Source organism: Delphinus delphis, chromosome 1 (assembly GCF_949987515.2).
Source record: "Delphinus delphis chromosome 1, mDelDel1.2, whole genome shotgun sequence".
NCBI classification, from domain to species: domain Eukaryota; kingdom Metazoa; phylum Chordata; class Mammalia; order Artiodactyla; family Delphinidae; genus Delphinus; species Delphinus delphis.
Genome location: NC_082683.1, coordinates 142547290 through 142835647, shown reverse-complemented (window position 1 = coordinate 142835647; position 288358 = coordinate 142547290). Strand labels below are relative to the sequence as shown.

General features: G+C 42.7%; 2 protein-coding genes and 1 long non-coding RNA gene across 4 annotated transcripts; 2 read left to right on the top strand and 1 right to left on the bottom strand.

Moving 5' to 3' along the window:
* The first annotated feature begins 39897 nt into the window (after nt 1–39897).
* On the top strand, nt 39898–90423 carry SMYD2 (SET and MYND domain containing 2). 2 transcript variants are annotated; one of them, XM_059994854.1, is made up of 12 exons: nt 39898–40373; nt 60922–60985; nt 70218–70328; nt 72706–72766; nt 73506–73630; nt 78662–78729; nt 81315–81417; nt 83682–83792; nt 84463–84583; nt 85736–85910; nt 87898–88006; nt 90001–90423. In XM_059994854.1, exons 1-12 carry the CDS (start codon nt 40201–40203, stop codon nt 90079–90081), a joined length of 1302 nt encoding a protein of 433 aa, XP_059850837.1. In that variant the 5' UTR covers nt 39898–40200; the 3' UTR covers nt 90082–90423. The 2 variants fall into 2 exon arrangements, with proteins under 2 accessions (XP_059850837.1, XP_059850840.1); XM_059994857.1 differs by lacking the exons at nt 72706–72766; nt 73506–73630.
* A 15864-nt stretch (nt 90424–106287) lies between these two features.
* PTPN14 (protein tyrosine phosphatase non-receptor type 14) lies at nt 106288–273772 on the bottom strand. Its single transcript, XM_059994843.1, has 19 exons — nt 273660–273772; nt 208681–209008; nt 194786–194955; nt 157170–157267; nt 154564–154631; nt 147623–147693; nt 146554–146641; nt 142584–142672; nt 139527–139614; nt 138601–138683; nt 136293–136350; nt 132907–132985; nt 129242–130719; nt 124825–124968; nt 123458–123676; nt 120154–120282; nt 117498–117732; nt 113658–113821; nt 106288–108984 (listed from the first exon to the last, which is right to left on the bottom strand). Exons 2-19 carry the CDS (start codon nt 208852–208854, stop codon nt 108856–108858), a joined length of 3564 nt encoding a protein of 1187 aa, XP_059850826.1. The 5' UTR covers nt 208855–209008; nt 273660–273772; the 3' UTR covers nt 106288–108855.
* A 611-nt stretch (nt 273773–274383) lies between these two features.
* LOC132424115 (uncharacterized) lies at nt 274384–275142 on the top strand. Its single transcript, XR_009519167.1, has 2 exons — nt 274384–274474; nt 274937–275142. It is a non-coding gene; the product is annotated as an uncharacterized lncRNA (long non-coding RNA).
* Nucleotides 275143–288358: the final 13216 nt, after the last annotated feature.

Here is a 288358-nt window from a genome sequence, read left to right as displayed (position 1 = left end):
ACTGTATGATCTCACATATATGTGGAATCAAAAAAAAAAAAAAGGCTTATAGATTCAGAGAACACATTGGTGGTTACCAGAGGCCCGGGGAGGGGGGGGCAGGTAGGTGAAATGGGTGCAGGGAGTTAAAAGGTACAAATTTCCAGTTATAAAGTAAATAAGTCATGGGTAATACTGTATCGTATATTTGAAAGTTGCTAAGAGAGTAGATCTTAAATGTTTTATCAAATCATTACAATGTATACCTTAAACTTGTGCAATATTAAATGTCAATTACATCTCAATAAAACTGGAAAGGGAAAAAAATCCTTATTATGGACTAAATTGTGTTTCCCCTCTCCACCTGCCCAGTTCATACGTTGAATCCCTAACCCACAACGTGACTTTATTTGGAGGTAGTTCCTTTAATGAAGTAACTAAGGTTAAATGAGGTCCTAAGTGTGGAGCCCTAATCCAATAGGACTTTTGTGCTTATAAGAAGAGGAGGAGACACCAGGAGCACATGCAAAGGCCCTGAGGACACAGCAAGAAGGTGGCCATCTGCAAGGAGAGAGGCCTCAGGAGAGACTAAGCCAGCAACACTTTGATCTTGGACTCCCTGCCTCCAGAACTGTGAGGAAAGAAATTTCCATTGCTGTAGTCCCCCATCTACAGTACTTTGTTATTAGCTGACTACTACTAATCCCACCTGTGCCCTGAACTCTTTCTCTTCCCTGATCTTGAGAGTAGAAACACTAACATACATACATGTATCACGGAGCGGGAACCATGAAAATAGTCGCTATTTCCAGCAACAGAGAGTGTTTAAAATCATTTACATTAGCAAAAAGGAAAAAAAGAAGTTCTGCAAGGTCTTGCAAGTTTTGTGTAAAGAAGGAGGAAGTATAACTGAGGTATCTATCACCTACTTTTTTTTTTTTTTTTTTTTTGCGGTACGCGGGCCTCTCACTGTTGTGGCCTCTCCCGTTGCGGAGCACAGGCTCCGGATGCGCAGGCTCAGCGGCCATGGCTCACGGGCCCAGCCGCTCCGCGGCATGTGGGATCTTCCCAGACCGGGGCACGAACCCGTGTCCCCTGCATCGGCAGGCAGACTCTCAACCACTGCGCCACTAGGGAAGCCCTATCACCTTCTTTTTAAATTCATTTGGGTAACAAATGAAAAAGTCCATTTTGATGTTCAGAGGTGAAAAATAAATTGTTGTTTTGCACTATGTTTCCTGTTATATTTCCAGTTAGGATGTAAAATCTTGGGAATAAAGTGTTGGTTTTCCCAAGTGTTCATTTCATTCAAAGCAAATTAGTCAAAGAATCACAACCTGTATAAATCCATCATCATCAGGGCCCTTGATCTCAGAACACTACTGTGCTGAATCCTGAGATAAATCTTCATGCCAGAAATCCTATTATTTAGAAGTACAACAAAAATAACAATCGGAGATGACATCAGGACGGTGAGAACATTACACTCTTCTTTGCGTATCAGAAGAAGCTAACATCCGCTCATCACTGGCTGAAGCAACAGTACAGGAGCCTGAGAAATATCTGGTTGGCTCCAACATAAATAATCTTCCGTCCTCTGGGAAAAAAATCTTTTTTTCACTCCATGGCTTTAGAAAGACCATTGACATGGGCACACAAACATCTTCTGGAGATGGCATGGAAATATCATTCAGTGAGTTGAGGACAGATAAGGATGTGTGTTTACACTTGTGAAGTAGATCCTGCTTGGAGGATACCCAACACTTTTGTCAACACGTCCCTTCTCAATCCTTGGCCTCTGGCTTATTTAAAGGCTTTAGAGAGAGTATTGGTTGAGGGTGAGGGAAGTGAGCAGTTAGGTAGAAGAAATTGGCAAGAGTTCAATACAGATAAAACTGAAGAGATGAGGCAAGGCGAGAGGAAACATCTGGAGCACCTGGCAGGGGTCGTTTCAGGCTCCTCGCCTGAAGTAACTCATTACTGACTCTTCTTCATTGTTGGCTTGTAATCTGGTCTTTCCTGCTATTGCAGATTTGTCTAAAAACAATAGGAAAAGAGCAAATATTGCCCTTTGTTTTTAAGATTCACAAGATATCCTCTCATATCTCACGTGGAGATCCTACTTCAGTCATTCACAGCTAGTTGGGGTTTCTACTTAAACTGCCTCTCAAAATAGCACTTAACTTGGAGAACATGGAACAGGGAAACTACTCAGGGTCTCTCTGGGTCACTCATACCTGATCCCAAATCTATGAGCAATCCCTGCAACTGTGTTCCTTGGGCCTGAGTAGGCTGAGTCAAGAGACAGTACATTTACCTGGAATGTTCAGAGAAAGGAGTTGTTTAAAAATATATATATATATATTTTTTTTTATTGTGGTAAGAACACTTTAGCCTCTTAAATTTTAAGTATACGATACAGTTTTGTTAACTGTAGATACAACGTTGTACAGTAGATCTCTAGAACTTAATCATCTTGCTTAACTTAAATTTTATGCCCATGAATTAGCAACTCTCCAATTCCCCCCTCAATCCAGCCCCTGGAAACCACCTTTTCTCTCTTTGATTCTATGAATTTGACTATGTTAGATACCTCATATAAGTGGAATCATGTAGTAGTTATCCGACTGGCTTATTTCACTTAGCATAATGTCCTCTAGGTTCATCCATGTGACTTGGAATATGGATGTGTCAATCGGTAGAATCAAGATCCATTGGATACTGAAGCCCTGTGAACACAGGTAGACCTCTCCAGGCTCATCTAGCAGATGTTTTTAAGTCTCAGAGAAAGTCAGGCTCTATGCTGACCCTCAGTTAACCATGGAGCAATTACATAGAAGTAAGTTTGGTTGACTCATCATAGACATTGCTTTAGAGAACAAGTTTCAGATGTTTTTTTGTCATCCTGTCATTTTTATTTACTTTCTAAAAAATGAAAAATTTAGATACTTTTGTGACCCTTATCCCTTCCCTCCTATTCAGTTACCAATTTCTGTGGACATTTCAAGCCCAATATGTCAACCCTAACATATATATATATAAATATAGCTCTCTGGTGACTAAATTAATTAAGTGGACACTTTATTAATAACAAGAATAAGAAAAAGGAGTTCATGGGGATTTCAGTTTCAACCAATATCACATTACACTTAATTACACATAGAGCCAAGATGAAATTTATACCTATACATCTTTTACCATATGTTTTCAAGGCATTTCTTACAAAATATTCTCTATACCACAAACAATTGCTATTTATAAATTACTGAGTCAAAACAGGTCTCAGCAAATTCCCAACTCTCTATTTCATTGGAATGTTAGTATACAAAAGAGGTCCTAAAGTAAGTGGGCAATTAGCTTACACTTGAAGATCCATTTTGGAGATCAGAGATGCTAACCTTAGTCTTATTTGTTGTAATAGCTCCAGTTGAATTTTTCTTTTGTACAGATACCATTTTTATGGAATAAGTCATTCTGTAAAAATAGACTTTATTTTTTAATGAAAATTAAATGGTAATAAAATACATCAATGTTCCTCTTTAATCTGCTCATAAACTATAAAAGTATTAAATAACTGTTATGTTACCTTCTTTCTCTGTCAGTCTCATTTATTTTAGAAGACTGGCTTTTTTATTAAAACAATATATTTTACTTGGAAATGAGTGGTAATTGTGGGGATAGAACAGGCTGGATAGGGGATAGGACCCCATTAGGACTGATTATACAACACTGTCTGGGTACAAATAATCCCTCCTCTGCTACATAATGATGCTGGTGGGCTACGACTTCTCAGTCAAGGACACAACCCATATTAATAACAGCTATCCACGTTGAGTGCTCACCTGGAGCCATGCAGTGGTATTAATGTTAACTATTCATTGAATATTAACACCAAGCCTACAAGAAGACACTATTATACATACTTTAAGATGAGGAAACTGAATCCTAGTGAGATTAAGCAACTTGGCCAGTTAGTAAGCGACAGAGCCAGAATTTGAATCATAATAACAGGGGTTCTCATTATAGAAATGAGCATCTCTGTGACCAAAAACTATTTTCATAATAGTAATACTAATACTTTTTTTTACTTTCTTTCATGAATATCCAGGCAAGTTTTTCAGAAGCTATGTATGCACTGACAGCAGTACCCTGACAGCTAATAGAATATGGACTTGTGTATTCTTGTATGTAAAAATTATCAGTTTTAATTTCCAATATCCATTCATAGAAATAACCCAAAAAACAAAAGCTCTTTGGAGACCTAAATAATTTTTAAGAGTGTGTAAAGCAGTTCTGAGACCAGAGAGCTTGAGAAACAAAGAATTATATTGGACCACCTTCCACAGATCAAAGATACTCCAACTTCAGATTTCAAGTAGCCTAGTAAAAAACAGTGATCAAACTAAGGAAACCTAGTCAATAAGGTATTACCAAAATTAGCAAACAAACAAAAACACAAGGGTTTGTGTTACATTTTATGTGGTGAGAATTTTTCATTTCAAGGTTGAAGAGAACTGGTGGGTTGCTTCCCATAGTTTCATGGCAGATTTTCATCCAATCATTGATTCTCATTGAGATACCAAATGAGCTATCCTTGTGAGCCTCCACCTTGATGTCTAACAGAGCATTCCCTCCTCCTTGGGACACAAGTATAAAGCTTAACTGCCAAGGGGGAGGGTGGGGAGGGATAAACCAGGAGTTTGGGATTAACAGATACACACTAATATATATAAAATAGAAAAACAACAAGGACCTACTGGATAGCACAGGGAACTATATTCAATATCTTGTAATAACCTATAATGGAAAACAATCTGAAAAAGAATATATGTGTATATAAGACTGAATCACTTGGCTGTACACCTGAAACTAACACAGCATTGTAAATCAACTATACTTCAATATGAAAAAAGTATGCAAGGGGAAAAAAATTTTTTTAAAAAAGCCTGGTTAAGGATCCAGACTTAGACTGCCTGGTTTCAAATTCTGGCCTATCAGCTATGAAAGCAGAGGCAAGTTATACTTACCCTGTCTGAACCCATCTACTCATCTACAGTGTATAATAACACATATTGTTACAACTATAATAATATGTTATGAGGTTATTGGGAGGTTTAAATGAGATAATGCTTCTCAAAAGTGAATGAAATAGGGCTTCTCTGGTGGCTCAGTGGTTAAGAAACTGCCTGCCAATGCAGGGGACACAGGTTCAAGCCCTGGTCCAGGAAGATCCCACATACCGTGGAGCACCTAAGCCCATGCACCACAGCTATAGAGCCTGTGCTCTAGAGCCCACGAGCCACAACTACTGAGCCCACGTGTCAGAACTACCGAAGCCCATGTGCCTAGAGCCCGTGCTCCGCAACAAGAGAAGCCGTCGCAATGAGAAGCCTGCGCACCACAATGAAGAGTAGCCCCTGCTCCCCACAACTAGAGAAAGCCCACACACAGCAACAAAGACCCAACACAGCCCAAAATAAATAAATTTAGTTTTTCAAAAAGTGAATGAAATAAAAATCATTTAAAATGTTTAGCATGTAGTAAACAATCAATGCATTTCAGTTATCATTACTGTTATTTTTGAGTCAGTTGGTAGCTACAATGTGGTCTTATTTTTTTTCTTAAACTCCATGCGGGCTTCAGTGAACAGTTGGTTCTTTCTACAGCAAGGAATTAATTCTTCCTCTTCTATCACATTTTTAGCAATAAAGTGACAAAATAATCAGAAAAAGTTTCAAGAGGCAGCTTAGCTGGTTGCTTCTCCCTTTTGAAGAGCCATCTGTCAAAGATGGTGATTGTGGAGAAGATATAAATTATGGGCCTCACACTAAGACCGTTTGCTGAGAACTATGGGTATGATGTACAGTAGATCTCATCCTCCTCTGAGCCTCATTTTCCCTTATGAAAAGGAAGGGTTTTTTGTACAAAGTTTATAAAGATCTTTGCCACTGCGTCCTCCCATGATTATATACTTTCAGAGGTAAGCATTATTTCCCCCCTTAAAAATCAACAGACTATCCAATGTGTTCATGGAATTATTCTATGATATTATATTTAAATAAAATTGAGTAAAATTTGCAAACAAGAATTACAAGTATTACAAAATATCAACATAAATGTATTGTTCCCCACATTTTCCAGATAATACACAGATTTTAATATGTGCATGGTGTTTTATCCATTTTCTTGAGAATTTCTGATTTATCGTAGGAGCATAATCTAATCCTAGACATTTCCCTAAGGGATTAGTCAACATTTATTTTAATGCCTTTTAAATCTTTAGGTTCATAAAATCTTACATCTCTCAGTTTGAATCCAGTCTTGATTTCCTAGAAATCCTGGTTAATGTCAACAATCCCTTGAGTCCTTAAAGAGTAGCTGATAACTTGTGGAAATATTGGAAACAGATTAATTCTTAGTGATCACAGCTTTCCCACATGGAGAGCAGTATGTATATATTTTTTTAATATTGATTTTTTTTTTATTTGGTTGCACCAGGTCTTAGTTGGGGCTCCCTGGCTCCTTAGTTGTGGCATGCATGTGGGATCTAGTTCCGTGACCAGGGATCGAATCCAGGCTCCCGGCATTGTGAGTGCAGAGTCTTATCCACTGCACCACCAGGGAAACCCCCGAGAGCAACGTATTTTTAGCTTTGTTTATTCACACATTTTAATGAGGAAAACAAAAACAAACTTTTCAGTAAGTTAGTCATCAAATATTCATTGAGCACTTTCTGTTTTATGATGTTACAATATTAATAGGCTAATTTATTCAATTCCTAATCCCGTAAATCTAAATGGTGTAAATCTTTCCTTTGTTTTTTTCCTCCAGACCATTGTTATTTATGGAGATTGCATTTAGACTCATTCATTCATAAATGTTCTTTGGAGCATTTCTATTCCAGCTTTCTATCAAGCTGTCTTATATTTATTGTACTACTTCCTCCCTCCCATCTCTCATGGGATAATAATGTTGTGCACATTGGGAAATGAATAACCATCACTGACTTATTGCTGCCATTTTGGATACCAGAGCACCATTGCTAAAGAACTGAACCCAAAATCTATGACATTTAGCGGGAGGCTCTGGTGGCATTAGGTAGACGTGATGGGGTAATAACCATTTACCATCATCACCATTACCATCATCGAAATTATCATCAATCAATTGTAGTGATCTAGGAACTCCCTGGGTGGATTATCCTGGGATGACATTTGGGTCTGATTCATTCATTTGTGTTCCTCTATTCAGGGAGGCTATAGGGGCAGAAGATCATGGAAAAGAAGACAACCCTATAGTCAGGCCTCTTCTCCATGGTTTTTAGAAATATCCCCAGAAGCTCCTTTTTTGAGAACTGGTAAAAGCCTGGAAGAGGGGAAAGTGAGAAAACACATAAAGATGTAAAAAAGAATTTGCAAATCAGAATGGCGATCATTTGAACAAGAGAAAAGGAAAAACAGTGAGAAAAGGAAAAGTATGCAAGGAAACCTGGGAAGGAAGTGGACAGATGGAAGCCAAAGGTAAGCTTGCAGGCCTTCTTCCAGTGTCTCAACGCCAGTGTGGATTGGTTTATGCAAAATGAGAATTCTGTGGAGTAATTATAACACCATACCTTCAGAAATCTTAGTTTAGACCTCTAACACTCTCTTCTATAGACTTTTAAATAATTTTAAATAGAAACTGGGTCTAAAATTGTACAAGAAAATGTTTGGAGATTTTGACTTGCTGCCTATAAATAAGAAAAGCCCCTGTTTAATTAGGAATTGTCTACATGGCCAACAGGGCCAATCAGATCAGAACAGAAAAACCACCAATGCAGAATTTCCCCAAGGTAACATGGGTCTAAGTTCTTAGTCACCCCACAAATGTCTATGGCCTCTTTGACCTTTAGAAAATGCTAGGCCTCCCCTCACCGCCAACGTACAAACCAAGCAAACTATGGCTCTCCAATGAACAGCAGCTTCAATGTCAAGGACCAGCCTTAAAGGCGGCATCAAAAGATGCAGTAGTTCTTGGCTGCTGACAAACTATGCCTGGAAATAGGTATCAGAGCATTCTTGTTTCATGCCCTAAAGTACTATGTAGATGATAAAATAGAGGGTGCACCAGAATTTCCCAGGTTGCTTATTGAAGCTGAAGATTGCTTAGAACTCCCTGCCCACTCGCCAACCCGTCCCCGAGCTACTGATTCCTCAGGTCTGGAGTGTGTCTAAGAATCTGCACTTTAATCAACCTGTCCAGGTGATTTTGATGCAGATGATCTAGACACTTGAAGAAATATTGCAGGCATAGCCCCAGCATCTTTTTTTAATGTCTTGCTGTCTTAATGTTTGCCACATTTTAGGTTTTTCAAATCTATAAAGCTTAACCCTAGGAAATCAAAATCTTTACCATAGACACTAAACCCTTATGTCAACTTCAAGGAAAATGTGTGTAAGTGTAAGTGTGTGTGTGTGCGTGCGCGCGTGCGCGCGCGCGCGCACACGCGTAGAGAGAGAGAGAGATTAGTGCAGAAGATAAACCATTCAGAGTCCCTTCAATTGGGTTCCTTGTGACTTCACATTTGGACTGTTCTCTAGCTGCCCCTGGTGTTATGGGAGGAGAAATACACTTCCCAAAGTGATAGCCCTGCATGAGGGAAATTAAAGCATTATTGCCCGGGCATGGAACCACATTAGTAATTCAAAGTGATGTCAAAGGGGAAGGATTATGACTATTTCTATTTCCTGAAGGTAAACAAGCTAATTTACATTAGAAAAGAGGACTTTTCCCAAGGACAGCCTGAAAAAATATATATCTATAAAAACAACGTGTTGGCTTCCCTTCATTCATTCACACTGCACTCAGAGGAAGAGTGCAGGAAGTCGGCTGCGGACATGTCTGTGGGCCTCAGCTCTGTGGCAACAGCGTGTGTCTCCAGGCTTTCTGTGGTCAGGGCTGAGGACCCACCTGGGAGAAGCTGGTGTGTCTGCCTAGATGAGACAGAACAGGGAGCTTGGGCACTGCTGCCTGCCCAAAACCTGGGAAAGTGCCCGGCACATAATAGGTTCTCAATCAATATTTGCTGAATGAATGAATGAACTCTCTGATTCTTTGGTTGTTTATGTTCTTTTTAAAAAGAACTTAAAATTTTAAGATCTTTGTACATGTACACATATACACACACACACACACACACACACAAGAAATTTGAAATTTTTTATACCATTCTAAAGTTCCACCACTGTGTTAGTGTAGACATAGATATTTTCATATGGTTGTAATTGAGTGTGTGCTATTTACAATTCAAAGGTTATTTCATGAATCTGGGTTTCTTCTCCAAGAATGTTCTCCATGGGCTCCAGGAGGCCTTTTGCTTCTCTCATCCATCCATGACATCCTCTTCCACCTCCAGGACGATGCTGCTCTCCTCCAGACCTCCAAGAGGCTCATGTCCACCTGCCCACAGCCTGTGGCTTTCAGAACACTTCTCCATAAAACCGTATCTACAGAGAATAAAGGGGAAAGAGCTTACTTCAGTTGCCTTAGGGCTGCCTGGGAATTTTCCTTCGGTACATCTAGCCAAAGTGATTATGTAACCCTTTCCTCCTCCTGTGCAGCTATGTGAGTTTTAAGAAAGACTGATCACCCTCTCTCCTCAGCTCAGCTGCTGTCCCCCAAACATACGCATGCACACACACACACACACACACCCCATAACTGTCCAAGACAAGGTCTAATTAATTGCCTCTGGGAATATCCCCCCAAACCTTCATCTTTCCTTCAGAAATATTCTCACCTGATCTTGCCATCAGTGACAAAAACTGTTGCCCCAATTTAAAACAAAAACAAAAAACCCTTCTGTTTCCTGTTTTCTTGGCTGTAGCTCCTTGCTAGTTTTTATTTTTTATTTAATGTGGTTTTAAATCCACAGTGGTCCACACTATATTCATTTAAAAAGAAAGGAAAGTGACTTCCCTGGTGACTCAGCGGTTAAGAATCCGCCTGCCAATGCAGAGAACACAGGTTCGAGCCCTGGTCCAGGAAGATCCCACATGCTGCAGAGCCAACTGAGCCTGTGCACCACAACTACTGAGTCTGTACTCTAGAGTCCATGTGCCACAATTACTGAAGCCCGGGCGCCTGGAGCCCGTGCTCCGCAACAAGAGAAGCCACCGCAATGAGAAACCCACGCACCACAAATGAAGAGTAGCCCCCGCTCACCTCAGCTAGAGAAAGCCTGCGTGCAGCAACGAAGACCCAATGCAGCCAAAAATAAATAAATTAATTAATTAATTAATTTATATATATAAAGAAAGGAAAAACTGGCATTTTCATCTTAGATTGTATATTTTAAAAAATCTTCATTAATAGTAATTTCCATCCCATGTGACTTTATCAGGTGCTGTCTGCAATCTTGCCCTCTACCTGTCACAACTGCCCAGAAGGCCCAGCAGTGTCCCTGTGGTGAAAACAATCTAGTGTGACTCCAAATTTTCCTATTTAAGAAGGACAGAAGTCACCATCTAATTATCAATGATGGCAAGAAAGCAGCTGGGTAAACGTGGCTCATTCAGGTAAGATGAACAACTACAAATTTCCACATTACAATTAGCTAGAAGACTAACAATATGAGAATCCCATAATGACCAGAAGGATCATATATGCTACCTCTTACAGTTTTTTGCTCTGTGTTTTTATTTTCTATTTTTTTGCGGTACGCGGGCCTCTCACTGTTGTGGCCTCTCCTGTTGCGGAACACAGGCTCCAGACGCACAGGCTCAGCGGCCATGGCTCACGGGCCCAGCCGCTCCGCGGCATGTGGGATCTTCCCGGACCGGGGCACGAACCCGTGTCCCCTGCATTGGCAGGCGGACCTCTCAACCACTGCGCCACCAGGGAAGCCCTGCTCTGTGTTTTTACTCCTTTGCTTCTCTCCTCTCTGACCTGTCAGTGTGAGTCTCAGAAGACAAACATAATGCGGATGGGGAGAATTATTGTGAAAAACCACACAAGATAATGAGGCAAAGCCACACAGTACACAAATGCAAGCGATTACAACAACAGTCACTGCTTCCTCTGAAAAGTGTATGAAACAGTATTGTAAACCAAGCATGATTTTTTTTGCCTTACATGATCATTTCAAAGATGCATTCTCTGTACTTCTAACAGGTAAAGTCTTGAAAACTCCCACGTCCTTACTTAGCTATCAGAGAGTTAATGCTAAGTAAACACTTAAAAGTATTAAAGGAGCTTTTTACCTTAAAGATTCTTGAAGACGGAAGGGTCTTCAGAGCTCATCTAGTCCACTGGTTCTCAAACCTGCTTTTGCTGGACCCACAACTAGAGATCTGATTATGTGTACGGGGCAGCAGCCTGGGAGTGAATTCATTTGAAAAGTCCAGAGTTGATCTGATATCCAGCCAAGGTGGACAAATTGAGTCCAAACATCTTATTTTTTTATATGAGAAACAGAGAAACTAAATGAATTGCTAATGAGACATTTGAATCTCTCCTGAAATAAAATAAAGAGTTTTCATTATTCAACAAACATTTATCACATTCCCACCATGTTCTCTGCTCTATATTAGGCAATGATAGGATGAAGACAAACAAGATGTGAACTTTGCTCTCAATCATCTTACCTTGTCAAAGCAAATAATCACCCTCTAGTTATTAAATGAGTTAACACATTTTAAAAGCATTTGCACACAGTGAATGTTAGGGAGATATAATGTGTAATTATGGCTTCTCTGCATTTGGACCCTGGAATTCTATGTAAAGCAAATAGCTCTGCACTGCTTTTTCTTTGCAGGAAATTGTGGTAACCGTTTTAACATGTAACCGAACACCTAAGGCATCCATATCGTCAATTTCAGAAGATTGATAAATGACTTCTGTATAGCCACTGAACTAACCAGCCAGAAACCACCGTGGTCTTGCCCCAGTTCACCTTTGTAAATAGACTTGCTCATCAACGCAGAGAAGGGCAAATGAAGAGATTGTAGGCTTCAACCTCTCCAGAACTGTTCTGCTGCCTCTGCCTGCTGTCCTCTGCAGAGGACATACGGGAACAACCATCTCGGTACGTGTTGAGATTCTGAACATGGATGTCTTTCCAACAACAAATCAATGCTTCTGCTCAGTACTGTCATCTCAACTGCCCCATTTCTACTAACAGGCTCCACTGTGGAAACTATGCTGCTTTGGGTATTGAGCTGGCCAGCCCTTGAGTCACCTTTCCATTCCCGTGGCTAGTGCGGATGCATTTACTCCCTAAGAGAGTGCTCTGGAAGATTAGGAAGGCCGTTCATTTTCCGCTAACCACACAGAAACACTGCTGAGCCGGCTCGGGCTCACCGATGCCTCAGACAGTTCTGTCACCCAAGTTTGCTTCTCACTCTTCTACGTCTTTTCTTGTGCCATTTGGCACAGTGTCTCAACTCCATAGGATTGAGAGCCAACTAACTTTTGGATTTTTTTCATTTATCTTTAGATGCTCTTGTTTTCCATTTGGGGCAGAATTTTCCTAATAAATGCTTAAACAGCAACTCCAGAATTTCAAGTGACTTTTCTATGCCGGAATAAACTCTGACCAAGTAGTTATATGAGTAGGTCCTTGACTGGCTTAGGAAAAATCCATTTTATTGTTAAGAACAAATGATAGAAGGGAAATTGCATGTTGACAGAACCATAATGCTCAGTAAGGGAGCATTAGGGATATTATATTTTGGGGTACAATGCTAACATTTTGAGAACAGCATCCCAAAAGACAATGATCACCCTCTTCTACAAATTATCCTTGTGTTCCATTTTCTACGAAAAATCTTGAGAGGGATGGACCGTAAGCCTCACTTAAAATTGCCCAATGTGCTTGTTTTTATGAAGGAATATAGATACAAATATGGACTTCAGGCTCCCCAGAGGTGAATGACTTATAGGTTTAAGAGGTTCAGTTACCCTACAGTTGACTTTGCTCACTTCTTTATTCTTGTCTGTATTCAAGATGAATTAAACATAAATGAAATTACCCCAGACTAGGATGTGGTGGAAAGTTTAGCCTCATGACAAGGAATCCTTTTCATAGCAGTTTTTGTTTTTGTTTTTGTTTTTGTTTTTGTTTTGCGATACGTGGGCCTCTCACTGTTGTGGCCTCTCCCGTTGCGGAGCACAGGTTCCGCACCCGCAGGCTCAGCGGCCATGGCTCACGGGCCCAGCCGCTCCGCGGCATGTGGGATCTTCCCGGACCGGGGCACGAACCCGTGTCCCCTGGATCGGCAGGCGGACTCTCAACCACTGCGCCACCAGGGAAGCCCCTTTTCATAGCAGTTTAATCATGTGTTCCCCCCTAGAGGCAGAGTGTGGGGATGGAGGAGCTTCCTCAGTGACGATTCCTCCATCGGTCACTCTGTCTCAGAGCCAAGGTCTTATCTCAACTTCGCTCTCCAACACGACGTACCAAGCATCCGTGGCCATCTTTCAAGCTCTTTTCCTGTTTATTGCCTTAAAACTGGGAAATGACTCGCCGAACAAAGGCAGTTCCCCAAGGCCAAGCAGTAATAAATATTCAAGCCAATGTCTTTCAAATGCTATTGTGAATCATCTTTCCCTCCTTCCTTCCCATGGTTCAGTCATCTTGCTGGCTCCAAATGTTCACCTTTTGTGTCAGGCCTCAGCTGCCTTCAGTTTACTGCCTAGGACTGCAATTGTCTTTGTCTCCTTTATCCGCTTCACTGTGTCTTGTTTTCCTAAAGTATCTGGCACCCACTTTTCCACAACATTGTTCCTTTGTTCCAGGAAAAAAAAAAAACAATTTGGGGAGGCAGCAGAAATACAGTTCCAAAGGCCACAGGGTGACATCCTCTCTCACCTGATCTTTATTCATATCTGGGTTTTAATTGCATTTTTTTTCCATTTCTCAAGCACCAGACACCTCCCTTCCTCCCTGACAGGAAGGAGCATTTTATTTCTCATTCAAAATGCTTTCCTACTGATCCCTATTCTTCAGAAGCTCCAGAGGCCCCTTGTTACCTGTTGGTTTTTCTCATATTGGTTGATCTGTTGGCCTTGCTGTAGTTTATTACCTTTTCAACCTTTTTTTGCCTCTTTCCGAACTTAGGCCAGAACTTACAACCTGCTGTCTTTTCTCATCTTCACTATCATTATCCCCAGACCGAGTCTTCCCAAAACGGATTTTTTTTTTTTTTAACCAACCCCGTGCTCTTTAAAGAAACAAAGAGGAGAATTATGCGATGGTTTCCACCGTCCGAGTGTCTGTGGCTTTGTTTGAGCGACAGCTTCAAATCCAAAGTTAAACCTTGACTTAACACACAAACCCAATTGAGGAGAGGAGTACCCGTGTTGAAGCCCACCCATTGGCCGAGGACACAATCAGAGGGTTATTGGCAGGTATCTTCTTATCTCCCTGGTGCACTGAAAAAACTCAATTCATTAAAATAATAAAAAAAGATCTTGGTCCCTCATGTGAGCGGCATGTGATTTTTCCATGAACGTTCGGCTCAGAAGGCATCGTGCCTATTATACATTCCATTTATAAATCAAACGCCCCTCGCCCAGCGGCTGCACGCTGACATGTCAGCGAGGTTTGGGTCAGCCGCATACACTTCCACGTGCACAGTAGATTAAGGCAAAGAGACAGGGAAGCGGCTCTTTTTTGCCCCCCTTTTCCACCAGTAATAGGCAGCTTGAACGTTAAAATTGGGCTGAGACTCCAAAACCAAAGTCCCATGAACCATAGAAGCAAAGCGACTTGAGATAAAAGAATCTGTCTGTTCTCTGGGATCCATCACCTTCCTTTCTCTCGCCTTCATCATGTTCACTGGAAAGGAAAGGATACGCATGTGTGTGAATTAAAGAATATATCTAGGAAAAGATGGGATCAAACCCAGCCCAAGAAAGACTTTGGTTTCTAAAGCTTGGGAAAGTGGTTTGGAGCCTGGAGTCTAGGTCTCTGTCCAGGCCCGGCAATGAAAACAGAAAGAAGACTCGCAGGTGGCCCATCGGAAGGCCGCGAGGGCCCCGCTGAGTAGCTCCACCATGAAGGCAGCACCTTCCAAGTCAGCCCTGCCAGCTTGTGAGTCACTCAGCTGTTCCTCACTTCACGTGGAACCAGTTTCATCTCGTAGCCTCCCAACCATGTCAAAGGCAGGCGATTCACCAAGACCTGCTGGGGAGATTCTGTTAAAAAATTTCCTACCCAACAAAGTCCATCAAAACTTTCCAGGGTTTGCTCCCTTGCCTTCATTCCCATCACCCATTTCCCTATTACCTTTCGTCATGAATAATAGAAAACAAAATGAGAGGCGAGCAAAGGAGAAGAAATCTACCTGTAATCTATATTTCCTTTGGACTTTTTTACCCACTGTACTCTGAATGAACAGGGAAGAAATGAGTTCAGGGGATTTAAAAATCTACAAAAAAAAATGAGATTCTGAAATTGTACAGTATCTTTGGAAAATGACTACATATGGTGGGCATTGATCCTACCTATAAATGAGGGAAAGCCAAAGGGGAAAATGAGATATTGAAAAGTGGTGGTAAGATAATTTATTACCTATGTTTTTCATATGTCATGTCCTAAGACATGGATCTCCCTGTTCCCCATGCTTTGAGGGATATAGAATAAATAATTCAGTAAAACCTCTTAAAAAGGGAAAACAATGAAGATGATTAAAATAGACTATAACAAGTTATTTTCCTTAAAACAATGAAATACTGTCAAAACAAGTAGCCCATGGCTTGGTAAGCTAACAGGGTATATCTCTGACATTTCCCTCCCAAAGACCCTAGAGTAGTGGTCTAGAATTCAGATAGATTTTAAGGTAAATTGGTCATGTCAGAAATGTTTCATTGAAGAGTTTAATTATCATATAAACCAGTCTTTTTCATCTTTGGTTGACAGTGGAACCTGCATTTAATGTAGTTTTCAAAAAATATAGATTGTAGACAGGTTGAGCAAAACATCAAGGGATAGGGTGTGGGAAACATGAATTTGATAATAAAAAACCTCAGACTGTTGCAGTGTATATCAAAAGGTGAAAACCACTGAGGTAATGACTTGGCCTGTGTACAATTTAAGGGCTTTAAATAATAAATCATGTGTGATTACCTGAACATGTGGTTGACATTTCAGGTTACTTTTCCTAGTAACAGGAATGGATCAGTGTTTTCACCTGGTTCCCTTTTATGGCATGACATTTGCTAAAAGTGGTAGAACTGAGGAAGGAAAAGCTGGTTGTCCTCTAACTGTAGGTCAACTCCCCGCCAGCAGAGAGAGATTATACAGCCTGGACTCACCAAACAAAGCAAGCACAGTATGGCCTGCCTCATCCTTTAAGGCCTTTTAGAGCCGGCATAACTCTTAGTATTAGAGGCAATGTTTATTACTGTTTTCATTAAATACAGTAACTGAAATGAGCATATTTTTCTTAGATGGTACATTATGTATATCCACCGAGCATTTTTATGTTATGATCTGACATCATTTTCAGGATAGTTTCTAATTCTTTAGTTAACTGAGTATAGATGATTTATGTTTTCAAGGCAGGTATTCATCCAGTTTTGCAAAATCAGCTTCTGACTTGGCCTACAGTGTACAGTGTGTTACATCTGGTGTATTATGTCTGCCACTAGAAAATTATTCTTGAGATTTTTTAAATGTCCAATAAGACTTGTAAACTTCAAAATAGTTTACTAAGAATGGAAAATTATGTTAGCAATCCTTGTGTTGCCACTGATTTATTTCAAATTTAAATTTTATATTTATCAAAGTTATATATACATATTCTAATATTTCAAATTCATAGTTCAAAGCCTTACTATTTTTAAAAAAAGAGTCCTCTGACCCCAGGACTGCTATCCAGAGGCAACTTCTCTCAAATCTTTGAGCTAATATACGTTAATATCATCTTTCAATAACGTTTACTTGTATGTCATGAATTTTCAAGATTAGGCGTAAACAATTGCCTTCTCACCATAAAACTTCAGGATTTAGCTTTTTACCAACAATGATGCACCCATCACCATCATATATATCATCATATGTATATACTTTCCCTTCCCCATTCCTCCAATATAGTTACATCTTAACTTTTGATTAGTTTATATTCAGTGTTTATAGTATTATTACTATGTTTATCCTAATCACAGCTGAACTACTTTATTAAATAATTTTTTCTCACATTTTAACATCTCTGAAATCTGGATGTGTCTTTCATTTATGGTTAGCCAGACAGCTATTGTAATAATTGTCACTGTATATACACAAGTCTGGTCAAAGCTGTTGATAATGTCATCACTTCAGTTGAGATTGTACATGAGAGGAACTACACATGCTGAGTTTAACTGCCACACAAAATATCTTCAAACTATTACAGTATGAATTGACATTAAAACAAAAAGTTATTGTGTACCTAAAAAGGCAAAAAAAAAAAAAAAAACCCAGAGTAGTGGAGCATAAATTTATTATTAGTGAAGCAAATATCTGTCATTGGAAGAATGACAGCAATTCAATATTTTCTTGCAAAGCATAACCTAGTGCTTTGTGTAGATCTAAGAAAAAAGATGCCTACAGGTAGATAAACCATGTTATGTTGATTAATAAGAATATGGGAAGGTATCTTATCACAGTAATGCAAATGAAGACAGGAAAATATACCAAATCCCTCCATACAGAAGGAAGAAATTTCAAAGCAACAAGAGACTAATGTCATTGATTCATACCTCACACAGGACTAACACTAAGTAATTATGTCATCATTTGATTGCAGAGATTTTTCTTTCTTAGTAGTCTAAAATGTTGGTGGATTTTATAATTTATAGCCTCTTAGAGTCAACAAAATATGGAATGTAATAAATTATGATGATATTTATTTTTTTGAACATTTTGTTTTCCTTAGAGTTATTATTTCATTGTTTTCATTTGTATTGTTTTCTAAATGCTTATCACAAATTCATCCACAAATTGTTCTCTAAAAGTATAAATCTCTGAAAGAAATCAAGATCAGAAATACTCCCAGTTTCATCGGATTAGCTGCAGTCTGAACTGGGTGTTCTGATGTCTATTGCACAGCTGATGTCCTATGATCCTACATCACTAACCTCCTAGGAAACTTCTTTCTCCTTGAGTATGTGTCCTAGATAACATATCGTTCCCTTTGACTTATTTCCTTATTTTGGTATACCACATCCCCTAGTTAGTTCTGGGCAAAGGATTTATAGACTTCATATTTTTTGAGAACTTCTATGTCAGAAAATATCTTTACTCTGAATGATAGTATGGCAGGATATAAAATTCCAGGTTGGAAATCATTTGCCCTCACACTTTTTACATTATTCCATTCTCTTCTAACTTCCGGTTTATTATTAACTCAAATGCTATTCTGACCTTCTTTGTATGTGACTTGGTCCCCACCTTCCACTCCCTCTGGAAGCTTTATGGTTTTCTCTTTGTCTCCAGTGTACTAAAACTTTAGGGTGATCTCTCATAATGTAGATAAATCTATTTTCATCCATTATGCGAGGCTCTTGGTGGGTTCATTCAGTTAATAATAGAAAATTTCATGTTTCTCTGCTGATTTCTATTTCTTATGTTTGTTCATTTTCTCTTTCTGGAACCCCTATTATTTAAACATGGGAATTCCTAGACGGATATTCTAAATTTAAAAAAAATTTCTATGTCTTGTCTTTGTCAAATTGTTCTACTTTATTAGAAATTTCCACTATTTCATCTTTCCCCTTTATTTTTTTATTTCTGCAATCATATTTTTAATTTCAAGGATTCTTTTATAGTTTCTGAATTTTTTTATAGCATCATGTTCTTATTTCATAGGTATAATAACTTCTCATATTTCTGAGACTAATTTTTCTCCTCACAGCTTTCTTCTCTACACATGGTCTCTATTTCCTCCACATTTCTTTTTCAGTTATTTGGTCTGTCTTTCCTGTTAGAAGTTTTCCTCAAATGTATCTGTTCATACCTTATGATGGAGAACGAAAAAAAAAAACAAATTGGAAGTTGTAAGAGAGCGAGGCTTCATGAATGATGGACTTCAATCTAAGATAATTTTCTTGGTCTTTTCATTACTGGATGCTATAAATACTTTTGAGTCTGTGCTCTTGGGCTAGTCAAATTCCTCAGAGAAAGGACTTCCAATTTCCTGCCTGGCTCCTGGCATTTATCCCCTGTAGAGGGGATAAAGTTGAGATTCTCTCCTTTTTTATGATCATTCTAATCATCTGATTTTAGAGGTTACCCCTCCCCTCAGCTGTGCTGGTGTCCTCCAGTCCAGAGCTCCTTGGGTTCACCTTTTCGGAAAATAAAACTCTTCCCTTCATATTTTGGTGTGGAGGAATGGAGAAGGGGAGCAATTGCCAGTATGAGAATACTGATCTGGGGCTTAACTGATTCTTTAACAGCCTTGCAAACAATTCCGTTCTCAGCCCCATCTATACCTGAACTTTCAAAGACACCTTGTACTGCCAGCTCCTGCACCTTTTGTGGTTTGGAAGTTCAAATCCAGTTGCTTCTGTGCTTTTTTCCACCGCAAGCTTTCAGTTTTCATGGTCTAATACCTGTGTGTTGCCTTTCTAACTTCCAACATTGCGTCATTGTTGTTATCTGCTCTCATGTTCTCTTTGTCCTTGATGATCTATGCCTTTAAAAACACCTTTATTTTCATTTTAGTATCATTTTTGGAGGAAGCTGTGGTAATCACATATGTTCAATTCATCAACTAGTTGAAGTCTCCTCTCTCCCATTAAACTGTGACATAAATATGATGTCTTTCTCCGAATCACCCATATAATGAAACTTGAAGGTGTTAGAAATAAGCTTCTCTTATAAAAATTTGTTAAAAAACATCAGTGACAGAGAAATGTTCATATAAAAAGGATTTTATGTATCTGTTGCTCTGGTAACAGAAAAAACAAGGACATTATACATGCAACAAAGACATTCTCTAGAGATGCAGCAAGACATTGACTGTTTATATTGACTAGCAGATGAGGAAAAGGAAAAGTTTTTCCTCTTGTCTATGTCTCCTGAGTTTTAGTTAATTTTTTTTCATAACTAGATATAGTCGGTTTTCTGTCACTACCAAGTGGAAAAAGGCCCTGAGCGAGAGCAATATAGTCAAGGTTAGGAAGCCGAGTCTCAACGATAAATCAAAGTGGAACATCGGTCGAGTTTGGATCTCTGCATGATTCAGGCCCGTAGATCTTCTGTGATGGCTGTCTCCCCAACAACGTGCCACTCCACCCCTGCTGTGTAGCAGCCCACGTGCTTCAAAGGGCATTGACCCTTTGACATCTCCAAATATGTAAGCGAGTCAAAGGAATCCGATCCCTGGGTCATGGAGTGACCTGGGCCTTAACACCATCCTCACATGGCATTCTGCTGGTCACAAGGATTGACACTAAGCTCAGATGACTTGCCTACTAACCGAAGAAGGCATTCCTTCTCCTGAGGCATTTTCAAGAAAGCAAATAGCCGAGCTATCATGGCAGCCTCTCTAAGCCTGTCAAAGCCAGCTTTGGGTTGAAGACAATATATTAGATGGCAGAGCAGAGAGGCAAGAAAAACCCCAATATCAGAGTTTTGATAAACAAACCCAGAAGCCTGACTACCTCCATATTTTCTATTATATACGAGTCAGTAAACTCCCTTATTTTTAAAGTTGGTTGAGTTTGGGTTTTTCTTTATCTTATCACATGCCTATATTTTCTAGATTGCCTAACCACTATTATACAGTTCACTATGAAAAAAAAAAAATGCTCCTGAGCTTGCCCACATTTACCCAATTAACTATAAAAGAGTATAAAAATAGTTCTGACATTAAAATTCAGATCTTGACAGAATGCATTTATGCCATGGGCTTATTTGCAGTTGAGTGAACTCTTCATCTTCATGAATTGTCTTTATTAGATAAAACAACAAATATGTTTACATATTTTTATCTTTGCCTGGAGACAGCATTTCCTTCTCTCTCTCTCTCTCTCTCTCTCTCTCTCTCTCTCTCTCTCTCTCTCTCTCTCCTTGATTAGTAGTAGCTCCGCTCAGGCAAAACTTTTAGAAGACATTTACTATATCATCAAAATGAGAACTGTCAAGTCATAAGCATTAGAAAGTGAGGAAACGATAATCATATTCCAACAAAACATTTTATTTAAATTCAGAAAATAAATAAGATGAGGATTACTCCACCTCAAGGTTTACTTGAAAGCATTTTTGAACTTTACTGCCCTAAAGATGAATACATTATTGATTAAATAACACTAGTCTAAAGCAGCTCAAATTGTAGCTGTCCTAGTATCTGAATAATGCAGACATTTATAGAAAATCAAACAAGATAATTGATGAAAATTAATATACTTTGCAAATGTGATTATTTGATGGACTGCCTTCAGTAATTTAGGTAACTGTCAATTTTCCCTTTTATTTTGGGCAGTGTAATATTTTTCTAAACAAAATGAGAAACAAAACAAGTATAAACACATAAAACAGAATAATTCCAAGGCACAGTCCGTAATATTCTTCTCTTCTCTATTCACACTCACTGTCTTGGTGATCATACCCAGGCTCATGGCTTTAAATAACATTTGTACACCAATTATGAGCAGTTTTAAATCCCCACCCCCGACCTCTCTCCAATCTCACAACTTCTATCTCCAAATACTTTTTTGGCATCTCCATCTGGATGTCTAATCATTTAAACTCAGCATGACCCAAACTCAACTCTTGCTCTTCCCCTCAAAATCTGTCTGACTTTCGTCTTTAACCTGACTTTCGTCTTTAACCTGCAAGGCAACTTCATTTTTCCAGTTACTCAGGACAGAACACTGAGTCACCCTTGACTCATCTCTTTCTCCCAAACACAACATCTAATTTATCAGTAAATCTCTCCTGTTGGCTCTACCATCAAAACATACCCAGAATTGGATCACATCTCTCCACCACCAATTCCATTTGCCTATGTGGAGTCACTGTCACTTCTTGCTTGGATCATTGCAATAGCCTCCTAATTGGGGACCCTCTCCCACCTTTGTCTCATAACTTACAAGACAGATCCTTTTCAATGTTAAGTCACGTCATGTCAATTCTCAGCTCAAAATCATCCATGGCTTCCTATTTTTACTCAGCATGAAAACCAGCACCTTCATAATGACCACTATGAATAGCCCTCTACTCCCTCTCTGACTTCATATCCTTCTATGAATTCCCCCTTGATCACTCAGCTCCAGCAACACCAGGCACACCCTCACCTTTGATGGTCTTTCTTCCTTTTCTTCCACTTTCCTTCCAGCTCAGTGTGAGGTCATATTTGAATGAAACCCACCCTGGGGAGCCTCTTCAAAATTGCAACCCTCTTCTCTGCAACCACCTGTTCCAATTTCCTGCCACACTGTTCTATTTTTCTACTTTTCCTTGGCACTATCACTGTCTAACATTCTCTGCACTTTACTTAGTTATCATGCTTATTGTTTCTCTCTCCTGTCAGAAGATACGCGCCATGCATTTAGGGATCTTGGTTTGTCCACTTGTGTATCTCAAACACCTTGATCAGTGCCTGGAAGATCGTGAACATGCAATACATATTTCCTGAACAAATAAATAGGAAACATAGACTACTATACATGCCTTACTTGTTGGAGACAAAAATGGAACAATCCTAAGACTGAAATTAGACCTTTTTTAGTTTTATAAAGGACTTTACAATTCACTTTATCTATTTTCCATTGCATGGAAACATGAATTTTTTTGAAAATACATACTGATGCATGTAATACTAGTACTAATAGAAACTCATTAATAAATAAGCTTTCACACCTCATACACCCACACATAACACATGTCTACAGATTTCAAAGCTTGCCTATGGGTTCCAACCCCAGCACACTTCTCTTATTTGTCCTAACTCAGTCCAGGCAGATATATTGGCTATATCCTTGGCTGGCTTTTACCTTGAGATGAAGTTTATTTCTCCTCTAATTTTTACTCCCCCAATTCTAAACCTACAAAAAAGTTTTAAAAATAGTATATACCCCTTTATTGTTGTCAATTTTTAATATTTTGCCACATTTGCTTTCTTTCTTTCTCATACATATTTTAATTTTTTTCCTGAAACTTTTGATAGCAATTTGCTGATATGATGATATTTCACCCTAAATACTTCATTGAGCATCACTTAAGAACAAGAACATATCCTATATCACCACAATAAATGAATCATACTCAAGGAATTTAACATTAATATAATATTTTTACCCAATATAGTCCATATCGAAATTTCCTCAATTTCCCAGTAATGTTGTTTGTAGTCTTGTTTTTTACATTTAGGATATAACCATAGACTCTGCATTATATTTAGATGCCATATCTTTAAAATAATTCCTCCTCCCTCTCGCCTTCTCCCTCCTCCTCTGCCTCTCCTCCTTCTTTTTCTGTCTGTGATGTCATTGACATTTCAAAAGTGTCCAAGCCAGTCACTTCCTCATTACTAGATTCAGGTTAAAGATTTTCAGCAAAACCTCTCCCTTAAAATTAGGCTCTTGATGGATACTTTAATAGCTATAAAAGTGGCAGTTCAATGAAGTGGTTACAAGCCTAGCCCATGCAGCCAGACCCACCTGGATTTAAATCCAGCTATACCACTCATGTACTGTGACAAATATTTAGTAGTTTTTTGCTTCAGCTCCCCTATTAGATGGAGATGATCATATTACTCATAGCGTTATGTAGATTAAATAGGTTAGTGTATGGGAAGCACTTAAATAGTACCTGGCATTTGGCAAATGTTCTGGGTTAGCTCTGCTTAGTTTTCAAAAAATCTGGACTGATTTCTATTTAGTTGCTGAGAGGGGGACACAGGAAAACTATGAAAGGCCTAGCTTAGAATTTAATTGTCCCATTATTGTTTCTGGAAGTTCAGAGTCTTTTTTACCTCATCCCCTCTTGACAAACGGCATTGGTTGGAGATTCAGAAAGGAGAGTAAGGGTGGCCTCTGTGTGCAACCCAGGGGAAAGGTTCAGAGATGAGCTGTCATCATCTGACACGCCTCTAGAGGGCAGCAGAGGCACTAGCGGCTCTCGGCTCGTTGCAAGTGAACCCCACGTGAGTCACTCCATAACCGGGGTAGGAGGTTGGCTGTACTTAAGAGAATAAAGAGGTGTGCGATTCTTTACTTGGGAGATGGAGCAAATAACCACAAGTAACACCGACGTACATTATCATTTTGGTAAGAAAGCTAAACTTAGATTTAACTGTTTCTGAAGACTAAATATATCACACTAGTGTGCCTGCCTCATCCAAACCATGGTAACATGAAACTCACTAGGTCTGGTTCCAGCAATTTAATTCTTAGCAAGCAGCTGAGTGTTGAGAGTGACTCTGATATAATTGCTGCCGGTGCCAGCTCCCCAGGGGCAGGGAATACCATCCTCTCCCAGCAGAACAGAGAGCTCATCGGCACGACTGCCACCTCTTCTTCTTCAGTTTCCAAACACGTACAGGGGTTTTCTACTTCATATCAACTTTGACCTTACGGTTAATGTTTCTAACTATCAGAATTCAAGTGTTCTCCTATAGCTTAGCTATTTCCAAGTGTTGAAATGGAGGTCTCCTAAAAATCTTTCAGAGCATTCAAAAATTGATTAAACTACAAATAATTAATTATCAGCAACATTGTTAGCACATCCTCAACACTTCAGATGGACAGTACAGGGTCATGGGTAAGGTCATGGACTCTGAAAGCAGATAACCTGGGTGTGAATCCCAGCTCCACAACTAACTAGCTGTGTGGTCTTGAACAAGTTAATCTCTCTGTACCTCAGTTTCCTCTTCTGTAAAATGGGGATATTGATAGTACCTACCTCATAGTGTTGTTAGGAATATTTAAGGAGTTAATATATGTAAAACTCTTCGAACAGTCCCTTGTACTTAATAAGCACCCATGGAAGTGTTAACATTTATTAGCTAGGGTCTCAGGATCTTTGCCAAGCATTCAGGCCTTTCCCTGCCCCCTTCTCCCCTTCTCAACAACCATGGTGGCAGAGCAGCAACTAGGATTCAACGCACCCACAGAGCATTACTCTGCACAGGTATCAGCAAAAAAGGAGCATTTCTCCTTTCACCCAAAACACACGGGAAGAAACTGTACAACTTCAGCATCTCCTAAGCCTCCTCCTTTAAGTGCCCTTGATCCATCTAGTCCCTTTCTATAGGCTCTGCATCATCTTCTCTGGACCAGCAAGGTTCTGGCTGATTTTCTTGATGGAGGTTTGGTTATCACTTATTTCTCTCTTGATCACCTGCTCGAGCACAGCCATTCTAACCTCTTGAAGGAATACTTAATTGGTCACCCACCACTATGCACTAGCTTTTCCCCTCTTTTAACCAAGCAGAAAGAGATAGACAAGAATTATACATATTCCCCATGTGAAAACAGAAAAATAGAGTTCCTTTTGTAAAAATAAAGTGAACTCCTTTAAAATTTTAAAAAAAGAATTTAAAAATGTTTTGGAAAACAGATATGGTTACACCAAAACCAAAAAAAAAATCACTTTAGTGATTTAGAGAGGAAAATAAACTTTGTTTAAAAAATGGGAGATTAAGAGGATGATGAATATATAGAAAATCAGATCAGTATTTTGAACTGACATTATCTTATGTAAAAACAGGATCTGTGTGAGTACATCTCGTTAAGAAAGACTTGTGGAATCACTTTTTACATAATTTTCTGAGAACCAGGCAGGTTCCATTGGTTAGAGTGGTTTGGGAGCAGTACAAATACACCAATTATCTAGGGTTTTGTTTTTCGTTTTTTGTTTTTTGCGGTACGCGGGCCTCTCACTGTTGTGGCCTCTTCTGTTGCGGAGCACAGGCTCCGGACGCGCAGGCTCAGCGGCCATGGCTCACGGGCCCAGCCGCTCCGCGGCATGTGGGGTCTTCCCCGACCGGGGCACGAACCCGTAGTCCCCTGCATCAGCAGGCAGGCTCTCAACCACTGCGCCACCAGGGAAGCCCCCAATTGTCTAGTTTTTTAGCTTGTCCTCTGAGCTTACCTTAGGCTTGGGGGCTTGGGTATCTGAAGCTTAGCTCAACAAATTATTGATTGCTCCTCAGATATACTTTCAGCACTTCTAGAAACCCAACAAAATCAAAATAGTTTATGCTATATAGTCCATTGTGAAAATTGTAATAATACCATAGCACACTGTAAAGGTATGATCTTTCCATTGCAACATAGTGGTTTAAGCACGCGGCATTTGGAATCGAACTGCAGCGTTTCAAATCCCAGCTGTTCCACTTAGAAGCTTTGAGATCTTGGGCAAGACGCAGTGGCCTCAACTGTCCCATGGAGATAATAGTACAGACATACCTCGTTTTATTGTCCTTTGTTTTGTCGTGCTTTGCAGATACTGTGTTTTTTACAAACTGAAGGTTTGTGGCAACCCTTCGTTGAGCAAGTCTATTGGCACCATTTTCCAACAGCATTATTACTATTTTTTTTTTTTTTTTTTTGCGGTACGTGGGCCTCTCACTGTTGTGGCCTCTCCCGTTGCGGAGCACAGGCTCTGGACGGGCAGGCTCAGCGCGGCTCACGGGCCCAGCCGCTCCGCGGCATCCTCCCGGGCCGGGGCACGAACCCTCATCCCCTGCATCGGCAGGCAGACTGTCAACCACGGCGCCACCAGGGAAGCCCTACAGCATTATTTTTAAATTAAGGTATGTATTATACGTTGTCTTTTTAGATATAATGCTACTGCACACATAAAAGACTCCAGTAGAGTGTAAGCATCACTTTTATATGCACTGGGAAGCCAAACAATTTGTGTGCCTCACACTGTTGCTATATTTGCTTTATTGCAGTGGTCTGGAGCTGAACCCACAACATCTCCGAAGTATGCCTGTACCTACCTGTAGCAGACAATGTAGACATTTCCGACCCATCACCTTTGGTAAGCAGCTGATGCCCTTCCTTCATGGATTCTCCCTCCACCACACATTCCCTGCCACTCCTGTTGGTTGTTAACCAATAACTCTGGGGGAGGGTGGAAGCCAAGCTCCCTTTCCTAGCAGTTACCCCAGAGTTGCCCCCGAAAGACTTTGGCCTGGGCTTCCCTGGTGGCGCAGTGGTTGAGGGTACGCCTGCTGATGCAGGGGACAGGGTTCGTGCCCCGGTCCGGGAAGATCCCACATGCCGCGGAGCGGCTGGGCCCGTGAGTCATGGCCGCTGAGCTTGCACGTCCAGAGCCTGTGCTCCGCAGCGGGAGAGGCCACAACAGTGAGAGGCCCGCGTACCGCAAAAAAAAAAAAAAAAAAGACTTTGGCCTGATATTCATCCTTACTTGGCTCAACTCCATTTCCTGTCCTGCTTCCCCCATTCCATACTGGTCTCTTCTGGGGCAACCTCAGGGATAAATCCCTTCCATTTGAACCTCATCTCAGTATCTGCTTCTGGGGACCTAGGACTTCACATTTAACACTCGTAGAGTTTAGAAAGGTTAGAGGGGGATAATACACCCAAAGCACCTAAAACAGCATCTGGCATATGGTGAGTGCTGTATAAGTGTTAGCTATTGTTCTTATCTGAGGTTGGACCTCTAGTACCAAGAAGAGCCGAGGGAGCCATACAAGGACTTCAAACTAGCATAAGGCCACAAACATACAACCTCTTGAGAATTGTTGAGGGAACTGAATAATCCACATAACTGCTTTCATTTGCATCACTGGTTGCACCCGTGGCCTTAATTACAAGGGAATAAGTGCTTCTGGCTGAGTTGTAATATAAAGAGGCTGCCACTGTGTGCTCCCATGAGACCCACCACAGGCATTCAATTTAGTTAATAAGTATGGGTACTGAAGACTTGAACGTTCTCACTCCCATGTGCTACTTTTTTTTTCTTTGTAAGTGAAAAGTCTTTGGTTCCTCCTTTAACTGGGTTTCATGGAGTAGTTTCAAGGTTGCTTGTCTGAAAGTAAACAGCAGGAGTCTTAAGAACTTAATTTTAAGAAATTCAAAGAGCAAAGGATGCACTTTGTTCTTCGAGTTTCTTAAACCTATATTTCATATCCTTTCATAATAATTTGTCTTTTATGGATAAAATATACACAAATCACTTAGAAAAAAAGACATCTAAAATGACCTTGGGAGACCAAATTCTGTTTTTAAATGGCAGGCACAGGGTATATTATTAAGATTTCTAAATGGTAACATTTCTAGCACAGCTCAGAAAGAGCATTTACCATTTCTTTATTATTCAGTTCAAATATAAGGGCAAAGAAAGTTACTCATAGGATTTCTTTTTTTATGGTTTTCATTTATCAGCTCCTGGAAAAAAAAAAAAAACTGATATAGGCAAAAATCCCAACATGATAAAACCAGAACTAAAGTAATAGTGGTTGGGGGGAACCTCTAAGTGAATTATTATGATCCTAGGTCCTAAAAAAAATTATTCTTCTCTGGTTCTCTCATCTGACCCCACTACAGACTGGCTTTTGTCCACTTCACAGCACTTGAGCCATTAATGATCTCTTCCAGGACAAATGGAATGTTCTCTCTTCTACCCTTATTCACTTTAATCTATCTGTCGCCTTTGTTCGACTCAACCACTATCTTCCTCCTCCTCCATAAGCCTCTCCTAATTTTGTCTGATCCTTTAGTATTTCCTTTCTTTTCAATTTTATTATATATTTTAAAAATAAAAATGAAAATGACAATAAGAGGTGAGGGGGAAAAAAGCACCACCTCCCCGAAGCCAAACACTGTTATTTCATTGGATTCCTCAGGTTTTTTTCTTATTGGTTTTCACATACTATGTATAGGATTTTGTAATCTTTTTCTACCAAATTTTTATTTTAATTATTTCACATATTGCCATATAATCTCCATAACCTCCATCCTTAATTGCTTTGAATAATTCCATCTCTTTCTTTGACTCGCTCCTCTCCCCAACAAATCTGCTGACGAGCCCAAGACTACTTTATATCCCACATTCTCCTTTTACATTCAACTGGCTCTTTTGTTCTAATGAGATGAATACTATTAAGGAAACAAAACTCCAGGGTCCCACCAAAATACTTGTACCAAAATACTACTTATTCTGAAACTTAATCGGGCAATTCAGATCAAAGATGTAATCTTCTGAAACACCTAAAACATAGGCATTTCTTTAAAAAAAAAAAAATCCCAAGATTTTTTCAGAGTTCCTAGAAAAATGACAGGTAGGTACAGACACTTAATTAGCAGTTTTTAACCAGATACTAGATTAGCATTTTCCAAATTCTGCTCCAGATAAAATCAGTGAAATACTAGTAGATGTTCTATTTTACAAAGGGGAAGGGAGTGAGAGACATTTCCATTATTAAAAAAAAGTTGGAAAATCTTAAATTAAAAAAAAATTTAGAGGGTTTCCTTACTGAGAGAATTTTCAGAGCCTTTAATATATTAATCCCAGCACCTAGCACAGTTGGTAGGTGGCCAATAAGTATTTGCTTAATACATGAATGTGCACTGTGAATCTCCAAGAAATAATACTACATGTGACATGTAAATTGCTAAAGAAAAGCAATTTATTTGAGATATTTAAACAACAATTTAAAAGATTGTTTATTGCGGCATTGTTTAGACTAATTAAAAACTCCAAACAACCCTAACGTCCATCAACTTAGAGGTTGGTTGAATGAATTATGGTGCAATAGAAGGCCATGTAGCCATGACAAATTATAATATAGGTTAATATTTATTGACACTAAAAGATGTCAACGACATATGAGAAAAAGTAGATTCTAGAACACTGAAATTTTGTATGCTATCTGTCTAAATAGACAGATATATCATATATACATATTTTATATATATATATATATATATGATGACAAGGATATATACCAAAAAGCTTATAGTAATTATTTTTGGTTGGTGCAATGATTTTCACTTTGTATTTTATATCTTTATTATTGTGTATGATGCTTTGTGCAATGAACATGTCTTATTTAGTCAGAAAAAGCAATAAAGCTATTTCAATATTTAAACAATAAATAAATATAAGCAGCATCGATTGAAATTACACAGCACTTGGTGGCCATCAGTATAAAACTGCAGATAATAAACCAACCTTTTAGAAAGCTCTTCCAAGCTGAAAAGTTTCATCACAAAATTATTTTTAAATACTCTATCTTGCTAATAGCAGCAATAACAAAATTGGTGAAACTTATACTTAGAATCTATTTACTTCCTCACATCCCAATTCTCAGTGTTACTTGAATATCTAAAGAACAATTTGAACTTCATGAGCACCTTGGGAGCAGAAGACAGCACCTGGGGCCAGGATTGGATTGGCTCTCTCCTTGTTAACTATTACTGTGAAGAGGATCTGTAACAATTTTAGCTTCAATTTCCTGAACTCTAGAATAAAGCTTAGGGACTAGATGATATGTAGGATTCCTTTAGCCAAAGTTGTATGATTTTATCTAAGATGTCTCATCTTAACTGTAATGAAATGCAGGGAATGCTATACAATGATTTAAATTATTTTTCTATCCCCTTCACCGATGGTAAACATTACAATAAATCATCAAATAAATATATACACATATTTTTACATCAGTTTCACACAATGTATCAAAAGTTTTATAAATTTGTATGTGCTTTACCCAGCAATTCCACTTTTAGGATTTATCTTAATGAATTGTTCAAGAATGTATATAAAGATTTAATTTGACAAAGATGTTCATTTCAAGATTACAATAGAAAAAAAAAAAAACAACGGACATCGACAGTATCCAACAGGAACTAGTTAAATAGATTACTGTACATTATAGAATACCACAATAGTCATTAAAATGATGTAGAAAAATATTTGTCATAGAAAGAGATTTACAACACGTTTTTAATTTGAAAAAGCAGGTTATAAAACAGCATTTACAATATAATCTGTATTTGTTGTAAAATATTTATATGTTCATAAATAAAGGTATGGAAGGATCTACAACAAAATTTTACCTGGCAATCACTGGGTTTATATGGGTTTTATAAACTATATAAAGTTAATATACATTGCTTATGGAGCAATAAAATCAGTGGACTTATGAATTTTTTCCATAGTTTGTTTCCCTTAGCACTCCAGATAACATAAATAAATCACTTATTGTCAAAAAAAAATATGACTCAATAAAACTATATCAGTAAATTCTTGCTTAAAATGGTAATGTTAATAACACCATCATCAAAATGCCTAATCACTTTTCTAAAAATAATAAAATTGTGATAAGCACAGAAATGAATTTTTAAAATGCCTTTGAAGAAATGATAGTTTCAACTGAATGTGGCCTTACATTTCTTGATCCACAGTAGTCTGTACATTAGATGGTACAGACAAGCCCCAGGGTTCATGACCAAGAGGAAAATAAAGAAAATCAAGGTGCCGTAATTCTGAATACTTAGCATTGGGTTATTTGAAGACTCACCATTCTGCACTAAGGAATAATTCCAAGTAGTCTCTGAAATGACACTGTAAAGCCCTTCTTAACATTCACACCTCTAAATTTCACAAAATAGTATAATTTATTAAAAAGCTGATGGGATCCCGAGAAGACTGACAATTTTTATTTTGCCTAGAATATTCTAAAGAATATCACTTACAAATATTTGCAAATGAAGCAACTGACAAAGGATTAATCCCCCAAATTTACAAGCAGCTCATGCAGCTCAATATCAAAAAACAAACAACCCAATCCAAAAATGGGCAGAAGACTTAAATAGACATTTCTCCAAAGAAGATATACAGAGTGCCAACAAACACAGGAAAGAATGCTCAACATCATTAATCATTAGAGAAATGCAAATCAAAACTACAATGAGATATCATCTCACACTGGTCAGAATGCCCATCATCAAAAAATCTACAAACAATAAATGCTGGAGAGGGTGTGGAGAAAAGGGAACCCTCTTGCACTGCTGGTGGGAATGTAAATTGATACAGCGACTATGGAGAACAGTATGGAGGTTCCTTAAAAAACTAAAAATAGAACTACCATACGACCCAGCAATCCCACTACTGGGCATATACCCAGAGAAAACCATAATTCAAAACGAGTCATGTACCAAAATGTTCATTGCAGCTCTATTTACAATAGCCAGGACATGGAAGCAACCTAAGTGTCCATCAACAGATGAATGGATAAAGAAGATGTGGCACATATATACAATGGAATATTACTCGGCCATAAAGAGGAACAAAACTGAGTTATTTGTAGTGAGGTGGATGGACTTAGAGACTGTCATACAGAGTGAAGTAAGTCAGAAAGAGGAAAACAAATACCGCATGCTAACACATATATATGGAATCTAAAAAAAAAAAAAAAATGGTCATGAAGAACCTAGGGGCAAGATGGGAATAAAGATGCAGACCTCGGGCTTCCCTAGTGGCGCAGTGGTTGAGAGTCCGCCTGCCGATGCAGAGGACACGGGTTCGTGCCCTGGTCCGGGAAGATCCCACATGCCGCGGAGTGGCTGGGCCCGTGAGCCATGGCCGCTGAGCCTGCGCGTCCGGAGCCTGTGCTCCGCAACGGGAGAGGCCACAGCAGTGAGAGGCCCGCGTACCGCAAAAAAAAAAAAAAAAAAAAAAAAAAAGATGCAGACCTACTAGAAAATGGACTTGAGGATGTGGGGAGGGGGAAGGGTAAGCTGGGACAAAGTGAGAGAGTGGCATGGACATATATACACTACCAAAAGTAAAATAGATAGCTAGTGGGAAGCAGCCGCATAGCACAGGGAGATCAGCCAGGTGCTTTTTGACCACCTAGAGGGGTGGGATAGGGAGGGTGGGAGGGAGACGCAAGAGGGAGGAGATATGGGGACATATGTATATGTATAACTTATTCACTTTGTTATAAAGCAGAAACTAACACACCATTGTAAAGCAATTATACCCCAATAAAGATGTTAAAATATATATATATATCACTTACAGCCTCCATCATTTAAAAAGAAAAGATATTCTAAACTTAAAAAGATCCTAATCTCAGATTTTTTTTTAAGTCCTTTAGGAAAAGTCACTTTAGCTTTATAAATATAAGCAGTACATTGTTCGTGTTTGTCTCATTTTACTGTAGACTGGTGAAGGTTGAGCAGGCACTACCACTGCTTTCTGAGTCAGTTATCGAGTAAAGAGGTTCCTGTTTAAAGAAAACAAAAAAACAAAACCCAGGACAAACACTATGTGTATTTAGTCAACTATTCAGAAAGTTGTTGAGAAACGATTCAGAGGATTTAAGAAAGTGAACTAAGTTTAATATTATTTAGGTTAGGTAAGGACAATTTTTTTTCCACTTGAAGTTCATTTAAATAACAACACAGTAAAACTAAAATGAACTTAATCATCTTTCTTCCCATTTCCCAAACATGTCATTTATGTGTTGTATTTACAAGGTTTGTCATATTTGCATAACACCTCTACTATTATTTATTAAATATTTTTCCTTTCAGCCTCTCTCCTAGGCAATAATACCTATGAAACCAGAGATCTGATGGGCAAGTGTACACATTTAACCATTCTGCCATCTAAAGGATCTTGCATATTTGTCTCCACAAACACTCACCGAGTCTAACTTCCTCATTTCACTGAGGAGCAGCATGTTAAATAGTGTGCTTTTTACTTATGTGTTCATGATCTTACTTGAAGAGCGTGGCAGAGCAGTTGATGGACTTGAAAAACAATAGCAACGCACAGAATCTCTTCATGGCCGGTCAGCTTAATTGTCTGTAAGATACATGTATAATTTTAAAGATACTGCAAGTTGACCTAACTCTCCTATTACCAATTTCAATTTTTTTTTATGGTTCTTAAATGGCTCAACACTCTCTACCTGGTATTATCCATTCATCCAACAAATATTTCTTGGGTGCCCAACTTGTATCTGGCACTGCCTGGGTAAAGCAGTGGGTAGAACAGACAACATTCCTTGCCCTCATGAGGCTTACACTCTAGTAGATTTTTGTTGCTTTCTAAGTGTATGTCATGTTTCCTCTTCTAGATTCTAAGTCCCTAGAGAACAAGACCTGGGTCTAATTTAACTTTGACTTCTCCATAGCACCCAAGGGAGCGCTTTGCACTGTTATATCAGTAAATAATTGACTAGGGAAAGGATGCATAGCTCTTTGGTTTGTTTGACACTTTGACCCTGAGAACCACACTTATTAATCATTTTCCCTTTTTCACACATCTTTTTTCAGTTTTCAATTTTTCTGATTTCAATTTACAAAATCCTGAAGATGAGAAAAAACAGAGAGAAGGCTTGTGGTGGAGGAAAACTAGCAAATGATGGAGCAAAAATGCACATTTCATCTGTTGCATTCAAAGTGCTATAACTCAGAAATGTGTCAGTGAAATAAATGCCTGAATGTTTAAATTTGCATAAAAAGTAGCCTTTAAAATATATTCAGATAAGACAATGTTTTGACCTGTGTATACTTTCCAAAATCATTCAAAAAATTATTGGGGTCTTAAATTTGCTGTATTTTAAAAACACTGTTGCATACATTCATTTTGTATCCAGTAAAGTCACAAATCTTGTTTTTCCAGCTTAAGAAAATATATTGTATTTAACTTAAATTTTCATGATTTAATAAACATTTAATCTTACTAATTTTTAATGCTTAATAGGAAAGAAAACTAAACCAAAGTTTTTTTTCAAAGTGTTGCGATAGCTCGCAGTTGAGATGATGACAGTCATTTTTGCACGGATTCTTCTTCAACAATTCAATTCACAGCTATCGACTTTTTTCCTCCTGTATTTTTCTTCCCTCTTATAAAAGAAATAAACTATACTGATATATTCAAATTCTGTGTAAAGATTAGACCTATAAGAGGGGTAGACTCAGGCTTTAAGGCTTTAAATATCATCTTTTTTTGGTGGAACTCTTCTGCCCTCACATAAATCGGTGGGGATTTTACACGTAGCACAAAACCCTGAAAATCTGGCTCCAGGGGAGTTGCTCAAGGTCATGGGCCTTTGGTAACAAGTCAAATTCTGTACCCAGCGCCCCTCCTCCAGCCACTTAGAGACACTGCTTCCCCCAAAATAAGAAAGTTGTTAACAGTTCTCAGTAAGACGGAAGTATGCAAAACCTCTAAACTTTGTTACAGTCGGTACTTTTTTTAAATGGGGAAAAAAAGGTAGCAAGAGATAAAGGAAAGAGTTTACAAGTCTAGATCAGGACCAACTATGTCAGTAATGGGCCTTTTCTTGGGTCTTTGCTGCCTTTTTAAAAAATTATTAATTTTTTTATTTTATTGAAGTATACTTGATTCTTAACCACTGCGCCACCAGGGAAGTCCCTTGTGAAGACTCTTGTGATTGCATTGAGGGCCCACCTGGATAATCCAAGATAATCACGCCACTCAAGACCCTCAATTTAACACAACTGCAAGACCCTATTAAACCATAGAAGGTAACATTTACAGGTTCCAGGGATTTGGGCCTAATATCTTTGGATGCCATTATTCAGCTACTACAGAACTGCTTGCATGTGTGTTGGTCTTTTCACCTTTGTATAATAAGGGTCTCTCACAGTGTAAGCACATCATGTGTCCTCAATAAATGAAATACACGCAGAGGTATAGTGGTATAGGCTAGGGGTCCACTATCAGTGGTCATTGGTATTCCTGCTTTGCTAAGGCTTTATTTCCCCAGGCCAGAGTTATTTCTTTTATATGCTAATCTGTGGTTGGAAGGATATTTTACTCATGAATCAGATCAACTTATAGGTTAGAGAAATTAAGTGAAAGGGGCCTTCATACTCTCATCGCTTCTTCTGAGCTATGGTGAGGCAAAGTAACCAAAAAACTCCATTCAAACTCCATTCCTTTCAAGCCGTGGGGTGAGAGGTAGTGGAAAAGGTGGAGGGGCCCTGGCAGCTGAATGGCGACTTTCCCAGAATGTGAGAATGCGGCGTAGCTGGCTGACAAGCATGAGCTGCATTAAGAGTTGTCATCGATCTACAGGGCTGGTGAGTTGCCATTCCTTGGCCGTTTATTTTAAACACAGTATTCTTCATAAGGTAAGCTCCTAAATTCATGGCTATTACTTAACTGACCATTTCTCCAACTCGAGTCATTTGAGTTCAGTACAGGCATTTTTCTGAAATGAGGCTGTTTCTTTTTCAGTGTTCTTAAAATCATAGCCACCTTCACCATAAGAAGAAGTCTGTTCCAGCCACGACTCAGTTGGAAAGACAACTCAGCCGTTACACGATTGTTTTGCTCAGCTGTTGGAAATCTTTTTCAGTGAAAGAGGAAAAAATGACTGCAATAAAGTGAACAAGCAGATTACTGTGCACAAGTAATCCTTGAAACAGTCAATTGTTTACTGCATTATAATTGTTTGTTTACTTCTATGTTGGTTTTTCATCTTTGTGCTGGTTAGAGCCGCCAGGAATCAGAAAGTTAAAAAAACTATAGAGTCCCCAAATATATCCAAGATTTGCCCAGGGTGGTGTGTATTTGGAAACTTCTGAGGCTTGAGAAAATTCTTTCATTAACATACAACATCCATCTGTAATAAAACACAATTGTCAAAATCGATTTAGGTGATGGCGACTGGCATAAAGCTCATCTAACGTAGTCTGGCACCTGCCAGAGGTTTCTTTGATCAGAGAGGATTCCTTGTAGGTTGTCCAACAGGACCTACTTACCTCCTAAAATCATCTAGAACAACACTCTCCCTCTAGCCCTGCTCTAGTCACCCTTTCATGGCGGTCATATTTCTTACAGTCAATGAAACTTCGGACATGTGTTACTAAACCAAACTTGGATCTGCTTGCCCATGCACCGTAAAGCCAATCTGCTGACACTGGGTTGTGGTGAAGGAAAGTGCAGCATTTATTGCAGGGTGCCAAGCAAGGAGTCTGGGTAGCTAGTGCTCAAAAGGCCTGAACTCCTCAGTGACTTTCAGGGAAAGGTTTTTAAAGACGGGGGCATTGGGGTTGTGGGGATGCATGCTAGTGGACATTCTTCTGATTGGTTGGTGGTGAGGTAATCGGGAGTCAACATCATCAACTTCCTGGTTCCAACCAGTCTGGAGTCCATGTGCTTGTGGTGAGCATGAAGTTAATTAACTTCTCCCTGGTGGGGATTTCTGTATCTGCAAAGCAGCCCAGAGGATATGGCTCAGAATATTATCTATGTTCCTCGAGAAAGAACTAAAGATCCTTGACTTTGTTTAATGGCTAAACTATTATTATTTTGTCTTGCTTGACCGTTTTCCTTTCTTTCTGCATTTTCTCACTTCTCTGATTAAATTTACCGGGGGAAGGCCTAGAAGGCTAAAGTTTTTCTACAGACAAGAGGCAGGCGGGGGGCCCTGTGGGGGTGGGGTCTGTTCTGAGAAGGCGCCATAGGGTCCTGCTCGATTACACACGCTGCTCCCTCTGCTTAGAATGCTTGTCTCTCCTCCTCTTCTCTCAAGTTCTATTCATCTTTCAGATCTTAGTTCAGTCATGACTCTCTGAAAAGCATTCCTAGATTAGGTCATATCCTCTAAGCACTGCCCTAGCACTTGAGACTGTGGACAGTTTGTATTTGTTTATATGATTGTCTGATTAATGTCTGCTTCCTTTGCCAGACTGTACAAAGCTCTGTGAGGACAGGGAATAAGTCAGGTTTTTGTTGTTGTTACCGTTATATCGCCAGCCTTTATCACTGTTGCTGGAACACAGTGAGCATATCATAAATATTTAAATGTTGAACGAATATGTCATGGAATCTCACACTAGCTCTGCCACTGGGTTATTAGGCAAGTTATTTAACTTCACAGGGCCTCACTTTCCTCATTAGTAAGAAAAAGCCTCTTACATTCCCCAAACTCTAGGATATTTATGGTTCCTGTTTTGAGCCTCCAAGATTTACTAGGCTAGAAAGCCAGCACTGTTAATTGCCTGCCGTGGAGAAGCCATATGCCAAGCTAGAAATTAGAATTAGCCTCGACACCTTTGCCTTTTTCCCTAATGCCACCGCCTTGATTTCAGCTTTCCTCCACTCTCATTTAAAATACTGCAACTGCTCTCTTTACTGGTGGTCCTGTGTTTGGTCCTCTCCTCTTCCAGTCTATGCAAAGCTGCCAGCAGAACTGTCTGTAACACTGAACTGATCGTGGCACCCCTCTGCTTAAACACTTTCAGTGACTTCCACACCCCCTGGGACAAAACTCACCTCTTGAGGAGATGCCCTTCCACCGCTCCTGCTTCACCTCCTGCCCTCTCCTTGAGAACTCATGCTCCACGCAGAACTCCTCAGGGGGCTGCAACTAGACACCTGTTTCCCACGCAATTCTCTCAGCCCAGAAAACTCTCCTCCTCTCCTGCACTTACAAAGTCCCATCTACCTTTTAGACTCAGCTCAAACGTTACTGGAATGTGGCCCCCGCCTTGACCAAACCCTCATTCTCCAGGCAGAGTTTGTCACTCCCTGCCTGTATTCCCACAGAACACTTTGTACAATCCACCATAATAACACTTAGAGAGCTGTCTTTGTTTGCAGAGGGACATTTGGGTTAAGTGCATGGGCCTCAAATTCAGACTGACTGGAGGTTGAAACCAAATTGTGCAACCTAGTTGTGTGGCCTTGGAAATTATTCTGAGTTTTAGTGTCCTAGTTTTGGAAATGGGAGATATGTAACACCTAACTCACTGGGCAGTTGGAATTACAGATTAAATGGGATAATGTGTTTAAGGCACTTAGCACAATGCCTGGCCCGTAATGTTCAATAACTAAGGGTAATTGTTGTTGGACTGTAAACATGTCAAATGCAAAGAACCAGGCCTACATTTTGCCCATCTTTGTATCCCAGTGACTGGCCATAGTGGATGCTCAGTGAATGCTTCTTGAAGTGCCTAAATGGGAAAGTATCCATTATTATTTTTTTTTCAGGTAGGCCAGAGGCTTATTCATTTTAGGAATTTTACTGACGTTGTCAAAAATTCTCCTAACCTTATGACATACTCCAAATCACATTTATCTTTCCCTTTGCTAAACCAGTCCTTAACTTACACATGCAACATAATGAGATCAAACTTGAGTTTTAAGTATTAGTGTTTTTTGCTAAATTCTCTCTTCATACATTGAGTCCTTACTGCACGCATATCAATTTCAGCCTTTACACATTCCTCGGTGAAACAGATTATATCCTTCTTTCTCATATCGCATGCAAGTGTATAGGACTTACGTGCTCAGCCCTGTTCTATGAGCTTTGCGTGTCTTAAATCCTCTATGAGACTTATAACCGAATTGACTTTTCTAAGACGACAGTGCGTGGTCAAACCGATTAGAACCACCGCAAATTCTAGCCGTGTGTTCTGGCCACAGCATGGCATCGCCCCCAAGAACTCTAAGTCCCTTGACTGCAAGGTTATATCCTTCCTTCTCCGCATCGCTGCCTGTATGCAGAGACTGAGTGAGCAAGCCTGACCAGTGCATTTCCTTTTCCGTCTACGTAAGTAACTTCCACCAGAGGGGCAGAGGCAGAGTAGGTTCACAATGAATACTTGAGAGACTCTCTGGGAGGTTTGAAGTGTCACAGGGTTTAAACACCTTTAACCTTGGGGAAGCACCCTTTAACCCTCAGCACGTCAAACTTTGCTATTGTGGTTTCTCTTCGGTGTCCCCTGAGGACTCCTTCTAGGGTCCTTGACAAGGACAGAGGAACTGAACTTAAGGTTGAGAAGCATCTTGGGCCCCCCCCCCCCGCCCCGCTTTCAATTAACCAAGCGCGGGTCACGCCACGGGGTTCTCCGGGAGGCGTTGTATACCTGACCCCCGGGCGACCCCTTCCCGCCCACCGGAAAGCCGGCAGCGTCCAGCGCTCTCCGTGGAGACGCCGCGGAGGCGCAGACGCCTCCCGCCCTCCTTCCAGGAGCCGCCTGGGATGCAGATCCTGGCAGCTGCCACACCGGAAGCGGCCCCGGGCGCGTGCGGGGCGTTAGCTGAGGGTCCCGCACGCGGGGCGGGGCCGCCGGGCAGGTCCCCCGCCTCCCGGGGGCGCGCGAGGGCCGGGCGGGGCCGCCGTCCCTTCCGGGTAGCGGTGGCTGCCGCCGCGTCCGCCGGGCAGCTTCCCACCCCGCCCCCCCACGGCTCTAGGTGACGCTTCTCCAATAACAGCTCGCGGGGAGCCGTAGCTGGGGGCTCCGCCGGCGCCGGGGACCCTCCGCGCCAGCCCGGCCGCCGACATGAGGGCCGAGGGCGACGGCGGTCTGGAGCGCTTCTGCAGCCCCGGCAAGGGCCGGGGGCTGCGGGCCCTGCAGCCCTTCCAGGTGGGGGACTTGCTCTTCTCCTGCCCGGCCTACGCCTACGTGCTCACGATCAACGAACGGGGCAACCACTGCGAGTTTTGCTTCGCCAGGTAGGGCGGTGCGGGCCGGCGGCGGCGGCGGGCGGGAGCCTGGGGCGCCGCACGGACGGGCTGGCGGACCGCGGCGGGAGGAAGTGCGTGCGGCCCGCGGGGTCCTAGCGCCGGCGGCTCGCGGGGGAGGGGGCGGGCTGCGCCCTTGAACCCCGGACCGGCTGTGCCACGTGCGTTAGGAAAGACCAGCCAAGTTCTCGCCGCACGTCCTGCACGGCATGTTTTCCGAGTCGCTCCCGCGGGATGTGCAAACTGGCGAGGTGCAGGGTCCTGCCCTCACACGTGGGCTTGGAGCCAGGCTTCCTCCCAGCGCTGGCACGCACTGCCCACTCGGTGCGTTGCCAGCGGAGCCCCAGGTTCGCGCGGCCACAGCCTGTCACCTTTAACTTGTGCTTCCTGCGATGTGTTCTGTGGCCCACAGTCTTTTCTGCCGCAGATTTGCCGTGTTTCCTCCAAGGAACTTAATGACACAATATTTCATGTAAAGTACATGGCCCCTCTTCTTTCTTGTCACCCTCTGCACTTGGTATTCGGAGAGAAGCCAGAGGAGTACTGACCACACACCCGTGGTTCAGAGGGGCTGCACTGGTGGGACGTATCTAGCCCTGGTTTGGGACTGGGAAAACATGGCTGCTGGGGGGATGAGGCAGAACGTATGGCTGGAATTGGTATTTAATTGTAGCATGTCATGTATGTGTGTATATGTGTGTATCTTCACATACACTAACACATAATTATATCTTCAAGCCTTATGATAGTTCCAGACCTGAAAGTCGTGTTAGAAGTCATGAATGCAACACTCTTTCCATTTTACAGGGGAGAAAACTAATGCCCAGAGAGGAAGTGTCACTGTGTATGTCTAGTCACACCCATAGTTAAGAAAATGAAGTCTGGTGTCTTCAGTTCTGCCCATTTCCTACCTAGTTAAGTGCTCAATAAAATTGCTGAGGCAGGAAGCATGGCATTGGAGTTAAATTCGTACAGGGCCTTCCAGGACCCTGCTTTACTTTCTTTGAACCTCAGTTTCTTCATCTTTGAAGTGGAGATTCCTGGGCTAGATTAAGCCCACCTGAGGTCCTGCGGGTACCTTTGGAATACAGGTCTCAAGTCCAACACACGCTGAAGTACTCAATCTCCGAGACGTGTTCCTCTCATTCCACGGTAAGACAGAGCAAAAGAAGGGACAAAAGCTAAATACTATAGTAGTCTTGTCCAGACTCCCTGCCAGAGCTGTCTTCCGCTTGGGGGGACCTGGAAAGGAACTAGACACAGAATCATGCCGTGGGCAGCTTAAGGGCTGTATGTGATGTGGCTCTTTGAATTGGTGAGCCAGGAGCTGAAGGGTCATGGCACCACTTTGCGACGTTTGAGTGAAGTGAGCATTGGGTTTTCCCAAAGTTAAAAAGGCTGCTGTGTCTGGTCCCTTGATCTTCTGAGCCTTGCTGTGGCTCAGAGTCTGAAGCAGTGTGGGTGTCTGGAGTGGCAGGAGCAAAGCAAGGTCACCCAGCACAGAAGGGGCCTGCCTCCATCAGGGATCCTGGTGATTCCTGGGGTCCAGCGTGGGAGAGAAGACTGCGGTACCACGCACATAGTAGGTGCTCAGATGGTAGTTGCCTGACCACTCCTCCAGTGAATGAAAGATCAAATCCAGCTGGGTTCTCAGTGGAGAAGCAGAGCTGAGAGATTCTTCTCTTTTGCTGTGAGCCTCCACACTCTATGTACTACACACACCCCCGACCTTAGAACAGGAAGGTACAGTCAAGGTGCAACTTGGCAAATCACCCTGCCATATGGGACAGTGTTTGCCTTTGTTTTCCCTTTTTCTGAATGACATTCATCAGTGTCACTGTTGCCTTAGATCCCTCACCAGGGTTACCCCCTCCCTGCATTGGGGTGGAACTGCTGCACCTCCCCCCCGCTTTTCTCTGGCTTAGGTGAACTTCTGTCAACATCCACAGCTCCTTTCCTCTTTCCCCAAGGACTCATTTGAAATCAACTAAAATAACACACAAGAAATGATGACATCATGATACCTGTGAAATTAGAGATATATTTGTACTCCACTCTGGTTTCCATTAAATGCGATTAGTTTGGAATTAGTGGCTAGATCATTCTCATAGATTTAGCACCGTTTCCTCTGTCAACTGTCTGTACAGACCGAGGACAAATTATTCTGTCCAGCTGTACTAGAGGAAGGCATATATGTCCCCACGATTCCCCCAGGGGGTAGGAGCAGAATTCTCAAATACTGAAGCATACAGAGCAAAATCCACGACTTCCCCTCCCCTCCCATAAAAAGAAAACTACACCTTATCTTTTCTTGTACCAGAAGTTGAAGGTAAATAACGTTGCTTAAGACAAATGAGCCACTACAGATCTTCCCTATCATATTAATTGTATCAGGGTTTGACTTATTTTGAAGGAAAATACGTGATTTTTTTCGGGAATAACTGTGTTCTATAAGTTGAAAAATAATGGGAATTCTCTTAAGTCACAGTGGAGTGGGATTCTTACTGTCAGGGCAGTGCAGACAGGAGTTTGTATTTGTGTCACATTTACTCAGGGTGACACTTGGGAAGATGTGTATCTTGCCTCAGCTGCTAGAAGGCAGCCCCTAAAAATATACATGTCTTCCAGTTGGGAGCTGTCCTCATCAGACCTCTCAGATGCGTTTTATGTACACACACACACACACACACACACACACACACGCGCGCGCGTACGTTGGCCTGGCCAGCATTTTGTGGCACAGTTTTTACATTATATTTCACTTGGTATTTGACATCTCTTAACAGTTGCTAGTGTTTGTCTCAGAAAGGAAAAAATCTGTAACCCTGGGTGCCATGAATATTCATTGTGTGTGCAGTTCCTCAGGAGGGCGGATGTACCCCTCTTGATCTTTCATTCTCTTGACTCATGGGTCATTTAAAGGCAGGAATATTGTCTTTTGTGTCTGTTTGTTCAGCGTATCGGGGCAAAGTAGGAAGGCCCATGGAACCTGGTTTCAGGAAATTTACATTCTGTCTGGCTCAGTCAGAGTGGTTGACGTAAATATTAAAATGTTTGCACGATCAAAATCCTGTGATTGAGATGGCCTGTTTCGGCAGTTATACAGGTGTAATGTCCCCCCGATTTTTTTTCTGTAGCAGCATTCATCTCTTCCCCACTGTTTTACCAAACTGAAGTCATCTTTCGTTGATCTTAATCAGTATTAAGAGATGTGAACCCTTGATCCTGTTCTTAAGGTTCTCTGAAAGAGCCCTGGGCCTGAAGCTGTTCTCAGAAGGGGGTGTCATCCCCAGGGCTGCTGTGATTCTGCTTATTCCGAGAACATTCTCTGAGACTTGGACAGTCTCTGACGAGAGAAATGGCTTCCGATTGTTCTCAAATTATCTTGTTCTCTGAATGAAAAATTGGACACACATGCTCCAATAAAGGATTCCCTCCATCTTTTTACATGTATTTTTAAGAAATGGGTAGGAAGATTAAAATACACAGACAACAGATTTCCTCTAAAAAAGTTACATGAGAGAGTATAAAGTTAAACCATCTGTATAGTAGATAATGAGGTATTGGGTTGCCATTTTCAACATTTCAGTATTTCAAGTTTTTCGTTTATTTAGAGACTACAAAGGAGGGACTTCGTGGCCAGATTGACTGGGTTTGAATTCTGGCTTCATCCCTTCCCGATGGTTTGTCTTGAGGCAAATTATTTAACCTGTCTGAACTCCCGGCTTCCTGTATCTGTAAACTGTGCACATTAACACCCACCTACTGGGCTGGCCCTGAGACAGTGAAGTCAAGTGCCTAGCACGGCCCGGACACTTCGGGAGCTGTCAGAACTGGCCCCGTGTCTCGCTTGTAGGGACGTGTTTGATAAGCTCTCTTGGCTAAATGTTAAATAGTGTGATAACATAGTCTCACTTCAGGGACATTTTTTTATGGTGGTGGCATTGGGGTGGGGAAAATGGGGAAGGACATACTGTATCTTGTTGACCAATGGAGTCATCATTCAGATGGCATGTTGACCCAGAGTTAAAAGTGGCAGTTCTCAACCTCGGGTCCCCCAGCATAATAATGGGCGTCTGGAATCAATTTTCAGTGTTTTTCGAAACCTGACAGCACTGACATGATTAGCCTACACAGATAAAGCTTTTTGAAACAAATGAGGCTCGTGTATCTCCAAAGTGCGTAGATACTTTAATACTCTTTTACCGTGGGATTAAACAAATGTTTGAAAAGAGAAATGGAGGAAAGCAGAATTTTCCACCTAGCAAGGATACCGTGGCTCCTCTCTGCTCTTTGCTTCCAGCATGATTCTTTCAGCTGTGGCAAGGAGCCGTCCTGCAGGACTTCAGATGTGCCGAGTGCCAGCACACGCACATTTTTCATACGCGGGAGCAGAGTTTCTGTTATAGCTTATCAGGGCTCAGTGACCAAGCTGCACATTTGGAAGCGATTTGAGATGAAAGAGACAGAACGGCAGCAGGATATCCTGAAGTGAAATTCAAACCCTGGTGAGTTAAAACCACCATCTAACACCTTTCCCTCCCAAAAGCAATTGCACAAAATCCTCTCACAAAAATGTGAAGATCCCACATAAAATGACGTTCCTTTAAATCGTGTTGCTCTTTGCAGCTCACAGAGCATTCCAGATACATTCTTATTTTGATCCTCCCAAGGATGGCCTGTGTAGAGAAGACCTTATCCCATTTTATGTAGGAAGTAACTGAGGGCTGGAAAGCTTGTTTCCTTGAATTTCACATTTTTGGGGTCAGATATTGATTGAGCGCGTCCTAGGGCCAGCCTCTGTGTCCTTCGTGGAGGGAACCATGTCTTCCTATTCTGAGTGTTGTTTTCCTTCCCTGCCCCTTTTGACCTGAATCTACCGTGTGGTTCACACCTGGACACCAGGACTTAATTCACTTCTGATTTCTCAAGTGAATGCAATTTTTATCACCTCTCTTCTTTTGCTTCCCCTTCCCCCAAGAGATAATTCAACAGATTAACGCATTGTTTCTAAAAGTTCAACAAATAAATTGATTCAGCTGTCTTGTATCTTGTGCTGCTTTGGGTCCAGAGGTTTTTTATTCCAATGCTTTGGAATTTGCATAAGAGCTACATATATTCTTCTGTATTATCCACTATTACCTGATAAAATGTAAAAAGAAATACAAGGCTTTGGTCCTTTTGTGGGTTTGGGACATTTTTCAGTATGCTCGAGTTATTTAAGACGAGTTTACCATCTTAGTGTTTATAGCTACATGTAAAGAGTTTGTTTCTGTGCCCTCTGGTAGGGCAGCATGAGAGTATAAACCCCCTGTCCTTTTTTTTTTCCTTAAACATACCCAGTCTTCAGAACTCTACTCTGTGCAAGGTTAAATGGGCATGGTTTGGAAACAGAATTCATGGTGCAGCTGTGCTAAGAGGCCCCAGGATGGTATTCCTGTAGGACAAGCATATGGCGCACTATCTGTCAGAAGATTCTTTTAAAGATCCTCAGAAATGTCTTAAATTTCTTTGGGAAGATCCAGGGCTCAGGGCTGTAGCTTGGCAGCAACTGGTCTTCAGGAGGACGCAGAACGGGTGAGAACCTGGGACAGTGACGTTGTCTGTTATAGAATTTGAAATAGCAGCAAAATGCAAAGTTTCTACTTGATTTTGGTGTTTGAGACATACCTCTTTTGCCTGAGGTTCATTATCCCCTTTCTTTTTCTTGTCAATATAAAGAAAATATGAAATAATTACAATTTTAAGCCACTTTATTTCTGCTTCCCAAGGAGGCAATCAATATTACAAATATCCCTTATGTAATTGGAGTCATCAGTAGTAACTGAGGTCACTCCCACCCATACACACACCTTGTTTTCTGAGTTCAAGGCGTGCTTTCATCTGATCTGCGTAAGGACAGTTTGACTGAAATGAATTTCTCTGTTATTGATTCTGCATTCCCATTTCCTGTTCTCTCACAGCCAGCCCCTCTCTGGGTTTGCCTGTTTGTCTTTGCACCTGTGAGTATATATGCCCTGATCACCTCCAGGGAACTAGACAGACATGGAACAGGCCACCCTGATTGTACTTGACCAGATGCAGACTTTGCACCGTCCTTTGGTCAGCCTGGCGGCTAGGTGGTTTCTGGAGCAGTCCTCTTGCCCTGGAGAGGGGCCAGCTCTGGCACTAGAGGTCTCTCAGTCCCCTCTCAAGGGATTCGCAATATCAGCCTCTGTACACCACCATCACTCTCCCACTCACATCCCCAACCCTTGCATCTCTGGATTTCTAGCAAATCTGTGGTAGTTTAGGGGTGCAGCCCTCCAGCGGGGAATTGACTGAAGTAACTGCCTTTTCAGGGGCTGAACCCATGACCTTGGCCTCATTAGCACAGGCGCTCTAACCAGCCACAAAGCCACACACCTCACTTTGTGTAACTTCTGCTGACTCTGTTCCTACCACCCTCGGAGGCCTCCTTTTCAATTGCAAAGGCGTTCACACCAACACAATAGAACAGAAGGAAACCAGATCTCTTCTAGACTTCTCTGAAGGCCAGAAATATGCAATTTAGCAGGAAAATAATACCAAAACGTCTTGAGGGTTCAGGAAACAACTTATCTTTCTAGTCCATGCACTTGCTGAGAATCCAGCTGCGTGTCTCAGATTTTTCTTCAATCAAAAATTTAAAAATACTACGGAATTTATTAACATAAAATCCGGGGACAAAGTGGAAGGTTTCAGATGACTGAGTGGAAATATGGCATGTACGTTATTAACACGGATTGGGTTTGCTTTTTAAAGAAGGAGAATCCATAAGTGCTTATCTTTGGCAAGTTTATAGTCCCTAGAAACCAAAATAAACGCTCGCCTGTGATAGCTGAGCCACCGGCGTGTATCCGCAAGTGCACTATGACGAACAAGGCGTCTCAGAGCCCCGGGAATCTGCAGTCACTGTGGGGGAGAGGAAAACTAAGGGCGACGCGCTTACCAAGAAGCGAATTTCACACCGAGGCCTGAAGACATAGGCGTATCCTGGGGGGAGGGGTGGAAAGAAACCGGCTGACCAGCAAGATGCAGTTTTTCATCTGAGTCAAGTAAAATCTCAAGGATTTTATATCCAGGCACTTGCAAGGAGTTATGTTGCCATCTGTGGCAAAATGAAAAGATCTTGGACGGGAGGAGCTTTTTCTCCTCAGTCTGTGAGGACCAGGAAAGGCTCTTCAAGGGATATGGGCCCTGGGCTCACATCTTGTTGATTTTCCTCACCACAGCAGTGTTTGTACAGGAAACACCCTGGTGCAATCGGAGAAATCTCTTATCTGTCAGTTGCACAAATCTGTCGCAGAGTGATGATTGCTGTTCACGGTGATAGCTTCACATGTTCTTAAAACCTCAACAGTAAGAGACATTTAATTATGAGCAGATGGTAAACTCCCTGAGAGCAGGGATTCTCTTTTTAATGTATTCAGCAAATATTTATATTTATGGAGCCCTCGCTGAGTTCTGAATCCCTAGGAAACAACTGTGCAGAAAAGGGACACCCTCCCTCCACAGAGCTTATATTCCAGGAGGTTTTATTCATCTTTATAAACCCGGTGTCGACTGAAGAAAAGCACAACATGAGAGTTGTGAGTTAAGTTTTATTTGGGGCAAAATGAGGACTGTAGCCCGGGACACAGCCTCTCAGAGAGCTCTGAGGGACTGCTCTTAGCAGGTGGGGTGTGACGAGGTCAGTGTATATGCGATTTTGGTGAAGGGGTGTACATGCAGTCAAACACACATTTTGGCAGAAGGTTCCTGCCAGTCTCAGGAAGGTTGCTGCTAGTCACGACGAGCAGATGTCTCTGTTAATCATTTCAGTGCTTTTCTGGATATGAGAAGGTGTCAGAAATTGGGCTCATAAAATCTTCTGAAAATTTCTAACTATCTGAAGGCCTGTTCTGCCAGTTCTTTCCAGAGCACAGAGCGCCTCGTTCCTGATCTCCACCCTGAACTCCTTTCAGGGGTGTCGAAGGTCACCGACCGCGGTGGCTAGTGACCTCATCCTTGTAGAGGCAGATGGCAAGTGACAGATTTTAGTTGACACTGTAGTGCATTGAACTTTGTCATTTTAGCAGATTTTTTTGTTAAAGGCATAAGGTTTTGGGTTGAGTGTTTTCCTTTTATGGAACACTGATAAAGTATGTCATAAAGCTCTTAACAAAGAAGTTTAATCACACACGCTGGTTCATGACTTATGCAAACTAAGGGAGGGCTTTGATCAGATAATAGTTTGGTCTAATAAAATTGTGGCATCCCTGCATTGGGTTAAAACAGCAGCACTTTGGGTAGACATTTTTTAGAAGTTGATGAAATTTAGTCTACTCATACACCTGAATAAATATTTCTAAATACTACTTAAAAAAAAAAACCTTTAGGGTTTTTTCACCTTAAAAACTTTCAGGCTCCCCAAGTAGTAGAGATTTAGAAACAGTCTACTTATTTCACTCAATATTTAATTGATTTCGGCACATGTTCAGGCCTTTCAAGGCACCTAGCTGCTAAATATTTTCTAGGCACAGAGGGGGAAGCAGCCCACTGCCACCTTCTCTTTCTGCACATCTTCAGAGAGTGGCCCTGGTAGGACTCCACCGGAGGGTCAGTGCTGCCTGCTGGCACGCTCCGAGGGCTGGGCATCTGGGGTGATGTTTGGGTCCACCTTGCTCTGCAGTGTTAGTTTCATTTCAGCAGCCCCAAACTGCTTATAGTGGTACACACACACACACACACACACACACACACACACTCGCGTGTCCTTGCACCCATAGCACCTTGTGCATACTTCCTTCATACACTCGCTCCTTGACTCAGGAACCAGGTCTTACTCAACTTTGTAGCCTAGCACTTAGCCTGAGGCCTTGCACCCCGTAACCTCAGTAAATATTTATTAAATGAATAGTCTCATTTCTGCAACTTATTTTACTAGCGGTTCTTTGGACAGGCCTCATCACCTATCTATATATGTACATCACGTACCAATATATATACAACTCTGCTTGTTCTTAGAAATGAATCCTTATAAATAACCAGAGAACCCTTCATTGATCCCTGTTTTCTTCAGGACAAAATCTTGACTGCTCAAGTCCTCCGTATTCAGTGCTCTTTCCACCCTGTCTAGTGTTATCCCTCGCTCCTTCTTCATTTAAACCCTAAACAAAATCTAAGTGGTCTTTCCAGTACCCCACAAAAGTGCTGTGTCATTCCTCATTCTTCCCAATGTCCACTTGAACCAGGAATGCTCCTCTGTGCATTATTCCCCTACTTAACCCTCTAACTTCTTCCCTGGTAGGGCCTTCTACTCTAAGTCTGTTCATCCTGAACAGAGACCCAGCTCGAATTGCATCTCTTTTTTTTCTTTTTCTGGCCGCACCATGAGGCTTGCGGGATCTTAGTTCCCTGACCAGGGATTGAACCTGGGCCACAGCAGTGAAAACGCCAAGTCGTAACCACTGGACCGCAGGGAACTCCCCACATTGCATCTCTTTTTATGAAGCTTCCTCTTCAGTACTTCAGCCCACAATCTCTTCATTTTATTTAGTTAGTACTTTATGTTTATTTGACAGGAGTTTACTATTTACTCTTTATTTGTATCTGTTCAAACGATATATAAGTTGGAGTTATCAAGGTCTAGTCCAAAATCGGGGTAATTCACCTAAGTAAATTGACAATTCGATTTTTTATTGTTTGACTGTAGGAAAATGAAATGAAGAGGATGAGAGTGTCACCTCTTAAAATTCTTCTGTAACCAATTAAGGTGCACTTTCTTGCACGATTTAGAGCAGGTCACATGTTTCTGGGGCCAGGAGTTAATACTCAACGTTTGGCGGCAGAGGGCCTGACCATATTCTGGAACTCAGGCTTATCGTTAGGTTATAAAGGTATTTTTACATGGTCTCTGTGGCCAGAATGTTGAAGTGAGGGGTGTTGTTAGGAACATTTTAAGCTTTTAAATAGTTACATTTGTATGACTTTGTCGTTTTCCTTGATATTTAATCACCTAGGTGTTGTAGAACTTAGGGCAACGGCAGTCGTAGGAGGATCTAGTATTGTGCTCGTTACAAAGTACTGTTGATGGCATCTGTCATTTATTGTCCCATTGGAAGAAATGGTGGCTGTTGCTTATTGGCAGTTCCTAGATGAGAGAACTCGTTGGTTGTTTCTTTCCTTTTTTTTTTCTTCTTTAAATTGCATATTTCTTTTTTCAGCTTTAAAAAAACTGTGGTAAAATATACATAAAACTTAAGCGTTTTTAATGCTTTACAATCAGTGGTATTAAGTAAATTTGTGTAACCATCACCACTCTCCATGTCCAGAATATTTTCATCACCCCAGACAGAAATTTTCTATCCTTTAAACATAACTTCCCATCACCCCAGCCCAAGGGGCCCTCTGAGAAGGGTCGCTCTGGAGCGAAGCCCCTCCTCAGGGCCCTGCCTTTCCCCAGGACCCGGTGCCCCACTCGGCTGGCACCTGCCAGACACAACACCAAAACGCAGCCCCCAGCGGCAGCCTCCTCCCTAGCATTTTCTCAGACTTAAAGCCGAGAACAAGTTAAGCGATTATGTGCTTCTTTAACCTCCTCTCCCAGTACTGCACCTTGAGAATGAAAAAGTGAGGTGGACAGTTACATGGGATGTAGCATCCTTGATGGGATCCTGACACAGAAGAAACACATGGGGAAAAACTAAGAAACTCTGAACAAACTATGTACTCTAGTTAATAATGTATCAATATCACTTCATCAATTGTAGCAAATGTACAACTAATGTAAGATGTTAACAATAAAGGAAATTGTGTGTGTGCCTGGGTGTGTGTGAATGTGGGGGGCTGTAATGAGGGCATTCTGTACTCTTAACTTTTCAGTAAATCTAAAACTGATCGATTGCTTGCCACGTTGCAGGGCGTGCGGGATCTTCGTTCCCGACCAGGGATCAAACCCATGCCCCCTGCAGTGGAAGCTCAGAGTCTTAATCACTGGACTGCCGGGGAAGTCCCTAAAACTGTGTTTTTGTTTTTTTTCTTAATATAGTTATTACCAAAGAAAGTGAGGCGGGTCTGTCGTGATGATCTCGTGTGTCAGAGAGCCCCTCCTTTTGAGGGCCAGACATCCTAATGGGCGGTGGGTGCCTTAGGTTCTGGGGAAAAGGATCCCAATGTGGCTATGCCTAGACTGCCCAGGGGCAGGCCCCGCCCTGTATGGTGAAACTCACAGCTCTGGGCCCGTGGTTCCAGCATCCTAATTATGCTCCCAGAACACCACGGCCCTGTTAAGGTTTTCCAGACACTGGGGCTGATGATGGAAACAGGGGACGCGAGTGATGGGTGGGTCTCATGGACGAGGGCCGAGTCCCTTCTGGAGGCGCGGCACAGGCCCCCTTGGGGTACAGGAGCCACCTGCTGGAAGGCCTGCGGGTTGAGCAGGTTGATACCTGGGTCCAACCCTGGCTCCTTCACTCCAGGCTGTGCGGCCTCAGCAAAGTCTCCCTGTCTACGACACTGACCCCACACGGCTGCTGGAAAGATCTAGGAAGACAGCAAAAGTCAAGTGGTTCGCACCCAGAGGGTGCAGGCCCACCGCGCACCCACTCTCTACGGCTGGTGCCTGAAGTCAGCCGAGGAGAGGGGCGCTGCCCTGCTCTGCTCGGCACGTGATCCATGGCCAGCTTTCTGGGCAGATGAATGGGGTGCCCGCTTCCCCGGGCCGCTGCGTCCCGCCAGGCCTTCGCCCCGCTTCTAACTTGGCAGGGTATTCCATGCACCCTGCTTCACCTAGGCCCGAGGCAACCCTGTTCCCCTGGCAACACTGTACCCACGTCACAGGCGAGGAAACTGAGGGCCAGATCACGTTTTAGGCGGGCTCTTAATTCAGCAAGTGTTCGAACTCGACTTGCCCACGGCCGTGTGCGGAGGCCGAGACGGGCCGGCAGCCCGCAAGCTTCTGAGTTTAGGTCTCTCCGGCCCTTCGCAGCTGTTCAAAGATGCCACCGTCACCTCGGCCGAGTGCCCGGGAGTTGGCTCGGTCACGTGCCCTATGGCCCCTGTTTCTTTCCTTTTGACTTCTCAATCGGTAGGCATCAGGGAAGTCAAAGGCAAATTGCAAGGAAGTGTCATTCTCATCTCCCACAAAATTTGATACAGAGTTTCAGAGGAGAAAGTTAAATTTAAAAGCGCATACATCTCTTCTTCTGGCAGGATTCAACTGTTAGGGATTTTACAGGGCCTGCACGATGAGGCTTGGTTGTAGGTGTTGTCCAGTGGCTGAAAAGAGTAATATAATGTTCACTGTTTAGTAGGGTCAGTAGTTCTCTGCTCTATCCATAAGCCTCATGAATTTTTTTCTTTCTAAGGCAAAGGTAAATTTCATCTCAACTAGAGCCTGCATTAAAACAAATCCTAAATTAGCATCCTCACCGTTTTTTCATTGCTGAGCCTGACTTCATGAATCAGTGATGTGGAGAGTCATGTCTACAGTATTTCTTTAGCTTTACTGAGGAATAATTGACAGATATGATTGTCTGTATTTAAAGTGTACAATGTGATGATCTGATATACATAGAGGTTGTAGAGTGATTACTAAGGTCAAGATAATCAACACATCCATCACCTCACCTAGGTAACTTCCTTTTGTGTGGCAAGAATGCTTAAGCTCAACTCTTAGCAACTTTCAAGCATACAATACTGTCTTATTAACTGTAGTGACTGAGCCGTACAGTAGATCCTTATTCTTCCTACAACCGAAACTATACCCTTTGACCTGCGTCACCCCATTTCCCCCAGGGTCATCGTTTTATAACAAGGTCAACCACTCAGTGCTGACCACCAAGCCCAGCTTTATCCTTGTAAATCACAGCTCCTATTCCAATATTGGGGAAAACCTATTAGTTGCTGCCTTACTGCCCTAAATATTTCCCGCCTCCCCGGAGGCCCTGGGCTCTAACTTTTAACAAGCCTCAGAACAAAGCCTGATGCCCAGGGGAAGGTTCAGCCCTGCTCTGGGAAGACGTTCCCACAGCAAGTGGTCCCATTTTCACTGTTACATTGTGGATTAAAGTGCTATGTGGAGCATCTTTCACTGTTACACAAAAACCAGTACCCTGAATATTATCCTTGTCCCCTGACCAGGGTTATAATAGGGTTCTGCCACAATTTCTCCAATTTTTATTTCTCTCAAATAGAAATTTGCTAGTGTAACCACCCTCTCTGGGTGGGAGGCTAACTTTGTTTCTGATTGTCTTATTTCAACCCGTGGAGAAGTTACATTGCGCCACCGGGGCTTTTTTCCTTTTCTCTTTTTCATTTGGCCGGGACTGCCTCTGTTCCACAGAGCCTACTTGTCATTTCTTCTGTCACCGTTAGTTAAAAGTAATTGTTATTGCAAACCCACTCCATGCCAGTATCATTCTCTTTCATGGGGAAAACCCACGAAGCATTCATTTCAGTAGCAGAAAGGAGGGAGCTTGCAGGATCAAATCCTTTTGATCTCCACCAACAGCGCCTGTGGCAACGCATTTAACTAGCAGGAGTTGTTAATTACAACCCTAACTTGTTGATCTTCGTGGCTTCCGAATTTTAAAAGCAAGAAAATTAAACACGGCGTGTTTCTCCTCCAGTAGAAAATGACAGGAGCGTGTCTTCTAAGTTCTGTCCCAGTCGCTAATAATCAGATACTTGCATTTTCCTGTAACATTTCTTTCCTCCCTTTGTGGATAGAACCATTTCTTAAGTTCAAAGAGCCCTTCCATTCACAGCAGGGTAGATGTTTGCCTGTAAAACAAAGGCTTTAGAAGCATAAATCCTCTAACTATGAGTCTGAGTGACATTGTACTGAAGATATTTCAGGAGTTGACATCACTTAAAAAACACACACACACAAAAGAATGAAGGCTAATTAAAAGTCTAGTAGTCCTAGGCTTCACGGGTTATTTTCTCATTTAATTTGCATAACAAACCTATGAGGTAGAAACTGTATCTTTACAGTGGAGGAAACAGGTTCAGAAAGGATTACTAATTTGCCCAAGATCGCACAGCACCTCCGGCACCAGAAAGAAGAAAGGACTTGAGATGGGGAAGTAGGAAAAGTAACTCATCGTTTTCATCCTACATTGTGAAGCGGGAATCAGGAGGAGGCGGAAAGAAAGCTGAGCCTTCCTTTTTTAAAATTTGCACCTGGCTTCTAGAATATTTTCTTGTCATAGTTCAAAAATACGGCATCTGCCACTTCATTCTGACCATCATCAAGGTAGCTAAACAACCTAATACATCCTGTGTGTGCCAGTCATTCTTTAAGAAGAGTTACATTGTAAAGTCTGCATTGCAGAGAAGAATGCTTCAGCGCTCTTCTTCGGCAAATTTAGCACTCAGAAACACTCAACCCAAATGGATGACCATAGGCCTAGGCCAGTGGTTCTGCATTCTGGAAGCACGTTGGATCCGGGTAGTTCTCTAAAACTCCCAACACAAATCAATCTGATGAGAACTGCTAGACCCAACCCCACCCCCAGACGGGCCCATGCAGCCGAGGTTGAGAGCCACTCCGAGAGGTTATGAGTGTGATTTCACCAGTAACTTTCCTTTAGTTCCCTTCCTTTTCAGTTATTTCACTTCATTCCTCCAAATGACCTTTATTAATCATTTCTTTGAGGGCAGCTTTCTTTTCTTGGTTTTTACAGTCTTTCCCCAAACCTCCTGGCCAATTCAGATCAGGTTACATTGCAAATGAAAGATTTACAGCTGTGTCTTCTGCAAGACCAGAGTTTATTCTAAAAGCCTGTATATTGCTACAGTGAAAATGGATCTCCCATATGAAGTTTCTCTCTGGCTAAACTTTGCAGTCAGCAATAGTCAAACTCTCACAGGAGCTCTCTCTTTCTCTCTCAAACACATACACAGTGCACGTTCCAGCTCAGCAAATTTTAGTTTGGGTTTCAACCATTAGACTTATGAAACGTGTACATCTCTCCCTATGAAAAGCTATGGGAAAAACTGAAGCACGTATCAGGATAATTTAAACAGAGCTCCCATCCCTACCCCACTTCATCGAGAACTGCTATTACCAAATAGATCAAAGTAGATTCTTATGCTATTCACTCTCCGCAATTGGCTTAGCTTCTCTCCTTTTCTACTGTGAAGGCCGTTTGGCCCAGGAGAATCTTTGCTAAGAAAATTCCCATGTAGCCAGGCAGATGACTCCATAAGCATATATACAGTAAAATCTGCCTGTGAGCCAGGCAGGGCTTTTCTGTTGTTTGTGAGAGCTGCAGTGTTCTATCACCCAGTTCCCAGAGGACACAGTCCTGCTTGGACTGGCCCAGTGTCTGAGAAACACCTGGATTTAGCACACTGAATGAGACAGAGGGACCTTCTTTGCACAGACTGAATACAAAAGTAATCCTTATTTTATTCCAGTCTGCTTCAGGTGATATTGATTCCTCTGGAACAGTTGATTGAGAGACCCTCTGTGGGGATGCTCCCTCCCCAGATCTCATTTTCAGAAATGATCCTGGATTCTCCCCATTGCATCTTTGAAGCCAAGTAGCATTAATGGGATACCACTGGAGCTGGGACATTATGCAGACCAGAGTAAAGAATGCCTCTATTTATACTTTGTTATTACTGTTATCCAGACACATAGATTATTTTTGTTTCATGTCACAGTACTCAAGGAAGGATATTTTTGCACGATGGAGACATAGTATGTACCTTGATGTGTGAATTCTGATTCTGCTACCCACCTTCTGAATGACCGTGTTGGGTTAGATATTTCACCTCTAGGATCCTCAATATCTTCATTTGAAAAGCGGGAATAATAACTTCTTCACAGCTGATGGAATTATTGCAAGAGATCAGTTTTCAAACTTTTTGGTCTTTTTTTTATTGGAGTATAGTTGCTTCACAACATTCTGTTAGTTTATACTGTACAGCAAAGTGAATCAGCTATACGTATACATATATCCCCTCTTTTTTGGATTTCCTTCTCATTTAGGTCACCACAGAGCACTGAGTAGAGATTCCTGTGCTATACAGTAGGTTCTCATTAGTTATCTATTTTATACATAGTCTCAATAGTATATGTATGTCAATCCCTATCTCCCAATTCATCCCACCCCCCTTCCCCCTTGGTATCCATATCTTTGTTCTCTAAGTCTGTGTCTGTATTTCTGCTTTGTAAATAAGATCGTCTGTACCAATTTCAGATTCCACATATATGCATTAATATACGATATTTGTTTTTCTCTTTCTGACTTACCTCACTCTGTATGATAGTCTCTATGTCCATCCATGTCTCTACAAATGACCCAATTTCGTTCCTCTTTATGGCTGAGTAATAGTCCATTGTATATATGTATAACGGAGGTCTTAAGAGCCCTCACTACCCTTAGAAATTGAGAACTCCAAAGGGCTTTTTTTATTTACCTTGGTATTTATCAATACCGTATTTGTATTAATAATTAAAAATAAAATAAAGTGTTTTATTTTATTTTATTTTATTTTATTTTAAAATGACAGCAACCGTTACTGTTAATGTAACATTTTTTTTTTTATGAGGACTGTTTTCCAAAACAAAAGAATTAATGAGAATAGTGGTGGTTTACAGTTTTGCAAATCTCTTTAATGTCTGGATTTCCAGAAAACAAGTGGATTCTCAGATATGCTTCTGAATTCAGTCTGGAGAATTATGTACTTTTGGTTGAAGTGTGCGAAGGAAATCTGGCCTCAAATAAATATGTAATTGGAAGGGAAGGAGTATTTTAATAACCTTTTCAGTTAATTGCAGATATTCTTTGATTCAACACTAGAACTTAGTAAGTGATTTTGTCTTAAAGACTAGTTGTAATGTGCAGCCTGAAGCCATCTGTGAATTTTATGTACTCTGATACGTAAAATCCCTTAGTCTGTCTTGTAGTTTGAATGCCTCTTTTACCCATGCGTAATTTTTAAAACATCATACACTGGTCATTTGGAAAACATTGGTTCACTAAATTATGCAGACCTTCTAAAACTTTATTTCATCAAACCATATCAAAAAATCATAATTATGAAAACCACCACCAGTCTCATCAGACGAGAGACTGTCAAGCCTAGGGCGACAGACGTATGTTCTGAAATTTTGACTTTTGCTCAAAAGCCCAAATTTTATCATTGGCAACAAATATTGCTAGTTGTTTTCCTTGATGTGATGGGCTCACTTCATTCATTTCCATAATATAGCTGCCAGATACACAAGTCTGAATAATCAGTTTGTCTAAAGTTGTTCTTTCAGGTAAAAGTGGTATTTCAAGAAAACAGTGGCTAGTTCAGTTTATGGCTCCGGGGATGGCCAAGAGCTCTTCCTTGAGACACAGCCCTCATCCTTCAGTAGGAGCAGAAATGCTTCCCGCCTTCTTCCCATTTCATCTCAGGATGTCAAAAAAAAACACATACCAAAGAGTTGAGGTTTAGTGATGTTAATATTTGTTACTGCTTCATTAGGGACATTCTTTTTTAAAAAATTTATTCAAGTATAGTTGATTTACAGTGTTGTGTTAATTTCTGCTGTATAACAGTAATTCCGATACATACACATATATATATATATGTATATACACATTCTTTTTTTTTTTTTTTTTTTTTTTTTTTGCGGTACGCGGGCCTCTCACTGTTGTGGCCTCTCCCGTTGCGGAGCACAGGCTCCGGACGCGCAGGCTCAGTGGCCATGGCTCACGGACCCAGCCGCTCCGCGGCATGTGGGATCTTCCCGGACCGGGGCACGAACCCGTGTCCCCTGCATCGGCAGGGGGACTCTCAACCACTGCACCACCAGGGAAGCCCTATATACATTCTTTTTCATATTCTTTTCCGTTATGGTTTATCACAGGATATTGAATATAGTTCTCTGTGCTATACAGTAGGACCTTGTTGTTTATCCATTTCTATATATAATAATTTGCATCTGCTCATCCCAAACTCCCAATCCATTTCTCTCCCACCCCTCTGCCCCTGTTGGCAACCACAAGTCTGTTTTCTATGTCTGTGAGTCTGTTTCGTAAGTAAGTTCATTTGTGTCATATTTTAGATTTCATTAGGGACATTCTTAAGTGATACTGGCTTTCCCCCCTTGCTGTAGCGTGTGGAAGTGAGGAATACAGTGACCACTCGGCTAGTTTGGCGCCGCTGCTTTGATTTGTACTAAAGCATCGCAGGTTTTACCCTCCAGGCACCTTACACCTTCTAGAGCGCAGATGTCAAGACAGAAAAGGCAGTAGTAGTATTCTGGAAATAGTTTTCACCTCACGGACTCCCTGAAAGGGTCTCTGGGCCCCCAGTAGTCTACAGACCACATCTTGGGAACCACTGGGGTGGACAGTAGGAATTGTGTAACCTCTCGCCAATCCTGACAAGTTAGCTCTTTCTGCCTGATCTTCATGGTTTGTGGCCGTGGACTTGGTGACTGGCTGGGCTGAATGAAACCCGGCCTTTGGGAGATTTATCATGTCGATGAAATCCCACTGGAGTTCTTCCCGAGCTCACCAGAGCCCAAGTGCTGTTTCTCTCTCTGGGATGTTACCTTGAAACTGAAAACAAACCTTGGTTTTTCCTATTAGCTTTACTGCTGGCATCTGTGCAGGAAGATCTCTGTATCCTTGTTTTTTTGTATGGTGTAGAGCTAATAAAGACATTATAATTTCCTAGTCTTTTATATCAAGGGGTCTTAACTCTAGTTTCAGAGCTAGTCCATGTATAGACTTTAGGTGACTCGTGAGCCTTTGAAATTTCACAAAATTTGCTGTTGTTTTTCGGGGGTTGGGGAGAAGGTGGGTTGTTGGGGAGAGTTAATAGCTTCAGATTCTCAGAGAGGTTTTGTGACCTCCCCCCTGCAAAACCAAACCTTAACTCATGGTTATTTCAGATGGACATTGTTATGGGTAGCACCTACCCATCCATTGTCCATTTCCAAACGCACTTCTTTTTGGAAAGAATTTTCAAAGTTCCCTCCTTGGCTTTGCCATTACTTTGGCATTCCTTCACGGTTCATGTCACTTAGCACTTGCTCGCAACTCACTTCACGGCTGTCTTCACGCACATCTGTCCTTTTCCTCTTGGCATAAAATGCAGGAGAGCAGGGACCGTGCATCTCGTCCAGGTGTATCTCCTCGGAGGGTATTTCAGGCCGGAGAATATGCTCAACCAAATCAGTGGGTTCCTTTTTGAACCACTGAGATGTGCAAACTTGGAACATTTATTTATACCTCAACCACAAGATGCATTTTTCCCCCACACATTCTTCAGTCTGCTTCTTGGAACCCAAGCGCTGTCATGAAAACTGCAAGGCAGTCTGTTTCGTTCCAACAGTAGCATTTTTGGAACAGTTTCCCGATTCCGTGGGAGTAGTGTGGTGACTACCACTTGCTGATGAGACGCAGAGGAGGACTCTGCAGCGTGATTATATGTATATCATGAACTATCAGCTCTCCGGGGAAGCTGCAGAAGGAATGGGTGTGAGGGGGCTCCGCTGCAGGGCAGGGGGCACCCCTGACAGTAGCAAGAGTGCTCTTCACGGTGTCAGCATTTCTGTAAGTCAGAAAGCTGGCTTCAGTGTGGTGGGTGAGAATCAGACAGTGGGCTTTACAGATAGTGCTCTGATTTAACCACGTGGTGGTTCCCCGCCTCAAAAAAATTTTTAAGAGTTCTATCGTATGTGGTTTAACTTAGAGGCTTCACAGTTTTTGAAAAAACTGTGGCTTGTCTAACGCAGCAAACATACCAGCACCTAACAGTTGGGAAACAGCAATCCCTGTCCTCTGTGGGAAGCAGGAAGATAAATAATACGGCAGTGAACAGGGAGGACTGACCTAATTATGACGAGGCAGAAGAATCGCTCAGTAGGTTACCGACAAGGTGGATGTGTATACCAATCAGATCTGGGAATATTTTATTCAGGAATATGTTCCCACTTGCTGGGTTGCATTGTTTTTAAACTTAGCTTCCCAGACAACATTTGAGCTCCTGACACCCTCCATCCTATCTTCTGCATCACTTGTGTCTCTAAATACTAAAAGTTGCCACTCCCGGTGCATTTTCACCAGTGTGGGTGGACCCAATCCTCCATCTGTACAGACGCAAACTTCCAAGATGGCTTTGTTTATTTCTGTCCCTGTCTAGCAGGTGAGAAAATCAGGACATAAGAGCCTTTGACTTGCCCCAAACTATTGAATGATAGTGCGGGTGATGTTAACAGCTGTGGTGTCCCAGGCCAGGCTCATGAGTCAGAGTGTGTCATTCGTCTCTTTGGAAAGTGCCTTTCATGCCGTGGGGGTCGGTAAATGTCGGTGCGTGTCCTCTTTGACTAACTCACTCCTACTCAAGGGCTGAATCTGGTCAAACTCTCCTTTGGGAGAATGCCACCTATCAGTGGGAGAGCAAGGTAAGGTGACTCTTGGCTGTGCTTTCGGACCAGATGGCTGTTGCTACTGCATGATGAAATGTGCAACTTCACGTTTCCCTGCCTCTCGACACTACAGTGCCCTTTCTGTTTTTTAAGGAAAGAAGGATTGTCCAAATGTGGAAGATGCAAGCAGGCATTTTACTGCAATGTGGAGTGTCAGGTAGGTGTTGGGCCAGCTGGCAGGGAGGGCCTTGTTTCCTCGGAAGATCGGGACCCAACATCCTTCTCGTCCTTGTCACGGCATCCCAGAGCCCTCCTGCAGCCAGAGCTACAAAGCCTCCTTGTGGCATAGGAAGTGGCTGGGTCCCCCTGTGTGCTGCCGGTGATGACGGGCAGCCAGCAGTAGCGTTTTGGGGCCACACAGAAGATCAGAAATAGGGGAGCCATGTTGGATACAGGCATGTGTATCACTGAGGTTGACAGCCTGCCCCCCAAGACTACCAGCAACAGACGGAACATGCAAAGATGACCAGTGAAAAATGTTAAAACGCTATCTTTAAAATTGTTTAGTCTTTACTATCACAGGTCTGTATTTGTATATGTCCCTCTAGCAGGCCACACGCTGCACTTGGGCTGGTCTAACCCAGCCTGATTCCAGCTAGACTTAGGTGAGCCCCTGGCACAGCCTTTGTACAGCCAGAGGCGAGCTGCTCTGAACTTGGACCTGGAGACCTGGGGACGGTGCCTCGGCAGCAGTCGGTGCTGAGTGGGTTCAGGAGGCAGGTTGCATGTAGACCATGGGCCATCTGGCTTGATGGATACGTCTCAAGGGAGTCTCGGAACACGGGACTGGGAAGCTCAAGGGGGAGTTTGGAGGAGCTCCTGGTAGATTCTTTGAGGGACGAGGAGTGGTGTCTTCCAAACTTTTCTACTTGATATACTATATAGTTATACAAAATGTTCATAGATATTTTACAGAAAAAGTGTTCCATGTTCCAGCAATTTGAATTTGGGGAGAATATGATCTTTGACTTCAGTATACCCTCCCCAAACTATTTTTTTAATGGAAACCTGCTGATACTCCTTGGGAAATGTCAATGCCATTAAACAATGGCTCTATATGACAGGGAGGATTTTCAACATATCTGTACCTCTTTTTGTTGTTGTTCTTCCCATACTTGGTGTCATTCCCATCTGTCCCCTCCCCCTCCCTGGTCTGCCTCATTACCCACGATTTCATTTTTTTTTCTCTCTCTTCTCCCTGTGCAGCTGGTCTCTGAAAGTCTCCAAAGAGTGTTATTTGGCAGTGGGAGAGGTTGCTAAGCTCCGATGTCTAGCATGTCAGTGTCATCTAACCGTAGAGCTCCTGTCACAGGGGCCCTGGCGGGAATGAAACACAGGCTGAGTCACTGGCTTGGGAAGGTCAGCCTTGGTTCTGAAGGCCACGTACACGGTCCCTCTCCCTGTGGACTTCCAGAGGCTGTCAGCCTGTGGAGCAGTGAGAATATAGATGGGTTTGTCGTTGAGTTTTTAGGGAGTGTGGCTTCTTTTGAAGAGGAGAGATCATACTTGGCCCCTACTGATCGTACACAGAGAATTCTGTGGTTAGATTGCTGCAACATTGGAGAGATCAGTGAGCCCTGGAATGACATGATTTGGTTCCAGGCCTGATAAGTTAGCTGTTTCTATATTTAAGTTAAACACTTCTAGAAGAAATAACTCATGACGTTCTGGTTCTTTAAAGAAGCAAGCTAGTAACTCACAGACAGTTCAGACTATTGAAACACAGAAGACTAGGAGGACATGGTCCCAGCTCTGCAAATGACTAGCTCTAGGAACTTCATAGGACACAGGACAAAGGACATCTCAGAGTCTCTGTTTCTTTAAATGTAAATGAGGACAGTGGCCCCTATCTTGATAAATTGTAAGGACCAAATGATTTGACAGATATGAAAGTTCTATGTAAACTGTAATGCTGTGTGCAGGCGTGAGGGCTTATAAGTAATAATATTACAGTAACTCAGGCTGGACTGAAGCTTAGCTGTATGCAGAGAATAACGTATACAGCACATGTTAGATTTAAGGGACTTTTTTTTTTCTTTTTTAACTTTTTATTTTATCTTGGAGTATAGCTGATTTACCATGTTGTGATAGTTTCAGGTGCACAGCAAAGCGACTCAGCCACACATACACATGTATCCAATCTTCCCCAAACTCTCCTCCCATCCAGGCTGCCGCATAACATTGAGCAGAGTTCTCCGTGCTATACAGCAGGTCCTTGTTGGTTATCCATCTTAAATATAGCAGTGTGCACATGTCGATCCCAAACTCCCTGACTGTCTCTTCCCCCAACCCGAGGGGCTTGTTTTTTTCACCTAAGAGAATGGATGGTTTCTAAGAACTTGAGATCCCTAATGGTGTACATTGTATGAGTAATGCTTGTTACAAAATGCTTGTTAACTTCTCTGATGAACTGTAAACTCTGCATTAATATAAAATATGAGAATCTGTGAGATGCTGAGCTACCTCGGGGTCTCCTGAGCGGGCCGCTGAGCTGTCTTCCATTAGGCCTCACCAGGTGGCATTATTTTGACGAATCATCGTGGTCCGGGTTGGGGTCTTGAGGTGGCCATTGTGGTCCCCCTGCCTTTAGGACCTAGTCTCCCAGATTTGCACACTCACAGTAATAGGTGCCCTGCTTGGAAGGTTCACAGTGATCGAGTTCATCAACCCATTTTAACCAGAATGCCTCTTTTTTCTTTTCTTCTTTTTTTTTTTTTAAAGAAGGTTTTCTTCTCTTCTTTTAATTTTTTGGCCGTGCAGCGTGGCATGCGGGATCTTGGTTCCCACAGCAGGGATCGAACCCGTGACCCCTGCAGTGGAAGCGAGGAGTCTTAACCACTGGACCACCAGGGAAGCCCCCCAGAATGCCTCTTTATTACTTTACAGCAAGCAGCTTGAAGTCTGTACATTCTCCTCCTATAGACAGATTGTACAGGTTAAAGCATAATGCGATTGCTTGTAGCAAGGAATCCCAGGATGTGGGGGGATACAGTGCTGTGACTGTAAGTCACATTGAAGGTCTGGGCCAAGACAGCTTGCTGTGTCCAGCATCGTGATGTGCAGTCTTCCCTGTGTGTCGCCCAGGTTCAGGGCTAGGACATCATGAGTCCTGGAGAGCACTTCTGCAATTCAGTTTTCCTGTGCTCTGTGAAGTATCTCTCGTGACAGAAGTAGCCTCCTAGAGGACAAGTGATAACACAGCTCCCAGAGCCACTCGTTTTCTAGAGGTGAGGCTGGATTTGACCTGTAAGTTTCGTTTTTGTTTCATCTGTCTCCTGATGTGGAAGGAAAAGGCTAATAGTCATTAAGGTGTTCTATCCTACGGTACTGAAGAACTGAGTAAGTGCAGGACACTGTATTACAATGAGATAGAATGGTCATAAAGGTTTAATCAAAGTAAGCACCTAGAAATAAATGGCTGTATAAGGGCTTCATCCATAAAATCATTAGGGAGGAATCTGGGGCATTTGCTCCAGATAAAAATGTATTCAGGGTTCTGTCCAAGGGACTGCTTGGATAGGATCAAAGTGGGGACTCTGCTACAAGTGGTACAGAACAAGAGCAGCAATGAAGAAGGTAAATGAGTGATTCTCCGCCTAAGAAAGCATGGCCCTCAGCTGCTGGTCATTCACTGGGCGTTCTTCAAAGGCAGACCCCACCCACCTGGAGTCACCAGGGGGTCGGTACCACACATCAGATGATGGGGTTGGAAAGGAGGTTATCAGTAGATAAGAAAACTATGTCCACACTGGTTGGGTGACCCACCCAAGGGGACGCAGCAGCAGAACCGAGACCAGACTGTGCAGGCTGCCTGGGGAGGGCTTTTCACTGCTTTCCAACACTGTGCTTGGAGGTTCTGAGGACCCTCCAGGAGAAGAGGCATTGTGGGAATGTGTCAAAGACTGAGAAGTGGCCTTTCATTGAGGTGAAAGGGAAGACCCCTTCCAGTAGTGTTGTCTTTCCAGAAACCTCTCCAACAGTGTAAGGCACACATCCTTCCACAAACGCAGCATCTTAGGAGACCCTCAGCACTGTGTTTGCTCTCCCCGGGCCCTCCTCTCTAATTGCAGGGCTTTAGGATCCTGCTTTGTTGTATGCAGTTTGGCCCTGTCTTGCCCCATTTCCTTTCCTCTTCATTCACTTGCCTCAGTGGGATCCTGCCAGAGGAAAGATTTTAATTGACGATGCATGAAAGGGTAATGGGAGGAAATACAAAAGAAACAGGAATTTCTTTTTAGTTAGGCTTGGTTTGTAACCTGTGTGTTTTAATGAACTATATTTATTTTTATAAATATGCCTGGAAAGCTAAGTGTGTTATTCACTCACTTAAGACTTTTTCATTAAGTCGTACTCTGACACGTTGAAGAGAATAGTTTTAGAAAGTTATTACATAGAGGAGTTGTGGAGTAGAACTTTCTAGGGTATTATTTCTTAACTTTGACAAATAGAAGAAAACGATTTGTGTTTTGTAAATAGAGGTGATAGGATTATGAGTGTGCTTTTGAAAGTAGGAAGGGGCATATCCCAATGGAGATTTTAAAAAGCACGTGTGAGGAGCTTGTGATCAAAGATTCGTGAACATTCTTGACTTTTATCATCGATTAGAAAGTAACTGAAGTGTAGAAAGTGTCCAAGAAGTGCTCCCATGACCCTGTCGTTGTTTGGGTGATGAGTGAGTGGGGCCAGAGTCATAGGTTTAGTCCTGGTTAAATTCGCTTTGTCCTCTTAACCCAGACACAGGAACCATCTTCAACAGAGCCACTCTTTTTTCTAAATGGTTAATATCACCAGTAGGAAAAAGCGTGTAGGAATGAATGAGTGCATCCCAATCACTCTTTTATGGGAAGAGAAAACAAAGCAGATGTCCTTGTGATGGGGGCTCAGCAGTGTCTGTCGTCTTGGTGTGAGATGGTCACTAAGCCCCTGATTCCCTCTTCATTCTTCCTCTCGCAGAGAATGGTAGTAGAGAGCAGCAAGCCTGACATTTTCTTACTATTCCACATTTTAAGAAATCACCTACGCGTGCTGCTCCACATTTCAGGAAACCACGTATGCGTGTGTACAAGTAGACATGGTGTAGATTGAAAGCCCCATTAGAACGAGAGAAACACCAAATACGAGAGTTAGAAAAGGGGACGTCACAATAAGAATCCGGTCTTCTTACGCAGGGAAGCAATATATCGCTTGCTCAGCAGAAAACTGGATGACATAACAAGCACTGTTTTCTTCCAGTGTTGGAAGTGCCGGTGTACCATGAAACAATTTTGCAACGCTCTTTACGCATCTTTAAGCATTTTTGTCCATGCGCAAAAAGGAAAGTCATGCAGAGCTGTTACTGCATTGGCTGAAAATGAACTAGAAGTTTAAAAAGTGTACCAAAATATTCCCTATCTTACTTTTATTTTTATTTTTTTTTTATTTTTTTTTTTTATTTTTTTTGCGGTACGCGGGCCTCTCACTGTCGTGGCCTCTCCCGCTGCGGAGCACAGGCTCCGGACGCGCAGGCTCAGCGGCCATGGCTCACGGGCCCAGCCGCTCCACGGCATGTGGGATCTTCCTGGACTGGGGCACGAACCCGTGTCCCCTGCATCGGCAGGCGGACTCCCAACCACTGCACCACCAGGGAAGCCCCCTATCTTACTTTTATGATAGTGAATTGTTCAGATTTATTGCACGAATAATCTGTGCTCAATATAGAAAAATCAGAAAGTAAAGACTGAAAGAAGAACAGAAAGAGTAGCCATACTTCATAATTTTATCCTTCCAGAGAAAATCACTAGTAACACTTTGGCATGTGTCTTTCTGAATCCTTCCTGTGCATTTATTTGTATATTACTTTCCTGGGAAATGGGATCCATTTGAGTTTGCATAAAATTTTATAAAGATTGCAATCAGGCAAGGAGGAAGAGCTTGAATTTTGAAGAAAACTAGTAGAGAAAGTTTTGGAAAAACGGGCAAAAATGTCTTTTTAAAAGCATAAAGGGTTGCAAAATCATTCTGTGTACAGTGAAACTGCCAGTACTAAAAAACAAAACAAAACACAAATAAAGCACTGTTAATTGATAAGACTTATTCCTATCCATCAGCTTAGCTTAATTTTTTGTTTCAATTTTGTCCAATCTGATTGTTTATAATTTCTTATGGGCAAAATTGGGGCAGATTATATCAGGATATGCTCAGAACCTAGGGGCAGATTATATCAGGATATGCTCAGAACCTATCTGACATTTCTACCAGATGTTCTTCTCCCCCCCACAGCTTTTTTTTCTTTAAGAATTAAAACCGAAAAAAAAAAAAAAATTAAAACCGAGTAGTGACATTGTGGCACATCTCTGTCATTTCCACCTTCTGACAGAAAGTGAAAACTTCTTATTACCTAGTAAATTTCCCTTGATGAAACTTACATGATTCTGCGCATCCTTGGATTTACCCAGCTCTCTGATTTAACTGCTCTGTGTGGGGCTGTATCACATTCGAGGTGCTCTTACTTTTACCTTGTGTTCGGATATAGTCGTAAACTACCTGAAGTCAAAGACTCCATCTCCCACCTCTGCCTCTACGGCCAGTCGAGGGCTTATTGGATGAATGAAAGAACCAGTAAATGAACAATTACCAGCGTTTGTTGAGAGCGCAGTGTGTGCCAGGCGCTGGTCTGAATGCTTCTTGTGGGTTAGCTTATTTGCTGGATCCCCACAATGACCCTTTGTGGTGGGTTGCATGAATGCCTAATTATCCCATTTGAAGGTCCTATATTTGTTGGTAGTCTTCAAGCTTTTGTGTCTGATTATCACTGTTGGAAAGCATAAAATCATAGACTCAGAATTCTGGACCTGCTAAATAACTTAGGGATCATGTTATTTACAGCCAAGGGTATGGATGCAGAGGGATTAAGAGGCTTGCCTGGTGTCACATAGCTGCTTCGCTGAAGAGCGGGGGGTGAGAATGCAGGTCTCCCCGAGCCCCAAACCAGTGTCCTCTTACTTCACAGCACTCTGCTCGCCTCCAGACCATGCCCTGTAGTTAGGTTCCCTTCCCTTTGAAGACATTAACATCAATACGTGTCTACATTGTATGTTACTTTTTATTCACATTAATTTGACATTAATTCTATTAATAATATGTAAGTCATATTAAGAAATGTTAGTATTAAACTTATTTCTCCCAGGAGCTCATTGTTAAACACCGAAAGACACCACCTACAGTTCAGAAAACTAACATCTTCAAGGCCCTGCGGAGACCTTGTATTAGCGTTCCTGGGGTCATAGTGGACACGTGTGTGTTCCTAGTTGCCAGTTATCCATCTGCCCCAGCTGGTGGTGCTCATGCCCCTTGGATATCCCAAGGCCAGGTTTGAAGCCCTCTTTGAGTTTCCCTTTTTGCCTTGCATTTGGGGAGGGAGCTGTTTTGTCGGCTGGGAGCTAGACCCACCTGTTCCTACCACATTGCCTCATCACCGTGCTCTCATTTTAGGCTTTGGCTAAAAACAGATCCTCTTCTCCCTTGTGCATATCTTGTCATTTCTTTCTCCCCCTGTTCTTAGTTATATTTGGCATGGTGTTATTTAACTCTGCAGAACATCTTGGCACAGAACTTGAGCCAAGGGTCTGTGCCACGGGCTGCCTTAAATCATTGTGACATCGTGTCTTTCCTGTATTTGGCATGGGGGAGGGGAGGGAGACATCTTCATTCATTCAGCAACTTTATTGAGCGCCTAGTAAACACCAGGCACTGTTCTAGGTTCTGGGGTAACAGGCGTACACAAAACAGACTAATAAGGTCCTTTATTTTAGTGGGAGCGGGAGGGAGACATAGTAAACCAAACAACTAATCAGTGTGTAATATGTCAGGTGGTGAGAGGTACTAAGAAGAAACATAAAAGCAAGGAAAGGGAGAGTGTTGGGGAGAGTGCTGGTCTGTTCAAGGAGCAGCAAGGAGACGTGGTGGCCAGCATGGAGTGAGGTGAGGGAGCATGGTGGTGGTGATGAGCTCAGAGTAATGGAAGCGGGGGAGGGGGGGCTCCTACCACGTGTAGCCTCACGGGTCATCTTTAAGTCTTGGCCTTTCGCTCTGAGGTGAGAAGTCATTAGAAGGTGCTAAGCTGAGAAAAGGCAGGATCTGAGTTGTGCTTTGCAGAATCAATTACTCTGGCTGCTCTCTGGAGGCAGAAGCAGGTGTCCAGGTAGCCACGGGGCGAGGTGTCGGGTCTGCACACCCAGTAGAAAGGTGGGGGTGGGGGTGAGGCAAGAAGTAATCAAAGGCTAGCTGTATTCTGCAGGCAGACAGGATGGATTTGCCAGGGAGATGAATGTGGAGTGGGAGGGAGAGAAGAGAGGCAGCCAGGAGGACTCCAGGGTTCTGGCCTGAGCACCTGAACCATCAGACTTGCCATTTTCTGAGGCAGGAAAGGCGGAGGGGAGAACACGACAATACCCAGTTCCGTTGCGACAAAGAGTGTCTGCAGACTCCCACTGAGTCCTCTCCCACAGCCTCTCAGCCCCATCACGCCACCGCGGTGGGCTTTTATTGGAGCTCGTGTGGTCCAGGCAGTTCCCAGTCACCCCACAGTAACCCTGTCACTGACGCCGGCATCATTCTTTATGCCCAGTGCTCAGAGCCTTCCTCCACGGCACCCATGTCCTCCTACTTCCTCAGCCTTCCCCTCTCGAAGGGGGCATCTCCACCCTTCCAGGAGTGAGCACACGCCCTTTACCCCCCAACCTGGGGCAGAAAGCTTCAAGACAAGTGATAGAAAGGAGTACAGTTTTCCTCTTTTATCAAATGACTCTACAGGAAGTCTGTGTTCCTAAATATTCCCAAGAGTTGCCCTGGCCAGACTCTTAGAGGGCCCTTGACAAAGCCCTCATTTGTGTTTTGTTTTTATCACCTGTAAAAGGGTGCTGTGCTGTGTCTGTGTAGACACACACAGACTAGGTGCTGTGTGTGTCACTTCTTGGTTATTTGCTCTGAAGTGAGAACAGAGCCAGAACAGAACCGTAGGTAGCAGAGCCAAACCAATGGCTAATGCCAAAGTCACTCGCCCCTGTGACTTGACAGCGACCACAGATAATGGAAAGGTGTGTGTGTTGTTTGGAATGATGAGGGGCACCAGATGCTTGAGGGAACAACACAAAGCAGATTTTCTCTTGCCAACAACCTTGGCCAGGCCTGAGTCAAGGTTATATAGCCACAACTATCTTAAAGGATGTTTTCATCTCTAGCTTTTGTGAGCATCATCGTGTTTTCCAAAAGGAAACATATTTCACTTGACCTTAGTAGGACTTATTGCATCCTCTCTTCTCGAACTTTATTGCAGTACGTGTGTGTATGTGTGTGTGTGTGTGTGTGTGTGTGTGTGTGTGTGTGTAATAATTGTTTTTTCACTTTCCCAGAGAGAAGATTGGCCCATGCACAAGCTGGAATGTTCTCCCATGGTTGTTTTGGGGGAAAACTGGAATCCCTCAGAGACTGTAAGGCTAACTGCACGGATTCTGGCCAAACAGGTGAGGAATTGGGATCATGTTCAAGTGTGTTTTATTTTTATTTTTCTTAAAGGTCAGAAAGATGAGTGAGTGACCCATGGTGATCATCTCTCGTTAAGTGTCCTGGGACCCCATTTCCAGTCACATCCATATGGATGGGGTTGGGAACAATGCTGCACGTGTGAGCTGGTTTGTTTGACCTGTGCAGCTAGGATGTCACTTACCCCAGGCCAGGAACGTAGCCACAGTTACTAAATTCTGAGCTTTTTATGAGACAGGTTTACATAGAAAAATACGGCCTTTCAGGGCGTGAAAACCTGACTGACAATAATCAGAGCGTCCTAGGGAAGCAGACCGGCCTTCGAAGCTTTGCACTATTCCCGTCTTTCCCCAGACACAGAGTGCACTCTGCTCCCCCCGCCCTCCGCCCCTGTCCTGTGCTGGGTCCTGCTCCTCTCCTTCTCGTTATTCGCCCTGCCTTGGGGTAGAACAGCCAGCATGGCATGTGCAAGGAGAGGAGAAAGAAAAGGAGCGGAAACGTAGACATCGAGGCAAGGGGAGAGGGGAGGAGGGTGGGGATGAAGACAGCCATCAACGGTTTCCTCCAAAGATGAAGCCGGGGCTGGTGGTCCTGACCCCCAGTTTGCTCAGGCCTTATTGATTGCATGTAAATAAGACGCCCGATCTTGACAGGAGGGGCGGGAAATGCCGTAGGACTTGTCCTTGTGACACGATGAAATGGGCCGCACGGAGCTTAGAAGGTGTATGTCCACGGAGCTAGTGACAAGCTGGGGGCAGGGCCTCTGTACTGTAACTCTTTTAAGCTGAAATTTCATCTGCCTCTTCTTTCTGTCTTCCCCCACCCCACCTCCCTCCATTTAAAACTTCGGTTTTTCCTTCATCGAAACCAAATGTGATCCTCACCAGCTCATATCTGTCCCCAGACCAAGTCAGGCTCCTCGGCATCGTAGACAGGAGGACATTTCTGACCTCTGAAGTCACGCTTCTGTTATGTTCAGCCTGGGTCAGGTGCTTGCAGACATGCGCCTTCGCTGGCTCAGGGTAACCACAGGCATCAAGGCTGGCCTGTCGAGTGAGACCGAAAAATCAGAATGCTTTTTTGCTGGAGGAGGTTAACTTTTGGGTCCTTACTAAGTGTCCTCTTTAAATATATGCCAAGTACTTGGTCGAAAGGAAAGGGTAGGAGAAAGAAAACGGTGTGACTGGGTGAGGTGTCAGGGTAAGGAAGCCATCCGATTTGATCTGTAAGCATCTTGGGAGGATTGGGTGACCAGTCTGCTGGTTCCCCCCCAGCCCCACCGCCTGACGTTACTGAAAGTGTGGTGGTTAAGAATTCAGAAGGAGCCGGTGCCCTTTCTGAATGAAGTTTTCCCAGGCAAAATGACTTACTAATCTTATAGAAATGGATCCTGTGAATGGGAAGATTTCCACTCTAAAAAAGAACTATTGAAATGTTTTGGCACCAGGAGGGTAGTCTGAAAGCTATGATGAGTTTATACCAGTTTCATTCAACTTTTATTATAATTACTACTATGACTAATAGTCTATTAAATGAAAAGTTACCTGGCCATCTTTTCATCCCTATAGGACTTGATGATTAAAAAACCAGACCATTTGTATTCTAGTCACTTGCAAAGGATTCGGGGAGACAGGCTACCCAACTACCAAGGGGAAGCGTAGCATGCTAACTAGGGAGGTGAGAGCGCCCGGCTGGACCACCTGTATACCCAAGTTGAATAGCCTGATTACAAAGACACGGCCTTGGGCCAGCTCTTGAGCTCTGCGTTTGAACTCTTGTCAACACCAGGTTTATTCATGTTCTCAAAGCCTGGCGGGTTTACTATTGTCAGCTCCTCTTGGGGTGTCTAGAACAAAGCCGGCAACACGTTTCAAGTGAATCTGGGCTCTCGGATACAACCGAAAGTGTTCTTTTTAAAACCTGGAATTTGAGATCATTTTAGCTTATGCTTAAAGAAAGTGTAAAATGGATGGGGGTTTGATTTTGTTCCTTTTTAGAAGGAGAAATAATAAATGGGATGGTTCATCTGTAGACTCGGTCCTTTTAAGTCAGGGACCTAAAAAGTTGTTTTCTAGCCACCGTTCTTTCCCATAACAAGCATTTTTGAGCCTACTGTGTGCATAGCATTATCAGGGTGTTAGGAACGTGGCAGGTGCTTTTAAAAGCTTTTCAAAAGAGTCCTTTGGATTTGGATGTTAGGCAAAAGCTCTCAGAGCCCAAATGGCAGACTCCTTGGCTGGCGCTCTTTACTTCGTTCAGAACTATTGCCTTTTTCTTCATGTTGATGTACAAGTGAAAGCACTGTTTTTTGCACTAGGTGTTGAAATCTGTCTGTGTGATTTCTTCCCCAATTACTAGAAAATCCACCCAGAGAGAACACCTTCAGAGAAATTGTTAGCCGTGAAGGAGTTTGAATCACGTAAGTCTCCCTGTGACTGGCTGAGGAGTTATCTTACCCACACATTATCTGTGAATTAGACGGGATTGAGGAAAGGAAGAGATAGCCGGATTCTTAGTGGTGGTGGGGATTTCACAATTACCAGTTTTTATTTTGACTTGTGTGCTGTTTTGAAAAATGAATATAACTTTTTTTTTTTTCTGAGTTGCCAGGACCTGCTAGGAAATAATTAAGGGGAAGCAGGAACTTACAGGATGAATTGTTACATTACTCTATCTCCTGCTGGCTCTCCTGGCATGCTGAGTATTTTTTGGATCTTTGCTGAATTGCAGTCCTGTAAACAGCTGATGTCCTTACGGAAAGGCATTAAATCAGGGGCTGTCCACTTTCTCGATCATGACATAGACTCCAGGGCCAATCGGGGGGCCCTTGACTTGGCCAAGCTAGTTATCGGTCATCGCCACTCATTCCTGACCTTGTTGCTAATGGTCAGTTGAAATTCCCTGTCCTGAGTGACTTCCAGTTGTCAGAGGAAGAGAAGAAAGAAATGGCACGCTTTTCTTGCCCTAGGGTTTATCCGTTAGACCAAATGAGGAGGAGGTATATTTCCTGGGGCTCCACGTAGTTTTTTCTTCCACTTCATGCCATTTACAGGATATAGCTAGACTCCAGAGTTTAACACACTTGAACATGATCCCAATAAAAGGATATAGCTAGAAATCCAGAGTTTTCTACCAGCTGAATGATGGTTTATCCACAGATCTGGATAAATTAGACAATGAGAAGAAAGGTTTGATTCAGAGTGACATTGCTGCTCTCCATCACTTTTACTCCAAGCACCTTGAGTTCCCTGACAACCATAGCCTGGTAGTTCTCTTCGCACAGGTAAGAATGCGAGCATCAAGTGACACTTAGTCTAACCTTTCCCTGCCTGAGTCCCTCTCCCCAGCACGTGGTCGGTGAAGATGAACGAAAGTAGAATGATGGCATCTACTTGGCAACGTGGTGCTTGACCTGTTGGGCCCTGTTTTGCATCGCCTGGCTGGGTGTCCTTGAGCAGATCAGCGTCCTGTCTGTGCTGGCCCTCACTGATGGTGGCACATAGGAAACTCACCCTAACCTCTGCCTCTTGCTGCAGGAAGGGTTTATGAAAACAGGGGAGTTGCCAGTGCCCCAGTACCATGGAAGCTCTTGGAATAGAAAAGACCATTTGAGGTTCCAACATGAAATTTTACTCTTCTCTTAAACCTTCCCTTCTGACAGTAGTGGGCTTCTTTTGGTTGGTTGTTTTTGTTTTGTTTTGTTTTTGTACTCCTACCAACACTGTATGGATAAATTGAGGCAAATACAGACGGCCCCAGGAAGGACAGTCACCACAGAGAGGAGCCCAAGTGGGTCTACGTACAGGAAGCCTTTCCTGATGGTTGCTAAGAAGTCCTATTTAGGGGAGCCTAGGTTTACCAAAATCAGATATGATAAAAAAAAAAAAAAATTAAAGAGGCTTCTAGACAAGAGCAACTTAAAGGCGCTGAGGCTGGTTGCCAAACCAGCCATTTGGAAAGGCCGAGGCTCCGTTGGGCATGGCTAGGACACAAAAGACAGTGCAGCCGGCACCCTTTGGCCGAACACAGTCTGGCTGCATCAGTCTTCTGTTACTGTGAGGGTGGCTCTTCCTGGCATGACTTACCAGATCGGATTTCTCTCCCTAACATACCCTTGCGTTTTCCCCTCCAAGCTGAACGTGTAGCTGAAGGTGACCTTCCCAGAAAGAGAGGTACTAGAATACTGCTCTGTGGGCACAAGTAGTTACATTTCCCTGCCAGAGCCTTCAGTGCCTAGATGGATAAAAGAGCTTGGTAGATACTTACACATTTTCATCTTAGGACAGAGTAAGCATCGCCGATATACCCCTTGACCCACTAATTGCATTTTTAGGGATCTAGCCTAAGGAAGTAGTCAGAGATTATGGACAGAAATTGACATGCAAATTGTTGATTGCGTGGTTCTTTTTAAAACCAAAAAAAAAAAAAAAAAAAAGAAAAGTGAAAAAAAGAGAAAAAAGGAAGTACATATTATAAATGGTCAGCAGTAGGAGTTTGGTAAATAAATTTTGGCCTAGCCTTACAATGGAAGGTTATGTAGCCTTTATAAATTACATTTCAAAGAATATCTGAAGATGTGAAAAACGCTGATGATAAAAACATTAAGTGTAAGAGCAGGGGAATGTGTAATATGAAAATTTACTTATGTAAAAAAAAAAGTTGAAATGGAAGTTCACTGTTGGTTATCTCCTGAGTTGTGGAAAATTTTTGCTTTTTTGTTGGATGATTTTTCTGGATTTTCTACAATGAGCATGGATACCTTAAGAAAATACTAAAAAGAAGAAAAGATGAAAAGCACCTAGTTCTCCCACTTTAAAAACTGCACATATCAAGAAAGAAGTGAGTCATCACCACTTCATTCACCTCCTTCAACCCCTCTGTGAGAAACACTGTGAACAGTTGGATGAGTTCCTTGATAGACTTTATGTTTATGTGGATGTATTTCTATTGTGTGACTGTCACAATCAGAAAAAAATGCTGTTCTCGGTAAAAGAAAAAATGGGCTCAAGTTATGAGTGTTAATAGGCATGATGAAAAACCTTCCTGATTTCATTATATGATCCTGGGATTATTACAGCGTATTTCCCTAAGCATCCTAAGACAGTGGATTTGGGTGACAGTACAAAGTTGAGGAATTGACTTCTCTTACATTTTTTAAAAAGCTAGATACATGACTTCTTTTCTGGATTAGATGAGGCATGGTTCCGTGAGAAAGCGAGAGAGATGAAATAAATATAGGTATCTTTTCACTTCAAGCTGTGGAAAAAACAACTTTTTTTCCAACACATTAATGCATGCTGATGGGACTTCTCAGTGTTGACATAGTAGATACGGGACCATAGTTACCAAAAATCAAGGCACTTGGTGTCACAAGCAGAAATATATTTGTGCTGAAAATGACTCAGAGTCCTTGAAATTTGGACTGACTCAGAAAATCCAGGAGATAGATACAGATATATATATATACACACATGCACACACACACATATATAACTGTAGGTAATTAATTCCTTGAAAGACTTTATACATATCAGATCATAATATCCACTCTGAGATCGTGCGTGTACACATGGGTGCACATACACGCACACATACATATCTTTTCTCCATATATAAATGGGAAAAGGGACATTCAGTACCCTCAAAGGCAACCTTAAAGCAAAACTGGAAAGTGCTGTCCCAGCCCCATGCCGCCTTCTGGTCCTGCCTTTCAGCCCTCAGCTGCGTGTCTGCTCTTCCAGCCTCTGAGCCCTTTCCTCTCTCTGGTTCATGGGAGGGTGTTGTGGGTTAACTCGTGGCCCAGCAGCAGCTGGCAGCAGAAGGTGACTGCACTCCTTCGGCAGCGCTGAGGTGCATTTTAATCACCGGGAACATATGCATGGTTGGGAAATGTATTTTTGGTGTGCAGCCTACATCTAGTCTAAATGCTGATTATGAGAATAGCTTCAGTAAGGCACTTAACGCCTGACTTGACTTGGAAAAAAAAAGGACGATGGCCCATGCATCTTTCTTAACAGGCAAATTCAGTTTTCTTCCCTAGGGATATTTCAGAAGGGAGGGAAAGCTAGCAGGCAAATTGCTATGCAAGTTGGCTTAAACACCAGTACCACCTCCCAGAAAGGAACAGTGATGACACTTGTGCTCACAGGAGCCGTCCTTTGCAATGAAGAAACACACTGTCTCCTCCACAGTGAGAGGAGGGCGGCAGAGGGAATAAAGCCGACCAGTGGTCGTGCAACGTTGAAGCCTGAAAGCATTTGGAGTCATAGACAGTCCAGCTGAGAACCTCGAAGAGGAAGAGATTACGAAGCAAAGGGGCAAGTCTCCTTCCCCGACCTCCCAAAGCTAGTCAAGAGCTGTCGGTCCTTAGATCAGTTGTCAAATTGCTAAATTCTCTCATTCATTCTTCCACTTCGCAGACGTTTGTTGTCATCCTGTGGGTACCGGCCACTGCTGAGGCATGTTAGTTTCCAGTCTGAGACTGGGTATAGATCATTCAGTTCCTAGTATGGTGCAGGACGCATAGTTCATGCTCCAGTAAATTTTGTTGAATGAATGAAGGTGCTGATTTCCTCTTAACATAATGTTGGTTGATGGTCACTGATTAATGATAGTTGGTTAATGTCCTGATGACAGAATCGGTTAGAGTACCTGAAGCTGGCACAAAAAATAGTATGCTAAGTCTTCTACATAAAAATGCCCAACACCTCAGGATTTCAAAAACTGTATATTGTTCTACTATTGTTTTCAACAATTGTTGAAAATTGTAAATACTGATCATAAATGTGTTGAATTGTAAAAACTGCAAGTCAGACTCATCAGAGCCTTTACTTCTCTATGTACCAAGATTTCTAAGCCTTTGACACTGGCCCTTCAATTTTAAGTAAAATTGCAACATTAAGAATTAGAGATCAGAACAGTTTTAGGAGAAGCATGGTACAGTGAAAAGAAATACTTGTGTTTCTGATGGCTTTGCCATCAGAATGTCTAGTTTGAATCTTGACTCCTGTTCTGCCACTTGCTACTTATATGGCCTTGAACAAGGCACTTAATCATTGACTTCCCTGAACCTCAGTTTTCCCATCTGTAAAATGGGTTATGCCAGAGTAGTATTATGGATTTATGAGAGGGTAAATATGCAGCGCCCAGCCCAGTGCCTAGCCCAGAGTGAGTGCTTGGTGGGTGCTAGTTTTAAAAAGCCCATCCATTGTCCTGAAAGGCGCCAATGTGGTGTGTCTGGTAGGAAGGAGCCTGGCTGCAGCTCACGGGGTGAAATCATTCAGCATGCAGGCTTCACAGACAGCCTCATAGCTGTGAGGGAGAGCAGGGCTCCCAGCCTTTGCCACTGGCTTTGGGTGAGTCACTGCCCCTCTCTGACCTTATTTTCATCATCTGAAAAGTAAAGCGACCGAGTCCCCTTCCAGTTGTGAAGTTTTAGATCCAAATGAAAAATACCCACCGAATTAACCGTCTCCCAGGAGCCTGGGTGTTCCTGGAGAGCACAGATTTGGGCCCGTTCTCCCTTCTCTGCACAGTGCCCAACATATAAGGGTTCCTCGGTGGATGTCTGTGGAAAGAGTGAGTTTGTGAAACAGCCTGAACTGGGGAAGTATAGTCCTTATTTTCAGCTATGAGCTCTAAATTAGACTTCCAGGATGTTGAGAGCTGCCCTTGGTGATTTTCAGTGTAATATTTCTTCTCAAAGATGAACAAGTGGCCAGTAGTTGATGTGGCTGAGGCATGAAGGAACATTCTCAGTCCCAAGTAGCTTCAGGGCCTTGGTCCCCCTGCCTCTCAAGGGGATGGACAGCAGTTAGATTAGCTATGTAAAGGCTATTTGCCGCCTCACCTAATGAGCTAGGTACCAGGTTAAGTGACTCCTTTTTTTAATGGAGGAAAACCGAGGGCAGAGGAACACGGTGATGGGCTTAAGATCCCACTCCGGGTCTGTGGCATAATTAGGATCAGAGTGCAGATGTCCTGACTCCCATGCAGATCTGCAGACTTCAGTCCTTAGAGCCTTAGTGGTTCGTTGTGCTCTTGGGCTACCGTGGGCAGGTGGGCAGGTGGGCTAGACCAAGGGCGCATCAGCCCTGACAGTTCTGCTTCTGTTTGTTCACACATGAGCCTGATCTGTAAGCTGTGTCTGAACATAAGATATCTTGGCCAAAAGAAAGGTTTTCAGATCACTAAACCAAACATCTTCCTAGTTAATTTGTTAAAGGTCAAAATTAAAGAAATGATTTCTATCCAGAGAGAAGCTTTAGCTCATTTTTTTTTTTTCTTTCTTTCTCCCCCTCCTTTCTCACTACAGGTTAACTGTAATGGCTTCACAATTGAAGATGAAGAACTTTCTCATTTGGGATCAGCAGTATTTCCTGAGTAGGCTGAGTGTGACTTCATTGTTTTTCTTTTTACCTATTTATCACTAATTTGAATTTGTTTTTGATTTTTAAATAACCTCCCTAACTGCATGTGGCACACATGAAACTCCAAGTGAATTAAGTTCCCTTTTTAATTATGCCAGATTTCAAAATATTTCCCCTGCATTTAAGGATCTGAAGGTAGTAGTTAAGACAACAGTTGCTTGGTAAGTCCTGCTAGGTAGAGAGTTGTTATTCAAGAACGTTTTAGAGTGTGCATAGAAGGAACAGCCCAGGCCCCGCTGAGAAATTTGCTTTTTGCATATCTGTGGTTCTGGGCATCTTTGGGTTTCTTCCACTCAAAGGAAAACATTAATTGCCAAGAATTGGCTGTAGACTTACGTAGAGACTGTGTAAGCTTCTTGTTCATCTGTCCTTTTTGAAAAATACCAGTATAGAAACAGCACATCTTGGAGGGAGAATATGCTAAAGTGGTGAACTAGGGAAAAATTTCAAAGAACGATAGGATTTTTCTTTATGTTAGGAATACTCAGGTAATTCAAGAAAGGCCAGCCAGTTGAGCAGCGGAGATCATTATAGCTCTGATTGTAATGGACTGCCAAGCATGGCTTTGCCGTTATCTATTTGATGGACAGGATGGTCTCCAAATGCGTCAGTCCCCTGACATCAAGCCCTGGCTTCACAGATGGAGCAAAGGAGCCCTTCCTGCATCCCCTGTCTTGAGTTCCTCCACACTGTAGATTACTTTCATCTAAAGTGATGTTGCTTAATATAAACTACAGGAGCCTCTGGCTCTAGGTTGAAGCAATTGCAGGAAACCCTTAACACCCATGCTTTGGCCGTGGATGGCACGTTAGCCCTACATGTCTGTCTGTAGCTGCCCAGCTCTGTGCATCGTACGGGTCTGAAAGACAGAGAAAAATCTGTTCAGGTCCATGTCCCCTGATCAGCTGTCACAGGCTTTCTTGAACCAGAGAAACAAAAAGTTTATTCCCGTAGTATTACTGTTTCTGTGGCCAAAATGGTGTCATCTGCAGTTTGAATTCTGATGGTGAGGAAAGAAGTGGTTTGGGGAAAGGTTCTTTGGGACCTTTGCCCTTGGGAAAAGGAAGGAGGAAAAAGAGGAGAAAGGTGATTAGACCCTCTTTAGAGGCTCATCTTGACATCTTCAGCCCTGAAATGAGCTCTGGAATGTCTGCTCTTGGTATGTGAAAGATGGAAAGCAAGGCTAAGAGTGGTGGTGCTTGAGGTTTCCCCCTGTCCAGCAGTTGCCCAGAGAACGGCGGTACCAAGAGCATGAGCTGTGATAGGTGTCCTGCCTTCGGGCAGCTCTCCCACCTTCATGAGAAAGATGGCCAGGAGTCTGTCTTGAAATGAGTTACTTAATACTTTTGCAAAATGGTTCTACAAACCTGCTCTTCCACTAAGAACAACCTCTGGTGCCTTTCTTTATCAGATTTCCTAGGGCCTGATTCCCTGTGCATGACTTGCTGGGAAGCAGGGTGGAGGTGACCCTCCCCACGGACAAGACAGGGAAGCCGCTGCATGGCCCTGCCCATGGCAGCCACCCCCTTCACCCAGACCTCTAGCAGCCGCTCCCCTGGTACACGACGATCCGGGGGCAGCTCCTCTGCATCAGGCTCTCCAACCCCCTTGCTTTTTTGTGTTCATGGAGCAAACAGGAGAAGGGGTTTTGGTCACTGAGGGTCAGGCGAGTCACACCGGCCACCAGAGCCAGGATGCACCGGGATGTGAGTGCCCATCTGAGCCCCAGTTTGGATCCAGGCAGTTTTAATTGGAGGGAAAAATTCCCTTTGGCAGAAATCATATCAGCATTGTGATTTCCAAGGCAGCATTTTCAGAGATCAAGCACTTTTCCCCTGTAGTTTAGAAATTTCTGTTCTCAGAACTTTGACCTTGATATAATCAGAAAGCTCAAAGCCCTCACATAGGCGACTCTCTCTGTCCTCGCCGTCCCTGTAAAGCAGACCGCAAGCAGCCGGAGCAGCAATGTCCCAATTTTCCAGATGAGGAAATTGAGGTGCAGAGCCTCAGACGGGCTCCTCCACGTCTCTCAGGGAATCACACACCCTCACTCAGGAAGCCGGCATCTCCCGCGGTGCCGATTTCTCAGCCTCTGAAGACAGCATGTTAGAAATCGTCCTCTGATATAAAAAGCTGCTTGGCAGTGACAGCCCATTTGTCTTGTACAGTGTCCCGTGGAGGAGCTGCTCACTGTAGGTGTTGAGTTTTGAGTCCTGCATCTAACAGGAAGGAATTTGTTGTTGTTGCTGTCTTTATCGTTGTTGGGGGGGGGGGGGGTTTGGTTTTGTTTTTGGCTTAGAAATCACCGTTCTGAATTGCAGATTTCACTTTTCAGTACTGTTCAAATTTAAGATGTTAGATAATTGTCATAAATGCATGCACGACAACCTCTTAGACTCTGATGGCCAGCTGTTAGATTTTTTTTAATGTCCTACAAAGATCCAGTTTCTGTAACTTAGCAAGTAAGTGGCCAAGGAGTTACCTGAACAGTCTGTCTGCCTTCCTGAGAACATAGGGTTTTTCTCTTCTCATCGACAGTGTTGCACTGATGAATCATAGCTGTTGCCCCAATGTCATTGTGACCTACAAGGGGACCCTGGCAGAAGTCAGAGCTGTACAGGAAATCCACCCTGGAGAGGAGGTGAGTGCGTGGCTGAGGGCAGCCGTGTGGTGGGTACCATCCTCAGTCCCTCCAGGGTTCAGGGTCAGACCTGCGGCTTGATCCAAACTTTCAGCTTCCATTTGGCGCTCGCCATGTCCATCTGTGGCCAAAAAAAGAAACCAGGGAAGAATAGATTCGAGTAAGGTTCCTCACAGAGATTTATAGAAAAATGAAACTGCCAAAATGAGCAAAATACAATCTTAGAGTGTGTGTATTCCCATTTCCAAATAATTGGGTTTGAGTTTATTTTTGATTCATGAATTTTGGCCTGTTCCCCCCCGGCCCGCAAAGAGAAAAGCAACCCAGCAGTAGCTAACGAGTTACAACTCCAAATGACATCAACGGTTCATGTCGTATCAGTTCCACATCTGAACATGGGAGGGTTCACTTTCTAGGAATGGAATGCAGATGGCCAGGTGTACACACTTGATGGGACAGGTAGAGGCAGTCTGTGGCCAAGGGCCACCATTAGCTTCCCTCCCTAACTTAGGGATATGGAGCGAATCTGGTCAGCGATTCCCTTCTCCTTTCCTGTGCTGTGGGTCCATGACTACCCTGTCAGGTGCGTTGCGAACGCTGGCCAGGCCTTGCCAGATGTATGCTAATACTTTTTTAAAGTAAATCTTAATATCCCTAGCAAGACACATGAATTTTTAGGGAATGTAATCACGCACTTTAGATACATTTCAGTTTAAATAATCTCTAATGCTATTTTTTAAGTTGCATGTCTGGATATTTAGAATGTTTTAAATATCATGATTAGTGTATGACATGGTATGGGCCTCGGTTTCTCTGGACCTTGTTAACTAACCCACAGCTAAACTGGGAGCCCCACGCCCCAGGTACAAATCAGACTTTCCACCCTTTGTGGAATTCGTCCTGAGGAAGGCATCTTGTTTTGAGTCAGGGTGTCTTGGTTTCCGAATGTCTTGTGGAGGCTGCCCTGTGCCTCTTTTGTTAAAACAGCCGATTGCAGTCAGTAGGAACCTAAGTCACCAGGACCCACGCTTGGGGCTGCCTGGAGCAGCTTGTCACCTGGACTGGCTGTGTCTGGGCCGCGAGCGGCCTTTGTCGCCATCTTCTGGGCCCTTCTGTCTGTTGCACCATGTGCCCATCAGTCATTTCAAAGAGATGAGGCAGGCTCTGGCCACTGAGGCAGGGCGAGGCTCGCTCCTGTTGTTTTGCCCTCCTGCTGTCACAGATCAGAAATGCAATCTCCTCCTTTTGGGCAAGTCACTGTTTTGGGGGTTACCTGCCCTACAAAGGGGAAAAAGCCACTCCCTGGGGTGTCAGATGAGCCACAGGGTCTCTGTTACTGCCCGTTGCACTGGGGAGAGCTCAGGGCACCTGCAAGCACCTAGCCTGTGTGGGTCCCCCACCCTCGCCTGCCTGCCAGTGCCCGAGGTTACTGGCACAGTGACGGCTTTGGGACATCCATCTGTTCAGTCAGACGTTTGCCTGATGGTGTGGGATGAGCAGCGAGTGCCATCCCAGTGAGTCGATAATGGACAGTTAAATGCCGGCCTCCTCCATATGCTGCAAGTCGCAGTTATAGAGCCCGTTAGAAAAAAGCAAGGATGGGAGAACTTGACGAGCCCAAAGGTATGACTTTTCCAAGTTCTCTGGCCCGGCTGGGTAAGGCAGCAGCTTGCTGGTGGCCTAGGAGCTGCATCCTCCCTGTGCTGGCCTGTCCCGGCCTGCTGAGCCGAGCTTCCTGGTCCATTGCCAGCTGATGGCAGGATAAAGGGACACACACTGTGTGTGTGTTCATGTTCCCCCTGCACCCACCCAGCAGTGCATCTAGGCCGTCCTGGGTTGTGAGATCAAAGAGGCTAAACAAAGACCAGGAAGAGATAGTGCAGGGCCAATCCCAAGGATGAGTAGGCTCTTTGCCCATCGTGGCCTTTGCTTCTATACACAAGACAGGGGCATCTACTGCTGGGCCAGATTCACAGCTTGCTCTCTGGGGAGGAAGGAAGCGGGATGCTCTCAACCTTCCAAATTACCGTTTTAGGGATTCCTTGGTTCTGCAGGAGGTGGGTAGAGAAGCCCTTTCTCTTCACCACCACTAGCGGGTGCTCGGTTTGAGGAATTCAGTGTGTTAAGGTAAAAGACTGTATCCCGAGCTCTGGCCCTCCTGTCCCTGCAAGGTCACCATCAGGAATGTTTGCAGAGCGACAGGCAGGATGAGGCGTGAGTTGGCCTGTAGCAATCTGCAACATCAACTTTTTGGACCCCCTTAGGTTTTTACCAGCTACATTGACCTCCTGTACCCAACAGAAGATAGGAATGACCGGTTAAGAGATTCTTATTTCTTCACCTGTGAGTGCCAGGAGTGCACCACCAAAGACAAGGTAAACTCCCCGACCCGGCACAAGTGCTGACTGTGCTCTCTCTCTCAGGGCCTCTGTGCCAAGTGAGCGCCCCTGTCTGACCTGGGGCGTCTCCTCCTGTCGTATTTTTGAGGCTTTAAACCGCCTCACTAGCATAGCCCGGGGGAATCCAGTTAGACCAGATCTTTGTTCAAACCTGATTCTCGCAGCTGGTTAAAACATTTCCATCACATTGTTCAAATAAGAGAAGGATTTGCCAAATTGCTATGTCTTGAAAAGAAATGGCTGCTCAAAAGAGAGGGAAGGGAAAAAGCACATGAGAAACATTTTCAAGCTTTCCCACCTATCCACCAGAATCTGAAGATTATTATTAAATTATTTTGTCAGTGCCACCCCTCCTTATTCTATTCTCTTAATTTCACAGATGTCTGAACACACACATCTGCCCACAGCAAACATATTCTCGGTGTCTTGCCTCGATAAGGAGGGTCTAAAAAATGAATATTTTTGTTTTTTTGTAAAAAAGCAATGAGTATTGAACTTCTCTTAGATCCCCTGCCTGATTCCCTTTCATTCTTTTGTAACTTTAGAATGGGTAGGCCTCTACCTCTGCATGGGAAAACGTGCTATTGGAGAGGTCTCCCCATCAGTATGGTCTCCGTGGGAAGTAACCTGTGGACATTTTCCTCAGGATAAGGCCAAGGTGGAAATCCGGAAGCTCAATGATCCCCCAAAGGCAGAAGCCATCCGTGACATGGTCAGATATGCACGCAATGTCATTGAGGAGTTCCGGCGGGCCAAGCACTACAAATATATCCTTTACAACCAGCCCTCCCTTACAGGGGCTGTTGGGGAGTTGGGCACGGGGAACGGGGGGAGAATGGGTTTCAGATTCTGAACATTGGAGGAAGGATGTGTCCTGGTAAATGTTTAAAGACTCACTCGCCATCCATCCCTTGGAGTCAACTACATCAGCATTTCATGATGTTGACCTTATCTGTTTCTCCTCTTTGACTAGTTTGCTCAGGAGCGCATCCTTGTGGAAGACTTTTATTGTCTAAAACTGCAGAACTGTTCCTTGAAGACCCTCACTGACTGGGTATCTTCCTTTGGGCAAGGCACCTCACCAAGGGTTTTGCTGTGTAACAGATGGAAACAGGCTCATAGATAGCAAGTAATTTGCCCAAGGGACACAGTTCACCTGGGCAGAGCCAGGTTTTTCCCAGGTCTGCTAGCACAATCCATATTCTTTTTTTTTTTTTTTTTTGCGTTACACGGGCCTCTCAGTGCTGTGGCCTCTCCCATTGCGGAGCACAGGCTCAGGACGCGCAGGCTCAGCGGCCATTGCTCACGGGCCCAGCCGCTCCGCGGCATGTGGGATCCTCCTGGACCGGGGCACGAACCCGTGTCCCCTGCATTGGCAGGCGGACTCTCAACCACTGCGCCACCAGGGAAGCCCACAATACATATTCTTAACCGCTGTGGTATAGCATTTTCTTGGGTGTTGAAAAGGCATTAGATTCGTACTGAAGAAAGAAAGAAAACCAGTGACAGGAAATTGGAGAAAGACACATTTTTTTCTGAGTGTAAAAAAGAACGTTCCCATGATGGCGACTTTTTCCTTAAGAACTTTAGCGAAAATTCTCAGCTTGGGTGAGGATTTAAATTTAACTAGAAAATTGAAGATTTTTGATTCTAATCAATATTGTTTACAGCTGAAAGGAGGCTCTGTTCCCTGTGGCTAAAATTCTTCGTGTTTAACAGCTGAGGTCTCCAGTTTCTCCTAGTCTTTTTCTTCCAGAAAAATAGGACTCCTTTCACTTTTGCCGGGCTTCCTGTAATTTACTTTTTCGGAGGGTGAAGCTAGAGGTGGAGCAAACAAAATAGCAACTCCTTGCCCCTGGGGCCTTGGGAAGCCTCCTAGCTGATCTGCCAGGCCTGTCCTGTCCTTGACTCTAGAGCACCCCCTAGTGAGCTGCTGGAGATCTGCGAGCTCAGCCAGGAGAAGATGAGCTGTGTGTTTGAGGACAGTAACGTGTACATGCTGCACATGATGTACCAGGCCATGGGCGTCTGCTTGTACATGCAGGACTGGGAGGGAGCCCTGCGGTACGGACAGAAAATCATCCAGCCCTACAGGTGATTGCAGTGGCGCTTCCCGTCATCTTAGCACAGAATGGAAGTGGGTGATTTAGAATGGTCCCTTGGCTCTTCTGTCTTGACGCTATCATGTTGGAGCATGCCAGGAGCAGCTTCCTGTCCTCTGTACACATCTGGAGGTGCAGGCACAGGGTGCTTCCGCTGGGCCCGGCCTGTGCCCTCCACCACCCGGAAGAGGCACCCAGGGAGGCAGACTGAGGTGACGCAGCGGGTGCTGGGGCAGGATCCCTCCCAGGACCCGTCCAGGGTACTCCGTCCACAGTAGTTAATTCAGACCAGTATTCAAAAGCCACCGGTTTGTTTCGTTCCCCTCCCATGCCTTCCAAGTTAGATGGCACTTAGTAATCCATTAGTGGTTTTCTATCCCCTTCTTTGCGTTTTTCAGGGTGCAGCATCTGTTTTGCAAATGGGGAAACTCTGGGACTGGTGTGTTGTCCGTGGTTATTTAATAACCTCCCCTAGATTTGAATAAAATAAGTTGGATTTTAACTTGTAGTGATAATGAATGTTAACCATGGGCAAGTTTCCATGTTGAGAGGGTTAGTAAACTTTAAAGTGGGTGACAGAAGGAGGTTCTGAGTAGCCACTTCAGGGCCTGGCTGGCCTAGATCAGATCACTGGGGCGTCTGTTAAAACACATTTACATTATGCATTTACAGGGTCCTCTCCAAGACCAAGTGGATCAGAATCTCTGGGTATTGGACTTGAAATCTCTGTGTTCCAGAAACACCCTGAGGGCTTTTGAGAAGCACTCAGTACTTCTTCAAGTTCTAAGATTGGGGACTGTAAAGTGTATGTCCAGTCTGAATTTCCACTGCCCAGTCGGCCCTCCACTTACCTCACAGTGCCCTGATTAGCCAGCAGGGGGAGCCCATGGGGGAAGCCAGCTCCTAAAATCTGCTCCTGGAAACAGAATTTGATACTTTAGGGATAATCTCAAAGCCTGTCCTTCTTCCTGAGGTGGGTGAGGAAGTCCTCTGGGCCATGTACACTTCCCTCTGTAGATCTGTAGGGAGAGAGACAGAGAATGAGAGTGAATGTTGGCTTTGTGGTTGCTCTCCCAGCAGGGCTTGCTGTGCTGGACCCTCTGTTAGCTTAGGGAGCTCTCCCGGGGGGCCCAGCCCTGGCCGCCTCTTGGTTGCTGGCTCTAGGGATCTCTCTGGGCAGCGAGCTGCCCGCTGCCTAGGAATACAGCTAGAATGTGTCTCTTTTGGATGGACTTTGAGGATAGAGCAGGTAGAACAGACCAGCCTGTAAATAAACACCTTGAACACACACACGTGTGTTCACACACACACACACACACACACACACACACACCAGCTGCCTCCTGGTCTCTGTTCCTAGGGAGATGGCTCCTTCCTAGGCAGGCCCCATCAGTCAGCCTTCAGTTAAAACCAGCGAGAATACCTGCTGTCTACAAAGCCTTCTGCTGGGCAATAGAGAAGGAATATCTAGAAGAAGTAGGAGGTGTGTACCTGACTTCAGAGAGCTTATAATTTTGCCAAACCAACTGATATCATAGAGTGTGACAGAAAGCCGAGGTCTTGAGACATTGGTATGTTTGTATCTTTAAGTACACTGTCTTTTTAATATGAGGGGATAGGCCTATTATCCTCATAAAGAGGGAATTTTCCCAATGCCCTGCGATGCGTACACCTAAAAGACAAAAATCTGGGGCTGGGACTCAATGTTGTGTTTATACACGTTCTTCCATAGGATCTCCCCTGTAGTTTTTATGTGGTTTTTCAGAAACACACAAACTGCATAAAATGAAGTGCATCCACGATGGGTAGACAGGGTTGAACCATCCGTGCCCTCCACCCAGCACCTGCCGGGGTCTGGAGGAGCCTGGCTGCCTTGGAGAGTGTGGCCACCAGCTGGGCGGCCACAGCTCACTGCACCCGGCCTGTGGGCTCTCGGCAGGCGTTGACAAGGTGGCCTGTTGTCTCTTCTCTCCTTCCAGTAAGCACTATCCTCTGTACTCCCTCAACGTGGCCTCCATGTGGCTGAAGCTGGGAAGATTGTACATGGGCCTGGAGAACAAAGCTGCTGGGGAGAGAGCTCTGAAGAAGGTATGTGTGTGATGTGAGGTTAGGAGGCCCAGTGCCTGCCGGACTTCTCACACCTCCCTTCCTGCAGGACTCAGGTGACTGACGGAGTCGTGGAGAAAGACTAGCCCTTGGCTGCCCTCCAGCCATAGGAGTGGGAGGGGGGTGGATTCAGCAGGCGGCAGGGTAGGAAGTAACTGAGCCTTTGGCACGTTTGCATCCTGACCCTTCTGTTGGGAAAGGGGTGTCCACATTGTGGTTACAGGTTCACGGCTGTGGGGAAGGGGGTACTTGCCCTTTGTCCCCTGGGAAGCCATGGAAGTGCTATAAGTATGTGATCATGATACGAGGCTGGCATTATTAAAATGTCTTTTCTGGTCCACTATTACCGATAAAAAGAAAGGAAAAATAAAAAAGAGGCCATGGATAGGTCAGGAGACCGTAGTGAGGGAATTCTCCAAATTTCTGCCCTTTAGGATTTATAGATTCGTGATGCCTGATTGTGGTGAAATCAAGGCAGTTGGGTCTGGAGAGACCCTCAGCATGACGATTATCCACTTGCAGTTGCTAAAATAGGCTTAATAATCATTGTTAGCGTTCACTGAGTATGTTTATGTGCCAGGACCTGCCGCTCACAGAAGCACAGCCACCATCCCAAGTATTGGTTCTCATTGCTGTTTATATAGGAATCAACAGTTGATAAAATACAATCTTTGGGACAATTATTATTTATGTAGAAGACAAAGGTTGATAAAATGTAACCTTTGGACAGTCTGTTTATACCTGTTAAGAGAATCTTTGTGAAAGTTGGGGCCGTGGGCTAGGCCTGGATGCCTAATTCTCCAGATTCCCCAAATCTTCCCGATACAGTATACGGAAAGATGGAGTAAGGTCCGACATCCCAAAAGGAAGGGCCAGGGCTGACCCAGCCTAGAAGTGGGAGTTAATAAAATTTTCTGTTTTTAAACTGTGGAAGTTGTCTTCTAAGATGACATTTATTGCTTTGGTGAGGTTGGGAAAAAAAATTAAATTAAAATTTAATTAATAAAAAAATTAATTAAAAAATTAATTAATAAAGTTAGGTCTCAACGGCAGAGTGCTGTTAAGTAACTAATTGCTGATCACTGAAGGATAGAGTAGATCTGAGGAAGGAACACGAGTCCTGACGTGAATGCAGAGGGCAAGGAGAGACATTTAAACCAGGCGATTCCTGAAGGCTTGCACTCCTGTTGGTTTGAGATCTAGGAAGAGAATGGTAGAATAGAAAGGAAGGCCCGTCAGAGTCACAGGCCATCAAAAATTCCCTCTTTGGGGGACGTGGGAATAATTTAAGTTTTTCGATCTGTGAAGAATACAGTTGAATACAAAAGAGCAAAATAAATTATTATGGATTACCTTAGGTATGTAATTCCTATATGCCAGGCACTATTCTAAACACTTTATGTGTATCAACAACTCTGAGAGGTATGTGTTATTCCTATTTTACAGATGAGGACAGTGAGGCACAGAGTAGTTAAGTAAATTGCCCAAGGTTACACAGCTAGAAAGTAATGGAGCCACTGGAAACTCTTGCACTTAAAGAAACCTTATTAAGTATGTGCTCTCTGGATTCCTCACATGAAACTTGTGCCTATTTTTAAGTTTTTAAAGAATATGTATAAAGATGTAAGCGTGCACTTTTTGAAAGGGAAAAATGGTTTAGTCATGTCTTACACATTAGTAATATGAACTAAAATCAAAAAGGTTTGTCCCTAAATCAATTTCTCTATCATTTCTTCAGCTACTGAAGAATGTTTTCCTCAGCTGTAGAGACTGGGTGACTAGTTGGATGTGAGAGAATCTTGTCCTCTTTTCTTTTTTTTAAAAAAAAGCCAGACTCTGGAGGCTAACACAGGCTCTGAAAGCCAGTTTGCTTCCTGTGCCTTCAAGCAGAGAGGTCCAGCCTGAATTAAAGTTAGTCCGGGGGAGGGGCAAGGGGACTGGCTTCAGGCTCTCAACCCCTGTTCTCTCTCTCCTAGGCCATTGCCATCATGGAAGTAGCTCATGGCAAAGACCATCCATACATTTCTGAGATCAAACAGGAAATTGAAAGCCACTGAAACTATGCTGACATTTTAGTTTTTATTTAAATCCAAGTGCAAAAACCTTCGAGGATTTGACTGTTTCAAATCATACACGTCATGCCAGCATCTCTGTAAACTCATTGGAATGAAAACACAACTTGCACTTAACCTTACAAATGGCTTACTTGGATGTTGGTCTTAATCTTGAACCTTCATATCAAATTAATTTTTGAATGCTTTTTTTCCCTAAAAGATAATGGCATGGTTTCATATATTATAATATACATTTTAAAATGCAGTTATTTTTCCTTTCATGCCTACTGTAATGTTCTAAACAAACATGAATGATGAAAGAGAATTAAAAAAGGTAATAGTATATGAAGTTTGTGTTTTCCTCTGTCGGTCGGGCGGGGGGACGTCGAAGTGGTGATGGAGCCGGGTCTTGGCATGGATGTTGCACCCGTTCTGCATCAGGCAGGGAGCCCAGGCACGCTCCCCCCCAGGAGTGGGGTCTGCAGCCTCGTTAGCCTGCAGCTGCTTTCCCTGTACAGTGCCCATGGAGGACGACAAGACCCAAGACTGAGAAGGTGCAAGAAGGGAAGAAAGGTATCAGCAGCTGAGAGCAGTTGAGTGATATGGGTGCCCCTCCCTGGCAGGAGAATGCGTCAGTTTCAGGTTTTTTCTGTCCGGTGTCTGGCATCCCTTCAGTGCATAATGATTCTGTGCTCAGGGTAAGCCTGAGCAGGAAAAACATTTTTTCCTTACCGACTCCATGTTCTTGAGCAAACGCTGATCTCTCCCTGCACGGCCGGCAGGAATTCAGCTTCGCCACAGCCTGGACCACAGCAACCTGCAAGTTTCTCAGCAGCTGCTGCAGAGAGGGGCACAGCCCTGAGCACTGCAGCGCAGGAATGTTTCTTGGATGAGTTTCTTCTGATCCAAAGAGAGGAACCTCCCCATTAGGTAATAATTAAAGCCTGATGGAGTTTACACTCAGCTTTCTTTCAGATTCATGGTCTGCAAACAGCTTGGAAACAGCTGTGAATCTGGTCTGTTATCCTTCTTTCCTCATCTACAGACACCACACACATCTCTCACTCGCAGTTAACTGCACACAGCGGATTCAGCAGGTAGAATGCCTTCTCTTGTTCAGTGAAGTGTGTTAAGATGTTTACTGAACACCTACTATATGCAAAACATGCTCCAAGTGCATAGAGATGAAGAAGGCATAGTCCTGGCTCTGGGGAGCTTAGTGTTTTAAGAATGCAAATTTACTCTGTAGCTAGGCCTAAAATAAGCTTAGCCCAACATCTGTCTAGGTTTTATAAAATTTGTAAAGGTAATACTTTCTCAATAAATTTAAATTATATGAAAAAGTGAGCTGTTCCTTCTTTCTCAGCAGTCCTACCACCCAGAGGTAACCACTGTGATAGTTTGCTTATGTGGCCCCAGTGTTTTCCACACCCGTATAGCATATCTGTATAAATAGATTTAGAAAAACAACGGCAGAATGGTACTGACATATTTTGTAGTCTGCTTCTCTGACCTAACAATAGGGACCCTTTTCATTTCAGCATTTACAGATTTGCTTCATTCTCTTTAGAGGCAGAACGTTGCATGGAATGTGTATGTCATAATCTATTCAGCTGTTCTCTTATTTATGGACATGTGGGTTTTCCACTTTGCTGCTGTTATAAACGACGCCACAGTGAACAGTCTTAGACATATAACTTTGCTGACATGGGGTACCATTTTTGGAGACAGATTCCTAGAAGTGGAATTTCAGAATCAAATAGTGGAAACTTTTTTTTATTTGAGTAAGTACGGCCACATTTCCTTTTTAAAAAACTGCAGCAGGTACCAATAGAATATAATATTTATAGTATTTGTTTTCCTCTACCCTCATAACACTGTATTGTTTAAAATTTTTTTGCCAGTATAATGTGTGAACTATTTTGTTTATATGCATTTATTAATGAAGTTGGGCACTTTTTCATATACTTAGGAATTATTGTGTTTCTTCTGTGAGTTGATATTCACAGCCATTGCCCATTTTGTTATTTATGCCGTTCATAATAATTTCTAAGATCTCAATGTATATTGGGATATTAGCTCTTCGTCATGTGTTGAAAATATTTTCCCCTGGTTGTCCATTAACTTTATTTTTCATGACATTTGTACTAAGGCAGATTTTTTTTTTCATTTTGAAATGAAGAAAAGAAATACAACTTTGTCTATGATCTATCTGGAATCGTTTTATTTAATACATTGTTTAATGGTTAAGGGATCTGATAGTACTCTAAACTTTTTAATGTTCAGAATTGCTAGCCACTTATGCCAGCATTGTTTATGGAATGATTTCTTTTCCCCTGCTGATCTGAAACGATACCATTATCATTTCCCTAAGACTTAGGTTTATTTCTGCAGTGTTTCATTCCGTTGATCCGTCTACTATAGAAGTAAAGTACTTTTAACTATTGTTGCACTGCAGAACTTTTAGTATCTACTAAGGCTAATCCTTTTGCATTCTCTGGAGCTTTTCTGACCATTCTCCCATGTTTAACCCTACAAAGTACTTTAGAATCACTTGGCCAAGTCCTCTCATGGCCTTTCCCTACTCCCCCAGCAAAAGTACTCCTGGAATATTTATTAGAATTGCATTGAACTCATTGGTACTCAGAGAACTGACCTCTTCATGAGTCTTTCTATCCAAGAATGTGATGAGTTTATCAGTTTGTCTACATTTTGCCTCTGAAGTAGTTTAGTTACGTTTATACAGGTCCTGCACATTCTTCTTAATTCCTAGATTTTATGTTTTCTCTAGCTATTAGGAAAGAGCTCTTTTCTTCTATATATTTCTTAACTGTTAAGTCTGACAAGTTTTCCCTATTTGTTGTTAAAGATAGTAAAAAGTAGAATCACATGAAATTGATGTGTTTGATCCTGTTTTTGTCATTTTATTGCATATTTGTGTGTTTTTCTTATATTTATCTTTTGCTCTTTTGAGTTTTCTTTTCTCTCTTTTTTAATTTGCTTCCTGCTAACAGAGTATTTGGAAATAAACAGGGCTATCTACTCATAGTTAGTTTTATGTCTAAACTATAGGGTAAGACTACTTTTTCTGTTCATCAACCAAAGAAATTGAGTCCATTTACTCATTCCATGAATGACAAAACGAATTAGTGTACGTACCTATTCTCTTGCCATTCTACTTCTTTCCATGTTCATTGGTATTTTGTCTAGTATCATCTTTTTTTGTTAAAGTAGATGCTGTACAATATGATATAAGTTATAGGTATACAATACACTGATTCACAGTTTTTAAAGGTTTTACTCAATTTATAGTTATTATAAAATGTTGACTATATTTCCCATTTTACAATATATGCTTGTAGCTTATTTTATACCTAATAGTTTGTACCTCTTAATCCCCTACCCCTATATTTCCCTCCCCATTCCCTCTCCACACTGGTAACCACTAGTTGGTTCTCTATGAGTCTGCTTTTTGTTGTTGTTATATTCATTAGTTTGTTGTATTTTTTAAATTCCACATATAAGTGATTTCACACAGTATTTGTTTTTGTCTGACTTATTTCACCAAGCTTAATGCCCTCCAAGTCCATCCATGTTGCTGAAAATGGCAAAATTTTGTTCTTTTTTATGGCTGAGTAATATTCCATTGTATATATGTACCACATATTCTTTATCCATTCATTAGTTGGTGGACACTTAGGTTGCTTCCATATCTTGGCAACTGTAAATAGTGCTGCTATGAACATTGGGGTGCATGTATCTTTTCAAATTAGAGTTTTTGTTTTCTTCAGATATATACCCAGGAGTGGAATGTAGTTCTATTTTTAGTTTTGTAAGAAACCTCCATACTGTTTTCCACAGTGGATGCAGCAATTTACATTCCTACCAACAGTGCATGAGGGTTCCTTTTTCTCCACATCCTTGCCAGAATTTGTTATTTGTGTTATTTTTGATAATAGCCATTCTGACAGGTGTGAGGCAATATCTCAGTGTAGTTTTGATTTGCATATCCCTGATGATTAGCGATGTTGAGCATCTTTTCAAGTGCCTGTTGGCTGTCTGCATTTCCTTTGGGAAATAAGCCAGCTCTTCTGCCCATTTTTTAATAGGGTTGTTTTTTTGACGTTGGAGTTGTATGAGCTGTTTATATATGTTATATATGATATTAGTCCCTTATTGGTCATAACATTTGCAAATGTTTTCTTCCATTCAGTAGGTTGTCATTTCGTTTTATCAGTGGTTGCCTTTACTGTGTAAAAAGCTTCTAAGTTTAGTTAGGTCCCATTTGTTTATTTTTGCTTTTATTTCCTTTAGGAGGTGATCCAAAAAAACATTGCTGTGATTTATGTAAAAGAGTGTTCTGCCTATGTTTTCCTCTAGGATTTTTATAGTATCTGGCCTTACATTTAGGTCTTTAATCCATTTTGAGTTTATTGTTGTATATGGTGTTAAAGACTGTCCTAGTTTCATCTCTTACACATAGCTGTCCAGTTTTCCAACCACCACTTATTGAAGAGACTGTCTTTCTCCATTGCATATTCTTGCCTCTTAATTGACCAAAAGTGTGTGGGTTTATTTCTGGGCTTTCTATCATGTACCATTGATCTCTATATGTTTTTGTGCCAGTACCATATTGTTTTGATTACTGTAGCTTTGTAGTATAGTCTAAAGTCAGGGAGCGTGATTCCTTGAGCTCTGTTCCTCTTAAGATTGTTTTGGCAATCTGGGGTCTTTTTTGTTTCTGTACAAATTTAAAAATTATTTGTTCTAGTTCTGTGAAAAATGCCATTGGTAATTTGATAGGAATTGCATTGAATCTGTAGACTGCCTTGGGTAGTATGGTCATTTTAACAATATTGATTTTTCCAATCCAAGAACATGGTATATCTTTCCATCTGTTTCTGTTGTCTTCAATTTCATTCATCTGCATCTCATACTTTTCAGAGTACAGGTCTTCTGCCCCTTAAGTAGGTTTATTCCCAAGTATTTTATTATTTTTGACGTGATGGTAAATGGGATTGTTTCCTTAATTCTGTTTTCACTAGTTCATTGTTAGTGTATAGAAATGCAACAGATTTCTGTATATTAATTTTGTATCCTGCTACTTTCCCAAATTCATTGATGAGCTCTAGTAATTTTCTGGTGGTGTCTTTAGGATTTTCTATGTATAGTGTCGTGTCATCTGCAGATATCGACAGTTTTACTTTTTCTTTTCCAATTTGGATTCCTTTTATTTGTTTTCCTTCTCTGATTGCTGTGGCTAGGACTTCAAAACTATGTTGAATAAAAGTGGCAAGAGTGGGTACCTTTGTCTTGTTCTTGATGTTAGAGGAAATGCTTTCAGTTTTTCACCATTGAGTATGATGTTAGCTATGGCTTTGTCATTTATAGCCTTTATTATGTTGAGGTAGGTTCCCTCTGTGCCCACTTTCTGGAGAGTTTTTATCATAAATGGATGTTGAATTTTATCAAAAGCTTTTTCTGCATCTATTGAGATGATCATGTGGTTTTTATTCACTTTGTTAATGTGGTGTATCACATTGATTGATTTATGGATATTGAAAAATCCTTGCATCCCTGAGATATCAATAAATACCACTTGATCATGGTGTATGATCTTTTTAATGTATTGTTGGATTCAGTGTGCTAATATATTGTTGAGAATTTTTGCATCTATATTCATCAGTGACATTGGCCTGTAATTTTCTTTTTTGTGATATCTTTGGTTTTGGTATCTGGGTGATGCTGGCCTCATAGAATGAGTTTGGAAGTGTTCCTTCCTCTGTTTTTTGGAATAGTTTCAGAAGGATAGGTGTTAATTCTTCTCTAAATGTTTGGTATAATTCACCTGTGAAGCCATCTGGTCCTGGATTTCTGTTTGTTGGGAGTTTTAAAACTACTGATTCAATCTCATTACTGGTAATTGGTCTGTTCATATTTTCTATTTCTTCCTAGTTCAGTCTTGTGGTGTTGTACCATTCTAAGAATTTGTCCATTTCTTCTAGGCTGTCCATCTTATTGCCATGTAGTTGCTCATAGTAGGCTCTTATGATCCTTTGTATTTCTGTGGTGTTGATTATAACTTCTCCTTTTTCATTTCTGATTTCATTGATTTGGGCCTTCTCCTCTTGATGAGTCTGGCTAAAGGTTTATCACTTTCATTTATGTTTTCAAAGAACGAGCTTTTTGTTTCATTGATTTTTTCCTAATTTTTACATCTGTATTTAATTTATTTCTGCTTTGATCTTTATGATTTTTTTTCTTTTACTAATTTTGGGTTTTGTTTGTTCTTCTATGTCTAGTTGCTTAGCATCAAGTTAGGTTGTTAGAAATTTTTCTTGTTTCCTGAGGTAAACTTGTATCACTGTAAACTTCCCTTTTGCTTTTTGCTTTTGCTGCATCCCATAGATTTTGGATTGTCGTGTTTTCATTTTCATTTGTCTCTAGGTACTTTTTGTTATCCTTTTTTTCTTCAGTGATCCTATAGTTCTTAAGTAGCATATTGTTCAGCCTCCATGTGTTTGTGTTTTTTCAATTTTTTTCTTGTAGTTGATTTCTAGTCTCATAGCATTGGGGTCAGAAAAGAAGCTTGATATGATTTCAGTTTTCTTAAATATACCGAGGCTTGTTTTGTGGCCTAGCATGTGATCTGTCCTGGGGAATGTTCCATGTGCACTTGAAAAGAATGTGTATTCTACTGGTTTTGAATGGAGGGCTCTATACATACCAGTTAATCCATTTGGTCTAATGTGTTATTTTTTTATTTTTTATTTTTTTGCGGTACGCGGGCCTCTCACTGTTGTGGCCTCTCCCATTGCAGAGCACAGGCTCCAGACACGCAGGCTCAGTGGCCACGGCTCACAGGCCCAGCCGCTCCACAGCATGTGGGATCTTCCCGGACTGGGGCACGAACCCGTGTCCCCTGCATCAGCAGGCGGACTGTCAACCACTGCGCCACCAGGGAAGCCCTGATGTGTTACTTAAGGTTTGTGTTTCCTTGTTGATTTTCTGTCTGGATAATCTGTCCATTGATATAAGTGGGGTGTTAAAAATCCCTTTCTATTATTGTGTTACTGTTGATTTCTCGTTTTATGTCCATTCATATTTGCCTTCTGTATTTTAGGTGCTCCTGTGTTGCGTCCATGTATTGGGTTGGCCAAAATGTTCATTTGGGTTCTTCTGTAAGATGTTACAGAAAAACCCAGTGGAACATTTTGGCCAACCCAATATATTTACAATTGTTATATCTACTTCTTGGATCGATCCCTTGATCATTATGTAGTGTTGTTCTTTGTCTCTTTTAACAGTCTTTATTTTAAAGTCTATTGTGTCTGATAATAAGTTTGCTACTCCAGGTCTCTTTCGATTTCTTTTGCATGGAATACCTTTTTCTATCCCCTCACTTTTAGTCTGTGTGTGTCTCTAGATTTGAAGTGGGCCTCTTGTAGGCAGCATATGCTAATACATGGATCTTGTTTTTGTATCCATTCAGCCACTCTGTGTCTTTTGGTTGGAGCATTTAGTCTGTTTACATTTAAGGTAATTATCAATATATATGTTCTTATTGGCCATTTTGTTAATTGTTTTGAATTTGTTTTTGCAGGTCTTTTTTTTTTCTCCTTTTGTTCTCTTGTGATTTGATGACTGTCTTTAGTGTTACGTTTGTATTCATTTTTGTGTGTATCTATTATAGAATTTTGGTTTGTGGTTACAATGAGGTTTTTATCTAGCCGTGTATATATATATATATATACTCTCCTCCCCTCACAATTACTGTTTTTGATACCATCTTTTTTATCTAATTGTTCGTGTATCCCTTAACTGCTTATTGTGGATTTAGGGGATTTTACAACTTTTGTCTTTTAACTTCCCTACTAGCTTTCTGTGTGGGTGATTTCCTACTTTTACTGTATGTTTGCCTTTACCGGTGAGCTTTTTCATTTCGTCATTTTCTTGTTTCTAGTTGTGGCCTTTCCTTTTTAACCTAGAGAAGTTCCTTTAACATTTGTTGTAAAAGTGATTTGGTGGTGCTGAACTCCCTTAGCTTTTTTGATCTCTCCGTCAGATCTGAAGGAGAGCCTGGCTGCATATTCTTGGTTGAAGGTTTTTCCCTTTCACCATTTAAAATATCTTGTGCCACTCCCTTCTGGCCTGCAGAGTTTCTGCTGAAAAATCAGTTGATAACCTTATGGAGATTCCCTTCTGTGTTATTTGTTATTTCCCTTGCTGCTTTTAATATTCTGTCTTTATCTTTAATTTTTGTCATTTTGATTATAGTGTGTCTTGGTGTGTGTGTTCCTCTTTGGGTTAATCCTGTATGGGACTCACTGCACTTCCTGGACTTGGGTGACTGTTTCCTTTACCAGGTTAGGGAAGTTTCCAGCTGTTATCTCTTCAAATATTTTCTTGGGCCCTTTCTCTCTTCTTCTGGGACATTCCCCTATAATGTGGACATTAGTATGCTTGATGTTGTCCCAGAGGTCTCTTAAAATGTCATTTCTCTTCATTATTTTTTTTTCTGTTCAGCGGCAATGATGTCCACTACTCTGTCTTCCAACTCACTGATTTGTTCCTCTGTATCGTGTAGTCTACTATTGATTTCTTCTAGTGTGTTTTTCATTTATTGTATTCTTCGTTTCTGGTTATTCTTCATATTTTCTAATTCTTTGTTAAAAACCTGGAACTGCTTGCTCTGTGCGTCCATTCTTCTCCTGGGTTCTTTGAGCATCTGTATGATTGTTACTCTGACCTCTTTCTCTGGTAGATTGCCTGTCTCCATTTCACTTAGTTCTTCTTCCGGCGTTTTTATCTGGTTCTTTTGTCTAGAACATGTTCCTCTCCCAACGCATTTTGTCTAAGTTGCTATGTGTATTTTTACGTATGTGGTAGATTAGTGATGTTTCTTGACCTTGGAGAAGTGGCCCTCTGTAGCAGATGTCCTGTGTGTCCCAGCAGCGCACTCCCCTCTTGTCACCCAAGCTGTATACTCTAGGGGTTCCCCCTACGAGGGCTGTGTGGGTCCTTCTGTTGGGGCGGGCTGGCTACGTGGATGGTCTGGTAGGCTTGGTTGGTCCCTAGCCCAGCTGGTTGCCAAGCCCCGCCTTGTGCGGATGCTGCTGGCTGCTGGTTAGCGGGGCTTGCTTGTGAGGCAGCCCAGGCTAGTGCTGGTACACTGGTAGGCGGAGTCAGGATCCAGAAGACTCCAGGGCCGTTGCCTGCCCACTGGTGGGTGAAGCCATGTCCTGGATTTAGTGCTGGACGACTGGCAGGCAGGGCTGGGTCCTGGAGTTCGGCTGCAGGGCCCAGGGATCCTAGAGCTGGGGTCAGCTTGCTGTTTGGGGTGGGTGGGGCAGAGGTGGAGACCAGTTACTGACACAGTTAGGTATGGGGTCTGGGGTGTCCCAAAGCTTGTGTTGCCCTGCTAGTGGGTAGTGCCAGGGCCCAGCTGGTCCCAGGGTAGGGTCTGGTCTCCTTTGGGCAGGCTTGGTCTGCAGGCTGCAGGATTGTGGTTTTCTTATGTCTGGTGTCTGCCCTCTGGTGGGTAAGGTGGGTACAGGCTAGGCAGGGCTGGTGCCTGTTCACTGGTGGGTGGAGCTGGGTCCTTCCCCTCTGGTGGGCAGGGCCCTATCTAAAGGCATGTCTAGAGGTAGCTGTGGCCTCAGGAAGCTTTTAGGCAGCCTCTCTACTGATGGACACAGGGCTGTGTCCCTGCCCAGTTAGTTGTTTGGCCTGAAGCATCCCAGCATTGGCACCTACAGGCTGTTGGCTGGGGCCAGGTGTTGGCACTAATGAGCTAGATGTAGGATACCATGATGGTATGAGCCCCAGTGTCCACACAGTAGAATACACCTCACTGTGGCTGCCACCAGTGTCTATGTCCCAAGGGTGAGCCACAGCCACCCCTGCCTCTCCAGGAGACTCTCCAAGACCAGCAGGTAGGTTTGACCCAGGCTCCTATCAAATGACTGCTTTTGCCCTGGGTCCCAATGTGCGAGAGATTTTGTGTGTGCCCTTTAAAAGTGAAGTCACTATTTCCCCCAGTCCTGTGGGCCTCCAGAAATTAAGCCCCACTGGCCTTCAAAGCCAAATGCTCTGGGGGCTCATCTTCCCAATGCAGGACCCCTGGGCTGGGGAGCCTGATGTGGGGCTCAGACCCCTCACTCCTGTGGGAGAACCTCTGCAGTATAATTATTCTCCAATTTGTGGGTCACCCCACCTGGGGCGAGTATCGGACTCGATGATATCGCGAGTCTGCCCCTCCTACCCTTCACATTGTGGTTCCTTATTTATGTCTTTAGTTGTAGAAGATCTTTTCTGGTATGTTCTGATCTTGTTCATCAGTGGTTGTTCTGCAGGTACTTGTGATTTTGGTGTGCTTGTGAGAGGAGGTAAGCTCAGAGTCTTTTGACTCCACCATCTTGCTGGGCTCTCCTATCATCTTTTTTTTTCCCCAAACTTGATGTAGTTTTTCTTTTAAAAACTATCAATCATTGTTTTGTTGCCACAGTCAACTTATGTACAGCACAATCTATGTGTTTAGTGAAATTTGCTTGCCATCTCCTTTCACCCCAGTGTGGTTCACAGTATCCTGATTTTCATGATGTGAAACAAGCCGGGACCTCTGTAGGTGAATGACTCCTCGTACAGTGATAGGACTGAAAGTGGGTTCCTCACTGAAGTGGTCATAGTGCCCTGCTACTCATCAAAGGGACATAAGGTATCCACCCTCATCACCCGGGGTTCACCATGTGTGTCTGTGGCAGTTGAGTGGCTGAAAATATGGGGCAGGGCAGCCACCTTTAAACCTGGAGATGAGCTGTGCTGTTGATAAAGTTGAAAGACAAAAGCAACGATCTGGGTCTTCTGTAGCAGCCTGCTGCTTGGCTCTTCTGGGCCAGCAGTTTGGGCTCTGAATAAATGACAGCTGTGGGGGGACTTGGCATTTAATACGGGTTGTCACTGCAGCTGTGAGTAAGCTCCAATTCTAGGTTCTTCGCTCCATTTACCTAACAAACAATCACCCCTTTCAGCTTTTTCCTAACAATGATGACTTTTGGAAATTTCAAACTGATTCTTCAGTGTGATCCAATTATCCAGGAATGAAAAGTGGGTAGAAATAAATGGGCTTTAAAGAAGTGAAAAGGCAGGTTTTCCCAGATACGTTGGCCTATGAAAATAATCCTGAGAGAGAAGATGCTTTCAATTAATGCAAACATACATAGGACAGAAAAGATTCAGCTGTTTTCTCTGGAAAAAAAAAAAAAGTTTATTGCATTTGGAAGTCAATAGATATCTTTTACAAAAAGGTTAGACTAAAGATCTCACATTTGTAAAGGCACATATGAAACATTTTAATAACAAGGGCAGTGAGAACATAAACAATACACAACTAGGACCAATAGCTAAAGACTTTATAAAAACAGATAGGAAACAGTGCAAAAATACTGTCAAAAGTCAGTTTCATACACCTCTTAATTGTGTATAAAACTGGCAAGCATAAGCTTATTTACTGATATAAAAAAGCACATAGAATAGCATGCATAATTTTATTTAAGGCTTTTAATATTATTAAATCGAGAGGGAGTCTACACCAAAGTAAAGTTGACATGTGAATATTAATCACTCCCCAACTTAGGGAACGTCCTATAAATGTCTCACTCCCTCTCTCCCCTTACAATTAGTTTGCAGTGAAGAGACTGGACCTCCATCTTGCAAGGTAGCAAGTGCCCACCACGGGGAGAAGAATGTGTTTTCAGGATCCCAAGCCCCTATCTGGAATGCATTTCTCACAGCAACAATACGATAGGTGGTTAAATGTCCAGGTCAGCCCATGCCAGCCAGATCTGGCTGACACCGCCCTGCTATTCAGCCGTGTTGGACATCAGAAGGCTTCTGTGGGCTGACCTAAGACCCTTAAGAACAAACTGGTTTCTACATTAGGGACTTGTCTGTAGGTTCGAAATGAGACCTATTAAATGTCAATTGGTTTGAATGATAAAACAATTCACAACATTTTATAAAACACAGACCAAGGAAAGCATCAAAATACTGAATTAAGTCTCACAACAATAGTCCAGTGAAACAAAATAGATCAGCATGTTACTTGATGTAACACAAATTACTTAAGGTTATCTAATAGTCATCTGCATATGTAAACCTTTTTTTCCCCATTTACACGTCCTCAAGCAAGTTAGCTGACTATTGAAGGAACAAAGGACATACACAGGAAAGCATCTCTGATGAAGAGTAACCTTACTTTGGAAAGGATAAGGGTAATAGATTTTTAAGATTTCAAACTGGCAAGAAAGTTCAGTCAAAGGAAGTTGCAAACACATTTTACGGTATTCCAAGTTGGGGGGAAAAATGGCTCTGAAGGACAGCTCTCAGTTCTAACTACATACAGTTCAGGGAGGTGGGAGGCCCCTGAGAAATGCTGAGAACACCAAGCACCTCTGCTCTGAGAGCCGGCTGAGCTCAATGCAGAGCAGGGTTCCTGAGATGTTAGCAAACTAGTTCCACCCTAAGGCCCAAAAAGACCCCAATCTAATGTTTTTAGCTTTTTCCCAAAACCTCTGTCAGGTGAGGCAGCCTCTGTGTTTCCCTGAAGGAGGAGGTGGAGGTGAGGAAGAAAAAAATAGGACACATTGCAGACTGGATGAATAGCGTGTCCTGCCCCTCCCTAGACAGTGGAGAACGGATCACAAGGCAACGTATAAATGTCCCTGCGGAGCCCAGAGCTTCACCCATTTCACCAGATTGGCCAGGCTGCGTAGAGGTGACGATGAAGGGAACAGAGTCAGCAGGAGAAGGCTAGAAACAAATTAATCCGACTACATGTGTCACGATGCCAAATGCAGCCGCTGTGGCTCCATGTCAGCTCGCCTCAAAAGAAGCCTGAGGGAGTGGTGCTAAACAGGACTGACCATCGATCCAGCTTATCTTCCACTCCTTCTAGTAACTGCCAGTGCCCGTCGCCAAGGGGAGAAAGGGGGTAAAGACAGCGTCCTGGTTGCCGACAGCACCTAGCTATTTTCATTATGGTTATTTCCCTTTGCCAGATTTCATTCCTTGAAACTACATAAATGCCAAATTTTACTTTTTGAAACGATATAGGCTTTTCAGGATTAAAATCAGATTTCCGAATTACATAATTTGGAGAGATTGAAGAGCGTGATTACCTATGACTAGATTCAGCCGCTTTGTAGGAGTTGCTAAAAGGGTAGGGAAAGGAAAGAAGAGGTGTGCCGTCCAGAGCTGATCCATAAAGCAAAGGAAAAACAAGGCCGGCGTAGCCCTAAGTGAATGGGGTGCTCTTGGAAGAGGGTGACAGCACAAAGTAGTCCCACCTGTGCCCTCAAGTGAGACAACGAACTGCCGTCACTACTGATACATTGACGTCTTACCTGCTTTTTATGCCCTGATTAGAAACACGATGTGCTGGGAAGGGGAATCCGCTCTGCAGCCCCACCGGGCCGGAGGAGAGGCACAATCAACATGCACAGGAGGGGCTACCCTGGTGGCACAGTGGTTGGGAGTCCGCCTGCCGATGCAGGGGACACGGGTTCGTGCTCCGGTCCGGGAAGATCCCACATGCCGCGGAGCGGCTGGGCCCATGAGCCGTGGCCGCTGAGCCTGTGTGTCCAGAGCTGTGCTCCGCAACGGGAGAGGCCACAACAGTGAGAGGCCCGCATACCGCAAAAAAAAAAAAAAAAAAAAAAATGCACAGGAGCTGTGATAGCTAACTCCAGAGCCGTGTGGTCGAGCAAATCTTCTGCTAATAAGGTTGCAAGGAAAGGGAGGGCCACCAGCAAGCAAGGGGAGGTGGTCTTTCTGAGCAGCAAACCTAGGCAGGCATCAGAATCGAGAACATTCGTCAAGCTCCACTGCAACAGCGAGGACACGATTTAAAACTACGAGCGAGGGTATGGACTTCCCTGGTGGCGCCATGGTTGAGAGTCCGCCTGCCAATGCAGGGGACATGGGTTCGAGCCCTGGTCCGGGAAGATCCCACATGCCGTGGAGCAACTAAGCCCGTGCACCACAACTACTGAGCCTGTGCTCTAGAGCCCGCGAGCCACAACTACTGAAGCCCGTGCGCCTAGAGCCCGTGCTCCGCAGCAAGAGAAGCCACCACGATGAGAAACCTGTGCACGCAACGAACAGTAGCCCCAGCTCGCCGCAACTAGAGAAAGCCCGCACGCAGCAATGAAGACCCAACGCAGCCAAAAATAAAATAATTTAAAAAAAAAGCAAAAACTGTGTGAGGGTGAAACAGATCTCCCCACTACAGCATGGTCTTTCCCAGGATCACCACCTCATCTCCATCCCTCTGGCCTTATAGAAAGGGAGGGAGTAGGAGAGCCATCACCGAGTTCAGAAAATTGTTTGTGAATCAGGAACTTTTTGATAGAAACTCCAAGCCTTCCTCTTTCTCTTCCCATTTATAGCTCTTCTCTGGGCAAGCTTATGGCATTTTTTGGAAAGAATGATCTTGATGGCCCAAAGCGTGGCAGAAGGAACAGTGACTTTCTAGATAGATGCGTTCTCATGTTCAAGGCTGCCCATCAGCTTTTGCCCTCCTGTCTTAAAACGAGAAGTTCCTTGACTTTAGTTTCTAAATGAGAGGGCTGATCAAAGTTCCAAACGGTAGGAACTGATGCACATCCTCCTTTTCACTGCACCAAGCAACAATAAATTATGCAGTCCTGTGAAATCGACTGATGCCAGATATTCGGTGCCAGGCTCATGGACATTTTAATAGAGAACCTTTTAGTTTGGCCTTGAGGAAGAAGACACAGCTGTTTTAAGCTGGAAAAAAATAAGTAAGGTAGTAAGCTGGATAAAAACACGCATCTGAGTTTCTAACAGAAATGCAAAAGCTGAGAGCAGGCAGGATAAAGGTTGAGTGTCAGGCAGGTAGGCCATCAAGTTCCTCAGAACCCCATGAAGAACAGCAATTTTGGGGGCAACACATATGAGTTGGCAGAATTTGATTGGATATACCTGCCCATTTCTCCCAGGCATGTTGCTGTTACTTTCAATAGATGCACCAGTAAGGTCTTTTGCCCCAAATGTCTTAGAAGCTGAGGCAAAGACAAGAACCATTGTGCTTAACTTGCTCAGAGTTCACGGGAAGTGTCAAACATAATTTGATATGCTAGAGATGTCCACCCTATAGGGCCGAGTAGGATTATTTCAACCCTATAGGGCCAACTAATCTGTCAGCCGTAAAGCTCTAGACCAATGGAAAATTTTTGCGGTCTCCATGAAAACCCCAAATTTCTCCATTTGGAATCAGTGCTAGATGAGTTGTTACTTTGCTCACGAAAAGAAATCACTAAGTAAGAGCATGATGAGTGTCTGATAAAATCCATAGGCAATAAAATAAAACACAGTTGCAGAAGTATCTTTGGTAAAACAAGAGGAAACTATTCCCACAAAGAGCCACCTTAAGAGCCCAACAGTAATTACTTGGTGCTTCTGGAAATTTCTTAGTCTGGGATCCTGACAGTTACTCCCGACACAAAGGAGGAATGAAGGGTAGATTAACACTAAGATGGCTCAGACTCAATCCCCAACCCTTGAGTCTAAGCTCCCTGGCACACATCTTAGAAGGTCCCTGCATTTGCCCACCCCCTGACCTCAAGCGATTGACAGGTCTACCCCCGCCCAAAGAAAATCAATAACCATACCCACTTTCTCCATCCCACGCACCACTGGAAGTGGGGAAGAGAGATTCAAAAGCACATTCTGCTTTGTGACTCTGGACACTTCGGGCCCACATGTTGTGTTCCATAACCCCTGGGCTGAGGTCAGCTAATACAGACTGTATATCAAGAAAGGATGGCCTGCCTAGGAGAATCCAAAGTGCTCTCTGCAAAGAGTGACTCCAAGCCCCAGGAGATGGCCCACTCAAGTGAGGCAAGGGTTGCCGTAGCAAGGCAGTGAGTTCACAAAAAGCGCTTAAAGCCCAAGGAACCCAGTAAAGCACAACAGGATACGGTTCGGCTTTTCAAACAGGCTTAGCTCAGCTCAAGGATGAAGACGTCAAACTCAGCCCCTCTGGTTCAGGCACCACGGTAAACAAGGATGAACACTGGGTCAATATATCCAAATGGGAGTGGATGAAAGAAACAAAACATTTCAACTGGAAAAACTTCAAAACCAGAGGCCTGAAAGTGTTGGATGGCTTTGTTGTAAGATGGTATCTTTTTTTTTTTTTCCCCTCCATTTTTAATTTTCTCCCTTCAAGTCGAAACTGTAGCAACAGACCCTGATAGCTCCAGCTTCAGACTTGATACATCGTCAGGAACTCACTCCAAAAGCTCTAACTAGATAACTAATTTAATACACTTTGCTTCAAGGTTTATTCCTTGGCTTGCTTCCCAGATATAAAGCATCTCTGGGCAATTATTATGCAGATGCCACTGAAAGGACTTCAAATGGCTGCTGCTAATTTAACAGGAGATAGGTTGGCATTTACTGGAGACGTGAAAAGGAAGGCAAAATGGGCTCAAGGGCGAAAAGCATTTGTTTTTAAAAACAAAATATGGGGAATCACTTTTAAATGTTTTCCTTTGAGTTTCAATACAACCTCTGGCTAGGAAATTGGATACTGAACCTACTTCTTTGCATTTTGTGCGTTCATGAATATTCCCAGAGCACCAAGTGGCAACAGTGGATGAGTTGAAAGGAGGGCCGTGAGTGATGAGCTCAGAGACAGCAGATCTACACGCTGCCCACATGAGACATTTTAACACCCCACACTGGGGCCTGAGAGACAAAGAGAAATACCGATGTGGTTCCTCAAACAATAAACCAGTAACGGCAGACCAACTGTTAAAACATCCCTAACAGCAGAATATCCCAAGGATGGGAAGTCCCTAAGGAAATGGAAACAATACCTCTTCGCTTGCCGATGACCCAATTTCTGAGCGTCTCCTAGTGAGGGTTACGAGCTGTGATCCACTGAAAATACACGTCATACTAGTGGTTTTCTTTTTCAGATCACGCAGCACAATTCCAGAATCTATGGCGCTCAGCTGAAGTTCTACTCCTTGACTGATTCTTTAGACCTTGGAAGAGAAGGTAGGAGGCCCTCCATCGCCAGATACTGAGTCCAAATACAGAGAACCACCACTCTAACACCTGGCCAGATGTGAAACCAAGTTGATTCATACCCCAAAGTAGTTCATCAGGAATCTGCTTCCGCACCCGCCTGTTGTGGTGACCGGAAGCCACAAAGGCACACTCTTTCTGGTCGACTGGATGTCATTCTTTCTTTATATTTGCACCTCAGGAGGAAAAAAAAAAGGGAGCAGTGGAAGAAGGCATCATGGAACACCCGCAAAAGTCAATTTTAAGAACAAAGCCACAATTAAAAGTTGCATCAAGAAAAACTAGACAGTAGAGGGGAAAATTCCCCAGAAGTCAGCAGGAGGGAAACTGTGCAGAACATGATTTATTATGTACTAACCTACAAAATTCAGAAGGACAGTGGCCAGTGAAGGCCCAGAAGGAGACGAACTGAGGGCAGGGTTAATACCACAACTGACCAGAGTGGGCTGTATGGAGAAAAGGAAAGCAGCACAAATCTCACCGTCTTTCAGCAGGTGGGCCAAGCTTTGGACTGCAAGGTCCTGGGTGGGCTTAGTTCTGCTCCTGCAGGCCAAAGGCTGGAGATGCTTAGCAGCACAGCGGGGATAACACTTGGGGTGGCTCCTGGCAGGGCCCCTGCCCCCTGAGTGCCAAAGAGCCCCCATACATCAGCTTTCCCAACCGCTTCCTTTATAACCTTTCCATGGCACCCAGCACCTTGACCTTCAGATCCCCGTCAGCACACGCTTCATATTTAAGTAAGAAACAATATCAAGGGCCTGCATGTCTCCTCTCTCTTCCACACTGGTCTGTTATCTTCTCTCAATCAGGCAAGAAGCCTAGCCGCACAGACGGCCTGGCCCAGGGCCTCGGAGGCCACCAGATTAGGGTCCACTGAGCCAACAGGGAAAAGCAGCAAATATCAAGGGTGCAGTCTCCAGCAGGGGAACAGGCTCCAGAGCCCAGAATAAGGAGTGGTTGAGAAAGATACAACACAGAGTCCTCGTTCTTCCCGGGCAATGGCAATCACTGCATTGGAAAGGGAGCATTTCCTCTAGCTGGTCCTGTCTTTAACTCAAGCCTGGGAGGAAAAAAGAGACTACTGAGGGAGAGGGCAAAAAGGGGAAAGGGAAGGAACTGCCCATCAAGCCGCAGGAGCCCCCAAATATAAGAAAAGAGTGTTGTTCTTCTCCTTCAGGAAAGGGCCTTAGCCCTTATCTTTTATATTTTAGGATGAACTCATTTTCTTGCCATCTTTGATTTGGACGTGAGCAATGAGGCTGACAAATTTCAGGGCTGGTTACAAATCTGGCTGCAACTTCACTAGAGATGTGTTCCCTTATGCCTCTGTCCCCCAAATAATCCACCAGGCAACCCTCCCTACTGACCTATTACAATGCAGATCAGTCAAAATGTGGTTCAGAGGAAAAGTACTATATTATTGTGAAAACTGCATTACGATGATTCACAAAAGTTATTCCAAAGGGGGAAAAAATAAATTATCTCCTATAAAATAATACACGATGTTTGTGAACGATCCGGGCGCTCCTGTCTTCAGGGAGCCCGTGACCTGCCTGCTCCGGCCATCCGCGCCCTGCCGGGGGAGCAGATGTTGTCTGGAGGTGCGTCCCCATCTGGAAGATGGGGCTGGCCGCCTCTTCCAGGAGCTGAAGCCGGGGGTTAAATGAGTCTGGAGTTCTGGAGGAACTGGATGAGGACCTGGTAGACAAACTTGTACTGAGCGATGGTCTGGATCATAAACATCCTCTGCTCCCTGAGGAGCCTCAGCATCATGGGCACTTCCACCTTCTGCAAGAAAAGAGAAGAAGATCCTGAGATGGGGCGGGGCGGGGCGGGGCGGGGGGCATCCCTTGGTTCCTTCCTCATTCCCTCATCCAGGAAGCATTCACTTGCTGCCCCTGTGCAAGTAGAGGAGAAAGCCAAAGACAGCCCCCTCTAGGTTATCCCAGTCAAAGACCCTAACAGTAACTGGAGAAGCTGGTCGTCGTGTACCGCTGGTGTGATATTTTAACTACAGACCAGTCCACTAGAGAAAACACAGAGGCTGGAGTTAAACCCGATTTGGTACTCTTAACCCTACCATGACCCAATGGTAGGATTTAAGCCCTTTCTGGGTCTTCGCCTCTTCATCTGTAAAATAAGGATAATGATGCTTTCCTCCAATGGCAGTGTGGCCTTGGCCAAGTTAGTGACATTTCCTCGGCAGTAACACAGGGTGATAAACAGTACCCTCCTCAGAGGATCAGATGAAGAAATACATGTAAAGCATTTAACACAGTGTCTGGCACACAGTAGGCTCTTAATAAAGACTACTCACTGTCTCATTAATATTAATGAAATAAGAACACGCATGCTCATCCTGCTACCCCACAGGATCGCAGGCATAACCAAGTGAGATAATTTACGTGTAAACCTTTAAAACATCAAAGCACAATCTCTGGGCACCAGTCACGCATGTTTGGAGTGAAAGTCTTTAACTAACGATATCTTGAGTATTAAATGAGATTGCCAATGTGTAAATTCTTTGAAGATCTCCAATGGAAAGGAATTAATACGGCGGATCATTGGTGCCACGGTGTCCCCTCACTTGTGTCACTTCCATCCCCCTGGACCAGCCAAGGCAGAAGCACCATGGAATCAATGTACCATCATGGCCTTGGTATACTTCCCCCTGCTCTGGGAGCCCTTAACCCAGGCAAACGACCACACCCACGAACTCAGCACGGACTGAGCAAGCATCAGAAATAAAATAATAAGAACTCAGCTGTATGTCTTTTCTTACTTTACTTTCAAGTCATTTCAGCTATTTCCAAACTTTGTGTAGCTGCAATACCATACATGCCATCCTGTTTAGTCACGCTTCTCCAAAACTAGTTAAGTAACGCACACCACAGATTTAAAAGGAACAAGTCCCTGGTAATACGCAAAGAGAAAAAGGCATGTGAATCCTTAAACTATCAGTCAAAATACAGAGCCTAGACCATAAGCTTCTGATGGTAACTAGTGGGTCTGTGCCTAAACTCTACTCCAGAGTGACTGACATCATGATACACAACACAGAGCACCTAATAATGAACTTAACATAATGCATGATAAGCATTACTCTGTGTTGGGCACTGAATATAAGGATAGAATAAGGCTGCTCCTACCTCATACCCATCAAAGGCTTTGACAAGAGAGGCAGGGTCACACAGAAGCTAAGAGGTCATCTCCCTGTGCCTCAGTTTCTCTTTGTTAGATGAGGGTACTAACAGAACCTCTCTCGTAGGGTCACTGTGAAGGCTACGAGCTGTAAGGCTCTTGAAATAGTGTTGGCACATGGTAAACACTACATACACGTTAGCTGTGGTTATTATAGTATTTTCATTCTCCTCATCATCACAACCACCACCACCTCCCCCGCCACCATCTCCTTTACCTCGACCATCTCCTCCACTTCCATCTCTGCCATCACCACTATCATTCATGGTCATTACCATCTCCATAGCCTGTAAGACTCAGCCCCTCAGGCTGACTCAAGGACAGTATACTAGGTGATATAGGGCAGTTTGGAGACAAGACAAAGTTCCCCCTGGTCCTCAATGAAAGAATCCTTCAGCTTGCCTTGAAGATGCACTTCCACAGGCTCTGCTGCCCACCGTCCCTAACCCAAGGAATCCGGAGGCAGCTGGCGCTTGCTCCATCTTGCTTAGAAGACGTCCCTCCCACCCCCCCACTCTACGAAGGAGGGATAACCAATTCAGAAAAGCAGCAAGATCAAGACATCTTGCTCTTTGGCTAGTGAGAACCTGACCTTTTGTAATTTAACTAATCTGGGACAGGTGGTCAAGAGAGTATCACAAACCATGAAACTGGTGCGTTTTGAAAACAAATGTATGGGCATTAAAATGTCATAGCTAACATTCAGTGACCAAAAGCAACAGGGCACAAAGAAGCTTCTCAGGGCAGCCCAGGAGAATCCCCTCGCAGCGGCCCGACTTCACGGTTAAGCATCTTTGCTCCAGGAAAAAGAAAAGGCATTTCACTGACAAAATTAAAACTCTATGGATTATAGACTAAAACATAAAGTATCCTAAATCCAGAAGCCATGGAAAGAAGATGGGAAAGTTTAGACGGGAGAAAAATGGGACAACCAATTTTATATTGATTTAGCAAAATCTTTTGTTTAAAAAACAAAGAAACATGGTCGCACTCCTCTTCTAAAATAAGGGTTTGAATTTTACTAGCCAGGTCTGAAGCAGAACAAGTAGAGACCTCTTTTCTCCCTAGCCGGCTACCAATAGCAATTATGGGAAATGGGACAGATAAGGCTGGCTACATGTGCTAGGGGAAGGGAAGTGAAAACTATGAGTCATCTTGCTATCTTTGAATATCAATGGGAACAGAAGTCCTTTTTGGACTGACCACATTCCAGTTAAATGTTCTGGCATGCAACTGGGCATTGAGGAAATCTGCTATGTCTGGATACACCATAGAGAATTTAATCACCCTGAGCCCTCACCAAGTCCCCTCAAGGCCCCGGTGGCTGAACCCCTTACTCTGTACCACGCTGGCTCTGACATCTGTTATGTTCCACTGGGCCAGTGACATCTGGTGATCGATGAGCCTTCATGTCATCGTATGACTGAGGCTCAGCCTTTGATGGGTCTCCAAAGAGCTCTCAGAACACAGCGATCCTTCATGTCAGACCAGACTGACAAAACCGCTTCTCAAGTTGAAAAGGAGGAAGGGGGAACAGAGGAAGAGCACATGGGGAATGCAGAAAAGAAGGGGAATCTGGCGAAGAAAGTGACATGAGGAAAAGATCTCTAAGTGGGGAGGGGTTGATGCAGCCCTTCTTCCTCCCCAGGAGCCCACTGGTGCTGCCAGCGGAGCTCGGATATGCGTGAGCCACACGTACCCGGATTCCACTGCATCTTAGTCTACCTTCCCGCAGTGAGCGGATCTGGGACTCAGTGGCGAGCTATTCACTCTACTAGAAACTCCTAGAGACTTCTAGTAGTGACAGAGAAGCAGACAATCAGGAAATCTCATGCGAGACAAAACGATAAAAGCTCACAGAAGATGACGAGATTTCTGTTACGTAGACTCAAGTGATTCCATGATGGGCATTTTGTTCCCCAATAGAATGTTTGTTTGTTTGAACAATAGGCCACATGTGATATAACTCCTCTTCTACTTTTTAGCAGCACAAACATTCATATGTACAGACTGAAAGTTTCCAAAATTAACCTTTCATAGGCAGGGAACTTAAAAATCCTTTGAACATATTTAAACTTGGCATTTATCGTTTTCCGAGAAGTTTGAATATAACAAACTCCATGGGGCAATATTTAATCTGATCTTCAAACCATTGAGTAAATACATATATTGTTATATAAATTCCTTCACAGAACATGCATTATAACATCCTGATTTTAAAACTATCACACCACTTCAAAAGTTTCCTTTGATTCTCCAAGCTGTACAATTCGTAAATTGAACAAGAATCAAATGACACTTGGCATTTGGAGGCAGAGTGAAGACAGGAAATAACTCAGGGCCAGGAGGTGAGAGACCTCACTTCAAACCTTGGCACCACTGCTTAAGGGCCACCTGGCACTGGACAAGCCACTAGATTGTTTCTGGACCTCAGCATCCTCATCTGTAAAACAGGAACGGGACGTGTGTTGCTAGCGGTGATTAAAGAACCTAAGAAAAAAAAAGTGAAAGCCATCTAAAACCCCCTGTGAGAATAGAAGGCAGGAGAATTGTTCTTTCGCCTTTGATTGCTATTTGTCTCATCTCTACAAAATCAAAAGCCCCTCGGTGTAACTCCCTGACCTACAGCAAGAAGGGAATGCCACACACCGTGTGGGCACAAATTCAGCTGCAGCCCGCGTCTATGGGAGAAAAGCTGGGCCTCGAGCCTCAGCAGAGGCAGACCACGTCTGTGCCCTCGGATTACCTACCCGGCTCTGCTACACATCACTGCCAGTCTAGACAAGAGCAAAGAGTCCCCTCAATAAAACTCCGCACTAAAGGATGAAAAACGTGTTTAAAGTACACACATTTTCACGTAGGAGTTAAGCCAGAACACATCCCAGAAATGCAAGACGCATCTATACTATATGCGACCCCATAACCCACTGTGGAAAATTACCTACAATAAAACCAGACCTTCTGTGAAACAGTGCAGACTTCTGGGAGTTGATGCCAGCAAAGATCAGATTTTCTAAATGTTGCCTCTCTCACAGTTTCAACTCTTTTTCTATATTATCGGGGTCTCTACACAGAGCAGTGAAAGGCAAAAGATCAGGAAGGCTGTGAATGTCAGAGTCCAACTAGGAATCATGGGTCTGGAAAACTCTCGTCAGGAGAGAGGACATTAAACAGTGGAAATAGAAGGGTACAGGTGAAGGTTTGGCCATGGTGTAGATTGGTCCCCAAGGTGGAGGATTCAGAAGCCCAGAATGACTTACTTCATTATGCTCCAGGCAGTAGATCATCAGCTCAGAAAGGATGACCACGCCGGTCCTTCCCACCCCAGCACTGCAGTGGACCACTATCGGGGGGTGCTGGTTCTTGGTGCTTTCCAACATGCTGTTGGTATGGCGACGGACCGACTGGATCTCCTCCAAGTAGGCTGCAAGACAACATGCAAATCTTGTCACTGATGTCCTGCATCGCTTTGCATACAAGTGAGGGGAAAAAAAACTGACTGAATTTTTTTTTTTAAGTGACAATAATTTACACTACTTACAAGACACTAATTATTTGGCTGGTACCCACTCTACAGTCCTGGATCCAGAAAGGACCAGCTGGGAGTCAATTAGTCCATGGGAGAATTTGTTCTTTAAATTAAATAGTTCTTTTTAAAAAATTAAATTCTGTCTTCCCCTCTGCAAATCCCAAAGTCCCCCAAGCAGATGATTCTCGACATTACTTACAGCAATTCCTACTATTAACAGACTGGGATCAGACACCAGCTAGGTCCCCTTGAAATGCCCGCCTGTCAGAGCCAATTTCTGGTGGGAAAAGCGTCCATCTGTCCTCTCTTCCTTCCCCTCACTGAATGAGTGAATGTCAGCTGAGGCTTGACTCCATTTTTAGATTATAAAATAGACTTTGGGGAGCCTGGTTTTCAGCTTGGATCCCATGTGGTTATGTGAGTAGCTCAAGATAACCCCCCTTTCCTGGAGGCAACATGTGGGTAGGGTGTGTGCCACGTGCCCCGTCAACATCTGCTTAGCCCCACAGGGCTGTGCGGGAGACTGTTCACTACTCCAACTGGGCACAAACTGAAAATTGCTCAACCCAAGCCTTAAGGACTATTTTTTTTAATGGTCATGAAAAAAAGGAAAAGTATATAAATGTAATCCCCAAACAATCCAAGAACCGGAAAAAGTCAATTAGTAACTGAGATTTCATAGTAGCTAGTTCAGGGGAGAAGCAGATTTGAAGCTTCCTGATACTCAGAAAATCTCATCCCAGTGCAGCAGTGTAAAACCAAATGAGGAGAAAAACTCAAACTGCTTAAGAGAAAACAGCATTCAAACCATTCTCATAATATTTTATAATTAATTTATTTATTTATTTATGTTTGGCTGTGTTGGGTCTTCGTTGCTGTGCGCGGGCTTTCTCTAGTTGCTGCGAGAGGGGGCTACTCTTTGTTGTGGTGCGCAGGCTTCTCACCGCGGTGGCTTCTCTTCCTTGCGGTGCATGGGCTCTAGGCGTGCGTGCGGGCTCAGTAGTTGTGGCTCACGGGCTTAGTTGCTCTGAGGCATGTGGGATCTTCCCCGACCAGGGCTCGAACCAAGGTCCCCTGCATTGGCAGGTGGATTCTTAACCACTGCGCCACCAGGGAAGTCCCCATTCTCGTAATTTAAAAGCACCTGTTTACACGCAATGACTAGGAACTCCAATTTCTTTTATAACCTTATTTAATTAGTAATCTGAAATAGTTTACCCAAATAAACGTTTACTACCATCACCATCACCACCACTAATAATGTAAAATGAGATAGAACAAAACAAAAGAGGGAAGGCAATCTGAGGTGACTAGATAAGATAGTTGCTATTGGTACCAACATGAGCTAAATACTGAGCATGGAATTCCTTTCACAATTTTTTTTTCCAAAGGGGAAAAGACACTAGGCAATAACATTTTCTGACGGCAGGCAATGTTCACATACAAGAGACTAGGTTTTTCTTGTGCTAAATTTAAGGAGAGAAGTAAAAGGAATATTGATCAATAAAGCTGATGCCACCGTCAAGGGGAATTTCATGAAACACAGAGAAATTAGATTTAAGCAGATTCTTCCTCCTGCAATCATATTAATAAAGTTCCTTAAGGTGGAACTCAGTGAAGCCCTCTGGAAGACAGTTTGACCCAGTTCCTCTGCATCCAAGTAATCTCATTTAAACACAAACAAAAATCTCCTAAAATTCTTAAAAACCTAAAGAGCCAACATTTCTAAGACCCTGCTCAGCACACTTGTCCTGAGTTTCTTAGAAAGGTAAATTAATAAACACTGTTTAAAAATATTCTCTATATTTTTCAGTAATTTAGACGGGCTGTCCTTAAATTGGTTCTGATTTAAAAGATTTGATTGTAATTTTAACCATCTCATAAAACCTTTTATCAGATCTGTTAGCCAGTCATCAAACGGATCTACCTTTATTGTTTCCATTTTCTGAGTCTTGCTTCTAATAAAGCAATTAGCAAAACAGTACCAGAAAGGAAGAAAAAGAACACTGTTATGAGGAAAGAAAGCTCTGCAGAGGTCACTGTGCTCATTAATATTTTGAGCTGCAGGTAACTGTTTGACCTCAGGCCAGCCACCAACCTGCTCTAGGTCTCATTCTAGATCCTTTGATTCCAATCATCTTTCTTACTCTCAGTGTCCGACTCCTTAAGAACCATCATCACTTGAATGAAAAATGAAATAGCTGCATTGATAAATAAGTGTGCATCAGAATCTTTCTGTTGGAACTTGTGAAATGGTACTTCAGGTACTTGAAAACCTATTCTCTCTTCTCTCCCCCACCCCTCCTACTCTAAATGAATATCAAAATAAAAATCAAGGTTTTGACATTCTCCAACCTCCCTTTGTTGTGGCCATAGGTCTTCTGCCAGCTGGTGAGTCAACAGCATAGCAGGTGTAGTAAATCTGCAAGGCACCCTCAGGCCTCCTTCCTAGCTGGGTGAGGAAAGAGTAGGGTTTCCCGCAAGCGCAGGATGTTCAGGCAAGTCTGTAGAAGGGAAGGAGGCTGCTGCAGCCATCACCAAAAGCATCAGATCTCACCTCCGGACAGTGATCACCGGCCTGTCTTCGTCATGAGACCGCAAGAGCCTTTAAAACAAAGACTGCTTCATTTCTGCGTTCTAAGAGCCCAATTCAGTGCCTGGCACTGGTGGACACACACCCAGTTTTTGGCCTTACAAATAAAGTACTGCATACAATCTGGATGAATTAGTTTCTAAGATAACCATAGCTTGAAAACTACACATAAACTAATGAATCCAAAAATGACAGTTTCAAATACTACAAGTTGATTTCAATAATTCTTAGTATGTTTAATCGTAGGTATGAGAAACTACTAATTGGGATTGACTGCTGTAGGAAATACAGGGCTTCCGAGATACAAATTTTCATGAGAAACTTTTGAAGTTGTTTTTTCTATATTTTATTGCTTTGTGTTTCTGTTTTTTTGGTTGTGGTAAAATACACATAACATAAAATTTACCATTTTAATCATTTTAGTGTACATTACATTAAGTGTACAGTGGCATTAAGTATATTCATAGTGTTGTGCAAGCATTACCACTATCCACTTCTAGAAATTTTTCATTGTCCCAAACAGAAACTTTCTGTCCATCAAACAGGAACTTCCTATTCCCCTTCCCCCTTGCCCCTGGTAACCTCTATTATACTTTCTATCTCTATGAAGTTGCCTATTTTGGATAACTCATGTAAGTGGAATCACACAACATTTGTCTTTTTGTGTCTGGTTTATTTTATTTAGCATAATGTTTTCAAGGTTCAGACACGGGACGTGTACCAGAATACTAAAGGTCTAAATCAAGGTAGAACCAATTAGTTTACCACATTAGCTCATCTGCATACATGGTAAAGAGAATATGATAAATGCCATGTATTAGTCTTCTCTGTTCTACACATACTACTGAAGTATTGTATACTGAATGTTGTTAATACTTTTGCCACTTAAGAGAAAGTAGACTCTCTTTCCATTTCACCTCCAACTGATAAGACCATTATTACTGTTGGTAAAACCCCGACAGGGAAGAAGAGACTTACACAAAAATCCTTGAACATCCTCTGGGCAGCCGTGATCTGGCCAATCAGTATATTGCAAATGCCACACTGTCCTTTCCTGCCCGGACAAAAGGTGCTTGACCTTCAAGCCTGTGGTTGCATAGCAACCGGAATCTGTTCGGAACTTTGTGGTGACCTTGAACTTGCCATAGGTGGCTGAGCTGTGCTTGGAACCCAGTTTGGGCCAATATCGGTGGCTCTTGGTTCGTCCGCCTTCCTGAATCAGACACAGAAGCAGAATTGGACATGAGTCAGGGGAAGCTCTTATCCTCTTAATCTTAAAATCTAAGGACAGCGGAAAACTTGAATGGCTTCTAAGTCACTGACTCAGTAGCATCATTCAGTGTCTATCCCAGAGTAGATACCCATATATTTTAGCTAACACCAATAATAAGATTTACCACACAGTTACATCAATGGTAAAATTTGAAGGTTCACAACTGGGCTGCAGTTGAATGTTAGAGAGAAGAGCCAGGGTGAAGACCAGAGGCGGGAACAAGCTAGGTGTGTTCAAGAAACAGAAAGGTCTTCAGTGTGGACGCCAGAGAGGAGGTTAGAAGGCTTCCTGGTCCACGGTAGGGCATTTGGATTTCACCCCACGGTCAGTGGGAAGCCATCCAAAGGTGATGAAGTGACCTTAAGCAGAGGAGCGACAGATCCCAGTAATCGTTCTAGGTCACGCTTCTCACGTCGGATGCTCGGCCCTGGGCTCTCTCTGTTACACCCCACCGGCCACTGACACTGTCTTTACCATCTCGTGTCAATCTCACGTTTTTTTCAGCCTGACCCATTTGTTTTAGTTCCATTGACAACTGAAGCAGAGGAAAACTGGCGTTACCCCTCTTCTCTCTCCCTTAATTTTATAATCTTTTCTGGGGGTATGCATTCTCAACCATTTACAAAATGGGGTCTATTTTAAAGTTTTGCACAGTTTTGATATCATAGGAGTGGGAGCGGGGGTGGAAGAGATGGCAGCTTAGAAGGGGACCCAGCAGAAGCGGGTGGTGCGAGAGAAGAAATGCCCAGCGCACGGAGCTGGGGGAATGAGTGGCAAGTGAAGGCTGGCCTGCTCACAAAGCAATACAGCTTTGGGTGACACAAGTAATCTTGCCCTGGTTCTTTGGGTTGAATTGAGTCTTCTTAAATTTGAAGCACACCTGCCTCTTTTATTTAACCATCCTGTGAAAGGAGGTTTATCTGAGGCCTTTAATTTATATAACTGCTGAGTACCTACATCAATTACAGATTTCAAAAGACTGTAAGTCTCTGGCTGCCTCACAGATCACTGGATTTTGTTCCTAAGACTGGTCCCTTCTTGTCACTCAGGTTTTAGCTCAAATGCAACCTCCTCAGAGGGCCCCGGGCTGCAGTCTAATCTAAAGTAGCCCCACAGTCACCCTCCATTCCATTACTGGTTTCATTTTTTTTCCATGGCACTTAGCACTATCCGAGCTGACTTTGTTCACGTTTTACTGTAAATCCCACTGGGATGTAAGCTCCCTGGGGACAAGGGTCATGCCTGTTGTGTTTACCCTGGGGTCAGCACAGATGCTAAGTACACTGTTTTAAGTTGAATGAATCCCTCCCAAGGATGTAATTCGATAAAGTTATAAAACTAGAGATTTCCAGGAACATTTACTCTTTGTGGGAAGGTGGGACAGAAGGTCAGCCTAGAGAAGTACAACTGGCCTGAAAGAGACCAAAGTCTTTCATCACTACCTTCTAATGGGCTGTTCTGGAAAGCATCTGCTCAGAAGAGTTAAGGAAGGGAACATGACTTTTTTTGTTTCCAGTTCTTTCTGTTCCCCGTCCTTTTAAAGTTGTTAGGAAAGGGATATGCAATACCATACATACGGTAAGAAACAAACAAACAAACGAACAGAAAACTCTTTTTCCTTAAATGACTTCAAAACGTAAGTTAAAATTTAATGAAAGGAACAAAAGGAAGTGGTTAAAATAAAATTAAAATAAAAAATCGAGACTGTGACAAGAGAAGAAACCCAAAACGTCTTCCCCCAAAGACAGCAAGCTCCCAAGCGAACTGCTAGACGGAACGGGGGTATATGCCAGTTTTTGGAACACCACGTAGACTTCTCTAGTTACAAGGGAAAAGCTATGTTTGACTTGGCAAAGGAAGAAAAAGATTTTTTTTTCCTCTCCCCAAAGAAAGAGGCCTCTACAGGAACAACAGCTCTGGTCTCTTTTCAGCTGATAAGCAGGAGGGCATGGGAGCCGGCCACGCCCGGGGTTGGGAATATATGCCGATTTACCCAGAGCAGCCCCAAAGTTCTCAAACTCCAGCGGAAAGATCATTGCTTTGCTTGGCACACAGAAGTGAGCTGGCTGAACTGAAGTTTGGTTCTTTTTTGTTTGTTTGTTTAATTTTAGTTCATGGTGATCCAAGGAAAAGAGTTAAGAGCTGGATAAAAATGGGGCATAACAATAAATTATCTTTGGAAAACAAAACAAACCTACATGCAAGTAAGGAGAGGAAAGAGATGCACGTCAGAGAGAGAAGGATTTGCAGAGAAATGGTGCTGCCGGAAGGAGGATGAGGCAGCAAAGTCGTAGACACAAAGCCCATCTTCTGCCCCCCGCCCCCGCCGGGACAGATGGCTGTACGGCCATTCCCCCTTACCTCCTCTGCGGTGACCATGGCGATCACATTCGCTCCCTGCTCCCACACCATCTGCCAGAAGTCATGGCACGTGTGCGGCAGAGGCCCCTGAGTGGCGATGTAGTGCCATTCTGCCCCACCAACCACCACCTGGAAACCAAGGCAAGCGTTAGTGAATAAACCCCAAATCCAGGACAGAGTTACATGCTGACCACGGGTCCTTTTGTAGCCACCTGCAAACCTTGAATAATATTTTTAGGCCAAATGTGTTAGTGCTATCATCGAAAGCCCTGACACCATGGATGGCTAGTGACATCCATGCTCACATGAAAATACTTTTTGCCACTCAAGCTTATTACAATATACCTCATCATTTTTGGTCTACAACCCACAGTAATTATGTACAAACCAGTGCATATTAAAAACATATATATAAAACATATATATATATATATATATACCCACATATACAATATTACATGAATATATGTATATAACCTAACAACTTGTTACAGAAATAATAGTTATGTTTCCAATGTGCAATGTACTGGTAATTGCCATTCTCTTCTCCTTTTTCTAGTCTATTCCATTAAAAAAGAAAAGAAAACAAAACAAAAAAACCCCAACTGCTCCCGACTACTAAATTGATTTCATATACCACTACCATATTGCAGTCCCCAGTCTGAGACACAGTACTCCATGACATCCTTTTAAATAATAGAAAAATCTACCATGGAATAACACCCCTTTGGGAGCAATGTCTTTCTACCACTGCCCTGGTTATGAAGTGTATCCTAAACCTCTGTTGTACCCGCTACTCTGTACCACATACAGTAGAGGTATCGTGAATGTACTTAAGCCAACAGTACGTGATATTTTATCATCACCTTCCCCTCGTACAATACCACAGCATCCAGCTGAACTTTGGAGTCATGAGATGATTTTGGATAATAAAATCATGACCCCACACAGCTCAGGGTGCTCTTGGGAGGATAATTCTGCAGCTATAAATATTAGCAGCAGAGACACATCAATAAAAAGTCACGCCTCAAGTGTGAAAGCTCGTGCCATCAGGGTGAAATGGTGGCCTTTGGAGGGGTTCTTTCTGGGTTTGCCTCCATTCCTGTGCCTTGATACTGCCAAGTCAGGCCCCCTTACACATTCACCAGTGGGGATCTCAAGATGGTGCTAGGGGCGAAGAAGTGATCACTTTTTGAAACTTTTTCTCTCATTTATTTTATGAAGCTATACACTAACTTGATTCAAACAAAAACAATGTCAGTTATTGTCTCGTTACACAAGGCATGTTTAGGTCAAAGCTGGCAAGCAAAATCCATTTTCCGAGTACTGGTGGGAGATAACACTCGTACATTTGCTGGCCGGCTGGCTAGGAGTTTGGCTTATCTGTGGAACTGTGATTTTAAACATCAGCCTCTCTGGCACCCTACAATATAGGAGCCATAAATACTTCCAGAGTATGCTGCTGCCTGGGGCCTTTCAGCGTATTCCCAAGTATTGACAGGAGGGTATTAAAAACTGCATTAAAAACACAACCACCAAAGCTACTGAGGTAGATTTCACAGATGTGATTCCACGTCTGGAGCAAATAAATCTCTGTTCTGTGTTCACGGCTGCTTGGAACCCAGGGAGAAAACATTGGCAAGACATATAACTCTACTCCAAAATCACAAGGACAAGTTCTTGCAAGCTCTCTGGGTCTATTAAACACACCCATGTCTAACCCGGATCCACAAGATGAAATGTGGGCCTCAGAGAATATGGAGGAAGGGATGGAAGGGATGTTAAGAACACCCACTGGGCACAGCGCATGCAGACTGACAGCTTTTTCCAGAGAGCAGATGGAAAATGGGGGAGGCGTTCTGGCCAAAAGAAGAAGATAGTATATTGCAGCCGTGGAAGATTTTCTCAGACAGTCTAGCAAGATGCAGCCGTGTGATCTGCATCTTTGCATGCATTATTTTGGTCATTGTTTCGTTATCTAAACTAAACCCATGAAATTCACCACCGTCAGTTTCCTTCAGAGTTTCCTGGGGCTCAGTTTTTACTGTTTCATTGTTTTGAGAGTTCTCACTCTGAAAAATAAGAGTAGAATACACAATATGATCCATGAGGGTTGACGCCATCCTATTTCCTTGGACAGGACTTTCTGACACTTAAAAAACATATGTGGTTATCTATGCTGGGTGAACAAAAACACTACACCCAACCATGGTACACTTCCCATATTCTGTATCAAAACCATTAGAACTGATAACATAGGCCAGACATCTGGCTGTATTTTAAAGGCTCAAAGGAACCTACCTATAATTTGGCTACGGTTGAAAAGTCCAATGAAGAAAGGAAATAATGCCAGACACAGATTTTCTAAGGTTATTGATCACAGCAGACTAGGAATCTGAACCTTGTATTGTTTTGAAAAGCGTCCTGTAACAACTGTTAACAATTATACTAATACAATTCCCATTAGTACACAGATCATTCCCCTACTTCAGAGGTCAGAGCAAATGGTGACATTCTAAACAAACGTGTTCTGTCATTAGGAGCCCTGAGGAAGGTAAGCTATTTAGGAAACACTTCACTGCATGCACACATGTATCCATAACTCTAAATTCTAACTGAAGTAAAGCTAAGCTGACCAATTTTAAAGTCTATGAAATACTGAGATATGAAGATTTGGAGTATCTGAAATAGTAACAAACATTTAATGACCCAAATGCGCTGAATAATGTGGCACATTTTGCAAGATTCATTATCAGCCACACCGTTATGGCTTATGTTGAAATTAGCCCACTCTTCTAAACATCATGCAAATTTGGGACTTCAGCTCTAAAATGCCTAACCAGTAGTACTACAAGGGAGAAACAGTACGTTTCTGTTGCTCTTGAACATCGTAACTCCAGTGACAGAAACATAATGCCTGTGATTTCCAAATTCTCCGTCATCTGCCACTTACACACCGAAAGGGCTAATCCTCAGCTTCACCTGTGAGTTCTCAGGAGAGTTACAACACACAGAGAGAAGAAAAAGTTAAACCCTCTGTAATGAGCAAGCTTCAGAAATAGCTGACCTGAGGTTTTTTTTCCCTGAGGCCGCTGGGCTTCCTTCTCTCTGTGCAGTGATAGGCATGGCCTTCCAGTTGACTAAGAAAAGCACAGGAGTTCAAAAACACTCCCTTGGGGTTTGGGGACAAGCCAGGATGCACAGTGGCAGCCCGTATGTGTTCTCCTCCCTGCCCTTTTACCGTTAACCCGGCAATCTTCAGCCAGCCTTCCCAACACGCCCCTCTCCACCCCCCACTTCTTACCTTGATGTGGGAGGCGTTAATGTAGCCTGTGTTGTTTTCTTTGGTCGGTATGAGCTCTACGCGGTTCTCCTCGTAGGGGACGACCTCCCGGATACGGCTGCGCTCAGCATTTTCTGGCAGAGCTGCTGTGCTGAAAACACCATTTGCCTTTTTCTTTGGAATCTGCTCATATTCTGTGAACACCATTCCCTCTTCGAGCTTCTTCTTCAGGGTTCTGAACTGCAACAGAAATTGATCTCCAGCTCTCTGAATTATCTTATCCAAACACTCCAACCAAACCACCACATTTCTTCAAATATTTACAGTGACAGTGTTAATAAGTAGTTTCAAGATGGACAACTAATATTTGATTATTTGGTCTCATTACCGACCATATTGCTCGTGTCTCTTCTCCAATAACCAATTTCCTTCTCACTCATACCTTAAACAGAACGAATCTGCCAGACCAGGCAAGGGTTGAAATTCAAAATTAGTATTTTCGTTATTATCACCTCTGTTTAAAGTTCTAGTGATAAGGAGATCGTTCATCTTAATTACCCAGACGTCCTTCCCTCCACTTACACAGCTGTTCTTAGCTAAATTTTAAGATGATACTGGTCTTCAGTCCTCTAGTCGTGAGGATTAGACGCCCCATCTTTTATTTTTCCCACGGTCAAGCTACTAATAACAAAACATGGTATTAATTAGATTAAACGATCCCTTTAAAGACCCTTCTGGCTCTAAGAGCATGCTAATACTTCATACATGCTGGCAAAACCTAAAACCCTAATCTTATTGTAATGCACTCTATTACATTTACAGGACCTGTTTCTTAACCTGACAGCAATTTCAGGAACTAAAAGAACGCGTTTGTTTCTTCACCTCTGAAACACTACCACGCAACTGCTGGTTACTTTTCCCACAATGCATTACCCTAACAATGATAAACCAGCCATATGTTATAGCCAGACAAGGGGCCAGTGTATTAAAGAATTCTATAAATGCGTGGGTCAAAGAATCACTCCCTAGTGAAGGGTATTTGTTCACACAAATCACAGAAACTGAGAGCTACAGCAACCGCTTAACTTCTTCATTTTGCAAAAAAAATAAAGACACAGGCCCAGAGACATTGAATGACTTGACCATGGCCACACAGCTAGGTAAGGGCTGGTGTCTTTAGGGGTCGCCATGGCACCAACCTGACAAAGAAACATGAGATGTTGAAAAGGATCAATTTAATACAGCACAGACCAGGTCTTGCTAAGCTTCAAATTGAAGAATGAATTCGTCAAACACGCCTTCGTGCTGGCATGTCTGGGCGAGGAGAGAGCGTTGGAATCCTAAGACCACAGAGAATGAGTCACATGTTTGACAAGCCCAGCGCTTACCCTCTCATCCATGGGAACTCGGGTGGCATCAACGCGACTTTCTTCCCGCCCCGAGCCCCGAGCAACCGAGAGTCCGTTCAAGGCTGCCAACATCAGTGGCCTCTTCTGTGCCTCCAGGCCTGCCATCTTCTGCTTCTCTAGATTCTTGCGGCAAGAAAAGGCATGTTCTCATTGTTTGTAATACCAGGAGAATGCTGGAATGTGTTTTAATCTCCCCAAATCTGTAACTCCCCAGCCAAGGAATGCAGACAGTCACCATTAGCAGGGCAAATTCAAACAGTCTTCCCATTATTCCCACTGTGCTGGAGGAAGCTGGTTCCTCCAGGCCTCCTGAGCTTTTATTTAAAATAGAGGAATGAACGAACAAACAAACAAGAGCAAAGACTCCACACAAATACACCCTGCCTCGGGGCTCACAAGAAAACAGTGTACACCAGACACTTTAGGAAGATAAGGGCTGAAGGAAGACAGGACAAGGAAAAGAGAAACAGAGATTCATGAATAATCAAACTTAATCACAATGATGGACCTTTTGTACAGATTAAACAGTAAAAACCTTATAAAAACTGTTTGTTGCATTCTTAAGAGGTTGGATACATAACATAAATGGACAAAAACCTTCCCAAGTTTCCATTCAGAGGGGCTCAAGCCTTGAGGGTGTTAATCCTGTATTGACTCTCTCTGGTCCCCGGGATATCATCCCCAAAATGAGAGCTGCTGTGGTTCTAGCAAAGTCACTAATACCACAGCCTGGGGCCACCCGAGATGACCTACCCAGCAGCACCCTTCATGCTTCATCCAGAAGACCCACAGGAATGGACACCATGGCTCCCAGGGACCATGGTGGAGCAGCGGTGGATGTGACGGAGCCACGGGAGAACACGGATCTAGGGGCCCAGCAGAGCACTTAGCGGAAGGTTCGGTTGTTGACACCTGGCCCTTGTTTGTGGCTTTGCAACTCCTCTCTATCTCACCTGCACAGACACTGAAACTGGATCAGTCGGGGCTCCTGTTACCTGGTCTACGGCTGTGCTTCCTCACGCCCTCTAAACTGATGGAGGTACCAACAAACCTCCATTTGCTCATTTCAGGCAAGACAACGGGAGCATTTCCCACCAAATAATCTTGTCTTAGAAGACAAAAGCACAGAGAGACTTCATAAAGCATAGAAACAGATGAGTTTTACAGAGTTTATGATTTTGAGCCACACGAAAGGGAAACCAATTTGCAGGTTCCTTTGGTTGCCACAGATGAAGGAGTCATCTTATTCCTGTTTTCTTGTTTCAAACCTTTAGGTATTTCTTTTCTTAGTCTGTCATTTAGAAATCTACTCCCCAGAGAAGTATCTTGATGGAGCCGTGGTGCAGATTATTCTAATTGTGGGTGTAAGGGGACGGCATTACACCCCTACATGCATGCCCTCAATGCCACCTACAGTCAGAATGGAGCCTTGGGAACTATATCCAATATCCTGGGATAAACCATAATGAAAAAGAATATAAACGCATATAAATATATCCGAGACACTTTGCTGTACAGCAGAAATTAAGCACAACATTGTAAATCAACTATACTTCAATAAAGTTAAAAAAAAAAGAATGGAGCCCTGGCCTTTATGAGTGATTCTGTCAGTAAGATGCTTGGTCCAGTGACAGGGCTGACCCATTAGACAAACAAAAGGAGCATCTCAGAGGAAGATTAACTGTGAGAAAGTGAGAAAGGTCCCAAAGGTATAATATTCTTAAGAATGGCCCTGGTTTCTCAACCCCAGACAGATTTTGAAAGTTTTGGATTTAAATGTGGTGGTGTGTGTGTGGGGTGGGGGGGAGGTGTTAGTTTACTTGCTTATTAGTTTGTTTTTGTAAGGGAGAATTTTCCCCCCATTATCTCTTTTAGTTGAGAATGTTTTACTCCTCCGCAAAGTTTTAAGAGAGCAAAGTTTTTTTAAATAAATGGTCCTGAGGTCTTCCCAACGGTCCTTCTGCTTCCTTCCCACCATAAGGTAACCCCAACTGGGCCCCAAAGCCCAAAGAAACCTATTTGTCTTTCTTGGGAAAGGATTACTACTTACCTAATGAAAACTGAAACCCCAGGGATAACCTATTTCTCTTAGCTCCTCCTTACTTATCCTATCATCTTATTACAAGAGATCAAAAATAATTAATTCAAAGATCTGATTTGGCCTTTTCTCTTCCCAGTACCTGATTTGGGGTTAGGTGACTAAAGACAGTGAAATGTCTTCCAGGCAGCAGTAGGAGCCAGGAGAAGCTATCAAGACAACAGGCCTGAACTATATCCATCAAATGGATAAGCACCTCCAGAACTGGAGGGAGAGACTTGCCTGCAGGGCAAATTCTCCCCATAGCTGTCTCCCTCCAGTTCCTATTTGGTTACATTTTCTCATTTTCTTATCCTAGGGAGGCCCTGACAGCCTCCTCTTCTTAGCCATGCCTAACAAGCCAGGCAAAGGCTACCCATGGTGGGGGAGGGACACAGTCATCTGGGATGTGGGGAGGTCATTGGGGTGAGTTTCTTCACAAAGACAATAGAGACCCATCCCAAGCATCACCGCCAGTGGTAGTCACCACCTTGCCTGGCTCACTGAAGACCCTCCAAGTCCTACTCTGAGGTTGGGACACCAGCCAAGGGCGGCAGCCCTTCAGCTCACAAGTGTGTAGGATTTGGGGAAAAAATCAGAGAAGGGACTTCCCTGGCGGTCCAGTGGTTAAGACTCCGTGCTTCCAATGCATGGGACCAGGATCTTAGCTGCTGGTCGAGGAACTAAGAACCCACATGCTATAAGGCATAGCCAAGAAATAAACCGTTTTTAAAATTAAAAAAAAGAAAGAAGAAGAAGGTACACATTTAAAAAAAAAAAATCAGGGAAAATGACATAGGGCTGGGGTAATGACGTTCCTGAACTAGTTAAGGGGTAAAATTGGCTGTTCGCTCTTAGCCAATGGATGGGATGGGAGGACGCGTGGAAACAGTGGAAAAGGCCCCTGCTCCTTTGTGATAATGCCTGAAGCACTATGTAGGGAACCAGTGCCGTGAATCTGGCTACAGGCTTTTGTTTAATACAGGTAACAAGAGAAGAGAACGAAGACGACCCAAGTGAGGCCAGGGGACCACGTAGGCAGCAGGTGAATGCTTAGACGGATGGGTTCTTGATACCGAGTTGTGTTATAGGGGTGTGAGGCCAAGAAGTGCTGAAAATCCCTTTCTACCAGTGCTTACTTTTCCCAAACTCAGAAAGCTCTCCCCGCAGGCACCCAGCCCCGCATCTCATTCCAGCCTCTCATTCCATCCCCAGGAAAAGACTCCCCCGCAAGGCACCTAGCCCCGCATCTCAGCCCAACCGTCTTATTTCCCACAGGCACAGCACAACTTTCACAATTTCCCTCTAGGTGGAAAAAGTTACGCCTGCACCAACTTCTTAGCAAGACTCCACGGATGGCCAAAACCGTGAGGCTAAGAATGTTCTTAAGGTTTGTCTAAAGTAGGAACGTTGCTATGGACTAGACTCCTAAACCGAGGGACTTGGCTTCCTTAAAACTTTGGCTCTTTACAGGTTGATTCCCTCTGGAGAACTGGGAGACTCTTATAAATGAAGAAAGTCTAATGAACTCCATCAAAGCCCATTTTAAGTTACAACTGCTCTGGAGTTCCTAAAATAAGCCCTGGCTACCTTATAGTTCAGCTGTGGTACATGCAGAGGAGAAGTCAGTCTAGGTTTGAATGGTTATATTAAGAGGATTTTTTAAGGGAGTGAATACTTCCAGGACAAGTGTGGCGTGTGTATAAATATGCATGTGTGAATTCTTGATAGAATAAGAATGGTCAATGGAAGCTCAACGGTAAACTTCTGGGTTTATTGTTATTCTCTTGGATGTGTGTTAAACATCTCTCGAAAGAAGATTTGAACGTAAAGCTGGATACATCATGGACAATATTGATGAACGATCCTGACATCTAGATCTACACAGAAAGCTGTGCTCTGAAGGGACCAAAGTACCAGGAGATGGAGGAAGGTGAGCTCCTGGCAGCTCATGCAATGGGAAGTCTGACCCTGAATAAACAGCAAATGCTGGCCCAGACACCAATCTCAACACCACCAACCTGTAAGATCCTGACTCTCTCACAGCACTCTGCACCAAGCACACCTATGAGAAGCCATGAATGAGAATGGAAGGTTTATGTGAAAACAAAGTTCTGTGAAATGAAACACTACCTGTTTATATGCCAAGTGATTTTTAAATCCCTACCACATTCCCTGAATAAGGCTTGCGCTTTCTTCAGTGCCCAGAGGATGTATGTCTAAATCATGGAAAAGGAGCAGAGGGGGCCGTGGGAGAGGGTGGAAATCAGCCCGTTTAACTGTCCCTCAAAAGATGCCCTGGGAGAGGAAGCCACTTACCCGGATCATCATCTCTCTTTCTATAATGCTGTCCTCCAGGGAGAACATTTCAGACACAGGTCTCTCCTTCACAGGCTCCTTCTTGACCCGCTCCTTCACACTTGTCAGGTCGGGCTCTGAGATGGATGGACCAAGAGAGGACCCGTTGATGGCCATCTGGTCAGCCCGGGAGATACTGATGGCCTTGGCTGGCCCCTGCCTCAGGACCCTGGCCCTGGCGATGGCGGGAGGAAGGCACACCTGGTCTTGCCCCAGCGCCCCGTTGCTCACACTTTTCCTGGGTCCGGGGTACTCGGGTGGGGGCTTGTTTGGAATGCGGGCTAAGGCGGCCTGTAGCTGGGCGCTGTACTCCATCTTCTCGCGGAGCACGGGGATCTGGGGCACCGGATCCGGAGCCTCCTCTTCTTCCTCCTCGCTCTCGCTGCTGTGGATCAGCATCGTGGCATCCGAGAAAGTCTTCCTGTGGTGATACTCGGGAAGCTGGGGGACCTCGTGGCTCCCCGGCACCTCCTCGGGTGGCCCCGGCTCTCGCAGAGTGTTGCGGCGGGCCATGGGGATGTTTAGCGACTTCAAGGTCATGGCTTCCATGCCCCGCACCATGCTGCTCATCACCTCCAGGCTGTGGCGCTTGTGCACCGTGCCATGGTGCTTGGTGGCCGTGAGGGGCTCGCTCACCTCCTGGAGAGACTGATGCACCACCGGGGAGCTGTCCTCCTGGAAGGTCTTCACGGACAGCTGCACTTTGCGAGTCACCAAGTCGGGGCTACTGCCGCTGACGTACTTGTGGCGGTGGCTGGCGAGGTCCGGGGTGCTCGTGGCGGGGCGGGGCCGTGGGTAGGGGGGTGGTGGCCGGAAGAGATAGTTTTTGAGCATGTGGGCCGTGTTGTAGTTATAGGTGCCCTGGAGCTGCATGTTGGCCAACTCCGGGGTGCTCACCGTGTGTGAGATGGCGCTTGCCCCGGGCTTGCTTGGCACCGTGGTATTCTTCGGGTTGATCTGGTCCGATGGACTGACCAGTTTGTTACCGTAGCCCCCCTGGGGCCCATAAGGGACAGTGTAGGGGTGCCTCTCCCGCATCTCGGGCTGGCTGTACACCAGATCCTCTGGCTGGTTGTAGGCGTGGGTGTTGATGATGTTGAGGTTTCGCAGGGACTGGCTCTGGCTGTCCGTGTGCATGACCCCCCTCTTCATCTGCCGCATGACTGTCTCATAATCGGGGGTCGGCCGGTAGGATGGCACGATGATGGCGCTGTGCCGGTGGCTCGGGATGTAGTCAGCCCGCATGATGTCACTCCCAGGGATGCTGAGGTTGGAGGACACGGGAGAAGCCTGGATGAAGCTTTGGGAGCAACTGAGGGAGTTGACGCTGTGAATGCTACACACACTGCCATTGGTGACGGTGCCATTTATGTAACTTAAGTCCAGGCTGTTGTGCGAGTTGCAATACAAGGCTTCTTCATTCCCATGGAAGATGCTGTCTGCAAGAAGTCACACAGAGGCACGTGAACGTCCACACCATCCTGCTTCAATCAAGTTCATCCTCACACTTACAGACGTCATAAAAAGGGAAATCCCGTGGTCTCCACCCACATATTCCATGGAAAAACTGGTAATTTCTTGGGCAAGATGCCAACATATGGAAGGAACATTTTAAAGCACACTAAAAAGAAAAAGTGAATCTAAACAAAGAAAGCTATGCACATACGGAACCGTTATCACCTGGGTTAAGTTCTCGATGTGGCCACGAGCTTTTAAATCAGGCACCAACAATGGCCCTCACGTTGGGAGACCTGTCCTCTTGTTCACGGCTCAGCGACAGAACTGGATGTTTGGGTCAGGAAGTCAAGAACTTTAATAGGGCAATAGATTTGAAATTATTGAGTCCTGGGAGCTGATCTTCCTGACCGCAGTGGGAAAACTCCCTGTATCTGAGGGACTGCCGCGCATCTGTCAAGGCACGAGGCCAATAACACAGTCAGGATGTCGGCATGCGTGGCTGCTTCATTCTGATGGGCAACCAACGGAGGGCACAATAAGAATCAGGAGGTTTGTTTAGCCACTGCCTAAAACCCGCCTCTACAGTTGGCTTCATCACTGAGGTCAGTTTCCCATGAAAATTAATCATACTTTAAAGAGGTACCTAAAGAGATAAAAAGCAGATTTCTAAAGTAAGGCCCATTCTGGGGGTCCAGTGTTCCTTTAACACACACAGACACAGACACCCCTAGGCAGGCAACCTCTTGCCAACACGCCTTTCTGTGGGCAAAGTATATTCATTTTTTACACTATAGATTTAAGCATGAGCGGAGTAGAAGAAAGCAAAGGCAGAAAAGATTAAAAAACAGAAAAGGTGACTGAAAACACTTGGCTGCCTGAAGAGGAGGGGTGGGAACATAGACCAGATGAGAGGATACAGGCGAGAAAAACTAGGAGAACGTGTTGCATTTATCCGCCTTAATGGGGTTTGGTGCCCTCCCATAGAAGCAGGGTAACTCTGCTAGTCTGCTTGTAGAAAGTTGTGTTTTATTAAATTACATCATCTTGATTATCTTAGTCTCCATGCTCCCATTTAGACAGTGCAGAAAGAGTCAAAGCAGCTAGCATATGATAACCCAGAAACAAATTATCCAATTACCATACTGTCAACATCCAATGTTTAATCCCATTCCTTTTTGGAGATACAGTTAGTGTAATGATTCCAGAGCCTGGCTCAAGAGTCAGGACACCAATCTTCATATCCAAGCTTCCCAGTACCCTTTCTGTACCCCAGTTTCTGTATCTGTCAAATGGAAATAATAACAGTACGTATCTCCTAGGTTTATTTTGAGGATTAAATGAGACAATACAGTGCAAGTGCTCAGAACAAGTGCTTAAGGAGAGGAATTGCTCTATAAATGCTCATTCTCAGAATAATTATTATTGGAATGGGTTTTTTTACACACTTTGCATGGGAGTGTTTAGGGATAAAAAGAGGAATAAAAGTTTAATAAGTGCACTGAGAAAGGGGCCAGTGGGAGAGATCGGAAAGGAGAGTTAAAATGAGGGGCTGAGGGCTTCCCTGGTGGCGCAGTTGTTGAGGGTCCGCCTGCCGATGCAGGGGACAAGGGTTCGTGTCCCGGTCCAGGAAGATCCCACATGCCGCGGAGCGGCTGGGCCCGTGGGCCATGGCCGCTGAGCCTGTGCTCCACAACGGGAGAGGCCACAACAGTGAGAGGCCCGCATACCGCAAAAAAAAAAAAAAAAAAAAAAGGGGCTGAGATTTTATGTGTATTTCTTTCAATTATTCTGATGCCTGTGCTCTCTGTCACCTTGAAAACCTGCTTGACTGTTACAAGCTCTCTGACACTGACAAGGAGGGTGAAGAGTATTCTGTGGGGCTTAGCCGTCACTCTCCTCTCTGTCCCACTTACAAGAAGGAAGAGGAGAAAGGAACTTGCTCACTGCCTTCCCCCAAGTCCCTCTGGAGTCAATTCGGGGGAGATTTTCCTCTCAGGAGTAAATGATATTCTATTGCCTTTCACAAATCCAAGCTGTTGCCCGCTGCCATTCAGACAATGACAAAGTTAAAATGGAAGCATCACGGTCACCCCCCCAAAAAAAGTCTCAGTACCCATCACCAGTTCTCAACTTTGCGTCTTAAGATGGGACAGCGGCCAGCCAGTTACCTTGAGAAGTGTGTGTTTCCGAGTAGTGTTCGCCACACTGGACATGCATGGGAGGCAAGATGTACGGTTGTTGCCGGGGCTGAAACAGAGAACACAGCACAGATGGGAGGCCTTGGCGCAAACGGTCGTAACACGCGCGAGCACACGATGGTCCCCATCGTTCACCACGCCTGCAGGGAGGCACGCTGCAGATGCTCTGCTCTCCACACTCAACCCAACCCTGCCCTAAGCATCCTCACCTCCGTCTCATCACCAAGCTTAGGACTGGAGAAACAAGAAGCGGGGAATGGGGAGGCTGGTTCAAGGAGAGAAAGAGGCTGTAATCAACATGAAGGCCCCTATTTATAACGTATTTTCTAACACACCTGCAAGGCTCCCAACGCCTTTTTTAAAGGAATAACTCAGAAGATGTACTTTATTATGTTCCACCTAAAACATAATGAGAGTAAGGCGGAAGCCTGTTTCCTTCTATTCAAAATTGGGTCCCTCCTGAAGCTACAAGTTCGTACCCATCAGCACAGTTGTACCTATGACCCTAGTTCACAGTGCCTCAAATAGGGACAGGGGAGTGTTAAGATGGGCCCACTTGCAAATTTATATAAAATCTGAAATGTGATCCCTAACAATGAGCGTGCAGTTCCCAGGACCACTTATGGACCCTCCCATTGCAGAGGATCCAGTTCAACCACCTAGCCCTTCAGTGAGGACTCCTCGCCATAAGACTCTTAAAGATGGACATTGAGACTCAACCTGAATAACTCCGTGCTGCAGAGGAGGGTGAAACTTCTAGAGAAAACACCAAAATGCTTAGAGAGCTTCACTAACTGGGGAGCTGAGAAAGGAAATATGATGAATGGCTAATATGGTCTAGAGCAAGTCATTTAACCTCAGTAGGTCTCAGCTTCCTGTCACTCAAATCAGTTTCCTCCCTCCAACATGATCCATTTTATTCCCATATTAGGGTTCCAGGTAAAAATGTGTTTGAAGGAAGAGTTTTGATATTAAAAAATAAACTTTAAGCTTATAAACCACCAAACAGGATGATCTCTTATATTTCTATTTGATTATTTTAAAATTAATCTTATAGATATTAGTTTAAATGTTACTGCTTTGGGACAGAGCTGAGATCAAGTCAAAAAAAAAAAAAAACCCCACAAAGCCAGCAGGGGTCACACTTTCTCAGTATTCCTCAACAGAAGAAGAACACTCTACGCAGAGTCCGAGGCTGGGCAAATAACTCATCTACTATTTCCTTTGCTACAAATAATGTTTAAGCATCAAAGGGGCAAATAAAGAAGGTAATGAAGACAAGAAATCCAAAAATTAAAGAGAATCAGGGTAGAGGAAGTAAAGAATTGAAATTAATCTAAGAAAGTAGTTCAGGGTATCAGCTCTTCTAAATATTCCCAAATCTCTCTTGGCTGGTTTTTGAGTAGCAATTTAAAAATATTTTTCCTCTTTTTGATAATACGTAATTCAACTCAATTTTTCCATGATTGGACAGCCAGTTTTTAGGTTTAAAAAAACAAAACAGAACAAAACAAAACAGTAGGGAGGGATTCATACAAGGGAACAGAAATATGCAGCACGGCAAAGTTGGCTCACCTCTGCCTTCTCTCACTCTTATTTAAAAAAAAAAAAGAAAAATCCTATACGTAGGTGACCGTTTATGAACTGGCATAAGTCTGTAAGCAATACAAGTGAGAAACAGTAATAGCTAATCCTCCAAACACCATTTCAGGATTATTTATTGTCTCTTTATATATTTCAATATATTATTGTTTCTTTCCAGATCTGCTAACACAAAAACAAATTAGATGCCACAATATAGGAGCTAGAAGGGCAAGAGAAAAACAATTAGAAGCCCTTTTTATCAGCCAGGAAGCCCAAGGAGACAATGTTCTCTGGTTTTACTCTCACTCATCCCAAGGAGCTCTTGCTGAAATGGTTTAATCCTAAGGGGCAGAGGAAAGGGAGAAGCCAGGAATCTGGCTTCCTGTAGATTATCTTCATCCAAACAAAACAGGAAAGCCTCTGTATCTTCTCTAGATAATTAGGATGAGATCAAATCACAAGATAGCCCTAAAACACTTTGCTTCCCCTGGTGTTTCATGGACACAAGTGAACATTTATGTCACTAGTAAAGACATGTGGACTCTAAGGAAGGGAAAAGGAAAATCATATCAACAAAGGAGAAGAATAAGGAAACCAGTGCCATGAACAAATCTATTGATACTTCAGGGCAGAAGCCCAAAGCAGCCGTCTACACCTCCAAGGCAAAGACCTCTTGTGAGATGTTGCCCATTAACAACAGAGATTAATCATATTCACATGGGTTTGCAGGAATTACCAATATTATGTGATATGATGACCAAACTCTAGAATTCTAAGAGTTCATGGCAATGCATTTTCCAGAAGAAAAAGAAAAAATTCCTAAAACAGTTCCTTTTAAAAGACAAGTGAAAGATGTGCTATAGGATATATACTGCGTACAAAGAAAAATTCCATTTTATTCTCCCATGAACTCAAAGGAACTGTTCAACCTACACACATTTAAAGATCACATGTTTATTCTGATTTTGTGTAAAATAAATCGTAATCTGAAATAAAAGAATTATGACGTAAAACAAGTAGACATTTTAAAGGAAACTAACTCTCCCACGTCTTGCTATGATATCCTCCTTAAGTAATTCTCAAAATAAAACACAGTCTAAGACAGAACACATGCAATGAAATGAGTTGTTTTCCCTTATTCACATGATTAGTAGAGCAGTTTTTAAAAAAAGGCTAATGGTAGGTAGAAAAGTGGATCAACTCAAATTCTGTTGGCCTTAAAATTAGAAAATTAATTAATTTTAATTTTCTTCCCCACTGAATACTCTACCTAAGACCATCAACTAGACTCCTTCAATTTTTGCTCATTTAAAGTAGATATTTTCTGACTAGTTTATTAAACTCTGTCTATGGCAGTGAATATAAAAGAATTTGTGGAGATTATAACTGAAGACACGTCTATATGCAAAAATCAGAAATAGCGGATAAAGATAGATAGATAAAGATAGATAAAGCAAATGGAAAAAAACACACAGTAGGTTGCGTGCTCAAGGAACATGGTCTCATCGGCCCAGACTAAAATTCATGGGGGTGAACCCTGAGTCACACTTAGAAAAGTGACGGACATGGGTGGGCACAAGAGGGACAAAATGGGTGTGCATCTCACCTGCATAGCAGACTGATGCCCTTCTGTGTTCTCACCATATCTCACCTGGTCATGAGGTCATGACCTAGTCATGATGCCCTAGTCATCCCTCTCCTCAAGTTAAGAACAAAGGGACACTCACACCCCGACAGTCAGAGGACTTGATAACTGAAGATTTCATACATACCAGGGAGGACCGGCTCCAGGTGGGCTGGCGTCTGATAGGGGGTGGAGAATTTGATTGTCTACGTGAAAAGTTGAAAAAAATGAGGATGGTTATTATTATTTACCATGTACTAGAAGACCAGATAGACAAGAGAGGGAGAAGAGGGGAAAGGAGAAAAGATGAGTTAAGAATTACAGCAAAACATAAACATTTTCTATTTCTGGGTGCTGAAGCTAAGAACAATTTCGATTTCTTTTTTGTCCTTTTTTTATTTTCAAAATGTTTGGAACATATGATACTTTTATAATATGTTTTACAAAGTAATATTAGAAGAACGAGGCTTATTTCTAAAGACAAATTATAAGGGAAATAAAAATCAACAACCGTCTTTTAGAGGTTAGAGAGTGGAGACCTCTGGAGAAGGATGCTGTTCAGATGAGGCTGATTTCCTAAAACTCCAGAGGGCTATCCCAAGTCCTCATGTAGCCCATGCTGAGGCTCTGAAACTATCAATATATACAGAATTTACTGTCTATGTGGGGTAGGGGGTATGCTTTTTAGAGAGTCCCAGTTTTCATCAGATAAGCGGTTAGGAACCTCCCATACATGGTTGTGAAGAAGAAAGGAATGATTATTACAGAAGTAGAAAGGAAAACAGAATTTCCTTAATTTTCAGTCTAATATGTGATGCTCACTCATATAGGTGATGCTCACTCGTGTAAGAAGAAAAGGCCACAAAAGAATTACAAATACTCAGAACATTTTACGTTAAAGCCACTTGCTAAGAAATGATCAAACCAGAAGACTACACTTCTCAAAATAGTTTTGTTTTTAAATTCACCCTACAGAAGTCAACTATAGAATTCTTGTTAATGTCAAAGACACCCCAACAAATCAAAGGCAACAGCAGAGAACCGCAGAGATGTGACCTATAGGGAATCTGTTCAAAAGAATGGTGTGTGTGTCTATGCGCGCATGCGTGTGTATGCGTGTGTACCCATAACAGATATGGTGGCTTAAATTGCTGCTCTCTAATCAGTGTTCTTCTGATTTACATTTGCAAACTTTGCTGGCAGACCTAATACTATATAGTCATCTCTTGGTATCCAAGGAGGATTGGTTCCAGGACCCACCTCGGGTACCGAAATCCATGTATGCTCAAGTGCCTTATATCATCTGGCACAGCATTTGCATATAACCCATGCACATCCTCCCACATACTTCAGATCATCTCTAGATTACTTATAATACAATGTAAAGAGCTGCCAGTTCATAGTGAATTCAAGTTTTGCTTTTTGGAACTTTCTGGAATGTATTTTGATCCACGGTTGGTTGAATTCGCAGATAGGAAACCCACAGATACAGAGGACCAACTGTACTATCAAATATACTTTCAGACTCTGACAGTGGCCAATGGCAAAGACTGGTTTGAAAGAACCTCCATCACGTAGAGAAAAAAGTCTGTCAGGACCTGATGCTCCAGTTCTAAAGCAGCACCTTCTTCAGCAGGAACTGCTCTAGGACAGTATTTTCACACTCTTACATGTGTCCACTGGGGAAGTGGGAAAGCAGTTCTTCTCCTGCATTTACATCCCGAGGTTCTTTGAAACAAAATTAAGCACCTTGGACGCCCCAACTGCTGATGTACTCTGCTGAGGAACGTCTTTTGAAGGCAACCAGAGGAAAGGCTATGATAGTGTGAGCCCGGCACGCTATATCCAAGGTCAGGTCACAGTTAAGTTCCCTCATCAGACTCCCTTTATCATCTTTATTTCCAAATTAAACTGAAAAACACACACATGGATTTGTGACATCTATTAGCGTCTTCCAAGTCTTCCTCTAATTACCCTGCCCTCTCATTTACAGGCGGGTGACGTGACCCAGAAGCACACGCAGGGTTAGCCAACTGTGTGAGCAACACAGGGCTGAGGATGACAGCAGCTTCTTCTCTTTCAAGTTGGCTCGTCACTCTGCTACCTGCTTCTGAACACACTCCACATCTGACACGAAGGGGCGCCCCGGCAAATTGGGAACCACTCGGTTCCTCCAAACTCATGGCAGAGGTTGGAAAGGCACTGATGTCGGCCAATCCGTTCAGGAAGTCAAGCACTCACAGTCAATTTGCAAATCATTTTCTCCCTAGGCATATAGACTACACAAGACAGTCTTCATCATTAAAGCTCTTTCCCTCCCGCCCGGCTTTAACTTGCCCCTTTAGCTTCTACAAGGAATGAGGAAAAAGAGTCAGTATAAAAAGCGATCTACACCATCCCTAAAGCACAAGAATTGAAGCTGATCCCGGGAGAGGGTGGACAAAATGTTTACTTACTCAGTGCAGATTTTGTTTTGTTTGTAAAACTTGTGCCGTGTAGCAAACAATCGAGATATATACTTGGCGTTTTCGATATCGTCCTTGGAGAAGAAGAAACAGGGGGAAAATAAACATTTGTTTGATTGTATTGGGCTGGCCAAACAGTTCGTTCGGGTTGGGCCATCCAAACCCGAAGGAACTTTTTGGCCAATCCAAATATATGCATTTCACTAGGATTCCTCTGAGCAGGGGCACATCCCTTCCTCCCTTCACGTCAAGCACAAAATAACCCCCTGAGCCAGAAACCAGTGTGCTGAAATTCAGTGGCGGTCATGTCTATGAAGCCCACCCAGGGATGGCAGACAAATACTGTCTGCTAAAGACGTTGGGGTTACAGTGATGATCTGACGTGTCTTTACATAATGCTAAACCAAGTGCTTTGAAAATCAGTAAATAAATCAAGGCAGAGCGTAGCATGAACGCCAAGCATCATCAAATGGGAGGCAGGGAGGTGCAGGGAGTGCCTTGGCTCTCAAGTAGGCACTCAACAGAAAGGCAATCACCCAGTTTGCTTCAGATCAGGCTTGGATTATGATGGCAAAGAAAATCCCAACCAGCCAGTAAAAGAAAATATCATGCAATATCATCAGGGGTGACTAGTCCAGGGCATGCCCGACAATGTGATCCACCACATATAAGGCTGGTGGAGGAACCCAAACCCTAGAGTCAAAACTCAGCTTGAAACCCCAGCATTGTGAGCATGAGGTCCCCACCACCTTCCAGAAATGAGTGATGACAGCTCTGGGCAAGTACTGGAAAGTTATGGGTTCAACAGAATATTTATTCTGTCCTGACATGGAGAGCGAGGAGAAGATATTACAGGTTGAGAAGACAAACAGCAAGCTGCCTGTGGGACCCTGCCTTCACCTGCCCGTCTTGCTTACCGTGTGAAAGAGGGCAGTCTCCTCTTTGCTGATGAGCTCCACCAGGATAGTTGACTTGTTGTGAGTGATATTCCCCATGTCATTCCACCTGCACAGAAGAAAGCCAACGGCGTTTGCCCAAAGACGTTCTAGGCGTTTATGACGGCATAGGAGTGTCACCTGTTATTCCTGAGTCTCATTTTACAAAGTATGATTTAACCATATTTTTAAAAGCTAAACGTCCCTCCTCTCAAAGCAGAAAAGGAAATAAAATGCAACACGCATCTACTTAAATAGCTAAAAATCCTATGTCCACGACGTCTAGATATTGCTGTTAATGAAGTACACTTTCCTTTACGACCTAGGAGGAGAATATGCCAGAGACTTCCACTGCCTTGGTTTTCATGCTTCCAAATGGACAGAGCATTTCCTGTGATCCCCATTTTCAATGCTGGAGGGGGATGTCATTTAAAAGTCATGTGTGGAATTCCCTGGCGGTCCAGTGGTTGGGACTCCGCGCTTTCACTGCCGAGGGCCTGGGTTCGATCCCTGGTCGGGGAACTAAGATGCCACAAGCTATGCAGCGCGGCCAAAAAAAATCATGTGTCTCCAGGAATCTAGGCTGAAGAACGCACAGAGGTTCTGTGTTGCGCTGTACACTACAGATTTGATTATGCCACTTGGAAAAAATGCCTAGGGAGTGTTTAATGTGCCTACATTTTTGTGATCTAAACACACACATACGTTTCCTTCCCTTTCCTCATGGAGATCTTATCTAAAATGAGATACACAGAAAGAACCACCAGACGAGGGAAGGTTAGCTCCTGCTTCCCATTCTACTTGGAGCCAGTTTCTAATCACCTCTTACACTACCCACCCTTCACTCTGTTCCCCGACCTATAATTCCCTGCCCACCGCTTTCTCCCACCATCCTGCTTTTGCTCATTACACTTCTACCTCTGCCTGAATGATTCCTTTAAGACTCAGAAGAAGTCACCTTCTCCAGGAAGCCTTTCCTCATCCCCAAGCACCCACATGCCAGGAAAGAGCCTAGTGCAGTCCTCTATCAGTCACCACATTGTATCACAATTGTTCATGTCTGTGACCAGATCCCTAACTAAACCAAACTCGATCATAGGCCCTCATGCCCCGGGCAGAGATTCTGCTTTCTTCATCTCTGTATTCCAAGCACCAAGTACACCTGGCACACAGCATTCAATAGATGTTTGCTGAAATAATGCAAAGTAATGAGGTTGTCTCGCATCTGTATAGAGTACAGTTCTTTTATCAACTCTCTTAGGTAGGCAAGGCGGCTATTTACGTTCCACTCTGGAGATGAGGCAATTCAGGCCAAAGGGGATGACTTAGCCTCACTCACTCTGCTCATCAGGGACCGATGAGTTCTATACCTTCCAGGTTTTCCTCCGATCAGCTTTCCGTTACACCAGTACCACCTGTTTTTACGTACATCTACAGGTGTTCTGCACAGCTGTCTGCTGACTTACAATTCCATTAGATCACATCCATGTGGACTCACAGCTACGTGCTCCTTAGTGAAGGTCTCAAGAGATAAGAGAGGTGTGGTCTCCTCTAGCTCCATTCCCTCAAATCAACTGCCAAAATTCTGGGTCCACTCCGCAGTCCACCATATGACTTCACCTTAGTGGCACAATTAACATGACACTGTAGCAGAAGTCAGTTCCCATCTTGTAAGGGTTTCAAGGCAAGCGCTAAAGGAAGCAGTCTAGAAGCAGTTCCTAAGGAAACTGAACAAAACCTGTGAGGCGCTTATGATCAGCAAACTTTCAACTTGCTATTTTCTACTTAATCTAGATAGCCAGAATCCAAGATGTGTCTGCTTCTCTTCTCCAGACTCAAGCACTGATTTAGCTACAAAGAACTGTGTGGGACAAAATGCCTGGATAGCTTTACATGGGCATAAAAGTGTAGAGTTACAACTCTGCACATATTCATATATTTTATTTAATTTGTTGTAGGTATATGAGTTGACCGAATATGTCCAATAGTCAAAAAGCTTATTCTGTAGCTCCAAAGAGCTCTCTCCCCACTCCTGTTTCAATAATGTCTCTATTCAAAGAGCAAGAGAAAATAAATGGACGAAAATAATGGCAGGGTGGGGACCTAGGAAAAGAAAAGCCCATTAGGAAGCTTTTAGTGGGAAAACTTCCTCAAAATGACCTGCAGTAACTGCTGATCCAGAAAATACACGGCTGGCCAAGAACTCACTTCCAGAAAGTGGACCGTGCTTTGCCTCTAAGATCTGTCTTTGATCATCTGCCCTGCACGTGCAGCTCTGCCTATCAGATGCACACACTGGAAAGCTGTCTTTCTGGTAAATAATAGGCCACACTGCCCTCGTAAATGAAAGCAGGCATGCAGTTTTTCGGATTGTTGATACTAGGATGGGATCTGTGGGTACCTATACAAAGCAAGCTCATTGCCATGTAATGCAGGGGACACCCTGCCACTTCCCTATGCTGCTTCTACTCATGTTAAATGGAAAAGAAGGTTGAAGGGTCAAAATAATAAAAAGTACCCAAGTCCTTTCAGTTATGATAACAAATTGATTGCTTTTTCAAAACACACTTTCACAAACAGACCTCTTTCGTTAACAGAAAAATTAGTTTGCACTTTTCTAGCACGTGTGGTTAGGTAGAGGGTTCAGGGCAATGGGAAGAAGCCAGTGTGGATTTAGTGACTGGTCATGGGTAATCGAGGCAAAGGTAATCCCATGGGGACCTGACTCATGGAAGAGCCCATCTCCAACCAGACTCACAGAGTTTTGTTCCACTCTTTGGCTCAGTGGAGGTTCAACTATGCATTTCTTGGGGTCAGGTGGAAAGAAAGAACATCCCCCATCCCCAAACCCCCAGGGAAAGTGAGATGAATTTCTCCATAACCCCTGAAATCCTGCAGAGGGGGCGGATCTTATCAGAGTTGAGAAAAGCTCAACTCTGATCCAAGGTCTGCCTCTTAACTCATCTGTATAACTTTCATACTCCATGGGGTTTGCTAGAGCACCTCGAGGGGAAAAAGGAGAAAGACAAATCAGACTACCTGTATATTACTGCTTGTCTTCCAATTCTGTTTCTCACGAAAATCCCCATAAAGAAAATGCCCAGGTGCACACTGTTTCCATGATTGTCCTGCATAAGATCAACAAAAGATCGTTGTGATGAAACAGATCCCCAGCGGTCTGGCAGCCTACCCATGGGGACCACACCCCGTTTCTCGCCCATACGTGGAATGAATCATAGAACGGAATGGGGGCAGGAAAGCCACTAGGTCCAAAGGGACGCATCCCACTGCACATCCTAATAGACTACATAGATACCTTTCTTTCTTTTATCTCAGTTTGTCACAATACATTTCCTGTTTGAGAAAGAATTTTAGGATTTTCTCAGATTTGTTGGCAGTTAAGATTTTCTCTTTCATGAATATCTATTAATATCTTTTCTAACCCTAGTTTTTGGTTTTTTAAATCAAAATTATACATAGTTTGATTATATCTGCATACTGCATATGTGCAATTATTTACGCACACAGTTTGAAGAACTGAATCCTCGTTAGATCTTATTTAAAAGCAGCCTTGGACCCACCATTTCCTCTCCCTTAAAGGCATCCACTTCCACCACCACTTAAAACCCTAGAGTGTGTCTATTTGCATCCACCATGCTTGGCCTTCCAATTTAGAACCTCATGTTCCTCAGTTCTGGGATATTTTCTCAAATTGCTACCTTCTGTTTCCCCTTTTCACTCCTTTTAGAACTCCCACTGTTCAGATGTTGGATATCTGGGCTGGCCCTCCAATTTTATCTCCTGCCTTCCACATTCCATCACTTTGGGTTTTTTGGGGGGGTGAGATTTCTCTTAATTTAATCTTCTAACCTATCTATTAAGTTTTCCATTTCTGATATCATATTTTAAATTTCTGAGAGTTCTTTTTTATTTGCCGAACGTTCCCTTTTAAAAGCACTCTATTCCTTCAAGAAGGTAATATATTTTAATTTTTTATCCTTGGGACTCATAGGATGGTATTTTGGGCAGGGGGCCCTTCACCCTGCAGACTCTCTGCCTCTTTCACGCTGCTTCATTCTCATTGGGTTGACGTCTGTTGTTCCTATTAGGGCATCATGGGGGTTGAGGATGCTCGGCTGTCTATTCACGGTCCAGGGTGGGATGCTAAATGCTGGCTGGGACCTTTGTGAGCACAGGAAGGGCACGTGGATGACAGGCTTCACCGTTGGGCAACCTGCTGGGCCCTGTCTAGGGGAACCCAGAGGTCTTCGGTCTGGTCTCTTGGTCCAGTCAGGTGCCTCCAGCCTCCCGCCTGGAAGAGTATAACCCGGCTTCCAGTGTTCTTGAGAGCAGAGTGGGAGCAAGGTTCGGCATCCAGGGAGTAAACTGTCACAGAGCCTCCTGCTTTCACTCGGGGGACATCCTCTTTGTGGAGTAAGTGGAGGGCCGTGCCCAACTAGGCCTAAGATGGAAAAGATAAACCCCTACCTCCCTCAGAACACTTGATCCCACTTAAGACACAAAGATGACAGTGTCCCTTCTCAGGGACCTCTTCTCAATGCCCCTCCCAAAGCTTCCATTCAAGCAGGCGTCTTCTAACAGAGAGAGAGAAAGGGAAAGACAACTGCTGATGGCAAAAGCCGAGACAGAAAGAACTGGGGAGGAAACAAGGGCCTCGGGGACTTCCCTGATGGTGCAGTGGTTAAGAATCCACCTGCCAATGCAGCGGACATGGGTTCGAGCCCTGGTCTGGGAAGATCCCACATGCCGCGGAGCAACTAAGCCCGTGCGCCACAACTACTGAGCCTGCGCTCTAGAGCCCGCGAGCCACAACTACTGAATCCTGTGCGACTAGAGCCCGTGCTCCGCAACAAGAGAAGCCCCCGCTCGTCGCAACTACAGACAAGCCCACGCATAGCAACGAGGACCCAACACAGCAAAATAAATAATTTAAAAAGAGGGCCTCGGTAATTATGAGAAGTTCAAAGGTAAGCTGTATTACAGAAAAATCTGTGAGGGAAAAGAAGATAGGTGAAGTAGAGACGGGAAGAAAAAGGAAAATTCTGCAGAAAGACTTTTCTGGGCATGTTGCCAGTAGGTGGGTGCAGAGGTCTGGTGGGAGGGGATGGGGACATGGGAGGAGCAGGCCACCAGGGTGGGACAATGGAAAAAACACAGAACGGATACCCGTCAGAACAACTTAGTCAAGGATTGAGGCTCCAGACTCTGTATGACCCATTCCAGAAGCTCCGTCCCTCCATGCCCACGTGCTCTGACAATACAGGAGGGTGGAGGCCGCGGCCAGCCCCGTGTTTGTGGAGGGGGAGGGGCAGACCTGTCAGGAAATGGAAGGGACCCCCGCCCTGAACCTTGAAAATTTTTGAGAAACCACTCATGGAAAAACCTACACTAAGCATAAAGGTTCTTCCCTGGGACACATCCATAACACACTTTTTAAACCTTACCTGGTCAAGAAGGACCTGTACTAACCCAAAGGGACCTCATCCCCATGGGCAGGCTGCCCCTGCATACTTTCCTGGCGGCTTTTTCACTTAGAGCTGACCCCATCACTGCCCACACGGCTACTGCTGCCCCACCCATCATCCCTGGGTCTCCAGGAATCATGTGGTCTGTAGGTGGTCACCTGAGTCATGAACAGATAGGTGGTGGAGGAAGAAAAAAAGCAGCAGCCCAGCTGAGTTACACCCACTGGCAGTGAGTCAGCCGTGCCTATCTGCCCACTCGGACTAAGCTCTGGTATCTCCCTTGTACTTTTCCCACTAAAGGACAGACTAGAAAACACATCAGAACAAAGCACGGTGGATTTCAACACTGTCTCCACTGCCTCTGTTTCCCACAGTTCAGAATTACTAAAGACAACACAAGCAAATGACCACCATAACAAAACCTCCAACTTCCAGGGCCTGAGAAGTCAGTTTTCTAGAAGTGGAGAAAAGTTTAGTCTGGTTTTCCAAAATGTCATGACTATATATGGGCTGGTGAAATGGAAGTGGGATGCAGATGGCTTCATAAGGTATTATTGCAAGGAAAATGGATTACAACCCTATGAAGGGCAGCCATTAGAGAAGCAAAAGAAAATTAAACAAATCTAAAAAAGAGCCATTTAGCCTTTTTTGCAAGCTGCGGGCACCCTGCTCGCTTCTACTTGATACACATGGGCAGTTCTCATTAAGGCAAATTGCAAGCGTGCAACAGAGGGGGAACAGAACACTTATACAACAGCCAGCAGAGCCAGTCTGGAGTGAAATGCTTATGCTGAAATTGCAGGCATCTCCCAAATTGCCGAGATGTGCCAGTTGCTTTAGGTTTCTGATAAAACGCCATCTTTTGTAAAGTGGGTCAGCAGAGAGAGGAAAATGAGTTTGGAGGATGGGCTCAGCTCTGTAAATGACCTTGCACCATGAACCCCCAAACCACACCCACTTCAGGAGGCGGCTCTGTTACAAAGGATGGGATGTGCTGTAACCGTTTCCTAGGCATAGTTTCCAGACAACACCAAAGGGGCTGGGAACCCACAACAGAGGCTCTGTAGAGCTGGAGAAATAAAGTATGATTGCATACAGGAAATGTTATTCTTCCTCACCAACAATGATCACTGCATCAGCCCAAAGAAGAGAAAAGGAAAGAAGCTCGGGCTAGAAAACTGCTGGGGAGGGTCTGTATTAAGGCACGCACGATGTTTGCTCCTTGTCCCCCTGGAAGGCTGGATGTGGCCTCGATAAATTCTTGGCACCAAATGGGCTGGTGTTTGGTACTCACTCAGAAGGTTGTCTTACAGACGAGATATTCTGCTGAAGACCATGGAAAGCTTCAAACTCTCTCCGTTACGAAAAAGGGTTTGCTTTACCTAAAGTAAATTGGACTTGCCAGCTAATGCCACGTAGCAGTAAGGAAGCCAAGCCTTCTGGCTCTCTGCTCTCAATCAACACTGGTTTTCCAAATGCCTGTGCTGTTCTGAGACGGCTGAAGCAAGGAGAGGGTATGCTACCTTCACAGGGAAGATTTCCTGTCCAAAGCCATCCAAACGTTCCACCTCATTGATGTACATAAGCTCAGCTTCTGCTGGCAGGATTCCACTAAAATCAAAAGAGCATCAAAGAAGGAAACGGTTAAGAGCCATAAAGTCAGTGGAAGATCCTACCCTCCTGGTGGCAAATTCCAGAACTGTGGTTTTAGTTCTGGGAAAAGCCATTGTCACCCAACCAACTGTGCAGGCATGGTACATTACTAAGTAATGCATTAACATATTCCTCAGTAGCCTTTTACTCAACAGGGAATAATAAGAGGAAGGTAAAATATTTAATTAAGAGCTACAGCCCTATAAACACTAAATAATTATTCCAGACATCCTGGTGAATAATGCTGCCTGCTTTAAAAAAAAAAAATGTATTTTTCTCCCACCTGGGAAAAAAGTCTCCACTGTTAAAAAAGAAAGAAGGAAGAAAGGCAAAAGTTTCTGAGGATGACATTTTGGGAGTCAAGTAACCAAGATAAGAGTCTAGGACCACTGCACATGTCCCAAAGAGCTCCACGTAGCCCTGATCAAGCTCTCAGGGATGCCTTAGATCTCACTCTTTCCCCTCCTGACCTTGACTTTCCCACCCAAAGCAGCTCTTGAGGTCTGCACTCAGCCTGGAGTGAAATGTTTATGCTGAAATTGCAGGCATCTCCCAAATCGCCGAGATGTGCCAGTTGCTTTAGGTTTCTGATAAAACTCCATCTTTTGTAAAGTGGGTCAGTCCCAGGCTTCCCAGGTCTGGCAACAGTTTTAGGAAGGTCACAGAGAGGAATTCCTCTGGCCAACATGTGGGCCAATTGGTGTTAAAGAAAAAAAGGAAAAAGGAAAAAAAAAAAGAAAGGGAGAGAGAGAAAAAAAAAGAAAGGGGAGTGGTAGCACTGTTTTCAAATCTACATGCACTCTCAGAACAGAGCTGAATCACTTGCTACAAGAAACAGAACTGTGTTGACTCAAGCCAGGGCTTGCGTGAAGGGGCCGAATGTCTCCTGCCTCGGACAGGACGGTGGCCACGTGCTGGGCCTGGCAGCCCCCGCCTTACCTGTGGGCTTTGTGTTCTTGGGCCACCTTCTGTGTCAGCTCCTCCAGAACAGCTTCTTCCAGGGCCAAATCCTATCAAAATGGAAAGCAGTTAAGGTCACTTGCTATTTTGCTTGCAAACCTTAAAAGCTCTCTTTTTTCTAGAAGTTGTTCCTGATTAGCTTCACTTCCTCAGTCTCCCTTTACTCCTTTGTGTGTTTGTCTGTTTGTTTTTGCCGTACGCAGGCCTCTCACTGTTGTGGCCTCTCCCGTTGCGGTGCACAGGCTCTGGACGTGCAGGCTCAGCGGCCACGGCTCACGGGCCCAGCCGCTCCGCGGCATGTGGGATCCTCCCGGACCGGGGCACGAACCTGCGTCCCCTGCATCGGCAGGCGGACTCCCAACCACTGCGCCACCAGGGAAGCCCCTACTCCTTTGAATTAAAGGTTGTCATTTTTAGGACAGAGGTTCATGTTTACTTTTGTAACAGGGCTCTCCACTGTAACAGGCTATTTCAAGGCATATTTGGGGTTGCCATCTACATTCTGGGGCATCTGGGAATAGCTCTTTTTTCATTTACCTTCTTCTTCCCTATCTGCCTGCCTCTTGGACTTCCATTAAAAATGCTTTTTAAGAAACAGAAACAGACTCACAGACTTAGAGAACCAGGGGGGTAGGGTGGGTGGGGGGGAAGGGATAGTTAGGGAGTTTGAGATTGACGTGTACACACTGCTATATTTAAAATGGAGAACCAACAAGGACCTACTGTATAGCACAGGGAAACCGGTCAATATTATGTAACAGCCTAAATGGGAAAAGAACTTGAAAAAGAATAAATACATGTACATGTATTGAATCACTGTGTGGTACACCTGAAACTAACACAACACTGGTAATCGACTATACTCCAATATAAAATTAAAAGTTTAAAAAAATCCTCTGTAAGTGCTTACACGTTTTTAACGTGAGGATATACAGGCAAATGAGTTTCCAGGTCATCATCCCTTCCAAAGCTGAGCCCAAGAAGGGACTGTGCCTGGCCTTTTTATCCACCAGCACAATCCCAGCAAACTAATTCAGAGCCACCTGAAGTCAGAGCTGGCTCATTCAGAGACTAGTTGATGGGGCCTTGGGAACAAAAGAGGCCACGACAGCTCAACCGCCACAGCAGAGCTCCAGAAGGTAACAGGTGGGTAGCTGACCAGCTGGTGTCTCGACCAACTGAATCCCAGGCCCCTGGACCAGTGCTGTGCTGGCTCCCATGGGATTAGAGTCAACAGGACACATTGCTTCCCAACTCCCCTTCAATGACAGCGGGAGTATTTAAAGGGCTTGTTAAACATTTAGCAGGAAAGTGAGATGGAGTCTGGAGGAATACATCCAAGATGGGAGACCAATCAGTTCCTGAGACACTGACGAGCATGGAGATTCTACAGCTCATCCCATCCCTTTCGGTGGCTCCAGCCCAGACGCTTCTGCCCTTCCCAGGTGCAACTTCCACGCCCCCCAGGCTGGTGAGCACCAAGGAGGGCACAGATGTGCTCTGTCTTCCTCTGAGCTCCAGAGGGGGCGTTAGAAGGGGCTCCGAGTTGTGTGTCCCGGTGAGCCTTCCAAGGTTCATCAAAGACACTTGAGGGGGGGGACTGATGTTTTCACAGAAAACACCCAAAACGCCTCATTCCCTCGGTTCTAAAATATCATTTATATAAAGATTACGTCCAATTTAACAGCTTTTCATGAAACACTACCCCCCAAAGGTACACCTCAAAACTGCAAGAAACATCCCATCTCAAATGATGCAACTGGAGAAAATCAATATTTCTTAAAGCTGGAACATGCGAGCATAACTATATATTGGAAATTCTATAGCTCTGCAGATGGTCCTGAGAAACCTTAGAGAAGATGGAGGGAATTGCTGGCAGCTCTCATTTTTCATGTGTTACTGATTAATTTGCTGTTTTCTGTTTAGCCATCCACTGAAACAACTCAAGTCCACGATAGGAAACAAGCTCGATGTTTTCAGTTTTATGCTGTGGAATCACAAAGATGCCACGTGGCTTAGGAATCCAGCTGTGTCTGTGCATCCAGGTACCGAGTATCAGGAATAACAATATTAATTTTGAAAAGCTAATAAAAGGCATGTGGCAATAGAACAAAATAAAGATAACTGAAGATCAAAAGGTGCTCCAATAAACTGCTGTCTCCTACTTTGAAAGAAGAAAAAGTCCAAAGGGACCCCTCTGCTATTGTACTCAACCCCACCGCCTCCATCTGTGTCTGGGGCCTCCCTGAGGTATGTGGTCCCACCACAGGGCCAGGCGAGAGTGGCTGCGCGCGGATGAAAAATGGCAGAGAGCGAGCCTGCACACAGCTGCACACCTGGGGAGCGCCCTGTGTACTTAACTTTGTTCTTTGACCGGCTGCAGAAATGCCATTTGACAAATTCGGTTACTTTATAAGATCAAACACGGCCATTCATCCCATCTTCCCTCCCCCACCAAAGGAATGCATTCTTCCCTTTGAAAGCTCTAGTGGAACCAAGCAGAAAGTTTGCAACCTTCCATGGCTCCCCACTGCCTACTCAATTAGGTCAACACCTGGGCCTGGCATTCAGACCATTTTTCAGTGTGGCTCAGCCGTCCCTTCAGACCTCTTCTCTCAAGGGTTCAAGGCCTCAGGCCGACTCTTCCTAACACAAACTGCTTTCACGTCTCACCCCATCTTTCAGGTCCTGACACACCTACCACTCCCTGGACAGGGCTTCCATATTCTCTCACGTGGGACAGAAGCCTTTCCCTCTCTGGACCTACCTCTTCCACCCTGTGTGTCTCTCTTAGAGTTCTTACCATAGTCTACCTATTGTCTTTCTTACATAGTTATCTGGATACTCATCTTACCCTTTATCCTTGTCTCCCTCCCTCTGCTAGATGGCAGGCACCTAAGGTCAGCAGGCAGCAAGGCTCCACACTGCCTCCGGGGCCCAACTCAGGGCTTTGAACAATGCCAGCGTATAAACTCTCAACATACAGTAGATGATCAATAAACATTGACTGCGCTGAGCTGAGCTCAGCTCAATATGCAACGTGTCAGTGTCATATTGTCAAGCGAGGGTTTTTTTGTTTCTGTTTTGTTTTAATTTTTATTGGTGTATAGTTGATTTACAATGTTGTGTTAGTATCTACTGGACAGCAAAGTGAATCAGTTATACATATACACGTAGCAACTCTTTTTTAGACTCTTTTCCCATATAGGCCATTACAGGGTATTGAGTAGGGTTCAAGTTACGCGAAGCGGCTGAATGATAATTTATGCACTCTGCTTGTCCTCTGTCTGCTCACATTTCAAAGTGCATAGAGTATTGTTGCCTGGAAAGCACACTCTTCAGCAGCCTATGCTTGCCTAACAGAGACAGAAAAATAATGCTGCTGATAATAATAATGTGAGGACAACGGTGATTATGATGACAACTAAATAGACACTTACTGAGAATTCACCACGTGCCCGATTAAGTCCTTCACAGGCATTCTCTCCTTTTATCCTCACAGTCAGATTAGGCTCGTTATCCTCATTTTTAGATGAGGAAACGGAGGCTTTGGTTAAATAACTTGCCCAAGTTTGTACAGCCAGTAAGTGGCACGGCCAGGATATGGGCACAGAACACTTGACCCCTATACTCTAAACCTCCTGACCACAGGCCACAGTGTATCGAGGATACAACAGGGGTCAGGGTCGTGGGGCAGAGGAGAGGATACATGACTGATGGCAGAAGCCTAGGAATGTTCACGAATCAGATATGCATGCTGACATCAGCTTCTGCCACGTCATCCTGAGGGCCGTCCAGAAGGACTTTCTGGAATGATGGAAATGTTCTATACCCAAGCTTTCCAGTACAGTAGCCATGAGCCACACGTGGCTACTGAACACGTTTTTAATGCAACTGAGGAACTAAATTTTTAATTTTATTTAATGCTAATTAATTTCAATTTGAATGTAAATAGCTACCTGTCACTAGCAGCTACTATACCAAAGAGGGACGTTTTAGATCCAAGGACAACAACATCAATATCTGTCTGGCACAGTGAGACTGAATGAGGTCTCTGCTGTTTTAATATCTGATTTGCTTAGAGCCCAGCGGAGACATGGTCTTATTCTGAAAAAGGTATGAAATACCTTTCAGAATACACAAAGTAACTCCTTAGCTGCCTTACAGCACTTTAACCTGTCAAAGCATCTTACCACCTACAAACTCATACATCTCACGCTCGTAATCACCCTTGAAAATTCTCCTGATCTCTGCCTAAAGGTTATGTGATAAAGACCTTTAATGAGAGAAAGGTGAAAAAAAAAAAAAAAAAAGTGAAAAATTATCAACCCAATTCATTGTCTCCGTTTGACACAAACATACACGTTCTCTAAAATTCTAAGGTATCACTTTCACTTTCCTCCGCCGAGCACACCAGAAAACATCCTGACTTTTGTGTGAGCTGCTGAGTTGTTACAGATACTGACACCAAGTCCTATGAAGAACTTCTCTGCTAAGTAATATGCTAATCTCTTTGAATGGAGGTTGATTTAATCGGTGGAATTAATAAGGCATAAAAAACAGCAGGCCCAAGATAATACTGCTATTATCTTGGTGGGAAGAATAAGGAGAGAGCTATTCATAAAAAGTTAGAGATTTTGCAGTATTTCCCTAACCTAGAAGAATAAGGTTAAGTTTTCGACCACTTTAGAGAAAAGGTAACCCTTGTACACTGTTGGTGGGAATGTAAACTGGTGTAGCCACTGTGGAAAACAATAGAGAGGTTCCTCAAAAACTAAAAATAGAACTACTCTATGACTCAGCAATTCCACTCCTGGGTACGTATCTTGAAAAAAAAAGAAAACACTAATTCTAAAAGATACATGCACCCCAATGTTCATAGCAGCAATATTTACAACTGAAAAGCTATGGAAACAACTTAAGTGTCCATCAACAGATGAATGGCTAAAGAAGATGCGGGGTGTGTGTGTCTGTGTGTATGGATACACACACAATGGAATACTACCCTGCCATAAAAAAAAGAATGAAATTTTGCCATCTGCAACAACATGTATGGACTTGGAGGGTATTATGCTACGTGAAATAAGTCAGACAGAGAAAGACAAATACTGTATGATATCGCTTATATGTAGAATCTAAAAACCTACAACAAACTAGTGAATATAGCAAAAAGAAGCAGACTCACAGATATAGAGAACAAACCAGTGGTTACGAGTAGGGGAGGAAGGAATGGGAGGTACAAATTACTGGATATAAGGGAGGCTCAAGGATGTATTGTACAATATGGGGAATACAGCCAACATTTTGTAATAACTGTAAATGGAAAGTAACCTTTAAGAATTGTATAAAAATTTTTTAAAAGTTTTTTTTAAGTTTTGGACCAATTAGATTCATCTCATCACTGACACAGGAAATAACTGCAACCTTACTCACCCCTTCTCTCAACACTTAAAACCTTTGTCGCCAGACCCCTCTACTTTCTCCCATATGCCACAGTAGTTTAGATGCCAAGCTCTGCCCACTGTACTTCCAAAATATCTTTTGCATTGCTTTTTCGTTTTTATCTTCACTGCCAACACCTAATTCTTATGTCTTGCCGAGAACACCACACACCAGATTCTTATCTGACGTCCTTCTGCAAACGGTCTCATTACTCTAATCCAGTGGTCCTCAAAGTGTGGGGCCTGGAACCCCTGGACGGAACCCACGCGTTCTAACTCCTCAGATGTTTCAGGCTTCTCTGCCACCGCTCCCCTCCGCACCCCCGAGCGGCCATCAGACTGGCCAGTTGACTCCCACCCAGTTACGCAGGCTGCCTCGCCTCTCCTCCTCCAGCCTCTGTCTAGAGCATCCCTTGCTCCTTCCCTCTCTGCCTGCTGCAATGTTGCTCATCCTTTAAGATGCAGCTCACACACCATTAGCCTTTCGACCTACCCTCACCTCCCAAAAACAGGTAACCTCTCCCTACATAGAATCCCTATCATACTTTGTTACACTTGGATTTGCATTAGGATTTTGCAAACTTCCTATTGACTCAGCCACTTTGTCGTCGCCCTGAGAACAAGCACCGTTTCTTATATAACTTTATCCCTCAGGGGAAAAAAAAAAGTGGTAAATGCTCGTGATTTCTAAAATCAGAGCCGGAATGTTGGAGCGGGTATAGCCTTTCCCTAAAATGGTTTTTCAAATGTTTTAACTTTCCTCGTGAAAGCTCTTCTCAATTACTCCAAAGCTACCAAAAAACGAACAAAAATACTGCAGGGATAAAAACCTAGCCTCATCCCTAATTTAACCCAGGAATAAACATTTTACTTCATGGACGCATTCAACAGACGTTTATTCATGCAAATTACGTGCCAGACAACAGTGGATGAGATAGAGTCCCTGCTTAAGGACCACAGAGCTGACATTCTAGCTGACAATAAAAATGAAAGAAAGAATGAACACGTTCAGATACTGAAAGAGCTCTGAAGTACACGCATAAAAGGGCAGGAAGTGCTGGATGGTTGGAGGGTATAATATAGATGGTCAAGGAAAAGGAAGCCTTCCCTGAGGAGGTGGTATTTGAATCAAGATCTGAATGACAAGTCATAAGAAGACCTGGGGTCGAGCATTCCAGGCAGAGGAGGCACAGTACAAAGGCTCTGGGATGGGACCAAGCTGGGTGTGCTCAGAAAGGAAGATAGAACATAGTAGTGGAGGCTGGTGTGATGGGGCCGGGGGCAGGGAAGTGTCTTGAGGAGGTAAGAAGAGGCATCTTTACCATTCTCAGTGTCTTACAAAACTTGTTCCTACTTTATAAATGCAGGGACATTCTCCCTAGGGAATATGTGTGTAAATTCCTCTGAGATTTTCAAAGGAAAGAATTAAATATCCATAGAAGGTAGAAAATTAATTGAGAAAAAGGAAATTACACTTACCATTGGAAACAGCACATATTCTCTGAGGAAATCCTGAGAGTCAAACTGATTATAGTCTCCAAAATCAGCTGAAAAGAAAAGAAGGGGAAGGAGGGCAGTCTTTATTATATGACATTAAAGATGGAATAAAATAGGGTAAACTTATCACCACATTTACTCTCGCCACTTTATCCTACTTCTGTACTATTATTAAATAAAAACAGTGCCAAGATGGGTTTGATGTTACTACCACTTTCACATAGCAATAATGTAAATATAAGCACGTGAGCACTGCTACATAATTTTCTAGAAAGAATGGGGAAATTTGAAAGTGATTCCTAAGCTATTTTAAAAACTTAAAACAAATCTATATTTATCTTTTTATTAAATATTCACCAACACATATCTTAATAATATCTGCCACGGGGACTTTTTTTTTTTTTTTTTTTTTGCGGTACGCGGGCCTCTCACTGTTGTGGCCTCTCCCGCTGCAGAGCACAGGCTCCGGACGCGCAGGCTCAGCAGCCATGGCTCACGGGCCCAGCCGCTCCGCGGCATGTGGGATCCTCCCGGACCGGGGCACGAACCCGTGTCCCCTGCATCGGCAGGCGGACTCTCAACCACTGCGCCACCACGGAAGCCCATGCCAAGGGGACTTTTTAACTCAAGGTTAATTTAAAGAACTGAAGAGACAAACCCATCTGCATCTCTTCATATATTTGCAGCTGGAAATTCCCACTGTAAATCACCCTTGGCAAACATCCTTGCAAATTTTATACCTCTTAAACAGCTGCACATGTTATAAGATGCCCAAAGTTCTGTTTTCTCCTACTTTCATCTCACAGTTGTAAGTTTGAGCACATGTAAAATGAATACAGTGCGCCTCTATCATAAATCTATAAATGTCTTGCTTCGAATCCTACTTGCTCTCAAAAAAAAAAAAAAAAAAAAAAAAACAACTCAAAGCAGCATGAAATTTTAATTTCATGTAAAATGTTTAGCATCAGGTAGAAATGGATTCAGGTATCTTTTAGGTAACAAGAACTAGAGAATGAGGGGATCCACACAGAAGGCCGTTACCAAGAAGGCAAAGATGCACCTACAAGCTCAGCACATAACTAATTAACAAGGTGAGGCACTCAGGCACACCGAAGATCGTAGGCTCTGCCTAATTCCAAGGTCAGTTATCTGTTGTCATATTTCATGACAACTTTTATCTCTGTTGATGTGGCTTTCTAACTGCCCAATAAGGGTTCTCAGAAAAATTATTTTACAAATATTATAGCTAGAGGAGGTTTCATCCGACTGAACAGCGAGCTTCAAGGACCCAAGGAAAAGGGAACCCAGAGTAAGTTCACCAACTTCCTTCAGCCTGAAAGCTATCACTAGGGTCCTCCAATATCCAGGATGCCTGTAATGAGCCCAACGCTTAAAGAGTGAGAGGGAAAAACAGAGAGTGAGTGAAAAGGAAGCATTTTAAAGGAGAAAGACCCAAGATGAAGATGAGGGACCCATTGATCTTCTCTCTCTTCTCCCCAATTAAGGGTGTCTTCTCCACTGTTTTAATGATTTTTCAGTTATAACCACGGATGGTTTCGTTATATCGTTCTGGGCATTGCTCCTTCCCTTTCCAGTGTTAGGTGAACAGATGAGATACAACATATTTTGCGTACTTCCAATCCACTGGGGAACAGGAGAAGCTAACTACTAAGAATCATACGTCCAACAAAAGTCGCTAACCCGCTAATATCCCAAAAATGAAAGTTATCAAGGAAAGGCTGCCTCTTTAGACATTTCAAACCCAAAAGGTTTAACTTCAGTGCAGTTACAGATAAGAAGTTCAGTTCTCAGCTTCTACAACAATCCACACAGCAAGGACTTGGTGGCTGGCAGGCTTGCATTTGGACGGTACCCGATTTTAAAGAAAATCATGACTACAAGGGAAACTTGTCTCTCTTTAAAAATTATACTTTTATCTTGTTTTCAACATGACTAAAGACAATGAAGCTACCCCTCAATAAAGAGTAATGTATAAAGATATGTAAAAACTCACATGGTGTGTTACGTAAATATGTGTAACGATTTAGAGAAGATAAGAACATAGGTGTCTGATCAATCTAAGTAGGACAAGTCGAAAGATAAAGGTACTCTAACACACATTTGTTGTTCCACATTACAATCTTGCATTTTAAATTTCTCTCTTTAACTGTGTCGGAATCAATTACACTACAATGTTTTAAGCTCTCACACTTGAAACTGTTGTGAAAGTCACACAGTCATAGCGTCAAGCCACAAGATATGACCATGTTGGGCAGTGACAAAATTCTAAGAAAATGTTCCACCAACCCTGCAATGTAGCTTTACTTAGAGGCAGGATGAAGGCTGCTGTTTCTTCAAATAAAACTAAAATTATACAAGCATGAGCAATTTGCAAACAGCTTTGAGAAATCCAACATCCTGCCTCTAAAAATCACTCTCTCTGCATTTTTAATGTAAGATACCTTGAAATGAAAAGTGAGAGTTACTAAGGGATCGTTTAAGCAAATTTAACTTTTCCCTCTGAGAGGCCAGCGACACCAACATCCAACAGAAGACGGACTGTCACACACCGGTCCCCACTCTCTTACCTTGCACAGCTAAGCCCGCCAGCCGGATCACCTGTTCCAGCGTACATCGCAACCGCCCTTCAAGCACGTCTTTTTTGACTTGCAGGTAATACTGATATCTGTTCATGGAAACAGAAGAACAAATAACCTTAAAAACACATACTTGGAATACATTCCCACGACATCGATGCCTCTGGATGTGAAACCTTATGTACACAGCAGGATACACAGGTGATGTCGATAAAGGTCAGGTCTATAGAAGATGGAAAGTGACCTCTGCCTGTGTTTATCTTTGTTTGATGTGGCAGGTGCCACGTCCCGTTCACTCTGAGTTTGAGAGCGTTCTCATCACATCATTTCACTGTGGGCCGGCAGGATGAACTACTGATAAGAACCAGCTCTTCACAACAAGAGACCAAGAACGAAAACGCTCTTCCACACTTCGACAACCACAACAGCACAGCTGCCAAAGCCATATTCAACAGTGTGTGCACTCCTGAAAAACTTCTGGAAACACACCATTTCTTAAACCCCAAGGCTTGGGAGAGTAGAAGACAGATAGGCCAAATCATTGAGAATTCTGCTAATGGACAGGATAAAGCTTTTCAGGGCCAGGCTCACCCTCCACGTCTGTGACTCACAAAAAATCTAACCAAATGTGATACGGAGCCTTCCAACCCAAAGTACGTCCTCCAAGCAGCAAAGTTCAGACGGACAGAATGTGCCCATACACAACGTCAACCTCAGACTACACCACTGTTCTAGAAACTAATACAGCATTATTGTTTCCTCGCCAGTAAAATCGCACTTAGAAATCTCCTCACCCCAAACCTTTACATCCCAGGACTCCATTTCCTTTGACCATACTCTTAGAACACAGCTACCTCTAGAACAGTCACACTTTTTAGGCATTAATTCTTGGCAAATGCTAACCACCTTTTTGCTCCTGGTAACCATAAGTCTGTACTTCTTCAAAATTTTGGCATGTCAATCAAGGGAGCTCAGGAGTGACCCAAAGCCCAGCTCTCGTGGAGAGAGGCAAGCAGCCCTGAGAGCTAATTATTGCTGCCTCTACCTTGATATCATGGACATCACCACATATCAATCCAATACCTATGTGAACAGAAGAATCAGGCTCGACAAAATAGTCTCTACTTCTCTACTCTTGGGTTTATGGGACAAGGTAAAGACAACCAGGTCTGTCTCTGGTGGGAAAACCTACACTCAAATTAGAAGGACCAACACTCGGCGTTATCTAAAGTTTTTTTTAGTCAAACTTAATGTCTAATAGAAAAACAACCTATTTTTCCTACCACCATTCTATCTTTCACCTAAAGTATTCAAAATCATTTTACAGCGTCCAGTATCGAATCAATAATTTGACTACTTGTCAATATCAGTTGACTAAATCGATTAATGTACATAACAGGTACCTTCACTGCTTTTTAGAGACAAGTCCCTGGTACCTGTAGAAAACCTTTGTGTCCACTCACCACTCTGAGCTCAGTGGACACTGCCCTGACCTCACCTAGTCATTATATCCTTAGCTGGTTAGAGGCATCGTGGATTCTAAATCCCAACAAATAGGAACAGAGGTTTCATATAAGACCCTGTGATTAACAATCTTTTGTTGGTAATGAAGTGGCAGCTCTGCTGTTTCTGAATGTGCACAATTGGAGCTAATACTAGATAGAATACTTTGAAAAATCCTGTGAAGTTGAAGGTACCACCTTCGTGTGTGTGTGTGTGTGTGTGTGTATTTTTTTTCTTTGTTGAGGGAGTTTCTGGCAATAATATATGATAGAGGGAAAAGGGGAAGTCATGACCTGCCTCTTCATTCGTCATAGGAGAGAATCAGAGTAAATGAAAACATTTTGAAGCAATAATTGTAAACGAATTAAAAGAAACAGCATGAGAGTGAATCAAAGTATTGAAGACTAAAGAAACCTGAATTGCTGCAGTTAAAATATGCCATGTTCCCCTCTGGCTTCCTTTTTTCCCCTGTTCACTGAGGTCAAGTCCCCAAGCTCTGGCATATTTTCAAATGTTTCACACCAGGTGAGTCACCATCACAGAAGGGTGGTCCCATGCATTCCCATGATCCACGTGCCTGCTGTGTGCCTGAATGTCTCCCACCTCAAGGGGGAAGAGACAGCCAGCCTGCACATGGCAAGCGCCAAGGATCGCAGGTTCCATGGTTTCATTCAGCAAACCAAGAGCTCCAACAGAAATGCTTTACACTAGCACCTTTGCTTCAAGGAGTGTGCACCCTATCAAGTCCAAGCAAAGCTCAGGGCTTCTATAACCTTACTTAAATAACAGATTTATGCCTAAAAACATAACCTAATAATGCACACTATTAGTTCATCTCCTAGGAGAAAGCTCAGTAAAACCTAAGCTAAGAGGGAAACACAGGCTTCAGAAGGCTTCTTCTCATGCAAAGCTACAGCACATGTTTTCTGTTGCATCCTCCATCTTCCTTCATGGTTTGTCCTCAGCACCCACCGCCATGCTCTTTCCCTGTCCCCAGCCTGGTTCTTGGTTTTCCTCTGGCACCTGTCTTGTGCTTCTGGGCCAGTTCTCCAGGAAACAGTAAAAGGTCCACTCATTCACGTGAGGAAACTTTTCCTTCAAGAGATTTTAGGAGTTGCCCGGGAGCCATTCAGGGAAGATCTTTTTTTTTTTTTTTCCCCCAGTACGCAGGCCTCTCACTGCCATGGCCCCTCCCGTTGCGGAGCACAGGCTCCGGACGCACAGGCTCAGCGGCCATGGCTCACGGGCCCAGCCGCTCCACGGCATGTGGGATCCTCCCGGACCGGGGCACGAACCCGTGTCCCCTGCATCGGCAGGCGGACTCTCAACCACTGCACCACCAGGGAAGCCCAGGGAAGATCTTTTATGTTTATAACCTAGCCAGTTCTCAAAAAGGAGAACACCTTCTTGTAGAAACCCAGGCAAGCAAGGGGGTCCTTAGTCATCAAAGACCTTTTAAGTACCAAGAGTTCACTGTGAAAGCAGATAGGTCTTTGAAGAAGAGCCACTTAGAATCTGAAGACCATACTTTCAAAACTCGGGGAATAAGAAGAAAAGAGGGATGACGAAAAGTATTAACATCATCCTATGGCCAGAGGAGCCCGCTGTGTCTTTCTTCAGAAAAATTAAAGGATGTTTAATTTTTTTGTTAATAAAAACAAAAAAAAAAAACAACCAAAAGACTAAAAAAACAAAATCTCACAATAGGAAGGAATGTTAGTGTTTATTAAAGAAAGGTACAATGGGATTCTAAAAACAACAGCAAGAACAACACGCACAAAACCCAAAAACCCAGACAAACCAGAAGACACAGTTTCAAGGTGGGAAAGGATGGTAACGTTTGCCTACTCGTCCGTCCTATTCAAACAGTGTTTGAAACTCTTCTACATGCATTCACTCCTTCGTATCTGGAGTTGTTTCGACTCATTTTCTGCTCTCCAAGCCCAGGGGACACATGGATATTAACGACTATTCATTAAGCACTTCCTGTACGTCTAAGTCGGCTAGACGCCGAGGACATCCTGGAGAAGGCTAAGACAGTCTGCCCTGCAGGGATGCTCATCGCCTCTCGGGCCACCGCTGTCACGTTTCTCTCTCCAGTGCAGTATTTAAGGGTTTAATGTTTAAGAACCAACGAGAAAAGCATCTTAAAAGGTGTTATCCTAGCATTATCTGCCACAGCTAGGGCCTTGTACACGTCACCTTGGAGGCAAAAATGATTAGCTGAGACCTTGGGAAATATAATCCACAGCACCCAACGAAACAATAGTTATAGTTTTCTTACGCTGCTGATCCCAACTTTCATCCACAATTATCACTTCTATACAATGTACAAGCAGGTTCCATCTATTATAGAGCCATCCCACACTAGGCAACAGCGAGTCCCAATCCACTAGCAAGGAACACCAGGATTGTTCCCGGTCATTTAGGTTAAATGTAGGCTTGTGCTGGTAAGCAAAACCAAGGAGCTGAAGAATGCAATGCCCCTGCCTGCAAGCCATCCAGACTACGAGAGAATCTGAACAGCGTTAATGATATGGTGTGATTGCCATTTGAGATTGTGGATGTTACTACATGAGATCACAGAAACAGGAATGGAATCTGAACCACTTTGCTAATTGATTGTTTGCTACATTTCTGCTCAAAAGGTACTTTTATAAGATATAATAATTCTATCCTATATGAAGACCAAATTAGAGAATATGAGCTGAAATTCTATTTCTAGAATGTTTGGTTTTTGCTTATTTTTGATTAGAGATTCAATTCTAACAGCAGTAAAATATAACACTGAATCCTATTCTGGAAACATGCAATTTCATGGAAGTATACTCCACTCCACCCTGTCATAGCTTTGGGTGGAGGGGAAAAGAAAAAAACCAATCCTTGTGCCAGGAAAGTAAGTATTTGCCAACTTTCCAAAGGGATCCTCTTTGAAAACCCAAACCCACAAGGAAAGCTTTTAAATATTTTTTATATTCAAAGACCTGGAAATAGTCCGTCTGACTGCTGAGGTCCAATGAATGGCTTTAGGTGAAGATTTTGCTCTCCCTCTAAGAACTGGTGAACATAATTATGCTTATTGAACAAGGGTAACATTTCTATTTTCAGTTTTTTGTTTTGTTTTGAATCTCCAGAGATTTATGGATTGAATGCAAGTTTCTCTGGGTGAAGCAGTAAAGGCTTCCTGATAATTGGTGCTATTAAACATCACACTTGGAAACTGACAGACACTATAAACCCATCCCTAGAGGTCTCATCTATCTGGAATACTTCTATCCAAACTCAAGAAAATATGTGACTTCTCCATGTTCTTTCCTCCCCCTAAGATTTTGAAAAGAAAGGTTAAAAAAATGCCACACTGGGGCTTCCCTGGTGGCGCAGTGGTTGGGAATCCACCTGCCGATGCAGGGGACGCGGGTTCGTGCCCCGGTCCGGGAAGACCCCACATGCCGCGGAATGGCTGGGCCCGTGAGCCATGGCTGCTGAGCCTGCGCGTCCGGAGCCTGTGCTCCGCAACGGGAGAGGCCACAGCAGTGAAAGGCCCGCATACCGCAAAAAAAAAAAAAAAAAAGCCACACTGAATTAAATCAGTAAAGCCTGCATTCAGTGGTATCAAAGGACTCTTTCAAAATTACTCCCCATTACATTATCCTTAATGTTTACAGATGTGCTGCTAAGATCTTTCATCTCTTATTTTAATTTATATATGAGGGCTTTATCTAAGCACTTATGCAAGTATATTTCACATGCAGGTCTGTTAATACTTCTCAGATTGAGAAATTCCACACAGTATTCTGGAAAGTATGGACTGTACTGCCACAGAACCACAAATAAGGCAAGAGAACCCAGAGGCCGAGTACGTGCTGCTTTTAAAATATTCCTCCCACCCCTCTCACACATGAAATATTCATTCCAAGTCCAGTTCAGCAGAAATGCCTCAAACAGGGAATAGCCATGAAAATCTGAAAACTTTAAGATGTGATTTAGGTCATGCTTCTACCCAAGGGCTCAACATAACTCAGCCTAAATCACAGGATGGTGGAGACAGGAGGCTGGTAGGCCACTATCGCTGCTCTGAATGCTGCCACTCTCCCTGGGGCCTCCCCTCCCAGAGCATCATAGCCGAATTAACTCTGAGACTAGCTTCGAGATCAGTGAAATGGAGGAGGAAGTGACACATGCCAATCCCAAGCAGAAGCCTTCCAAGCCCGTGCCTGGTTCCCAGCTCTGCTTCCCTCTGCCCTGAGACCTGCAGTGTCCAGGTAGCACTGCTGCCTGGTTAGCCTGACCACCAGGGAAAGAAGGCAATGGACACAGCACACATGTAAGGTAGCAAGAAATGAGCCTTTGGCTCTGAAAGCCACAGAGAGGTGGAGGTCATATACTATTGCAGCATGACTTAGTGTTAAGCTACTTAATAAGGGAAGGATTTCGAAAACTCACGCCCAGCTCTTCTGTTTCTGGAGAAGAAAACTCTGTTGAGGAAGGAGAATGACTTGCCCAAGGTAACACTGCTCCTTGAAGGCAGGACCACACAGACCAGAGCCTGGAGCTCCTTTTCTGCATGGCAACCTCAGAGGTGATGAGAGTGGGATGGGATTCCCAGCCATTGTAGGCAAGTCATCAATTTCACTGAAGTCTAAAAATAGAAATGAAAATACAAACACCACTGCTGGGTGATTTTCAGGATCCCAATGCTTCTAAGGAAGGGCTTCAACAACCAAGCTGCCCTCCCCTCCCTCATCTGTGCCACAGCGTATGAGACAAGCATTGACATAGAAGCTTTTCTGTAAAAACATATTACATGACATGTTTCATACTTTGGCCCTTGGATTTTTCAGATCTGTTTTTTCTCCCAGCAGCAGCCTCTGGGATATTTCACTTTCCTCCCGAAGGTAGAAGGCAGGCAAAGGAGATTGAGTTATGCATTCTAACGACTCATTGACAACTTCATAAGACGCATAGAGGGATAAAAGTAAAATCTAGAGATCGGGGTCTCCAATTAATAGGCTCCTACCTAGAAGGAGAGGCTGTACGCAGAAGCCGGTGCAAACTGGGCCCTTAAATGTATATGTTGCCAAATGCAACATTTTTTAAAAAGTAAACAGCAGTTCATCATCAGCAACACACACAGTCTTTACTGCCTTGCTTTGAGTAAAGATACTTCTATATTATGGATCATTAAAAGTTACTCAGACTTGGGCTTCCCTGGTGGCGCAGTGGTTGAGAGTCTGCCTGCTGATGTGGGGAACACGGGTTCATGCCCCGGTCCGGGAGGATCCCACATGCCGTGGAGCGGCTGGGCCCATGAGCCATGGCCGCTGAGCCTGCGCGTCCGGAGCCTGTGTTCCGCAATGGGAGAGGCCGCAGCAGTGAGAGGCCCGCGTACCGCAAAAAATATAAATAAATAAATTAAATTAAATTAAATTAAAAAGTTACCCAGACTTCACTCTGTTAGTGAAGTTACCCAGACTTCACTCTGTTAGTGAAGTTACCCAGACTTCACTCTGTTAGTGAAGTTACCCAGACTTCACTCTACTAAGGTATTAATAACACTTGAAGCTGTCTGATCGGCACATACCACCCATGCATTGATCTCTTTTACCCCCACTGCCCAAGGATATCTGAGACAGAAAGAAAACGCTCTTTCGTAGTTAAAAACAGGTGAGTGGAAGCACTCTGTATGCTCTAACTGCGGACCTGCAGTGTCACTGCTGCTGTCAGACAGCTACATCTGCCTTTCCCTCCTCTACAGTTCAAGGTCAGGCAAACCCTCTTATCTCTTCCCATGTACATGGTCAGTAGGGATGTGACAATTTAGAGAGAGGGAGCACATCAGTACCATCCTTAAACTCCTCAGTCTGTGAAGCTTTTCCATAAAACTACTGGGGTGGGAGGACCAGAGAGAGAAACCAGATTGTTTTGTCATTGTTATTATCAAGAAAAGGGTAAGACTTAAAATGTCCTTTCCTCACTAGAAAACTCCCTTTACAATCAGCAATATCAGAAGAGTCTTGCTAGAATGTACTGGAAACCCAGTTCTCCCAGGACAGTGCAGTAGGTACCAAAACGCTCGCATTGCTTTCTGGTCAGCATTATATTGGGCAACTAAGAAATAAATGTACAAGCTTTCTACCATAAAAGACAAACGTGGGAGGCGGGGGGATGTTGGGGACAAGCTGTCCTAGAATTCTGGGACACAGGTTGGCAAAGAGCATAATTTTAACTCTTACATTGACAGAGGTACCAACACAAGAGAAACAGCACATTCCAGCCATTTCAAAGAGTGTTCACAGCTGTAAATCCAGATAACGGACAGGGTGGCCCACCCTGCTCTCCACCTGCCAGGACCAGATAAACAGTACATACGCGGGCATGGAACCAGACAAACGAGAAGGCTTGCCTCCCTCGGCCCCTCTGTCCTCAAAGCCCCCGAGAAGATTTCAGTGTGTGATTATTCGGGTATAATAATGTGTTTGGTTCCTGAGCCATGCACTATCTAAAATCTCTTCTATTTAATGAATGTTCAAGTTGACAGTCAATTAATACTCTGCATCATCAAGCAGCTGACAAAGTCAGCGTTCCTGCAACTATGCAAAACTGAAATAAACCAACAGGGAGGAAGAAACGAAAGGAAAAGGCTAAAACCAGAACTCCACAAAGAGAACCTTAAAAGGAGAGGTTTTTCTTTTTGCCTTTTTTACACCACAAGCCAACACACGTGCGTACATGAAAATACAAACACGTGCATACACTCAAACACATACAGACAAGATTGTCCTGGCAGAACTTCAGTTCCAGAGGTTTTCAACATTCGCTGATCAATATCCTATTTTGCCAGAGACACCTAACTTCTTACTGAGACTCCTTAAGTTTCAGTGAGTCAAAGGATTGCCATTCTTTCCTGAAAAGGATAATGTTTGTTTAAATGCACACAAACACACACAGGCCTTAATGCTAGTGAAAAAAGGCCAATAATAGCCAGGTGTTGCAAAAGAGAAAAGCATGCCCCAACCTGATCCTTACTTTCTGCTCTTGAACTCCTGCATTAATTACAACAAATTACAGGGAATCGAAGTACAGTTTACATGTATGATAAACTCCCTAATAATAGCTTATAATTCAATCAAGGGTTCTCTTTAAAATAGAAAAACTCATTCTCTACAACACATCCTAGAGAGAGAGCATGAATACCCTGACAGCACTTCTTTCTGTCCCATTCTATGCTATTGGGTACAGATTCCTCTGTAGCAATCACACCAATGGAATTGTAAAGAGCCCAATAGGTTTCACTGCTGTGGACTGTGATGCCTTGAACTAGGAAGACAAGGCAACAGCACTAGAAATACCCAGGCTCAAAAGAAAACACTGTCCTCAAGTGTGTGATGTTAAAACAGAACCTGAGTCTGTTTTGCTCCGGCTTAAAAATCTCCAATGACTTGGAAGAGTTCAGCAGTTCCTCAAACGTTAAATATGGAGTTATCATCTGACCCAGCAATTCCACTCCTAGGTATATACCCAAGAGAACTGAGAATATGTGTTCACAAGGAAACTTGAGCATGAAGAGCAACATCATTCATAATAACCAAAAAAGAGGAAACAGTCCAAACGTCCATCAACTTATGAATGGCTAAACAAAATGTTTATTCCATACAATGGAATATTATTTAGCCATAAAAAGGAACAAGGTATTGATACATTGCTACAACATGGATGAACTCTGAAAATATTATGCTAAGTGAAGTAACTCAAGACACAAAAGGCCACATATTGTATGATTCTATTCATATGAAATGTCCAAGAACAGGCAAATCCATAGAGACAGAAAGTAGATTAGTGGTTGCCAGAGGCTGGGAGACAAGGGGAGGGGAAAAGACTGCTAATGTTATGAAATTAGATAGTGGGAATGGTTGCACAACTTTGCATACATAGTAAAAACAACTGAATTGTATACTTTAACGTGCTTAAAATAGTGAATACCATGTTATGTGAATTTTATCTCAAAAAAACAAAATATCCAATAACCCTAATCAGGAAAAACTTCAAACTCCTGATACAGTACACCAGATTCTTCATGATCCACTCAGAACTACTTTCTTTTTCATTTCATGTCCCACCACACAGCATATACTTGAGTTGTAATAAGTTTACTGTGCTTCCCAATACCACCCCCTTCCTGTTTCATCTGTCTGAATGCCCTTGCCCATCCTTCTCCATTTGGACAGTCAGCATCTACTCATCCTTCAGAGCCCTGTTGAAATGTATGTCCTTTTGTAAAAGCTTCCCAAATCCTTTCATCCAGTTAGTGAACCCCTCTCCCAGCTCTGAAAGCACGTCACCCGGGTGACCCTGCACTGTTGTCAGCACCTCTCCCGCTCCACACAGACTGGGGACCGGGTCTTTCCATTTAATGTCAGTACATGGTGCCAACTAGACACTCGATAAATGTTTCTGAGTAGATGAAATACTGACAGAGAAACAAGGACAGAGGGAGGAAGCGAGACTAGTCACCTCACAGGAAGATTATTAGATGTTATTTCTATGGTATGAAAGAGGCACCTGAAAGTTTCGGAAATGTAACCCATCACATACCTGTTTTTAGGCAAAGGTAAACAATATTCCTTCAAAGACCTAGAATAGTCAACACAATGTTAAAGGAGAAGAATCATGTTGGAGGAATGACACTACCCGACTTCAAGACTTACTATAAAGTTACAGTAATCAAGACAGTGCAGTATTGGCAAGAGAAAAGACAAATAGATCAATGGGACAGGATAAAGGGCCCAGTTACAGACCCACATAAATACAGTCAACTAATCTTTGACAAAGGAACAAAGGCAATACTATGGAACAAACATAGCTTCTTCATCAAATGGTGCTGGAACAACTGTGAATCTACGTGCAAAAAAATGAATCTAGACACAAACCTTACACATTTCACAAAAATTAACTCAAAATGAATGACAGAACTAAATGCAAAACTAGCAAAATCCTAGACGATAACACAGGAGAAAATCTAGATGACCTCGGGCATGGCAATGACTTTTTAGATACAAAGACACAAATTCATGAAAGAAATAATTAATAAACTGGACTTCATTAAATTTAAAAACCTCTGCTCTGTAAAAGACAATATCAAGAGAATTACAAGACAAACCAGAGACTGGGAGAAAATATTTACAAAAGACACATCTGATAGAGGTCTGATCCAAAACATATAAAGAACTCTTAAAACTCAATAATAAGAAAACAAATAACCCAATTAAAAAACAAGCCAGGATTTCCCTGGTGGCGCAGTGGTTAAGAATCCACCTGCCAATGCAGGGGACATGGGTTCAAGCCCTGGTCCGGGAAGATCCCACATGCCGCGGAGCAAGTAAGCCCATGCACCACAACTACTGAGCCTGCGCTCTAAAGCCCGTGAGCCACAACTACTGAAGCCCACGTGCCATAAGTACTGAAGCCCGCACGCTTAGAGCCCGTGCTGAGCAACAAGAGAAGCCACCACAACGAGAAGCCTGCGCACTGCAACCAAGACCCAAAGCAGCCAAAAATAAATAAATAAATAAATTTATTAAAAAAATAAAAACAGGCCAAAGACCTTAACAGACACTTCGCCAAAAAAGATATACAGATGGCAAATAAACACATGAAAACATGCTCCACATCATAAGTCATCAGAGAAATGTAAATTAAAACAACAATGAGATGCTACTGCATTACCTAGCAGAATGGCCAAAATCCACAACACTGACAACACCAAATGCTGACAAGGATGTGAAGCAACAGGCACTCTTCATTCGTTGCTGGTGGGAATGCAAAATGGTACAGCCACCTTGGACGACAGTTTGGTGGCTTCTTTCGAAACTAAACATACTCTTACCATACAATCCAGCAACAGTGCTCCTTGGTATCTACCCAAAGGAACTGAAAACTTATGTCCACACAAAAGCCTGCACACAGATGTTTATAGCAGCTTTCTTCGTATTTTCCAAAATTTGGAAGAAACCAAGATGTCCTTCAGTAGGTGGATGAATAAATGAACTGTGATACACCCAGATACTAGAATATTATTCAGCACTAAAAAAAAAATGCACTATCAAACCATAAAAACACATGGAGGAAACTTAAATGCGTATGACTAAGTGAAAGAAGCCAACCTGAAAAGGCTACATACTGTACGATCCCAGTTATATGACATTCTGGAAAAGGCAAAACGACGGAGACAGTAAAAAGTCAGTGGTTGCAGGGGGAGGATGAATAGGCAAAGCACACAGATTCTTAGGGCGGTGAAAATACTCTATCTGATAATCTAATGATAGATACATGTCATTACACATTTGCCCAAACCCATAGAATGCACAACATCAGAAGTGAACCCTAGGGCTTCCCTGGTGGCGCGGTGGTTGAGAGTCCGCCTGCCGATGCAGGGGACACGGGTTCGTGCCCCAGTCCGGGAGATCCCACATGCCGTGGAGCGGCTGGGCCCGTGAGCCATGGCCGCTGAGCCTGCGCGTCCTGAGCCTGTGCTCCGCAACGGGAGAGGCCACAGCAGTGAGAAGCCCGCGTACCGCAAAAAAAAAAAAAAAAAAAGGCAAAACTATGGAGATGGTAAAAGGATCAGTGGTTGCAGGGGGGGGAAGATAGATAAGATAGAGATATAATCCCAGCAACTGCCAAACGAAGCCAGTTCTTCTGTCGATGAGGTAATGTCCCAGAAATGAGGAGAAGATACTAAGGGCTTGATAAATGTTTGCTGAATGAATGATGGAATGAAAGTAATGAATTAATTATAAATCCAGAGAGACGATGATAAAAATAGAAGTTCCCAGCCTATATTAAATCACATGGTTAGACCCACAGGGTATCTGATTATTACTGGTGACCAGGAAACTCAGTATGGATAGAGGTGAATGGGGAGACCACTGGGTACCAGGATGCTATCTTCTTCAAGCCATTTTCCTGCTATCGGAGCAGGACAGCACGAAATGGAGGCCTTCTTCAGTTCTCATAAACGAAATGTGCTGGTCTACCCAACTCTCACACACCCACTGGACTCAAGAAACAACTGAAGATTCTATATTGGCCACAACAAGGCAATGACAAGCGAGGCCAAGGGAACACCCTCCAGCTGTGGGAACCTCTAGTCTAAAATAAGTGTTGGAAGGGAAGAATCTGTCACTGACTGTGGGGGTTTTTTCTGCTCACAGTGACGGGCTGAGAATCCTTCCTGCCTTTAGCTGTCTTCCGCCAGCCCTGTCCCTGGGCTCTCACACCTCAGTACTCTGTGTGACCAGCACCACGTCCGTCCTTCCTCCCAGCATCTCTGTCATCGAAATCATGATGAAATCCATTGTGCTAGCTCTTAGTTAGGGACCCAGTTTTGTCCCTAACTAAGACTAGCCAAATCTAATTTTACACTCTGGTTGCTGTTTTTACTTATTGACCAACTACGTTTTAAATCTTTTTCGTCACTAGGCTTCAGGCTTCAGTGCTTAAACTCTGCAGCTGCCCACTTAACCCCATGTTCTCTTAGCCACTTAATGCACATTTCCTCATATTCACAGCTTAAAAATGCCTGAGACCTAACAGAGTGACCCATATTAAAAGTATATTTTAAAACACTGATAGAAAAAAAACACACACATAAGCTAGATGGGTTGTTCATCAGAAATAGCAAAACAGCTGCTATTTCTGCTCAGAGGTCAGGAATATAGGAGATACCTTAAAATCCTGACGGATGATCGAAATTTCCATTGTGGGGGCCTATTGTGACCAACCTCACCTCACTTTCTATTTGGCCAATGAGATTCACGTTCAACTTCTCCCCAGTCACAGCACTTCCAAATCACAGCCTTCATATATTTCGAATGATGACAGGCTCATCATCTCTATCAAGCCATAAGCACTCTGAGGGCAGGAACACACCAGTCTTCGTTCAGTGATTCACAGACCCAACCGATGATCCCGGACATGATAACTGCACAATAAAACACTATGATCATTTACTGACTCAGAGAAGCCCAGTGGGTAAAATAGAACGCTTTCTTTGGAAGTCAGCCACCCAGATGGTTGGCACAGAAGACTACTAGACTCAGGAGCAAAGCGAAACCCCCAAATCACCTATTCTCCAGGTAATGCACAATGAAGCCTTTCCCAGCCACCAAACCGGAGTAATTCATTCCATCCTCTGTGTTCCCACAGCGTTTGGTAACTCTAACATGCCTAATCAAGGCGATGTGTTTAGTTATGGGGATTTCTTTCTGCCACCTGGGCTACTGTATGAGCTTGTTTTGTACGTCTTTGTATTTCACCTCAACACCTAGCATAAAGTAGGTCTTCACTGTACCTCTACATTAGAACAAGACATCACGCCAGTCGTACGTGATGTGGCCTTACTTAAAAGCCAGTTAGTTACAGACTAGCTGAAAGAAACTTTACATTGTTCCCAGGGTGGTCTGAAAGAAATAATACAAACATACCACATGTGCATCAAAACCTATGGAAGACTTGAATTCTCCACGATTGAAATTTTCATCAATTTCTCTAGATGTTAAGAAATCAGAAGATTCAAATAATCCTTAACAATAACCGTGCTTTCCATCTGTAGAGTTGTCTTCCAAGTGTTTTCACGTGTAATACGACACGTCACTTCATATTCACAGCCACCTTTGAAGACAGTCACTACAATTTCCCTTTTCCCCGTGAGGAAGGGGAGGCTCACAGAGGCAAGGTGACTTGCCAAGACTCCTGATCTTACAGTCAAGTGCTCTTTCATGACAACATTGCGCCTGCGTAGTAAACTGGCACAGTCTGTAGTTTCTGTAAGTGTGGAGCATAAACCTCAAAGGAAAAATTGGAAGGAAGAAAAAAAGTACAGAAGACTGTAAACACATTACAACATGAATCCACTGACCACTTACTGGATTTTTACTGCTGGAAATGAATACTACTTTTCTTTTGCAGAATCTTCAAAAGCAGCTAAGAAGATCAAATGTGGCAACAACTGCCAAAGATAAAATACCAAACCAGCAAACATCTCACCGACCAAGAATCTAGCATCTTCCTATGCTGTGCTTTCTGCCAAAATTGTCGCTGATATTTTCAGGCATGAAAATGTCTCTCTACAATTCTTCCTTTCAAACCCCTTCTGGGGCTCTAGGATCAAAGGACTAGATACTCCATGTGTTGAATGCAATTTGACAATAATTTTAGATGTCCTTCCTTCCGTTAGAGTTTCAGTTTACTAACTGCCCCAGTCTCTACGCAACCCCCAATACTTAGTAGACTTTAAGGTAGGAACTTTTAATTCCTAGAAAAGAAAATGATGACCCAAAGTGACAATGAACTATACACAGGTGGAAAGAAGCCCTTTGTTTAGGTATGGGGGCAGGGAAGGGGGACTGTCAAGCAGAGGACTGTAATTCCCACATCAAAGAAAATTCCTCATTCCTCATTTCTTCCATTTCATGCAGAAGGCTGCTGGAAACACATTTCTCTTTTTCACTCTGTTTAAGAATTGAAAATTTTCTCATTAGAAACCAGAGTAAAAACATATCAAATGTTTCTTTAGGAACCCAAAACCTAGGTACACAAAACCAAGAAGGTGCCAGTTCCAGAGAGTCAGTAGCTGCACGGGGCCTGAGGTCATGTTCAAAAGACAGGATTCCTACAGAAAAGTACAAACTCCCCCTTAAACAAAAAGCTCAGTGGGCTTCTCCTAAAAAATTATGACTGCAGAAAATATATGGCCTGCTATATTTTGTTAATATGTTCACAAAATCACTACAAAATCCATTGGTTAGTAATCATAGTAAAAATGGTCAAATTCTATTACCACAATGATTTCTGAACCTCTTATAACACTTTTATTCAAAAGTAAAGCCAACGTAGACCCAATTTACTGGTAAAGTATTAGAAATGCACAAATAAGTATATTCAATGATGCATTCATCCATTCAATAAAACTTAACGAGCACCTACTACATGCCAAGAGTGGTTCTCGGCACTTGGGATAGAGCAGTGGCTAAAAAGTCCCCATCCCTGCTCTCGTTCATGTAGGTTACATTCTGGTGGGGACCGACAAGCAATAATTAATTAATAAGTAAGTTCGCTGAGATAAAATCAGGTAAGAGGTATAGAGAGTAACAAAGTGCAGGTGGTCAAGAAAGATCTCTCTGATAAGATGAACTTTGAGCAGAGATCTGAAAGAAATGAGGAGCTAGCCATTGTGGGGGCGCGTGGTGGGGAAGTGTGGAGGATGCTCTCGTTCCAAGCAGATAAACAGCAAATACAAAGGCTTGCAAGAAAATGTGTGGTGATGTGTTCAGGAACGGCGAGGCGGCCAGCGTAGCAAAGAGTGAGCAAGAGGTCAAACGGCAGGGAAAGGAGGATGAAAGACAGGGAGTGGCACAGATCGTAAAGGGCTTCTACCACAAAAGGTCAGGATTTTGACAATTCTAAGATGGCAAATCAGTGGAAGGAGCTGTGCAAGGAAGCTACATGAACTGACATACGTTTAAAAGGATGGTACTGGCTGCTGTATAGACCTCGAACTGTAAGGGGCAAGGGTGGAAGTAGGGACACCAGTCAGTAGAAATGACCGTGGACTGAGGTAGAGCAACAGCCATGGACATGGGAGGAAGTGGTCAGATGCTGGACATATTCTGAAGGTTGGCTACAGGGTGTATGAGAAAGAGAGAATTCAAGGATGACTGCAACATTTTTGACCTAAGGAACTAAACTAAAATCTTTAGATAAAGGTCTCTCCTTTTTGGACAACTGGCAGACTACTTTTTAACAAATAGATTTGGGGGAAATGGATTTAACTGTTGGTTTAAAAAAAAAATTATAACCAGATTATGTTTTACTATTACAAGTTCATCAAAATACTTCAAACATTTGATTTAATCTTTTTTAAGTTTGGAGGGGGGGTGTCTTTGATATAGTAATGGATTCACTCTTTTTTTCATCATTCTTTTTCTTCTTCTTCCTCTCCCTTGTCCCCCCGCCCCCAAATCTTCTGCTTTGTATTTCTGTAAAAGCAGAATGAAGTTCTTAGATATTTCTACCTGTTTTCTATGATCTGAATTTTGAGTCCTGATCAACAACAGCAAGGAGGCCCATGTAGCAAATGTGGAGTGAGCAAAGGGACACGTGGTAGGAAATGGGAAATGAAATACTACTCTCATCCAGCATCTGCAAAACCCCTGCGAAGCCCAAATCATGGGCACTTCCCACTTGATCTCCATTATAAAACCGCCATACTTTAAAAACAACATCCTCCTCATCAAATTAAAGAATAATAACACTAAAAAAAATCTGCAGTATAACTTGATGAAAAAACATGCACTGAAAAGATTAGGGAGAAAGGAAAACCAAGTGTTATTACTGTGTAATTACTAGTCCACGCATTTTCTGTTACTTAAATTTTACCTTTATGAAAACTCATCTAGAGACACTATCCTCTTTACACTGGCAACTAAGTCCTGTACACGTTCCACATAGACCTAAGTCCCAAGCATTTCTCCACTTTCTCAAGTTAGTACATTCTGTATAATTTCCATCAATTCTTACATAAAGGAATGACTGGTTTATAGACAGACATTTCCTCATCAAAGTCATAACCATAGATTTAAGTCAAACCTAAAGAAGAATTTGACTAAAAACTTTTTAAAGAACAAACATAGTGCACCCTTCTATAGTTTATTTTATATATATATATATATATATATATATATATATATATGTTTATATAAATACCTTCTATATGCTTATCATTTCTATGGAGGGACCTGTAATAATTATTATGTGAAAAGAAACCATTTTGGGGGAACTGCACAACATTGTTTCACAATTTTTTTAGAGAATTTGGTATCTGATTTTAATCATTCAGCTAACTAGGTACCATATGCTCTTATAATTCCCTGAATTTTATAAAAGGGAAGGGGACATTCATAAACAGCTATAAATATTTCAAAAATGTGACCTTCGTGAGGGAAGGCAGGGACTTTGGCTATTTTGTTCACTGCTGTATCTCCAATTACTAGAAGATTCCTAGCACACAACAAATGCTCAGGATATACTTATTGAATGTATACACACACACATGAATGAGTGAATGAAAAACCTAAGTGACTGGTATATTGCCCAAAATGGTTGTCTAAGCTAACTCAAATATAAACTATAAAAAATTGTGTTGTTATACTAGTTATTCCATGCTAAGGATAAATATGTGGTATTTAATAATAAAATATTTTGGGGAAGTACTAAAGGTGGATAATTTTTTTTCAAAACATAGGGTTTTAGGATGAGAAGAAAAAGTAAAAGTGGTCTCTTTATAACGAAAATACTGAGCACTCTAGACTTAAAGATAGCATTTTTCCTCACTGACTACCAAATTAAAACTCTAAAGAAGAAACGACATAACTTAGTTCCAGGATATAGAGAGATTTCATACCAGGAACCTGTGACCCAATAGTAACAGGAAAATCTTGAACTTCAAAATATTCTTTTTTCCAAGAAATCAAAAAGCTGATTCAAAAAGATACAATTATTTCTATAAGATAGAAATTTTTAACCTCTCCTGTGGTATAGGAGATAGTATTTAACAGATTAAGAAAATAACAAGAGAGACTAACTGGTTGCCCCAAGGTCACACAGCAAGTTAACAGGGGCACCAAAAGCAATGCAGAACTGCTGACTCCTGGTCTTCTCTATTTCTGGCTGAAACCACATTGATTTAATAGGATTCAACAAGTGGATATGTCTTTGTTGGCAGAAAGGAGAAATGAACTTCATCATCTCTATCTTACGGATGTGGAAACTGGCTCTCAGAGGGCAGTCACCTTCATGATTTACAAGGAGTAAAGGGGTGAAGCCAAAATACAAATTCAGGGCTCTTTCTGCTACAATGTAGCTGCTTCCTACCACATTTTAGAACACCCTTGAGGAATTTACACTGCAATTTTCTTCTCCTCTCATATAGTTTCCTAGGAATGTTCTCCCTTCAGAATGTTCTCCACCTTCACCCATCAGTGAGCCCCTGCTACTTATGGGAGTTACCTTACCCTTTAGGTATGTGTGGGAGAAGACAGCCTACCACCTTTGTTTTCCCTTCCAATGGTCCTGATTCACCTATCAAAATCCAACATCTTCTTCAAAGTCCAATTCAAAGTCCACTGACACTTCACACTTCGAGTTACCTTTATTGTCAACTTGACTAGGCCACCATATCCAGATGTGCGGTCAAACACTATTCTACAGGTTTCTGTGAAGCTGATTTTTTTGTAAGATTAACATTTAAGTCAGCAGAGTAAAGCAGATTATCCTCCATAATGTGGGGAGGGCCTCATCCAATCTGTTGAAAACCTTAAGAAAGAAACTGACTTTGCCCAGGGAAGGGGCAATTCTGCCAGCCGCCCACCTTTGGACATAAACTGCAACTCCTCCCTGGGTGTCCATTCTGCAGGCCTACTCTGATGATCTTGGATTTGCCAGCCCCCATAGTCCTGTGAGCCAATGCCTTAAAAGAAATCTCCCTCCATTGCTACAGATCCCGTTAGTTCTGTTTCTCTAGAGAACCCTAATACACTTTCCCAGAGTTTCCTCTTACCATTCCACCCATGAAAGGTACCGCCAGTTGGCATCACCGTATACTAGTGATACCTTCAGATATTTTTATGTGACCATATAATCTTCCCTAATAGACTGAAAAACCCACAGAGAACAGGAGCGCCATCTCGTGCCACTCTACACTTAGGGACTAATAAATGTGCTGAATGAATGTCCAGAGATGAGTCTGGAAGGCAGAGGAGGCTTCCAAAGCAGGAAGGAAAAGGGAAGAAGGTGATACTTCCAGTACTAGCAAAGAACAGAAAGAACTGAGCAGCTCAGGTGTCAAGAAACATTGAAGAGACCGGCCAAACAAGTATAAAAGGTGAACGGAAGGAAGTAGAAGGCAATAAGGAAGATACAGCCTTGCAATGCTTCAAATGCCAGTGTATGTTTATCTTTGAGGCAATGGTAAGCCCTCAAATCAAAAAGGTTTTTGATAAAAGGAAAATGATGAAAACAACCACCCTTAAGAAAAATGCTTAGAGTTGGTGTGTAGGTGGTATGTACCACAAGATGGGTGGGAAAGATACAAGTTAGGAGGCCAAATAATAATTACGATCATAGTGTCAGGTACTATAAAGCATACTTTTCCATTTACTAACCAGATTAATCCTCGCGAGATCTGTTCGTGAAGAAACTAAATCATAGAAAGGACAAATAACTCACCCGAGGGCACACAGAAGGCAAGTAGCAGAGCTAGCATTCAACTCCAAGTCTGTCCAACTCAAAAGCCAGTTGTCCTCACCACTTCACTGTATCTCAGGCCAGAGGTAAGAAAACATGAAGCAGGGACAAAGTAAGCTGGAATGGATTTAAATGGAAAGCGGGGCAGCATAGGGGTAAACATAGCTTCTGGAGCCCCACTGCGTAGGTTTGAATCACAGCTCTGTCGCTTGTTCATATCTGGGGGCAAGTTACTCAACCTCTCTGTGCCTTAGTTGCCTATTCTGTAAAATTAGAAAAAATAGTAGTACTAACTCTAAGAGTTACTGTAAGGACTAAGTGACTTAGTACATACAAAGATCTCAGAACTGTGCCCTGGCACACAGTAAACAGTTAACAAATGTGAACAGTCATTATTGTTAATATTAAGAAAGATCAGTAATTGTAATGACCTGCAGCTGAGCAAGTGCCAGAGTACTTGCTTTTATGTTTACTGATGCGCCCTCGTGGCCTCAAGCACAGTAGGCACACAATATATATTTATTTTATAAATAATGAACGCAATATAGGGAGCAAAGAGAAAGCAAGATCAAGTTGCTAAGATTTTTCAGCCTGAAAATTTGCTTTTTATTTTCCTGGTAGTAATAAAAAATTTTACAGAACTGCTAGATAAAACTAATATATGCATGTTCAGCAGAAATGAGTCCACTTGTCAAAGCCATATGCAAGAATGTCCATAGGATACGTACTAGAATGTCTATAATACACATACTAGATATGTAAACAGCAGCACAGTTCATAGTAGCTCCAAACTGGAAACAATCCAAATGTCCTCTCAGGAGAATGTGTAAATTGTAGCATATGCATATATTGGAATATTAGGCAGCAATGAAAAGGACCGAGATCTAACTATACATATATTGTTATATGGATGACTCTCACAAAATGGTGATTAAAGAAGTAAGACACCAAAGAGAACATACTGTATTATTCCACTTAAAAAGTTAAAAAAAATATAAAACTAATCTATATTTTTAGAAGTCAGGATTATGGTTACTCTGGGGGGATAGAAACTGAGAGGGAACATGAGGAAGGATGTGAGGAGCTGGTGATGTTCCCATTTTTTTTTCTTTTTTTTGGCTGTGTTGGGTCTTCGTTGCTGCACACAGGCTTTCTTGTAGTTGCAGCAAGCAGGGGCTACTCTTCGTGGCGGTGCACGGGCTTCTCATTGCGGTGTCTTCTCTTGTTGCAGAGCACAGGCTCTAGGCACGCGGGCTTCAGTAGTTGTGATTCGCAGGCTCAGCAGTTGTGGCTCGCGGGCTCTAGAGTGCAGGCTCAGTAGTTGTGGCGCAGGGGCCTAGTTGCTCCGCGGTATGTGGGATCTTCCCAGACCAGGGCTCGAACCCGTGTCCCCTGCACTGGCAGGCGGATTCTTAACCACTGTGCCCATCGGGAAAGTCCCGATGTTCCGATTTTTGATCTAAAGACTGGTTACATGGGCATGTTCACTTTGCAAAGATTCACTGAACTGTACCCTTTGATTTCTGCATTTGCCTGTATGTGTCACCCTTTAACAAAATTTACCTTAAAAATGATTATTGGTAGAGAAAGAAGATGACAATGAGACTCCAAGTGGAAGTAAATTCCAGAGCGTGGAGGAAAGGTCAGGGCCTGGTATAACAAATGACATAAGGAAAGAGAGCCCTGGATGACTCTAATTGCCAATTTATGACAGGCAAAGAATCACGGATTTACCTATAGGAAAATGAGGTATATAGGGAAGGGTATAAGGTCAGGAGAGGTAGCAGGAGGGTAATAGTTCATCACTGTCTGCCTTTCTGGATCCTACAAGATTTGGTTGTGCAAGGGTGTGCGAAGTGCCCCAGGTAGAGGTGATCAACAAATGGTACTGTCATCATCACCCCAGGGAGCCTGAAGCAAGACTATAACACGCAAGCAGAGGGGCTCCCATGAACGTAGGTTCCTTAAGAAAAAGGCTGTATTTTGCATATACTCCAGTGCCGTGCACACAGTACATACTCAGTATATTCATGAATGTGTTCTAGACTGTCCTCTGTCAACAGGAAATCAAGAATAAGATGGGGGTAAGTGGTACAAAATTAAGACATCTGTCAGAAATTACCTCTAAAGTCTGAAGATGATTAAGCTCTATGGCAGATCATAGATAAAGAAAAATTTAGAAGGGCAGAGTTCTGGCAAAGCGAGGACCAGATAAGGGAACGGCACCAGGAGCCCAGGAGGGAGGGAATTTCAGGAGTGGACTCGCCATGTCTAGTGTTGACCGGGAGTAAAGAGAATAGGAGTGGAAAAGGCTCCCGGTTCTAAGGTGGGGTGTCCCTTGGTAACCTTCAAGGGGCCCATGTGAGCCAAATCAACGACGTACATAATTTCTCAAGGGCTCAAGAAGGAATGGATGAACAAAAAATAATGGAAGCAGTAAGTAAATAAACAGAATACACGCAGGAACACCAGGCATCTGAAGGTAAGAGAGATTTTAAATGGTAATTAGGAAGTAGAAAGCTGTGAAATGAATATTTTGGGATGAATTTTTGAAATAGAAAAAAAAAAAGCCTGGTTGAAAATAGAAGGCAAGGAATCTATGAGAAGCAGATATTAAAGATATTTGAAAATTACCAGAAACTGGACCCAGACTGGGGAAAGCGTTGAGAATCAAGAAAAAAGGTTGAAAGGTCAACCTGCTTGCAGACAGCAAACACCCAGTCCGTGGACCCAGGTGAAGGGTGGGAGTAGAGAAGCAGCAGCTGGAACATATTAAACAAGGATGTGGGCACAGGACAGCACTCCGGAAGCAGACACCTGCCTGGGCTTCTTTGCTCTGGATCTGATCAGACTGGTTTCTTTAAAGAAGAGTCATATTTGATGATCTGTACTGTCCTTTATCATGACAAAATTCTGTGTTTCTTAAATGAATACCATAAAAGGAGAATCTGTACAATGGCCAAATGAGTCTCCTTCAGAATGTTAGCAAACATTACTCTAAACAATTAAATATACATATATAGATGTATATATATATATATACACACACACACACACACACACACACAGTATTTCATTCCTGATGATCAGAAGTTAGATTGGGGCTTCCCTGGTGGCGCAGTGGTTGAGAGTCTGCCTGCCAATGCAGGGGACACGGGTTCATGCCCCGGTCTGGGAAGATCCTACATGCCGCGGAGCGGCTGGGCCCGTGAGCCATGGCCGCTGAGCCTGCACGTCCGGAGCCTGTGCTCCGCAACGGGAGAGGCCGCAGCAGTGAGAGGCCTGCGTACCTCAAAAAAAAAAAAAAAAATTAGATTGATTCTCTCTCATTTATTTTAATGCTTTCTAATCCAATTATTTATATATTGGGTCAAGGGTAAAGACAGGTAAAATGTTTTAGTCCTGGTGTGTGTGTGCATGTATGTATGTTTTCAGGTATAATGCAAGTATCACAGAGCAATGAATAAGAATCTCTGTAATTCAACATACCCCTCCTGCAGATGTTCAAAGCTCTAAATGGATTTTCAATCATACTGTAGTTATAATTATACAATGTTACAAATTAGCAAATAATCACATTAAATCAGAAAGGAAAAATGCCTCCTTTAGTGTATCATGGTTATGTAATTCATGATACCCTTTTGAAAATGAACCAGATGTAAAGAATACAGCCTTCCTTTATCTGTATTTTCCAACTTCCTGTGGATAAAAACATTTCCAAGACTTTTTTTTTTAAGTAAGAGTGGAATTTTCTTGGGAAAGACTGTCAGAATATTAGCTCTCAGAATAATACTTTCAGTACTCATAACAAAGGGGAGTACTTCAAAAATCATGTGTGTGTGTGTGTGTGTGTGTGTGTGTGTGTGTGCAACACAAAGCCTATACTAAGGAGGAGGTCACAGAAGATTTAGAAAATTAAGATAACTCCTATCTAGAACTGAGCATTTCTACCTTTAAATTTTTTATTATTTAAAAATACTGTGCTTCTGGTTGGTAGTTGGAATCAAGGACTCCATGAACCAGTCTAGAAAATAATATCCTTTTTAAAAAAACTAATCATGAAAACTTTGATGTTTTTACAACTTTGGGATTTTATTTGGCTGGATGTTTTTATTATCGTTTCTCAATTCACCTATTGTTTCATCTTACATTTACCTAAATTCAGTAGACATTGACAAATTAGAATGGCAAGACAAAGGAATTCCCTGGTGGTCCAGTGGTTAAGAATCTGCCTTCCAACGTAGGGGACGTGGGTTCGATCCCTGGTCGGGGAACTAAGATCTCACATGCCGTGGGGCAACTAAGCCCACGCACCACAACTAGAGAGCCCGTGTGCCACGACTACAGAGAAACCTATGTGCCACAACTAGAGAGTAGCCCGCACACTGCAATGAAAGATCCCACATGCCACAACTAAGACCAGACGCAGCCAAAAATAAATAAATAAATATTTTTTAAAAAAGAATGGCAAGAGAATTACTGAAATCCATATACAGTATTCTCAGTTTTGAAATATTCTTTTTTTTAATTAAAATTAAATTTACAATTTCAAAGCCTGAGTAAACATTGGAAAAGGTCTCATACAGAGTTTTAGGGTCTTAGAGTAGTATACACAATTTAGGCCAGTTGTTATTACCACTTTTATTAAGGATGCACATAATGCTAAATTCTTGTACAATAAATAACATTTAATGACTTATTTAGGGATCTATCATACATTACAGTATGTGTGATCTATTACGCATTATCAAAGTTTAACTAAACGACGAAAATGTTAGGCTCTGAAGTATGTGAAATAAAAACTGACCAAAATTGCTGAAGAACCTTGAGTTCTCCATTGTGTTCAGACCAGGAACCCACGAAGATGCCTACAGTTAGTCTACAAGTAAGACCACACCATCTATCATCCAAGTTCCTCAGCCTAAAACAAACACTGAGACTCTTTAATTCCGTCCCAATTCCTCCAATCCATCCTAAGAGTCTCTAACATCTATTTACTAACATAAAACACCAGCTACAGCAGAAAGAACATCAGGATAGAGTTTACTTCCATTTAACAAAAAAAAGTATAAGACTCACCTGTGGCACTAATTAAAAGATTTGGATTCAGGCAGTCAGGAGTGGGGTTCAAGAATATGCATTTTTTAAAGGTACTGATTTATTTTAAAAATTTTTTGAAGTATAGTTGATTTACAATGTGTTAATTTCTCCTGTACAGCAAAGTGACTCAGTTATATATACATATATATATATGAATATGCATTTTTAAAGAATGCCACAGGTGATTTTGAGCCATGCAGGCTAAGGACCACACTTAAAGATTCAACCAGCCCTATTTCTTACTTTTGTTTTTTTTTTAAATAATCATCACTTACCAAGAGTCTATCATCCCCTTAAATAATCTTTATTTGGAATCTGTTTATCTTCTTCAAACTACACCCTCTTCAAGTTACAAGTACTGCAAGATTAGCATCAGGTCATCCTGGCCCGTCCTGCTGTAGCCATCCTGGCTTCATGACCCTGAACAGCTGCTCTGACCATCTGTGAAGCTGCAGGCCAGGCCTGCCTTATCCTGTTTCCTCACACTCGCCTGTAACCTCAGCCCAGAAAGCAGGACCAGCCTGGGCCCTCTGGGCAAGATCTGCTCCCTTGTATGGGACTGGGTCAAGGGTAGGGAATCTACTTAGGATGATAACTATACAGTTTTTGCTTAAATTAGTTTTTGCAACTCTAACTTTAGGAAGTGCCAGAGGAAATAAGGGACAAATTTGAACTTAACTTCAATGACATCAAATCCTTTGTCTTTGGAGGGTAATTTTGATTTCTAGCACTCATGTGTCAGTACCAAATTTGTACTCAATAAGAGTTTCTACTAAAGCAGGGTTTATAGCGATTTGGGCTCTGCTAATCATCAATTAGGTACCTAGCCCCTTGGTAGCAACGTAATGTCACAACTTGGCTAGGCTGAACTACATTTCCCAGAATGCTCTTCCCTGTATGTTTCCTGTTACCATGGGCCCGGACTGATTCTTCTACCAGGTGATTGACAACTATCCGCACAGCAATTTCTCCTTACCTTACACTATATCTTTGTTATTTAAAACACAAACATTATTTGAATACCCACTGTGTGCTGAAACCCACTATGTGCTTTCTGAATTAATCATCACAGTAACTATGCTGGTATCATCTCTGATTGACAATAAACACAAAGGCTGAGTTTGGGGAGGTTTACAGAGCCTGACCAAGAAACAAATACCTGCAAACTAGGTCTTCTGACTACAGATCTGTGCTCCTACTACAGCAGTTTTGTTTTTGAACTATATTTTATTCCCAGCTACTATTTTCTTTGAAGATTAGACCGAATAAGAGTTCTTTGCTGATTCCATCAATCATTCAAAATATACACACAATGAAGTCTGGCAGATACATAACTTGCATTCATATTTTTCCACCAGTATCCATCTTTTCACAATTGCTCATTTATTTCAAGGATCCAAATTACTGACCTTTTCGAGTTTTCCTTTGATCTATGGGTTTCTCTCTTTAGCGATCACTGTTCAGGTCTTCTGAAGACCTTCTTCAAAACATTTGTTGTCCTGGTCAAAAACATTTGTTTCTAACATTGCTTCCTCTCTCTGATTGTCTGTTAAAGTATCATGCAGTCTGGCTTGCATTTCAGTGAAACTTACGTAAAATTTGCTGGGCTTTGCTCTGAATAACGGTAACACCTTTTTATGCTGGCAGGAAACATTTTTACGCTGGCAACACATCTACTCACTCTGGCCAGCTGCAGCACAAGACTGACGGGCCAACCTTGAGAGCTGGGCTGCTGTAAACTGAAACACGTTGCAACGTGCCCCTGCTATGAGGACTCCTCCCCTCCTCTCACAAATTACACCAGAAAGAATAGTATCATCCTTTCACAGTCACACCTGGGAACCTGACACCAGCTGACACCTTTCTACTGTTTATTTCCAATGTCTCAATTTTCCACTCTTCTAAAGGGCTTAGTGTCATCTGAAAGCTTGGCACTTTCACTCTGTGCCCAGGGCAGCAGATCACTGATAAAAATGTTAAATAAAACCCATCTCAGTTCCAATCTCGACATAATGCTCACCCCATTCAAAGAAGTACCTGTTCTCCCTTACCCTTTGTTTCTGCTGTCTAAACTACTTCCTTCCCTTGGACAAAACACATCTCTTCCAGTACCACAGGGTGTCTTAGCTATTGCAGGGCAAGGGAGGCGAGGACAGGCCAAGGCTTTTGGAAGTTTAAATAAATCCTCTCCCCGGGCTCTCCCACGTCTGCATTCTTGGTTCACCTAAAACCATTCCAGCATTGGCTGAAGAGTCCGACTTCTCTGTCTCTAAGCAGTGGTGTGACTATGGGCCAAGCCCCTTTATCTCTCTAGTTCTCACTTCTCTCACCTGTACAATAAAATAACTGGCCTCTGGAATCTGTGGCGTTTCACATTTGGATATAAAACTATGATTCTGGTAAATCTGTCTTGATAGGTGGCAAACTACTTTCTCAAATAGGCTATGTTTGCTTAATACTTAGGTGATTTTTTTTTTTTTTTTTTTGGCCTACAGGACATTTGGTACCTTTGTGACGGATGGAATCTTTTATGAGTAATCAGAGATGAGGCAGATATTGAAACAATAATGGGGAAAACTCTGAAAGACTTAAGCCACATCTCCACTACATAAAGTACAGAATACGTCATCTAGCACCCTGGAGCGATCTGACATAGAAACAAACTTTTCAGACGAGGATGTAAGGAAAATGATACTCCCACATCCAGCTGAACCATCTTCAGTTTCTGGTAGGTGGCTAAAGTGTTAAGACAGTTGGACTCTGAGTGGCGAAAACCCAACTGGGCCAATGCGGAGCTATGGGTTGATCCCAGTACTGAGAAGCACTTCAAGTTATATAGAAAGCACAAGTATCAGCAGTCACAACCTAATGCCTACAGGGCCAGCAGGTCACATGAAGGAATCCATGTCGCTGACTGTAACACCACAGGGAGTCGGGGAACTGGGCAAACTAGACAGCCTATACCTATCTGTAAGGCATCCAAATTCAATTCTTAAAAAAATGGTCCAGGGCTTCCCTGGTAGCGCAGTGGTTGAGAGTCCGCCTGCCGATGCAGGGGACAGGGGTTTATGCCCCGGAGCGGCTGGGCCCGTGAGCCATGGCCGCTGAGCCTGCGCGTCCAGAGCCCGTGGTCCGTAACGGGAGAGGCCACAGCAGTGAGAGGCCCGCGTACCGCAAAAAAAAAAAAAAAAAAATGGTCCAGGTAAAACAAAACCCACCAGTAGACCAGAATCAGCTCTCGTGCTGCCAGCGTACGATCTCTGACTTTACGGGTACTTCATCCCTCTGGATTTCTTTGCTGACACTTCAGTAGGAACTAACGGCCCCACCTCCCATTTCTCTGGTAACGCTGGGGAGTAAAGGGACATGTGGACGAGAGTATTTCTCTGGCAAACTAATGTAAAAGATTCAACTACTTTGATGGACGAAATCTCCGCTTATTAGTAATAAAACTTCTATTAGGGAAAAAAACCCACAATCCTTTTTCAGAGAATAATAATAGAGCCCCCTTCATAGGGGTGTAGTGAGGACCGGAAAAGGTAATCACCTAAGATTCTTGGTGCAGAACCTCGTACATAAATGCTAGCCACTCTCATGATTATTATTGTTAAATTCTATCAGGTGATGGAATACAAACTACATGCTTCCATGGAACCTCATAGAATTATCATATTCTCAGGCTGGGTAGGTTTGGAAGTCTTGTACTGGGTCAGAAAACAGCTATACCATAAAGCACAAAAAAAGGATTCTGTGCTTTCTAGATGCTGCTGCTCTGACACTGTAGGCCTCTTTAACGTGGGAATACAGCACATCTGCCACTTCCCTCCTCCTTCCCCACCCACTCTGCCCTGACTTAAGGTCCCTGCACTGAGATCCCAGAAAAAGTAGAGCAAAGGATTCTAAAACATCTACTACTTCCTGTGCCTCTTCCCCGCAAGACTTTTTTAAAACCCCAGCATTGAAATTAACACACCAGTCCCAATCCCACCCATTATAATGATAGCCCTACAAATCCTAGGAATACTTTCTAAGGAAGTGGATGTCTTTTAAAAATCCATAGAACATAGCTGGCATGCTTTGACACGACAGAACACCTCTTCCCATTGCTTCTGTTTATTTTTCCCCTCTCCACCCCTCAGTTGAAGGTAAACACTGCTGTGTGGGATCATCATGTTCTACCAGCTTTTGAAATAAAAAAGAATATTCTAAAATTTTAAACCCTGCTCTCTTATAAATCTTTATCGTTTCATGAGTCAAATGGATCCTTCTCAGTCTTCTGCAATGTAACTCTGATAAAGAACCATTTGAAATCAATGAATGAGTGAGTAAACAAACGAATAAATGTACGTTTGAAAATCAAGGAATACACAAAGAACAGAAGTATTACCCTTGCTTAAGATTTCAAGTTATTTTCGAAACAGCTCAAGAGAAGCACATGATTTTTGTTTGCTTTTGAAAATTTCAGAATAGATCATCAAATACTAGTAAATAGGGACTTCCCTCGTGGTCCAGGGGTTAAGAATCCGCCTTCCAATGCAGGGGACACGGGTTCGATCCCTGGTAAGGGAACTAAGATCCCACATGCTGCAAGGCGACTAAGCCCATGCACCACAACTAGAGAGCCCACGCACCTCAACTACAGAGCCCGCGAACCGCAACTACGGAGCCTGCACGCTGCAACAAAGAGCCTGCACGCTGCAACTAAGCCACAACTGAGCCAAAAATAAATTTAAAAAAAAAAACAAAAAAAACCTAGTAAATACACATTAACCATACGATTGAAAATGAGAATCTTAACACTTTAAAAGCAAAGGGTTTTGTTTTTTTTTGAGGTATACTATTGATACTTCACCTATTTGGCAGAAACTTTGCTTTACTAATGGTTAAAGCATAGAGAAGCATATCTTGCTTTACAAAGGGTGAAAATCAAATGTCAGGTGCATTAAAGAAACCTAACATTACATGAAGGCTCCTTTTGAAACATGAATGATGCCACGGACCTATTTCCATTTGAAATTCCAATTTTTCCATTTATTATAGAACACCTACAATAAATAATAATAATGTCAAGTGATATTATTAAAGAACACTGATTTATTTTACCATTTGTTTTCTCTCCCCTAAAGGGAAAGAATATCAAAGAAACACCCAGATTGTGTTTAAGTGTTAACTTCATTTTATTTGTGTAGACCTCATTGTTCTACCGGCAGTGTGTTGCCTAAATAGCTACCTCCCTACATATTCTTGCAATCTATATCTTTTTCCTGTGAGAGGAAAGAGAAGGATAAAAAGTAATTCCATGCATCTGGAAGACTTGGTATGATGAGGTAGGCACTAAGGTGTGCTTTCGATTTAATTAAGAAAAGTATAAACTTTGTGGAGTCATCTTCTTCAAAGCAAAACATGCGGAAATCCTAGTTGAGGATTGAGATAAGCTAATTGATCAGCTTCCCTAAAGGAAATTCAACTGATTTTATAACAGTTCCCCAAACTCTACAGGATTTTCCAGTAAGTCAAGTCCAGGAGCAGAAATGGTTACCAGGACCTCAATTTTATTTTCATATTTGCAGAGACAGTGAAAATTTTATTTGTGTTCCCCCATGGTTTTTGTTTGTTTGTTTGCCTTTTTACCTTTCCTCTTTGATCACACCCATAACAGAAGACTCAGATCTACCCAGAGCTAAGAGCAAAAGTCACAAGGCAACAATAAAACAAGCAGAGATGAACGAACAGGGATGGAGGTAGGAGGCTGTCCTGGGCAGGACTGGCTACAAAATCTGCAGAGTCTAGTGAAAAATGAAAATGCAGCGTTCATTATTCAAAAATTAAGAATTTCAGGGACTTCCCTGGCGGTCCAGTGGTTAAGACTCCGTGCTTCCACTGCAGGGGGCATGGGTTCGATCTCTGGTCGGGGAACTAAGATCCCACGTGCCCCGGGGCGCAGCCAAAAAAAAAAAAATTATTAAGAATTTCAGAAGAACAACAGCAGTGCACTGAGCCAAGTGCAGGGCTTTTCTGAGCCTGGGGCTCCGTGCAACTAACTGCACAGGTCACAGGTCCTGGAAGACACTTACCAGGCTCCCTGGGTAAGCTTTCCAAACAAACTCCAATAAGTCAAACATGTAGAGATGAAATAAAAGCTGCTTGGAGATACAGCTCTTTTCAGGAGAGAGAGGACGTGTTGAGATCTGTTCATTTTGTACTCCCACTGACTAGCAGTGTCTAACACGGAACAGGTACTTAAAATAAAGGCTGAAATGAAAAATAATGCAAATGGCAACTAACATTTTCATCAACTCATCTCCTTTGGGAAAGCAATTCTCGCCTTCAAGATTGCTCTGCTTGTTGCAGACAGCCATTTTCCTCTCTCATCTCATCATACATGACATTAGCCACACAGCATGATGGTTGAGATTGAATCCCAGTATAAACAGCATCTTAAAATATCTAAAATATCTGGCAGGAACAACTCTGTTCTCAATCATCAACAGAGAGAGAACAAGTTCTCATTCACCCGCTGGAGCTGGCCAGGAGGAGGATTTGCCATTCTCAGCAAATTATATTATCCACGGGGAATTCATGCTGAATTTTAAGTCTGATTTGAAGAGAGTCCCTATTTCCCAGCCCACGGGTAAACTTTAAATAGCCATTAAAATGACATTTCAAAATAATAAAAGAATTCACAGAACCGGGGAACAAAATAAATGGTGTTGTAAAAGGAAATGGAAACGTTACCATAATTAGAGCTTTTAAAAGAGACATTTTAAACACTGGTTGAACACTGACTTGTTTATAATAGCACTCAAGGCAGATGGCAAGAGACTAAAAGGGAAACCATAGGTATTTACTAGAAAGGTAAGGTGAAGAGAGCTTTTGTAAGGTCATTGGAACCACTTCTTGAAACCTAGTTTAAAAAAAAAATCAAAATACCAATTTAACCTTTATGGGGATGTAAGGCTTCACCTAATCTGGCTTTGCCATCAATATAATATGCCAGAGGCCCAAACTATGTAATTGGAAGAAAAGGGGGGTTACCACTGCCCCCCCACCATAGTCTAACAATGTAATAACGTAACTCTCTTGTCACTCACCATCACAACAAAAATGCACTCACGCTCTTTATGGTACCTGAACAGTGCAGCTTTCAATGTGGGCATTTATTTTCAGTTAGTGGAATGACACGCTGTCCGGTAAGTTCTTCCCAGACAGGAGCTACATTTAACATTGTAGAATGCCCCCTACAAGCCCATACAGAGATTAAGTATTTTTCAAAATCCTTCTGGAAAGAACTGCTAGGCAGCTTTACCGAGCAGACTAGAATATAGCCTCATAGTCCAGTACTTTAGAGAACTTGAGACGTGTAAGGAGAACGGTGATTCCAAGAGTAGAGTGACCCACAGAGGCTGAGAAGTGTAGAAAACACAAGAGGCAGCACCGTCTAGATGGAGAGAGCTTGGAACAGGTCCCACAGACCCGAAGTTTCCACCAGAATTCCACAATGTGTCAAGACTGTCCTTGGCCGGTAGAGCAACTGTGCTGGCCACAGCAGTGGTTCCACTGCTTTGCATCAAAACGATGCTTACTTCTAGGAAGGCGGATGGCCGCACCTCAACAGCAGGCTACAAATGTGTTCTGGAAAAGTAGGAAAGGTTATCTGCCCTCATTAGGACAATTAAAAGCCCCTTAGCACTATGCAAACAGACCATTCAACAGGGATAATGCAAAGACAAACATGTTCTGATAACAGAAAAATGTCCCAGGATTGAAAATTTTAGAAACCATGTATGCAGTCAGCAACTTCAACCTTGAAGCCAATTCACTCTTCAAAAATTACTTTTTCTCTTAAAAGTGTTCTCTTTAGTATTGAAAAAACTAAAGAGGGACTTCCTCACTGGAGGAAGACTTGGAAAAACCCCAGACCTAAACGAAAAGCAGTGATCTTGGCCAACAGCTTTCTGGTTTCCCCTGGCTATTATTAAGGATCCTTCTGTTTGACTAAGAATTTCTCCACCTCTCACAAACCATCTTTTTTCTTTCTGTGTCCAGAAAAAATCTGAAAACCATGTGTTTATAATGAGCCTGTTGCTATGCACATCATTAAAACACATTACAAAAATCTTTCCTTTGAGTCAGAAGGAGGACAGGATGGGGGAAGATGAACTCCTAGCCAGAGTCCCTTTGCTGAGCAGATAAGCTGGTAAAAAGGGAGATGAGAAACAAAGCAAAACGGAAAAAAATATGGTGGTCCCATCCCTTGAGTCATTTTAGCCAAAGGAGGAAAACTAACATTTTTAAAGCCCCAAGGTAATGTATCTTACAGTTTGGAACAGGGCTAACAAACTCTCTTCCTAATCTCTTTAATTCCTATGGTTTCATGACTCATCTTCCATCTGTCTATTAGTGTGTCCTTTTCACCAGCTTTTTCACACTTCTGTAAGACTATCAGGAGTTTTGTTTTGTTTTGTTTTTCCCCTTTTATGTGTACTTCTGTGTGTATTCTCCTTTTGATATCTTTGGTCTTCTATTCAGTTACCACCTAAATGTAGGTCCTGAACTGTCCGTGTCGTCCCCTACTCCCCATAGTATCTTGGCCTTTTTCCCTCACTTACGAAGAGATTTGTTCTGCAAAAGGTCATATCCTGGAAATGAGATGAGACAAAGCATATCAAAATTATTGTCAAAAAACAAAGATTCTCGATTTTCTAACTTAAAAAACCTGGACTTGATAATCTTAAGTCAATCACCTTCTTAAACAGTTTGCAATCAACATTCTTCTCCAATTTTTGTTGTATTGTTCCAAATACTGTGTTAACCTGCAAGTTTTCAAGGGTAGACCGTCTGAAGATGAGAAATGAAACATACGTCTTTTAAATATATCTTTCTTTCACCCCTGTGTGTTTTTATATGGGTTCACACACATGCATGCACACACGCGTGTGTGCACACGCACACACACGCACACACACAGAGTATTAATTCCAAGCTCTTTGTCCTTAATCAGAAAAGAAATGGCTGGTCCCGACTAATGCTATAGAACCTGTTTTACTCTCCAAGAGAAGTAGCCGAACCATTGCAAACATGTGTTGGGTGAAAACAACTGTGGTTGGCTCCAGACAAAGGCTTATTTTTTAAGCACAGATGGTTGAATGGTTGCCTCCTCCAAAGGGTTGCCCACAATGAAAGATTTCTATTTCTAATCTATGCAAACATCTTACTCTGCGGGGCATCACAAAGACTAACTGTTCTGTGTCAGATGCTGCGGATCCCAGGTGCTCTCAGAGAAGCCAAAGCCCACCTCCACCTGAGATGCCTGGTAACTCAGGTAACAGGGGCTGACTGGGGAGTGAACCACTAACCGGCTCCTCATGAATGCTGCCGGGGCCCTCTGTCAAACATTCCTCTGGAATCCTGCCCCCCGCCCCCCCCACTGCTTCTCCTTGGCTGCTCTGCCTGGAGGACAGTTTCAATATTCAGTTGAGACCCCAGATGCTTCTAAAACCTCCTAGGAAGGCTCAGATTCCCAAGGGCTCCTAATGACGGTTGGTAGCACTCTTCACCTTGAATTCAGCTCTTCTATTCATCTCTAATATCAAACCCAGAAATCCTGAGCACTTAAAACTGTTATTCTGTTCAAACCAGTCTCCTTTACCCTCTAGTCTATATGCCTAAAACCCAGGTGAGTCTCAGTAGATCACACCTGGGTCATTGTTGGTGTCCCTCAACCTTCCCAAGTATATGTATTCCTTTTTTCTTTCTTTTTTTTTCCCCGGCCATGCCGTGTGGCTTATAGAATTTTAGTTCCCCAACCAGGGATTGAACCCGGGTCCCCCCCAGTGAGAGGGCTGAGTCCTAACCCCTGGACCACCAGGGAATTCCCTCCTTTTTTCTCTTTGTTCTCCCTCTATCAATGTTCCTTTCTTTATTTACAACACTTTTCTCTATTATTTCTCCACCTCCCTTGCTCTGACCCCACCGCCCCCACCGCCCCCCCACCCCCCCAGGCACATTCCAGTTTTACGGCCCCTTGGGACAACAAAAATTCCTGCAATGCTGGGGGGGGAGGGGGAGGACCAAAAAAAACTTCATGCAAACCGGCTCCTAATTTTAAACATCCTTTCCCATAAAGAGAAGGTTATACCTGAAATCTACATAGGTTAGTTCCAATGTTTAAGTCTAAAAAATGTCCTTCAAAGTTTTGTATTATTTTCTGTTAGTTTTTCTCATCAAACAACAGTAACAGAGTTTGCTTCAAAATCCTGTGTTGAAAAACCCTTCTTTCCTTCCTTATCAAACTTCTTAAATGAACCAACCTAACTGAGCAAAAAGAAATTCAAAAGTTCCTACTCTATACCTCAGTTTCTGAGATTGAAACACTTTTTGTTTCAGCTTATAAATGCAAATATTGACGATCAAATAATGCAGCATTAAGTTTACTTATCTGGAAAATCTAAAACTGTAAAGAGCTTTAGAGGTTAACTAACTTATTGATTCCCAAGTCTGAATGAACATCAGAGCTACCTGAGGAATATTGTTTATTTTAAACAACACATCCTCGTGGACCCCAGTCTGAGACATTCCAGTTCAGACTTCTGGTGCGGCCCTGGAATCCATATTTATAATAAATGCTTTGGGTAATTATGATCTAGCAGGCCCTGGTCTGTTTGAGAACCACTGATGATTCCAACATTCTTCCCAATATGGCGGTCTCCTCTACAAGACACTACATGGGCTATCACTCTGCTACAGCATTTTCAGAGACTGGGGCTCTTGCCCTTTTATAAGTCTGCTTACTCCACTTTTTTTTTTTTTTTTTTTTGCGGTACGCGGGCCTCTCACTGTCGTGGCCTCTCCCCTTGCAGAGCACAGGCTCCGGACGCGCAGGTCCAGCGGCCATGGCTCACGGGCCCAGCCGCTCCGCGGCATGTGGGATATTCCCGGACCGGGGCACGAACCCGCGTCCCCTACATTGGCAGGCAGACTCTCAACCACTGCGCCACCAGGGAAGCCCCTGCTTACTCCACTTTTACATGGCTTTATTATTAGAAAGCCTGTTCTTATGTCGAGCCAGATAACCGAAGTCTTTCAACTCCTTGAACTTCATTATTACCGGCCCTAATTTTGTGCTCTGGAGCTGACACAGAATTGCCTCCCCATGAGAGTCCAAAGGCAGCTACTGTACCCTTGCAAGTCTTCATTTTTCTGAGCTTAAACAAGCTTTTTTTTCTTTAACTTCATACAGCACAATTTCTGAGTCCCTCACCATTTCAACTGCTCTTCCTGAACAGACCTTACAGGATAAATCTGTCTAGAGGAATACCACTTCATTTTTTTTTTTCTTACGGGCTGTACTTTTCCCAATATGCATTAATTTATAGTCCATGTTTCATCCTTGGCACTCATTCTCTTGCATTTAATGGTCCAAGAGCCATGAATCAGCAAGTATTTCTTATTTACCCTAATGCTGTGTTCCTAACACTGTGTAAAGTACTCAAGGATTCAAAAGCTGGAGGAAATCATCTTGCTTTGATTTGACTTGAGGAGATTTGAGGAGATAATTTTTTGGACAGAAAGGACTTAAATAAATGAAATCACTTGAAAACAGTGCACGATGGTACACAATCAAGTGCTTCAAATGAATGACACCTGAAAGACTGACATAGGTTTCCTGGGTCAGACTGTCGGCTCTCTCATGGCCTGTGTTTATAGAAATACCACCTATTTAACAATGATATGGGTTAAAAAAAGAAGAAGATGGACACTATCACCTTAAAATGTAAACAAAAATTTCAACTGCATCCTTATTTCAGAAATTTAAAATCTAAGAAATGACACAGGCAATAATCAAGTAGAATACTGTTCCTTCTACCTGGGATGCCGCTGACATTGCTTCCCAAGCACTCTGAACGCCATGATCCAAGTAAAAGGCTTAAAGTAGAGGGTTTATGCGATTCCCTTCAGTACCGGAAATAACAGAATGATAAGGAGACACCCCCGCCACCTGCATATTTGAACGAACACCAACAAAAACGCACTTGTTTCATTCACAGAATCGCAGACTATCAGAACGTTTGGGACTCATTCAAATCCCTCACTTTACAGATGAGGGAAAAACATCACTTCAAAGATGGCACATGGTTTCTCTCCCAGGTAAAGTAGCCAATGAGCAGGAGGGCGGGGCTCATCCCCAGATCGCTCTGCCCTTGGCTTCCTGCCTCCTCGTATTCAACCCACGAAACCAGAACTCTTGCCCTCTCAGCGCTTTCCTCAACTCTACTCCCATCTTCAGTTACCTTCTCAATCCTCAAATCCAGAGTCTGACGATGCATTTTGGTTGGGGACATTTTGAGGGAAGGACTGGACCAAACGGTTTTAGGTGGTTAATTTTTCATGAAATCCTAGCATATTGATTTTACCCACAGTCTATGCTGCTAGACACAAAATTCTACGTGCTTCAGGGTCACTGCGACCTCACTAGCAGTATAGGGAGCCGCTGGGGTTAGCTACATGGATTCAAACAAAAATTCTAAAGCTGCAAAGCAACTGGTAAACAATTCCCAACTATGCCACCCTCTTCCCCCACCACACACACACACACACACACACACACACACACACACCCTAAATCAACCAGCTCATCTACTTCGTCTGAAGCCTCACAGTTAATCCACATCCTACTTGGAACACGGAGGAAAAAATGTACCTACCTTGTGGCCTCTTGCTGAAGCCACGACACATTTGGCACATAAAACATGACTCCAAAGAAAAGCAGAGGCTCATTAGCAAATTTGTCCAGATGTTTCTTCAGAGGTTTCTCCAGCTCCACCCATCGTGCTTGCTGGCTCTTGCTGAGAAACCAAAGGCCAAAGTAGTGCGTCTAGATAAAAGGATAAAACAGCGTCAGTTCACGGTTACAAGGGGCATCCTGAGACCACACAGGAAATAAGACTCCAGCACCTTACCTCCCCTTTGGTGCCTCAGCCCGTACACAAGGATCCGGCTTTTACTTTTGAACTTTGGGACACATGAAAAGAAACCACAGGTACCCAGTACTGTAATCTACCCTGAGTCTCCAGATGCAGTATTCCTACCCATTGCTGCTGTTTGTACATGTGGGTACTGACGCACCTATGCTAGGTAAGCAGGGGTGATGCAGAGTGGGGACAGTGTGGACTTATTCTAAGATCTCAAGGCTGACTTCCCTGTGCTAGTGAAGCGCAGGAGCAGAGGCAAACACAGCTCTCTCACCTGCTACAAAGTAACTGTTCAACTCCAAAGAGGAAACCTTCTGCCAACGTTAAGCTTCAGCAGTGTAGATATTTTCATACAGTACCGGATTGGAACAGAAAATTGATTCACTGTTTAAGCTTTAATGAAGTACTTTTAAAAAACATCGGCCTCGACCACTTCATTATACATGAACTGCGGGGAATCTCTCCCCGGCATTAAGCAGGGAGAGCGGAAGTAGCCCCTCTTCACAGCTGCCACAGGAGCCCCTGGTGGCTGTTCTTGGCACATGATGGGGGGATTTGAGAGATGAGAGTGAGATTTTCACCCTTAGACTTGAAGCCTCAACCAGGTTAGTTTTGAACAACGTGCTAAATGATTAAAACAGGTACTTTTATGCATCCAATCCTGTCTTTACATTAATTCATGCTAGGATTTCAGGATTAGCACACAGTCGCTAAAAAATAGATCACTGCTTTTGAAGCATTCTTTTATATTGCAATTATAGCCTAGAATGGTTTACAGCACACCTGGAAAGCCGCCTTCAAAGGAATCATTTCATTACAATGTTTAATTTCCAAAGGCATTTTTGCGCCGACCTTCCCACTCCAGCCGGCTGCCACCTCAACAATACTATAGATCAATCCCCATCACCACCCCACCAAAATCTGTAATCAAGTTTTGACTCTGACTTTACCAGAAAACCAGACACATCCTTCCCTACATAAAGCTGCAGACCCAAAATACTCTAAAGGATATTTTTAAACGGGTGTACTTTCAGATGGGACCATTTCCTCCATGATTTTCCGAAGGGCAAGTCCGTACCAGAAATCTATGCATTTCTTGAGCAACAAAATGCCAATGAACAGAGCCGAGGTTCTATTTCTATCAACTTGGACCAACTTGCTTGAGTGAATTCTGACCCTATTGTTCATTTCCCAGCTCCAGTGAGCCCATTGGTTGTTCCAATGGGACTGATGACGTAGGGGAAATGAAATGTGGCTGAACAGAGAGAAAACAGGCTTTGAAGTCAGTTTATCTCCCAGCTTTTACACTCTGTCTTGATAACTTTATACAAGTGATGGAGCCTCCGAGGGTCTCAGAGCTTTCTCATCTGTAAAACGGGGATGGTGATTACAACCATCACCCACAGGCTGTTAGGGGTGTAAATGAGATAATGCCTGTCCACGTGTGCGTGGCCCACATTAAGTAACTACTTCATAAACGGTGACTTCGGTTGCTGCTCCTATTATCACCATGATCATCATCCTCAGTGAGTGAAGGCAGGCAAGCCTCAAGAATCTTTGTCATCGTGCTATTGGCATCTCTATCGACCACAGAATCAGAAAACAGAAGTTAAAAGACGCAGACGTAGAGAATGGTCTTAAGGACACGGGGAGGGGGAAGGGTAAGCTGGAACGAAGTGAGAGAGTGGCATGGACATACATTCACTACCAAATGTAAAATAGCTAGCTAGTGGGAAGCAGCCGCATAGCACAGGGAGATCAGCTCAGTGCTTTGTGACCACCTAGAAGGGGTGGTATAGGGAGGGTGGGAGACGCAAGAGGGAGGAGATATGGGGATATATGTATATGTATAGCTGATTCACTTTGTTATACAGCAGAAACTAACAATACACTGTAAAGCAATTATACTCCAATAAAGATGTTAAAAAAAGAAAACAGAAGTTATCTAAAGATAAAGGAGAAAAAGCAAGCAAAAGCAGAAGCTGGAAGGCCTATAAATAACCTAAAAATCTAAAAGGTATAAGAAAAAAAAAAATCACAAAGCAGTGCCTCCCCGAAGATTTTCTTTAGAGTCTCATTGTAGGTGTTCATGGGACACTGGAACATCACTCTGATGCTTTCCTAGGGGATCTATCATGTGGGCTTAGGCTAACCTTAAAATGAGGCAATCTGGGTACTTAATAAACCGTCTGAAAAGGGTCCAAGGCAGTTCTGCATTATACTGAATTCCTTCATGGAGCACAGCGCCATATGAGGGTATTCCACCATATTGTAGATGGCTAGTAATGAGTTTGCATATGATAAATGAGGTAATATATGTAAACAGTGACAGGCTATGTGATAATTATTTTAGTTGAAAAAGAGCCCTTTTATAAGCATAGGTGGCGAAAGGGAGGGCAAACTTTGCAATTGCTTAACAAGCCAACCATGATTTACTATCTTTCACTAAATGGAGTCTTCACATTTGGAGCTATGATTTTATGGTCCATACTTCATTCAAATTGTAACATTCACTCAAATTAGTAACATTCAAACTATAAAGGGTCCACAGTAACTGCATAAACATTCTACAATTGATTTTGGGAAAAAAAAAAAAGATTTAACTTTTACTTCTCCTATGCTTTGAAGGCCGGTATTTTAAATTTCCTTTTCTCATTCCCACCCAATCATTAAACCAGAACTGAGCTCCCCGCTTCAAAAAAAAAAAAAAAAAAACGCAATTTCCCTCATGGCACAGTGGTTAAGAATCCGCCTGCCAATTCAGGGGACACGGGTTCGAGCCCTGGTCCGGGAAGATCCCACGTGCCACGGAGCAACTAAGCCCATGCACCACAACTACTGAGCCTGCGCTCTAAAGCCCGCAAGCCACAGCTACTGAGCCTGCGTGCCACAACTACTGAAGCCTGCATGCCTAGAGCCCGTGCTCCGCAACAAGAGAAGCCACCGCAATGAGAAGCCCACGCACCGCAATGAAGAGAAGCCCCCGCTCGCCGCAACTAGAGAAAGCCCACGCACAGCAACGAAGACCCAACGCAGACAAAAATAAATTAATTAAAAAAAAAAACACCCTGAGAAAGAATATTCCATGGAGTACACATACATGCATGCACAAAGATACATTCATGCACACGTGCACACACAGAAAAGGAAGATGATGAGGTACAAAAGAAATCATTGTATGATAATAGTCTTGAGCCATAATTAACAGTACAGAATTCCAAATAACAAGGTAAACCACTTCCAATGCCAAAACCTAATCCATGGCGTAAGCTATTTTTGTTGCTGCAACACAGTCTTTTCCAGAGGACACAGGGTATTTCTGGGTGACTCACCATGCATTTATCCAATGAAACAATTATTTAACTATTCAAGAAATGGGGTTCCAATGCAGAGGCAGGTAATCTGGAGGACACAGTTTCTACATACTACGGCTGGAACGACCTAGTTTTAGAAGTGCTGTATTGAGTTATTTAGGAGGAAGGGAAGTTCATTTATGAGATCCCCATCCACACACTGTTTTGTGAAGCTCTGCCCCAAGTAACCTTCTCCATTCCCCCCCCTCCCCGCCCCCCGCTCTTCCCCTAGCCACATCCCTGCTCTGGAGTATTCAATGGAGGAGAAAGACCCTGTCTCAAAGTTCTTACCCTGTTCTGTTCAAGTTCACACGGCAACACATTTATTCAGCCATGTCTACAAAATTCATCACAGGAAATGGAATCAGAACCTAACCACTCACTTAAACTAACATGTGCACCAATCAACTTCTGTGTGTCAGCCAAGGGGCCATTACTCCCATCAAGCCCAGCTGAGACCACACCAGGCCTGTTCATAAGCGACTTGCCAATTTCAACTCCAGCTGAATTCTGAAAGCTGAGCTTCACTGCTAAACGCTGCCAGATGGTTGAAGGAAATGTGGTGGATTCCAAATAGAAATGGTAGAAATGGCTACCTCCTCCATGACCAAAAGGATTCCACCATATTGCCCAAGAAAATGCCTGAGACACTTGTTTGGTTTATCTCCAAAGCACCAAACATAAACCAGGTCCATCTAATCCTCAGGATACCTCTGTGTGAGCTCTAAATCCCATTTTATTTCTCTAGTTTTCTTTAGAAAACAGCTCTGGTGCCATGAATTCTGCAATGAGTTCATTGCAATAAGAAAAGACAGGGCTTCCCTGGTGGTGCAGTGGTTAGAAATCCGCCTGCCAATGCAGAGGACACGGGTTCGTTCGAGCCCTGCTCCGGGAAGATCCCACATGCCTCAGAGCAACTAAGCCCGTGCGCCACAACTACTGAGCCTGCGCTCCAGAGCCCGCGAGCCACAACTACTGAAGCCCGCGGTTAGAGCCCATGCTCCACAACAGGAGAAGCCCCCGCTCGCTGCAACCAGAAAGAGCCCGCGCACAGCAACAAAGACCCAACTCAGCTCAAAATAAATAAATAAATAAATTTATTAAAAAAAGAACAGAAAAGACAGAAGAACCGGTTCCCAGGGAAAGCAACCACATCTCTGAATCAATTGCTAAAAATGCAAAAATGCATTACTAAAAAAATAATGTAAGAAGAGCCACATAAATTGTCATTTTCATATGAGTAGCTCCCTGGTTTATTTGGTTTGGAGTTTTGCATTTTAACAGGGAAGGATAAATGTATGTGAGCCCTCGAAAACAGGCTAGTTTCTTCAGTGGCAGATTGGCATGTGAATCCTTCAGTGTCATAATAAGAGCCCTCTTCCGGTATCATGAAAAGATTGTAGTAAATAAGGCCTTTAAAAAGGGATGTTTTTGATTGATTTCTTCATTTATTTGTAAATATGGTGTTATCCCCCACGGTAGCTATTAATAGGGAAAGATATTTTTTGAGGGTCTTGTTTTTCTAGTATGACAATGACACAGCTTTAATGCTAACTATTTATAAGGGTTACAGACACAGTCTTGGCAATTACTAGGGATTAAATCCACGATCTTATCTCAAGCATTCTGAAGAGTTAATCATCCAGAAGCAAAAGTTTAAAATACTTTCCATTAGGTTGTAATAGGGTCCCTGTCGTAGCCAGTATATTTCAGTTGTAAATTAAGAAACAAAGAGGTTGAGACACCTTCACATAAAATATATAGGAATTACATACAAGCATTCAAACTTTCACGGAGGCATGGAAAATACTCCAAAAGGTGACTAGACACAGACTCTGAAAGCAGCGCTTCACGCAATTACATTCCAAATGCTTTGGAAAATAAACCACCATACATCAGTTGGATAACTGCAGAAAACAACTTGTGTACAATCAACCTCTGCTCTGGATAGTCTGGGATTTCTATAACTGGCACGTCTATAATTAACAACTGCACCATCTTCATTTTCCTAGTCAATCTTTTCATAAAAGTACAGGAAAAGAAACTGCAGAGTAACACAGACCCAAGAGGCAAATCTCATAGCCAAGAAAATTCACTCTTCTGAGGCTGCATGACTCACTCGGAATATACAAAAAGATGAAGACCAGGGGATTACTTCACCTACGATCTCTGTATCTAGAAAATAGACACTAGCACCAATTTACCTTACAGAATTGACATCAAGCTAGTAAGATTTCACATCATAATCTTTACAAAGACAAAAAGCAATGCAAAACTCAGAACTTTCCCCAGCAGAGGACTCTTCAATCAGTTCTTAATTATGGTTGATTATTTTAGTCCTCTGCAAATACAAACATATATAGATATGCTTAAGCTAGCTACAAAATACAGCAAATTCCACTATTATCTGACAGGGCCAGGGAATGAAGTGTTCGAGTACTCCCATTATCACAGATAAATTTCCAATTCCCAAAAGATTAACATAAAATCAAGCCATAGAAATGTCCTTAATGTAGGTTAGCTTTACTCTGATGAAAGGAAATGCATGTTAAGATTCTGTACCTTTGTAAGCTCTAGCCATTATGAAAAGAGCAAAATGTGAGACATTTCTACCATAGCTGATAGCTCTGGATAAATCAGCTTTCAGTAAAGATGAAAATATAAATTTGCAAAAGAAAAGGGGAATAACTTAGAGGCTAATCACCAACGCTATGAAATGATTATGGATTTTTTTAGGCTCCTTTAAAAACCAGGGCTCTTAGTTTAGCCTTAGAAGAGGCCCAAGAGTTATCAAATTTATTCTTCCCCAAAGTGCTGAATTTCCGAATAAAACAACAGTTCTCTACCTTGAATAGAGTATAGCCATGAAAAGTATTCTCACGTACCTGTGTAAAATTATTTATCCCTCCTCCATTTATTATTTTTTAATTAAAAGTAGAGCCATGATTATCCCTAAAGGAAATAATTCTAGCATATTTTTATGTTTTATTGGAATTCTTTATATTCCTTATTATTATTAACATGGCCTCCTTGCTTTTCTTAGAACAGCGGTGTTTAGTAGAAATATAATGTGAGCCAGATATTTTTTTAAATGTGACCTGAATTTTTTAAAATTATTATGCTAACACTACTTCGTTTTATTTATTTATTTACTTACTTACTTACTTATTATTTTGACTGTGCCGGGGCTTTTTTGTGGCATGTGGGATCTTCGCTGCAGCATGCATGCAGACTTCTTAGTTGCAGCCTGCGGACTCAGTTGCGGCATGTAGGCTTCTTAGTTGCAGCCTGCAGACTCTTAGTTGCGGCATGCAAACTCTTAGTTGTGGCATACAAACGGGATCTAGTTCCCTGACCAGGGACTGAACCTGGGGCCCCTGCATTGGGAACACGGAGTCTTACCCACTGGACCACCAGGGAAGTCCCCGAGCCACATATGTAATTTAAAATTTTCTAGTAGCTACATTTAAAAAGTACAAAGAAGTAAAATTTATTTTAATGAAGTCTGTTTAAAGAAGTAAAATTAACTTTAATAAATTTTACTTAAAATGGTATAGGAACTTTCCTGGTGGCACAGTGGTTAAGAATCCACCTGCCAATGCAGGGGATACGGGTTCGAGCCCTGGTCTGGGAAGATCCCACATGCCGCTGAGCAACTAAGCCCATGTGCCACAACTACTGAGCCTGCACCCTGGAGCTCACGAGCCATAACTACTGAGCCCACGTGCTACAACTACTGAAGCCCGCATGCCTAGAGCCCGTGCTCCGCAACAAGAGAAGCCACCGCAATGAGAAGCCTGTGCACTGCAACGAAGAATAGCTCCCGCTCGCCGCAACTAGAGAAAGCCCACATGTAGCAAAGAAGGCCCAATGCAGCCAGAAATAAATAAATTAAAAAAGAAAATAAAATGGTATATTCAAAATACTATGCTTTCAACATGTAACTATTATAAAAATGACTGAGATATATTAACTTTTTTTCATACTAGGTCTTCAAAATCCGCTGTGTCTGTTATACTTACTGCACATTTCAGTTCAAGCTAGCCACGCTTCAAGTGCTCGATAGCCACATGTAGCCAAGGGCTATCCTACTGGGCAGCACAATCTGAAATTAATAACTGTTCAAGGAACTGAAAGATTCTGGCTCAGTGGAAGATCATAGCTTCTAATGATCAAAGCCATCTAAAAATGGAATGAGCAGACTTACAAAAGGGTGAGAGCCCAGACTCTGGAGGGACTGTAGGGGGTCTAGACAGCCTGAGTGGTATCTTATTTTTTTTTTTAACTTTCTATTTTATATTGGAGTATAGTTGATTAACAATGTCGTGTTGGTGTCCGGTGTACAGCAAAGTGATTCAGGTATACATATACATGTGTCTATTCTTTTTCAAATTCTTTTCCCATTTAGGTTGTTACATATTATTGAGCTGTGCTATACAGTAGGTCCTTGTTGGTTACCCATTTTAAATATAGCAGTATGTATATGTCAATCCCAAACTCCCTAACTATCCCTTCCCCCGACCCCATAACCATAAGTTCTGTTCTCTAAGTCTGTGAGTTTGTTTCTGTTTTGTAAAGAAGTTCATTTGTATCATTTCTTTTCTTTTTTTTTTTTTAATTTTTGGCTGCGTTGGGGTCTTTGTTGCTGCGTGCGCCGGCTTTCTCTAGTTGCAGCGAGTGGAGGCCACTCTTCGTTGCAGTGCACAGGCTTCTCATTGCAGTGGCTTCTTTTGTTGCAGAGCACGGGCTCTAGGCGTGCGGGCTTCAGTAGTTGTGGCTCATGGGCTCTAGAGCGCAGGCTCAGTAGTTGTGGTGCACGGGCTTAGTTGCTCCACGGCATGTGGGATCTTCCTGGAGCAGGGCTCAAACCCGTGTCCCCTGCATTGGCAGGCAGATTCTTAACCACTGCACCACCAGGGAAGTCCCTGTATCATTTCTTTTTAGAGTCCGCATATAACATACTATATTTCTCTTTCTCTGTCTGACCTGAGTAGTGTTTTGCAGAGGAGACCGCCATATTAAGTGCTTCCTATGTGCCCAGCACTGAGATATGGTGGCAACTTTGCAAAAACTAATTCATTTAATCCTCCCAACAACTTACGGAGGCTGCTACTATTACCATCTTCATTCACAGATGAGAAAACAGAGGCACAAGGTGGTTAAGTAACTATTCAAGATCACACAGCAAATCAGTGGCAGAGCCAGGATTCAAACTCGGACAGTTTGGTCCGAACTCTCATTCCTAGCCACTAAACTCTGCTGTTTCTCCATGTATTTATTTTTTAAAGATAAGGTTAGTCATAAGGCAACATTGTTTTAGCTATTTCTCTCGTAATCTACGGCAATGATTTTTCAAGCCATGTTGGGGTGTGTGTGGGAAGGGCACAAGGAGATGGGGCTCCAGATACCCTATCCACCCCCTCAGCAAACAGAGCAGCTCCATCTTACATACTGAAGTTCCACCTAAGATTTCATTTGGGGAAGAGGAAATCCATTGATCCAAACATATTGTAACTATATTATCAGAATTCTAATTTTCTAAGCCTCCGGTATCTCCCGAGCCTCTTCCTTTAAATAGAGTTCCCAGCCAGAAACTCATACCTGATTTTTTTTCTGAACTTATTTAAAACAATTAAAAATTTTTTTTCTTAAGGGGTTCACGTTATTTCCTCTTGCCAAGTTCTTGTTATGCCCACCTAATTAGCATCTCTGTTCCTCCTGTCACCCAATCCCCATTGTTTTTCAGCTATTTGGTTCTTTTCTTAAAACTCAAGGTGATCATGTCATGCTTCACCTTGAAATCTTTTTACGGCTTTCCATCTCCAGGCAGTGTTTTATTACCCAAACGATTCGAAGAGTATTTACTAGAAGGCTAAATTAATTGTGAAACACTGAGCTCAAACATTTATTTTTTTAACTGCAGAACTTATGAGAGTGTTTCCCAAAGCATCTTACCACATCCCCTTTCTCTGCCACTACACATCCCTGGGAATTAGAATGGTGGAGTCAGTCTACCTGAATTGGAGCCAGTCCAGTGACTACACTGTGGTCTCCCCATCCATAAAATGGGGACAGCAAGAGTAGTCACCTGACAGACTTGTTAGAAAAATTAAATGAGATGATCTATGAAAGGCGCTCAGCAAAACAGGTGGTACATTAAAAGGTGGTGATTATTTTAATTATTTTTGTGACACATTTTAGAAACAATGTTCTACTGGATCTAGTTAAAACTCCTTAGCCAGGTACATCAAACCCTTCAAAAGCAGACTCTACCTACCTACCCACACTCCTATCCTCCCCTCCATGACCCCTACACACACACACACACACACACACACACACACACACACACACACACACACACACAAATCTGTGCAAACTGCACTCTGCCCTTCCCTGAAAATTCCATGTTCTTTCCTGTTTCTGTACCTCGGCACAGGCTGTTCTCTTTGTTTTGTTTCTTGTTTTTCCTATTCTCCCAACTCCAGGGTTTCTGGGAGCAGGGACCCTGGCATATTCTGCTTCCCCAGGGGATGACTGTTTCTGCTAACTAAGCCAGGCCTGGGCACTCTGGATGCCACAGCTGTGTATTCAAAACCAAATTTGACCCTGAAAACGTTTAGCATTATCAGTTCAGGGATTTCTGAGCACGATCCACCTGTTCCCTTTGCTTGGCCCTTGCAATAAACCTTTCTTTGCTCCAAACGTGGACGTTTCAGTTTGTTTGGCCTCACTGTGCATCGAGCACATGAACCTGCATTCAGTAACAGGAGGATAAAGTCATACAGGACACGGTCAAATACTAGCAGAGAGTCAACTGAGACCTCTGGTGACCCAAGGTGACTCAGGGTGACATTTCATTCTGTTGGTAGAGGAATATGTGTTTAACGCTGAAACATGTATACTTTTCAATTCATGTTTGCATATAACATTTGTTTAAGAAATCAGTTTATTACATTAAAAAAAGAGTTTACCATATGGACACACGTCATTATACGTTTGTCAAAATCCACAAAATGTACACCACCAAGAGTGAACCCTAACCTACACTATGGACTTAGAGCATATGATGTGTTAATGTGGGTTCATTGACTGTACAAATGGACCACTCTGGTGCGGGGTGTCGACAGTGGGGGTGCCTGGTGGGGAGGGGACAGGAGGTATAAGGGACTCTCTGTGCTTTCCACTCAGTTTTGCTATAAACCTAAAACTGCCTCAAAAAATACAATTTTTTTTTTTTTTTTGGCCGCACCTGTGCAGCTTATGGGATCTTAGTTCCCCAACCAGGGATGGAGCCTGTGTCCTGCAATGGAAGCATGGAGTCCTAAGCACTGGACTGCCAGGGAATTCCCTACAATCTATTTTTAAGTTATCTAATAAAACATAAATTGTAATTAACATAGATCAAAAATTAAATCAAAATTAGTTTTCCTTTCCTAATATAAATCTACCGTCAAGTTTAGGGCACACCTAAACTACAGAACACTTCTAACGGCAACGCCAAAAATTCACCACACTCTACTTTCCAACACTTCATAAAGACTAAACAATTCATTGTATCTTAGAGGAACTTTTTCTTTCTTCTCTAAAGCACCATCAGCCCTATTTGAAAAATGACCCACATCCAAAGTCAAGTGAGTGTGACAGACCCTGTGTTCACACCCTCCCCTCTGCTCTTGGGCGGGGCATGCATTCCTCCTTGAGGTGTGTCTGGGCAAACGAAGAACAAAGTATTACATTGCTCTGTCTCATCCTTCGATTCAAGAGGACTTTCTATAGGACTGTTTCACAAAAGGCCAATACCTTCAATGTGATCTGTCACAGAATGAAAGCATAAAACCAAAAGAGAAAGTGATGTGTTCTAATGTGGATGCACCTGTTTAGAGCATGTCAAAATAAAGCCGACATTAAACGCAAACCCCATCTTAGCATTAGAAGATCAATCACCCTGCCACACGCGTTGACGGTAGAATCTGGACTTCGCTGCTTTGTCCTTTGTGACGACCCAGTTGTGGGATAATCCAGGGTTGACCTTTGCCCTCTCACTGAGAGAAACAATACTCTGCTGGAACTTAATTATTATTATCATACACATCTCCAGACGCCCCTCACTTTGCACCTTACACTCTGGCTTTACCTGGTGATTCACAGAGATGCCTTCTCCCCATGCCCAGAATGACCTGCCTTCTTTTCCACCTACTGACCTCCTGGGCATCCTTCAAGTCCCTGTTCAAAATGCGAGGGCTCTGTTCATATTTCACTGAGTCTTCCTCTCCCCTAGCTAGGGCTGCGGTGTTCAGTGGAGCAGGCCGTGCACTGCACAACTCTAAGGAGAGCCACTGCCTTTCAGGCCAGCCCCTGCATTGCATTTAGTGTGGATCACATTCAGTCTTAGCTGGTTTTTACATGCTGGATTCCTCTATTAGTCTGTGCATATCTTGAAGGAAAAATTACAACTTATTTATCTTAGTTTCACCAAGTCCCCAAACAGTGTCTGGAACGTTGCGGTTGTTCAGTATTTTCTTTAACGAAAAAATGTTTTTCAAAACTCTCAAACTGGAACAATTATACATTATTAGACACAGCCCTATGCATTTGCCATACTATATCTCTTCTAATATTTACAACAGCCCTGTAAGGTAAGTCAGGTGAGTATCACTATTCCCATTTTATTGCTGAGAAAACTGATTTCCAGAGAAGTTCAATAACTTTTCCAAGGTTACCTAGTAAGTGACAGAACCATAACTTGACTCAAGTTTAAGACTCCAAAGCCTGCACTTATAACTACTTAACCACATACTATACTGCTTCTAACGCATGCAAAGAATATTTAGTTGTTCTCATTTAAGTTACTGGGAATATTCAAAAGTAAAACCACTGCATATATTTTCAAATGATCTATAATGAAAATTTTTATGAGAATTTAGACCAGCCTCTTGACCAACTGACGACAGCATTAAGGTTTTTCCTTTATGCCGATACACACACATATGTTTAAATATGTGCACCCTAATGTGCTACCAAGAAGCAAAAAAGAGCCAACTATCAACCAGCAAGGTCAGAACGTTTCACATGTTTATTGTGCCAGCTACCAAGCTACATATACCTGTTGGGCAGGACAGGCTCCTCCGCAGGAAGATAAATGTCAAAGGAAGGCCTGAACACTGAAACCAAAGTATAAACACGAAGACCAGTAGGAAACAGAAGTGCTCAGGTGAAAACGTCCCCCAGAGGATAAGAGGCAGCCTCTGGAAGATGCCAAGCGGAGAGGAAGACCTTCCTTGACCCCAACTCCTTTGTGCAAATGGAAAGAGGGTGGATCCTGAGAGGTGAGCAAAGAGATCAAATAAGATCACTTTCAATAGGGACCGCTCCCCTCTTCTGCATCACCCTGAGAACTGGGCAACGGTGTCACAGGGCCCAGGACAATCACAGAGCTCTGCCTTGCCCTCGGGAAGGCTTGACTCTCAGGGGTCTGCCGTCATTTCGGCACTGGCAACCTTTCAACCACACCCCCTTACCTACCAGCCCATACGCCACATGCGATATGCTCCCAAGACACAAATGCTTGAGGGGGTTTCTCTCAAAAGTCCCTTGTCCTAAATGTCTGTAAGACTGAAAAAAAAAAAGCAGGGCTTGCTGGTTACAAAGGGCACATTGCTCTAAGAATCTCTTCTAAAGAGAGATAACGTGACTGTCTTAATGGTGAACCCTGGGTTTGCTTAAAGCCCAAAGAAAACAAGGTCATGAGGAATCTTAAAAGGAACAAAACCCCCATTTTACAAGCTCCCACAAAAAAAGCCTCGCTGGTCATGCTCACTTTAAATGCTCTTTCTTTTCTTCCCTCTTTTCCCTCTTTGAAGAGGAAAATATGGAAACAAACAAAAAAGCAGCTGCATCCACCGCTTATGTGGTTTTCTCCTTGATATGCAGCCGGAATGCCAAAACCCCAGCTACCCACTTGATTGTTTTTAAAGAGAGTAAATGGTTTTGGGGAGGAGAGTCTCATTACAACCTCCTCATGGGCTGAAAGCAAAGGGGTGCTGCCACCCCCAGCCCATGCCCCGTGCAAACTCTAGGGGGTGTCCCTGCTTCTCACAACATCAGAGCAGGTGTCTGCATCCACTGAAAGGTGTTAAGATCTAGGCCACGCTAAGAATAACAGGCTGCTTCGAAACCAGGCTGAGGCTGAAAAGCCTGGCAGGTGCCAAGAGAAGGTGGCTGGTCCCTGGGGTTGAGCTCCGGCGCATCCACCCACCACGCTTGCACCCTTACCTCCCGCAGCTCCAGCCTCTGGGCCACCGCCTCCAGGCACTCCTGCCCCGTGCTCTCCACAGACAGCGTGCACTCGATAACGTTGCTGTCCAACAGGCGGATGCGGGTGACAAAGCAGTTCTTGCTCAGGACGTTGTAGCGCCGGGTCCGGCGGAGCTTCAGGCCGAAAGGCATGGCTCTGTGGCCCTCGGATGCTGCCCTCCTGTCCTGACGCCCACGCCCCTGAGACGGCCTTAGCAGCTTTGTGACTGGGCGATGACACGAGCACCCGTGCTCCTCCAAGTGCGGAAAAAGGCGTCCATGCCCGGCGTGGCGCTCTGGAGGGTCGCTGCAAACAGAAAAGCAGCAGCAAGGTCATCACTTGGAAGGGAAGCTCCAGGCGGCACATATTCCACACACACAAGCATATGCCCCTGATAGATGAATGTCCAGATTCAAGAGCCAGCAGACTCTGTTGCTCCCAAGCGCCTTGGTCTAAGCCGTGCACTTGACCTTACCTTACAAGGGTGATATGATAAGATCCACTTTATGGCTAGAGTAACTGACGCTAAGAGTGATTAAAAGATCTCATCTAAGAATGCACACGGCAAAGCCTGCATTCACACCAGTGTCTATGTGACTTCGATTCACATGCTTTTTTTCATCGTACAAGCCTGTCTGCTCAAGAAAGCAGGAGTAGAATTTGAACTTTTTTTTTTTAATTTCTAAATATATTATCTCATTTCAGCCTCATTAACAACCCTCTGGGTGTCGATTGTACGATCCCTATTCTAGAGATGAAAAAAGGGGGGTTCAATGATTTAAGCAATTCCCTGATCCTGAACTTAAAATCTTATCTTATTCCTCACTCTTTGTAACACTGCCTCTTTACTTCCATTAACATTATTTCCGTTTATTTTATTTTATTTTTTTTTTTTGCGATACGCGGGCCTCTCACTGTTGCGGCCTCTCCCGCTGCGGAGCACAGGCTCCGGACGCGCAGGCCCAGCGGCCACGGCTCACGGGCCCAGCCGCTCCGCGGCACGTGGGATCTTCCCGGACCAGGGCACGTCCCCCGCATCGGCAGGCGGACTCCCAACCACTGTGCCGCCAGGGAAGCCCTTATTTTAATATTTATACTTATTTTCTTATTTACTTTATTACTGGATGATAGAAAATGGAGTGAATATGCATTTAATTATTAACTAATTATAAATTAGTAATTAATGATTAACTACTCAGCAATTTTTCAAAAAAAATTAATACATGAATTTTTTAATGCACTTAAAATCACAACTCTATCCTTTTTTCACCAGATATTTAGACAGATGTGGGGAACCACCCTACAATCATTTTGTTCCTTAACAGAATTCTTGATGCAAAAGCCCATCACCAAATTACAGATAATTTAACTTACTAATAACAAGATTTACTGACACCCGGATGTCCCACCAAATGGCAGCGATGACATTACTGCCATGGACAACACGAGAACAAAATAACAACAGTAAAAGCGGCTTTACCATTCCGCCCTGTGCCAGCAATTCTCTCACTGGGAGGCTCGTTAAACTTATCTTCCAAAGAAGCCAGAAACGTCCACACGGTCTCTCTGTTCAACTTTCTGTTCTCCATGAAGTGCAAGGGACTATCTCTCGCTCATATGATTGTTCTGTTAATTTGATTCCCTAAGTCAGGCAGCCTTTATGCCCTTTATCCACAGAATTACCTCTGAGCGCCCTGACACTTGGATAGACAAACAGGAATAATTACTTGTAGGCATTCTTGCATTCATAAGTTAAATGGCTTCAATATTTAGAAATCACTCCTTGTCAGTACCCCCCGGCCTCACAGAGGTTGTCAGGACACAATCCTACAACACAGTAAAACACACTCCTGAGACTCCCTCGGCCATTCTTTGATGCCTGCCCTCGGCACATTCCTCAGCGTGACAGGTACGTGTTTTATGATGGCTTAAAATACTAGAGACTTGGGCTTGGTAAAATAGATTAACATTTCTAAATCACTTTATGTTGGCAGAGTATCATGTTTACCTGCAAGGTAGGCCAACCTGATGATCTCCTGGTATCTGCAGAAAAAAATATGGAGGGACCCACCCAGAAAAGAAAAACAAAAGAGTATCAGAATTTAAATACAGAGTCCTTAAGAGTTTACTACTCCTACATTCCATCAACTTGCTAAAACACAGGGCAGAAGACACCAAGATTCAACTCCTATATTAGCTAGAGAGCCTCAAAGACAGAAAAATATTTGCTCTGTGGGCACAAGTCACATTTCTCATCCTGGGCCGGGCACTTTACATTCGGGTGTGTCTCGCCTTGAACACCTAGGAAGGAATGTGGCTGGCTTGGTGCACTTTTATCCCAGGCACCACGAAACACAATCTCAGCTACATATTTGACATGACACAATCCACAATGCAGCTAGTGAGATAAAAAGTAAACTGCACAACAATGTGTACAGATGATCAGTTTTTATAATAAATAAATGGGAAAAAATACATAACTTCACCAAAATGACTGTTATCTCAGGGCTACATGGTGATGGTATCAAACGGAACTCTTATTTTATATTTCATACATAGTCATCCCTCTGTATCCGCAGGGGGATTGGTTCCAGGGTCCCAGCAGATACCAAAATTCGAGGATGCTCATGTCTCTTATATAAAATGGCATAGTGTTTGCAAAGAACCTATCTCGTATACTTTAGTTCATCTCTAGATTACTTATAATACCTAATACAATGTAAATGCTATGTAAACAGTTGGCCAGCTTGGCAAATTCAAGTTTTGCTTTTTGGAACTTTGTGGAATTTTGTTTTAAAAAATATTTTCAGTCCAAGGTTGGTTGAATCCGCAGATGCAGAACCTGTGGATACAAAGGGCCAACTGTATTTCTGAATTGTTCTAACATTTTACAATTGCCTTATTTTTGTAAATAAGGATTCTTTTAAAATATATTAGCTACAAAAAAAAATATATTAGCTACAGAAAATATCAGGTGCAACATCTGACAATCTGGCAACACATCTCCTAGAAAATACCTATTTTAGGTTTAAAGAACTTTTAAAATCTTCAATTTGCAAGACACTTGCCAGGTAAACTGTCAACAAAAAGGTTATAAGAAAACTGGTCTGGTCCCTCTAAAAGTCAGTGTCCCGAAACAAGAGCTGAACAGGAGGGATTGGAGGCAGGTTGGTCTAGATTAAGAGAAATTCCGGAGTTATAAAAGCAAAATGCAATTGTGAGCCTTAAGCAAACCCAGGTTGGAAAAAAATAGTTATCAAACACATGAGACCATCAGGGAAATCTGAAATAGAGAGTAGAAATGAGATGATACGAACATATGCTGGTTAATTTTCTTCTGTTTTTAATAGTGGAGTTGTGGTTACGTAGGAGAATGGCTTTAGGAGATGCCAGTGGATATATTTAGGGGTAAAAAGACACTCACGTGACGAGAGGAGGGAGAACTGCAATTGAGCTGAGCGGTTCTCTCTAAGAGCCAAAGTTTAATCTCAGGGAACAGAACATTCACAAATCTTGGTGTGAGAACTGGATTCACCCAGAGAGGCCTGGAGTGAGTGCCCAGTTACTAATCCTCAGTTTACTCATCTGGAAAGATAACCTCTGCCTCAGTCTACTCATCTGGAAAGATAACCCCTACCCCAAGTTTGTGAGGAGTTAATGAGAAAATGTTTCCGGGGTGCGCTCAGTAAGTGTGGGCGTGTTCCCTTCCTATGCCCCTCACAGTGAGCTGGGTTAGCTCAAAGGATAGCAGATCAGGTTTGAAAAGGACTTGAGTACCTTGCCACCTACTGTGGACAAAGCCTTTTAAAAAGAAAAAAGGCAAAACAAAGAATATAGAGTTTAACATGAAACAATGACAATTCCACAGGGGAACTTGACCAAGTGTAAAACGAACCATGGACTCTCCCAGAACTGCTACCTTGTCATTCCCCCAACTGACATCTGGAGCAGAAAGGAACTGGTCATTCGACGAAATGTCCCATTATGAGCCCATTCTCAGTGGGTTAGAAGACTGTAGCCTTCTCCTTAATCCCTTATCTCAGTCAACAACATGTGTATAGTGTCTGGTGTCAGCAACTGGCTTTTTGGGGTTTGTTTTTTTTTTTTGGTAGAAGATTGATTCTAAACTGCCTTTGGGGGACTTCCCTGGAGGTCCAGTGGTTAAGAGTCCATGCTCCCAATGCAGGGGGCCTGGGTTCAATCCCTGGTCAGGGAACTAAGAGCCCGCAAGCCGCAACTAAGGATCCCACATGCCGCAACATTTAATTAAAAATAAATAAATAAATAAATTGCCTTTGGTCCTATAATCCACTAGGCTGTGTCTCTACAGCTGCTAGCGTATCCCAGTCTCTCTCACACTGAAGAATCGCCCATAGGTGTCTTGGTTCCCAATCAGAATCCTGAAGGGAAAGATCTGTGTCAGATTCTCTGTCAGATTCAGCTCTGTGGTCTCCTGTGACCCTAAAGTGGAGTTTTGTACATGGCAGAAAGCTAAATAAATATTTGTTGTTACAATGAAAGAAAGAGTGAATCCTAAAAATAGTTGAGATTTTGAAACCAAGGTAGGACAGGGGCCTCCAGGTGACCCCAGTGAAACTTGAGGAATCTGAAGCCTCAGATAGGACTGACTTGGAGGCGCTTAAGAGAGGCTTAAAACTGTGGAGAAATGGGATGAGAAGTTATTCAGCTCACTGGTGCTTTTGGGGGAAAAAATTTTACCCAGATTTTGAAAAGAACATTCCCACCACCCAAGTTTCCCTTCTCCAGCCCTTAATGTGCCTTGTCCTGGGGGTGGTCTCGAAGACTAGAGAGATGCCATATCCCCTGGAAGTTCTGTGAGAAAACTACAGAACTACCGATTGGATAGTATTCTAGTGTGCCCATGACTGCCGAAAGCAATTCGTTGGGATATTTGCTGGGTAAACACCACACTTAAAGGCCTTTTATGGAATAGGCAACAGTGACAGAAAGCTTCAAAGTCACTTCTAAAACCCTCTCCTGACTAGCCCATCAGATTCCCCAAACCTCTAATATGTATATATCCATCTTTGACTATCAGCTGTGAATTTCCAGTACCCTGTACTCTTCGTTTTCCTAAATATATCAACGAAAACCCTGCAAGTTGAAAACACAAAGCAAAGACAGCTTTCTCATAATACAGAAAAAAGTGTTTGGCTGATTTAATAAATCTTTAAATAAGCTGGGTTAAAAGTAGAGAGATCTTTCATAATGTCAACCAAATACAGATTAATCTTCTTTACTGATTTACCTGTACAGTCTTTAGAAAAATGAAAGACAGAAATTAACACCCAAATCTTCAAGATGGTCATCACACTTTCTCTTGATTTCCCATGCTATATTACACATACTTGACTTTTTTTTTTCTCCTAAATGTGAGTTCTGAAATCACTAGCAGAAGCTAACTGCTGTTCAGCTGCATTCTTTATTTACCAACAGCCTCTGGAATTTTTCCAGTATTCCATATTATTACAACTCCCAAGCACACCTCACAGAACTATGTAACCCTGGTCTGGGTGTGAGAAAGGAAAAATTGATGTCACTAGCCCATCCTGTGTATAAACCTGCGTAAGGCACAGCTTAGTTTTGAAAAATACTATGCCATTTTCCTAAGGAGAGTTTTAAGAAAGGATAGGGCTAGAGGGGATGAAAATGTCTTTTCTGATTCCCCCTTTAAAGAATAGCAGACAGGAAGTTCATTTTGTCCGGTGAAAAATCATACTATTAGTTTCTACTATAAATTTGATATACCCATATATCAAATTATTTTTAGCCAAGTAAAAGTTTTGTGCAAGGTCTAAAACACAAATCTCTAACTTTTAGTTGCTAAATAACTACAACAACAAAAACAGAATGGTCACCTTTTAAAATCCCTTCATTTCTCTCCTACTAACTCACTCTCAAACGTTCAACGGTGAGATGGAGAAAAATGTGTCCCAAAACACATTTTCCAACATTCCCAGGCACTAACCATGTGGTTGACCTTTCAAGCCTTTCTTAAGCTGTATTTAAGGTGAGAAGAAAGATTCCTGCTATAGAACCCCATCACAGGGATACCTCACCTACATGAAAGGTAGCTACACAGCAACATCTATGTAGAATATCACTGAAAATCAGGAAATGGAGCCCAAACTGCCTTTGAGCGTTCATATATCACAAAGCCCTTAAGTCCGACAACATACACTTTTGCTTGGGGAAACAAAACACACCCTCATAGTTCATTCACTGTAACCTTACATACCTTGCTTCTTAGCCCTTAGCAGATTGTAGATAAGGAAAAGCACCTTGACGGGGCACAAAATTGGCAATGAGAGAGGTGACAGGTAAACTGTAAAAATAAGCCCTCCACAGCATGGAAAGCTGTACTGAAAACACCCTGTAGTAAATGGGAACGATTAAATAACATCCAGCGGACTCCGGTTAAGAAGGCAGAAAATGAATATATATATATATATATATATATATATATATATATATATATATTTTTTTTTTTTTTTTTTTTTTTTTTTTTTTTTTTGGCTCTACACGGGCCTCTCACTGTTGTGGCCTCTCCCATTGCGGAGCACAGGCTCCGAGGCCATGGCTCACGGGCCCAGCCGCTCCGCGGCATGTGGGATCTTCCCCGACCGGGGCACGAACCCGTGTCCCCTGCATCGGCAGGCGGACTCTCAACCACTGCGCCACCAGGGAAGCCCTGAATATATTTTTAAACAGTCCCATTCATGGCGGTTAAGAAGGCAGAAAATGAATGTATTTTTAAACAGTCCCATTCATGGTGGTTAAGAATAACAAGAAAAAAAATGGTTCTTGAGAGGTAAAGCTTCCATCACCTGGAATCACTTTTTTCCCTAAGCAAGTGGTTCCCTATCTATTATTCCTGCTCTAACACTCAGAAGCAAACCAGTTTCAAGAACTGATTGCAAGAACTGCCATTTTTAACTGGGGGAGAGGGAAGGGAGGGGGAGAGAGGAGGGGAGGGCGGAGAAAAGGGAGAAAGGAGGGGAATGGAGGGAGGAGAGGCCTGCAGAAGGCAACTCTGGGAAAACACAGAGTTGAAAAAGCCCCCCAGGTAAATGTTTCAAAAAATCATTTCCCCACCCCCTGCTTTCTGAGGTTTCTAGAGAGACATGATCTTCCCACAAGAAGGACCTTAAAATGTGAAATTTTCCATTTTTCACATTACTGAAAACTTTAAGGCGTTGAAAGTACATCTTGAATATAAATAAAATAATACGTCGTCAGGATTTGCTTAAAAGGAACGGGGTGGGGGAACTGTGCGCGCAGTGGTGGAGGGGGTTTGGTTACAGATGATGCAGTGCTGGCCATGAGTTGACAGCTGTTGAGGGTGGGAGCCAGGTATGTCAGGGCTCATACCACTCTCCACAGTTTTGTGTGTGCTTGAAATTTTCCATATTTAAAAGCTGGCGGGTTTTTTTTGTTGTTTGGTTGGGGGTTTTTTGTTTGTTTTTTTAATAAAGAAGTATTTCTTAAATGGTACTTTGTAAAGTAACCTGGTATAACAGTGCCCACTTTGCAGAGGTGTTTTACAGAAAAAAGGGGTCAGATTTTTCCCTCTACCCTAAATCCCTCTTGCCCTTCCAAAATAAAACTTGTATTTAACTAGATCAAATTGAGAGTAGGAGTTTTTAATTTCATTTTTAGAAGATGACAGGAAAAGTTTTGTAGGTAAAGTGACAAGTTGGATAGAATACAGAGAACCATCAATCAGACCTAAGAGAAGGGATTCTTCTCTGTCCAACTTGCATAATCACCTGTATCAAAATACCTGACTCGGGCTTACTCCTCAAATGAGCTTTCTCTGTTTATTCATGCCAGGAATGCTTTGTCCTAAGAGACTCCACCCTTCTTTGGGAGACCGTTGAATCTGCAACTCTCAATTCCAGTTCCTTCTTCTGTCAGTGTCTACACCCATGGTGATGTGTGTCCTGGAATGTCAGAGCTAATCACAGCCCGGAACCAGAACAGGAGATTCCTGCATGTGTCAGAACCCCAGGAAGGCAACAAGGGGCACCTCCATGTTTAAAGGGGATATTCGATGCTGGGGTACCCTGCTGAGCTTTCTCTCCAAAAGCCCTATGAGATGGCTGTTCCTAATACCCCATTTCACAGACTAGGGCATCGAGGCTGGAGAGGTTAAGAACTTGCCCAAGAACTTGCTAGGTACTAATGACACTATCTGACCCGCCACGTTCTTATTCAATGAACCATTCTAATAATATCCGGAAAGTGGGTTGGAAACCATGGCCTGGTGATATAAAAATAACAACGACAAAAGCAAGCCACCACATTCTATAAGGAAGACTGAGACATGGCATCTGCAGTCTGCCTCTGCGCGCCCACAGTGGACTCGACTCAGCTATGGTGGAGAGGGATCCTGAGGCAGGTGACCCATCTTCAGCCCTAGGATGTCATATCCAGAGGGCACAGCAGAAGAATCAGGGTCCTGTTCAGGTCACACCACCGCCACCCCCAATGCCTCTTACCTAGACGGCTTTCCTGCTACAGTCCTGGTCTGTGGTCTGTGCCGCCCAGTGTGGGTAATCCTAGCAGGTCACACACAACCTCTTCAAAAACGAATTTCAGAAACAATCGCAAGAGCAGCCGGAGAGGTTTTTCCAGCCGGGTCAAAGGACTCACTTGTCAAAACAAAAGAAACTGGCTGAAGGTAAACACACCTTCAACTTGCTTCACCCTCCTCTGGGATTTGCGCCCTGAGGGCACAAAGCCCATGAAGAGAGGGGCTCTTCGTGAGAGGCTGCTGCAAGTGACGTCCCTCGGCCAAGTTTCCACACCTCCCTTTCCTCCGCTTCCTTCCTGCCCTGAGTTCCCTCGACTTCCCTCACAAGTCCAGGGCTTTCGGATGGGAGGACTCATCTGTGTCACTTCCTCTCCAAACATAAGCGGGGGCCAAAGCATCTCTGCCAGTTCTCTCCCCCTGGGTCTGTGCATCCAGTGCCCGGCTTCCCTGGGTGCGCTGTCTTGTTCCTGGGTTTCTCCAGCCCCACCAGTGAGCCTCTCCCCGATGTGGAGTAATTTCCACGCACAAGCCATTTATAAGCTCTATCACCATGGCTCAGCTGCCTTACTTTCTGCATTCATAACATGGGGTTGATAAGAGTCCCCCTGCAACACACAGAGTTGTTGGAGGACTTATAGGAGTTATTACTATACAGGGTGCTGGTCCAGCGCCTGGCATGTGGTCGGCACTATGTATGTTTACTCTCACTGCCCTTATTATTGTTGCTATTTCACTAAATATTGCAGAAGCCCAAGGAAACCCAAAGTACCTGCTAAGTCCCAGAAGAGAAAAAAATTTGCTTTCCAACAAGCCAATAGTTACAGAATGTTTAAAGTTAAGGCTATTCATCATAAGGAGACAGACCATGAATGAAAAGCAACTACAGGTCCCACTGATTGGGAACCGTGACAGGGTGCCTAGTGGGTTTCAGATATGTGACCACTCCAGTGAGTCAAGAATACAACCAAGTGGGTTCTAAAGTGTTATAATGCAATCACTTCTTCAGAGCCAAGATGCTGACTCCGGGGGGAGAAAGAATGAAAACAGGTATGAACTAGTGTCAGCTGTTAAAGAAGTTGCATAATCCCAACTGATGTAACCAAATGTTAATTACTAATGGGAGAAAACGAAGCTTCTAAATAGATGGTCATGCGACACATACGTCCCTTCATGTAAGAAGACTACGTACACACATGCACGGCAAACCCATCCTAACTGTCCTTTCTTCTCTTTGTCCCCTACCTGGTAGGTAGACACATACACACACCTTAAGTGGGTACTTGGTAAAACTTATGTTGTACTAAGTAGCTCTCAGTAACAGTACAAAGAAAAGGCATCTGTCTACCTCTAGCAGAGTAGCTTCACTGTTGTAAAAACAATTTGTTCTCATCCTACGATTCCTGTTACCATCAGTGACCTCAAACCTGAAGATCTGCTCAGCTGCCTGCATCTCGCGGAGCAAGTCTGAGCCTCAAGAGACAAGACGCTGTCCGTCTTGTCTCTCCCCCTGCATGGGGGACGTCTGTGCCCTGTGGGATGTGAGCCTGGTAAGGACCAGGAGGGCAAATGTCAAGTGCTTCAGTTCTCAAGTGGGACGTTTAGCTCTTAAAAACTGAAAAACGTACACATGTACACTTTCTAACAAATACATATCTAATAAATGCAGCGAAGACTATACAGAGTAAACCTCATTCAAGAGGCCCCCCTTTGCTCTCTTGATTTATACTTATGTTTCAAAATGTTAAGGATTTCAAATTTCCCTAGAAATAAACACCATTTACTGAAATCTTTGTACATAAGCAAAAAAAAAGAAAAGAAAAGAAAAGGAAAGAAAAAGAAATTCCTGGGAAAATAAATGCATCTGTTCTTCAACTAGATTGTAAGAGGGCAGGAACCAACAATGTTTTACACAACTTTTGTAACCCCAAATCCTTCTGCACTATAATTAATACATACTCTGACTCAGTAATGCCACTTTGGGGAAACTAATTGGAAATAAAAGCAATGAATCTTAAGGATTACATATAAGGGTGCTGCAGTAAACATCATCTGTAGTAGAGGGTGGGAACTAAGAACAGCCCAACCCAAATAAATTCTGCAATTGCCGCATTATTTGGGGTATTATACAGTTATTAAAAAATTAATAACATCTGAACCTATGAACTCAGAGCAACAGCCATGAAAAATTCTGTAACTATTGGCTTGTTGGAAAAGTTGCAGAGTAATACGTAAGGGAAAGACAAAGCAAAGTCAGTCATCTTGCACATGTTTATGCTTATATAAGCTTGGAGAAAGGTGCAGAGCATTTCCATCCATCCTCAGAAGGATGAAAGGGGCAGCAGAACATCCACTTTGTCTTTACAGTCTTTGGAGTATTAATATCTTATTAGACCAAAAAAAGTTATTTTAAACCACTTAACCTCTGCCTCTTCTAAATTCTATATGAAGGCAATTTGGAAGAAGTCCTCCTTCAGGAGTAGTATTACATCAGCTATCATGTATCATCTCAGCTAGAGTATTATCTGAGTGATTATTATGTGCCAAAATTGGGCTTCAGACTTTTGCAGGCCTCATATCATTTAATCCTCAAAATCCCTATTTACAGATAAGAAAACTGAGACTACATAACCTGTAGACTACATAACCAGTCCCAAAGCCATCAGGTGGCAGAGACTCCCTCCAAGCCCAGTCTTTCATCATTAGATTATACTGTAAGATGCACATTTGCTATCTACGTCCTCTTCATAAATATCGATATTTAGCACACTAGACAGTGTTAATATCATTAACCACATGGCTTTCAGCATCATATATAATCATCCCTTGACTAAAAGCAAAAGGAAAAAAAGAAAATTGCTTGGGATCAAGCATTCCTTCTCAAAATTAGAACTGATTAAAACCACTTAGATCTTGGAACTTGCATGCGTTTTCATTCTTTTGAATTATTAGAGTTCAAAATGTCATTCTTTTTCTACTTTAAAACTTTTAATAATCTTTAATACTTTCTGATTATAAATTCATTATAAGAAAATTGGAAATCATAGAAAACTAAAAGGAAAAAATAAAAGTCACCCATAATGTCCCCATCCAGAAATCAATTTAAAACTTTTGTATATTTTATCCAATTCTTTTAATTAAGTGTATTTTAAATTTGTTTACATAGTTGGGATTGTACAACACTGAGATTTTTCTTTTGTCTGATTCCTACTTATTATTTTCCCATATTACTAAAAATTTTTCAAAAACAAGTTTAAACTGTTACATAATATTCCATGGGATAGATCAACATTTATGTAATCATTCTCCATTGCTGAAATGTTAGGTTGGTTCTGATTTTTTGCCATTGTTCTAAAAGATTTGCCTAGACCTCTGATCCTTTCTTTAGGTTAGATTCTTAAGAAGGAGTGTTATCAACTCAAAAGCTATACGTTTTTAGAAGTCTCACTGCGTACTCCTAAACCGATTCCCAAAGGACTGTAAAATGCACAAGCCATGACAAATTGCTAAGACTTCCAATTCTTTACCTGTAAAATGACTGAAATACTGTGTTTTCTTAAATACTTTCATTAAAAGCTGCATAAAGTAAACAGAAAGGAATCAAACGTGGAGTCAAAAGAACCAAGACCAGGTTAAAGCTTTTTTCTCTTACAGGGTTGTCTTCAGCACGACTCCCCAAAAGGCAGAAAAGCTTCAGTAAAGGAAAATTTCAACCCACAAGGGATACATCAAAGCCCCAATGCCCCCATGTGACAGGAGGTCTGGGCAACAGAATGCATCCCAATACCCAACCTGCAATAAATGGGATCCCTTCTCTCCAGAGCTACAGTGCTGTGTCCCATACCACGACTTCAGAAGCAGCAGTCCTAAGGATAGCTTTTGAGAATTAGAACATGTTGCCCCCCATCAAGTGGGAACTATGGAAGTTACTTGGCCTGAACATCAAATGACTGTACTTCCTTATATTTATATATCATTTCCTCAAAAACTATTATTCACTCAGCACAGACTACTAATTGTGGGAAATCCCAAAGAACAAGTAAAGACACCCTCTCTGCCTACCAAGTCGTAGGAAATGCCAGGTAAGGCTAAAACCAAGAGCAGCAGATACACTGCGCAGCTGGGAAGAGATTAGCCCAGACAGAGCAAGGGCAAGACAGAAAGAAGGAGTAGATGAACATGCACACCAACCATGTGGAGACCTCTAGGCTTCAGGATTACTTACAAAAGGTAGAAAGGGAAATGACAAAGGTTCGTGGCTCAAGAAGACCTTCAAGTATGCAGAGGATTTTGGCTAAACGTTCTGTCCAAGCTCATTTTATTTCACATAAACACAACAGTTAAGACAGAAGAAACGGAAGGTCCAAATACAGTCAGCACAAGAATAAAAATTAGAATACTCTATGGATCTTACTATCACATACGATATTTTGAAACTGTTCCATTTACCCAAACACTGGAACCATAGTCATTAGTTCTCAAGAGCAGTTAAGTCAGAACGGTGAATGGTAATACAGCAGCTAAAACAGGCAAGAAGTGAAGAATGAAGATCCCATTCTACTACCTGCTCCTGGACACCCTGAAGAGAGAGTGAACTGACTTGGAAAAATGAGATGACACTTAGTCACTTATATACAAGGTTAGAACTTTTAGATGGTGGCTAAACACATCAAAGAAAAATTACCCAGGGTGACCATACTTCAGTAACTCATTCCAGTAACAATCTTCGCTGTGTTGAAATTTCTCCTTTGTAAAATATACTTAAATCTCTGGTTCTAATTTTATCCATTTCCTCTTAAAGTCTTTCACCTTGAAAAGGGCAACTGGGAACCATCATCTCTACATCACACCTTCAAACATTTAATACTTAGTATGACATGCACTGCCTCAGATTCTCCAACTTAAATCATCTTTCCTTTCTTACCTTCTCTTTTTAGGTTCATCGCCCTTTAATTATCTCTGTAGTTCCCTATGAACTCTAAATTCTTATTTTCTTCTAGTTGCAGAAGTAAAATAAGACAAGTTATCTTTACAACCTATCTCATTTTCAACAGAAAACACAGTGCACACAAGTGGAGTTTTCCCATATCTTCACTAGAAGGAAAAGATCTCTCACTAGAAGAAGAAACCAAAAAACAAACCAACCAACCAACCTAGTCCTGTTCTCATTTGTATCACATAAAGAAGAATAGGACAAACGAAAAAGAAAGTACAAAATAGGTCTGGAATACGTAGGTTTAACTCCTTGCTCTGTCTGGTTACTTTAGTCCAGTCAATAATTAGAAATTTAGAGCTAGAAGCTAGGAGATCGCTGAGTTTAACTGAAAAATCACTTCCCAACTGAAAAATCACTTCAAACCGAGGAGGAGAACAAGACTTATATGCTAAAAGCTCCATGTTTGATGAAAGTAGGGGATTTCAGAAACCCCGCAACAAAAGATACAAATCCAGAAGGAAAAAAGCCGGGAGAGCAGGTTAAATTGGCCCCCTGTTCGCCTACCTCTGGGAGGCACAAGGTAGCAGGTGTTCTGTTTTGCGTTGCGAGTGTGTAGGTTGTGAGTAAGGAAGATGCGGAAGTAGGGCAACTGCTTGAATGTCTTTCTAAGGAAGTGTTACTCCTCCCGGTCTAGCTGGAACAGGAAGTCGGAGGACTCCAAGAGGGAGGGCTCCAGGAGGGAAGGAGGAAGGGAGAGGGGTGTGAAATTATCCGACAAGATTGGATCATGTGGAAAGCTGTGTAAGAGGCGTTTCATAAAGCCATTAGAGGTGTGTGGGAAGACTTAGATGTTTAAAGAAAACCAAGCAAAGGAAAAGGTGAAGCATTTACCAACTCAAGGAGAAACAAGAATGTGTTCGAAAAAGAAAATGCAATCTCAACACCACACTTGGCTTAGCTGTAACCATTACTTAACATATTTATACTGAATAGAAAGCAGTGGACTGAGTCTAACCAGAGTATTCATGCTGCTAATCATTCTGGAAGGATGGTGGCAAGGAAGACTCGGTGTAAGTGAGATCAAGTCCTTACCTCTCACTGCCACCACCACCAGCATCCGAGCTAACATTACTGAACACTTACTGTGTTTTTTATTTTTTAAACTACTGGGCACTTATTAGTTGGCCTCCTGTCTCTCCCGGGAGTCAGGAGGCTGCCACAACACAAAAGGCACCATGCAGCCTCCCAGACTGAGAAAAGAGGGATGTTTCTCTAGGAAGGAAAGGTCCCCTTGAATATCCTGAAGCCAGCCTTTGGAATTCCTTCAGTGAGAAGACGAGCATCCCGCTCTGTTTCAGGAAGTCTGTGGTAAACGCCAGGAACAGGGACCCATTAGAAGAGACTAGATGAATAAAGAAGGGCCCATGGACACTGAGCTGGAAGAAGTGGACCCGAAGAGAAATCTGAAATACAGCTGACCTAGACCTCCAACTCCCGATGTCCACCGCTCAAATACTAGAGGCTAATCTAAATGCAAATACAGATGGCTTTTGTACTGAGCCTAAATCCATGAAGACGGATGACCATGAGGGCTGAAGACATCCTGGCTTCATATGTAAGTGGTGATTCCTAGAGCACAGACATGTACAGATGCTGCCACCTTTATGGGTTCAATGAGTGAAGGTCAGTGAGTTCTCGTCACTAAGTGTTCACGGCCAAAAGCCAAACTCCTAATTTTCCCAGAAATTATAGCTACCATTTATGGAGCATTTCCTCCACACTAAACTCTGTGCATATATTATTTCTAGTACTCACATCACCAACCTTGTACTAGGCATCATACCCATCTTATATAGATAAGTAAACTGAAGCTTACAAAGTTTAAGTAACTTACCTAAGACAACACACTAGCTAGCAGTGGAATTCACACAGTCTCCACTTGGCCATGTGGCTTCCATATTCCATAATATCTTACAGTATGAGTCTCTATTATGACTCTTCTAGAGTTTGAAGGAATACAGGGAAATTAATCTCTACCAGTGGAAATATATATAACTCAGAGCTCACGACCTACTGACAGTGTTGAATACAATTAGTTGCCACATTAGAGAAATGCACTCTTTGAATTCCTAAGGTTAGGACAAGAGGAACAAAGTTGCTAGATGACCCAGGGTCAGGAGAAAAAGAAAGAACGGAGATTAGAGGGAGTGGAGGGCTAGAAGCCAGGTCTTTACTCCATGTGGGCCTGGCGTTTGCTCTAGACACATGCCTGGCATTTACCAGTATTGTTCCTCCTCTGTTTCAAAAACAAACTCCCTGGATCCTGACATTCCTCCCACTAATGAACAGAGGCTAATCTTGATACCGTAGAACTGACTGAAAAAAATAAACCAAAATGTGGGGAAGTTCTTAGACATTTACATGACAAACTGGCATATTCCAAGTTTTAGCTTTGGCAGTTCTCAGGAAATCTGGAAAGGCTGACCCACTGTCACCCAGAGGCACGAACCTTCTACTTATTCATGTTAATTTGTGCACTTTGGTCAAACTCTCCAAAGTGTCTTTTCACTCTACCAACAGAATAATAAATACCAGATAAATATGTGAAGTGACGGATGTGTTAGTTAACCAGATGGGGGAAGTCCTTTCACAATATGTATGTACATCAAATCACCACGATAGTCACTTTAAATATCTTAGTTTTATATGTCAGTTAGACCCCCAATAAAGCTGATATTTTTTAAAGTTTTTAATAATACCAGAAAAAACTATATGCTTTTATATTCTCATGCGTAAATGCAGAAGTGAACACAAATTGCACTGCACCCACTCCTCTTAAGCTAATGCCAATATTAAAACAAATTCAGCCAACAAGGACCTGCTGTATAGCACGGGGAACTATACTTGATAATTTGTAATAACCCATAAGGGAAAAGAATCTGAAAAAGAATATATATATATACACACACATATACACAAACACAAACACACACACACACGTATGTATAACTGAATCACTTTGCTGTTCACCTGAAACTAGCACAGCATTGTAAATCAACTATACTTCAATAAAAAATAAAATGTACTGAAAATGACATCTATGTAGACGCATTTATTAAATAATTCGAGTTGCCAGAAAAAAGAGAAAATATCTATAAAAACATATAGGAAACAAAAAAAGGTGCCCAATTAAAGAAAACTAAGAGAACAAAAGTAGAACCAGACATTTTTGTAGTACAAATATTGAAAAAGCTAGAAAGTTTTTTTTGAAAATGTTTAGACCTAAGTGTATTATTTTCACTGCAATCTTTTACCTATAAACATAAAGGGGAGTTTTTTAAATTAATTTTTATTATACTATAGTTGGCTTGCAGTGTTGTGTTACTTTCTGCTATAAATTTTAAAAAATAAATTAATAAAATAAAATAAATTCAAGTAAATTATGCCTATTTGCCAAGGCATATCCTAAAGTCACCGATTCGTGGGTAGTTCACATATGACTAGAGAAAGGAAAGGAAAAGGAAGGAAGGACCAAGCAGGAGACTTACTGAGAGGTCTCAAAAAATAGACTAGAATTAAGGAAGGTGAATCAAGGACTGTGAAATCCAATTATAAAAGCAATAGGGAAAAACCTTAAATCAACCTACCCTTTGCAAATAACATAGGAAGAAGGTAGGAAAGCATCGTGTTGCGACATAACATGCTTAATAGTGACTTAAAGAGAAGCCGGCTTCGGGGGAAGGCCTCTCTCTGACATGCCTGGGAAGAAGAGGCAGAGGATGCTGTGGGTATGGTGTTCAGGCCACATAATCAGCTGCATCTGAGGGAGGGAGGGCAAGGGTAAAGCACTGCAGTATGGCTTTCCCACTCTGCCACGACATCCCTCCAATAGTCCAGGCAGAGTAACGAGGGCAAACGGATACAAAGCAGAGCTGGGACCAGAAGTCCACACCTAAGCACTGAACCCATTCAGCCCAAAGACCTCACCTTTACGAGAGGATGCTACTGGTGACGCGGGGGAGAAAGTGAAGGCTCTGTGTACACCATACAGCATTTAAGCCAACCTCTGGAACAGAAGAACATTTCTATCCAAACATGAATTTTGTACTGACCACAGGCCATCTTCCCACTTATAAGCCAAGAGAAGTAAATAAGAGTCAAATTTGTTGTCTCTATTAAATTAAGGTTATATTTTAGGACAATGGCCTAACCCACATTTTTAAAAGAAATTCATTATTGCAAATATTTATCAAGGACCTACAATGTGCCAGGCACCATGCTAGACAGTACAGATAAAGCTATTTAAAACAGATATGGCTGTGCTGTCCTCAAGAAGCCCACCTACCATAAAACACCTTAATCTCTAAAACAACTGTCTGTACAGGCACTCAAAAGACTGAAATCACTAAAGCATCCAGGCAGGGCAGTATCATAGCTGAGCACGTAAACATCACCAAATAATGCACTGGCATAAGTCTCATCTTTTTTTCTTAGGGACATCTGCCCTTCTTTAAATGTCAAATACCAGAACACTAAGGAATACCGTTAACTTTCACTTATCCAGCTCATTTCCACTGAGTCACCCTGCAGACACTGCAGATACCAAGATGAGTACAGTCCGGTTCCTGTCCTCAGGAAGCTCATAATCTAGTGAGGATGATTTGTTAAGAATCTGAGAGGGCAAAGAGCATTCTCTGGAAAGAGGTTTGAGAGCTGTGTTCAAGAAGATTTTTGCAAAACTGACACAGAGTAATATTATTGCTTTTTTCTCCTTACAAATTTCCCCACTGCAAGCTCTGACATCAGAGCAGGCTCTTGACCTCTCTGCTATGGTGGAATGTACTTCATCAAAACAAGCTTGCTGCCACTTCTCAAATTACGAAATTCACTCTCCCCTCCCACTATGGCATTCAAAGACATTTGAATTTTCCCTGGTCTGTGGTGTGGCTAAAGGCTGCTCCCAAAGACTAAATAAGGTGATATGAAGAAGGTCCTTTAAGATATCAGGTCTGGGCTTCCCTGGTGGCGCAGTGGTTGAGAGTCCGCCTGCCGATGCAGGGGATACGGGTTCATGCCCCGGTCCGGGAAGATCCCACATGCCGCGGAGTGGCTGGGCCCGCGAGCCATGGCCGCTGAGCCTGCGCGTCCGGAGCCTGTGCTCCGCAGCGGGAGAGGCCGCAGCAGTGAGAGGCCCGCGTACCGCAAAAAAAAAAAAAAAAAAAAAGGTATCTGGTCTGTGCCTTCCTGAATACTGTGGAGGAGGAAGAGGACGGTGATAATAATGATAGTGATTAATAATCGCAGATCCAATGGCCTCAGCATTGACTATGTATCAGGCATTGTGCTAAGCAGTCTCAGCTCATTGCCATTTAATGCTCATGAGAGCCCTACAAGACGGGTCTATTATTTAATCCCCAGTTTACAGATGAGAAAACTGAGGATTGAAGAGGTGGAGACTTTGCTCAAGGACACAAAGCTAGAAAGTGGCAGAGCCGAGTCCAGGTGTTTAGCCAGTGTACCACGCCCTCCCTTAGCTGCCTTTTCCCCACATGCACCAACCACCTGCAAGGGGCAGGAACCCCGCATGCCTTTTCTAATCCCCAAGCTTTTAAGTGCTATTGCCTCTGAGAGGTCCTACTTTCCAGTTGACTCCTACTTGTCTTTCAGAACTCATTTGGTGTCACCTTTCTAGGAAACTTTCTAGACTGCCCCTCTCTAAGGTTTGATGTCTCTTCTCGGGATTTCCCCAGCCCGTGGGCACGGGCCCTCTCTCTCAGAGAATGTGCCGTTCAGTCCTGAGCTGCTCAAGGTCATGGGTCATTTCATACTCAATTTTGGAGCTCCAGAGCCTTGTGGAGTGCTTATGCAAAGCAGGCATCAAATCAACTGTGCTGGTTGGTTGAACAAATGATTGAGGAGAGAGAACTGAAGCTAAGGGTTTATTCCAGAACATTCTTTGGAGCCAGAAATACCCAAGTTCAAGTCCTAACTTGATTTCTTACCAACTTGACCAACTTAACTTTTCTCCTTTTTTTTTTCCCCACCTTAACTTTTCTAAGCTTCAATCTCCTTTATAAAACAAAAGCTAAGAGTAGCATATAGCTCAAAAGGCTGTTCTCAGGATTAAGATTTAGAAGCATAGCTCAGTAAGTGGCATATAGTATGTGCTCAGTAAATGTCAGCTATTAGTACTAGTAAATTACAGGTCAAAAACCAACTCGCCAGTAATAAAGGACTTCGCGCTTGGTACCCAGCTCCTCTCTTCCCTCCAATCTCAAGGCTCTGAGCAGATACAGAGTTACTCCCCCTATAATATGGTTACAGGGTGGGAGAGATCACTTCCACAAGCAAGCCGGATCCCTTCCAGAGCTAAACATTTAAAAATTACTTAGGTTTTTCAATAAAGCTTTGAAGGGAAAAAATGTTTCACACATAACCTTGAATTTAACCTTTTCTCCCAAGACAAGCATTTCCCTAGGAACTCATGACCTAGCTCAGAATAAAGCAGCCGCTACACTAACAGCTACCTTTGACAGAGCACTATTAGTAACTGTATCATGCTGATCGCTAGTTCAAGTTTAAAAGCTTAGTCATTTCACACCATATTGGTCAAAACATCCTTGGCTATAAATTAGACCACAGAGCGTATCCCATTTTGCATATATAAGTGACAATACCATGAAAGATGTCAGAATTCATAGTTATATTTATGCTACTTTAAGAAATGTAATTTGCTTAATACGGTCTAACCCCATATTCAGTGCCACAGGAACAAACTGCTTTTCAAATTACATTTTCTTTAATAGGTTTTGAAGCTCCACAGATTTCATTACAATAATTATGTAGGACTAGGAATGGCCTGGAAAAATTCTGAGACCAAGCCTCATTTTATATGTTCTCTTGACGCTGTAATGTCATATTAGTTCATGGATAGAACTGCGATGTAAGAGCTCTACAGTGGCTGCAGACGGCCAATGCTGCTGAAGTATTCCAACTTTTATTTACCGGCCTTGATAAAGCACCACTGCATCCCCTCCTAGGCTTACAACGAAAACTTCAGAACATGGGAAGTTGGCTTTGGAAAGAGACCAGATGAGATGCAGTACTCATCTACGTAGTGGCCAGAGCAAACATGCACCTTTTTCCTTCCGTGCTTCATTGTTCCTGTACACACTGCCCCCCTCCAACAAAAGGCTTATTTACTACGGTAGATCTTAGTCTAAAAAACCAGAACATTAAGGAAGAAATTTGCCTTATATACACAATTTTAATCTACTCAGAGGCACAGTGAAGATGTGAAGATCAGTGAAGATGCTGTAAGTTGATATGCTGGCCCATGTGTTAGACCCATTTTATGGACAAGAGCAACACATACAAGGTCACATATATATATGATGAAAAGCTGCTCAAATTCGAAATATCAGCAGAATGATTATATTGGGGGCAGCTTTTACAGAACATATTCTTATAGGCATGTGTCAAAGAAAGTAAGAACAACTTCTAAAGTAGTGGCACTCAACTTGCGTGAAGATAACCAATATGCAATACACACTCCACCAGTGTCCTCTCTCCCATCTTTAGTGCCTTCCTTTTTCTCTCTTTTCTTCTTCTCTCTTCCTATATTACACTAGTGGTCTTGGCAGCCTACTGCATGGTCTAGCACCCCCAAGGTTACAGAGGTTGGGGATTCCTGCCATATAAACTTACGCTTTAATGTTTTCTGGTCAAAATAGGAGCGAGCCCTGGATATACTTCTCGTTAACTGCTGAGTTAACCGACAAACAGTATGCTCCACTGTGTTCCATCATCTAACTTTAAGAAGTTAGAGCTGTTCTTTTTTCTGAAGGAGTGGAAAGAGAAGAGGCTAGGAAACTGGTTATATAGAGGAAGCTCTTACCTGAACAGCAGCGAGGCAGAGAGAAGGAAAGCTGACAAAATACTTGTGTAAAGGAAGAATGGCCTCTCCTGACATTTCTAAGGCCAAGAGCCACTACTACACTATTGGATGAAAGAGAGGCAGTGAGGGCAGGTGACTCTGTTCCTTGACAAGATTCAAGGAAAGGAAGGAATGAAGTATAATTAGCAACGATGACCACGTGTCATCTACACCACAAGTAAACTTAAGGGAAAGAGATGCCTGCAAGACCTGGAATTCCTCTTGTGCAACTCATGAAACTAAACAGGTCTTGAAGATTCTTAACTCGCTTTAGATCAACCAGCAATAGTCTGAGAGCTGGGACCAGCATTGGTGGTGAGATGTTTTCTCTCTCCTCAGCCTCATCCCGTAAAAGAATGGAGACACATCCAGTTACTCATTAAGGTGAAAAAGATCTAAAGACTCAAGAGCTTGGGCTTTGAAGTAAGAAAGTCCTGAATTTGAATACTAAGTTTGAATTTTAACTAACTGTGAAATCTTGGGCAAACCATTTTAACTTCTCTGAACCTCGGTTTCCTCATCTGTAAGATGAAAGTAACAGTAACTACACTTCACAGGGTTACTGGAAGGATTAAATGAGACTCTACATGTAAAGCAGTTCAAGTATTTGGACCACAGATAAACCCTAATGAGTTTTCTATTAATATAGCTATTACAACTGGAGGAAAGATGGTTAAAAAATTAGCACTCAAGAAATAAAAAGATTTGAAAGGTGACTCTAAGAACTAAAATTTATTTGATAATGTCTGAAAAATAAATAACGTTAAGGTGAGAAATAAGAATTAAACAGTCAAAATGTCTGCAATAACTCAAAGGAGCCCAAATAAGAAAGATTTGCTATCAATTTGAGGTAATTTGCCATCAATCTACTCCAGGAGAAAACATATTTAAACAAGTTATCAGATTAAGATAGGGCAGGAAGAAAGCTTCACGACATAGTTAGCAAATGCTATTCTAATATATTTTTCACACCCACAGACAAACAACACTTCGTGTTTCTTTTCTAAACATAAAAATAAAACTCTACTGGCATTCATGGTCCTGAGCTTAGAATGTACTCAGTAATTTTCCATGTCACTTTTGTGCTCACAGATTTAGAAATGCACTTCAGTTCCTAACCAAAATATTTATGCTCTGAAGTATTTATTGCTTCTGCTTAACTATATCCCAGTGTACAGATGAGAAAGGTATTCGAGAGGAAATGTGGAATAGTGTGCAAAATGTTCTAGAGCAGAAGGTCAAGCAACGGAACATACTTTACTTTATAAGTGTAACAGGATAGGGCTGGAAACAGAGTGAGGCTTAGCCCAGTCCTGCCTGGGGAGCTCAGCCCAGGTCCTCAAGGCAAGGAATTCTAGCTCCAGAGCACACAGACCGAATGCAGGACTAACACCAAGTACTGGAAACCCACCCAGACCCCAGCCAGGGGAAAACGGGTTCCTATTACCTGCCCCGCTCCCCCAACTTCAAACAGGTTAGCAAATCAGAGGTTTTCTGTTTCTTTTTTTAAGCAACACCTTTATTTTCAAATAAAACATTACAGATGACAGCAGAACTGACTTGCTGACACCCATATATCCTCTATGACGCTCCCCCCCCCGACACCTAGCCCCAAGTCCTGGGACCCCTAAAGTGACCAGAAAACACAACTTGAAAAGACAAACTAAATGGGAGCTAGAGAAAGACTGGAAGACCCTCAAGAAAAATTTATCTGGAACATGTAAATTTCCATCAGTTTTAACTTGGTTTTTTACTATACAGAATTGCTTTGGTAAATCATAAAAATTCTGCACAAGAATATACCAATTTTCATGGTTAAACAACAGGGAAAAAAGAATAGTAGAATTCAATCAATCTAGCTCAATCTAAATGTTTTTAAAAAAGTTATAAAACTGTCAGAAGAAAATACATTACAAATGTGAAGGTATGGGTCTTTGCTAAATAAGATCCTGGCCTCAGAAACCATATCAGATTTTATTACATAATCTAAAATTCCTGCATGGCTAAAGACAACATAAAGCAGGTTAGAAGACAGCCACTTGGGAGAAAATACTTGTACCATATACAACAGACAAAAAGTCAATATCACAGAAATCCTATTAATCTATAAGAAACTAGAAAAATGGACACTTTACAACTGAAAGACACAGGGCTAAAGAGCATATGAAGACATTCAAACGCTCTAATTATCAGGGAAATGTAAATTAAACACACATAAGGGGCCATTTTTTTTAACTCTCAAATTGAAAAAAAATTAGAGACTGATCATTTCCAGTGCCGATGAGGATATGGTGCTTGTTATGGGAACAGACACAGGTAAGACCTTTTTAAGGGAAACCTGTAAAAACTTAAAAAGTGTGTATGACCTTTAACCCAGTAATTCTACTTCTAGGAATCTATCCTACAAGATTCTACATGTATTTATGTAAAAGGCCGTTTGCCTTAGCATTATTTTTAATAGGGAAAACTTGATACAACTGAAATTTTGTATGGAACGTGGTGCAAACATTTAAAAGAACTAGGATGTGTACATACTCACAGGACAGGGAGCTATTACCACACATCTCTGTGTGACAAAAGCCCAGCACAGTTTCTAATTTGTTTTTTAAAATTTTCTTTACATTTCATGTTGTCTATGCACACGCATAAGAAAAGGTCCGGGAGGACATACCCCAAACTGTCAGCTGTTGGCAGGGTAAAAAAAGGAGAATATAAAACTGTATCAGGGACTTCCCTGGTGGCGCAGTGGTTAAGAATCCGCCTGCCAATGCAGGGGACACAGGTTCAAGCCCTGGTCCAGGAAGATCCCACATGCCGCGAAGCAACTAAGCCCATGCACCACAACTACTGAGCGGGCGCTCTAGAGCCCGCGAGCCACAACTACTGAGCCCATGTGCCACAATTACTAAAGCCTGCGCACCTAGAGCCCATGCTCTGCAATAAAGGAAGCCACTGCAATGAGAAGCCCGCGCACCACAACGAAGAGTAGCCCCCGCTCGCAGCAACTAGAGAAAGCCCGTGTGCAGCAACAAAGACCCAACGCAGCCATGAATAAATAAATAGATAGATAAATAAATACAAACTACTATCAGCACGTTGTTCCCAATTTAATAACACACACACACACACACACGTACACATATCCATGCATACATGCAACACAGAAAAGGACAAGAGGTGATATAGTGATTATTCATGGGTGGTAGGATGCTGGGTGATTTATTTTCTGCTTTAAAAAATTTTCTATATTTCTTACATTTTCTACAATGATCATTATTACTTTTATATTTAGAAAAATATCGTGTTATGCTTAAAATGTTATAATGAAGTGCTTGCAGGAGCTTTAAAAACCTTGAAAAAATAGTATTTATTTCCTGTCCCAAGTATAATAACTATTTAATATAACAGTATTTAGAATTCTGTCCCAAGAACTAGACTAGACCCAGGGCAAAGTCCTCCTTGCTCTTTCCATTTTAACTCTGATTCTCTAGACATGGCTCACAACCATGATACAGATTAATTTTAATAAAATCATATAATTAACTACAGGCTCTAAACATTGTCCCAGGTCACTAAGACCTAGAATAATTATAGAAGGTATCATGGAAGAAGGCAACATTGGGCTGAATCTTAAAGAATTCAGAGAAAAAGAGGACATGAACCCAAAAGTCCCTCCAATTACCTCACTATTCATCTCTTCTCAATCTGATGGCCCTCTACGTTTGAAAATTGTCACTTAAACACCTAGCTTCCCAAAAGAGACTCATATATGACTCCATAATAATGAAATATATACTGAAACATATCTAAATATGCACACATATATTTAACAGTGTATATTTTTAATGTCTCAAATTCCTACCCCAAAAAGAAAGACTTCAAGGCCAACAGTCTACAAGGTATCCCGGTAACACTGCTGGTGGTGTAACTTTCATGGCAAGCAATTTGGCAATATCTACTAAAATTACAAATGCACAAACCCTTTGACCCAGCAGTCCTACTTCTAGAAATTTATTCTAAGACTCATATGTGTGTGAAAAGATTCTTTGTAATTGCAAAATCTGGAAACAACCTAAAAACCCCATCACAGAGGACAGGTGAAATAATGGTGTGTACATAAAATGGAAAAATTAATGAGGAGGCCCTATATAAGCTGAAATGAATGGCTTCTAGGATAAGAGACAACACTGATATAGAGCAGGAGTGATGCACTAGGTTTGTGGAAACAATGGGGGGAGGGATATATATGTCTGTATGCATACAAAATATCTCTGGAAGACTACATTAAAAACTATTAACAATTGGCCTCTAAGAGGGGAACCTGAGGCTGGGGATCAAGGGTACCTTTAAAATTCTACATTATGTTCATCTTTCACCCATTCAAACAAAAATAGATATAATTTAAATTTTAAATTTAATACATTTTATCTCTGCCCTCAAAAGAAAACTTCAAAGCCAACACTTTACATAGTAAAACTGTCCATTTATGTGAACTCAGAAAGTCTGCCAAAGTTCACGTCACTGTAATTTTTTAAATAGTTAATATGTCAAACTCTCTGTAAAGTTGTTATACGACTTCTAATTTAAGTATAAAATTTCAAAAAATGCCTATGAGACAACTCCAAAAAAGAAAATAATACTCAGCTCTGTTTGATGTCTGATACAGAAAACACTCTTCATATTACAGGAAACTCAACTTCAAAAGCCAATACATTTCCTACAGGAACTCTTGGTCCTGGGGACACATCTGTACCAGCCCCTTGAGGAGGGAAAGGGCAAACGGTCCTACCTGAGAGTGTCTGCCAGCAACTCTGTGTGACATTTTCTCACCGTAGGCAACGAATCACAATTCCTGTTGATGGCATTTTGGCTTAGAAAGGATAACTTAATTCTAAGACAACTGTGAGGATGTGCCCAAGAATAAAAGTTCTCCGCAGAATATTCTCCCAATGAAGTACCACATACTCACATGTGTCCGTGCTGCTGGTATATCTGTGGCAATCATGAAAGATAATCTGAAAAACTATCCTTTAGTAGTCTGGGACAAAAGGCATAGTCACGTCCCAGATTCCCAATTAGAAGGGGCCATAGATCTCCCTCACTCCCTTGCCACGCAAATCTGCAGTCTCCTATTCAACATCCCCAAGGCAACTCAAATTTTGTTCAAACACCCCAACTTTCCACGTTCTTCCATAGGACTCAGCTTCACCTCTCCTGAGCACTCTCTGCTTGAGGCTTCTCAGAATCAGAGCCGCCCTGGCAGCAATGCCATCCTCCTCCATCTCAGTAAATGACCAACTCTTTTTTGGTTCCTAACAACTGGCTCAAAGACAAGTGGCTTCCTGAATACGTTGCTGACTGAATAAATCTCTCTCGGGAAGTCCAACATCCTAAGGTGTCAGGACCACCGAGGGGCAGACAGAAATGAAAGTTCAGCAATCAATTCACCACTGGTCTCACCAGATTTCCACGTCTATAAGGAACCTTGGCTCCTGCAGAAGCGGAGCGGATGAGGGGATATTTTGTTACAGCCTATCTAAGGTCTTCATGAGAAAGTCTGAAAGAAACATGAAGCCACCAAGGCCTGCCCTGGCCTGGCATGACAACATCTGTAGGGCATGTCACGGTGCCTCAGGTCCCTGCATTATGAATATGAGGAAAGCACAGAGCCATTCCAGGGGGCGAGTGCAAGCATTAGAGGAAAGATTAAAAGACACCTGGTATTTGGTAATTATTCATTACTGTGAGGAACTATGTCAAACACTAACAACAAGAGTATTGAAGAAAACTAACTACAATAAAGATTAAAAAGTGTTTTAATTGACAGGCTGTGCAGTTTTAAGTCAACACCGAAGTTCAAGGAATATTGGGGCAAACAGTTGAGATTCATTTGGCAGAACTGGGAAAAAATGTTAAATTTTCTTTTCATATTTTGATTATATTAGGGTGTGACTATAATAATATTATAGTCTCATAAACCATAAGAGAGCTGGTTGAACAGAGAAAACTTAATCGATGAAAACGTACTAAGAATTCTATGAACAAGTAGCTATAAACTCTTTAAGAAGGGACCCTATTCATGTTTATCCCTGTTGCATTTCTACCTAGCACTGCGCCTGGAACATATTAGGAGCTTAACAAACACTTGTTAAGGAAATGAATTGAGATCACCAGGTGTAGAATAGAGAAAAATTAACTTAGAGCCATTTTCCATGCCATGTACTCAATTCTAAGAGAAATTGTTGTGAAATGTTTTTATTGTGTTGGTTAAGAGTCTGGGCTTTAGAGACAGAGATCTGAGTTTAACCCAGTTCTGTTTCTTACTAGCCAGGTAAATGATGTATGCTTTACACGCCTGTTTTCCCAGGGGCAAGATAAGCCTCTTCTTGCTACAATACAACTCAGAGTGGCAAGGATTAAATAAGAAAAAATATATGCATTGAAAAATATTTGTTATATTAATTAAATATTTTTATCATTTAAAAGATAAGGAAAATGATAGGCATTTTCATCTAAGCTTTGGGGGAAATATAGCATCTGAAGGTCAAGGAATTAGAAGAAATTATCAAAGAAAATTATCAAGAAATTATCAAAAACAAAGGCAGAGTTATTTGATTATGTGAAAGTGTTCCATAATGACACATAGCACAATAATGTTAAAAATAATATCACAGAAAATATATATGTGGAAAACATAAATGAAAGTGTTATCATTCTTTTTTTTTTAATTTATCTATTTATCTATTTATTTATTTTTGGCTGTGTTGGGTCTTCGTAGCTGCGTGCGGGCTTTCTCTAGTTGCGGCGAGCAGGGGCTACTCTTCGTTGCAGTGCACGGGCTTCTCATTGAGGTGTCTTCTGTTGTTGCAGAGCACGGGCTCTAGGCACGCGGGCTCAGTAGCTGTGGCTCACAGGCTCTAGAGCTCAGGCTCAGTAGTTGTGGCACACGGGCTTAGCTGCTCCGCGGCATGTGGGATCTTCCCGAACCAGGGCTCAAACCCGTGTCCCCTGCATTGGCAGGCGGATTCTTAACCACTGCGTAACCAGGGAAGCCCCAAAGTGTTATCATTCTTATATCAATTATTTACATAGGATGTAACCAGATATCCCTCAAAGTTTTTTAACAAGACAGTAGAAAAATTAAATGAGAAGTTGTTGAAATTTGTAATTTAAAAAACCTACTAACTACTACATATAAAATAGATAAAAACGAAGTCCTACTGTATATAGCACAGGGAACTATTATCAATATCTTATAATAACCTATAATGAAAAATATGAAAAAGAATATTTATACATATGTATAACTGAATCACTTTGCTGTATACCAGCAACTAACACAACATTGAAAATCAACTATAGTTCAATAAAAAAATTTAAAACCTACTAATATATCTTATAGGTAATATATATTAGTAGCCTAACCTTACAAAAGTAAAGTATCTCAAAAGAAAATTCCAACCCAAAACAACAAAATCCAATTAACAGAGGGATTCTGAGTTTTAAATTCAAACTGTGAAAAACAATCATATTGGTTTATATTTAGCAAAATCTACCATTAAACAAAAATATAGGGCTTCCCCGGTGGCGCAGTGGTTGAGAGTCCACCTGCCGATGCAGGGGACACGGGTTCGTGCCCCGGTCCGGGAAGATCCCACATGCCACGGAGCGGCTGGGCCCGTGAGCCATGGCCGCTGAGCCTGCGCGTCTGGAGCCTGCGCGACCGGAGCCTGTGCTCCGCAACGGGAGGGGCCACAACAGTGAGAGAACCATGTACCGCAAAAAAAAAAAAAAAGAAAAATATAAATACAGTTTTGCTAAAAATAAACAATAGCATTATCAATAAGAGAGCAAGCACTATTTAGTGTTACTATTTAGTATTTACTATGATACTATTCTAAGTACTTCATAAGAACTAACTTCAAAATAATCTCCAACGATACATAAGAGGTAATCTGACCTAAACTTATATCGAGTATTGAGGTTGGCATGGGAAAAGACGTGAGAAGACATTCTGGGCATGGCTTCTTTGACATAGTTCAGTAATCAGAGGACTAAACCTTATTTAAACACGGCCATAAATTTATCGTCAGCTTCCCCTCTTCCATTCTTATCTCCAATATGCAGGTGTATAGTTGCAAGACAAGATAAACTTTAGAAACAGAGTTTAAGGAGCAGAAAAATAAAATCCAGCATTGCATTTTCACTTCAAATCTTTGTTCAGGATTGTTACATTTCCACCGACTCCCCAGGGGCTCGTTCTTTCCTCTCAAAGCAAAGTGCAGCGCCTTGATACATGGTCTTGTGCTCCTACTATTGCAATGTCTGTCTATGAACAACCAGTTGGGGCAATCAGCAAAAATCATATGACATATTTAGGTGCAGGAAGAGCAGAGACTAACGTCAGCAATAAATATGAGTCATTTCATTTTATCTGCATATAAAATATTTCTATCTGTTCAGGAGCAAACATACCTGACGTCACGTACTCCAGTAAGGTTTGCCTTCTGTCTGTTTACTTGTTTATCTTAGCTTACAGTTGAGTCTCTGAGCTTTCCCAGTAAGGACAAGCCTAAGGCAACAGATGGTTTCTAGGACTCTACGCATTCTGAACACGGTGCTTTCTCGTTCCTGGGAAGTGTGAGAAATAGTCAGGAAACTCAGGTACCTTCCCCCAAACGCAGAACCAGGAAATGGTGATTAGAATGCTACCAGTGATGTCACCATTTCCCAATTCCTCCTCACTAGTTCTGGAAATGAGGGAGAGTCAACTTAAGACTAAAGTCTTCCAACTTACATTACAGAACATAAAGCACTGCCACTGCCTCTGCCTGAGCCCCACCTCTGAGATGACCTTCACACTTCCCTGGAGGAGTGAGAAAATACATGAGGACTGTGACCCCAGTCAGTCACCATTTAGCCAGACAAGGACCCTTTCTCTCACTGCTGCATCCAAGCACCTCGCCCAGCCCTGGCAGTGGGGAGCTGTCCCGAACCTATCATGACTGAGAACCAGCTCCTCGTTGGCAGCTCCTGATGCATTAGTCTTCCCTAATCCTTAGAGCAACATTCTGGAAGTCTGTGTTCTTCCCACCAAACCAAAACTGCCTCCTGCCCTCTATCACCTTCCCATAGCTGTCACATCCAACTTAAAGCAACTAAAGGACAGGCACCAGAGAAACAGGCTTTCAGAAACAGGAAGTCCACAGACTGATGCCCCAGCTCGCCACTAGATTCCATAGTTCCAAGGTACCACTCTGCTCAGCCATGGTTGGGTTCCACTGAGGCAGGGACCAACAGGTAAACAAGATTTATTACACCCCAGGATAATGGGCTAAGGCCAGAATTCTAGGGGTTCTTTCTGCATGAGGTAAGGTACAGATTGAACTCTGAAGGACAGTGGAATCGGCTCCATTTAGGGAAAAAATACCTACCTTAGAGTAAGGAAAAGCGTTTTGTGTTATGCACGTAGGGGGTAACGGAAGATGGGGAATTCAGGTTGACTCAAGTCCGTAGTGTGTTTAACTCGATAGGAGGTGACACCGTCCCCCAGGGTGGGAAGAGAGGAAAAGGAAGAGGTTTGAAGAGAAAGCCGATGAATTCTGTGTGTGACATTCTGAGTTTAAGATATTTGCAGTCAATCACATGGAAAATCCAATGGGCAGCTGGAATGTGGCTGCCCAGAAGAGAGAGGGGTCTGAGCTACAGACGAGCTCAGAAAACAGTGTCAGAAGAGCAGAAGGTCACATGCGAGACCACACCTGCATTCAACAGGTGAGCAGTGGAGGAGAACCCTCAAAAGACAGTGAAAGGGAACACCCAGGGGAGGAATAACATCAGGGAGGCCCAAGAAGGTAATGCTTCAAGGAGGAGGCCATGGTCAATGTCAAATTCCAAAGGAAGGTCAAATCAGATGAGAACTGAGAAATATGCACTAGCCTTTAGGAGATGACTGGCCCCTCTGCCAGCCATATGCATGGAGCCAACGTCTGAATGAGAGATGCAGCCATCCCTCAGAACTTTCTCGAAAACCTTAGCTACAAAGGAAAGAGTGCCCAGTACTCTCTCTCTTTTTTTAAGTTAAGAGTTTGTATAAGCAAAATATATTCCAACCTGGACCGAACTGTCAGTTCAGAACAGATTTACAATGAACTCTCTAGGGGTAAATCCAAGCCAGACAGACACTGGCCGTGTCAGCCACGCATCCTTGGCTCAGACAACAGACAGATTACTCTGCAGAAAGGAAATTAAGGCCAAGATTACTAAGAAAGGAAACCAGGGCCCTGATAACAAGTGTGGAACCATTAACACCATTAAGGACCAACTTCTCAGAACTAGCAAAAACTAATTTTCAGCAGAGCTTTTTTTTTTCTTTTTGAAAGATAAAGGATCTTTCTAATGTTTATAGAATGTTCTTAAGTAGGCAAGAGCACCAAAAGTTTCAGTTGGCCATAAGACACGTAAATCTGAAACTGACTCTTTGTGGTGGAGGTATTCTGCTGGGTGACCACCGCTAACTCACCAGGAATAAGGGGGCTGACTCCTTGCAACCCACCCAGCCCAAAACAGCCCCCTGTGAGGGGAGAGAGACCTCTAACTTTTCTTTGCTCCCTTTGTTTGCTTTTATTTTTTTATCTTTTTCAGTCCAGATGACTGGTCACCATAAATAAGAAAGTCTCACTGTCACGTGCAGCACAGCACACAAAAAGACACATCTGCTCACAACAGCACTCATGTTTTACACCGAGGAAAGGACCATTTTAGATGGATGTCTAGCTACACAGCTGTGATCGAGTTAAACAAAAATTCAGAAGCAAACTTTCTATTGGTCCCGAAAAAAACACCAAACTATTCACAGATAGCACCTGTTTTCTTTGCAAGTAATGACTCATAAAACTCCTGTGCTTTGTAAATTTTATTTGCGAAAGAAAGAAAAAAACCTTTCACAGTCCCACATATTTAAGGGAACAAACTATGGAAGGTAGATGGTCTGAGTCAAAGGTAATGAATGGTTAACCATTATTCATTCTGAGCAGCAGGTCTCATCAAAGATTAGGTGCTATGTCTGGCATGTTGCAGGAGTTAACCATTAACTTACTGCCTAACAAAAGCCCCGACAATCCTTCCCAGCCCTCATGCCTGCAAACCAGACAGTGAAAAGGCAGGAATGCCTCCTGTTTCTGAGGCTGCAAATATGGTTAATCCCACAGCAATGCTCTGTCAATAAAGAACATCTCAGAAGTCAAGACCTCAACATATGTACCTTTTTTCAATTAATCCTGAGTCAGGAGAGGTTCACCCTGGAATATCAAATTCTAGAATGAAAATCTCAAGAGGTGTACATAACACCTTTTAACCCTGAAACTACAAATTAGCTGTCACAGAGCTAAATTTACTCTTCGCTGGGATTTGGAGGTGTTAGACTTTACCATTATTTTCACCACATTGATTCCACCAACTTTCTTTTGTTATGTTCAGTACCAACTAGCAATACAGTAGGAGGAAAGATCATTCATTTACATTTCTTATATGGCTACTTTAATTTATCAATCCTTTCTAAATACACTAAGCTCTGCCACTATGAGATGGTTCGGCATTCTGGGGGAAATAAGAAAAAAAGCTCCCAGTCACTTCAACTCTTCCTTCTTCACCTCCCTCGCCCCCTATAACCTCACCTCAAAAAGCTTAATCAGGGCTTCCCTGGTGGCGCAGTGGCTGAGAGTCCGCCTGCCGATGCAGGGTTCGTGCCCCGGTCTGGGAAGATCCCACATGCTGCGGAGTGGCTGGGCCCGTGAGCCATGGCCACTGAGCCCGCGCGTCCGGAGCCTGTGCTCCGCAACGGGAGAGACCGCAACAGGGAGAGGCCCGTGTACCGGAAAAAAAAAAAAAAATCTTAATCAGATTCCACGGAATAGTGCTCTCGGGGTCAAAAATGACCCCTCTACATTGGGCAAATGGCTAGAGACCCTCTCAATTTGTTTGCACTTTTTCTGGGTAGTTGTAAACCTAGGCCAGTACACCGTAGGTACTCTGAGAATGATTGATATGTTTTCTAAGCAGTTAAAGCCAGGGCCAGGGTTCCTAGCGTTAGCTTCTGATGCTTTAATGGCTCCTGGAGTTAGGTTGATTGAATAAACTTTTGCATCTCTGTGTGGAAGAGAACACACAATCACCTTGGGAAAATTCCCCCGTGCTACACCAAGGCAAGCTCACAGATTTAAAGCTACTGAATAGTAAAATACAAAACAATGACCAATAAGCTCGTGAAAAGATGCTCAACATCACTACTCACTGGAGAAACGAAAACCAAAACCACAGTGAGATACCACCTCACACCCATGAGGACGGCATTATCAAAAAAACAGGAAATAGGGCTTCCCTGGTGGCGCAGTGGTTGAGAGTCCGCCTGCCGATGCAGAGGACACGGGTTCGTGCCCCGGTCCGGGAAGATCCCACATGCCGCGGAGTGGCTGGGCCCGTGAGCCATGGACGCTGAGCCTGCGCGTCCGCAGCCTGTGCTCCGCCATGGGAGAGGCCATGACAGTGAGAGGCCCACGTACAGCAAAAAAAAAAAAAAAAAGAAAAAGAAAAAACAGAAAATAACAAGTGTTGGCAAGGATGTGGAGAAATTGGTACTCTTGTACCCTGTTGATTGGAATGTAAAATGGTACAGCTGCTCAAGAAAACAGTACGGAGGCTCCCCCCAAAATTAAAAATAGAACTACCATATGATTCAGCAATCCCACTTCTGGGTATATAACCGAAAGAACTGCAAGCAGGATCTCAAAGAAATATTTGCACACCCATGTTCATCGTGGCACTATTCACAAAGCCAAGAGATGTAAGCAACCCAAGCGTTCACTGACAGATGAATGGATAAACAAAATATGGTCTACACATTACAATGAAATACGATTCAGCCTTAAAAAGGAAGGAAATTCTGATAAGGTTACAACCTGATGAACCTGGAAGACATTATGCTAAGTGAAATACGCCAGTCACAAAACGACAAATATGATTCCACTTATATGAGGTTTCTAAAACAGTCAAATTCACAGAGACAGAATGGTGCTTACCAGAGGCTGGGGGGAGGAAAAGTTGTTGTTTAGTGAGTATAGAGTTTCCATTTTGCAAGAGGAAATAGTTCTGGAGATCTCCTGCACAACAACGTGAGTATACTTGACGCTACTTAGCTGGAAACTGGAAACTGGTTAAAATGGTAAATTTTGTTTTCTACCACAAATCTTGAAAAAGAATTTAAAAAACAAACCAAAAAACCCTAAAAAAAAAGAAAAAAAAGAAAAAAAAAAGAACGCTGGTTCAAACACCAAACGAAAGGGATTTTAACTCTTGAAGTACATCTGATCTATATATTTAACTAAAAAATGATCCTGTCTGGAATAGGAAGCAGCAGAAAAACCTAAAGGTAGTTGGGGAAAGCAGTAGCGCAGAGGTTATAAACTGGCAACCTGAGAATGTCATGCAGTCCACCAACACTCATTCGCTCATCTGTTCAACAGGCACTTACTGAGCACCTACTATATGCCAGGCACTGTTCTAGATGCTGTCAATACAGCATCAATACCAAACAGACTAAAGATCCTGCTTACATTCTGCTGTTTTGTTTGACCCAGATACTTTTATTTTAAAATTTGAATTTGTTGCCCCTATTTAAAAACCAAGACGTCTCACCCCAAAATGCAGATTTCCATTAGCTCTTGAAAAAAAAAAAAAAAAACCGATAGCAATGGCTTGAATTTCAGCCTGGCAACAAGGAGCTGGGACTGCAGTGACTACCGCATTGCCAGGGGAAGGACCCTCTCATTTGCTGTGGTCCCCACCACTCTCTTTGTGACTAGAGGCATGTTTTCTTCATTTATTCTTCCAGCCGAGCCCTAGAGGCACTGAATCTATAATCTGCACTGTATTTTGCACCCGGGGTTCCAAGTCAGACTTCACAGAATTAGAATTCCACATCTGCCACTACTAGCTAAGTGACTTGATCTAAACTCTCTGCCTCAATTTCCTCTTCTGCAAAATGAAGTGATAATAATGGTACTTACTTCACAGGGTTGTCACAGAAATTAAATGAGACAATGGATGCCAAGGGTTTAGCACAGTGCTTGGCACAGAGTAAGTCCTCATTAAATACTTGCTGTTCTTATTTTTGTGTGTGGTTTTTTGTTGTTACTCTCATCATCATTACCATTCTTGTTAGGGCAATAAAAACGATCGGAGGGAATCCCAGGACCCATCCAGTTGTGAAAGACCCCCTCCCTGTACCACCCACATTCCCAACAATTTTTCTTTTTTCTCCTTTTCTTTTTTTTAAATCCAAGATAATTTTGAGAGTTGACTTAGGAAACCCAGGTGGTCTTTTACCATCCGGCCACTTCCAGGCTACAGATTCCAGAGCAGCAAACATATTCAACATATAGCCCCAGGAGCAAAATTAATAGTCTGAAGGCGTCCTTAAACAGGATAAAACACCACACTTTAAAAGGCAATAAACCCAGTGCCTGAAATAGACTCTCAAGCTCTCTGCAAAGATATCACAAAGTGACCATGATTTTAGGATATGCTGCATACGTGAGTTTTGTTGGTGCATAAGAACCACTCTGGGCCCCTCATGCACCCTCTCCCCCATAGCTGGATCATTTGGGGAAAGATTTTTCAAAATTGCAAAATGAGCTTAGAGCAGCTGTGGATAGGTAAGTATGAACCAGCAATTTTCCAAGTGAAAAGCACCTTAGGAATTTGTTATGCAGATTCCAAGGCGCTCACACTAGAGAGTGTGATTCACCGTGTCTGGGGGCCCTTGCAGGAACCTAGTTGTTATTGTTTTTTCTTTTCTTTTTGGCCATGTCACGAGGCTTGCAGGATCTCAGTTCCCTGACCATGGATTGAACCCAGGCCATGGCAGTGAAAGCTTGGAATCCTAACCATTAGGCCACCAGGGAACTCCCAACAGGAACCTAGTTTTAACGAGTTCCCAGGTGTGCAGAGTTGGGACTTCGATGAAATACCAAAGGGTGCCAACTCCTGCACCATCGGATCCAGCTTTCATCACCCCATCGTGCAGCTCACCAACTGCTGTACCATGCACAAGACCACACAGTAAAAACTCTAAAAGAGACGCGCTTGCTGTATGCTCTCAGGATCTCATGTAACAGCAGCCCAAGTTCAGCATGAGGGCCAGAACAGGTACTAGAGGCATTCCTGTAAGTCACATACTAAGGAGAAACCCTCTTCACCCTGTTCAGTCTCCTGGCCGTGTCTCTCCTCCAGTCAACCATAAACAAGTATCCCTCTCTCTCCACCATCCATAGGAATGACCGAGTGCAGTTAACAGCAAGAAAAGAAATTCTTCCCAATACGTCTTCAACCTTATCAAAATGGCATCATGCCCAGGGAATGGCATCTCTTCAATGCCTTCTGAACAGCCAACTCCTCAAAATTCCACAGAAAGATCCCTCCATAAGCAGAAAAAGCCTTATCTCAGGGATTAAAAGACAATGAAAAACTTACACACTATTTGAGTTTTTAGAAACTGTGTTCAGCATACTCTTTGAATTTTTAATTCCATAAAAGGGATTTTTCCTCTTTACTTCCCTCTCTCAGGAAATGTCTTGCTATATCACTGCCCTTGGAAAAGTAGCCTTTGGCAAAATACAACTTTTCTGGCCAAACGGCAATTGGGCTGATACTCTCACTTAGGCCTTGTCCTATATCTGATAAAGAGGGTAGTAGCCAACTTTTCAAAGAAACTCCTAATGTCTGGGTATAATTCTCCTGCCAAACCATAGAAAAAGGAAGTACACCTCCACCTCACCCCAGAGGTGCTGGGCTCACCCCAACCCCAGGTTCTCAAGAAAAATCTCCCTGTATTGGCACATGCATGGCTGACGAAACCAGTCACAGAATAAGAACACATCGTTTGCCTCTCCGGTTTCCCCACCACCTACTTCTACCAGGTGATGCCGCAGAACTGACGCGGTAGAATTAATTTCTGTATGACGTTTTCTGCTTTGTTTTTGGTTTTTACACTTACAGTGTAAGAGGCTGAGGTCTGTATACAAATTGAAAAGTAATTTACAGCACTCTAGACTATTCTCGACAAGGATGACAGTGACCAATGAAATACACTGCTGTCCCCACCAGAACAAGTTTACAAGAGTCATCACTATACAATGCATGCCAGGCAGATATTACATTTGCCAGAAACCCAGCATTCCTGTAAAACAGATGGCTTATTAAGGTATGTTGACTTTCCTGCTGGGCATCATTCTTGCCAGATTATCACCAGAGCAAAGCAAACACAAAATGTGCTTTGGTAAAGTGTGTTTGAAGTTACCTACTACTAAAAGCTTACTGGGGCAATCCGCATTGCTACCAGGACTGTAAATATTTATTTTCTCCGGAGACAGAATCAAATGGAAATAGAAAGGCAGTTTATGTTTGAAAACACAGGATTAACTTGGAAACAAGAAAAAAAAAATCAGGGACACAGGCAGGTCCTAAGTGTCCCATCCAGGAAAATTCTTATCTTTCCAAAGAGAAAAGTCATATACACATTCTTGTGTTACCATCATAACCCAGCTTGAAAGCAATTCCCATTCCCCACCCCACTCCACCCACCCTTGGAACAAAACATACTAAACTCTTGGCTTCCTGAATATGCCCTGCATCTAAGGCATCCACACTCCACCACTGTCTCAGCTCTTGTTATCTCTCTTCCTGGAGACATTCTTTCTTGTCTTCCCAGTAAGTATGTCCTACTCATCCTTCCAGACCCAGCTCTTTCTTCTGCTAAGATTGTCTCATGTCACCCAGGCAAATGTAACCAGTCCCACCTCTAAGCTTCACAATATTTTATTCATGTCATTTATAGAGCAATCGTCAACCCTGCGTATCTTCTTCCTGTTGCCTCTGTTTCTGTGAAACATGGTAGGTGCCCTGTAGAAGTTTCCCCAAAAAGCAAACTTCATGCATGCATTAAGAAATGCATGATATTTTTCCCTTCCTGAAATCATTATTGCACCAGAATTTAAGAAACCTAAGTGGAAAAAGGAGGCTCCTTCCTCAAGTATATCTCAAATGAACACCAACCATCAAGATTAAAACTAGTTAAAGCCAAAGTCAGTCCATACACTGAATCTGAAGACGCTTGAGATGCTGCTTCTAGGTCAACTCACCAAACTTCCTGAGGATAACACAGCGAAAACAGCTCAAGAAAGAAATGTCACTTAACCACCCACATCCAAAAATCTTATCACAGCAGTAACCAGGAGCCATAAATGAAAAGATGCAAGAACACCAGCCCGGTGAAACACATCTTTCTTCTGAGATGAAATGGAAAAGGGAAGGAAGAAAAAAAAAAAAAAAAAACTGGAGGCAGGGAGAGAAGGGAAGAAAAGAGACTTAAAACATGTAAGGTTTATAATAAAATCCTCTAAAGAAGGAATCATGCTTTCTTATCTTCTTTAACCCCCCAACTACCGCTGCTATTCGCCTAGCACAAGGTAAACAGCAAATATTTGTCAAGAGACTGACCTGGGTGCTGTAACCGAAAATCCAGCCATGATGGACTTCTTTTCCCAAGGATGAAATTATTATTTTAGGGGGGAAACGTAGAAGCACCACACCATGTAAAATGTCAGAGAGATTTCCACCCAATGAAAATATGACTCCAGCAATACCCAAGCCAGGAATCTCTATTCAGCAGGACTAATAAAAGACATCCCGGGCAGATTCAAGACAATCTTCTTTAGAATTTGATAAATTATTTGCCAGGACAACAATATTTTATTTCATTTCTTTGTTCATTTAAAGTCATGAAGGGGAATAAATGTTGTATTACATTAACTGTTCCAAATATAAGTTCGTTTGTCTAGAACACTATTCTTCTCCGCTATCCATTATTATACATGATGAATTCTAAGGCCCTTCATTAGAGGGCTTTATTATAAGCTTTATGTATATTTTAAGTCTCTTCTCTTTCCTTCTCTTCCCTCCCTGCCTCCAGTTCTTTTTTCCTTTCTTTCACAAAATGAAAAACAGTAGCTAATGATCAAGTAATTTATTCACACAGAGAGGATGAAGCTTCAAAAACGAATTCCCATGTCTTTTCTTGAGCCAAGGACTCAAGAGAAATCATCTAAACCAACCAAAATCCCATTGGACACATGGGTCAGCTGGGTCCAAGTGGGAGAAAATAAGGAAGGGATTACCGTTGTCTGTTATCTGCTCTACCTCTAAAGACCACAGCTATGCATTCTATTTTTTTTTAACATCTTTATTGGAGTATAATTGCTTACAATGGTGCGTTAGTTTCTGCTTTATAACAAAGTGAATCAGTTATACATATACATATGTTCCCATATCTCCTCCCTCTTGCATCTCCCTCCCACCCTCCCTATCCCACCCCTCTAGGTGGTCACAAAGCACCGAGCTGATCTCCCTGTGCTACATGCACTCTATTTTAAGTTAGAGTCAACTATACTGACACAAAATAGAGGAAAAATTAAAAAGCAAAACTACATTCAAATCACAAAATAAAATAAATGGTAACCTGATGAATATGTCCTAAGAACGCCTGCCCTACGTTCTGTTTTATATTCCAGAAATGTTTGTTGTAAACTATTCCACCTTTAATTATTTTAAAAAAAAAAAGAAAGAAAGAACAAAAAAAACCCTCCCTCCAGAAGCAAGTGGGAAGCATGTTCCTAGAGCAGCATCAACTGCACTCCTGTATCAAGTTTTCACCATTCTAGTGCAATTATCTGATTCTGAGCGTGTTCCCCACCCCAACCCCAACTGGGAGCACCTCACTCATTTTCATAGTCCCTGTACCATACCCACAATACAGTCAGTTCTCAATAATGTTTGCCGGTCCATAATAAACTGAAGTAACTGCCTAATATTCATTAATATTTTCCAAAGTCAGTTTGCAAAAAGAAATGTCCAAATAATAACAATTTTTTTTTTTTTTTTTTTTTTTTTTTTTTGCGGTATGCGGGCCTCTCACTGTTGTGGCCTCTCCCGTTGCGGAGCACAGACTCCGGACGCGCAGGCTCAGCGGCCATGGCTCACGGGCCCAGCCGCTCCGCGGCATGTGGGATCTTCCCGGACCGGGGCACGAACCCGCGTCCCCTGCATCGGCAGGAGGACTCTCAACCACTGCACCACCAGGGAAGCCCAATAATAACAAAATCTTATTCCCAATACTAAAGCACTCTTATTTGTCTAATAGGCTAACACTAAATTATTCTTATTTATTCATTAAATCTATCCTGCCTAGATTTCTGCTGGGTGAGAGAAATTAGACAATTGCTTGTCTAAAGCTTTTTTTTAGTAGCATATAAAATGAAAGTTCTTTCACATTAATCTGGACTTTTAATATTCACAGAGATTTTAACCCTCCTACCCCATGAAATCTTTGAGGTATAAAAAAGCAGAGCTGTCAGGTCTGAATTACAGCCCTGCCCATCATTTGGTGGCTCTGTCACGATAAGATGCAATGATAAGATGAACAGGATCACGCACTAAAGACAAGAAGGAAATGTGTATCGACCCCAGAGCTTACTATGTGAAAATGTTAGGGACTGCTTATCTAGAGGCACGGCCACTTCCCTAATTTTATTCTCTACAGGCTACATCTAAACAAAAATTTTAAAATAAGGTAACAATAAAAATGACAAAACTTAGAAGGTATTCGAATGCTTTTGCTTTAAACCAGACTATAATAAGCAATGAAATCAAGTCATCAACTCCAGCACCACAGAAAACACAGAATACCCTGGGAACAAGGGAAGACAGGTTTGGAACAGAGAAGGCTAAAAAATATTGCAAATTTTTAGCAAAACAGAATTCAAGTACTTCAGGATGTCTGGAACTTAAAAGCAAAATGTCAAGTAGTTCAGCAGCAGGTGCGAACAGAATGGATATAATTACATTCTTCATCAAATCCACCCATGACCACTGCACCAGAGATTCTGATGGCCGTCATTCCACGGTGGAAACAAGAGCAGGCTAAGTGCAATCTAAAGCCCCCTTCCAGTCTCCACTTTTACTGTTCTCCATGCCTCATATACTTTCCTCCATCACTTTGACTTGTTGAGTTTATTGGGATCAGTCTTGTGATTAAGGGCCTTGTAAATAAATACAAAACATTTCACCAGTTCACTCGAATGTTTTACTGCCTGAACTCCTGAGTGGAGGTTACACATGGAGCCCATGAAAAGAATGTCATAAGCATTCTTTTCTACCCACCTGGACTAAATGGTTATTTACCCCAGGCTAGTATCTCCTTAAAGGGGCTAAAATGCCTTCTTTGCTTTATGTAACACAAGGGGAAAATAAAACAGATTCACAATGGCTGCCAGGTCCACATACCATTTCACAGAAGGAATTTTAGGGAAAGAGAGTCATTTGTTTTCCTAAGTAGAGAATAAAATTTATCTCTGCAAGTGGCAGTCTAAAACAAAAAGCAGCGAAATGCAATTTTTAAGAAAAAAAGTTTCATTGAAAAGGCATGAATCAGTGCAAGGTCCGTGGCACACATGGCATGTTAATAGTGTAAATAAAAAGACCTCTCGTATAAACGCATACACATGTATGTTGTTTCCATGAAGTATTTGATAATCCCTTAGTTAGTGGCAACAAGGACTTTTTAGCTACCCACTCCAGCCCAGGTACAGAACTTTCTGAAAAAAACAACAAATCCAATTAAAAGAGCAGATCCCTGCCAAGTGAGGAAAATACATTATGAGTACTAAACTGATGATAGTATAAATAAATAGAAACAAGAGCAAAAAGAGTTTAATAAGAAATTTATTAAAAGAGGCAAAATAAGCCATGGGGGAAAATATGGGCAACACTGATCCCCCAGTTGTTTGACAAAGGCACCTAAAACCCTGTTTCATGAGATTTTCGTTTTGTTTTGTTTATATTTAATTTGCAAGAAAACATAAATCAGAAAACTTCTTAGATCATTTTTTTCACAAGTATGCAAGATTTCATATCAGTATTGTAGCAACTGAAAGATTCAAAAATAGCTATAATTTAATATGGGATGGCCAATGGTGGGGAGGTGATACAATCACTGCTAAGACAAGCTTTAGATTAAACAAGCATCTTCTTTTCAAAAAGGGTAACTTGCAAAATGACGACCAACAGTTAGCTACTTCAACAAACACCAATAATTTCCTATGCTCAGAAAAGGAACAAGCAGGATACAAACATCCATCCAGACCAGAAGAATGAAACCAAGAATGCATATGCAATGCATGCTTTATATCAGATTCTGAAACAAACTCACTTTCCTAATTACATTTGGCTTAAACCAGCATAAAAAAAAAAAAAAAGAAAATTGCTAACATTCCTTGAGTCTAAACCAAATGGTGTGAAATGGAGAAGGCTGCCTAGCAGTGCAGTGAGCAAACTCCAGGCTATTTTCAATAAAGGACATAGAGAGCATAAATGAAGAGCACCGGAAGGGAAAAATATAGCAAGAAAGTTGTAAAAACTTTACTTGTAAACAAAAGATAACCAGTTGTGAAAATAAATGCCATGGTGTTTTTAATGATTTAACATGCAACTTCATGTTTAATAGGTAATAATTGTCAGTGATATCAATTACATTTAAAATGCTGGCAAGATAAGACAGGAAAAAGCAGCAGCCACTAGACCTATTAAGAAGCAGGGAGGACTTCCCTGGTGGCACAGTGGTGGCAGAGTCCGCCTGCCGACGCAGGGGACACGGGTTCGTGCCCCAGTCTGGGAGGATCCCACATGCCGCGGAGCGGCTGGGCCCGTGAACCATGGCCGCTGAGCCTGTGCGTCCGGAGCCTGTGCTCCGCAATCCACAACGGGAGAGGCCCGCATACCGCAAAACAAACAAAAAAAAAGAAGCAGGGAAATACCAATATAAGATTTTTTTTTTAATTGCAGTGGTGATCAGGAGCTGATTAAGTACCAAAATAACGATAATTATTCTGACTTGACTCAATCATACTTATGAGGCATCTAAGCATATAGGAGACTAATACACTATTAATCCTTGAGTGATCCTGACATTTTCATAGCACAGGATCTGCAGGGACAGGCATGACCCATCTTTACAGAGGCAATGACCTTGGACCTTGTATCTAAAGGTCAACATAGTCTCTCATAGGAGCGCATCTGCTGCCCCTCTCCTCTCCTATCTTCCCATTTTCCCTATACATCCCTTATTGGTAGTCTTTCCTAACCAAGAATGAACCCAGAGTAATTACTTTAACTGGCTTCATGGATTTGACAACTGGGGGACCTGAGGGCAGTTTCAATGAAGGTGCCCAGAAGAAAGGGACCCCAGGGGTCCAGCAGCATTCCCCAGACAGCTGGCCCCAGGAGCACCGGCCACCACTGCAAAGTCTGGAACCCTTCCTCCTGCTGGGGCTGACCAAGAGCCTCCTGGCTCTGGTTACTGAGCAAAGACCCAGGAATCTCTTTTTTGCACTGAAATAGCATTTAAAAGAGGAGCTTCATTCTATAGTGTGCGACGTAAGAGGAAATGGGCTTTTCTCCAGGTAGCTGAGAACTTACAGCACCAATTAACATCTTTCTGTAGGATAATCAGTTCCTGGTTCCCGGCTAATTGATTTACAAACAAACTTTTGAATCAATCCTTGATAAAGTGGGCTTAGAAGCTGAAACAGGATGCATGTTTCAAAGCAGTAAAAGCGAAAGAATGACAATTTGTATCAATAAACTGTGTGTGTGTGTGTGTGTAAAATAAATAAAGACTTTGGTTAAATTAAAATCTAATGAGAGTGGAGAGTAAGCAACATAAGGTATGCTTTTAAAAATATGAAAGGACTCGGGCTTCCCTGGTGGCGCAGTGGTTGAGAGTCCGCCTGCCGATGCAGGGGACACGGGTTCGTGCCACGGTCCGAGAAGATCCCACATGCCGCGGAGCGGCTGGGCCCGTGAGCCATGGCCGCTGAGCCTGCGCATCCGGAGCCTGTGCTCCGCAATGGGAGAGGCCACAACAGTGAGAGGCTCGCGTACCGCAAAAAAAAAAAAAATATATGAAAGGACTCAAAATAGAATACGATCTTTATGTAATAAAGATCGCATATACACTGTGAAATCTATTTTTTCAGACTACCCCTATCCTGCAACTCCTACACGTCAGCTTTGGCTCTCTGTTTGGAAACCACTGACCCACCCCCCCAATCTCCTCTTGTCTCTCTTGTCTATCACCTACTGCTTTCTAAAAGAGATTTCCAGCCTAGAGCTTGAAACACCCTGAGTGTCTTAAAGTATGTCAAAATAAATGATGAAATTCTGAAAACAAATCAATGTAATAAGTGTATGCTATAAAGAAATCTGCCCTGGAGGGCATCAGGAAACCTAAAACCCTGGGATAGGATGTTGCAATTCCCAAAAGGATACAAATCACAGCTCAGGAGATGCCAAAGAGGCACATATGTATTAATAACATACAGCAACTCACACTTGAAAGACCTACACAGTAACAATAACCAGCACTAAATCTCTGAGATCTGGAATTCTTTTGCACAATACAAAGATACTTCTGCTAAATTCTACTCATTCTCTTACCCCAGTGATTTCCAAGCTTTGATAGGGCAACACTTAACACTATCTAAAATGACCTCAACGACCAGGGTGAAACTCTGAAAATACATCCAAACAAAATCAGTATTAATTTAAATGAATGCAATAATAAGTATATATACAACATACAGGATAGCCCCCGGGAAGCATCAGAGGTAAATGCCACAGATTCATTCAAATAAAATTAACTATCACTGCAAAAAAAGTTTAATACTTAAATATGCTAGTTAAATCTTTTCCTAGACAAAAATAAACCAGGCAATTAGCAGTTTCTTCTGAGAAGAGTAACAGCTCTGAGGTTTCCTTCTTTGCTCTGACCACAAACTCAACCACAGAGCTGAAACAAAAAATTTTCCAGAACTATTGAATTTTCGAAGGAGTGTAAAAGCTAGAAACCTGAGACCAACTAGGCCAACTCACTCATGATGAAGACAAGGAAACTGAGTCATGAGTGGCTAAGTAAGTTCCTAAAACCGAAATATTAGTGGCAGAAGTAAGCCTCAGGTTTCTGAAATGCCACAGGAGTGCACTTTCCACTAGACCACATGGGTGATGACGGGGGATGGCTGGAGAGTTCACCAAAATTCAAAATGGACTTGGCCCATTACACATCTGCCCAGAGTGGTGTCGTCTTACATGGCCTAAGGGACTCTCATGTAACAAGCTAGAGTCACTTCATAATGGTGCTGCCTTTTTAATGGGTAGTGGATTTTTAGATATACGTGTAATCAAAGTGATTAAAATCAAGCTGTAGATAAAGTGTACACACACTAACAGTAACTCAAATACCAAGCAAAGAAGTCTATTTGGTTTTCTAGGTAAAATAGTAATCCACGGAAAAATATCATTTTAATGTATTCAATCACCAGTAAAATATGCACTATAAGGAAACTACCTTTAGAATCTGTTCAGTAACAACTCATGGTAGGTACCCAGACACCAGAAAGATACATATTATTTGAGAGAGACAGAGCTAACCTTAGGAGAAAAGCAATTCTTCGAGCATAGCTCCCAGGAACAAAATACAGCAATGAAAGTTTCCCAAGATCTTAACCCAGCAATGACTGGCCCAGACACAACAGAGAAGAAGGGGAATTTTGATTGGCAAGACATTTGAAAATCTAGGGGGTTTTGTTTGTTTGAGTGTTTTTATTTTAAGCCTGGGATGTGTGGAAGAAATGATAAATGAAAGAAGGGAGCCGGAGGGCAGAACAGAAAATCAGAAGAAAAGAAAGTAATGAAGTGGTAAAGAGAGCAGGCGATAAAAGCCGGAAAAGGCAAAATGGTGTCTATTATCCAAGAGGGCAGCAGGAAAGCCCCCTGCCTTCAAGGCGGGTAAAGTCCTAGTCAAGACATAAGACTCTGACCAGATGTTCCAGGATATCTGAGATTTCTGTCTGGGTGCCAACAGAGGCTTCTATCTACATATCAGGTCTGGTCTTTTGCTTTGCCTGTTAAGGAACTTGATTTTGAGTTCAACCAGAAGTGACCAATGTCAACTGAGAAATTATACTGAGAAGCCAAATTGTCAAAGGAACTCTGCTCACTCTCAACCCAAAAGGACTAATGTCTGGGCAAATCAGTTTAGTACTCAAAAATTCTAAATAAAGAGAAATAGATCACTCTACCTATTGTTACAAAACAAGCATAGCCTGTTACATGCATTGATACTTCTGCTGCCTGTTCAGGGTGTCCCTTAAACATTAACTACATTTTTAATTCTTCTTTTTTAGCATTCCCTTTCATCAACCAAAAACTCCTATCAGCATAACAATATTTCCTTCTAGCAGGTACATCCAAGATTCTGAATAGTCAAGTAGTTTAAAAATGGACTGGATTTCACAGTAGCACAGAAATGCATGCTGAGATACACCTAACCAACCACAATCAAACAAATAGAAAAATCTAGAAGGTAGTTGGGGAACATAGTTAAGCAGGGTCTGAGGTCTTTGGGACAAAAGCTGTCTGGTGGTTTTAAAATTTTTTTCTCTTCATTGCTTCCCCCACCCGGCCCGCAGAAAAATCTGTAAAAACATTTAAAAAGTCAATATACACATAAAGATGAATGGTTACAGGATTGCAAATGCTAACAGTGATAAGCACTTCCTTCTAAAGCTCAATTAATCAAAATTTATTGAGTGCCTCAGTTATTCCAATGATGGTATAAAAGACCTTCATATCAAGTCAACAATATCCTAATAATACGTATTTAATATTAATCTATATCACAATGACTTAACATGAGCCTTATAAATCATAAAATCTGGCAGCAGGTAAACTGGCCCATCCCTGGAGGAGTGGTTTTGCCAACAAAGAATATAAAAATGTATACAGTATTTTCTGTGATGCGTTAATTGTTCTCCTGGGAATTCAACCCAAAGGAATAATCTGAAAGAAGAAAGACACTACACATACAAAGATGTTAATGGCATTTTATTTATAGTAACAAAAACCCTGGAAATAACCCAAATAATCAATAAACGGAAATTGCTATGGAATGGAAATTCAATGAATTAAATACACACCCGTTAAATTTATACAGACATTAAGATGGTACATGGACTTCCCTGGTGGCACAGTGGTTAAGAATCTGCCTGCCAAGGCAGGGGACATGGGTTCGATCCCTGGTCCAGGAAGATCCTACATGCCACGGTGCAACTAAGCCCATGTGCCACAACTACTGAAGCCCGTGCACCTAGAGCCAGGGCTCCGCAGCAAGAGAAGCCACCACAATAAGAAGCCTGCACGCAGCAATGAAGACCCAACGCAGCCAAAAATAAATAAATTTTAAAAAAAAGCAACGAAGACCCAATACAGCCAATAAATAAATAAACAAATAAATAAATAAAAATTTTGGGCTTCCCTGGTGGCGCAGTGGTTAAGAATCTGCCTGCCAATGCAGGGGACACGGGTTTGAGCCCTGGTCCGGGAACATCCCATGTGCTGCGGAGCAACTAAGCCCGTGCACCACAACTACTGAGCCTGCGCCCTAGAGCCCGCGAGCCACAACTACTGAGCCCACGTGACACAACTACTGAAGCCCGCACGCCTAAAGCCCACGCTCCGCAACAAGAGAAGCCACCGCAGTGAGAAGGCCGCGCACCGCAACAAAGAGTAGCCCCCGCTGGCCGCAACTACAGAAAGCCCACGTGCAGCAACGAAGACCCAACGCAGCCATAAATAAATAAATAAATAAATTTATATATTAAAAAAAACTATTAGCAGCTTAAGAAAACATTTACAATGAGCATGACAACCTTTGAGAAAAGTTCAGTAGTAACTTTCTGCTTGTAAATTCAACCTAGATATGTAACCATTCAATATAAGACAAGCATCCTATTTTACTGCACTGATTTTTAAAAGCTTCTGTTCTGTAATTACTGGGTTTCTTCTATATTAACATAAAGCATCCTCATTCTCACTTACTTTGAGCCTCAGAATCCCAATTTTCCCAAAAGATTTAGTTACAAAATCAAAACTTCATAAAGCAACGGGTCCTCACCTCATCTTCAAAGAAATTTGCAATGAATTCCAAGAAGACTTACACTAAATGAACTTAAACTGAAATAGGAAACCATCTCAGGAACAAAAACCCAAAGACTTCCAAGGCAAATCTATTCCAATTCATTATTTCCTCAACACTAATCTGAGTCCTACTATTCACAATATTAATACTCTAAATACACTTTTAACATTCTGCAGTCAGCACCTACTACTGTTCAAATAAACTCTAGTTCACACACTGATGTCTGGTTCACGTGTCAACTTGTTTCCCACTGAGTTGTAGTATTTCTTACAAGCTTTACCAGGCTGCCTCTAAAATGGATTTCTCAGTTCTGAGGATTTTTGACTTTCCTCCACTAAATGAGGTGGGAGGCATCTGCACTCCACTGGTAGTTGCAAAATCCAACCTATCATTCCCAAATTCCAGCACACCACTTCCCATACACACACACACACACACACACACACACACACACACACACACACACACACACACACACACACACACACACACACACACACACACACACACACCTGCTTATTCTGCCTATGGACTCTGGATTGAGTGGCCTGAGGATTTCTCTTATCTGCCCTGCAAGTCTTATTGCCTTTGTTGTGAGGTCTCAGATCCTTACATGAGGAAATATAACCAAGGACATTGATGGGCATGTCTAGATACTACTATTTCTAAGCAGAAACCAAAGACAAGTGTAGCAGCAGGCAACATGACACTTGTAAAGTAAGCCAAGTGAGAGGATACAGTTGGTAATAAAAAGTTTTAGTTTACACTTTGAGGGGGGAAAACTGTAGGAAAGACTGGTTCTTAAGTTTCAATTGGTATTTTCTGCTATATAAACCATAAGGCCATAGAGGAATCTGAACACCGTGGAATTAAAGCCGTCCGATGTTAGGCAACAGAACTATAAACAAATCTCCTCTCCTAAGACTTTGAAATATGCAGCAAAATTCAGCAATTTGAGTAGGTTCAGCCTTTTACCGAGTTCCACAGTAATAATTACTACGATTTGCTTTGGATAAAAGTTATAAAACCTCAAATCAAGTGTATGTTTTCTTTTTATTTTTTTTTTTACTGTTTTAATGTAAGGATAAAGATGTGTTTAAGAAACAGTGTACTGAGAAGAACATGGGACCAAGAAAAAAAAGATGACAAAAATGAGTATTTCTTTATAATGATTTTCAGAAACCAGGACAGGAAATTATAAGTGGCCCTAGTTTTATTTGATTTAATAGAAAAAATAACAATACAATTTGTTCTAAAAGTTTTTGTTTTAAAATACCATCTTGAATAATTACAAAAATTAAGCTATAAGCAATGATGAAAACTGTATACTTAAACGTTGGTGATGGCATTATAAACTGATAGCCTTTGTAGAGAGCAATCTGGCCATATGTAACAAGATCTACAAGCAATTCATGCCCTCTTACCCAGACGGCCTACTTTGGAAACTGTATCCCAAGAAAATACTCTGCAAATAAATGTAATTTGTTCAACAATGTTGACTGCAATGCTACTTATAATTGTTAAAGTTGGAAACAATCCAAATACCAAACCATAAGGGAAGAGTTAAGTCAATGATGGTATAAAAGATGAGATTATTGATCCCAACTCTTTGCTCCCCTCCTCCCCTCCTGTAATATATCCCATCCATGTCCCTGTGACTTGCCTGAGAATCCTGCAAGGTGAGTATAGGTCCCCAACTCACTGGTTTTTGGCTTGGCTATGTGATAGACTTGGCCAATGGGATGTGAGCAGACAGCGTATTTGCCACCTCCATGCAGCAGCCTTTTGTTGTTTTTTTTTTGGCCACGCTGTGAGGCATGTGGGATCTTAGTTCTCTGACAGGGATCAAACCCGTGCCCCCTGCAGTGGAAGCGCGGAGTCTGGACCGCCATGGAAGTCCCCACGCAGCAGCTTTAAATGAGATTGCATGCTTCTCACTATATTCCTGCCTCGGCCATGAGAACAGCATGCCCCAGATAGGGGCTGTCCTTTCGCCTGGGTTCCTGAAAGAGAAGACATGTGTGTGGAGCGGCACCAAGCCTGGTCAAGCCACCAAGGGCTGCAGCACACTGCAGCACCCATGTCACATAGACAAGGCATAAATGTTTGTTGTCATAAGCCACTGAGATGCTGGAACCTTTTTTGTGACCATATCAAAAGCTAATACAACAGTCATCAAAATATGGCAAGTTATAGAATCGCTGATATAGGCAGACATATATTTGAAAAAAACTTGTGAAAAAGTAGAAGATAAAACTAATAGGCATTTGCCAAAGACATCTATATAAAATAAAGCAAGCCAACGAGCACCAGAAATTAACTAACTTAGAATGATGTAACAGTTTATAATTTTTTACTTTTTGGCTGCACCACGTGGCTTGCAGGATCTCAGTTCCCTGACCAGGGATTGAACTTGTGCCCCCAGCAGTGGAAGCACGGAATCCTAACCACTGGACCACCAGGGAATTCCCTATAATTATTTTTACAAATGAAGTATAGATTTACAAATCTTTAATTCCCTTTTAAATGCTACCTTTATACCAATATATTTTCAGTAATTCTATACAGATCATATTTATAACAGAAGTAATTCTATCCAACACACTGTTTTCTGCATTAAATGATGTACAGATTAGTGTACACTTATGCTAAAAATGAATCTAGTGCAAAAGGTTATTCAGTTTTTGAAGGTATGAATTCAGGGTTCATCAAATTCTTCTGTCAGACTACAAGGAAGGGAAGTGCAAAAAAAAAAAAACAGATAAAAGCAAGAGTTATTTGCCAGGAGAATCCATTCTCTAGTCATCAAACACTGTGCGACGGCAAGGTCTGAAAAGACATCACCTATCTGAAAATAAAGTTGTGCTACCTTTGAATTTATCTTTATGACCTGTTTGAAATTCCATTACATTTGTGTGACTCAAGAATCATAAGTGTTCATTATAACAAGCACTCTCATTCACAGAAATTTATCCTAAAATAAATTCAATAATGATTTAAAAAAACTGTTAATGTGAAGATTCTCACAATCATCTTCTATGGAATAGCAAGAAATATAAATGTATATATTTTCAACAACAAAAAAATAAAGGAATTCACAGTATGTCAATTATATGTAGATATATAAAATATTAATTATTAAGTATAAGAAATACAAAAAGCATGCGTATATGTGAGAGAGTATATAAAACTATAAAAATATGTCTACGTATAAGCAAAGTCTAGAAAAACATGAAAAAAATTTTAAATAGATTTATAAAATAAACTTTTACTAATTTTTTTTAATTGAGGAGAGAGAAAAATCTAATGCTTATATTTACAAAATCTGTACTTGCTATGAAATATTCAACACATCAATGTCTCTCAGTTAAAAGCAAGGTGAAGTATGCTTAAAGTTTCTAAAATCAATTTCTGATAAATATCTTTCTAATTAAGGCAAGATTGGATTAGTCAAGAGGGTGTATTAAGCATAATTTCATCATTTCTTCGTAACTTGAGGTCATCAATTATTGTACTATATTCCCTAAATCAAAGATGATATTTCTGACAGTGCTGGGGAGAAGAGTGTGCAGCCTTCCTAGGCACTGAATGAACAAAAGAACTACTGCTGATTGGTTCTAGGTAATGTTTTCTCTTTTGCCTTTGAAAGGCAGTGATGCAGAGTGGTTACAAGTACACGTTCTGGATTCATGCCCAGATTTGACACTGAGCTCCATCATTCACGTACTCGTATTTGCATGCCAAAGGTGTTACACAGTAAACTAGTATTTACTAATGGACCATCTTGCGCCTCAGCCTTTTTAAGCCCTAGGTTTCTCATCTATAAAATAAGCCAACAAGAGCACTTACTTCACAGAGTTGCTATAAGGATCAAAAAGATAATCCATTTAAAGTGCTTGACAAAGCACTTGCAAATGGTAAGTAGTAAATAAATGCCCGCTAATAGTAGTCTCTCTCTGCTGGTCACCTAAGGCGTCATCAAGCTTGCTTCTTTCCATCGCCAAAAACGATTTCTAATTTCCATCTCTCTCCACTGTTCCCTCAGTCCTCAGGCATCACTCGGGGCATAGGGCTCCCAGGAGTAGTTGGATAACCATCTGTAAGAGTCCTGTCCTAAAGAAATAGAATGTGGACCACAAATGCAAGCCACATAGGTAATTTTAAAATCTCCAGCAGTCACATTTAAAGAGCAAAACAGAACACATGAAATTAATTTTAATACTAGGCTGTATTCAATTCAAGATATCGGAAATATTTTGACATGTAATCAATTTTTTAAAGTACGAGATATTCGACATTCTTTTTTTGTACTAATTCTGCAACATGTGGTGTGTACTTGATACAGCACAGCTCAACTCAAACTAGTCACGTTTCAAATGCCAAATGGTCACATGTGCCTGGTGGCTACCTGATGAGTTGCTTAGTCTTTTAAAGATTAGGACAGCAGAGAAACATCCCCACCTTCGAAAACATCAAAATGCGTTTATTAAACAAACTGATGAATGGATGAAAGGAAAGAAGGAAAGAAAGAAAGAAGGAAGGGAGGAAGAACAGATGTCCCCAACCTGCAGAGACTTCTGGGCCTAAGGTTGTGGTTAAGAACCTGAACTATGGGGCCAGAGAGAATGAGTTCAAATCCACTTCTTCCGCTTCATAGCTGTGAGACATTAGCCAATAACCTCTTTAACTCTCATATTTCTCAAGGATAAACTATAGATAAAAATAATCTCCCTTTCATAAGGTTGTTATGAGTTGAAAGGCTGTAGAGAAAAAGAGTTTTCCATACCGAAAGCTCTGCTTTGTAAAAGGTCAGAAATGAGAGTGGGAAAAATTGATGGAGGAAATGCTGAGCTAATAATTAGCTAGAGATAGTAAAGAGGTCATGGAAGAGAAAAACTGGTCATGTGATAGTCATAGAGTCTTTGTTAAATGCCCAGTTGCACAAAACAACTGCCACAGTGGCAGCTATTAATAAAATAATTGCACTGACATTTCTAAAGCCCTCAATGGTTTATACCTCCTTAGCCTGACTGCTTTCTTTGGGCAGTATGATAAGTAAGGGGGTGGGAGGAGGGTGGCGCTGATCACCAGAATTTGGAGAATCAAGATTTTTCTGTAGTGTATATATTAATCACAGCTTCTGGCCCCAATCAGACGGATTACTGAAGATATATGGCTCTTTCTTTGAAGGATGTAGTGCCTCAAATCCAACCTGAACATTACTCTTCCCTGTATTATAAACACATAAAATTAGACTAAATGTTTACTGTTCCTAAAACTTTCCCTGAAGGTTGGTGTTGTGAATAAATTCCTGATATTTTGTTTTAAACTTGCTCTTGTCCCCCCAAAAATTCAATTAATAAAAAGTATAAAGTTAGTCTGGTCTGCTAATGAAGACTTTAAATGCTGACTCGTATTAATAATCCAAGTCACTCTACTCTCTAATTTAGATGTTGAGTTTCTTAAAGACAACAAACAAGTCTTCTCTATTCCAGGGACCTTCTCAACTGAGATGCTTTTTCTAGAAGGTATTTCATATAATATTCATGTGCCTTGAGATTACATGTGTTTCATAAAATCGATTTTTTTGAAAGGTCCTAACTAAAATAAATCCAGATTCAACACATTTTTGTTTACTGCAAGACTTCTTGGAGTTTTTAACACGCTCATGTACACAGATTTCAAACCGCTATGCTCAGCCATTATTACCATTCTAGCAGTCTACAGATGAGAAAAATTAATAATGAATTGAGAGAAGCAAACAACAGGGAGATAGTCTATAATTATCGCATGGAAATAGACATCTTTACAGACCTTTGCACTGAGTTTCTGGCCCGATGGGCTGTGCACTGTGCATTTCTCCCTTTTATCATCCCTGATACATATACAGTAATTAACCTATCAGAGTCCTCCAGATGAAGGCAATTTATTATAAAGGAAGGGAGTGAGGGAGGGAGGAGAAAGGGAGGAGAAAGGATTGGAGTAGGGAGAAAGAGAGGAGGAAGGAAATTTATCTGAATAATGTAGTAAAGTGTAAACACCACTTCATATTCACAGGCCAAGCTTAAATGCCTAAACACGTGCACGAGGATGAAGCGACATGAAACACACACTTGTACCAAAACTAGCCCTTGGAAAATAGGCCTCATTTTGAAAACAACCAAACAGCTGCTCAGCAGAAACACAGCACAAATCATCCTTCCCAGCCTTTATTTTTAGATCCCTGGTAAGAAAAACAATAATTTTCTAAAGAATATAATTAAAACCGGTAGGTGTCACTTCATTATTTTGGAGTTTTAATTCATTTCACATCAGTCACACTTTTTTCCCCCTCATAAATCACATAATTATATAATATTCCATAACAAATTCCTTGCCTTTGAATAAAAGAATTTATATGATCTTTTTAAAACGTACAGATTTTAAAACAGAACAATCCACCCAAAATGACAGTATAACCCACAGGTTCAGACACAGGGGGTCTAAAAGTCAGCCCCCTTTTTCAAATGATAATTTGGAGACTTGCGTATGTCTAAAAAAACATGTGTACCTTCGTCATGTAAAGCACAGTTTACAAAATGTCTAATGGAAAAGAATATGCTTAATAGATCATAGGATTTCATTGGCAGAAACGAATGCTAATTGCCTGCCGGAGTCTTTAATGAAACCTAATTGCTGGCTTGAGCTGTCACCACTGACCCTGGTAACAGACCAGTACACCCTTCAAAAACCTAATACAGCATAATCCTCCTTCATTACAGTTATTATAGCTCTGCAGTGGGACACGTCTGCCACAAAAATACGTCTGCCACAAAAATGCTGCCTCTCCTCTACAAGGATGTGTCACTTCTCCATCCCAGAGCAAGTAGCGTTGATGGCATAAGTCACCCTTACAACAAGTGGTACCACCTCAGAGCGCAGATCTACTTCAAAACCTAGACTCACACATCCCTTGGACACTGCTACAGACACCATCAACATACTCCATGGTCACGGGGGGAAAGGACTAAAAAATAAGAACAAACCAAAACAATTACACCATCACCCATCACCATAAGGTAAATGGGAAAAGCAGAAGAAATAATTTCTAAAACTAATCATGGGTTTGAATTAGGACATCCATGTGTAAATCAATTCAATCTACAGTCTACATTTCCGATATTGAGCCCACAAGATACTCCCCCTTCAATTTGAAGTTTTTTCAGACACGCTCTTTTTAAAAAAATTACTTCAATTAAAAACATTAATCTTACATCTATGACTCAACAATTTTGAGCATTTATTGAACTTCTACTCTGCAGCAGGTGCCAAGAACCCAAAGATAGATAAATCACAAAACATGTCCCCGAAGAGCTCACAGCTTTGGGGAGATATGAACAAACAGCTATAATCCAACGGGATGCTTATCAGTAAAGAATGGGGAGAGGACCAAGGGAAGGCAGATCAGGGGACAATGAACTCTCCCAAATGATAAAAAGGGAATGTCAGACAAAACATCTAGAAGATGTAAAACTCGTACTAGACATTAAGGAACAGAGGAAATTATGATGTGACCAGATGGGAAAAGGAATTCAAGGGAAGAATAACAGTAACAGCATGAGTCAAATCCACAATGTTTCAACCATGAGAAATGTTGCCGGCCCAGGCTAGAAGTTAGGTTAGGTGGGAAAAAGAGCTATGCATGCAGAGCCCTGAATGCTCCGCTAAGAAGTCTGCATTTGACTGTGGGCAGTCTCATGTAGTATTAAAATGAAATATTTTAGACATACAGGAGAATATAGTAAACATACGTGTCCCCGCCACCCAGCTTAGGAAATAAAACAATACGACATCTCTCCTCACCTCTGCCACCACCCATCCCCTGTATTTGGTGTTTATTATCTTCTTGGCATTTCTTTACCAAGTTGACCCTTGAACAACATGGTGTGAACTACATGGGTCCACTTATACTTGAATTTTTTTTTTTATAGTAAGTAACTACCAAACTACTTGACCCGTGGTTTGTTGAATCTGTGGATGTGGAACCACGGATATTGGAGGGGGAGGGAGCACAACTATAAGTTACATAAGAATTTTCAACTGTGTGTAGGGTTGGCGCCCCTAACCCACATGTTGTTCAAGGGTCAACTGTACTTTTACGACAGACATATGTGTCTCTAAACAATATAAAGTGGCCAGAAAGATTTCAAGCAAGAGACTGAAAATATCAGACGTGTTTAAAACAAGACTCTGCAGTGTAGGGGGTGGACTGGTCTCTGCACTGGCAGCGGCAGGACAGGTGACAAAGAGATGTCGAGATAACTGTCTTTGCTGAAGGACTGTCACGATGGAGAGAGGAAGGGCAACCTCAGCCTCGGAGTGCATTCCTGGGGCAAGCAGGAGGCAGACCCCAATGAACAGTTACAGGTGACCAGCCGCAGAAGAGAAGCAACAGGCTGGGACAGTCTGTGCTGGGAATGAGGAGGGACGTGGAGAGGAGTGAGGCGGGTGGCAGCTACTGGGCAGCTGGCAGGCTAATGACAGGGATGAGGCAGGTTAACCAGGACACAAGGCACAAAGAGGTAAATGCCAAGACAAAGCGGCAGAGGGGCCTGGCCAGGGGGTGAGATCGGGAAGGCTGCCCAGAGGAGCAGTACTTAAGGTGGACCTTGAGGATGCTTTTGACAGGTTAGGATGGCTGAGCACCAAGATCCCTGCCCACAGGTGACACGTTATTGGGCCTGTTCAGGAAACAGCTGCAGCTTGGCAGAACCCTGGGGAATAGTGGGACATAAATCTGCAGAAATCAGAGGACCATGTGGGGATCACTTGTGCAGAACCTTAAAGATCAATCTGAAGTATATATAGTGTATACACGTAATTCACAACAAACTCACTTTCATGACCATGAAATCTTCCTTAGTCCCTTTTACTTGAGAACTGAAATAAGGACCAGAGCCCATCTCGTGATTTGGGTGATAACGTCAGTGACATCATTGCTGCTTATTACATGGTTCTGTACGCAGAACAGGCCGTCCTGGTTAAGGATAGGTTGGTATCCACTGTGACACGGTGTCATGAAGGGTCTCTTTCCTTTTCATTTTGAAAACTAGTAACCCAGAGGTTGAATAATGAGTGATTTGCCTTTGCTCTTTAACATAAGGGACAAAAGAAAATAATGCATAGAAAGGAAATTAAGCATATTCTAGTCAATAGTACATCTAAACTTGTGAAAACAATTTTGTTTTATGCCTTAACCCCCAAGTATTCCAACTTATTAATCTTTTTGTGATATTTACACCCCCTTGATCTGCAAGGTTTCCTAGGTTTGAAAAATGAGGAAGAAGATTACCATGTTTTTGAAAGTATACGAGTAAAACAAAACAACAATAAGAACCAGAGTATCAGTGACTTGATAAAATAACTCAGGGAGGGGCTTCCCTGGTGGCGCAGTGGTTGAGAGTCCGCCTGCTGATGCAGGGGACACGGGTTCGTGCCCTGGTCCGGGAAGATCCCACATGCCGCGGAGCGGCTGGGCCCGTGAGCCATGGCCGCTGAGCCTGAGCGTCCGGAGCCTGTGCTCCGCAACAGGAGAGGCCACAACAGTGAGAGGCCCACCTACCGCAAAAAAAAAAAAAAAAAAAAAGCTCAGGGATGTGATTCATCTCCTCAGATGAACAAATAAGATGTGTATCATAAACAGCACTGATATCTGTTTAACTTAAAATCACTTACAGTCATTAATATGATATAATCTTCCCAGAGCACCACACCTCCTATTAAAGAATAAATAATAAATTCCACACCAAACTCGGCTCTAAACCTTCAGGTCAGTATTTCAGAAATGCATTCATTCGTTGATTCTTTAAACACTTAAAAAAAAAGTCAACTCCCTTTCATTCTCTGCAAAACGGCAATAATAATAGTACCTACTTCACAGGGCTGTTGAAAGACATAATAAAATCATCGAAAGTGCTGAGAGCACTGGGAGAGAGTCCGCACCAGTAAAGGTAAGCCGTGGCTATTTCTAGCCAACCTCCATACAGGGTAGAGATTCTGAACCAAGTAAAACGTGAATCCTGCCAGGAGAAGCTTAAAACTCTGTAGGGGAAACAGGGAGGTAAACATATATAATATGGTGAGACAGAACTTACCGACAGAGCTAAGTGCAAAGCGCTCTGGAGCTATAAAGAAAGGAATGCCTAACTGGTCATGGGAAGGCGTGTTAGGGAAGAAGAAGTTTTAGCTGAAGGCACAGGGACTAAGCAGGTGGCAAAGGGGAAGAGGTCGCTCAGGGTCGGAATGTAAGGAACAAAGGAGAGGGGATTACACATCACCAAATCTTAGGGCCCTAGAACAGAGAGAGAGAGAGAGAGAGAGAGAGAGAGAGAGAGAGAGAGAGAGAGAGAGAGAGAGAGAGAACAGCAGATGGGAATGGGAAGGTACTCAGAATAAAGAAGCTTTATCATACAGGTAATAAGAAGCAAAATAAGAATTTAAATACCATAAAAGATTTGTGTTTTAAAAAACTCTTTGAAAGAGTAGATGAAGAATATATGAAAGACAGCCTTTGAAACTCTCGAACAATCTGAAGAGGCAGCGGGGATGGAGGGAAAGGAACAAATTAAGGATATTTTAGAGACACAGACTCAGAGGATCTAGGGACTGACTGGGTCTGTTATTGGGGTTTGAGGGTCAGGGTTGGGGGGTGCTCACAAAGAGTGACAGGTTGAAGAGAACTCCAACTGCCTGGCTTCGGCAGCTAACTCAGCTGATGTCACTAAGACAGGACATAGAGAAGCAGCAGATTTTGTGGCAAGAAACTAATGAGTTCAATCTGAGACAGGTGGAATTGGGCATGTAGATCGGATAACCAGATGGAGAGAAGTACCAGATAAACCGAACTGTTTGGAACCAAGCGGAGGGGTCTGGATGGGAGAAGATAGCCAAGCAAACCCATTAAAATGTAAGCATCTAGGGGGCTTCCCTGGTGGCGCAGTGGTTGAGAGTCCGCCTGCCGATGCAGGGGACGCGGGTTCGTGCCCCGGTCCGGGAAGATCCCACATGCCGCGGAGCGGCTGGGCCCGTGAGCCATGGCTGCTGGGCCTGCGTGGCCGGAGCCTGTGCTCCGCAACGGGAGAGACCACAACAGTGAGAGGCCCGCGTACCACAAAAAAAAAAAAAAATGTAAGCATCTAATTCATGCTCGCCATGGGTCTGGCTAGGGATAAGTGGCCACTAAGTGACTCCCAGCCTCTCCAGAGCTCTAAAGCAACCAGAAACAGAATCATTCAAACCAATACAGAGAAAAACTTAAGTGACTACCACCCCAAGGCTGACTGGGATGGATGGACCAAAATGAGATTCCTTGGCTCAGCGATTACTCAAACTGCAGATGATCAAAGGACCGGGAGTATTAACACCACCTGGGAGTTCCTTAGGAATGCAAATTCTCAGAATCAGAAGCTGGGGTGGTGTGGGGAAGAGCAGCTGTCTGTGGGTAAGGAGCCCTCCAGGTGATTCTGAGGCTCACTAGACTTCGAGATCTATAGCCTTAGCTAATGCCCCAATTACTTGAGGGGAATGGAGTGTGAAAGAGAACTCCCAGGAGACAGGTCTCCAAAGATTTGAGGAAACTAAGTTAGAAAAGGATACACTCTGCACGAAGACAAGCATCAGGAACTTTTGCTAATTTTCAACAGCGAAGCAAAGGAGAGCACGTCAGTGGTCCTCACCGTAAAGCTTTCTAATTGAGGAATATCATTCAGTACTAAAATCTCAAACATTACAAACGTGAAAAGGATGCTCTGCTTCTCAGAGGATGCCACCACCACCAGCGAACCCTTTCTCATTTTCTCACCAGACACCTCCCTGTTGAGCAACATCGAGCATTTATGGGATGGTCGCCTAGGGTTACAGGATCTCTGGATATGCAACAGGCCTCTGGGTCAAGCTAACTGACCAGATTCAGGATGAAACCCTTGAGCTGGGCCTAATGGAGTCCCCTAAGGAACTAAGCTAAACCACCCACATATCAAATCCTACACACAAGATTGATCTAAGCATGGCCACAGTATGTTTTTTCCAGTAGCAAGGACCATAAAGCAAGTCCAACAAAAGCTTGACTGGAGAGTAAAACAAAACCAAGCTGAGGCATATGGAAGCAACAGGAAAAAGGGAAAGGAAATTAAAACAATGTTAATACGCCATTTATAATCCAACTTAGACACATAACCACCCTTATCCCACAAAAAGGTACTTAGTCACTATTACCTTTTACCCTCAGCTACTCTAAATCCTCATCCACAAGCATTGCATCATATCCTTTCATTCAAAATTATAAATAATTCAGAGATTATTTATTTTCATAATTGGTGTGCATGCAATACGTGGCAAAGGCAATGGCTGGTCCTAGCAATGTGATTTCCTCTCCCCTTCCACTGCAAGAATCCCAGCCTGATCTGCATTTTCTTAAACTTTCTCCCTCGACCACTCAAAGGGGTCCTCTCTGACCTGGGACCAGCCTACAATCCCGTATGCACGATCTAGCCAATTCTTGACTGTAACAACCCATTCTGCTTCTAGAACAGCTACTACACACCTGCCTTACTGATGTTTTAGGAGTTGTTCCTTTCTTCTAACATTCCCTCCTGTTGGGAGGTTGATACGAAGATCAATGAGTTAATGTTTGCCAAATACTTTAGGCTTCTCGGATGAAAGGCAACGTTAAAGTTCAAGCGACCTGAAGCTGGCAGGACACGAGAGGCATTGCAGTTGACTCCTTATACTTGGGCTTCAAAGAAGGAAAGCAAGGCTGCAAAGACACTCATTTGTGTCGATCGGCCAGCTTTTGCACTCTTGCTATAAAGGCAAGCGGATTTATTCTAACATCATTTAATTAACTGGATTTCAACATTAGAAACACAAGGATCCTTGTATTAGCACTGGACCCTCGTTACAGTAAGTAGTATACAGGGAAAAGAATCCTTTTCTCTGCCCTTGTCTACGTGGCTTTCCCTCCCAACTATCCTACTGCCTGGTCCTGCAACGCTCGACCTCCTCATATATGAGAGGCCAGCAGCTGCCAGCCAACACGTGTGCTTTGAGCCAACAGACCAAAAAAAAAAAAAAAGGGGTCAAAGACAAAGCTTTATGTGTATGTTGGCACACATGTGAATTCAGGCTGCTGGGGAAAAAATGACACACACAAAGAGCACATTCATGGCCACATATAACTCCTGGAACATATAAATAGCCATCCTTGACCCAACACCTACTCTGTGAGGGAGGCACTGTTAGCAGAGGGACATACAGCATTACACAGAATTCCCCACAAATATCCTGGCAAGTTAAATACTACTGGCCCCATCTAAGAGATGAAGAAATGGAGACTTGGAAGGGCTGCGAAGTTCGGCCAACATCACACAGCTAAACGATGGCAGAGCTGGAATACAAACCTAGCTATATCTTGAACTCCCAACCCTGGATCCCTGGCACCAGCATACCGATAGCCCGGAAAAGCTGCAAAATGTGCTACACACACCCCTTGGACCATTTAATAAGCCCTCCCCGGGGCTCAGACAGGGGAAGAGAGAATTAAATCAATAAGAGGAGACCACAGAGTCTTATTTTAGACATTAACTTTAACCTCTTCTCTACCAAAACTTGTTTGTTTTCCCTCGTTCTTTTTCAATCAGCACAAGCAGCAATAACTGAATTGACTAAAGAGTTCATCTCATCTCTTTCCCCTGCCTTATGTCTAATGAAGTGCACAGTACTGTTCTGGGGCTTAGAATGAGTTCCAAAAGATGCACAGCATTTGGTGACTAAGTAAAGAAGTTCGAATGCAGGGTCGCAGGTGACAAAGGATAAGAATATGGAACCCAGGTGGGGGACAATGTGCAATCAAAGGGTTTATGTTTGCTTCCCTGGAGCCAAAAATGGAAACCCTTAATAAGGAGGGAAGGCACTGGGAAACCAAAACAATTTTCATAGTTCTCGACTTCTGGCTCTTCCATTCAGGACAAGTAAGAATCCTCCCCGAAATTCTGATTTTCCTCTGAATTCTTTAGGTTCCTCCAAGTGAAAATAGTCAAACTGCTCTTTCCATTACAGCTGTCCGTTCCGCATGGTCCACACAAACCTAAATAACTAAAGCATTAAAATTAACTATGTGTTTAAGCCAATGATGGAGGCTGGGCGGCTACCTGGAATTAGCAAGAAAAAGCTTCCCTTGAGCCATTACTCTCAAGCAGGTCCTACACCTTCAGGAAAACCCTCGTCAAGGGGCTGTTCTTGAGATAAGGCATGGTGTTTGCGGGGAGCTTAGGTAAACACCCGACACTGTAGGAAGTCAATGTTCTCTTCTCACTCTGATGGACTGGCCTGAGGTCACCAGAAGCTGGACTTCTGCCACCTCAGCCAGGACGCAGCCACTATGAATAATAAATACTACAACGCCACTTCAGCCCCGAGAAGAGGCACCCTTGAGAGGCAAACCACGTACAGGAGGCTCCCGTACTATAAAAAATTTTCTAGGCAGGATCTGCTGAATCCTGGACGATTAGGCTACGACAATCTCCCAGAAGACATTCAGTTTTTCATAAAGTTTCAGAGGAAGGGAAAGTCATCCTTCCAACTGTGCTGGGGCAGTAATGACTTGGAAAAGTGGAGAATACTACAACAAACACAGTGACACATACGTGAACTCACTCTGCACAGCATGGCCACCCATTCGGATTAGGCAAAAGGGCACCGTGCTGTTCAGCCCCCATTCATTAACCTATCATTCTATAAGGCACAAGCTTTTAAGGCCATCACCAAAAGACAAGGCAACTTTAATACAAGGCTCTGTAAGCTACAGTATTATCACCTATTGCTGTCAGGTGGCTCTTTAAAAGAGAATCAATACCATTCTAATGAAACCAGGCCTGGGCCAATTAGTGCCAATAAAAATTTAGATGGTCCCACAACCACTGCTTGTTGTAGAAACGGCATCAGGCATGAAGGCGTGTCCAAAAAGAGAGATGTGTGCTCTTCTGGAAGCTACTCGGTTCCTGTAAATGCTTCCACTTTAATTTCTGATATTTAAAAAAAAAAAATGCTACCCTGGCTACACTGGCCATAAATCCCCCTCCAGCCCCCAGCTAGCTACTAGGTATGACCTTTTTGTACTCGTCTTTTGGACGACTCTTACTTTGCACAAGCTCTTTCCTCTGCGCGAAATGCACTCTCCTAATCGGCCCTCCAGGTGAGCAACATCTCAATCCTCTCAGCTCAGCGCACACCTTGCCCCCTCACCTCCCGACCAAGGCTTCTCAGGCCCTCTCATTACGCTCTACTTCTAGATCAGCCTGAGGGTTTCCTCCGGGAGGCGGCAGTTAGATCTTGTTTTAGCATCTTTGTATCCCTTGTTCCTAGCCCAGAGGGGAAACTCCAGTACTAGATTCCTTGAATGAATGGGTGAACTAACCCATTTGAAGAAATTCACACATTGGTGGAAATCCTGTAACCCACCAGCAGCCAGCAGTCTAGAGATTCCTCACCTTCACAAAGAGCCTGCAACAGCCAGTCCCTGGACAGACTGAAGACGAAACCCCACAATCTCCTTAAGTTGTAGCTGGGGGTGACGGCAACTAGAGGAAGAGGAGAGGAAAGCGGGACAGGGGCGGCGTTACCTCACTGCTCCCTCCAAAAGGTGGAAAATCCCTTACAAGCATTCAAACCCCAGATGTAGCGGTCATGCCAGGAGAGAGGGGAGACGGTGCATTAACAACACTCTCAGAACTTGTTAATACTCAGAACTTCGAGAGTTTGAGGTGGAGACCTGTTCTGAAATTATGCGGCCACCGGTTTTCCCGATGGGCCGGCCCGACCACCCAAGTAGGGACCAAGAAGCCCTGGGGTTTGGTGGCTAGGCTGGGGCCTAGTACGAGGGCATGCAAACTCCTCTCCCTCTCAGGATTCTGTCTCCTTAGGGAGCAAGAGGAGGGTCGCGGAGAGGGTCCCTCTCCAGCCCGAGAGGCAGCAACGTCTTTGGCTTTCATCCTCCGGCCCGCACCGTCTGGGTATCTCCAGCTGCCCTCACTAGGCCCTCTCTGGATCCCAAAAAGGAGAAGGGAATGGGGAAGAGGGGGCGAGAGTGTGATTTCACCACCAACTCTCCAGACAGCGCTCACCTTCCACCTAACTCCCCAGACAAGCTGTGCGCCGCAGCGGGCGGCTCCCACCGCCACTTAAAACTCCTGCGGCCCGGCCACCTCGCGCCCCCGCTGCCCTGCCAGGCGTCCCGGGCCGCCGATCCCAAGTCGGCGTTGCCAGCGTTTGCCCAAGTCATCGGCAAGGCGCCCGAAGCGCCCAAGAGGCCCCCAACCCCGGGCCCGACTCCCCGCCCCAGACGCCGCTTACCTGCTTACATGGCCCTATCGGTGCCCCGGAGTCCCGCGCGGAAAGGCTGTCCTCCGCGGCGGCGGCAGCGGCGAAGCCCCAATTCCCCCAAAGAATTGATTCCAGTGGCTGGCGGTGGAAGGGCGGAGGGAAGGAGCCGAAGAAGGCGAAAGAGGAGGGAGGTTTCCGCCGCGATCCCGGCGCGAGAGTTGGCGCGGGGGCGCTCGGAGAAGGGGAAAAGCAGAACCACCCTGGCTCGGGTCTGTCCCGCCAGAGGGAGGCTGGGACCGGGAGGATGGGCGAGGTGGGAGGGGAAGGACCGCCAGGGGCCACTGAGTGGCGGCCGCTCCCCGAGGACCAGCGCCGGGAGGGCAGGCGGCGGAGCGAGGAGGAGCGCAGCAACCTGCCCCCGGACTGCGCCCGCCGCGCCCGCCCGGGGGAGAAAAAGTTGGGACGAACTTTCAGGGGCCGGGAGAGCCAGAGCGGCAGGAAATGCGAGCGGCCGAGAGAGGAGGGAGGAAGGGGCCGTGCGAGTGGGAGGGGACGGAGCAGGCGCCAGCGGCCGCGGCTCCCCCACCCCCGGGCCGGGCTCGGCGGCGCGGGGGGAAACGCTGGGCGCGCGCCGGGGGCGGGGAGGAATGCGGCTGGGCGGGCGCGCGCGGGGGCGCGGGGGGCGGCGCGGAAAGGGGAGCCCCAGCTCCCGAGCCCCAGGCGCGCGTCCTTGGGGACGTCACAGCGCTGGAATCCGAGGAATGCCGGGCTGCAGGAGCTCCTTCTGCAGGCCCGGGGGAAGTCGCGCACTTTTAATGTGGTGGCTTTGGAGAAGGTTTTCAAAGGTGAGGGCCGAGCGGGGAGGACGGGGTGAAACTCTCCGGAGTAAGAGACGTGGGAGTGGGGAAGGCAAAGCGACCACAGCGACCCCGCCTAACGCCGCTCCCGGCGGGGGCGAAAGCGGGGAGCAGGAAAAATCCCACCTAGATCTCCGCAACCTGCAGAGGCGGGGCAGCGGCGGGAACTTGCCCACCCCGACCAGGAGCAAGGACAGTCCATCTTATTTGGGGGAACCCTCCAAGCAGGATGTCCCCATGCGGCCACCGCACAGGGGAAACAGACCAGGAGAAAGGAAGGTGGCTTCCCCAAATAGGCAATCTTAAAGTTCTCTGTCCAGGACACCTGGAACCTCTGGGTACCGGACCTGGCGTCTTAACAACCCCCAACCCCACCGCCGCCTCCCTGAATCGCAAAAGCAGTTAGTGCACGCAGGGAGTTAGACTATGTCGTTTTCCCGGTTCTTTCAGTGCCACAGAATCGCCCCACCCAGCCTGGGTAGGCACTGGGAGGGAACTTCCTTAGCATTTTCGGAGGTGGAGTTAAAGAGACGCAGCTGTTAAGATGGAACAGGCACCGAGCCAGGCCGGGGAACCCGGGTTTTCGGACCTGACCTGTGGTGAGTGTCCCAGTTCCTGAAAGCCTTGACCTCTGTAGCTGTAAGATTAAACGATTTGCCTATTTTTCTGTGGTCCTTTGCATTGCCAAAATGATGTCTTAGGAGTCTGTTGTCTTACTCAAGCCCAGTCCTTTCAACCTTTCTTAGGTTGAATAGGGTCCTTGAAGTCATTGCCACTGAGGATGTTGTCTCAAATTCCTTCAGTGTCCCACAACTCAGAAAAATTCCTGGACTCTTGGGGAAGAGCCTCTGGCAGCCATCATGTACAAATTTGTGGTCACAAAACTCTGACTTCTCTGAGCATTTGCTAATCTTCAAAATTATAAAGAAGCGGAGAACTTAAAGGGATGGAAGGAAAAGGCTGAAGGGAATTAAGATCGGTTTCTCCAACTTTCAAGAAATAGCTGGATAGCTTCAATATGGGCTTGCTGGATTTCCAAAGAAAATTAAGGAGTGCCTTACTGTTCACCAGGAAGCGTGGAAAGCACTTTATGTGCTCTGGTATATTATCCCCATTTCCGAGATGAGGAAAGTGAAGTGTGAAGAAATTACCTGTCTCACCAAGGGTCACAGAGCAAGTAAACTATGATAATGGACCCTAGTCTGTCTGGCCCCAAAATGCAAACTTATAAGCCTTTCAAAATTTAACCAAAATAGGGTTAAGATTAAAGATAAGGAAAGACCTACAGGCTCTCAAGGTAGGAGAGATGAGAGGCCTCTTGAGGTCTTCCAGGAAAGGAAGTGGCATTTGTATATTTTTGCTTTAAAGTCACTGTGACACCAGACTCTTGAGCACAGCAAGCTGAGACAGTCGTGGTGTAGATGAAAAAGAACTTGTCTGCAGACGCAGTTTTTGTTCTGCCTCTGACTAGCCGTGTGACCCTGAGCAAGACACTTCACCCCTAGGCCTGAGTTTAATATTTAAGTGGAGTGTGACATGGAGGTCAGAGCCTGGTTGAACGAGTTCATCTCTGAGGTCTTTCCCAGTCTGAACTGGGATGAATGTATACTCCTCCAGGCAGATGGCATACCTATGGAAGAAGCTAAGTGATAAAGCCAGGATGTCTTGGGGAAAGGACTGCCTTCACACTGCCTTCAGAATCAAAATGAATGTTGAGAAGGTTGCTGAGTGTTCAATGGCCACAAAAAACAAAAAAATAGAAAGCCATCAGATAAGATTAAGTACTACTCCTGTGGATTCATTTTTATTTTAAATAATTTTACTTCTAAAAATAAATGAACCCATTATTCATTTAAAAGCCCATAAAGTGCATCTGACCAGCCACATTTCTCTTTCTTTGGAATAGATCACAGAAAGGCAACACAAGTAAGACTTTTTTAAATATGAAGTCCCACTTCAAATTTTAAAAGCCTTTCATTCTCTAGATAAATATATAAAAGCTAGTCACGAGCTTCTTTCATAAAAGAAAAAAGCAACCCATTTCCTGGCTGCGTTACACTTGAGTCTTCTCAACATGCATCAGAGTAAACAGGAAATTGATTGATGCGACAGGCCCTGAACACATCACTACACATTTATTTAAAGCTCTGTAATGTTAGGAACTTGTCAGTATTAAATATCCCCCCAAATCTTTCAACTGTTTCTAAGCCCAATTGAAACTACAAATACAGGCCAAATCTCATGGGCTGCCATGACTCCTCCCACCTCCAATGTGTTCCTCACATTAATTTATTAATTTTATACCTTCAAAACCATTGAAAAGCAAAACAAAATAAGTTCCGCAATCAAAGAAAACCAGAAAGTCAGCAGGCTCTCTTATGAAAACTCTGACAATCTCTAGGGGCCTTCTACAAAATGTAAAGCCATGTATAAGTAGAGAGAGAGAGAGAGATTGTTTGTTTTTTGGTCTCGCCGTGTGGCATGCGGGATCTCAACCAGGGATCCAACCAGTGCACCCTGCATCGGGAGCGTGGAGTCTTAACCACTGGACCACTGGGGAAGTCTGAGATTGTTTGTTTTTACCCTAAGTCTAATTTCAGTTCCTAAGAGGGTATTTGGCAGTGTACTGTAATGGAAGAAAAGAGAAATCGGAAGCTTTTTCAAAATACGCATCCTCTCTGTAACTCCTGCTCCCCATGTCTTATTTATCTTATTCCCTTGTTCTAGGGTAAGAGACTTCAGTTGGTATATATATGTTTCTATATATAATATTTTTAGGCAGTATTTTATTGAGATATAATTCACGCTCAATAAAAATGTACCTACAACTTTACTTTTTCATATGGATACATCCATGTGACCACCACCCAAATCAGGATATAGAAAATGTCCATCACCAGGACTTCCTTGGTGGTCCAGTGGTTGAGAATCCGCCTTCCAATGCGGGGGATGAGGGTTGGATCTCTGGTCAGGGAACTAGGATCCCGCATGCCGCGGGACAGCTGGGCCCGTGGACCACAACTACCGAGCCCACGTGCTCTAGAGCCCACGCACCACAGCTAGAGAGCCTGCGCACCACAACTGCTGAGCCCGCACTCTGGAGCCCGCATGCCATGGCTGGAGAGAAGCCTGTTTGCCTCAACAAGGGATCCTGAATGCCGCAACAAAGATCCTGCGTGCTGCAACTAAGACCCAACACAGCCAAATAATTAATTAATTTTAAAGACGAAAATCTCCATCACCACAAAAATTTCCCTTATGTGGCTGTTCAGTCAGTAACACCTCTCTAGGCTAACTTCTACTAACATAGCATAGTTTTGCTGGTTCTCAAACTTCATATAAATAGAATTATATAATGTGTGTGTATGTATATGTGTGTCCATGTCACGATTTGCTTATCCATTCTTCTGTTGATATATTGGGCAAGTATATTTTGAAAATATTTCCCAAGTAATTCTGTTATGCCTGAACCCTCCAATTCAGAACCATTGACTTACAACAAAAGTAATCATAAAATAAGCCTAGATTCTTAACCCCTACAAAAACTATTAAGTAGCAGAGAAAGAAAAACAAGAACACTTAAGAACAACCAACTTGAAGAGTGTTTTAATGGTAGTACACATTCAGAGCTTCTTGTCCATAAAATTTACTGGAAATTGCCTGGAATATGGACTTTGTGTTATCTAGTGACTTTTTGAAGAGCTAACGTGAATATACAGAGCTCTTGCGCACATCCACACACACAGCGCACAATACTACGTAAGTTCAAATAGTCTTTAGTGTGAATGGCATCCCCTGGAGCTGTGCACCATGGTGGCTGTGATATTAGGAGTTCTCATTTTAGAGGTAACTTCATGGAGTCTGCTTTGGAAGAATCATTTCCGACACAGAAGACTGAGTCCTTCCCTCCTGGTTGCATCTTTGAGGACTTTCAGTTTGGGGAAGAAAAGTGACTTTTTTTTTTTTTTTTTTTTTTTTTGGCCTCACCATGCGGCTTGTGGGATCTTAGTTCCCAGACCAGGGATTGAACCCATGCCCTCGGCAGCGAAGGTGCAGTGTTCTAACCATTGGACCACCAGGGAATTCCCAAAAAGTGACTTTCTAAAGCTCAGCTTTCCCCACGTTGACTAAAGGCAGGAAGTCACACTCTTCTCAAATATTGATAACATAACAGGAGACTTTTGTGGAGGCATGGATAAGATGAAAGTGCCAAATATCTGTTTGGGTTTGTTCTCCAGCCTCTTTTGGAGGCCCGCCATACCTGCACCCTTTTATGTCCCATACTGTCTCCATTTCCTCATCTTTCCTCATGTCTCAACCCTGCCATTCCTGATATACTGTCATCTCTGGCCACCAAGCCTTCTGGTCACCACATTACCTCTCCACTTCATTTCTCTTTCCTTTATCCATCTCTCAGGAAAAGGCTCCCTGCCTTCCAAAGGGACTGTCCTCTGACCTGAGTCAAAGAAATGAGGGACCCCAGATCCATGGCTGTCAACCTAGGCCACAAATGAATTATTGCCTTGTTACTTCCTTCTGGAAAGAATTCCAAAGATTTTTAGGTTTTGTTTTTTCGAGCTGGGAGGAGGAAGATAAATCTGTCCTCTGGGACACTGTGCCAGCTCCCCTGGCAACTGTGGTTGGCCACGTGGGCGATGGTATCAGAGTCATGTACACCAAGCAGATTCACTCTAGGCAGGTCACTAGTTTTTCCAAGGAAAATGTACAAGATGCAGCCAATTGTTTATTAAAAATTCCATACGACAGCAATATATGTTAATGAAGTATACACTAGAAAGGATAATTCGCACACATTATCACTACTTTCAGCAAGATTTAAAAGAAATAAAACCTAGGTACTATTAAGTATCTTACCCATTTCACTGTATTCATTATTCTCTACTAATTTCACCTTGCATCACAAACACACTTTGAATCACATCTTAAAGGTACAAGCTTCCTGGTCATACTCACCGGTCTCCACTTGCTGACTTTCCCCGCTGCCCTCGGCCCCAACCTTGTCTTCCAGCTTTCCCAGGCTTGATGAGAACACACAGCTTACTCCCCACACTGTCATGTGCACACACACGTCCAGTCATCACCATATCCTCTGTGGGGCATGCTGTCAATGGAGTGTACCCACCCCTTACTGCTGAAAACCATCCACCATCCATCCAGTGAAGAAGACTTTACCTCCAGAATCTCTTCTGGAGGGCTTCTTCATTTCGATTTAAATCACTTTAAACTTTGTAATGGAATAGAGTCATTAAAAAGAGGAAGGAAGGAAGGGAGGGAGGGAGGGAGGGAAGGAGGGAGGAAAGAAAGAAAAGAAAGAGAAGAAGGAAAGAAAGAAAGAAAGAAGAGAGAGAAAGGAAGGAAGGAGGGAGGGAGGGGAGAGGGAGGGAGGGAGGGAAGGAGGGAGGAAAGAAAGAAAAGAAAGAGAAGAAAGAAAGAAAAAGAAAGGAAGGAAGGAAGAAAAGAGAGAGAAAGGAAGGAAGGAGGGAGGGAGGGGGGAGGGAGGGAGGGAGGAGGGAAGGCTCTTCATAGTCATTTACATGTGGTTGATAAACTCAAAAGCATACTCTAATGTTGGCTGCAACGGATCTGGTACTTAGGGCCACTTGTCTTAGTACAAGTTCCTTATTGTTCAAGCAAAAAAGGAAGATATTGGCAGGATACTGGAACATGTCTTGGAATAACAAGAAAGAAAGAGGGGCGGGACATTCTGCTTTCCTCCCTTTGGCTGGGGGGATACTATCTTACTCTTTTGCCTGTACCCAGACTTGATAGCTATGTGACCCTGGACAAAGTACTAAAGCTCTCACACCTGAATTTCCTCACCTGTAAAAAGGGGAATGATGAACATAGCTATCTCATGGGGTTGTAGTAAGAAGTAGTAGTAAGATTGTGGTGAGTGAGTCAATAGGTAGGAACCCCTTAGAAGAGTACCTGGTACACATTGAGCTGTCAATATGTTACCTATTAATATTCTCATCAACGTCATTCTGTCCCTGCAGACTGGATTTCTCGCCTTCAGCAGGAAAATCCAAATTTGAATCTCAAATCCAAACTCCCAAGAGAAGGAATATGGCTTCAGTTGTGAGTCTAGGGTCTTGAAGAAGGAACAGGCTATTGTGGCTGGGCTCAGCCCTTTGGGTGGGAAGGACAGTTCTCAGAAAGCAGGAGGGGCCAGGGAGTCATCTGAAAGCACAATAATCAAGGAAGGGAGACATTTTTTACCAAAGTCAAGTCTCGAAAACCTCTGTTCACCCTCTCTAATTGTCTACACCATCTATGCAAAGGTCCAAACTTGGCTTCTCATGTGTAGGGAAGAAAGTGACCCCCTAGGGAGGCAAGTGACACAGGGCTGAAAGGAAGGGAACCAATATTCATTGAGCACTTGCTATGCTCTAGGAGCAAGGCTAGGTCCTGTATATACACAGTCTGAAGTAATCTTTGTGACAGTGTTTGCGTGTTTTGGACTGAACTGTGTCCCTCCAAAATTCATATGTTGAAGTCCTGACCCCCCAATATGGCTATCTTTGGTGATAAGGACTTTACGGAGATAATTAGGGTTAAATGAGGTCCTAAGGGTGGGACCCTAATCCAATCGGACTGATGTCCTTATAAGTAGAGGAAGAGATTCCAGAGCTCTTTCTCTCCACATGTGCACAGAGGAAAGGCCATGTAAGGACACAGAGAGAAGGAGCCCATCTGCAAGCCAAGGAGAGAGGTCTCTCCAGAAACCAAGCCCAACAGCACCTTAATTTGGACTTCCATGCTCCAGAACTGTGAGAAAATTGATTTCTGTTGTTTAAGTCACACAGTCTGTAGTATTTTGTTATGGCAGCCCTAACAGACTCATACATTGAGGTTAGCGTTTTTGTTGTTTAACAGAGAAATAAAATGAGACCTCAAGACATTAAGTACCAGCATTTAGACGAGTACTTAAGTACCTAAGTACGTGGCAGAACCAAGATCCAAATATGGACCTCTCTAATTCCAAAGTTCATGCTCTTTCTAAACCATCCTGTCGCTACAAAGTTTATTGAGTACCATTATATGTCAGGAATAGGGGTAGGTGGTGGCCAAGCTTGTATGGTTAAAAACAGGGGCAATAAAACCATCAAAAGTGTAGTGTCAAAATTCCCCATTACAGTAGTTGATCAGAGGACAGCTCTAGGCTGATGTTAAATTTTACTAATAAGAAGACACATATCCAGGGTACGTGTCTTCAATTATCTTAAAACCTTCTTTTCCCATATTTTTCTGAGTGCACCTAGTAAAAAAGGGGAAGGGAAGCTACTGCCGTATGATCAGGGAGCAAATCCTTTCAAAGAACTCTAATTCTCACTACTATTTATTTCATTAGCTCCCAAGATTCCCATGAGTTAATGTCCCCACTTTTTAGCTGCATGAAGTCCAAGAAGTGGCAGTTTGGGTCCATGGTCCTTCTAGCACACAGGAGGTCGCCTTCGACTGGCATGAGGTCACAGTTTCTGGGAGTGTGGAGTCCTTTCTGTTCATGACATCAAACTCAAGAGGTCAGAAATACCCTACTTTCTAAGAATAGTTACTTGTGAATCTCTCCTGAATCCATGAACTGAGCTAAACTGTTCTTCATCCTGATTATATCCCTACCTGGGCCACCTCTTAGGAAGGTACACAGCTATAGCATTTACCATGGCTGGCCAAGGAGCCATCAACTCCTCCAAGGAGCTGCATGAGGGCAGGTCAATAAAAGCCGTAATTATCCCTGTCTAATCGTCTCCAAAATATCTGCCTGTTGCCATTTTGTGTCATGATAGTGTGAATAGGTGCCAGGTTGCTAAAAAATAACTGGGATAGGGAAATTCTATGTGGAATCTTAAAATCATTGTTCATAGGGGAATTCCTTGGCAGTCCAGTGGTTAAGACTCTGTGCTTCCACTGCAGGGGGCGCAGGTTGGATCCCTGGTCGGGGCACAAAGATCCTGCATGCTGCGCAGAGCTGAGGCACTGGAGGGGGACAGTTCATAGGAGATAAAGAAAGTGATGGCCAGGCACACTATTATAAAAAATCAAGTCAGGACATTTCTGAGTAAAAAGTCAATAGATTCCCCCTCTTCATTATGTACATTTTTCTGTCTTTTCCCACCAACCTTAGAAGAAAACTATTTGCAGCCAGGGTATCTATCTTTACCTTCTTAAAATGATGGTGTTCAGAATAAAGGGACCAGTCCAGATATGGCTCTCTTCTTGACATTGTCTGTGTTTGCTAATATTTGTAGCTGCCCTAAACCTCTGAAAATATATCCAGCCTGACAAAGCTGGATTTCAACTTTATGGGCCACTGACTCTTCTTCTAGTGTCCTAAACGCCACGTTTAAATAAAGCCCCAGGGACTTCCCTGGTGGTATAGTGGTTAAGAATCTGCCTGCCAGTGCAAGGACGCAGGTTCGAGTCCCGGTCTGGGAAGATCCCATACGCCGCAGAGCAACAAAGCCTGTGCGCCACAATTACTGAGCCTGCACTCTAGAGCCCGTGAGCCACAACTCCTGAGCCGGTGTGCCACAGCTACTGAAGCCCACATGCCTAGAGCCCGTGCTCTGCAACAAGAGAAGCCACTGCAATGAGAAGCCTGCGCACCGCAAAGAAGAGTAGACCCCGCTCACAGCCACTAGAGAAAGCCTGTGCACAGCAACGAAAACCTAACACAGCCAAAAATAAATAGATAAATTAATTAATTAAAAAAAATAAAGTCCCAGTAAGTGGTAATTCATTAGTTTGTTTTTCCCTCGCCTCTTTGGTTCTGAGCTTATTTTTTAATGTAATTTAAACACCTAGGTGAAATTGTCAATAAATAATAATGCAAACTGTACTACCAGATTTAGGCAAGTAAAAACTAGATGGACTTCCAGGTGGATTACAAATTCAGAGAGGACTGGAAAATAAAGCAAGAAAAGAGTGCATTTGTTTCTAACATCGGCTGCTATAGCCAGAACACCCCTCTGAGAGGTATGGGCCATGAAAGGAATCTTCTGCTGTGATTAGCAACAAGGAACAACCTTCTTTGGGGGAGGGAAGGATCAGGTCGTGTTTGGGATGGCTTTCTAAAGAACATGGACGCTCCAGCCTGCAGGGGTGAGATAGGGTTACCCCCAAGTATGGTCAGGGCTATGTAAGTGAATCCAATATCACTAAATCAAAACCTCCCCTAAGACCTGGCTGCTTCCTGGCTGCCTCTTCTAGAATGAGGGGTGACTCAGAGTGTGACTGGCACTGTGACTTCAAACATTTCTGAGTAATTCCCATGGACCTAGACAAGGGCAATTAGAGAACTGGTTTGGAATGACCACTGAGATCGAAAGATACTGCTGGTGGCCAGCAGGAGAAAGGCAAATTGCCTCGGAAGCTCAATTTTGAGGTATCTTCTGTCACAACTAGGAGACAGAGGTACCTTCTGACATTCTAAATCCTAGACACTAGAGCTTACTAATATAGGAGGGTGCATCCTGGGCTTCCCTCTACGATGGGCACCTTTGATGTCATGGAATACACAAAGACAAAAATTTTAAATGGTGAAAGAGAAACTGAATTTTTAGTGATAGAGGAAGACCCAAGTGATCTGGCCACTGTCTGGCTACCTTTCTGATCTAATTTCCAACTACTCTTCACTGTCTCCCTCTGCCCCCGGGATGCATTCTGCTATTCCTTGAACATACATTCCAACTACTCTCCCACCTCAGGACCTTTGCATGTGCTGTTTCCTCTGCCAAGAACTGCCACTCCTCTAGATGTTTCCTGGAAGTTTCCTCACTTCATTCCTTGGATAGATCTTTCGCAGCCATCCTATCAAAATAGAACCTCTTCACATTCCATTCTCTATTCCTTTATCCTGCTCTAGTTTCCTTGGTAGCACATTCACTACTGACATTATATTATCTATTTGTGTTTATTTGTTTATTGCCCCTCCCTGCCCCTCCAGAAGCTCCATTGCAAGTAGAGATTTTTGTCTGTGTTGGTCACCACTGTATTCCACTGCCTAGTGCATAGAAGATCCCCAACAAATATTTTTTGAATGTTTGAATAAATAAAAATTTTATTATTTTTATGTGATTATATGCAGTTATTTTCCTGTGCTCAGAAGTCTACAGGTACTATTTTATTTAATCTTAACAACAACCCTACGAAGTAAGGGTTACACTCTCCCATTTATAGATGAAGAAATTGAAGATTAGAGAGATGAAATAACTTGTCTGTTTTTGTTGTTATTTCTAGGTGGTTTCTGTGTTTGGGAGGTTTTGACGTTGGTTTGCTTTTAAGGACCTCAGTCACAAGGAGACATCCAGACTTATCCCCATTCGGAACACACTCCGTTCCTCACTTTATACACTGCCTCTCTTTTGCTTATTTTATAATTTTTCCCTTTATGCCCTATTCCTAACTTGGTTTTCCTCCTCCAGATTTGCATCTGATATAGTATATCTGAGGCAGTTAATTATAGTTAAGGGTCTATACTCCAGCTAGTTTGACTGGGCTGACCTCCTGGCTTTGCCACTTAATAGCTGTGACATTGGGAAATTTTGAACTTTTGATCTCCCTCCATTTGTTTTTTTTCTTTCTGGGGTCCCTAATACACACACTTTGACACCTGATTCTCCATGTTTCTTTTCTATTTTCCATTCTTTACCCTTACCCTTTCCTTGCCTCCTGGGGAAACTCCTCAACCTAACCTTCCAGCTCATATTGACTAGGTACCTTCATTATTTAAGCAATCCATTGAATTATTTATTCAATAATTACAGGATATTTTTGAAAAATTAACTTTTTTTCAGTTTTATTGAGGTATAATTGACAAATAAAATTGTAAGATACTTAAAAGTATACGACGTGATGACTTGATATATGTAAACATTGTGACAGGATTTTCCCCATTAAGTTAACACATCTATCATCTCACATATTTATTTTTGGTTGGGGTGAGAACATTTAAATTGTACCCCTCTTAGCAAATTTCAGTTATACAATACAGTGTTATCAACTATAGTCACCAGTTACACGTTAGATCCTCAGACATTATTCATCTTTTAAATGAAAGTTTGTACGCTTTTACTAACCTCTCCCTATTTCCCCCACCCTCGAGCCCCTGGCTACCATGATTCTACACTCTGCTTCTATGAGTTTGACTTTTTTTATTTTTAGATTCCACGTGTAAGTGATACCATCAGTACTGTCTTTCTCTGTCAGGATTCATTCTAATTCTTTTACTTTTCTAGTAAGAACTGCTTATTCTCACTTCATGTTTCCAGTATCTTCTCTCACCCCTTCAAGCATATTTATTATTCTGGTTTTAAATTCTTCTCCTGTTTTCCATGAGTTCTGTTTTCTCTGGTATAGGTTGTTCAGTTTGTTGTTCCTCAAACTTACAGTTCTTGGTATTTGCCCTCTGAGCTCATCCTTGTTCCTTTGGGGCCATTAGCTGCCTTGATTAGCAAAATGCATCTGTGGAGGGGGCAGATGTCTATAACAACTTGTGCTGCTCTAGATGAATTGGTGTGTATGTTTGTTATGTGCATTTGTGGGAGAGGCACGGTACTGTGCTCAATTGATCTCCAAAGAACTTCTGAATAATCTTTTCTTGGAGGCAGCCACTCGGTATTATAAGTGGGTGCCCACAGGAGGATAAGAGCCAGGAGATGTATGTATGGAGGGGGCCTTCTCAGGGACTGGTCAGACCAGATACACTCATTGCCATCTGCTCATAACCATCCCCCATCCAAGCTCTGCCTTGTAGGTTACCCCACTGCTTCTATGTGCTGAAATCCTGCCTCTACAGTACCCAAAGGAGGGGCACATCTACCTCGGGCAGCACAAGGATGAGGAAAAGACAGAACTAAAACATTTTCCCCCAAACGGAGTCCCTACCTGTGACCCCAGGCCCTACCCACCTCTGGCCAGTTTCCCTGCCAGGAGATCAAGTCAACTTCTATCCACCCCAAGAATTTCTTTCCACAGCTAATTGCTGAGCACAGCTCCAAAGTTCATCTCCTGTGGCATCTCTCCAGGGGAGAGCACTCCATTTGTGTTGCTTTGCTATCTTGCCCTGAGCCAGAAGCCCTGTAGGCTTCCCAAGATCACCAAGCTGTAAGTGACGGAGCTGGGATTCAAACCTTGATCTTTTTGACTCCAGCACTTGTGATTTTAACCCCTATACTATGCTCAGGGTTTGCTGAAAGGTGATGGGGTCAAATTATCCATCCAACTAAAAAATTATTTCATTCCAAATCTTTCCCACTAAACAGAACCTGGGCTCCTTAGAGAAATGGCAAACTCCAAGTCTGAGGAAAGAAATGTACAAGAAAGGTATCAAAAGAACACTAGGGTTGTAACCAAAGGACTCAGAAACCACGTTGAAGAGACTCTCAGTGGCTACAGATGGACCAATTTTAGCATCAATAAGGGTGATAAAAGCAATTAGTTATACATTTTCAACTGCGTTGAAATCCATAAGTTCATAATGGTACAAAGGGAAAAAAACTAGTTAGTCATCATTGGAGACAAGTCATTATTTTGAAAAATGATAAATGAAGGCATAGAAATAAATCGTTCATCTTGCCTTTCCTAAGAAATTACACCACTGGTAACCAAGCAGTAGATGAGGAGGGATTTTACATTATGGAAATATCCTAGATAACAAGTAAAAGGGATGATAAAATTAGAATATCACCATTTTGCAACCTCTGATAAAGTAATGGATCTAGGCAAGACCTTCAATGGTTGCTAACATCATAAAAAAAGAGATAATCAGATATCAGACTGTCACTATTTTATTTTGAGAAAGACAACCTGTACCTGATCAGGCCTCTAGATAGATTCAGCCACCGATTTACAAAAAAAAAATACAAGTCAGAGGAACATGTTCAAACAGACCTCAGAGATCAGCATATGAACAATCAGCAAAATGCAGGCTGTGGGAAAGTCTAGAAGAAAACATTTTTTTTAAAACAAATACATTGCAATGGCGGGGTGGGGGGGGAAATAGGGGTAATCTATAGATTAAAAGAGACTTAAAAGACATCAACTCTCACAACAGGTAGCCTTATCTGTATGCAGATTCAAATAAACAAAATCTAAAACAAAAAAGCTATGCCATGTATGAGGACTTTTGAACACTGATTAGATATTAAGGAATTACTATGAAATACTTTAGATGTGATAACTGATATTGTTTTTATGTTAAAAATAGAGTCCTCTTCTTTTAAATATATATATATTTTTATAGTTGAAATGTTTTATCTGGATTTTGCTTCCAAATAGAACAGGAGCCAGGAAATGGATGGGAGTACAGATAAAGCAAAGATGGCAAGGAGTTGATGACAGCGGAAGTTGACTGATGGATACATAGGAGTTCATTATACTAATTGGTTAATTTTGTATAAGTGTGAAATAATAAAGTCAAAAGCCTAATAATAATAAAAAGTTTAAAAGGAAAAATATATTATAAAAACAATATGTCCTCATTTCAAATAATATTGAAGTACATAATGAAAAGATGGGTTGCCTGTTTTCACTTCCCATTTTCATATTAACATTCCCTGGAGGTAATCACTTTAATTCTATACTGATACAGACCAAGGCTTTACGCTTTATTTTATAGATATATATGTTAAGTGCAAGAAAAAGCTGAAGTGAGGCATTAGCTACTACAAAATGCTGTCAGCCATCCTACATTTTGGGTGGGACACACACAAGACTATTTTAAAGTCTGGAATTATATATACCAAACAATATAGAGGAGAAAACTACATTTTCATTTGTAGTAAATTTGAGATTTGAAGGTATCAGAATTAGTTCCAAGGTACCTCCCTTTGGAAAAAACAATATAAAAAT

What these genes read in the sequence shown, in the direction of transcription:
- SMYD2 (XM_059994854.1), top strand. Translation starts at nt 40,201, where the DNA reads ATGAGGGCCGAGGGCGACGGCGGTCTGGAGCGCTTCTGCAGCCCCGGC. An exon ending in CACGGATTCTGGCCAAACAG is followed by an intron (nt 70,329 to 72,705) that starts GTGAGGAATTGG and finishes CCCAATTACTAG; the next exon opens with AAAATCCACCCAGAGAGAAC. An exon ending in TGGTAGTTCTCTTCGCACAG is followed by an intron (nt 73,631 to 78,661) that starts GTAAGAATGCGA and finishes TTCTCACTACAG; the next exon opens with GTTAACTGTAATGGCTTCAC.
- PTPN14 (XM_059994843.1), bottom strand. Translation starts at nt 208,854, where the DNA reads ATGCCTTTCGGCCTGAAGCTCCGCCGGACCCGGCGCTACAACGTCCTG. An exon ending in GGCGGGCTTAGCTGTGCAAG is followed by an intron (nt 154,632 to 157,169) that starts GTAAGAGAGTGG and finishes TTTTCTTTTCAG; the next exon opens with CTGATTTTGGAGACTATAAT. An exon ending in ACTGCCTGGAGCATAATGAA is followed by an intron (nt 108,985 to 113,657) that starts GTAAGTCATTCT and finishes CTTTTCTTGCAG; the next exon opens with AAGGTGGAAGTGCCCATGAT.